At 38.5% G+C, this 288358-nt stretch overlaps 4 protein-coding genes and 1 long non-coding RNA gene across 5 annotated transcripts; 2 read left to right on the top strand and 3 right to left on the bottom strand.

Annotated features, from left to right (window-relative positions):
* Positions 1 to 47421: 47421 nt before the first annotated feature.
* On the bottom strand, positions 47422 to 219775 carry Ttd14 (TRPL translocation defect 14). Its single transcript, XM_067773903.1, has 11 exons — positions 218912 to 219775; positions 187865 to 187932; positions 153293 to 153330; positions 152678 to 152715; positions 111957 to 112082; positions 65790 to 65918; positions 65581 to 65717; positions 60120 to 60333; positions 59716 to 60046; positions 56802 to 56983; positions 47422 to 52825 (listed from the first exon to the last, which is right to left on the bottom strand). The coding sequence occupies exons 1-11, from the start codon at positions 219159 to 219161 to the stop codon at positions 52734 to 52736; spliced, it is 1605 nt and encodes a 534-aa protein (XP_067630004.1). The 5' UTR covers positions 219162 to 219775; the 3' UTR covers positions 47422 to 52733.
* Positions 108644 to 110796, bottom strand: LOC137243490 (uncharacterized). Its single transcript, XM_067771278.1, has 3 exons — positions 110667 to 110796; positions 109116 to 110495; positions 108644 to 108651 (listed from the first exon to the last, which is right to left on the bottom strand). Exons 2-3 carry the CDS (start codon positions 110488 to 110490, stop codon positions 108644 to 108646), a joined length of 1383 nt encoding a protein of 460 aa, XP_067627379.1. The 5' UTR covers positions 110491 to 110495; positions 110667 to 110796.
* Positions 152684 to 155582, top strand: LOC137244634 (uncharacterized). Its single transcript, XR_010951134.1, has 2 exons — positions 152684 to 154345; positions 154415 to 155582. It is a non-coding gene; the product is annotated as an uncharacterized lncRNA (long non-coding RNA).
* Positions 219776 to 247322: 27547 nt separating the features above from the next.
* On the top strand, positions 247323 to 268892 carry LOC137244631 (armadillo repeat-containing protein 6 homolog). The gene is made up of 7 exons (XM_067773901.1): positions 247323 to 247545; positions 247618 to 247741; positions 266679 to 266846; positions 267025 to 267642; positions 267701 to 267841; positions 267897 to 268046; positions 268109 to 268892. Exons 2-7 carry the CDS (start codon positions 247625 to 247627, stop codon positions 268328 to 268330), a joined length of 1416 nt encoding a protein of 471 aa, XP_067630002.1. The 5' UTR covers positions 247323 to 247545; positions 247618 to 247624; the 3' UTR covers positions 268331 to 268892.
* A 1720-nt stretch (positions 268893 to 270612) lies between these two features.
* Positions 270613 to 280772, bottom strand: nopo (no poles). Its single transcript, XM_067773902.1, has 9 exons — positions 280496 to 280772; positions 280215 to 280430; positions 280078 to 280147; positions 279827 to 280017; positions 271798 to 271890; positions 271571 to 271628; positions 271387 to 271503; positions 271058 to 271303; positions 270613 to 270990 (listed from the first exon to the last, which is right to left on the bottom strand). Exons 1-9 carry the CDS (start codon positions 280609 to 280611, stop codon positions 270802 to 270804), a joined length of 1296 nt encoding a protein of 431 aa, XP_067630003.1. The 5' UTR covers positions 280612 to 280772; the 3' UTR covers positions 270613 to 270801.
* Positions 280773 to 288358: the final 7586 nt, after the last annotated feature.

Raw genomic sequence — 288358 nt, 5'->3', positions numbered from 1 at the left:
TAAGGGTCATATCGAGACCCTTCCGGGATCATTTCCGGATGGTTTTCGGGATCGGTCCGGGATCCCGCCAGGGTAATTTCGGGACTTTTTCGGGACTATTTCGGGATCATTTTGGGACCCTGCCAGGATCATTTCTGTATAGTTTTGGGGATCCGTCCGTGATCCCGTCGGGGTTATTTTGGGACATTTTCGGGACTATTCCGGAATCATTTCGGGAGTATTTCGCGATCATTCGGGGACCCTTCCGGCATCATTTCTGGATGGTTTTCGGGGTCGGTCCGGTATCTCGTCGGGGTAATTTGGGGACTTTTTCGGGATCATTTGGGGGCTCTTCCGGCATCATTTCTGGATGGTTTTCGGGATCCGTCCGGGATCTCGTCGGGGTCATTTGGGGACTTTTTCGGGACTAATACGGGATCATTTGGGAACCCTTTCGGCATCATTTCTGGATGGTTTTCGGGATCCGTCCGGGATCTCGTCGGGGTCATTTGGGGACTTTTTCTGGATCATTTGGGGGCTCTTCCGGCATCATTTCTGTATGGTTTTCGGGATCCGTCCGGGATCTCCTCGGGGTCATTTGGGGACTTTTTCGGGATCATTTGGGGGCTCTTCCGGCATCATTTCTGGATTGTTTTCGGGATCCGTCCGGGATCCCGTCGGGGTCATTTCGGGATTTTTTCGCGACTAATACGGGATCATTTGGGAACCCCTTTCGGCATAATTTCTGGATGGTTTTCGGGATCCGTCCGGGATCCCGTCGTGGTAATTTCGGGAAATTTTCGCGACTAATACGGGATCATTTGGGAACAATTTCGGCATAATTTCTCGATGGTTTTCGGGATCCGTCCGGGATCCCATCAGGGTAATTTCGGGACTATTAGGGGTTCATTTGGGAACCTTTCCGGCATCATTTCTGGATAATTTTCGGGATCCGTCCGGGATGCCGACGAGGTCATTTCGGGATTATTTGGGGTACCTACCGGCATCATTTCTGGATGGTTTTTGGGATCCGTCCGGGATCCCGTCGGGATCATTTCGGGACTTTTTCTCGACTAATACGGGATCATTTGCGGACCCTTTCGGCATCATTTCTGGATAGTTGTCGGGATCCGTTCGGGATCCCGTCACGGTCATTTCGGGACTATTAGGGGATCATTTGAGGACCTTTCCGGCATCATTTCTGGATAGTTTTCGGAATCCTTTCGGGATCCCGTCAGGGTCATTCCGGGACTTTTTTCGGGATCACTTAAGGATGGCTTTCAGGATTTGTCCGGGAACCCCTCAGGGTTATTTCTGGACTTTTCCTAGACTATTTCGGGATCATTTTGGGACCTTCCTAAGATCATTTCTGGACGGATTTCTGGATTTGTCCGGGATGCCGTCAGCGTAATTTTGGGACTATTAGGTGATCATTTGAGGACCTTTCCGGCATCACTTCTGGATGGTTTTCGGTATCCGTTCAGGATCCCGTCGGAATAATTGCAGGACTTTTTCGGGATCATTTGGGGTCCCTTCCGGCATCATTTCTGGATGGTTTTTGGGATTCGTCCGGCATGCCGTCGGGGTCATTTCGGGACTTTCTCGATTAATACGTGATAATTTACGGGGCCTTTCGGTATCATTTCTGGATAGTTGTCGGGATCCGTTCAGGATCCCGTCAGGGTCTTTTCGGAAACTTTCCGGCATCATTTCTGGATAGTTTTCGGAATCCTTTCGGGGTCCCATCAGGGTCATTTCGGGACTTTTTCGGCAACATTTAAGATTGGTTTTCAGGATTCGTCCGGGATCCCGTCAGGGTAATTTCTGGACTTTCCGAGACTATTTCGGGATCATTTTGGGACCCTCCCAAGATCATTTCTGGATGGATTTCGGGATCTGTCCGGGATGTCGTCAGGGTCATTTTGGGACTATTAGGTGATCATTCGAGGACCTTTCCGGCATCACTTCTGCATGGTTTTCGGTATCCGTTCAGGACACCATCGGGACTTTTTCGGGATCATTTGGGGTCCCTTCCGGCATCATTTCTGGATGGTTTTTGGGATTCGTCCGGCATCCCGACGGGGTCATTTCGGGACTTTCTCGACTAATAAGGCATCATTTGCGTGCCCTTACGGCATCATTTCTAGATAGTTGTCGGGATCCGTTCGGGATCCCGTCAGCGTCTTTTCGGAACTATTAGGAGATCATTTGAGGACCTTTCCGGCATCATTTCTGGATAGTTTTCGTGATCCTTTCGGGGTCCCGTTAGGGTAATTTCGGGACTTTTTCGGGATTATTTAAGGATGGCGTTCAGGATTCGTCCGGGAACCCGTCAGGGTAATTTCGGTATCATTTTGGGACCTTCCCAAGATCATTTCTGGACGGATTTCGGGATCAGTCCGGGATGCCGTTAGGGTCATTTTGGGACTATTAGGTGATCATTTGAGGACCTTACCGGCATCACTTCTGGATGGTTTCCGGTATCCGTTCAGGATCCCGTCGGAATCATTGCGGGACATTTTCGGAATCATTTGGGGTCCCTCCCAAGATCATTTCTGGATGGATTTCGGGATCCGTCCGGGATCCGGACGGGGTCATTTCGGGACTATTTCGGGATCATTTGGGGTACCTACCGTCATCATTTCTGGATGGTTTTCGGTATCCGTCCGGGATCTCCTCGGGGTCATTTGGGGACCTTTTCGGGATCATTTGAGGGCTCTCCCGGCATCATTTCTGGATGGTTTTCGGGATCCGTCCGGAATCCCGTCGGGGTCATTTCGTGACTTTTTCGCGACTAATACGGGATCATTTGCGGGCCCTTTCGGCATCATTTCTGGATAGTTGTCGGGATCCGTTCGGGATCCCGTCACGGTCATTTCGGGACTATTAGGGGATCATTTGAGGACCTTTCCGGCATCATTTCTGGATAGTTTTCGGAATCCTTTCGGGATCCCGCCAGGGTCATTTCGGGACTTTTTCGGGATCATTTAAGGATGGCTTTCAGGATTCGTCCGGGAACCCGTCAGGGTAATTTCTGAACTTTTCCGAGACTATTTCGGGATCATTTAGGGACCTTCCCAAGATCATTCTGGATGGATTTCGGGATTTGTCCGGGATGCAGTCAGGGTAATTTTGGGACTATTAGGTGATCATTTGAAGACCTTTCCGGCATTACTTCTGGATGGTTTTCGGTATCCGTTCAGGATCCCGTCAGACTAATTGCGGGACTTTTTCGGGATAATTTGGGGTCCCTTCCGGCATCATTTCTGGATGGTTTTCGGGATCCGTCCGGAATCCCGTCGGGGTCATTTCGGGACTTTTTCGCGACTAATACGGGATCATTTGCGGGCCCTTTCGGCATCATTTCTAGATAGTTGTCGGGATCGGTTCGGCATCCCGTCAGGGTCTTTTCGGAACTATTACGAGATCAATTGAGGGCCTTTCCGGCATCATTTCTGGATAATTTTCGGGATCGTTTCGGGGTCCCGTCAGGGTCATTTCGGGACTTTTTCGGGATCATTTAAGGATGGCTTTCAGGATTCGTCCGGGAACCCGTCAGGGTAATTTCTTGACTTTTCTGAGACTATTTCGGGATCATTTAGGGACCTTCCCAAGATCATTTCTGGATGGATTTCGGGATTTGTCCGGGATGCAGTCAGGGTAATTTTGGGACTATTAGGTGATCATTTGAAGACCTTTCCGGCATCACTTGTGGATGGTTTTCGGTATCCGTTCAGGATCCCGTCGGAAACATTCCGGGACTTTTTCGGGATCATTTGGGGTCCTTCCCGAGATCATTTCTGGATGGATTTCGGGATCTGTCCGGGATCCAGTCAGGGTCATTTAGGGATGCGTTCGAGATCCCGTCAGGGTAATTTCGGGACTATATCGGGATCATTTCTGGATGGTTTACGGGATCCGTCGAGGACCTCTTAAGGGTCATTTCGGGACTATTAGGTGATCATTTGAGGACCTTTCCGGCATCACTTCTGGATGTTTTTCGGTATCCGTTCCGGATCCCGTCGGAATCAATGCGGGACTTTTTCGGAATCATTTGGGATCACTTCCGGCATCATTTCTGGATGGTTTTCGGGATTTGTCCGGATCCCGTCGGGGTTATCTCGCAACCTTTTCGGGGCTAAAACGGGATCATTTGGGGATCCTCTAGGGGTCGTTTCGTGACTTTTTCTGTTTTATATCGGGATCATTTGGGGACCCTTCCGGCATAATTTCTTGATGGTTTGCCGGATCCATCAGGGTCATTTCGGGACCATTTTGGGATCATTTGGGGACCCTTCCTAGATCATTTCTGGATCCGTTCGGGATACCGTAGGAGCCATTTCGGGATTTTTTGTTACTTTTCCGGGATAGTTTTTGGACCATTTCGGGATCTGTGCGGGATCCCATCTGGGTCATTTCCGGACTATTTCGGGATCATTTTGGGATCCTTCCGGAATCATTTCTGTATGGTTTTCGCGATTCGTCGTGGATCCCCTCGGAGCCATTTCGGAACTTTTTCTGGAGTATGTCGGGATAATTTAGGGACCCTTCCTGGATGGTTTTCGAGATCCGCCCGGGAGCCCGTCAGGGTCATTTCGGAACCTTTTCGGGATCATTTTGGAACACCTTCAGGGATCATTTCTGTGTGGTTCTCTGGATACGTCTAGGATCGTGTCGTTGTCATTTCGGGTTTTTTTGGGACTATTCCGGGAACTTTTGGAGACCCTTTCGGGGCATTTCTGGATGGTTTTCGGGATCCGTCCACGATAGCGTGGGGTTCATTTCGTAGCTTTTTCTGGATAATTTCGGGATCATTTGGAATTCTGTCAGGTTATCAGCTCATTAAGCTCTTTTTTTTTACTCAATTACAAAAATAAAATGCATTAGACAGAAAACAAAATTTTAAACAGATAACTTGATAAGCAGGCTAACGCGAATAGCCCATATATTTAAATTTCTCCTTGCGGACGGGGCCGCGGGTAAAGGCTAGTATATATTATAAATGGCAAAGTTTGGATGTGAATATGTTTGGATGTTTGTCCAGACGTTTGTCTTTGTGTCTCAATCACGCAAGAACGGCTGGACCGATTTGGATAAAATTTTGCACACATATAGCCAATAGTCTAGAAGGATCTACTAACTATATATTTTTGAAAAGGGGCGTGGTCCCCGTCCCCTAGTAACAGTTATAATTTAATTATTATATTTTTTCGTCTTTGCGACTGAATCACGCCAGAATGGCTACACGGATTTTGATGAAATTTGGGACACAGACAGTAGTATACTAGCGAAATTTTTTTCGAACATGGAAAGAGGGGTGGGGGTCCCACGACCCCTTCGAGAAATTATTTTTCAATAATTTTTACACATTATAACTTTACGTATACTGGCCTTCACCAATATCACAGACTCAAGGGGTCAAATAAGTCGAGGGCTTACAAAGTAAGCAGTGACACCCTCCGCCCGCCCCCTTCCTTTATCTCCCCCTCTGGTGTAAAATCTATAAATTGTTATAACTCAATATAAATTTTCTCCTAAATCAATAGTTTTTGGTATCTGGTACATACAGAACGAGATCTAGACAATTTTGGAGGAACGATCAGTGGTCCTCTCCTCTACTCCCGCCAACCGCCCTCCATCAATTGTTTTTATTAGCACGCTTTTATTAGCTTTACCTGTATGTTTCTATGTAACTTTTTATTCGCTCCAATGCGCCTGCTGCCTTATTAACATGGTTTTATAATTAGCTTCACCTTATTTGTAATCCCGTAAGGGTCATATCGAGACCCTCCGGGATCATTTCTGGATGGTTTTCGGGATCGGTCCGGGATTACGCCGGGGTAATTTTGGACTTTTTCGGGACTATTTCGGGATCATTTTGGGACCCTTCCGGGATCATTTCTGTATAGTTTTCGGGATCCGTCCGGGATCCCGTCGGGGTTATTTTGGGACATTTTCGGGACTATTCCGGAATCATTTCGGGACTATTTCGCGATCATTTGGGGACCCTTCCGGCATCATTTCTGGATGGTTTTCGGGATCCGTCCGGGATCCCGTCGGGGTACTTTCGGGATCATTTGCGTACCTTCAAGAGATAAATTCTTGATGGTTTCCGGGATCATTACGGGACTTTTTCGGGGTCAGTTTGGGTCCTTTCCGTAATCATTCCTGGATGGTTTTAGGGATCCGTCCGGGATCCCGTCGGGACCATTTCGGGGCTATTTCGGGATCATTAGGGGTATCTTCCGGCATCATTTCTGCATGGTTTTCGAGATCCGTCCGCGATCCCGTCAGGGTCATTTCGGGACTATTTCGGGATAATTTGGGGTACCTGCCTGCATCATTTCTGGATGGTTTTCGGTATCCGTCCGGGATCCCGTCGGTGTCATTTCGGGACCATTTGGGGTCCATTCCGGCATCATTTCTGGATGGTTTTCGGGATCCGTCCGGGATCCTGTCGGGGCCATTTTGGGACTTTTGCGGGATCATTTGGGGTCTCTTCCGGCATCATTTCTGGATGGTTTTCGGGATCCGTCCGGGACCCTGTCGGGGTCATTTTGGGACTTTTGCGGGATCATTTGGGGTCTCTTCCGGCATAATTTCTGGATGGTTTACGGGATCCGTCCGGGATCCTGTCGGGGTAATTTTGGGACTTTTGCGGGATCATTTGGGGTCTCTTCCGCCATCATTTCTGGATGGTTTACGGGATCCGTCCGGGACCCTGTCGGGGTCATTTTGGGACTTTAGCGGGATCATTTGGGGTCTCCTCCGGCATCATTTCTGGATTGTTTACGGGATCCGTCCGGGATCCTGTCGGGGTCATTTTGGGATTTTTGCGGGATCATTTGGGGTCTCTTCCAGCATCATTTCTGGATGGTTTACGGGATCCGTCCGGGATCCCGTCGATGTCATTTCGGGACTATTACGGCATCATTTGGAGTACCTTCCGGCATCATTTGTAGATGGTTTTCGGGATCCCTTCGGGGTCATTTCGGAACTTTTTCTCGACTAATACAGGATCATTTGGGGAACCTTTCGGCATCATTTCTGGATGGTTTACGGGATCCGTCCGGGATCCCGTCGGCGTCATTTTGGGACTTTTGCGGGATCATTTGGGGTCTCTTCCGGCATCATTTCTGGATGGTTTACGGGATCCGTCCGGGATCCTGTCGGGGTCATTTTGGGATTTTTGCGGGATCATTTGGGGTCTCTTCCAGCATCATTTCTGGATGGTTTACGGGATCCGTCCGGGATCCTGTCGGGGTCATTTTGAGACTTTTGCGGGATCATTTGGGGTCTCTTCCGGCATCATTTCTGGATGGTTTACGGGATCCGTCCGGGACCCTGTCGGGGTCATTTTGGGACTTTAGCGGGATCATTTGGGGTCTCCTCCGGCATCATTTCTGGATGGTTTACGGGATCCGTCCGGGATCCTGTCGGGGTCATTTTGGGACTTTTGCGGGATCATTTGGGGTCTCTTCCGGCATCATTTCTGGATGGTTTTCGGGATCCGTCCGGGACCCTGTCGGGGTCATTTTGGGACTTATGCGGGATCATTTGGGGTATCTTCCGGCATCATTTCTGGATGGTTTACGGGATCCGTCCAGGATCCTGTCGGGGTAATTTTGGGACTTTTGCGGGATCATTTGGGGTCTCTTCCGGCATCATTTCTGGATGGTTTACGGGATCCGTCCGGGACCCTGTCGGGGTCATTTTGGGACTTTAGCGGGATCATTTGGGGTCTCCTCCGGCATCATTTCTGGATGGTTTTCGGGATCCGTCCGGGATCCCGTCGATGTCATTTCGGGACTATTTCGGCATCATTTGGGGTACCTTCCGGTATCAATTCTAGATGGTTTTCGTGATCCGTCCGGGATCCCGTCGGAGTCATTTCCGGCATCATTTCTAGATGGTTTTCGGGATCCGTCCGGGATCCCGTCGATGTCATTTCGGGACTATTTCGGCATCATTTGGGGTACCTTCCGGTATCAATTCTAGATGGTTTTCGGGATCCGTCCGGGATCCGTTCGGGATCCCGACGGGGTCATATCGGGACCATTTGGGGTACCTACCGGCATCATTTCTGGTTGGTTTTCGGGATCCGTCCGGGATCCCGTCGGGATCATTTCGGGACTATTTCGGAATCATTTGGGTACCTACCTTCATCATTTCTGGATGATTTTCGGGATCCGTACGGGATCCCGTCGGAGTCATTTCAGGACTTTTTCGGGATCCGCCCGTGATCCCGGCGGGGTCATTTCGGGACTATTTCGGAATCATTTGGGATACCTAGATGGATAGTTTTCGGGATTCGTCCGGGATCCCGTCTGGATCATTTCAGGACTTTTTCGGGATCATTTGGGGTATCTTCCGGCCACTTTTCTAGATGGTTTTCGGTATCCGTCCGGGATACCGTCAGGGTAATTTCGGGACTATTTGGGGATAACTTGGGAATCATTCTGGATAGTTTCCGGGATCCTTCGGGGATCCCGTCAGGGTCATTTCGGAACCCGCGACTAATGCGGAATCATTTGGGGACCCTTTCGCCATCATTTCCGGATGGTTTTTGTGATCCGTCCGGGATACCGTCAGGGTAATTTCGGGACTATTTGGGGATAACTTGGGAACCTTTCCGGCATCATTTCTGGATAGTTTCCGGGATCCGTCGGGAATCCCGTCAGGATCATTTCGGAACTATAAGGGGATCATTTCATTTTTCATCTTTCTTTAAGGGGATCATTTCACCTTCCAGCATCATTTCTGTATACTTTTGGGGAACCGTCCGGGATCCCGACGGGGTCATTTCTGGCCTATTTCGGGATCATTTTGGGGTACCAACCGGCATCATTTCTGAATGATCCGGGATCCGTCCGGGATCCCATCGGGGGAATTTCGGGAATTTTTCGGGATCATTTGAGGTCCCTTCCGACATCATTTCTGGATCGTTTTCGGGATCCGTCCGAGATCCCGTCGGGTTTATTTTTTACTTTTTCGGGAAAATGTCAGGGAATTTCGAGACTGTTCTTGGATCATTTGGGGATCCTTCAGGGATAATTTCTGAATGGTTTTAGGGATCCCGTCGGGGTAATTTCGGGACTTTTTCACGACTATTTCGGGGTCAGTTGCCCTTAAAGATCATTTCTGGGTGGTTTTCGGGATCCGTCCGGGATCCCGTCGGGGTTATTTCGCGCCTTTTCGGGACTATTTCGGGATCATTTTGGGACCCTTCCGGGATAATTTCTCTATGATTTTCGGGATCTGTTCGGGATCCCTTCGTAGTTTTTTCGCGACTTTATCTGGGATAAATTGCGGACCCTTTAGAGATCAATTCTGGATGGTTTTCGGTATCGGTCTGGGATCCCCTCAAGGTCATTTCGGGACTTTTTCGGGACTATTTCGGAATCATTTTGGGACCCCTCCGGCATAATTTCTGGGTGATTTTCGGGATCTGTCCGGGATCCCGACGGAATTTTTTCGGGACTTTTTCCGGACTATTTCTGGATTATTTGCGGACGTTTCAGAGCTCAGTTCTGGATGATTTTCGGGATCTGTCCGGGATCCCGTCGGAGTTATTTCGGGGTAATTTTGGAACCCTTCCAGGATAATTTCCTCATGATTTTCGGGATGGGTCTGAGTTTTTCGTGACTTTCGGGACTATTTCGGGATCATTTGCGGAACCTTCAGAGATCAATTCTGGATGGTTTGTGGACTTTTCCGGGATCATTTGGGGATCCCTCCAGAGTCATTTCTGGATGGTTTTCGGGATCCCGTCAGGGTCATTTCGGGCCTTTTTCGTGACTACTATTTCGGAATCATTTTGGGACTCCTCCGGGATAATTTCTGGGCGATTTTCGGGATTTGTCCGGGATCCCGTCAGAGTTTTTTCGGGACTTTTTCGGACTATATCGGGATCATTTGCGGACCGTTCAGGAATCAAATCTGGATGGTTTTCGGGATCCGTCCGGGATCCCGTCAGAGTCATTTCGGGACTTTTCGTGACTACTTCGGGATTATTTTGGGACCCTTCCGGCATCATTTCTGGATAGTTTTCGAGATTTGTCCAGGATCCCGTCGGCATCATTTCGTGACTATTTGGTGTCATTTAGGGACACTTCCGGGATCATTTTAGGTCTCTTCGAAACCGGTAATTCAGCACACATGGCCGTGGATTTACGGCAAATTATTCGTAATTAAAATTCGGTATGTTTTATCTTTAATATACACAGCTTTTTCGTTCTATTTTTAAATGAATCCTGTAACGAACTATTACAACTATAATTAAAATTTTTGTAATATTTTAACCAACTAAATACCCGAAAAAGCAACACTGCTTTCATTTAAAAACTTCTTTTTGGTTTTAGCTAATTGCAGTTTCACTCCTTTGTTCTATGAGCAGTAATTCTTTCACCCCTGTCATATCAATTAATTTAACTTAGAAACAAAATGTATTTTTTTAATTCGAAAAAAGTGTATTGTACTATTTATGTAAGCGTGCCCATCAGCTCAGTTAGTTCTTTTTTTACTGTATTAAAAAATAAAATACATTGACAGAAAAAAATTTTAAACAGACAACTTGATAAGCAGGCTAACGTGAATAGCACATATATTTTATTTTTTCCTTGCGGACGGGGCCGCGGGTAAAGGCTAATATTATAAATGGCAAAGTTTGGATATTTGGATGTTTGTCCAGACGTTTGGCTTTGTGACTCAATCACGCAAGAACGGCTGGACCGATTGGGATGAAATTTTGCAAACATATAGCCAATAGTCTAGAAGGATCTACTAGCTATATATTTTTCAAAAGGGGTGTGGTCCCCGCCCCCTAGGAACAGTTATAATTTAATTATTATATTTTTTCGTCTTTGCGACTGAATCACGCCAGAATGGTTACACGGATTTTGATGAAATTTGGGACACAGACAATAGTCTACTAGCGAAATTTTTTTCGAACATGGAAAGAGTGGTGGGGGTCCCACGACCCCTTCGAGCAATTACTTTTTAATAATTTTTACACATTATAACTTTAAGTATACTGGCCTTCACCAATATCACAGACTCAAGGGGTCAAATAAGTCGAGGGCTTACAAAGTAAGCAGTGACACCATCCGGCCCCCCTTTATCTCCCCCTCTGGAGTAAAATCTATAAATTGTTATAACTCAATATAAATTTTCTCCTAAATCAATAGATTTTGGTATCTGGCACATACAGATCGAGATCTAGACAATTTTGGAGGAACGATCAGTGGTCCTCTCCTTCTACTCCCGCCATCCGCCCTCCATCAATTGTTTTTATTAGCACGCTTTTATTAGCTTTACCTGTATGTTTCTATGTAACTTTTTATTCGCTCCAATGCGTCTGCTGCCTTATTAACATGGTTTTATAATTAGCTTCACCTTATTTGTAATCCCGTTAGGGTCATATCGACGGGGTAATTTCGGGACTTTTTCGGGACTATTTCGGGATCATTTTGGGACCCTTCCGGGATCATTTCTGTATAGTTTTCGGGATCCGTCCGGGATCCCGTCGGGGTTATTTAGGGACATTTTCGGGACTATTCCGGAATCATTTCGGGACTATTTCGCAATCATTTGGGGACCCTTCCGGCATCATTTCTGGATGGTTTTCGGGATCCGTCCGGGATCCCGTCGGGGTACTTTCGGGATCATTTACGTACCTTCGAGAGATAAATTCTTGATGGTTTCCGGGATCATTACGGGACTTTTTCGGGGTTATTTTGGGTCCCTTTAGGCATCATTTCTGGATGGTTTTCGGGATCAGTTCGGGATCTCGTCGGGGTCATTTGGGGACTTTTTCGGGACCATTTCTGGATGGTTTTCGGGATCCGTCTGGAATCTCGTCGGGATCATTTGGGGACCTTTTCGGGATCATTTGGGGCTCTTCCGGCATCATTTCTGGATGGTTTTCGGGATCCGTCCGGGATGCCGTCGGGGACATTTCGGGACTTTTTCGCGACTAATACGGGATCATTTGGGAACCCTTTCGGCATCATTTCTGGATGGTTTTCGGGATCCGTCCGGGATCCCGTCAGGGTAATTTCGGGACTATTAGGGAATCATTTGTGGACCTTTCCGGCATCATTTCTGGATAATTTTCGGTATCCGTCCGGGATGCCGACGAGGTCATTTCGGGATTATTTCGGGATCATTTGGGATACCTACCGGCATCATTTCTGGATGGTTTTTGGGATTCGTCTGGGATCCCGTCGGGGTTATTTCGGGACTTTTTCTCTACTAATACGGGATCATTTGCGGACCCTTTCGGCATCATTTCTGGATAGTTGTCGGGATCCGTTCGGGATCCCGTCACGGTCATTTCGGGACTATTAGGGGATAATTTGAGGACCTTTCCGGCATCATTTCTGGATAGTTTTCGGAATCCTTTCGGGATCCCGTCAGAGCCATTTCGGGGCTTTTCGGTATAATTTAAGGATGGCTTTCAGGATTCGTCCGGGAACCCGTCAGGGTAATTTCGGGACTTTTCCGAGACTATTTCGGGATCATTTTGGGACCTTCCCAAGATCATTTCTGGACGGATTTCGGGATTTGTCCGGGATGCCGTCAGGGTCATTTTGGGACTATTAGGTGAGCATTTGAGGACCTTTCCGGCATCACTTCTGGATGGTTTTCGGTATCCGTTCAGGATCCCGTCGGAATAATTGTGGGACTTTTTCGGGATCATTGGGGTCCCTTCCGACATCATTTCTGGATGGTTTTTGGGATTCGTCCGGCATCCCGTCGGGGTCATTTCGGGACTTTTTCTCGACTAATACGGGATCATTTGCGGACCCTTTCGGTATTATTTCTGGATAGTTGTCGGGATCCGTTCGGGATCCCGTCAGGGTCTTTTCGGAACTATTGGGAGATCATTTGAGGACCTTTCCGGCATCATTTCTGGTTAGTTTTCGGGATCCTTTCCGGGTCCCATCAGGGTCATTTCGGGACTTTTTCGGCATCATTTAAGATTGGTTTTCAGGATTCGTCCGGGATCCCGTCAGGGTAATTTCTGGACTTTTCCGAGACTATTTCGGGATAATTTTGGGACCCTCCCAAGATCATTTCTGGATGGATTTCGGGATCTGTCCGGGATGCCGTCAGGGTCATTTTGGGACTATTAGGTGATCATTTGAGGACCTTTCCGGCATCACTTCTGGATGTTTTCGGTATCCAATCAGGATCCCGTCGGAATCATTGCGGGACTTTTTCGGGATCATTTGGGGTCCCTCCCAAGATCATTTCTTGATGGATTTAGAGATCTGTCCCGGATCCCGTCAGGGTCATTTAGGGGTGCGTTCGAGATCCCGTCAGGGTCATTTCGGGACTTCTTCGGGTCTATATCGGGATCATTTCTGGATGGTTTATGGGATCCGTCCATGACCCCTTAAGGGTCATTTCGGGACTATTAGGTGATCATTTGAGGACCTTTCCGGCATCACTTCTGGATGATTTTCGGTATCCGTTCGGGATCCCGTCGGAATTAATGCGGGACTTTTTCGGAATCATTTGGGATTCCTTCCGGCATCATTTCTGGATGGTTTTCGGGATTTGTCCGGGATCCCGTCGGGGTTATTTCGGGACCGTTTCGGGGATAATGCGAGGTCATTTGGGGATCCTCTAGGGGTCGTTTTGTGACTTTTTCTGTATTATTTCGGGATCATTTTGGGACCCTTTCGGCATAATTTCTTGATGGTTTGCCGGATCCATCAGGGTAATTTCGGGACTATTTTGGGATCATTTGGGGACCCTTCCGAGATCATTCCTGGATCCGTCCGGGATGCCGTAGGAGCCACTTCGGGATTTTATGTTACTTTTCCGGGATAGTTTTGCACCCTTCCGGGATCATTTCTGGATCTGTGCGGGATCCCATCTGGGTCATTTCCGGACTATTTCGGGATCATTTTGGGATCCTTCCGGAATCATTTCTGTATGGTTTTCGCGATCTGTCGTGGATCCCCTCGGAGCCATTTCGGAACTTTTTCTGGAGTATGTCGGGATAATTTAGGGACCCTTCCTGGATATTTTCTGGATGGTTTTTGAGATCCGCCTGGGAGCCCGTCAGGGTCATTTCGGAACGTTTTCGGGATCATTTTGGAACACCTTCAGGGATCATTTCTGTGTGGGTCTCTGGATACGTCTAGAATCGTGTCGCTGTCATTTCGGGTTTTTTTGGGACTATTCGGGGAACTTTTGGAGACCCTTTTGGGGCATTTCTGGATGGTTTTCGGGATCCGTCCGCGATAGCGTGGGGGTCATTTCTAAGCTTTTTCTGTATAATTTCGGGATCATTTGGGATCCTATCAGGTTATCAGCTCATTTAGTTCTTTTTTTTACTCAATTACAAAAATAAAATGCATTAGACAGAAAACAAAATTTTAAACAGATAATAAGCGGGCTAACGCGAATAGCCCATATATTTAAATTTCTCCTTGCGGACGGGTCCTCGGGTAAAGGCTAGTTTGTAAATATTTATTATTATTTCACCACTTTTTAAGTTTTCATTGAGCTAAAGATATTTGAATTAAGAAAGGTTATATCGAAGTTAAAAAAAATCATTAGAGAAAACGTATTATCGTGAAGAAAAGCATATTTTTGTATGTAGTAATAAGTAATTGCAATAAACTTAAATAAATGTAATCAAAATAAAAAAAACTTAGTCGATAACGTTTAGTTAATAGCTGAAGCTTGAGTCGAACTCTTCATCTAGTTCTGAGATGTCGGAGCCTTGATCAAAATTTGCTTCTGCGTTTGACAATAGTTTAAGTACTTTTTTGTAGAATGCCTCATTTGCCTAAGTTCTTTTCTGAAATATGGTATATTAGGGGATCGGCGACAAAAAACAAATATTGAATAAATCTTCCATTGTATATTACCGAGAGAGCTTTCCTGTTGGAAGTAATGCTTTATTTATAATATCTGCCCCATAAATCAAAATTTTGTGAATGCTCGATGGCATGTGTACAAATCTACAAAAAATTTTTGTGCTCACAATGGCATACTTTTGAAATGCTTCGGACTCAACGGCGAATCCACATGACATTGTTTGAAGTATGAAAGCAAATCGCTTAATTAGATTTTCGTAAACTCCCGTTATTTCCGCAGCATTTGAAGGGCATTGGAAAAACGTCTGGCTGTGTTGCCACCATGGGTCGTTCCAAAGCCTTGTTTTGGAAGATCTACTAATAACCCCATGTCTTCTTTAAATCTTTTTTTTCTCTCTTCAACAATCTTTTTTTTCCGTTCCTTCGAGAGTTTTGTTCACCAACGCTTGCAGGTGGACTTCCGCTGACAGATAGTTATAAGAATGGATTCTTTTGGAGGATAGCATGCAATTTTTTCTTTTCTAAGGAATTCATATGCTAGGTAAATGTCAGCATAACTTTATTTAGCCCCAGATCGTATTTCTAAATACGTTTTAACTGTAAACTTTCGATTTATGTATAGAGCTACTCCCTTTTCTGGAGTATATTTAACTATAACTGAGGCTGGACGAGTAAGGGTATGTTATATTTCAGTTGCGTCTGCATTTTTGGTGATGGCTTCTACCATTAATGCTGCATCCCGCTGACCTTATAACTTCAAGCTAGAAGCAGTTGCAGCAGTTTTGAATAGTTACTTATCAAATGTGATAACTTTTTCCTTTTGGACTGATGACTAGTCTCCGAAAAAGATATCAGTGTTCATCCCTTCATCTTTAAAATATGTCTGCAACTTTTCCACTCACAAATTTTGAAACGCCTTTTTTATTGAAGTCAACTTTGAACTGTCATTTTTTTTTGCGTTATTTTGCTTATACCGAATCTCGAAAAGTTCGTCCCTTGAAATTGCCATATTTCCTGAAAACAAAGTATTACATGCATATTAATAGTATAAAAATTAATAGTATAAACAAATTATAATTATTAATAGTATAAAAAAATAAGATTTTAGATGTGTTCCAAAGGTCAATAATCCAGATCGGAAGGAAAATTTAGCATGCAAACACAACAGCATCTCTTTGATCCAGATATTCGTTGTTGTTTCATTTGCATACCACATTTTTATCTGAATGTGGATCATTCATTCTTCATTTAATTATTTCTTCTTCGTTTCATATTCATATTTTAAAATATCTAAATCTAACTGCCTCTTCTTCAATTCATTTTTCTTTTGCATGGCAGTTAACACGCGGACACTGATGCTACGCAGCTCATTTTTAAATTCTACTGCTTTCTTCTCATACGACTCAGTACCTTTTTCAATGGCTTTATATACCCGTCGTATATTACTAGCATTTTCTTTTTGTATATTTATAAGTTCACCGAGCAAACTATTTAAATCCTTTTTATTTTCAGTGTCCTCTTCTAAAAATGATGTGAGCTGCTGCGAAATGTCTTCTTTACGTTTCTTCGGTGTGTTGGGAGCAGGTGGAGTCTCGGCTCTCCTCCTTGATGATGTCGTGGGAGTATCATCACTTTGTTCATCGTCCGCCTGCCTTGGGCCTAGTGACTTGCTTGGTACCCCGTCAACAGCCTTCGCCATTTCACATATTCGGACAATAGCCTCTTCGGTCTGTGTTAAAGAGTGCTTGGAGAAAGGCCCTTCACCAGTTGCTCGCGTTTCTTTTTTATTATCTCCCAATTTCTTTTTTGTGTCGCTTTTCCACTCGGCCCACACCTATAGAAGATGTACCGTTATACAAAATTTAAGATTTCATTTAAAGTTCTTATTTAATTTTTTCCATCCACTAACATCCTTTGTTGGTGGACTTGCAGCGTTTATCGACTCTGCTAATTCCTGCCATAAGGAGTTTACGAGGGACCTATCTCGCTTGGAAAATCCCTTAGCTAAATCCGGATTCTCTTCCATAAACTCTATTAAAATTGCGATTTGGCTCTGATTTTTATGTTTGCCCCTAAATAAGTATGAGAAAAACAATTAAAGATTAAAAATGTATTTTATTTACATAATTAAATTACTAACGCACATTTTACCACTCTCAAATATTTAAAAGAAAGTAGGCACGCAACGCGACCAAGGATGAAAAACGACTATTTGCGCATTAAATTAGCGATTTCGTTAACTCAAAGCGGTTCGGTTTAGTTCAGATAAATAAACCGATAAATCAGTTTGTGTAACACCTAAAATCGATATCAATTCAGATTCGAACATGAAACCGATAAAATCAGAATCTGTGACACCAAACCCGAATTTTTGTCTGTTTTAATTCCGATTCCGATAACGATAAAAATCCATAACATACATGAATATTTTAGCAATTGAAGTATAACTCACAGCAGGCCAGCAATTTAAACTTTCACATTCAATGCAAAAATTCGACTTACAACTTTTGCTCAATTGATATGCTTCCAAATAAAGCTCCTTTAGTCGATGCAACTTAGTTGAAATTTCCTAGTTTTTTATTTTTTCGCATAATTACGCATTTCTAAATAGAATTTCGAAATAATTTTTGAAATTCAATGATATGCTTTTTTTAATTAATGTTTTCTAAAACATGAAAATAATACACTGTGCGGCGGGTCAACAGACACGCACACAAGCATAAACACAGCGCGTCCCCTATTACCATCACCGCCAAAAAGGTCGCTCATGCTAAACCATCTAAAGCGGTAAACTCAGGCGGCATAGCCATGTCGATGCTTAAAAACTTGGCAAAGAGGGACTTAAATAGCTAGAGTAGAAAATATCCAGGGTTAGGAAACCAGCCAGCAGGATAATCTTATCGTTCAATATCTCCTATCGCCAGTCAAGGCACTTGGAGCAATTCTGCTTCCCTATTTCACTGCAAAATTGTGTCTTGCCAATCATCAGCATGCCTTTTGAAAACTACATAGCACAACCACTGCGCTAAACCCCATCAACACGCAGATAAATTGCGGATTGAATCAAAAACCCCACCACAGAACAGTACTCGTCGCGATAGATCTGGAAAGGACATCCTTTCCTCTCAAGTCTCAAAAGGTGGACCGCAAATTATCTGTCTGGTCTGCAAGCATCGGTGCAATTCAGGAACGTAACATCTAAACACAGAAGAATTAAACAAGGGGTACCACGGGGTGTTATCTACATTATGGCAAGTTTGTTTAACGACCAAAGTGAAAAACACTATCAAAAACCAGGACCTATGTTCTAAAACAACTCTGTCCTCTAGAAGCTTTCTAAGACCTATTCCACTTGCTGCTTCTAGATCCGACAGCTGTATCACTCCTAATCAGAGATGATTTACAAACTATTCAATCGTTAACGTTGAAAGCAAAATGAAACAACTAAATAAATCTCTCGTGTTTGTTGCTGTTGTAGCAGCTGAGCAGCGTTCGTATGTATTTGTGCTGCATGGCATACAAGACGTTGCTAGTGGTGACAATGGTGTGTGAGAGTTTTCGCGGTAATTATTTGTTTTTTTGTGCACGAATATCTTACGTGGTAGCTAGCTACTATTGCGTCTCGGGTGTTCAAAATGAACGATTGGACTTCGTATATGCTAAAAAACGAAATGATATTATTTCTTTTATTACCTCAACGTTAAAAATGTGAATCGTTTCAACAAAAACGATAGATTTTTTGGAAAACCTTAAAATCAACATTACTGGTACGAATATTAGCAACACTAAGGGGTATTGCCTAAGCCGATGCTAAACCGTGATTTGTATGCACATCAATAATTCAATCATTATGTCTACACACATGTCCATACGAGCAGCGGAGAAGCCACGCACAAACACATGCATATATCTTATCTAAGGTGCTCACAAGATAGGGCAATAACCCAGCAAAAACTGCCTAAAGCGGCAATTACCCACCGACGCGTGTCGTACGTACGGACGTTTGTCGTACGAAACACGTTTGAGCGAACCCTCAAGCCCGTAGGAATCAATGTGTGCGTCTGTGTACATGTACATAATATATTTGTGTGTGTATTGTTTACAGCAAAGCACTGTTGCCATTGACCAGTTTGCATGCATGCTTATGGAAACATCAACTTTTTCCAATTTAATTTTTGATGTTGTAAAAGGCTGGAATTAATATTAAATAAATATAAATAGATTACATATTCATAATCTGCACTTTTACATAATTATTTCGAATTATTTTCACAATTTTTCAAACTTTAACTAGGTGTTTTTGCATAAAACTGCAAACGATCAAAAATTAGCGCACAAAAGTTTACTAGGCAACTCTATCTAGTGAGAGAGTAGAAGGTTGCAAATAAGAGGAGTTGCAGTAAATTCGTTACAATGGATTAAACAGTAATCTGATTTACTTCGTAACATCAATCAATTGTCCCTTGTTATAATTTTATGTTCTCTATAAATGCAACAGCAAAGTATCTTTTGGTACCCCTGCCATCGGAAGATACCTAGGCATGGTGGAGGTTCACTTGAAGTTACTTTTCCAGGTCCTGATTCTAGTTATCTGAAATTTCTCTTGTGCCTTTGGCCTCTCAGAAAAGAGCTAATTGTGGAGCCCTATTTATAGAACACTTTTCGGCTTATATTAAAAACTTTTAATCTATTCTTACTGATATGAGTTTCTTTTTCATTCTAGGTAATTTGATTTTGACAATGTGCGCATAGCAATATCCCAAATATTCCAGCTGTGGCTGTAAGAACATACATTTGCTCAAATTAGACGAAAACCGCACGGTTGAGCACATCCAGTACCTACGTTTATACAAAGGGGAATACCACACTACTTTCATGGGGATGTAGCCGCCGATCACGTTGTTGTAAGAGCTTATTTTAAATATGTTATTCATAAACACTGATTCCAATGTTGTTGTTGTTTCTAATATTTTGTTTTGGTTTTTACTTTAGAGTCAACCGGTTATGTAAGCGATGTCAGCTATGCCTGTAACTTAAACGCCTTCTGATTTAGTAATTACCGCGGACGCGGTCTTGGGAGCAGTTCACTACGTAGAGATTACACTATTCAACGAGTTTCAATATCGGAAGGTTTTCCAGCACCATAACAACACCAACAATTTGTGCAAGCTCCCGAATAAATTGTACAACAAACGTTAACACCACATCAGCAGCCAGCAACAACAATCGCAACAAGTTGAAACTTCTAATCAATTAATGACTAGTGAACCACCAACATATGCGCATCCATCAACAGCAACATATGTCGCCTACTTTGCAACACAAAATCCAGTGCTTCATCCAGCGTCAGCTGCATAACAAGCCACTGGTATACCGTTATATGTTTCACATATGCAACATATTGTAACGAATGTTAGCAGCACTGAGCGATGCTATCGTCTCTAAGCCGATGCTAAGCAGTGACGTGAATTCACATCCATAGATCAATCATTATGTATCTACATAAACGAAACAATAATTGCGTCTACACATATGTACCATGTACGTATACGAGCAGCGGAGAGTCAATGCACAAGCACATGGATATATCTGAGATACTCCTATAAGTATGCAATGAGAAAAACTATAAAATTGTGCAATTGTAGTTACAGCTGAGAAGTTTGAGAGCTGCTGGACTAGTACATTCTGGAAGCGCCTAGAAGATGCGAAGGTTGAAATCAACGAGTATAAAAGGCGGCAATTGTGTTTGATTGAGTTTTCGATTGAGACGCTATCTAGCGAGCAATAGCAGTATTATTTTGAAAGTCAGTTTCATTTAAGCTATCAGTTTGGTTATTAAGCCAGCTAGTTGAAAAGTATAAGTGTTATTGTGAAGTACTTTAATAAAGACCATTTTTCCATTATTCAATATTGGAGTTATTTATTCAACAGTTTAGTGATACGAACTTAGCAAACGGGCAAATAAGAGGATTTGCAGTAAATTCGTTACAATTGGTGTCAGAGAAGGAATTGTTGAATAAATTCCAGAGGACAACAAGGACATGGCAAAGTTCAGGGAATTGAAGATCCAGCAACTAAAGGAGTTGGAGATCCGTGGATTGAATACAAGCGGCGTTAAACTCGAACTTCAGGACGGCTACGAGAGGCAATGGAAGCAGAAGGAATTGATGTGGAAGGGTATGTCTTTCATCTTGATGGCGAGGAGACAACAAAAATTTAAGAGAAAAACGAAACATCGCAGACGGTTACCAGCACAGACTTGAACATGATATTGGCTGCAATATCTGCACAAACATCGACAGTAGCATCAATGTCGTCGTAATTGGCATCCCAACTGGAAGCGAAAGAGGCACGTATAACAGAAATGTCATTGAAAATATCCACCAACATGTCATCTCAACTAGAAAAACAGAAAACGTATATGTCATCTCAACTAGAAGAACAGAAAACGTATATGTTATCACAGATGGAATCCCAAGAGACACGAATAACATCGAAGATTGAAGCACAAGAAACGCGTATATCCGAAATGTCGTCGCAAATGTCATCTCAGCTGGAATCGCAGGAGAACCGTTTAACAGCAAAGATTGAAGCGCAAGAGGCACGGATATACGAAATGTCGGCGCAAATTTCAGCACAGATATCATCGCAGGTCTCTGCTCAACTGGAAGAGCAAGAAGGACGTATTTCCTCGAAGTTGGAGGCGCAAGATACAAAAATTTTACAGTTTGAAGAAAAAATCGAGGCCGAGGTGGATGCTTTGAGAGGACGTATCGAGCAGTTGCAACTAAATCGCCCAGCAGTTTCAACGAGTAATCCAAAGTAAAAACACCATCCTTTGACGGTTCTGTTCCTTTCCAGGTGTTTAAGCTAAAATTTGAGAAGACCGCAACAGTGAACAACTGGAATGCTGAAGATAAAGTTACTGCATTGTTCGTAGCTTTAAAAGGACCAGCTGCGGAAATCTTACAGACCATCCCAGAGTACGAGCGGAACAACTACGAAACATTGATGAGCGCTTTAGAGAGACGTTGCGGAAGCGAGCATAGGAAACAGATATTCCAAATTGAGTTGCAAAACCGCTACAGACCGAACTTTCAAGCCCGTAGGAATCAATGTATGCGTCTGTGTACATGTACATAACATATTTGTGTGTGTATTGTTTACAAATAAGCACTGTTGCCATTGACCATTTTGCATGTATGCTTATGGAAACATCAACTTTTTCCAATTTAATTTTTGATATTGTAAAAGGCCGGAATACATATTAAATAAGTATAAATAGATTAAATATTTATAATCAGCACTTTTACATAATTTTTTCGAATTATTTCCACAATTTTTCAAACTTTAATTAGGCGTTTTTGCATAAAATTGGAAACGGTCAAAAATTAGCGCACAAAAGTTTACTAGGTAACTCTGTCTAGTGAGAGAGCCATCAGCTGACACGTTCTTACGAAAAAAATCAAAATTGTTTTGATTTCTACGTTCCGGGCTACGTACGTACGGGCGTTGCACGTCGGTGAGTTTTCGTTTACATTGCACACTCATAAGATAGGTCGTGTCAGCTGACACGTTTTTTCTACGTACGTTCGTGGGTAACTGCCGCAAAAAGTGTTTCGTACGACAAACGTCCTTACGTACGGCACACGTCGGTGGGTAACTGCCGCATAACGCATGCACGTATATAAATGCAAAATCTTCAGCTCCTCTACAACAAAAACAAGTTTGTTCTGGCTATGGCGGAACTATACCAGGTGGTAACACGGTGACCACTGATTTGTCTTTTTTAATGTGATTTGCTACATCAACTTCCGGCGCATTACGATTTTGACATCTGTCCATCGATTTACAAAAACAAAGTACGTGGAACTTTTATGTATGTTTGTAGCTATGTCACCATGCTACCACCTTGTATGGTTCCTACATGAATCTGGCTGAATGTCAGAGAGGGAAGGGGATATATTATTTTTGCATTATTGTCTATTGTATGCATTCCCACTCATTTGTTTTGCTTTCTTGACAGATTGCACGCGTCAAAAAATATTAATAGTATGTAAATTTAATTAATTTAATGCTGAAACTTCAATTGAATTAAAAAAGAATAGATGCCACCGCTTCTAATAGTAGAAAATCCCTTTCTGGAGTTATACTAAATAACTCTACCAAGGGATCGTCTAGTAAAGTGCAGATGCAATTGGCAGTGCTGGGTCTGTAGCAGCAACTGGAGCCCACAAACACCACGAATTCCCAGAATCTTCTGATCAAGAAAACCAACAATAACCGAATAAAAAGCGTAAGTTGCTGTTGAACGGAGGTATGTATTAGTATATCTCCACAATATACGAACGAAAATTTTAATGAACGCTTAATATCATGAAAAAAGAACGATAGGGCTTCGTCTCAACAATATGATAGAAATGACCAACATGCACAGCAATACCGTCAACAACAACAGCAACAATTGCAACATCAACAAAATCAACGTTGGAATCGTTTATCCAATTATCAGCAACAACAACAAAATAACGATGCCGGACCATTTTCAAGTGTTGCTCCCAATCAAATTAATCAACAACGGCAACGTAAATTCAAAAAAGAGGTAATACTACGTAAATCGCGTGAAACTTTTCAAGATATTGGGGTTATTTATTCAACAGTTTAGTGATTCGAACTTAGCAGAAGGTTGCAAATAAGCATAATTACAGTAAATTCGTTACATTACGAAGCATCCTTGCTCCTAATAGGTAAGGCTTCAGCTATTAGCCTGGCAAGCGCAGGTCACAAGCACACGGCGGGCTCCATCGTTTCCTCCAACCCGCAATTCCTACATCTACTATCACTAACCAAGCTTAATATAAAGGCATGTGACGCCAGAAGGCAGTGTCCAGTCAAAATACCCGCGAAACTTCGAGGGATGGGCCCTCTTTAGCTAGCTTATCCGCTTTTTCATCTATGACCAAATGCCCTGGGGGCCCAATATAGATGTATGCTTCTCCCTATCCCGATTCTTTCCAGGGATTGCTTTCACTCTAACACATTCTATGATGCTTTGCTATGCGAGATTATTGCCTTTATTGATTCGCGGCTGCAGTTTAAGCTATTTTCTTCCAGAGTTTCTACTGCTTTGGTTACGGCTACTACTTACGCCTGAAAAACGCAACACTCAAAATAAGCGTGGGATTTAAACCGCACTAAACCTCCTACCGTCTAAGTACTAGAGCTTGCGATATCCGATTAATATCGGATAATTCTACGTCGATTAATCAAATAATTGCTCGTTATCGACTATTCGAATAATCATTAAGCAGCGTATTGAAATATACATACATAGCTAAATTTGAGAGTATAAAAATTCATTTAATTTATATTCCTCGTGTATGGTGTAAGCCTCGTAAGTTTAACACCTCGTAAAACACTTGTCAAAATATGTATGAAAAATCTTTTACACGAAATGGGAAACTTACGAATCAGAATAGGCATGATGAAACGAATATTTTCCCCTATTATGACAAGTTCGGCATGCATATTTTAGAGGGTTTCCTATCATATATAATAAATTCTGGTACGATCGGAGCAGATTTTACTTTACGTTTAGTAATATAATACTCTATATAGGCCGCTACCAGTATTTTAAACGTTTTATTTAGGTTGACTTGGACAGCACTTTTTTTGTAATTGAAATTTAAGTAACTTCCCGATAAGCTACAAGCATGAAACTTGAAATATAGTTCAGAACCCCCCGATGAAAATGCAATAATAAGAAAAAAATTGCCGATAGGTGGCGCAAGGATCAAGATATCACAAAAATCGTATTTGTGGTCCGATTTGGCTCATATTTGGAACACATGATACATACAAGAATAGAAAGCGACCTCTGAAAAAAAAAATTGCTGCTAGGCGGCGCAAGGATCGAGATATTCACAAAAATCGTATTTGTGGTCTGATTTGGCTCATATTTGGAACACATAATACCTACAAGAATGGAAAGCGACGTATGAAGAAAATCGCCGCTAGGTGGCACAAGGATCGAGATATTCACAAAAATCGTATTTGTGGTACGATTTGGCTCATATTTGGAACACATAATACATACAAGAATAAAAAGCGGCTTATGAAAAAAATCGCCGCTAGGTGGCGCAAAGATCGAGATATTTAAAAAAATCGTATTTGTTGTCCGATTTGGCCCATATTTGGACCTAATACATACATGAATAGAAAGCGACCTATGATGTCCGATTTGGCTCATATTTGGAACAAATATTACATACAGTCCAGTAGAAGTGACATCAAAATATTTTGGAGTTGGAGGAGGGACAAGCAGACGTGGCGCAGAGTCGATTAAAGTCTTTGGAAGGATTATGTATTGAGGACTTAGATTGTAACAAATTGTCAGGAAAGCGTCCTTGTAATAATGAGTCACTAAATGAACTAAATATATTGAGAAATAATAGGCAATTAAATAAAGACTCATCAATCTAGGGCGTTGATCAGACAATTAAATAAAAGCGTTGGACGCGTAAAATTTCTATTGAAAGTCATATATAAGACCAACTGAACCTTATCAGGTTATGCTACGCCTCACATTTTTAGAAATTTCACGCGCCCAACGCATTTATCTAATTTCCTGATCAACGCCCTAGATTGATGAGTCTTTATTTAATTGCATATTATTTCTCATTCTATTTAGTTCATTTAATAAATAAAATAAATGAATGACGCGATAACCTCCGAAGAGATTTTAGGCCGAGCTTCTCTTCCAATTTACGTCGTGCTGCTTTTTTTTAATTTTTCCTACAAATTGGCGGGACGGGACCAACTTGTTTTATGCCGACTCCGAACAGCATCTGCGAGGCAGATGAGTTTTCACTGAGAGCTTTTCATGGCAGAAATACACTCGGATACACTTGCCAAACACTGCCGAGGGGCGACCCCGCTTAGAAAAATTTTCTTCTAATTGAAAAACCTTGTTTCTAAAATTTTGATGTTGCTTTGACCGGGATGTGAACCCAGGTCATTCGGTGCAGTAGGCGGAGCACGCTACCATCACACCACGGTAGTTCATTTAGTGACTCATTATTACAAGGACTCTTTCCTGAAAATTTGTTAATGCCCTAGATTGATGAGGAGTGTGATGACTTGTACCTAAGACCTGCCTAATTATTTTCTAGCTTTTAGTATTATTATTACTTAATGTAAGTATTGCTTTCAATAAAACCGTTTAACTTAAAAATTTTTTTTTGATTATTTTATTTTAGATAAAATGATTAAGTATTCAAGGTTCGAGACGAGAGCCGAAATGACGTTTAAAAAAATTTTAAAATTCTCACTGCTCTCGCATTTTTATTTTTTTATTTTAGTGTTGTTTTCATAACAAAAATATAACAAACTGTAATATATTTGGTAATTCTATACGACAGCATGACACTTTTAATACACGTCCAAAAATATCAAGAAGGGTATCAAAAGACGCGTTTTGGACCCAGCATCGCGAATCCGAAAGCGGAGGTAAAAATGTTGGGTATGTCAAGAGATATTTGCAAAAGAAATTTTGAAAATTTTCATGTGGTTGTTGTAGTTTTGATCATTTTGTGGTACCCACAAAAAAAATTGTGAACATAAGTGTTTTTCGCGGATATAGTTTTGGTCTCCAAACCGGTGTTCAACCCACCCAATGTAATTTTTTATAAGCAATGCAGAAAGGTGTTCTGCGCACAAATACTATGGATCCCACTCTCGGTTTCGGAGCACTCCGGGGTAATTTTTCGGTTTTTTTGTTAATATCTTTTGAACGATCTAAAATTTTTATTTTCCGCCTTCGGATTATTGTTGCCGAGGTCAATACTAGCCTTTTGATTGTATTGTGGTTTCCCGCAAAAGGAAGAATCAGGCCACGATCCTCTTCTGAGGAATTTTATTCAACAAATTGTTTAGAAATGTATCAGCGTCTGCGCGACGAGAAGAAAAACCCAACTTACCACCAAGGTGTACGGAAGAGATACATATCTACGAATAATAACAATTTGGTGTATATATCTGAGGAGATTAAGGTCTAGCTTTCCATCCAATTCGAATGCTACTTATCGTGTATTCGTTTTTCTACGAACTGGCTCACCTAAATACATGTTTTGTGCCGACCCAAAAAGTTATCTGCTAATTCGGACGAACTTTTGGTGCCAAGGTAATGCCGAGGGACGATCAATACCATTTATACAAATTTTCTTAAATATTTTTATGTATAGGCCAACACTCTAGCTCTACACCACGGCGGCAGACTTTGACCGTTCAGCCGGTAAATGCAGCCTCCACGAACTATCATACTCCAACTGGACGATGATGTTTAGCTAAGCTGCGAAGAGCGACAGCGTTTTATGGGAAGATCTCCACTGGGTTCGGAGAAGCAGGTGGGGGAAGACTTTGATTAGCTGGGTTAGCTGGAGTGACTTGTTAAGTTGCGTCCACAACAGTAACAAAACGTGTTACAAACAGTTATATAACCAATTTTATGTAACTTGTTGCATTATGCATTACGACGGAATCGTAATGAGAAGAGGAAGCGCAAATGAATTTTCGAAATCAGCTGTTTGTACGGAATGTGTGAACATTGGAACAAAATAAATTTAAGAAAAATTGTAAAAAAACACTGAAAAACGTTTATATTTTATTATCCACGCAATTTTGTACAAAAAAAAGCAATAGAATATATTGCCGCAGTATTATATTTTTTTGAGTGAAGTGCTTTCATAATCGTATGTGTGTTTTTGTCGTTCTTTTGGCCAATTCCCAGCCATGGCCACCAAGTTTTGTTAAAACGGATTCCTGCACGAATATAGTTGACATTTTCTGAATTTTATGGATAATAATTTCATTGCACTGGACTAAAATACTTTATAAAGGTTTATTTATTCTTTCCGCAAGGATTGTTTACGTTTTCGCTTCACCTTCCTCTAATCCGGCAGCTTGCTTTGGCATATAACTGAACCCAATCAACAGACACAAATTATAGCTATCTATTATACTGGAGCCAATAGCCGCGGCATTATTTGTGGAGTTGGAAAGCAACGTATAATAAAATGGCCAGGCGAGAATGGAAAGGCAAATATTGCGAAGTTTGTGCAATCCATTTGAGATGAGTGACGAATTGTAAGAAATTGAACATAAAACTGGTATAGTTTAATGACTTATTTTCTTATTTAGGTTCAAAAAAAGCTTTCGACGTGTTATGGATGCGCATTTTTGATGGAAGCAGTAAGGAAGGCGGTCGGCATGATGTGGTGGTGCACAGTGGCTAGTCATTGTCGGCTGGGGCGGGTCTTTGCCAACCTTACTGTTCCTGCGCCATAAACAGAAAAAAGTTCCTATCATGCCTATCAAAACGAACAGCTGTCAAATTCAAAAAAAACCTGGCAGAAGCGCAGAGACCGACTCAAAACGCTTATAAATTCAAACTGAAACGACATCCGGCCGAACCGGATGCCACGGACAGGCCGTTAACATTCAAAAAATTCAAAAATCTAAATTCAAAATTCAAAAACTGACGCAAGAAAAATTACCGAACCGGACATGACCGGTTACCAAACGATTAAATCAAAGAGAAAAAAAATGCTGAAATTAAAATAAAAGAACCAAAAGGGAAATAAACATAAAGGGCCGAATATATAGAGGGGCGCCGCGGGTGTTGTTGCGACGCCCGGTGCTATGCCCACCCTCAAAATCCATGGCCACCGACGCACCTAAATTTCGGTGGCCCCTTACCTGCTTTACCTAAGTGCCTTCTAAATAAGTGGCGACGCCAGCATTCCCATTTCAAATTACAAAATTTTTTTTAATTCATCATAAAAAAAAAACTGAAATATCATTAAGTATATCTATGTGTTTTCGCGAGCTTCCTGCTCATAAGGCAATACAATCTGCTTCTGTTTTTTTTTTTTTTTTATTTACTTTCGTGGAGTCTAAGTTATAATTTTGGTTGGCTTACATAACTATTTTATAAATTCATAAACGTATATAGGTTGGCACCTATCGGCATAATAAGTTTGTTATAGTAATGTGTTTGGTATCTTTGTTTCTAAATACCCTCTTTAAATGCTATTCTGCTTTGCGTACATAAATTCTGTTATCTGTCTAATAGCAAGTTTTGGTTAAGTTAACTTACTATTGACGTGTTTATGTACATAGAGCAGTCTATTTAACTTATTGGGTAGGTAGGCATTAGTAAGATTTTTGAATCTGCACATCCGTACATTTCTTTACATATGAATTGATTTCCTTATCTCTGCCAACAAGGTACCCAACAAAAAAATATCTAGTTCATGAACTACGGTACATGCATGTCAGTAGGTAGGTATGTTAGAAGTGAAGGAATCAAAATATATGCAGAAAAAGAAATGGATATTAACTGGTAGGAGTGATTAACCATACAAAAAAAAAAATATATATATATATGTTTCTTTATTCGTCCAAATGGCATTGAATGGCCTAGGCATGTATATGTATTCTATCTTAAATGAGTCTTACTGAATGCTATGTTACTTCAATTGTAGGCAGCAAAAGTTAATAAATACGTGTATAATATTTAGGTATCAACATAGTCCAGCGAATTAAAACGCAGCGGCTGCGCTGGCTAGGCCATGTTATGCGAATGAAAGATGATGCTCCGGCCAAGAAAGTGTTTCTATCGGAACCCGCCTATGGAAGCAGAGGTAGAGGGCGGCCCCCACTCCGTTGGAAGGACTAGGTGGAAAACGATTTAAACTCCCTTGGTGTGACCAATTGGCGCCGGTTGGCGGAGCGAAGGAGCGACTGGCGCACCTTGTTGGACGGCCATAACCGTTTAGACGGTTAAGCGCCAATTAAGTAAGTAAGTAAGTATTTAGGTATGTATTCGTGTTAATTGTAAAATACTTTATGATTGTCCAGAATCAAAAAAAAGTTGTCGGGAAAATATTTCAACATTGGCATAATTGGTGCTTGCAAAGGGTTGCACGTACGTACATACAAATAAACCATAATGGCACACGTTTAAAAGCTAATCGCATTACTATACAATTTGGTTGGATTTATACATTGAAAGTATATTACGCTTTAGCGAAGTTTGTCGCCTTGACATGACAGTCTATTTTCTGGCAGATAATTCCAATGGTCTCCTTTAAATTGGCTTATACTAGTACAAAGGCATAGTGGTATGTAGTTATGCTAGGTACATATGCGAGAAAAAAAGTAGCAAATTGGCTTGCAAGTTGCAGCAATTAATCTTCTATTTCCATTTCCCTCAATTGTAAGACCGGATTTACTGATTTAAACGACAATGACTGTCAACCAATTTCGAAACCGTTTTGGAGCGCGATGTAGTCTAATTTAAGACGAGTTCCAGGTTATATATATATAATTCTGTTCCATACAACAATGAGAATTTTGCTTTGAAAATGATAAAAATTGCGTATCATTGTTGCTGCAATTTTATTGCTCGCAGGTGTATGTACGACATCCTACATTATACAAGCCTTTACATATTAAAATCTAATCCACTGTTCAAAACAATTTAACTAACTTTTTAACTCGGTAAAATATGTCGAATACAAAATCAAAACATTTACAAGTGAATTATCAAAATTTTGTACATAGTTTTGGCTGCTTTAGCTATATGACCATTTCATATAGGGTGGTGCGTATGCTTTGGTCATTCCTCATCGACCTGGTGCCGGTGGCAAACCTTCTTTGTTTTGTAAAAAAAAAAGCTTGTAGAGCTATCTATAAGTTCACTCAAGCGAAGGCAAAATATAAAGGAACGGACTCACCGCTTTAACCGCTGATATTCGCTGTCGCATTTGGCCTGGCCGCAGGCCTAGGTTCGCTGCCCTGTGTTTGTCATTGTAGCTGATATATTGTAGCCCGTATGGTCGCAGCTGATAAAGATGCGGCTATGTTGTTGTAGCCGTTATAGTCGTAGCTGATAGGATTACGCTAGTATTGTTATAGCCGGTATGGACGTAGCTGATGAAGATGCGGCTAGTATTGCTGTAGGTGGTACCGCCTGTTGTAGGTGTTAATATTAGTGGCCGCAGGCCTATGTTCGCGGCCCCGCTGTGTGCGTTGCAGCTGCGGTGGTGGTACGTCTGGTGGTTGTTGCGCTCGTGGTTGGCGCTAATGGATGGGTTGGGGGAGATACTACTGATGGTGATGCCCGTGATAATAGTAGGCGCCGTTGGTGGTGGTGGGCGCTTTGGGTCAAGGTAACCGAGTGAACCGGCTGGCGATAAAGCTCCGCGCTACCCTGTATGAGCCGGATGACTTGGCTCCTTGACGTCAATTGTATTACGCGGCGGCGTACTGCTGGCCCTGGAGGCGGAGGTGGTGTCGGACGCTTTTCCGCAGGTGGTAGTGTTCTTAGTAAACGTAGAGGAAGAGGTTTATCTCGCTAAGTGTGACTGCGAATGCCGACCTACTTCCACTGGACCTTGTGTCCACACAACATAACCTGTGCAGTGTTTATTACCACCCAAAATAGCCGCGTAGAAACAAGATTTGTCGGAAAGAACGGTTTCGGTGCTTCGCGCTATTGACTCTTTCCTCGTTTCTCGACAATTTCCTGTGTAGGTGCACAGCCGGCGAGGATGTTTTTCGATCACCAAAATTTTACGCCCTTTCACTTACTTATCTTGCCGGAAACTCTTTTTTTTTCATCTTTTTCTAGTGATGGCCGGTCTGTCTTTTTCCTTCTTTTTCGATACTTTTTATCGCAACTTTCGCCACATCACTAGGTGTGTTCGCGTGAACATGCTCCCAAGTGGATCGTAGCCGTAGACCGTAGCAGCAGACCGTAACAGACGTAATAAGGATGCTTTCAAGTATGTGTTAGATACTTTTGCGGGGCAAATACGTCCAAGGCTTCGACATCGACACGTTGGTTTTGACCTGGAAACATATAAAAAACAATTATCATCAAGCCTTTTACGTTTCTTAACAAGTTTTACTTACATTTTTGTTAAAATTCTCACCCCTATTCTGCATTTGGATTACGTTCCCGTTCTACGCTCCGCTTTAATCGAAGTTTGGTATTCTGCATTACGACGGAATCGTAAAGAGAAGAGGAAGAGCAAATGATTTTTCGAAATCAGCTGTTGGTACGGAATGTGTGAACATTGGAACAAAATAAATTAAAGAAAATTTGTAAAAAACACTGAAAAACGTTTATATTTTATTATCCACGCCATTTTGTACAAAAAAAGCAATAGAATATATTGCTGCAGTATTATATTTTTTTGAGTGAAGTGCTTTCATAAATATAAGTGTGTTTTTGTCGTTCTTTTGGCCAATTCCCTGCCGTGGCCACCAAGTTTTGTTAAAACGGATTCCTGCACGAATATAGTTGACATTTTCTGAATTTTAATGATGCTAATTTCATTGCACTGGCCTAAAATACTTTATAAAGGTTTATTTATTCTTTCCGCAAGGATTGTTTACGTTTTCGCTTCACCTTCCTCTACGCCGGCAGCTTGCTTTGGCATATAATTGGACCCAACGAACAGACACAAATTATAGCTGTCTATTATAATGGAATCAATACCCACGGCTTTATTTATGGAGTTGGAAAGTAACGCATACGAAAATTGCCAGGCGAGAATGGAAAGGCAAATATTGCGAGATTTGTGTAAAATGCATTTGAGATGAGTGACGAATTGTAAGAAATTGAACTTAAAAGTGGTAAAGTTTAATGACTTATTTTCTTATTTAGGTTCAAAAAAAACTTTCGACTTAACAAGGATGCTTTGAAGTATGTGTTAGATACTTTTGCGGGGCAAATACGTCCAAGGACTTCGACATCGACATGTTGTTTTTGACCTGGAAACATAAAAAACAATCATCATCAAGCCTTCTACGTTTCTTAACAAGTTTTACTTACATTTTTGTTAAAATTCTGTTATAAATTAATAAAAAAATAAAAATAAAATATTTTTCCGCCAACTAATTTGCAACTTAGAAAAACGAAATTACGATCGAAATGCAGAATACACAAAATCGAACGATTCGAAGTTGGATCGAAAGAGATTGGAACACAGAATACCAAAATTGCCAAATCGAAAAAATTCCAATCCAAGTCGAAATGCAGAATATGATTAATTTATAACAGAATTTTAACAAAAATGTAAGTAAAACTTGTTAAGAAACCTAAAAGGCTTGATGATAATTGTTTTTTATATGTTTCCAGGTCAAAACCAACGTGTCGATGTCGAAGTCCTCGGACGTATTTGCCCCGCAAAAGTATCTAACACATACTTGAAAGCATCCTTATTAAGTCGAAAGTTTTTTTTGAACCTAAATAAGAAAATAAGTCATTAAACTTTACCTTAACCTTTCCATTCTCTCCTGGCCATTTTCTTATACGTTGCTTTCCAAGTCCACAAATAATGCCGCGGCTATTGGCTATTGGCTCAAACCTTGAATACTTTATCAATAGGCCAATAAAACAAAAACAATTATAAAAAGATTAACGTTACTTTTTATTCTCCAACAAAATATAGAACACATTTTACAGAAATTTTGAGAAATTTTATACAAACCAACCGGGTATGGATGAGACTGAGGGCCTGTTTATGCATTTTAAGTTCAAACGGCTGAATTCTTGTGTGCCGGATCTCTTCATAGTGTTCACGGAGATGTCCCCTTATATCCCTGAGAGGCGTTTCCAAGTTCCGAAGAACTTAAGAGAAATTGTTCAGCATTTCGTCCCTCTTATTTACAGGGAATATTTCGGCCTCATTGAATAGGGGATGATCCTATGTTATAAGGAGACATCCAGTGACTGTTCTGAACGCCGTATTTATGCAGACCTGCAACCTCCTCCAGTTTGTTTTTTAGCTAAACGAAGACACCGGAGACGTGTACCACATAAGCGGCTGCCCATGTACTTTATGAGAAGTTAGCAGTGATTTTTGCGGCTCTGCAGTTTCATGGCTGGCGAAGTCACTATCGAACGTCTCAATTATTTTTGGGTATCTGACAGTCGGTAGCATACCGCCATCGACGTGGATGACCAATGGTACTGATATTTACTTTGTACTTACAAGGAGATTCAAGACCTGGACAGGTAACTAAATCCTTCCCAGAACTTTAGGCGAAAGATATTTGGTCATTGTGATTCCTCGGATTGCTGCTGATGACATTGATATCAACGGCCTGAACACCCACGCCGTAAGTTCTGCTTACTCCAAATTGGAAAAAGAAGCGGTAAATATGGGTTTGATGGTCAATGGGGACAAAACGAAGGATCTTCTGTCATCGAGCAAAGAGTTAGCGCATATGAGCCTTGGCAACCATGCTACTCTTGGCAGCCATAGTTTCGAAACAGCAAAAGACTTCGTTTATTTGGAAACCAGCATTAACACTAAAACCAACATCAGCTCTGAAATCCAGCGAAGAATCACTCCTGCCAATAAATACTGTTTGATCAGAAATATTTGCTGACCTGCGAACATTGTGGTGGTGAAACCATTTAAAATTAAAACACCCGTGATGTATGCTGTCGGACTTCGAACTGTTTTATTGGTCAAGCAATTAAATTCATGAAGCTATGACAAATATAGCACAAAGCATAATATGAAATATAACAATAGAGAGAATGATCCTAGCTGTACATGATACATACATACATGGGTGTATAAGAGTAATGTCGGCAACCCGCACACGACCATTCTTACCAGCCATCACTGATTCAATACGACCCAACACCCAACATTGAGGGGGCGTGTTATCATCATGCACGATAACTATTTGCCCTACGGTTAGGTTTCTTGATGGCTTGTTCCAGCTATTACGCACCTGAAGCTCTTTGATATATTCTTGAGACCAGTGACGCCACAGATGTTGTTTGATTGAGCTTACTTTTTGCCAGTGTTCCGAATGATCCAACTCTATAACTGGCAATTTCTGACAATGCGCGCATAGCACCACCGATGGGGAAATAGCCTGGTGTGAGTGCATCCAAGTCATTCGGGTCCGAAGAAAGCGGAGACAAAGGGCGGGAGTTTAAAATCGCTTCTACTTCTGCTGTAACAGTGGTTATCTCTTCGTATGTGAGCCGTGTGTTCATTAAAGTTCGGTTGAGTAACCCTTTGACGCTTTTTACATCTGACTCCACAATCCGCCGAAATGGGGGACCCTGGGAGGAATAAAATGAAAGATGATGAATTCATTTAGACAAAATTTGTTGATCGAATGAATTGTTTCGTCCTTGAATAAAAAGTTCTTGAGTGCCTCCAATTTGTTGCTGGCACCTGTGAAGTTGGTTGCGTTATCGCAAAATATGTCGGAGGGAAGACCGCGCCTGGCTACCAAGCGCTTCAATGCCGCTATGAATGCATCAGTCGACAAATCAGATACCACTTCAACATGCACGGCCTTCGGGGTAAAACATATAAAAATGGCGATGTAGGTCTTGTAGGGAACCTTTCCTCGGATACGCAGGTACGTGTTTACCGGACCGCAAAAGTCCACACCACATCTCGAAAATGGTCTCGATGGCGTTAGTCGTTCTACGGGTAGGTTACCCATTATTTGCCTTTCCAGGGTTGGTCGATATCGAACACATGAGCGAACGACGCGGCGTGCTACTTCTCGTGAGTTAACAATCCAGAATCGTAGGCGTATTAGGCCAACTAGTGCCTTTGGGCCGGCATGATAGTTTTGATGATGAACAAATTCAACATATCGCCGGACAAAGTCGTATTTACCTGGAAGTAATATCGGATGTTTCTGGATGTATTCAACGTTTACCAACTCCAAGCGGCCTCCAACCTTAAGCAATGCAAAGCCATCAGTCTCCTGCAAGAAAGAATTTAAAAACTTAAGTAGGCTACTGACCTCTCTTCCCTTGCGAAGTTCTTGTATCTCAGCGGAGAAATATTTGGTCTGCAGGTTCCAAATAATACAATGCATTGCGCGTAGTAATTCTTGTAGCGACGGATAAGGTGTGTCAAAGGTACACAGTTTTCTGCTGGGATAGTAAAATCGAAGCATCCAGGCTACAATGCGCAAACAACGGTTATGCGAACTGATGTTGTAGATAACTTCGAGTAGATGGTTTGAAATGTTACTGACAACGAAGGCCGATTTGCGCCTTTCCGAGTCAACGATGTTTTGATCAATGTCCCCCAGCTTGTGCGTTGGCCACTCGTCTTGGTTTTGTATTAAATATGCAGGGCGGTAGAACCATATCGACTTCTTAAGATTATCCACAGTACAACCTCTTGATATTAGATCGGCGGGGTTAAAGTGGGATGGAACATATTTCCAATGGCAGCTGGATGTATGCTCCTGTATTTCAGATATTCGATTACCTACGAACGTGGACAGTGTGGCGGAGTGTTGCTGAATCCAGTATAGCACGATCTGTGAGTCACACCACAAAAACGTTAAATACTTGCTTTCAACAAAGTTCGTCTTAATCCTGGCGAAAAGTTGCGCCAACAAATGGGCGCCACACAATTCCAATTTCGGAAGCGATAGCTTTCGCGTTGGTGCAACACGTGATTTCGACGTAACAAGCTTCACCTCAACTTCGCCATTAGGGCGAACCGTACGGGCGTAGATGCAACAGCCATAGGCTCTGATTGATGCATCGCAGAAACCGTGCAACTGAAGACTGAGAGTGTGGTTGTCGACAAAATCGTGGTATTGTAAGCGACTCCAACGACGAAAGCGATAAGATAAACGATGTCCATGCAGTGTGGACATTGTGTGGGACTGATTCATCCCACTGCAGCCTAAGTAGCCACAGTTCTTGTAAAATAATTGTTGCCACTATTATGATAGGTGACACTAAACCCAATGGATCGAATAGTGATGAAGCCACTGACAGTATTGAGCGTTTAGAGACAACGTTGAATGACTGCTTTGGCACCGGTGAGAACATAAACATGTCTTCTTGTTGATTCCATCTTAAACCCAAAGTACTAGTTATAGTGTTGTCCAGATTCAGCTCCTTGATAGTGCAATCATTGACAGATTCACTGTAGTTTGAATGCCATTTTGCAAGTTGAAATCTGCCCCGACGAAGTACTTCGATAACTTCTGTTTTGATTGCGCGAAGAGTATCAATAGTATTTGCTCCACATATAAAATCATCTGCATAAAACGACGATTTTATGGCTGCAGCACCAATTTTAAACTTGTCCGCATAGGTGTCGGCCAAATACGTCATGCTGCGTATGGCAAGATATGGAGCGGTGGCGGTACCGTAGTTGACTGTATTGAGTTTATATGTGCAAAGCGATTCATTCGAACTATTTCGCCAGAGTATATATTGAAACTTGCGATCCTCCTCATCCACGAGAACCTGTCTGAACATTTTTACGATATCGGCAGTAATTACATAGCGATACAACCTAAAACGCAGGAGAAGTGTGTATAGGTTGGGCTGTATGGTTGGTCCGACCATCAACAAGTCGTTTAGTGACCTTTCTGACGTAGTCTGACAGGAGGCATCAAAGACGACCCGTAGCTTAGTTGATGTACTGTTCGGCTTAAGTACACAGTGGTGGGGAATATAGTAATGCGGGACACTTAGATTCGGAGTACTCACCAAGCTCATGTGACCCAAACGTTCGAACTCTAACATAAAATCTGTATATTGTTGCTTAACATCTGGTGTACGACTTAAGCGACGTTCAAGAGCTTCAAAGCGTCTGCGCGCAGTTTCATATGAACGACCTAGCGAGCTGGGATCATCCTTGAATGGAAGGCGAACCACGATTCTGCCATCACTTTCTCGACGAATGTTGTTTTTGAAGAACTCCTCACATCTGCGATGTTCAGGAGTGTAGGTATCATCAGGTCTGCTAACATTTTCGATACGCCTCAGTCGCTCGACGTTTTGGTTTATCGAATTGTCCAGGGATAGTCCATAGCTATGGGGGTTGTGGGTTTAGTATCACAACGGCCGGAAACCACCCATCCCAAGAGGGTCTTTTGCAAAACAGGCAAGTTTGGACCAAGTTTCACCTGTCCAACCGATAGAATGTCGAAAAATGCTTCAGTGCCAAGGAACAAGTCAATGCGTCGCGACTTGTTAAACCCTTCATCAGCCAATTGCGCATCTTTGGGCAGATCCCATGATGAAATGTCGATTTCTGACTCGGGATGGTAGGCAATATGGGATGTAACACAAAAATCAAGAGGTAATTCTAGTTCTGTGAAGCGTGATTTGATTGTTGTGGCCGTACGATGCTTAACTTGTGTTTGCGAATCTCCAATGCTGCGAATTTCCAAGTTACTTCTCTTACGGGGCAAACGAAGTGTTTGTGCGAACTCATCAGATACAAAATTTACCTGCGAGCAGGAGTTTAGTAATGCGCGTCCAATTTTATAACGACCGATTGCATCTTTAACCAGAACCAAATAAGAGTCTGTATGTGTGTGTACTACTACATCTGAACTCTGCTGTACAGTCGTTATGGGTTGAGATGTCACTTGTGCAGGCAATGAAGTAGTGTTACTAACATCGCGATGCGTGTGATATGGAAGAGAGCACGTTCGGCATCTTTTCATTGATGGACAATTCGCAGCCTGATGACCTTTACCAAGACAGTTAATACAAAGGCTCAATCTTTTTGCTGTATCATAGCGTTGATTTAATGTAGTTGCAATAAATTGTACACATTTGAAGATTCTGTGTTCCGTATTTGAGCAGACAAGGCAGGCTTGGCATGTGCAGTTGAAGGTCAACCCTTGTCGTTGTGGTTTTTGGTTTGTCTACACCGGCCTTACCTATAGATTCTAAATATTGGCAACGTCGTTCCACTACCCCAACGGGTATCATCCCATGTCGGGAGATCTCGGAAGTCTAAAAACTCATTCCATTTCTTCTTCGTGTCCTGATAGACCTTGTCCATACCAATAGATATGAGCATTGCCTGACCAATTTGTGACTCAGAACCAAGTGACAGTAATGAATTATATAGGGCGGAATCGTTGTCTATGAGACTTCGCAATTGTTGCGCATTCGATTTGGAAACGTTTGGCAGGTTGAAAAGTGAATTTATATTGTCCAAAAAGACAAGAGTAGGGTTGTCATAGCGATCCTTGAGACTTTCAAGCGCCTTCGGATAATTTTCAGGCGAGATTTGAAATGCCTTTACAGTTTCTAAGGCCGCTCCCTTTAAGCAATTAATCAGTTGATTAAACTTTTCGATAGCCGATAAACTAGGCTGATTGTCAACGACTGTCTTAAACGACGTTATGAAGTTTTTGTATTCTGAATACTTGCCATCGAATGTTGGTAATGACAGCCATGGTAGCTTCATTGAAGTTGAATGAGAGACACAGGGCGAAGTGACAGCGATGGTTGAGTTGTGACCCTCAGCCCCCAATTGATCCTAGATACAAACCTTAATAGCGATATACGTGTCTTCAATCTCGCTTCTAGTGTCGCGCTGCGCTTCGTCTGGATCTAAGTTTTCAATTTCTGTTTGGACTATCATTACCTGCTTAAAATACGCTTCCAAAATCGCTAAGCGACAATTCAATTCAGCTGGCGAGATTGAAAGTTTAGTATCAACTGTACTACGAATACGCGATATATTCCGACGAAGTTTAGTGCATTGCTGCTTGAGAGCTTGGAGATTCCCCATTTTTGTGGTATCAAAGAACAAATGTTTAATGCCTTATTTTATTAAATAAATCCAAAAATAAAATCCAAAAAATGTATACGTTGTTGTGTAGAAGCGCTAACAACGTATATGTCAGTATGTATGTAAGGCACTACAATATTTTTATATCCCTATACAGGTATTAAACGCAGGAATGTTGATTTAGGCGATGGCCAAGATTATTAAAAATAAGATGCAGATGACGAGAATGTTCGAAGCGAGGAAGTACTTATGTAGGTACAAATGTTTGTACGAAGATATATCTTAATATATAAAAAATACGTGTCACACAATTGAGGCCAATGGAGTCCTAAACTACTGAACCGATTTTGAATTTGTTTTGCACCCCGTGTGTAGTTTGATCTAACTTGAAATATAGGATAGGTGACTGGGTGACTAGGGTCTCGAGATATAGGCCAAAACGTGGACCCGGGTACCCCTAGAGTGTGTTTATAGAATATGGATATCAAATGAAAGCTGTTGATGAGTGCTTTAGTGGAGGGTAATTTTCATACCCCTGGGTGAGTAGGGTCTCGAGCTATAGGCCAAAACGTGGACCTAGGTACCCCTCGGATGTGTTTATTGAATATTGATATCAAAAGAAAGCTGTTGATGAGTGCTATAGTAGAGGGTAATTTTCATACCCCTGGGTGACTAGGGTTTCGAGATATAGGCAAAAACGTGGACCCGGGTACGCCTAGAATGTGTTTATAGAAAATGGATTTCAAATGAAAGCTGTTGATGAGTGCTTTAGTACAGAGTAATATATTATCCCGAGACGGACTGGCACTGGGATTAGGACTAGGACTGGGACTGAGACTCGGAAAGGGACTGGGACTGGAATAAAATACATACCACCCTCTGGGACAGGCAATAAGGGGTGCAGAAGAATAAGAAGAAGAGAAGAGAGATAAGGAGAAGGAGATTGAGAAAGAGATATAATGAGACGAAGATGGAGATAGATGAAGCGAAAAAGACTGAGGAAGGAGTGAATAAAAGGATTAGGAAAAAGTGAAGAGGGAGGGAGGGCAGATTCAGACGGAAAAAGTCTATTAAAATGTATGCAGATAGGCCAAATTTAGGGCAGGACGTATGCCGGGTCTTCTAGTAGAATATATAAAGCTGCTTAGCATATGGTGGCGTGATTGCAACCACCGTTATCGGCAATGATTTAGAAAAGTGGTGCGATACTAACTTACCGCTAACAGCAACAACGCCCCTGTGGCTTAATATGTATCAATGACAACGCTCCTATAGCGATGACTTGATGACTTGCGGCAATAGCAAACAAAATATCGGCGTCGATGGAGTACCTACCAGGAATGTTATGTACTACCGTTCCGTTGTAAATACAGCCGATGTCCATAATTTGGATGCAATGAAGGGACCGAAACTTCACGGGATTTAATTCCAAAGCCAATCACAGGCCCCACGTTGGGCGCCAAAATGTTTGATCAGAAATATTTGCTGACATGCGAATATTGTGAGGGTGAAACCATTTAAAATTAAAACACCCGTGATTTATGCTGTCGCACTTCGAACTGTTTTATTAGTCAAGCAATTAAATTCATGAAGCTATGACAAATATAGCACAAAGCATAATATGAAATATAACAATAGAGAATGGTCCTAGCTGTACAGAATACATACATACATGTGTGTATAAGAGTAATTCAGTTACTTAATGCTTACAATTTAAAGAACTCCAAAGTTATGATATTTTAAATATGAGTAAATACAGTTGAGTATATATACATATATGTATGTAATATATGCAACCCAGCAGCAAGTTCAATATAACCAATGACCCAATATTACATCTTCTGTGACACGATGAAGGTTTGTATTTATGTATGTATATGCCTGACCCAACAAATACTAAAGTCCTCTCTCGGCAAACGAAAATAAGGCTCTACAACTCACTTATCGTACCCGTCCTGCTATACTCGTATGGTGCAGAAGCATGGACCATGACAACATCAGATGAAGCGGCTCTGGGAGTGTTCGAGAGAAAAGTTCTTCGAAAGATTTATGGACCTCTACGCCGAAGAAAATTTAATGATGAGCTGTACAATCTTTACCCAGACATAAACATAGTACAGCCAGCTATAACGCAGCGACTACAAAGTTTTTTAAGTAAAATATTGTGTGAGACAGTGTCAAATGCTTTTGCAAATAATATAAATTGTATCTTCTTGATAGTCATTTTTAAATGCTGACACACAGTACTCCGAATAGTCTGCCAAACTAGTAACTGTTGAGCGTCCACGAACAAACCCATGTTGATGTGGACTCAAAACTCTTTTGATAAAGAAGTATAACCTCTCCTTGACTACCTTTTCCAACAATTTAGAGCATGTAGTGCGTTTCGAATTAGGCCTGAAGTTTTGTATATCATTTGTATTTACGGATTTGAATGTTGGTGTGATGGCGGCAATTTTCGACCGATCTACAAAAACACCCCTACAAAAGGAAAGATTGAAAATATATGTTGAATGCACAGATAGAGAAAAGACCATCCAAACCTGTTTTGGAAGATGACAAAGTCCATTAATGGTGTCTAATTCAGTGGTCTAATAAAAATTATGACTATCAGCACTTGTTGTAAAATTCGATTTGAAAAATTCCGCAAAGAGATTGTCCGAGTCCGCCAAGCTTGCAGAGGTTTTCGCTTTATAGTTTTAACATGAGGGAATTTTAGGGTCTGATTTTATATCAGATTCACAACGATTGACATAGTTGTTATATAGTAATTTGTTAATTAAATCGATGCATGAAGTTAATGTATTTCTCTTTATAAAAATAAATAAATGTAAGGCGCTATAACCTCAGAAGAGATTTTGGGCCGAGCTTCTCTTCCAGTTTGCGTCGTGTTCCTTTTAGTTTTTCCTACAAATTGGCGGGACGGGACCTACTTGTTTAATGCCGACTCCGAACGGCATTTGCAAGGCAGATGAGTTTTCACTGATGAGGTGAGTTTTCATGGCAGAAATAAACTCTGAGTGCTTGTCAAACACTGCTGAGGGGCGATGCCGCCTAGAAAAATTTTCTTCTAATTAAAAAAACTTGTCTCTAAAATTTTGATGTTGCTTTGCCGGGGGCGTGAAGGCAGGCTCTTCGGTGTGGTGGGCGGAGCACGCTACCATCACACTACGGCGGTCCTTATAAGAGCTTATATTAGTTGCTTTAAATAAGCTATGGATTTTATTCCTTTTGTTCTTCAAGGAACAGAAAGATGGGTGCGAAGTGTTGCAAGAGCGCTCTCTACAATTACTTCGAAACACTCCAAGTCATTTTTAGAAACGAAAAGCGAGTCCCAATCTATTTCCAATATCGTTGAGTTTAATAAATCAAAATCATCATTAGAGAGAAATTACATAATCGAAAAATTTTAGCAAAAATTGTAAAGATTCATGTCTGATTTTGTGATTGGAAAATAACATTCATCCAACTGGTTGATCATATTTTCATAAATACAAATAGGATCAAGAATATTTCCTTGATTATTGAAAAAACAATTTATCTGCGAGAAGTTAGTACTAAATAAACTATCCTAGAAATTGATTTCGTGATAAGAATTTACATTAGTTGGTGTTAAGCTAACGTTATTTAAAAATTTTGAGCAAACGATTTTATTTAAATTAAAATCACCTAAAATGCAAAAATGATTATCCTCATTATTTTCAAACATATTAATAATATTATTCTGAATATAACGATTCTAGGCTGCTAGGTGGTATATAGAATACACAAGTGAACAATTTGAAAAACGCTCCAATGATGCACCAACAATACCGATCCAGTAAGGCATCTTGGTTAAGTAGCTGCGTGATATACGACCTCTCAGGCAGCCAGTTTTGAGTGCGTCTCGGTCTTTGCCGTAAACTTAATAGAGAGTCATAAAACCATCGTTTACGTAAGTTTCAACAATAACATAAACGTCGAAATCACATCGTGATATAGCCAGAAAAATTTCTTTAGTTTTCGTTCGCATACCGGATACTTTCAGACTAACGTTATCCGAATTCAAAAAATTTTGTTACGACTCGATTAAATTATAGTTACTATTAAGAGCCAGACTTTTCCTTGGGTTAAACACGAACCTGCTGGCCATAAAGCGGTATCTAGCAATTTTATGAAGAGCACTGAAGTAACCCCAAGTTAAAAAATTTACCTTTTATAAACTTTCCAAAGCCCACTTGAAGAACGGCAAGTTAACTTATCACTCAGAGTTAACCTGACATGAGGAGTTGAACTGATACATTTTTGACACATTTTTTTAAATTAACTTTGAGCTAAAATACTAGCTTGTCGTGATTCAAGTACGCCTAAAGTTACATATTTCTTTATCAATTTGCGCCACGAGAAATAATTACTAGAAATGTCGGAATGTTCAACAATATATTCGACTATATTATCTTCGCTCAGATTTTTTTTAAATAATGAAATATGGACCCTCTTTATATTGACAGTGATATCCAATTCAGTAGACATGTTTTGACCAACCACTGCATTTTTAAATGTGGGCACCTTTTTATTGCGCGCAGTATTTCAATTGGCATTATTGGCAGCATCTTTGAGCGGGGACATGAAGCGTACGTGCACCATCTTTGGTAGAAGCAGAAGTATTTTCTGTTGTTAATAATTCCGAGAAGATAAAACCCTCAATAATTTGAACTGCTTTTTCGTTATAACTTATTCATTTATGTTTCGGTATTGTGTATCTTCAGTACACTTTTTTGTTCTTATTTAACGTACGAGGATGGCACACTGCCGACAAAGGATGACGGAAAACTACTCTCAGATAATCAAGCCAGTGGTGCACTTGAGTGCTTCGTAGAGCTACGGAAAACTATTCGTCGTTCACCTAAATATGTATGAGATTTAGTAAAGAAAGCACTCAATCAGTTTTATGGCTTTATGGATACAATATATCACTTACTTGGCGGACAAGGAAGAAGTTGACAGCAGAGTTGGCTGTGTTTATTTTAATAGTAAGCGCCAGATAGGCAACGTATCAGTCGTCACATCCCTTATACTTTCTTTCTTTCGTCTTTAATTAAATGCCTGTTGGGATGCCTAGGTTTCTGTGTATTCAACAAAAACTGTTTGTTCAGAATTTCATTTCTCGCGCTAATGGGGAGTAGTCGCGCCTCACTATGCTCTGGGCACATAAAGAGATAGCCCGTATCGATTCTGAGAGCGTTTTTTTGTTGAGTTTTGACAGCCCTGTATTTTCTTCCAGTGTGTAGCCTTTAGTCTCGGCGACCATATCGGAGACGTGTAGCGTGCAAACGACCGGTAATAAGCGTATCTTTATCTTCACCCCATGCTCGCCAAAATGAGATTCTAATCGAACGTCACACCCAGTATTTTTGGTAGTCGGTAGCGTAATGCCATCGACGTTGTAAATAAGGCCGCATATGATCGGTGACAATGTCAAGATTCGCGAGGCTAAAAAACGGAGAAATCAGGGAAATAAATGTTTATTTTATTACATAACTCATTGATCGGTGGGCCGGGACCTGTAGCAATTATCGTGCATTCATCAGCGTAAGAAACAATGGTAACGCGTTATGATGGCGAAGGTAGCTTCGATATATAGAAATTAAACAAAAGCGGGGGTAGAACACCACCATGTGGCACCTCATGTTTAGTTCTTTCGGGTTAAGATGTTACGTTCCTTAATTGCAACGATGCCTGCCTACGAGACAAATAATTTGCGGTCCACCTTTTGTGACTAGGAGGAAGAGGATACCGTTACAAGTCTTGCAGTAAGATGCCATGGTTGACTGTATCAACAGCTTTTGATAAGTCCATCTTTTCTGGTAGTAGTTCTTAGGCTACGTACCATGTATATGTTGGAAGTTTTGTTCATACTAAAACTGTAAGCCGCTTTTCCTTAAAGTAGGCGTGGTCCTTATGCGCTTTTGATCGGATCTATATATAATACTACGGACCATATTTCCAAGTGATATCAACGGCTTTTGATTGTTTGCAAAGCTTTTAAGGATGATCCAGAGGGAGTCCTTGAGGTCATAAGAACCTTCAACCCAGAGCTTCCTTGCTCTAGTTGGAGTCCTGAAGCTGGAGCATAGCAGCAGGGCGACGCGTCAGGCGATACTGTTGCTCAACAAGGAGTCACTTTTCTTGGAACGCGCGGATGGCGCTATTAAATTCGGGTTCGACACCGTGAGAATTAAGGTTTACGCGAACGACCTGAAGGCGGCCTATGATCCGGCGCTGGAATGGAAGGAAACATGCAGTTTCAATAAGCTAAGACCAAAAAGACATGGGTCTTTGCGGCTTTCGGTCCACATTGCAACTGAAAAGATGGTCATTTGGGGACAAATCGTAGAGAGCACATCAACGATCCCTTGTTGTTTGCTGGGTATCATACGCATGTTTCCGCTATATAATAATATGTTAAAAGGTTTTATGCTTAGCTGAGCAAAGCTCACAGAGTACTTTATTACTTACTTACTTAATTGGCGCTTATGGCCGCTCAACAAGGCCGCTTTTTCGTTGGGGTAACTGGCGCCAATTGGTCACAACAAGGGAATGTAAATCGTTTTCCAACTGGTCATTCCAGCGGAGGAGGGCCACCCTCTTCCTCTGCTTCCACAGATTATCATTCAATCTTCTTCCATATATATTTCGAAGAACTTTTCTATCGAACATTGCCTAGCCCGCCTCATCTGATGTTGTCATGGTCCATGCTCCTACACCATATAACAGGACGGAATAATTGACTTGTAGAACATGATTTTCCTTTGCCGAGAGAGGACTTTACTTTTCATTTGCCTACATAATCCAAATTGGCATTTATTGGCAAGTCTTCTTATCTGATTCTTCGCTGGATTTCGAAGCTGACGTTGTTGATTTTGTTAATACTGGTTCGCATATAAACGAAGTCTTACTATTTCGAAATCATGGCTGCCAACAGTGGCATGGTTACCAAGGCGCAAATGCGCTTACTCTTTGCTTGATGACGGCAGGTACATCGTTTTGTCCTAATTCACCATCAAACCGATCTTTTCCGCTTCTTTTTCCAGTTTAGAGTAAGCAGAACTTACGGCACGAGTGCTCATGCCGATGATATCAATGTCGTCAGCATGCGCCATTAACTGCACGCTTTTATAAAATATTGTTCAAGAGCGGTTAGGCTCCGCAGCTTACATCTTCTCCAGCATCAAATTAAAGAAATCGCACGATAGGAGGTTACCCTGTCTGAAACCTCGTTTAGTTTCAAACGGCTCGAAGAGGTGATTTATATTCTGACTGAGCTGATGGTGTTGCTCAATGTCATTTTGCGCAGCCATATAAGTTTTGCGGGGAAACCAAATTCAGACATAGCGGCACATAAGAAGTTAGTTCCGTTCTGTCAAATGCGGCTTCAAACTAGACGAAGAGGTGATGTGTGTAGATTTTATTGCTCGCGGATTGTTTCCAAGATTAGGCGCATAGTGGAAATCTGGTCGGGTAAATTTACCAGTTCAGAAGCCGCATTGATAAGTTCCAATCATCCGATTCACGGTGGGCTTCATTCTTTTGAACAATATGCTTGGCAGGGCCTTATACGCGATATTAAGAAAGCGATATCAAGAAGTCTGATTCCGCGATAGTTGCGCAGTTTGCACGATTCTTGTGAACTAGGTAAAGAATACTTAGCTTCCAATCCTCAGGCATGCATTCATTCGCCCATACAAATATCCCAAAGAAGCTTATGCATGACCTGTACCAACTTCTCGCCGCCGTATTTGATCAGCTTTGCAGGCAATAAATCAGCGTCCGCGGTCTTGTTTTTTAATCTGGTTTATTGCTATTCTGACTTCGTCATAATCGGTTGTGGAACATTAATTCCATCATCATCAAGTACTATATTAACTTTGTTTAATTTAGCCATGTGAAGAAGCATCGCACAACCTCTCGGATATCTTAGCTAATAGTACACAACTCAAAATATGATTTTTGTTTGGTGTTCTAGTGAGGTTCATTTATTTAAATTGATTTTAATGAATTTTACACGCAAATATTTATTACCTAATTAATTATTTATATTTTCTAATTTATTGTTTGTGACTTATTTTATTATAAAGATGAATGCTAGTTATTTTTTTTCAATACATTTAATTTACTTTGATTTACAATTAATATCATATTCTTTGTATAAATTTAAAAATACAATAATACATGTTAATTAAATAAAGTTTCTGTTCACATTTTTCAAAAACATCATATTTGGTTGTTGTTGTAGCAGTGACAAATTAAATGGGGTTACACTGAAATGACAGTCCTTGGTCGGGAAAAATCCCGAGTCGCTCCGCTACATAGAAGCGACTGTCTTGGGAAGCGAAACGACTGTCTTGAGAAGCGTAGAAACGACTGTCTTGGGAAGCGAGAATCATATTTGGTCTCTGCACAATATGAATTATTAATGAAATTAAAACAATATTTTAAAACTTTATGTATGTATGTATGTATACAAGTTTTTGCCGAAATTAATTTGATAAGAAAGTTACATAAATAAATGTTTTATATATAAACAATTTTTTTTAAATAGGTGGACTACATAATCTAAACATATATAAGCGCATTATACGCATTCAATAAAAGTTTTGTTTGTTTTTTTTTTTTTAATTTATATGCATAACAGTTTAAAAACATATTTTTTTTATAAACAAAGATTTTTTCTTAATTGACAACAATCCTTCTGAGAACTTTTTTCCCCACTTCATGTATTTCCTATTTTATTACAATATTTTTATGATGCATTATTTAAATATTTAACATAGGTATTTTTGAATTTAATCTTTCGAGGTAAATATTTATAACTGCTTTAATTTTTTTAATATTCAATTTTTGCATCAGAAACTTTAACTTTAAACCTAAAAGATTTTTATCAAGAATCTGATATGAATTTGTATACGTAGTAAATAAAATATATATTTTTTTTAAATCAAACCATGATACAAATACAGCGAGGTAGTTCCACTTGTTCTTGTTGGCCGCCATTATCCCCATTTGACACACACTGTGTTTTGTCATTCCTTTTTGAAACAGAGCTACCATATCTTCAAAAAATAAGTGTCACAAAATAATATTTTATTTGCAATTCTACTTGTCTTTTTCTTGACATTGATACGAAACGGAAAGCATATAAAATAAGTGTTGATTGTGTGAAGCATATGAAAAGTTAGACCTAGGACCTCTCTAAACTCGAATCAATTCTTTTTTTTTATTTTTTGACGTTGAACAAGCTGTTCCGGGCAGGCATTGAACCCAACAACTGCCCAAGAACATACATCAGGTGCTTTAGGACTTGTCACCAAAGTAAACAGGGGTCTCTTTTGCATTATTTGTGAAGGCTTAGCCCTGTTATGTAGCTGAAGGGCTTCGACGTAGGGCTTTTGACTATGAATATGAGCCAGTGAAGGTAAATTTAAAAAAAATTACAATAAATATATTTTCTGCCCATTTTGATAAATCAATATTAAATTGTACCTACTATAACTGTGAGATGATCAAAACTTCAAAGGTTACAAAATTCGAACGATTCTTGAACAAAAATTCACTTCATTCTTCGAAAAAAGATCAATTAAATCGATTAAAAATCGAATCAAAATCCAGCTCTACTTCGACGCCACTGCTACGAAGTGATTGATAAGCTAAAGTGAGGCAAAAGACGGTTGTCCATTTGAAGATGAACGGAGTGACGAGCAGTTCCTGACTGTGACGCCAACAGATTGCAGGAATTCCTATGGAACAAAATAAACTTGTACCACTACTAGATTCATCAGATATAATGGAATTAAGGCTAGACAATATTAACACCTTGATATAGTTGAAAGAATTTTTTCAAAACTTCCAATGTCAGGACATGAATCCCCTGTGCGGTGAAATCTGAGAATGCATCGAACCTGTTGCATAATCAAAACCTTAATATAGTTACAGACATGCGATTGCAAGGTACTCCGCATATATATCTTCTTCATAAGCAAATAGGCGGAGTATATGTTGAGTTACAATGCTTTTTAAGAATTTCACTAATTCAATTTCTGACAACAAGCACAGTTTATGTCAAATTCGTCAAAGTGGAGTTACCTTGTTTTCTTGTATCGTGTATCGCATCTTTTTTAATAAATTTAAATAAATGTATAGTAGCACATATGAGAAGTTCCATACCAAACCGAAATTAGTATACCCTTAATTTTTTTGAGATATGGATACGATTTAACTTCACTACTTCTTTATGTAATACAAAAATTAGAAAATTAAGCCATTCGGGAACTTTCCAAAAAATACGTTTCAAAGCAAAATAAAATAATTCTATACAATTTTTAAATTTGGTTTGTTAATTTTGGTATGTTCCTATGAATAAGGCTAAGTTCAGGGGTACTGGTATGCTCCTTAAGGATAATTTAAGGAGTTGGTGTATCAGTACCTCGCCTCATCCAGTAGGTGCGATCAACTCACAAATTGGCATCAGTGTTTTCTAACGGGAGTACAACGAAACTTGCAGTTTCTGCAGGGATGGGTATAGAGGCGTTGGTTCCACAATGCAATAATAGTTTAACATATTACAGTATTAAGATGGAAGTTGAGCTAGAGCGACGCGCTTCTCCCTGGGGAAGTTGGGATAATTATCTTTGAGAAAAGGATTCACCGGGCATTTGTTGGCATTGTAATTTTTCGAATTTTTGTGAATGTCTCTGCGGGCTATTTGTGCTTTTTTTCTTCATACGGCTGACCGCTTTACTGACGGATTTCTTCATAGTTCATAGTGCTTACCGAGATGACTCCTTAAGTTTCTGGGAAGCAGGGCCTCTTCAATCAGATTTCTGTTGGGATGCCACGGGTTCTCGGTATTCAACACACACTGTATCTTCAGCATTTAATTTCTCTCCTTAATGAGCAGTATTCTCGCCTCGCTGTGTAGATGATGTTCTGGTGACATTAGAAGACATTCCGTGGCAGTTCTGAGCGCGGGGTTTTGACAGGTCTATAGTTTCTTCCAGTGCGCTTCTTTTGTTTCGTCCCTCCCAAAAATTGTTAGAGCAAATCTAACACCGGATCAGAAAAATAATTTTGCTGCGTGTGCCGAAGAAGAATCTTTTTAGAACGGTCACAATGAAGTCAGCGTTCCACGTGCAAAGGACGGTCGCATCGTATGGGATATTATGAGTTAGGTCGCAACATTCGTCGACCACGTAATTTTTTCGAAATGTGTTTGGCACCTTGCTGTTGCCGCCCCAGAGCGTCCCGTAGTCTGCACCTTTGCGCTACCCACTGTGATTTAGCAGCACCGCTGCTGCTCGCGCCCTAAGGCGCCTACAGCTCACACGGTCGCTCTAAACCATCACTGCAATCTCCGTAGCATGGACAGAATCAATGCCAAGCACCAGCCCCTGCCTCCGTTTTCCCCTCATCTTTCCTCCGGCACCAACACGCGTGTACGTCAGGGATGCATACTCCTAGTCTCTATCAACCTATGCAATGTTTCCCCAGTACAGAATATGTATATACATACATACGTTTATGACATATGCCCAATGCAGTTCCTTTCTTGGTCGAAGCTGTTTTCCTAGATGTTCTGGGCACACCGCCAATACGCCCACCTAATACGCCTGCCAATACGCCCACCTAACAACACCGGACACCCCGGCAATCCCCCATGGACATTCTGTCCCAGGGCCACAACAACACGTTAACCTACCCTAAGATCACCTAGGCGCACTCACTCGCCTCTTACCACAAAGCGAAGACCTCTTTCCCGTTGCGCTTCAGAATACGATTTAAGGATTTTCTCATGTTCATGAGTCTTAATGCAAAGCGAACACTGTTACAATAGCGTAAGATGTTACGATCGTAAATATAAACAGAACTTCAGACTTAGCAGTTGATTATTGGTTATTTCGATTTGCCCATTTACTTCTAGTTATAAATATTATCACAAAAAACTTGCTAGCATATTTTATTTCGTACCCATTTGCTAAAACACAGTTTCTAACTGTGAAAAACATTGGCAAAGTACCAACGAGCACGAAAAATAACTTCACTTGCAAATCCTGAAAGTAATCATACACAAAGAACAGTAAAATTGTTCTTCGTATGCTTTAAATGTAGCAAAATTTAAAAACTGCCGACTTTTGTATGTCAGATGACGCAAGTGTCGCTTGATTTTCCGTTATCATAAAAAATACATTCAAGATGGATATGTCAGCGCACGATGCTGCATCAAAAATCGTATGTGACGGGCCTATTAAGAGTGCTTAGATAGTATATTACTTGGGCACAATAGACCAATAGGTCGCTTAACCTCACAACATATCTATATATCTATCCAGTATATCACTTCACCACAATTGATCATCATACGTTTAAAAAAATGTGGTCCAATTTACAGAGTTCTACATGAAACACCGGCGGGCGAGAACTTTCCAAAAATCCCAAAAAATTACTCAATGGACTACTCACAAGCGAAGCTGAAGTACAAATATGATCCTAGCAATTTTTTCTAGGATCGCTGAAATAATCGCCCCACACCTGTTATTCTATAAATAGCAAATTCTATTCACACCAAAGTGCTCAAAATCTAATAACTTCAAGCCAACGCGGAATAATTCCAAAAGATTTCGAACCAAAACGCAATGATAACAAAGAAATGTTTGTCTTAACTTCAGATCTTGTTGTCCGATATATGTGATTTGTTTTAGCTGTCTGTGTGTGCCTTCATATCTGCTCAAATTCATAAGTATCATTTTTGTGGAATAATTCCAAAAAAGATTTCGAACCAAAACGCAATGATAACAAAGAAATGTTTGTCTTAACTTCAGATCTTGTTGTCCGATATATGTGATTTGTTTTGGCTGTCTGTGTGTGCCTTCATATCTGCTCAAATTCATAAGTATCATTTTTGTGGCTTCCTGGCATAACCGAAAAAGTCAGTTTTTACTGTTTTACAATTTCTAAATTCAATTGAGTCAGTGCGCGATTGGATATCTGTAAATGTTAATATTTCCAGAAAATATCAATTTACACTTCAATATTTTTTAACCAAACAACTGCCCGATCGATGCTGATTTTCTCGAAAACATCTGTAAGTGACTTTTTCGGTTATGCCGTAAAGCCACAGATTTAATAATGTGCATCCATTTAAGACTGGAAACTTTTTCTTATTCATCTAGGAACTTATTATGAGTCACTCAACGCGTTTTGGTTCGGAACTCCTCATATATACATAAGTAACTCATAGATTTTGTTTGTTAAATTATTAACCCTTGGCATGACCATTAATTACCGTTTGTATGTTAGAAACTCCATTCGAAGGTTTAGTTTTGCTGGCATTAGAGGCTGATACATCTTCTATAAAAACAAATGAAACAAAACAAACAAATTGGTATATATGTATGTTGTGAATATGTACATTTATATGAATGTATTTGTGTTCTATTTAGGTTAGTGGCCATGCAGGATATGAACGATCATTAGCTGAGCTAAAGCAGATTTCTGTATGAAGAATAGAGATCTTGTTAAACTGAGGTTAAATGTATTATCGAGCTAAGTAATAGCACTCAATTAAAAAGTACAGATTAGGCTATATTATTACATTAGTACAACAACAAACTCACAATGCATGTTCGTTGTTAATGCGTATGGGAATAAGCCAAGCTAAAATCCATTCAAGGCCCAGATATGACAACAAAAGCACGTAACTTTTTTAAAGTGCTTTGCACTTAGGTATATTTGGCAAAAGTTACAATAAAATTACATTGTTATTATGGATTTATACAAATCTTAAAGAATAAAATAAACGACTGTCTCCCAGGTCTCTCCAGCTTCTTCGTTTCGCAAAACCTGACATTGCCTTCGACCAAAATCCTCGGTGACCTTATTTACAACGTGAACAAGATAAATGTCAACCATATTGGACATCCTCATCGATGGCTTTCCGCTACCGACTGCCTTACATCCAAAAATATTGGCAGCACTGAGGATAAAGAAACGCTCATTACCAATTGCAAAGACCCCAGCGGATTAGGGGGTCAGAATACACCCGCGGTAGGTATGCCTGTCGTAAGAGGTGACTAAAATACCAGATTCAAGGGGCTGTGTAGCGCAACCCTTCAGGTTGCCTTCAAGCTCCTCATGGAACTTGGGGGTGGGGAGGGAGGGATAGCCTGAAGGTTTAATGTGGCCATATAAATCGTTCCCGAGATGGTCGGGCTAGCACCTTAATGGTGCTGTGTTACCGGAGCATACCGGATCTGTATCCGGCAAAGGACCATCACATCGATAACACTCCCCAAAACCTTCGAGGAGCAACCTTACAACAACAACAACAACAACCACTTGCAAAACAATTGCCCGCCGCTTGCATGCTAAGCGTCCCAATATGGTCACCTAGTCTAAAGGATACACACTGGAAGAAACTACAGACCTGTCAAAACACCGCTCTCAGAATCGCTACGGCTTGTCTTTTTATGTCCCCGGAACGCCGTTTACACAGTGAGGCGAGCGTACTCCCCACAAGGCAGAGGAATGAAAAGCTGAACATACATTTTTTGTTGAATACCCATAAACCCGGGCATCCCAACATACACCTAATTCAGGAGGCCCCGCCTCCCAGGGACTTAAGAAGTCATCTCTTAAGAAGGACCTCTATGTCAGGAGTTGCCCGGCGAACTCCATCATAAAAGTCAAACACCCTTAACTGGCAGTAGAGGAAATCAACCTTCCCAGAGACACGCGCGTCACTCTAGCTTAATTAACTTCGATCTAGATACTGTAACAGGTTGAACGACATATGAACATAATGTATGCCCTGCTTGCAACGTGACCCCATATAACACCAACCTTCTTTTCAATTGCAATGTGGGCCTCTTTCTCTCTGTTCAAGTTTCCTCGGACTCACGTTAGAGGATATTGATGTCAATTTGTGAGTGATCTGACCTATTGAATGAGTCGAAGCACTGCTACAACAACAACAACAACAACAAAACAATACAATATTCAAATTAGAAACAATAAATTTGTCAGCGTTGATGGGTTGCCTGCGGAGCTGCTCAAATACGGTGGCGAGGACTTGGTAAGGCAAATGAATCAGCCTGTGTGCAAAATATTGTCGGCCGACTTTATGTCTGATTATTAGAATCTCAGTGTTCTTTGTCCAGTCCATAAGAAATGCCATCCTGCAAACCGTGCCAATTAAAAAATAATTAGTATTCTTAGTATCGAATATTAGGTTCTATCTAGCGTACTGTCCGAAATACTGAAGCTCAAAGTCAACGAACTGATTGGAGCTTAGTCTACTACAGCATCGATACCCACCATCATTTTCTCGACTTCAAAGCAGCGTTTGACAGCGTGAAAAGGAGCTGCTTGTTTGTTGCTATGTATCAATTTAAGTTCCTTACAAAGCTACAAAGGCTTTTACAGATTTTGACTTTGAGCAGCACTCCCAGCTCTGTAAGGATTGGGAAGGACCTCTCCGTCCCATTCGAAACAAAATGGGGCTTCAGACAAGGCTTCTTCTTTTCATGTGATTTCTTTAAAGTAACGATAGATAAGATAATTCTAGCAGCAGATCTAAACAACGTACAATTTTGATATTGATATCATTGATCTGAACAAAGGCGCCGTAATTTCTGAATTGGATGGTAAAAATGTGGGTCTTGCGGTAATGTGGTTGTTGACAGGTAAAATTCGAGAAAATTTATTGTTCATATAAAGAGTATAAAAATGTATGTTTTTAGTTTAAACAAAAAGGGTATGAAATGTGATTAAGCAAAATAAATACATACATACAGCAGCTAAGAGCGTATACAACATTACCCGCAGATATACACAGTAACAAAGAGGGCAGATGGTATTACTCTCACCTATGCATAAACGACAAGAGCGAATATGAGATGCAGAAGTTGAGAGAAGTAATTAAGCAACTAATCGAGAAGGTTGTTCGCGAAAACTCTAGACCCTATGAGAAATGGGCGAACAAGGCAACCGGGAGTATAAAAGCGGCGTAGTCCAAGTGATGGGCAATCAGTATGATTTTAACACGCAATAAGTGAAATACACGAATACATTAAATTGTGAAGATCTAACTATAATAGTGCTGTTAACAAAGAGCATTTAATATACAGAACTTTTGAGTCGATGGTTCAGTGATTCTTACGAAAAAAAAAAACATAGCATTATCAAGAATTTCTTAAGATTCGCAACAATACATTCATACAAAGATTTCTAAGTACATATGTAAATAAAAAGATATTCAAAATTGTATTCTTCTAAGCATACATTTCTTTTTGCTTATGTTTAATTGTTGTAAATGAACGGTTTTAACGATGAGCAAATGTCATAAAATGCAAAAATTTTGTGCGCAATTTTTGCTTGTAGTGATCTCAGCGTGTTAGTAGATTTTATTATAAATTAAGTAAGATTTAAGCATTTTTCTGTTTTTTAAATAAATGACTACATCACGCATCAAAGCGATGTGTCGTCTGATGTGTTGGAAAAAATATTAATAAGTGATTAGTTTCAAGCTTCTTCATTACCTTATTCAAATTGTTTAGTAGAAATTTTACAAAATGCAATCGGGGATTCATTATTTAACGTATTAATTTTGCTCGTGCAGTTTTTTTTAATTTTTTTCCTGCTTTCAATTCAATACATCTGCAACGCGATCTACGTACGCCGTAAGTTTGAGGGGTCCCACATCAAAGCGCCTGAGCAGTTGGTTGATGACCAGCGTCCACAGCAGAGGCGAAAATACCCCGCCCTGCGACGTGCCACTTTCCACCGATTTTGTGGCCTGAAACATCCCCCACTGCGAAGTAATCGAATATTTCGTATATGCGACAAAACGAAACATCCCTAATATATACTGCGTAATCACTGTATACTTCTGCAGTACTCTTCTATCTATGAACAATAAATAGAAACCAATACGATGTTTTCTTTTTAACACGATAGTGAGTATGGAATTGACCTTGCAATAAAAAAAAATTCCATAGAAAGTAAATTACATCAACTTGTTTAACCGCATGGTCAATTCCCTACTAACAGTCTGATAGCAGAATAATATTCCGTTGGTTCCTCGTTATAGTTGTATGCTATTTGCTATAAGTTATATTAAGGTAGAGCTACATACATACATGCACTTACTTATTTTACTTATACTATATATTTTTAAAAATATTTAAATGTAAACTAGGCGGGTAAGCAAGCAAGCAGTCATATATGTATATACACATACTATATGCATATATCTACGAAGTACATTAATCACTTTCAATAATTTCTTCACATTTTGTTATTGCATTAGTTTTGCTTTCATCCTTACCAGGCAAAGCGTGCCAAAATTTCTTTGACGTACTCCAATCTTCACGCAATGATAAGTTAAACATCGAATATGCTGGATCACCAGTTACTTCCTTGACAATATTCAAAAATTTTGGCATATAATTCTTAAGTGCATCACCGGTGTGTGACGTATATGTTTCCAAGAGGATCAAACCTTTGCAACTATAAAGTAATTGTTAGACCATTATTTTATTTTCGTGAATTCCCATTAAAATAAAAAAAAAACTATGCGACAATATCATTAGGGGAATTCTATCAATATCCGTAGAAAGTGTAAAATATTTCCCACGTTTTTTAGGCTAAATTTAACATACACAGAGAACGCACCATTTACACAAGCGCCTTCCTTTCGATTTGAATATTTTATTATCGGCGAAGTTGAAATATAAAATTCATATTTTCTGCAATGAAACATTTTTAGAAGCTGCCGCGCACAAAAATTCTTGATTTTTTTTTTGTTTACTTTCAGTTTTCAACCACTTTGTCAAAATTACAAATTTACTCTTCAAGTATACATGGGGTCATGGTTCAACTATATGGTTGGCTCATCTCTACAGTTCAGATTGTCAAAATCAGCGTGTTGGTGTTTGGCGAATGGATTGGAGAGAAAACATAAAACTTTGCAATTCTTGCGTGGTGCAGGAAAATTAAGTCGCTAAAATAGATGCATTTCCTAAAAAAATTACTTAAAGTGATGTGAAACTGGCTTTTTATAAAAAAAAATTACCACTACGACAGTAAATAATTATCAATGTGCCGGTTACATTTTGCGTTTTCCATCTCCTTTTGACAATCCCTATACCAGTGAAATGAAAAAAATAAAATCAGCTGATGAGATGAGCCAACCATATAATTGAGCCATGCATGGGGTTGAATCATGGTGGAATAGCCAGGTGAAGTAAGCCATCTTGCTCTAAATTCTTGTTTGTTCTGTCATTCGGCTATCTGAAAATGTTTCATCAATGTTGTCCCCGAAAAAGTGTTGCTTTTTGCATTTTTCAGGAGTAAATTATGACACTTTACTTTAGTTCTTTTTTCACATAAACTATTAGGTGAGATCTTTACTGAATTTAATTACAGAGATTCATCATTTGGGTATCTTTGGTGTTGGCTTCCATATGTAAGGCCGTGCTAAACTAATACGTCCATATTTTTGATGTTTCTATTATATATGTTGACCTTGTTCAAAAAAAATTGAAACAGGTCTTTCTTAAAGCAAACTATTTGCATTCCCGTTATATTCAACCAAGGATCTTCCCCTGTACAGTGCTACAGAAGACTTTCGAAGAATGTTTTTCTCATTCCTACAAGAACACCAATATTGTCGTATTATACCTTATTTATGATAATACTTCGCTAAAACAATGGAATTCTAAATATAGTTACAAAAAATTGTAACTCACTATTGTTGTTTTGTCCTAAAAATCAGACCACTAAGATGAGAGGAATGTTACACTTAAGAATTGTAATTTAGAATATATGAATCCTGCTCGCTTCCGCTGCCGCTGGGCCAGTCTATCCCCTGATATATTTTGGTAAATAATAACTTGGTAACATAAGCAAAACATCATGATATCAACTGTCAAGAGTGGGAGATCTTCGGATTTAGTTTGTTGTTAGAAGGGATATGTTTTACTTCCTAGTCTCAACGCGACAAATCAACTGAGCAGATGAACATTCCCATGAATTTTCAGGGATGGAACTCATTTAAGAGTATAACGATTCCAAGTGTGACTGTAAAACTTTTCATCGAACCCGAAACCCAGTTAAGTTCCGCAAAAGGCAGAAAAGTTCAACTAAATAATTGACGTACATACGTACTATATATGTATGAATAACACATGTTTATTTTATGTCCGGTTTTTCCAAGAAAGTCTCAACTGCAGTTGAAGTTGAGGTCAGTTTACTTTGGCCGCATCCATTGAATTTTACTGCTCATCACAGTTTAACTGGCCAAATTGAGTTTTTTATTTTTATTCGATGCTAAAAGTAATGTAAACTCGCATTGGTCCTTTGTATTCACTTTTGCATTGACGTTAGGTGGCACTGATATGCTGAAAAATTCAGTTTCTGTAATGGCTTTCGTAGCAAGGTATTTGTTTTTGTACCCTATTTTTTCAAAGCAGGTAAAAAGTTTAGCCTCTTCTGACCGTCGAAACTATATATACCTACCATTTCAGATAGCGTACATCTTCTGTATTTTTTTATTTACTTCACCTGGTAATTCCACCTTGGGGTTGAATATAGAAAATGTAGAAACCGTAGAAAATTGTTCACAAATGTATTTTGTTGTTGTGCGTATAAAACTTTTAGCATTAAAATGGAAAACTTTCTACCTTTTCCATTGATTCTAGACACAGAGAATACCCCTATTTTTTCGGGATATTGAACCAAACCAATTTTTTTAGAGATTGATGCTTAAGCAAAAAAGTATTTTTTCGAACTTGGCCTCCTAAATACTTTCGAAGTTCTCAATTACACCCATCCTAATATACTTTTTAAGTAGTGTGTTCTTTCTTATTTGGAGTGTATACATTTTTTTCTTTTCAAGCTTGTATGACAGGTATTGTAAGGCGTAAAAAGTCAGATCCCCGTAAATCTTAAAAGCGATAAATTACAGAGCTACACAAAAAAAGCACTGCGAGGGTATATCTGACATAAAAAGCTGCTCAGTGAAAACTCATATGCCTTTGCAGAAGCCGCTCGGAGTCTGCGTAAAGTATGGGACCGCCAATTTGTAGGAAAATTAAAAGAAGGCGTAAATTGGAAATTGAGCTTCGGAGGTATAGCGCGCTTGTATTTATGTTTTATTTTAATTTATGCATCAATCTCTTGAAAGAAGTTGGCTTGATTCAATAACTAACTGAGTGTTGTAGAGGCTAATTGAAACTTACCGTGGATGACTTGGTTCTTTGTAAATATCCAATTGGAAATATTGATTATTGATGAGAAAACAACGACGCTTTTTATAAATTGTAAAATGTGCATCGTCACGTTGCGCCAACAAATTGATGTAGTCGCGATGTGTTAGTTGAGTCTTTACCTCAATACGCGATTGTCCATGTACATTGGGACGGCGTATTGTATGAATGTAGCTCCAATGATTCTTTTGGCCGCGCTTGCGCAAACGCGCTTGTACTTTTGGTCCTGAGGATTGCAAATAATGATGTACAACATCGAAGTCTTGAAACGGTGGAAACTCTGAAGCGGGCGGAAGTGAAGCAACTGCAAAAAAATAAATTCAATGAATATTGTTAACTAAAGGAAGATAGTTTTAAATAAACTACAACAAACATACCAAGAAATTTGAGTTTTCTTGATGTGGCAAGTAAGCGATCGCCAATATCGATACCAACTTTTTGGCACACTGCCTCTATTAAACGATTCATTTTTGTTTCAAAATTTGTTGAGTTATCAATGACATCAAAGTATGGATGACCAACCCAGGCGGCAGCAGATTTATAATCTAATTCGCGTGCCATATCAACACCTTCAGAGCGGCAAGCATGATCCTAAAAATTTAAGAAGATTTCTTTTCTCAGACAAATTATGCAAGAGGAAATAATTTTCATAGATCTAAAATAGAAATTTACGGCATTAGCTAGCTTTTTGTTTATTACAATAGCCTTTTAAAAATTTTTTAACTTTTGAAATTATCGGGAAAACTTTACCTTTAATGGCTTCTTTAAAATCTTTCGAATAAAAATTGGTTAATAAGAGGATTTTTAGTAAAAATATATGTTTTTCAGTGTAATTAATTAAAATTTTTAATTTATGAGTTCAAAATCATGATAGTGGTCTTATAATTAGAATAAACTTTATAGGAAAATATTTAATTGATTTAACTTTTCAAAAATATACGTCACAGCATCGTAACCAAAAACAATTTAATTAACAAATTGCATAATATGACACAATTCATTTTCATCATTTTGCACCGTTTTTCGAAGATAGCCGCCGAAACAAAGGCATAGGCTTTTGAAGTTCGAAATTTTACCCTTCGGATTTTTTTTTAATTAACGCATTCAAAAAGTTAGAAAGTGAAAATTAGAGGCGGGATTCAGCTTTTTTTTTTAATTTCAATGGTATAATTTGTTTCTTTGCATATTTGTATTTCAGATTTGGGTGGTGGAAATCAGATCTTCAAAAAAAAAAAACAAATACATGTATATATGTACATATAAGCCGCATATTTATGAAAAAAATTCATACCATTCGTCATTTTTGGGGATTGTTGGCGATGTCGATGCTACCAGCTTTAACGAGCTACGACTACATATGAGTATGCCTTTTACTCAACACTATTCCACCAGTCCGAAACTATCGAAAAAGCAACATGTAGAATTTCCCTCCGGTTCGGGCCAAAGAAACAGTCCTAAGAAAGAACTAGCTATCAGCTGTAAAATTGTACACTAGTTCGTAACTATCGAAAAAGTAGCAATAAGGAATTTTTATATAGTTAGGAACTAGTGAAAAGGTAATGCAGCGGGTACAATTTCCACCGCCTAGGACATCGCCATGTTAAATTCGTCAGTTGGAAGCATTTAAAAGAGATAGATGGCGAACTATTTTTGAACTAGAGATTCTCCTTACGGGGTAGTTTCTGTGATTTTGTGTTTAAATTCAGTGTATTATTTTTCTTGGTTATGAGAAATTTTTTTACTGAAAGTGGGGGGAACCGTTAAGCAAGCATGTCTATCATTTACTTGTTAAACATTTTATTAAATTCAGGTGGCATTTCAGCACCTCAGTAATCGCTGTCGTTGTATATGTGTGTAGATTTTAACACAAATTTAAAACAAACCACGCGTATCCCTCTAATTAAGCATTTCGAAAGTTTTCAAACTCAACTCTCAATGCAACATTCGCGGAAATCTCCACATTCACTTTAAATATGATTATTGAAAACCAAATTCTGACGATATATATAGAATTAGCCCAATTCTAAAGGAAAATTCCGTGCGAGTTTTTTCCCTTCTCCCATTACTCGTATTCTAAATAAAAATTCCTTGAGAGTTTTTTCACTTCTCCCTTTCCTCCTATTCTGAACAATGTTCGAAAAAGAGGAAACCGGTTATGGGAGAAAAGTAGGTATTATGAATGTGAGGGCGAGGGAGATTTCTTTGCCATTTCATAGGAGTTTTTTCACTAGTTAAATTGAAGGGAATGCATCAAAATAGTTAAAGGATATTGGTTCTTTTAAGAAAGAACACTTATTTGTACAAATTTGCGCTAAAATATGTATTTACATTCTACCACAATATTCTCACTGTTAATACAACAACAACAGCAACAATATTCTTTATTTTAAGTCGAAAAGTATATCATAAGCAACGGAAGAGCTCTTTGTATATTTGATGCATCCATCCAGAAATTGCGCAAGGATTTTTAAAGAATGCTTATTTAGATTTTGGCATATGGCGAAAGGCGAACTCAACTCGAAGTGGCCGCCAGAAAATTGCTTTGCAGAATGAAAGCAGGTAACTCCGGCGGATTTGTGTTAACCCACCGTCTTCTTCTTATGCTCCTCTGTTGATGTTGCTGTCGCACCAATTCATTACTCATTTCAGTGTATACCACATGAAATGCAATAATGTGCATTGTTTATTCCTTATTTCTTAATTTCAAACAAATTCGCAACAATAATTAAGCTTTTCAATTTTTTAAACAAAATAAGAAATGCGCAACGAAATTTCAATTGACAAAACAGCTGACTTCGAAAATTCGAAATTCCTATTCCCCAATTTTTCTTCTCCCTAGGAGAAAAGAATTGGAGGAATTTTTCCGCGGGAATAAAAAAATCCGCGAGAACAAAATTCCGCGAGAATATTTAGAATTGGTCTGAATATGTTCCTACAAAAGCTGAGGCTAGATGTCAATGTAATTTTTCGCTACTTTCAGAACTAAATTTATTGGCCCTTGTATGTTGATGATATAACGATTTACGTAATATTTTAAGTAAACATTTTGTAACTTAAAACAAAATATTCAAATTTTTCCGACCTCAAACAATTACAATTTTTTAAATATATATTTTTAAATACAAACAAGTAAGGAAGGCTAAGTTCGGGTGTAACCGAACGTTACATACTCAGCTGAGAGCTTTGGAGACAAAATAAGAGAAAATCACCATCTAGGAAAATGAACCCTAACCCTGGAATGTGTTTGTACGATATGGGTATCAAATGAAAGGTGTTAATGAGTATTTTAAAAGGCAGTGGGCCTTAGTTCTATAGTTTTCGAGATATTGCCATAAAGGTGGACCAGGGGTGTCTCTAATGTGTCTGTACGATATGGGTATCAAATTAAATGTATTAACGAGGGTTTTAAATGGGAGCGAACCTTAGTTGTATATGTGAAGGCGTTTTCGAGATATCGGACCAGGGTGACCCAGATCATCATCCGCTAATTTATTTATGTATGTAATACCACGCACAGTATTCAAATTACCTTCTTTTAAAAGTGGGAGGTGCCACGCCCATTGTCCAAAATTTTACTAATTTTATATTCTGCGTCATAAGGTCAACCCACTTACCAAGTTTCATCGCTTTATCCGTCCTTGGTAATGAATTATCGCAGTTTTTCGGTTTTTCGAAATTTTCTATATCGAAGAAGTGGGCGTGGTTACAGTCCGATTTCGTTCATTTCAAATAGCGATCTGAGACGAGTGTCCAGGAACTTACGTACCAAATTTCATTAACCTACCTCAAAATTTACCAAGTTATCGTGTTTACGAACGGACGGACGGACGGACATGGCTAAATGACTTTCTTTTTTCGCCCAGATCATTTTGATATATAGAAGTCTATATCTATCTCAATTAGTTTATGCCGTTACAGGGTACCGTTATGCGATCCCAATTAATATACTCTGTGAGCCCTGCTCATAATCTAAGAGCCCGTGACTGCCAGACCTTCGTCATTTTATAAAAGTTAAAATTTTGTCGGTGCATACTTCCAACTGAAGCAGGATCGTTGGTCTATTTAAAACTTGAGTCATGGTGGCTTTAACAGATATCGTGCAAGAATTTTGCAGGAAAATATACCTTTCTTTCGTCATTTTATAAAAACTGATTTTCATATATGGTCTTTGTCGCGATATAAGAAGCCACTAGCTTCATTGCCAGACACTTTCCATAGTGGCTTTGTCCAGCCAGACACGTTATGTAATGCAAAACTGTACTTTTTCATAAAATGAAAGCTGACAGTTTTTTACGGCAAACCAAATTTCAAGTTTTTTTTTAAAGATTTTGTATTCGAATTTCAGTATAAAATTGCTTTGATGTTCTTTGAAGTTTAGAAGGATTAAAAGTGTCTGGCTAATCAAAGCCACTATGAAAAGTGTCTGGCAATGAGGCTAGTGGCTTCTTATATCGTGACGAAGACCATATATGAAAATTAGTCTTTATAAAATGACGAAAGAAAGGTCTATTTTTCTGTAAAATTTTTGCACGATATTTGTTAAAGCCACCATGACTCAAGTTTTATAATAGACCAACGATCCTGTTTCAGTTGGAAGTATGCACTGACAAAATTTAAACTTTTATAAAATGACGAAGGTCTGGCAGTCACGGGCCCTTAGACTATGTTGACTTATCTGCAGGATTGATTTTGTTTAGTATCATAAAAAAATACTACATTAACGTCGTTCTAAAATATGAAGTAATATAAAGTAAGTAAAACACCCTGCAAAAATCGCGAGTACTCCATGCATGCATGTATGGAGACTCGCTATGGACCTAGCGAGTGCTCCAAAATTAACCACAATTCATACAAAAAATATGGTCCAATTAACATTGCGATGTCCTAGGACTGGGCCATATACTCCAGCTCCGCATTACATCAGAGTAATCCATGGACACACAGTACAATAAACATCGTGTAGTGATTACAATCGTTAAAAACGAACAATGATCGGCTTACAATATGTTCGTGTAGAAACTTGAGTTGGTCCATTGCTGCATTACAGTGGAGTATAATGGTAAGTACTCCAGTGGACCACATGATCCAACGATTTTTGCAGGGCAGCTTCTGCGGTCTATTTTTCCTTTTTTTGTGGGTGTTATTTCTATTACTGAGTAGAAATGGAAACGTTTTAGTCAACGGAACTGAATGGCTGGATCTACAGAGTATCCCATTGTCCACGACTAAGAAATATGGTAACAGACTTTTGACGTTAACGAGATGATTGATGATTTTGTTTTTGTACTACTGAATTCCCCTGTCTGGTCCCTGTTGAGATCCTTAACTTTACAGTTAAATACTCTAATTCACTTATTCACTGAGCTCACACGTTGGGACTAACTATTCCTTTGATTACAGCCCCAGAGGTTTGCAATACTCTTTTGTTAGTCCGGAATAATGAATAAAAAATTTTAGTCATACTTCCTTTTTACATTCCGGACTAATTATTCCATTTTTTATTCCTTCCGGGGTGATTGCATTCCTCAAAAACTCTGCCTCAAATTAATGAAATAAGTATTGTATACAAAAATAAGAAATTCTTACGCATTACATTGAAATTTTTTTAAATTTAAGGAACAACGTTTTAGGAACTGTTTTACTCATTTTATGTGTTTCTTTTTCTCAGTGCAGAGACACTGTTCCACAAACATTGGTTTGGCCTATACAAAAGTAAGTGCATACAGTGTAATGGTGAATACCAAATTGTTTCAATTATATTGGAAAAGCCTTGCCTATTTATGATGAAGCAATATCTTACTATACTAAAAAGTATAATATAAATTGTATGTTACATACCTCGAGCGTGTAAAACTCTTCAGCACCATTTGCCGCCGATACCAAATGCAAAATTTGGTTATAGCGATTATCACGCAATTCAATGGGATTCCAATTATTTGCTGCCATCATTTTTTCCCATTTCTCTTTCGAAATATCTATGTATGTAGGAGAGACAAAAAAGGGATATGTTTAGTTTATAGAATTAATTTTGAAATTCATTTACTTACATGCACTGGCATCCATGACGCCGCGATCACAGATAATTAAACAGTCACGTTGACTCGAATGCCCCAACTCGAAGTAAGTATTCTCGATTTGTATCATTGTTCGTATTAAATTTTCTTGAAATTTATAGGCTGCAATACAAAAGAAGTTTATGCCACGAATTTAAGCATCTTCATATTTACATTTTAAGATACAATTTAACAAAAAGGCAACTTGGTATATAGAAGGCTAAGCTTTTCGGCAAATAAATATGTATTTTATTTGTAGTAATGAAGAAATATTTTGCAAGCACAAAAATACAAAAAAACACATAAATTATGCAGAAAAAAGCCAGTGTTTAAATTATTGAGCAATCTGTTGGATGATTTCGTATTTTAATTACATACTAGTATCGCCTGTGGTCGAAATTCGACCAACGTGTATTTTTTTTCAACTCAGTCTATGCATCAAGTGTTGGAAATATAGCAAACTGGTCTAACTTACTTAACTTTTTCTTTAAAATTTTGAATTTGATCTAAGACTTTGTACTTTTTGATTGTATTTTCTTAAATTTTCTACAAACTTTTCACATGTAATTATAAAGTTTTGGTATGGAGCTCCTTAAACAAAAATATAAAAATTATGCAAAATCATATGAAATTGACATAGAATTATGGTGAAATTGAATTGAAAAATAGGTTTTTCCACACCACCCGGAAGGTCCCCGTTGGCGCGCTACCGAAGTTAGTTTTGGGAGCTCGGTTCCCCAGTAGGCCTATATCACCCATATACACATATCGCCCATTTACGTCAATAGTGTCATAATTCAAAAAACACGAACTTTTAGTTAAAAATTAAGAAATTTGCTAAAAGAATTTAGCCTATTTCACGCCACCCGTTTAAGTTGGTAAAAATACATATCTAATATGTAAGTGTGACACAAAACAAAAATTTCGAGTAAAATAGAGGATACCTTCATAAAAAATAAAATAAAAATATAAAAAAATATGTAATGAGAAAGAAGGCAGAGTTTACTAAAAAAATGTTTAATTAAAGAAAAAAAAAATAAAGTACTTAAATTGCGAAAAATTAAGTGAAGCGAACAAACAGTTCCATATAAAATCGCAATAAGTGCAGTTATACTTTTTCCGGGTTTTAATGTGATCATTGTGGAAATATGAAGATTCTAATATTCGGATATTTAATGTTGGGATCCCATTGAGATCTATGTACGTAATTAATTTGTATTAAATTTGTAAACACTCCATTTCATGAATATATATGACCATATCTACCATAAAATATCGTCTGTGAACAATATAATACTAAGATATAACAGAGCAGAATAAATTAGGAAGAAAGGAAAAACAAACAAAAACATTGAAATTATTCACGCAATCATATTTACTAAAATAAAATTGATTTCATAACTTTAAGCTGCATAAACCAATTAGGGTTTTGGAATCTAAGCATCCGATTAATGGATATATAATCCAACAAAGTTAGCCTAATAATAAATATAGTGGGTAATATACTGCCTATGCAATACGGCCGCTATGATGCCGGTTGACGCTCTGACCTAAAACAAAAAAGTTTTTGGGACGTTTTTTTTGTTTCGTAATTAGCATAAAAGGCAATATAAAAAAATGTAATGTTATATTTTTGTAACTTTTTTTTTGTTCAGTATAAGACGTACTTTATCTAAAATGAGGATTAAATCTGCAAATGCAACAACATTTTCGAGCAAATTTGCCTTTAATTGTTATAAATAAATTAGTTAGTTTCAACAAAAGTTAACTCATTATTTGTGATTTCATGTTTTTTTGAAAAGAACTAAAATAAAAAACAAAGAATCTGTTAAATAAAGACTTATGTATTTACGTGTAGGTAAAATTTGCCACAAAAAATGGGCCGGTCAAAAATTAATTCTATTTAAGATTTTTGGTACGCTATAAATTATTTTGGAACACTTTTTTAGGATTTTGGTAGTGGCTATTATAGGTAAGCGGCAACAATGGGAAACCATATTTGTATGCAGGTGAAACATTTGTGCCTTCGAATTTAGCGGGGATACATACAATTTGAAATTCACATTAAACACTTAGATAATTGTTCCCAAAGACGGCGCGCTTGTGCATAAAGGTTTAGGTCTTTGAAATTCGCATTAGCAAACTTATATAATTGTTCCCAAAGATGGTGCGCTTGTGCACGATAATGAATTACGATATTTGTATGAATTGTTCGAATTTACAAAAAACTTTTTCTATTAATTATAAACAAATAGAGTAATATTTGTTAACAAAAATAGGCCTATACACTGCGGCTGATCAATACGAATCGATTCATATAACTTTTATATGATTTTACGTATGCTAAGTATGCGAAACAGCCTGTCAATTGATTGTATGGAAATTTTGTTAGCGTATTATACGCATATTGTCACTTGCGAAGCGAATGAAAATTTTGTCGAATTTCGCGGTCTAGAATTGCGAGATGCAAATCGCTAGCGAATTCGCAAAAAAAAGTCGAATGAGTGACGAAGATGAATTTGTCGAATTGCCACAAGCGAAAAAATCATATTCGCTTCGCCAAATCTGTCAAAATTTGTCGAATGCTTATTTTGTTCGCGCTTGAAAATAGAAAAGGACGCATTGGCATTTATTTGAATGTTTTCAATTGAAAAAAGTAAATAAACTGAATAAATAAATAAAAGTGAGTAATTCATTAAATTAAATTGAGTTATTTATTGGTTTGAATAAATGAAGTTTTCAGAATGAGAAGAACAACGCCGCAGCAATTCCAAAAGCTGGTCGAGCTGATGGAAAATAATCCAGACGTCGCCAGAGGCATGGGGAATTTTGGAGAGACCAGGAGGAGCATGGCAGAATTGTGGGACCATTTAGCCACGGATCTTAACTCCATAGGTCCTCCAATACGTAACGGGCGCGAGTGGAACAAGGTAAGAAGGATATACCTGCACGAATAATACAAAAGTATACATCGCAGAATCGTGGCATCGTAGCATCGTACGGTTACTGACTGGAGTTACTTTTGATACTTAATGCTGTTTTACACGAGTCGAATTACTGATGGTTTTTTTGACTCCCAACCCAATTCAACCATCATATACAAGTAGGCACTTTGTTTGAGAAAATTTACCAGGAAATCGACTCGAGTAAAGCAGCTTTACCTGCTAATGTATCTACTCGGGTATGTTACTGGCATTGTGAATGGTGCAGAGATGGGCCCTAGGTTTGGTTAGATCCTAGCTCCGAGCCACCGCCTACTATTTTTCTGATAATACCCGATAAGATACTTGACCAGTTAGTTTCAAAAGTAACCGTACGATATCACGATGCAAGTTTCCAAAGTAACTGACAATGTGATAATTGTCAGAAGCTTTACTTAGTTATATACCCGAACCATCGTATCCGTGCAGGCCTCTAGTAGTAACTGAATTGTATTCTGCGTGTCAGTTCATACTTACCAATATATTTGTCCTAGGTTTGGTTAGATTATAAGTTGAAGCTTAAAAAAAAGGTGCCTACAAACCGCAGCGAGACCGTAGTCACTGGAGGAGGACCGTACGCCCAGCGAAGTTTATCTGCGCTAGAGAGATCCGTGGATGAGCTACTGAACCTCCAAGAAGCCGCCAACCCGACAGGACAGTCCTTTGGAACCAATAATCCGGGTGATAACGGGCGTGGAACCAATATTCCGGGTAATAACGGAAAAAAGATCAACGTTATAAAACATTTTTAACTTTATTTATTACTATTTAATAAACTTGTTTTTTACATTTCTGTTTGTGCACAAATAAATAATAAAAACAGATGACAGAAACGTCAAATTCGGATGAACTAATTAAATTTGTTTGAATGGCAATGACACATTGCAGTCGAATAAGTTCATTCGCCACTCACAATGCAAATTTGATGTGAATTCGCCAATACGTTCGACTCGCCAAATATATTCGCTTCGCAAGTGACAATATGCGTATTAATATATAGATAGTGGGTAATATACTGCCTATGCAAGACGGCCGCTATGATGCCGGTTGCCGCTCTGACCTAAAATCAAAAAAGTTTTGGGACGTTTTTTTGTTTCGTAATTAGCATAAAAGGCAATATAAAAAAATTTAATGTTATATTTTTGTAACTTTTTTTTTTGTTCAGTATAAGACGTACTTTATCTAAAATGAGGATTAAATCTGCAAATGCAACAACATTTTCGAGCAAATTTGCCATTAATTGTTATAAATAAATTAGTTAGTTTCAACAAAAGTTAACTCATTATTTGTGATTTCATGTTTTTTTGAAAAGAACTAAAATAAAAAACAAAGAATATGTTAAATAAAGACTTATGTATTTACGTGTAGGTAAAATTTGCCACAAAAAATGGGCCGGTCAAAAATTAATTCTATTTAAGATTTTTGGTACGCTATAAATTATTTTGGAACAATTTTTTAGGATTTTGGTAGTGGCTATTATAGGTAAGCGGCAACAATGGGAAACCATATTTGTATGCAGGTGAAACAGTTGTGCCTTCGAATTTAGCGGGGATACATAAAATTTGAAATTCACATTAAACACTTAGATAATTGTTCCCAAAGACGGCGCGCTTGTGCATAAAGGTTTAGGTCTTTGAAATTCGCATTAGCAAACTTAGATAATTGTTCCCAAAGATGGCGCGCTTGTGCACGATAATGAATTACGATATTTGTATGAATTGTTCGAATTTACAAAAAACTTTTTCTATTAATTATAAACAAATAGAGTAATATTTGTTAACAAAAATAGGCCTATGCACTGCGGCTGATCAATACGAATCGATTCATATAACTTTTATATGATTTTACGTATGCTAAGTATGCGAAACAGCCTGTCAATTGATTGTATGGAAATTTTGTTAGCGTATTAATATATAGATTATTAAGTATAATAAAAAAAAATAATTAAAAAAAATTATTAAAAATGTGAGGCGTAGCATAACCTGATTAAGGTTCAGTTGGTCTTACTTATGACTATCAATAGAAAATTGACGCGTCCAATGCTTTTATTTAATTGTCTGATCAACGCCCTAGATTGATGAGGAGTGTGATGACTAGTACCTAGGACCTACCTAATTATTTTCTAGCTTTTAGTATTATTATTACTTCATGTAAGTATTGTTTTCAATAAAACCGTTTAACTAAAAAAAAAATTTTTTATTATTTTATTTTCAAGTTTTTAGTCTTTATTTTATTGCCTATTATTTCTCATTCTATTTAGTTCATTTAGTGGCTCCCTATTACAAGGACCCTTTCCTGACAATTTCTTACAATCTAAGTCCTCACGATGTTCAAGGATAAATGGGACTGGATAAGGACCCAATTGGCCGGTTTTTCAGTCGCCTTCGTAAGAGAGAACCTTGGACCTCCACCTGATTGCAAAGAGGTGGGTTGGTATCAGCGGCAAGTCAAGTTGGTGGCCAGAGGTCAGCCGACTTGTACAAAAAAGCGGTGGCTAGGTTGGGTGAGTTCTATCCTGGTGCGATGCTCAGGGCTGTCGACTTCGAGGACATCCCATCTAGGCCGAGAGCTAGAGTCTGGATTTCATCCAAGCCGGATGATCCAGAGGGAGTCCTTGAGGTCATAACGACCTTCAACTCAGAGCTGCCTTGCTCTAGTTGGAGAGTCCTGAAGCTGGAGCATAGCACCAGGACGACGCGTCAGGTTCAACTAGGAGTCACTGCCTTTCTTGGAGCGCACGGATGGCGCTATTAAATTCGGTTTCGACACCGTGAGGATTAAAGTTTACACGAACGACCTGAAGGCGGCCTATGATCCGGCGCTGGAAATATAGCCAGAGAAAGTGGAGAGCGAGGAGGAGGAGGGCGCAGAACCAAACACGGTTAGTCCGTGGATGACACCTTGGGCGGGGACGCGTCTTCGATCTCCTCGCTAACGCTGGACAGGCATAGTGGTTACACTGGAGAGGAGCCAATGTCTGATGAAGACGCCGACTTGACAGTGGTGGAGGTGATCGGCTCTCAGCCTAGTGCGGGTCTTACAAATCAACCTCCACCATTGTAAAGCAGCTTCTGCTGCGCTGCTGCTCCAGTTTTCCAGTGGAGCAGCTGATATAGCCCTTATCCAAGAGCCTTGGGTAGTAGGGCATAAGATTTGCGGGCTGAAAGCGGCAGGATTGACGTTGGCGAGTGGTGCCACACATGGGAAACCGAGAGCTTGCATCTTGGTACGATCTGAACTAAATTTTCTTTTTCTCCCCCAGTTTAGCGACGAGGATGCTACAACTATGACGTTGACGGTCGGTGGTACGAATATTACACTGACGTCCTTTTACTTTCCTCATGAGGAGTCAGCTCCGACGGAGCTAGTCTGTAAGATAGCTCGGTATGTAAAGGGGCCACTACTACTAGCGGGAGATGCCAATGCGCACCACGAGAGGGGTGAGTCAAACTTTTGATTTTGTTCGTTCGGGTTTGGGGTTTTGGGTTCGGTGCCCACGTTTGTCACTAAGAGCAGATAGGAGGTTCTGGACGTCACCCTGATCTCGGGCAGCGGAGAATCTATGATAAAAAATTGGACGGTGCTTGATGACCACTCTTTTTCGGATCATAGATTTGTCCGCTTCGATCTCGGCGGGGTGGCGCTCGAAACTGTCTGGCATAGGAACCTTAAAAACGCCAACTGGCTTATCTACAGTGAGGAGCTTCAAAAGGGGTTCTAAGAATTTAGAGTTCATATACCCCAGAACTCGGAGCTGGTTTACTCGTTCACGAAGGCATGCGGGGAGGCTCTTGATAAGGCCTGTCCTAGGAAGAAATCTAGGGGTAAGACCAAATACATAAATAAATAAATAATCTAGGCTCAGAAAGGTGCGCTCTGGTGCTCAAAAATGTGTCCCGGGATGCCTGCAAGGATCTGATGGGACATGGACGGATTCGGTAGAGAGCACCCTTTGCCTGCTCCTGAGTACGCACTTTCCGGGCGCTAGTGATGAAGTAATGAACTGGAGGAAGACTCACACTGATGAGCCGTATTAGGGGAAGTTCATTACTATATTCCACGGGGTTGGAACGATTCAAAGGTCACCTTTATACCAAAAGTGGAAGGACTGGCCACGCGACCCCTAACGACTTCAGACCGATATGTCTGACATCCTTTCAGCTGAAGACACTCGAGAGGTTAATGGATTCCGCATTAAGGGAGTCCTTGGGGGGAAAGTTATCGACATCCCAGCATGCGTATATGAAATGGAAGTGCACGGAGACGGCCTTGCATGCAGTTGTCTCCCAGATCGAGAAATCCTTAGCGTTCAAGGAATTCACACTCATAGCTTTCTTCGACATTGAGGGAGCTTTCAACAACGTTACGCCCTCTGCGATAACTGATGCACTAATCGGCTTGGAGGCCGATTCGGGGCTAGTGAAACTTGTTCAGCAGTTACTGTTGCGAAGAAAGGTTCATGCCGACCAGGCTGGTTCAACGGTGGTCAAATACATACGGAGAGGCAGCCCGCAGAAGGGGGGGGGGGGGGTACTTTCTCCACTTCTATGGGTTGCCACACTTGATGAGCTCTTGATTCTTCTTGAGAAGAACGGAAGCAGCAAGGTAATCGCATATGCAGATGACCTTGCGCTGTTAGTTAGCGGGAAGTTTCCGCAGACACAATGCGATATAATGCAAACAAAGCCGAGACTGGTGGAGAACTGGATCAGGAGTAAAGGTCTATCGGTCAATTCAGCCAAAACTGAACTGGTTCTGTTCACCAGGAAATATAAGATACCTGCGTTGCAGCTACCGGTGCTAGCGGGTATGACCCTGACGCTCAGGAACTCTGCCAAATACCTAGGAGTTATTTTGGATAGGAAACTATCCTGGAGGGAAACACTCAGGAGCGTGTGAAAAAACCAACGGTGGCACTGTACAGCTGTAGGGGAACTGTTTCGCGAAGATGGGGATTATCACCGGATATTACCCTGTGGCTCTACACCGCTGTGGTTAGACCAATTCTTTTATACGGGGCAGTGGTCTGGTGGACGAGCTTAGATACTAAATCAAACCTACGGGTATTCCAGAAGGTATAAAGAAGTGCTCTAATCTGAGTGGTGGTGCCCTCCGCACCACCCCTGCGGAGGCGCTGGACACTATTTTTAATGTGTTGCCAATAGATTTAATGGCCAAGCAATGTGCGGCCTTTTCTGCTCTGCGGCTGCGAGAGTTATCCGGATTGAGGGACAATGTGGATGACCATGCAGCTATCCTTAAGTATCTGGATTCGCCTTCGTCGGACTAATGCGCTCCGACTCTAATTTTCAATATGAAGTACGAGGTTATTATCCCGGATAGGTATTATTGGTTGAAGAAGCCGCCGGACCTGAGCGATAGGCTGCAGATATATACTGACGGCTCCAAACTGGATTATAAGGTGGGTAGCGGTGTCTTTGCACCTCAACTAGGGAGGAATCTATCATTTAGCCTACCCGATCATTGCAGCGTCTTTCAGGCGGAGGTGGCTGCTATAAATGAGGCCGCTGATCACCTGGGGAAGACTGCTCACGACTATAACGAAATTTATATTTACTCTGGCAGCCAAGCTGCACTAAAAGCACTTGGATCGGTCACATGTAACTCCAGGACAGTAGAGAAGTGCCGCAAATCTCTTAACGAGATCGCTGAGCAGACTTCCCTCAGTCTGTTATGGGTGCCTGGACACTCGAATATACCGGGCAATGAGATGGCTGACGAACTTGCTAGAGGGGGCACATCCGTTCCGCTTTTGTCGTCCTGGAAGGGATTGAGCATGCCGCTCGCTACCTGTAAGCTCATTTTGAAAGGGATTTTCCTTAGGGAAGCGGGTGTGAGATGGAGCAATCTTGAATCCTGCTACCACTCCAAGCTGATGTGGCCTGAATAGGACTCGAGAGGCACAAAAAGTCTCCTTCTCCTTGCAAGAAGGGGGGGGGGGGGGGCATATCTCTGGTGGTTGGACTTATAACCGGCCACATAGTAATCGGGAGGCACGCACAACGGCTGGGTGCTCCCTATAATGATTACTGCAGCAGCTGCAAAGACGAAGAGAAGATAGAAACAGTCAAAAATTTTCTGTGCGATTGTCCCGTGCGTTGGCACAAGAGGAAGAAATCTCTGGGATCTCCCTTCTTTGACGATCTGGCTAAGTTGGAACCTAAGAAACTCCTGACGTTTGCTGTATCGAGCTGTTGTTTTGTGTAGGGGAGAGATCCATGTGGTATCACAATGGGACTTTTGTGCCTAAGGGCACTGGTGCTCGCACCGGTGGCCACTCTAACCTAACCTAACCTAAGTCCTCAATACATAATCCTTCCAAAGACTTTACTCGACTCTGCGCCACGTATGGTTGTCCCTCCTCCAATTCCAAAATATTTTGATGTCACTTCTACCGGACTGTATGTAATATTTGTTCCAAATATGAGCCAAATCCGACATCATAGGTCGCTTTCTATTCATGTATGTATTATGTGTTCCAAATATGGACCAAATCGGACCACAAATACGATTTTTTTGAATATCTCGATCCTTGCGCCACCTAGCGGCGATTTTTTTCTTATTATTGCATTATCATCGGGTTCTGAACTATATTCCAAGTTTCAAGCTTGTAGCTTATCGGGAAGTTACTTAAATTTCAATTACAAAATTCGTGCCAGCCAACCAGCCAGTTTGTCAAGTCAAGCTAAATAAAACCGTTTAATAAAAAGAGGTCTTCTTTACTGATGAAAAACTTTATAAACATTACACAGAAAATATGTTTCCTCAATTTTCGCTGCTTCAATTAAGAAAGCATAACTTCAAACCTTCGAAACGGAATGGAATCGAAATGCCGATAAGATATGTTTCTGTTGAAAATAATGTTTGAGAATAATCGGGTGCCAAAACCAACTTTTTAGAAATAAAATTTTTTTTTTCAATCTTAATTTGAAAATCATTTCAAATAACCGTTAAAGTCGATCTCAAATTGAGAAATTTCATAACCTCAAATCTTTTTATTCCGAGAACCAACCAAACCTTTCTGAATATCGACTGCTGAATGGAATATTGCCCTATCTCGGATACCGTTTCAAAAACGCGATATCTCAGAAAACGTATGAATAACGCCCTATCTCGAACTTCGGTTGAAGAACGCTAGTCGACTTTCAGTTTTTCGAATTTTTGTAATATTATAATTTTTTTTTAGTTGATAGCTGTTAAGATCTACAGAAGATGAGCGATGTGTAGTGTTTGCCATTAAAAGAAGTTTGATTTTTGTAGGAACAAACTATTTGTAACGGCGCCGACTCCGCAGAAATGTGTTGTATGACTTTTGACTTTGAGTGTTCAATGCTTTCGATCCCGTTTCGGAGATGTTTGTCTTACTTTCCTCGCTAACTCGTCTGTACAGTCCTGCGAATGGCTCACTAACGCAAAAAAAAAATTGGGTTTTTGGGTTTAGGTTAGATTAGTTTAAAGTGGATGCATCACAGCAACCAGAACAGTACACTTCGTCCGGCTGACTCATTTGTGATACCACTGAATGAGCTAGAGCTTTCTTTCTTTAAATATGTAAGAAATTTAATCAAACTGGCCGTAGCGCAGGTTGTGAACTAGGGGGAGGGGGCGGGATGGCCTATAATATTAAAGTGTTCCTGAGACAATCGGGCAGTTCCTTAATGGTGCTTGTTACCGGAACGTACCGGATCTATATTCGGCAAAGGACTATCAAAATCGATAACACTTCCCAAAACTCTAAGGGAGTGTCTTTATCGCTACAACAACAACAACATGGTATCCACGAATTGATTATGCCATTTCAGTTCTCTGTCCAAAATAAGCTTTTTTATCTCCTTTAAAATTAGATTGTATTTCGTAGTACCTGATGAATAGACCCATTTCAGTCTTCTCATTTTATGAGCTTGCATATAGCTTGGCGATGTTTACCGGTTGCAACTAGAGCAAACCAGGACTTGGCACCTGTTATTAATATACAATATCCTACTCTTGCAGAAAACGAAGCATACTGCCAATGGAGACCAGGGTGACTCGTCCCTGGCCGAACTTCGTTCTGGATACTGCAACAGGTTAAACTCTTATTTGTACAGACACACCCGACATACGTAATGTATGTTCTGCACGCGATGTGTCCCCATATGACACCAACCATATTTTCAATTGTAATGTGGAACCTACGCCTCTAACACCAATCTACCTATGGTCCACCCCTGTTGAAACTGTCAAGTTTCTTGGACTCCCGTTAGAGGACTTTGATGACAATTTGTGAGTGGTCGTGCCCATTGAATGGGACGACGAATTGTTAACACAACAACAACAGGACTTGGCAACCAGCCATCCAATACTAAGGTGTTCACTGCTAGGTTCCACAGTAAAAGGATAACCCACCTTCTTAGGGGGGCCCCTGGAAGCGTATCGAAAGTATTTCTGGTTTATGGTTGTTTACTTATTTGAAATTACCTTTAATCCATTTTATTTCATTGAATACCGCTGCTGATCTGATAAAATTATTGGTATTTGTGTTCATATCGTAGCTCAGTAATCAGTTCTAAGTTTGACATTTATGATACAATTGTAACATTTGTTTACATTGTAAAACGGGCACTTGAACACACAACAATCTGTCGGCTGATCGAGTTCTCTGTGCGTAAAGTCTGTAATCATACCGTCGCGTCGATAATTACAGTGAAGATAATAAGAGCACACTTATGTAAACGCACTTTGTTTTGTTTGTGTTGAATTTTTAGAAATACAATGGCCAAATACAGTGCTGGTCATAGAAACAGTCACAGGAAGTTCCACGAGGTATATTTAACTCGTTGACTATTTTGATAATGATGCTATTGATAATGATAATGGCAGTAACGTCATTACGATGTTGATGACACGTAACGATAATGACAAATATAATAATGATGGAAAACATGGGAAATAGGAACGAACAACTATACCATAAAGCGACACCAACAAAAAAAGTAAGAAACAAAAGTGGGAGAAGCAAGATCAGGAGTAGGTGAAGGAGATGATAATGCAAATGGTTTCCATCGTTTTTGTTTTTTAATGGATTATTCGTCATTCTTCTGCAGTAGTCTCATTCAGTTTATGTCGTTTCATTTGTCTAGATACAAGTTCAGCAATTAAAATTGGGGTAATAATAGTTTCGAGTTATCTAGGACCTTAGTCTTTTAGCTTTCACACACCTAGCATTTCATTATTGTTGTTTCAAGAAGAAACTAGGGATAAGATGAGTTGCCAAACATACGTAAGTTGCTCACCCCATGTGTTTTTTGTGCTAAGCTGACATTCCCCTTTAGCTGACTCAATTTTCTTATAATATTGTGACGAATATTAGCATCACTAATCTGTTAGTAAATAATCACGCAACAACCAAAACATGAAGCAGCCACTCTTATGTACATGTACACATTAAAGCTAGCAACACTTATGTAGAAGGCGACGAAGAGATATCACACACACACAGATTTAGTCGTCAACCGAAGTAGTTACTCACACATACACACGAATATGGCTATAAGCTACAAATATACACGTAGTTATATAGCTGGTAACCAAGCATGAAGTACAACTGTTCGTGAAATTACTAGACCTTAGGAGAAATGGGTGAACGAGGAAACCGAGAGTATAAAAGCAGAGCATGCTGAGTAATAACTAATCAGTTTGATTTTAACACGCTATCAGTTGCGAAGTGAAGTATAATTGTACTACTCCCAAAGTAGGCTAATACCATTTTCAATATTGGAGTGATTTATTCAACAGCTTAGCGATTCGAACGTTAGCAGAAGGTTTCAAATAAGCGGAATTTCTCTAAATTCGTTACAATATTGAAATGAAAAAATTCTGTTTATGGTAAAATAAAATTAGATATATATATTCATGACTTATCTTACTATTCTATTATCTGAAAAAAATTGCAGATACCACCCAACTGATTACCCTTAATATAACCTGCAGAAAAAATGGAAGACAGTCACGTAAAGCGACAGCTTCGTACTACAAATTTATTGACTAACTCGGAACTGATGCTAACGACAGCATAGCGCTAAAGTATGAGATTTATAGCTACAACTTCCGAACTAGTGCTAGTCGGATGCAGAGGGGGCCAGTCGGTACCCACGTTTGTACCAACAGCGCTTAAGTCTGAGCTATTTGAATTTAAATTAATTACTCAAAGGCAGCAACTATTTCAGAACCACCTACGACAAAAGCAGTTAAGGCCGTGTTCATAAAGGTCTGCGAAGAGCGACAATTGCCATTTTATAGAACATCAGAATGTTAAAATAGTCAGTTGAAAGCACTGAGAGAGGGCAGAATTAGAACTAGTACCATCATTTAATGGGATAGGTCTGCGGTAGTTCGGCGGTAGTGCGATTCGCTGCTGGGATGTTTTCAAATTAATTAATCAAAGGCAGCGCCTATTTCCGAACCACCTACGATTGAACCATTTAAAGAAGCGATAAAAAGGTCTGCAAAGTAGAGCTATTGCCATTTCGTTCGACATCGCAATGTTAAGAGTCAGTTGAAATATTGCCAGGAGACACAATTAGAACTAGTACTGCTGTTGTTGTTATAGCGGTAAAGACGCTACCCGAAGGTTTTGAGGAGAATTATCCATATTGATGGTCTTTTGTCGGCTATAGATCCGTAACGTTATGGTACCATTAAGGTATTAGCCTATATCGAGCCCGATTTAATATGACCACATTGGAGCTTGGGGTCGCCAGAGCCTTGCCTGCTAACTAAGTGTATTTAAAAATTCATATTTGTAACAGAATTCCCTTCGGGTTGGTGAGGTTCACAATTGGGTTGCGGAAGCTGTGAAGCTATAAAGCTTTTTATTGTGCTTATCAATCACTTGAATCCAAAACTAGCTTCCCCTCTTAATGTGACAGTTTTGAAAATACTATTTCTGGATATGAAAATTTGTTTCACTGCTGGAAGGTAGGGCCTCAATATGGTAAAAGTGGCCCCATCATCACCCTACGTGGGCTTCAATTTTGTCATAAGGACTTCGTCTGTCGGGGAATCAGCATTAAAAGCGAAAGCAACGAAGAATCAATCTTGCTAACAATACTTCAGTCGGAGTAAACAATGGCCAAGTGAAGTCCCACCTCGACAAACACAAAAACTCTTCTATCTGTCATTATACTTGCCCTGTTATATGGCTTGGAATCATGGACCGTATCGAGAGAAAATGGATATGCTCTTGGGGTATTCGCAAGAAAAGTTCTACGTCGGATTCATGGACCTGTCCGTTGTGCCAACGGCGAATATCGTTGGAGGTATAATGAAAAGCAAAGGCTTCGTTGGCTATATCAGCTATGCGAATAAATGATGACGATCCGGCGTAGAAAATATTTCTATGGGCTACCGACTTGGAAACAAACCGACTTGCAAAAACAACATACCTCAAAAAAATTAGAGGGGGTATGCAGACTATCGATGCTTTGCATTACGGGAGCCCTGAAAACAACCCCGACGGCTGCACTGTATGCCATTCTGCACATTCCACCTGTAGACTTGGTAGCAAAGAACACAGCATTAACAAATGCAACCAGGCTCGGTGCCTCGGGGCAGTTTGAGTGCTGACCATATGGCCATAGTAGTATAGCGTCATCAATCACAAGACGAACAGACTACCTGATTCCCTATCTGCGCTTCGAGGGAGATCTTAAGGCCACAATAGAGGTAGACGGTTGGCGCAAGGGTGCGAAAATGGCGGACGAGGCGATACATGTGTACACAGATGGTTCCAAAGTAGTGTAAAGAGTAGGGTCGGCGGTATACTGTGCTGATCCGGAAATAAGTAGATCCTACAGGCTGCCTGATTTCTGTAGCGTTTTCCCTGCGGAAATATTAGCCGTAACCAAAGCAGTAGAAATCCTGGAAGAGAATAGGTTAAGCTGCAACCGTGTTAAGTTTTATATTGACAGTCAAGCAGCAATTAAGGGAATAATCTCGCATAGCACAGCATCTAACTGCGTGTTAAGAGTGTAAGCAGTCTCTGGAGAGAATCGGTACAGAGGGAAGCATACATCTATATTGGGTCCCAGGGCATATGGGAATAGATGGGAATGAAAAAGCGGATGAACTAGCTAAAAAGGGCGCATCCCTTGAAGCTTGCTCCGTAGACGTCCCAATTAGACTGGGCGAGATTAAGCGAAGGCGAGAGGTGCACATGATCGGCCAAGCGGGAAAGGCGTGGGTTCAAGCGCCGCGCTGTAAAGTGTCGAAGATTATGTGCAGGTCTTACAACCTTAGACTAACAAAGTTGCTTCTATCATTAAAAAGAGAGGACTGTAGACTCATGACGGGTATTATGACTGGACACTGCCTCCTGGCGTCACATGCCTTTAAATTAGGCTTGGTCAGTGATAGCAGATGGAGGAAGTATGGGTTGGAGGAGGAAACGATCGAGCACGTTCTATGCTCGTGCCCTGCACTTGCCAGGCTAAGACTCCAGCTATTGGGAGTGACACAGCTGTCAGATCTAGAAGCAGCAAGTGGCTCAAGTCCTAGGAAGCTTCTAGTATTTGCCAAGAGGACGGAGTTATTTTATAACATAGGTCCTGGTTTTTGATAGGGTTTTTCAGTTTGGTTGTTAAAACAAACTTTTGGTAACACTACGGACTCAATCAGTCTCTGTGAGGTCCTCATGTACCGGTGAGTTCAACCTAACCTAACCTACCGACTTGGAAGCAGAGAAAGTGGGAGATCTTCACTGAGTGAGGTAGGGACATAAGTGTTTCCTCAACTTTTGATTCGGTTTTATAGATGTCTCTAAATATATGTACGCCATTGTATTAATGTGTGTAATAATCCATCGCATGAGACTGTTTTCTAAATTTATTGCTTTTGTTGTTTTTGCTTATTTATTTACGCGATAAGTTAACATTAAAATAACAAGTAAACAAAGACAAAGCATTTTCCTCTCAGAGTCAAAAAACATACAGAGAATTGTATTAAGAGACCTTATATTACATTTCACAAATTATTTGTTTATACTGTATGTTTATTAGACTGGGGCGATTTGTATGGACGAAAGTTAGCCAATATCGCGCTATCGATTTTTCGATAGGATTTGGGCTCACGAAAAAACATTCCACTACGCATACTCAAAAAAATAATTTTCGAGCGTGCAAAATTTAATTTTTTTGACTTTTTTCGACTTTGATTTTTAAGGTTTTTTTCATAAACTACTAAAAAACATTTCATATGTTTTTTGAAAACTGTTATCGCCAACGTTTTTAGCGAACATTTTTGGGTCGGACAGGGTATACATGAAAATTTTTTAGTAGGTCATGAAAAAAATCTTAAAAATCAAAGTCGAAAAAAGTCAAAAAAATTAAATCGATGGCGCGATCATTGTAAAGGTCTACAAGTAGGATATGTAGCAGCACGCACATACACAGCCACGCTCACCTGATAAAATGCTTGTTCTTGTTCGTTTTTTTTTTGTGGATGCTATTTGGCACTGTTGTACTTCTTAGGTCCAAGAAAAGTGTAGTAGCTGCTAACGAAAATTGCGTAAAATTTTTATTGTAAAATTACAAATAAACATCCTTATTTACAATTGTTTTTGTTTTTATCGGCCTATTGATAAATCATTCAAGGTTCGAATCGAGCTCAAGGCCAGAACAATAATTTTTTTCTAATGATAATTATTGTTATTTTTTAATTTTTCTAAATTTGAAAAATTGTATTTTGTTTTTGGAATAGTAAGTAGAAAATTTTTCAGACAACCTGCCATAGCTGCGCAGATAGATCCATTTCGAAGGGTGCTAAGCCTTCATCATCAGTACGCTTTAGGCATGCTGCGCTAACCATTTAGCTATACAGCGGTGGTTTGTTTGACTGGCAAATTTGCTACTTCTATTCCTTTTTACCAACTATATTTATTCAGTGTTGCGCCATCTGGTGCAAATCACTGATAATGCTGGATTTTTGTTTATTGTCAATTACTTTGTTTGACATTCCCATGAGCTGGATTTTTGTTTATTGTCAATTACTTTGTTTGACATTCCCATGAGCACTTGGGAATGTCAAACAAAGTAATTGACAATAAACAAAAATCCAGCATTATCAGTGATTTGCACCAGATGGCGCAACACTGAATAAATATAGTTGGTAAAAAGGAATAGAAGTAGCAAATTTGTCAGTCAAACAAACCACCGCTGTATAGCTAAATGGTTAGCGCAGCATGCCTAAAGCGTACTGATGATGAAGGCTTAGCACCCTTCGAAATGGATCTATCTGCGCAGCTATGGCAGGTTGTCTGAAAAATTTTCTACTTACTATTCCAAAAACAAAATACAATTTTTCAAATTTAGAAAAATTAAAAAATAACAATAATTATCATTAGAAAAAAATTATTGTTCTGGCCTTGAGCTCGATTCGAACCTTGAATCATCCTTATTTACTTTCAAACGAGCACTTAATTACATCAAACAAATTGTGATAATTTATTACCGGGGACGATTGCTAAAACACGACCAAAACCGTCGGGGGAGGTATTAATAGACGCGTTTTTGCTTCGCTTCCAATAATTTGATGACTTTTTAGCCTTTGGACTATTGATAACAGGACAAAACGCGTCTTTTCATTTCTCTTTCCACATTTTTGGGCGGGTTATTGCAGTCGACCTCGGTTTCAAACTGTTTTTCGGGGAGAACTTTTGAACGGGTAGAAAAACTTAGCACCCGTGTTTGTATTCTTAATACTGGAATAACTACGCGTCCTCAGATACCTCAATTCAAGACTTTTGTATAACTTTCTGTAGGACCCATATAAGTGCACTACATTTTCATACTAAATTTGTTCAAAAAAATGACCCGTAACAGCAACCCATATCTGATATGCCGCTCCTTTTTTGTTGCGTCGCTTTCCACGACAGCAACCCCGGTAATTTTGACACTTCCTTCAGTGTCAAACGCATGTTCCACGCAGGTTCCACTGAGTTACACAATAATTTGACACTGACCGAAGTGTCAAACGGCTGTGTGTTAGAAAGAGAAAGGAATTGTTTCCTTCTCACACATATCATACTTGTAAACCTGTACTGTGGGCGCGATATCGGTTAATAAATCGACCCAGTCTAATGTATATACATATGTATGTACAAATATATATTAGCTATTTTTTATCATCAATTTCGTTTAGTTGCATTTTATTGAATTTAGCCGCAGAACATTCTAACCCTCAGTCAGCTGGTGTTTGACGTTTGCCGCTTTTGTACAATGTAATACAGGAGAAAAAGTCGATGCATTGTTTTTCGCAAAGCTATAATTTAATTAGTATAATATAGCAATAAGACAAATGCAAGAAAAAATTGTAAAAACAACCCATTTCGTGCCACCTGGTCATCACTGATGCAATCAATTACGCAACTAGTTGCACAATATACTTTTTTCTTCACACATTAGCGTGGCACTGAAAGGTGGCCAGAATTTTGGTGCCATTGTTGGGGATAAACAACTTCCAAGCTCTCAAATTTAAAGCATCTCTTGATTGGTTAGAAGCAACAAGAAGGAAGTAGAGTAAAATTCAGTAGCAATGGCCGGGAGATGAACAGACTTATTCCCTCTCCACAGAGATATAAACAACCCGAGGTAAAAACGGCCCGCATTATTCTCGTAGCACAACATGAATATAGATAAAGCCCTGGTACACCTGGAATATGCCCAAGCTGTTTTCCTGGACATTTCCGGGCCTTTCAACAATGTCTCGGAACGAGCAATCATGCACAGTCTCAACTCGATTGAAGTACACTCGGCCTTAACAAATTGGGCTGGTGATCATGCAATTGCTTAGGCGGTTCGACAGAGGACCAGTCAAACTAACGGCATATACAGATAGCGTTTCAGTCACCAAAATCGGCAGATGTCTACCAAAAATGGATCAGGCGCTTTGAGATTAACATGCCTCTGGAGTCGGGCTAACTACCAATTCGGAAAATCCTAGGAAATATAAGGTCCCTAATTGGATTAGGCCTAGAAAAGAAGAAAAATACAGCACTACACATATAGGAATTACACTAGATAGTAAGTTATCGTGGAAACTCCATGTGCAAGAGAAAGCGAAGGAAGCTTCCGGGGCACTTTATGCATGCAAGAGGATGTTAGGATACAGGTGGTCGCCCAATCTATCTTATTGGGTATTTACGGCAATTGTCAACCCCATACTTTACTATGCGGACCTTGTTTGGTGGGCAGCCACACAAAAAAGTACGTGTACCAAGAAACTAGAGGGGGTATGCGGATTATCAATGAAGAGCATAACGGGAGCCCTAAAAACTACCCCGACAGCAACATTGCATGTCATTCTGCACATCCCGACTGCTGAACTAATAGCTAAAAATGTAGCGTTAGCAACCTCAACAAGGCTTACGGCTTGGGGGCCGCTTGATTACAGGCCGTATGGCCATAGCAGTGTAGCACCATCTAGGATAGAGGGTTGGCGGAAGGGTGCGGAAATAGTAGAACATACGCCCACACCAAAGCGAAACTTTTTTATATGAAAATCACATAAAAATGTTTCGTTTTGTTGTGGACCTCTACAAATGTGAGTGTTGATGGGAAGAGAAAAAGGAAGTGGTGACTGTAAAACGTAAAAAAGCGGTGGTGGGCATAATCAAGAGAGATCCTAGTCTCTCAGGACGAAAAAGCAGAGTTCATCCAAAAATGTCTAGTTTGGCAGACAAGATGAAGTACTTGCTGTCACCCAAGAAAGAATCGACGCAGTCGCGCCTTGGCAGCCACGTCACTGTTGACAGATATAAATTCGAGACTGTGAAGGATTTCGCCTATTTGGGAACCAGCATTAACATCAAAAACAATCCCAGGTTAGAAATCAAACGGAGAATAACTCTTTCCAACAAGTGCTACTTTGGACTGAGTAGGCAGTTGAAAAGAAAATCCTCTCTCGACAAACAAAAATTACGCTCTACAAGTTGCTCATCATACCTGTGCTGATGTATGGCTCATAATAATGGACGGTGTCTAGAGAAGATGAGATGGCTTTTGGAGTGTTAGAAAGAAAAGTTATTCGGAAGAGTAATGGTCTTATCCGTGATGCCAACGGCGAGTATCAAAGAGGTATAATGATGAGCTGTATTAGCTTTACGCACATATGACGAGAGTAAAGCGAATAAAAACTGAAGGTTTCGTTAGCTAGGTCATGTTATGCGAATTGACGAAGATGCTCCGGCCAATAAAGTATTTCAGCCGCCCTTGGTGCTCCCAATTGCCGTCAGATATCGCGAAATAGGGAAAGGTGGCGTGACTTGTTAAGAAACGGCCAACATCGCTTAGGCGGTTAAGCCCCAATTAATGATGATCATCCTACCTCGTACCACTATGGAAAGACAGATCTTAACTGGTAAGAGAAAAATAATATAACATTTGTGCCTAGAGAAGCTGACCCGTCCAATTGCCCGGAACTGCGGCAGAATGTCATCATGGAAGTGGTTTGCTGCAAGTAGGGTGGTCCAAAACGATACCATGAATAGTCTGATGGGTAGCACTCCAGACAAGGTAAAAAAATTTATACTTTAAAACCAGTTTTTGTTAAAAAAAAAATAAATTAATCATAAATTGAACTAAATATGACATGAGATGCATCAAGAAGTAAAGGCGTTTACAGAATCGTGCGGCTGCAAAATTTCTAAGATCATGTCTAATTTCTACGACATTAGACTCTGACTTCTGGCGTCACATGCTTATAAGTTAGGCCTCGTCAGTAAGAGCAAATGTTGGAAGTGCGAGAATCAGGAAGATATGGTTGCGCATGTTTTGTGTTCAAGGCTCCAGCTACTATACTAGGGTGGTGAAGTTGCCAGACATTGAGGCAACAATTAAGCTAGGTCCTAGAAAGCTTCTGGTTTTTTTCCAAGAGGACGGAGTTATTCTATAACATAAGTGCCTGGGACCTATTTGGGGGTTTTCCGTTTGGCATCAAACAAATTCTGGTAACACTATGGACACAGTCAGTCTATGTGAGACCAGTTCAACCTAACCTATCTTGGGTGAATAATGTTTCGCTTAGCCAAAACAGGAAGGATCAATGTAGAAGTGCCAAACTAATGTAATTTTTAAATATTCGCATAAGTAAATTTGAAAAATATTGCATCCTTATCAACGCTAGCAAATGCATACATCATATATATTATTTCTAATTGCTGTTTTTATGAACGGGTCCCTTTTTCGCTCTTATTTGGAATCCAAATCTATAAATAAAGTTTTGGTTGTAAAGATGGAGATTCGGGCTATTAGCGAGCTTTGGGCAATTTTGGTCGTAGATCTTTGTTTAGCCATATTTTATTAAAATAATTTGTTAAAAATAAACCATTGTGAGCACACAAAGAAATCTAATTGTACTATGGCACTATTGTGAATATTTGCACTGCAATACTGCCAGTTGTTATCATACGCTAGATGGCAGCGCAAGCTGTAAGTTTTAATTGATTGACAGAACAGCTGATTTTTGTTGATATTTGATAAGAGACTTTTATATTGGTTACGCAAGATGCGCAGGGGTCCGGCTCGTATGTATATAATACAGATATTAGAAACGTGTTACAAACAATTATAACCTGCTTTTAAGTATAACCGCAAATGCGGGCTACAAATGTGATGAATGTGCTTCTAGAATTTATTAAGCACGTAAACAAGGAAAAGTGTTAATGCTCTGAAAATATCACAGGGGCGCAGCAGGGTAGTTCGAGGCCTGGGGTCAAAAAAGTCTCAAAAGCGGGGAGATTGCTTCAGAAATGATAATGGATTTGCATACTTCGCTTAATTTATGGGGGAAAAACTTCTCCTCATTGCTAGATCCCTGACGATGGATATATTTATATTATGACGAATAGACAATTGGAATATTTCAGGCAGTAAAAGAGTGTAAATTGTATGTAAGGGACCAAAGTGGCAAGGTTAAACTGAGTTTAACTTTAACTGATAACCTCCACTGCAAGAAGGCACCTAAGCGATCACAATGAAATTCTGCACGTTTAGGTGTATCTCTTAAAAGGATTCCAGTTACGCAGGTCCGACGATGGGGGGGGGAGGGGGGAGGGGGTAGAGGGGGTCATTTACCCCGGGCCCGGGAATCTCAAAATGCTATCCAAGCTTTTTGCTTACAGAAAATAAATAAATTATAAGTTGAGGCAGTTAAGCCTTTTGCAAATCGTAGCCAAGGATTGAAACAGGCACTAAACGAGTTCCTTGGGCTAAATTTGACAGCGGAAACATATGGTGATGTTAATGGCGTTATTCAAGACATCAGCAAGTTTGAATGTATTTTGTTTTCTCCATAAGATTTTGACAGTTATTAATGAAAGAAACATTATTCTGCAAGCCAGGGATACTACGATCGATATCGAGGTTATAAACTTAGAAAGTTTGATCTCTGATTTAAATCTGATCAGAAATCAATGGGAAAACATTTTCTGCGAATGCAAAACAGACGCCACTGGATTGGGAATCTCACCAAAGTTTCCTGACGCTCGAAAAAGGAATAGTAAAATAAATCTTTATGAATGTGAAGAGAACGAGTCAATCAACGACGATCACGGGACTGATTCCAAAAACAACACCTTTTTGGTGATAGTTGATTCGGTTATTGCAGGTATTACCGAACGATTTGCTGTCATGAAAAATTTGAAGAACACTTTTTCTTTTTTGTGGCAATTTGGATGCATGGATGAGGTTTCAATATGAGAAAATGTCGTTGTCAGCAAATACAATTCAGACGTTTCCGAGAATTTAGGAGATGAAATGATCCACTTAAAGCACATTTACTCAGCAAATTTTAACGGAAATCTGTCACCATTTGTTTGTTGAATGCTATCTGTGCTCTAAATCTAGCTACAATTTTGCCTATCATTTGTGTTGCTCTACGTATTTTTTGCACGATACCTGTTACGATAGCTAGTGCTGAACGCTCCTTCAGTGTTCTTGGAAGGATAAAGAACTTCCATTGATCGTGTTCAACTCAAGAACGCCTTACAGGACTTGGCATGCTCTGTATTGAAGCACCAACAGCGAGACAGCATATAAATATGTAAAACACGGTAATTTTCATTTTGAGAATTTGTTCATTTTAGTTTAGGGGCCTGTATTTTTTTTCCCCCGGGCCCGGATTTTCTCTCGGCGGCCCTGCTCATTCATATGTTTCTTAGAATTTAATGAAAGTACTCGAAAAAATCGCTTCCACACACGCTCAGTTAACAAAGTGCTCATGACTTTTGTATTTATTTCATTCTCATGACTTCTTTGCACATAAAAACTGAAATTATGACGAAGCGGCGCATGTGTTTTGTGAATATATCTTGTTATAGTAAAAAGTGATTGTACAGTTCTGTGCAATACAATGGCAACACTAAGCACTGACGAATTTGAATGAATGTGAAAATGAAATGTCTTTAATAAAGGGCTCTACGCAGCTCCTAAGTAACGGATTAGAGAAATTATTGATTTATTTAATTTGCATGCAAATAGGAGCAGCCATGAAATTTTGACGTTTAACAACGCATTGTGATTCATGCACAATACAAATAGAATATTGAGTTTCAATTGATTTTAATAAATGTTTATCTTTGTTAATTTGTTTGCTTTTCGAAACGTCAATTTTTCGTTAAGGCTGACGACAGAGTGGAAGCGAGAAGCGTTGCTATAATATAAAGATAGAAAGCTTCTTATGGAAAATTGTAAAAGATGTCAAGGTGCCAGACGCGTTTCAAGCTTGTATAATATATGAAGTGGAAAATAGCTTCCCGCCTAACAAAGCTTATAGCGAGCTAAGCCTAAGAAGCAATGCAAAACCAATTATTCCTCAGCAAAACCAGTTGCCGGGTAAATTTATTCCTAAAAATCTTTAGAAAATAGTAGTAGAAAATTTCAAAAGAGGTGCGTTAGGTTGAACTGGCCGGTCCATGAGGACCTCACATAGACTGAATAAGTCCGTAGAGTTACCAGAAATTTATGTTAACGACCAAACTGTAAAACCCAATCAACAACCAGGACCTATGTTGTAAAATAACTCCGTCCTTATCGGAAATACTAGAAGCTTTCTAGGACTTAAGCAACTTTCTGCTTCTAGATCTGACAGCTGTATCACTCCTAATAGCTGGAGTCTTAGCCTGGCAAGCGCACGGCACGGGCACAAAACATGCTCCATCGTTTCCTCCTCCAACCCGCACTTCCTACATCTGCTATCGCCGACAAAGCCTAATTTAAAGACATGAGACGCCAGAAGGCAGTGCACAGTCAGAATATCCGCCATCTCTACAGTCCTCTCTTTTTAATGATAGAAACAAATTTGTTAGTCTAATCTTCGACACTTTACAGCCCGCGCTTGAACCCAGCCTTTCCCGCTTGGTCGAACATGTGCACTTCTCTCCTTTCCTTAATCTCGCCCAATCTAATTAGGACGTCTACGGAGCAAGCTTCAAGGCATGCGCCATTTTTAGCTAGTTCATCTGCTTTTTCATTTCGATATGCCCTGGGAACCAATATAGATGTATGCTTCACCCTTTCCCGATTTTTTCGAGAGACTGCTTACACCCTAACACACTTTTAGATGCTGTGCTATGTGACATTATTACCATAATTGCTGCTTGGCTGTCAATATAAAAGTTAACACTGTTGCAGTTTAACTATTCTCTTCCAGTGTTTCTACTGCTTTGGTTACGCCCAATACTTCCGCTTGGAAAACGCTACAGTGATCTGGCAGCTTGCAGGATCTGTTTATTTCCGGATCAGCACAGTATACCGCAGACCCTACTCCTTCCACTACTTTGGAACCATCTGTGTACCTCGTCCGCCATTTTCGCAGCCTTGCGCCAACCGTCTACCTCTATTGTGGCCTTAAGATCTCCCTCGAAGCGCAGATAGGGAATCAGGTAGTCTATTCGTCCTGTAATTGATGACACTATACTACTATGGCCGTATGGTCCGCGCTCAAGCTGCCCCAGGCACTGAGCCTGGTTGCAGATTTTAACGCTATGTTCTTTGCTACCAGGTCTACAGGTGGAATGTGCAGAATGGCATACAGTGCAGTCGTCGGGGTTGTTTTCAGGCCTCCCGTAATGCTAAGCATTGATAGTCTGCATACCCTCTCTAATTTTATTAGGTAAGTTGTTTTTTGTGTAGCTTTCCACCAAACAAGAACTCCATAATATAGAATAGGCTTTACAATCGCTGTAAAAACCCAATGAGAAAAAAATAGCGATAAACCCCACGTACATCCCAGCATTCTTTTACATGCATAAAGTGCCGTTGAGGCCTTATTCACCATATCCTCCACGTTGAGCTTCCATGACAGTATACTGTCTAGGATGATTCCTAGATATTTTGTGCAATGTTTCTCCTGTAGGGTCACCCCTCCTAACTTAGGCCTGATCCAGTTTGGGACCTTGTACCTCTTTGTAAACAAGACCATATCCGTCTTCTCCGCGTTGGCTGTCAACCCGAATTAGATGCCCTGGTATGAATATCCCGAAGCACCCGATCCATCAAATAGCTAATCGTGTACTGCATAAGAAAATCTGACAAACGAAAAGTTGCCTAAGCGAGAGTGTCATTTTGTATGGATTTTTTGCTTTTCCTTAGAACTGCATTCGGCTCTTAAATATGTCATAACAAAGGCCCAAAAGGAAAAAGTTTCGTTGAAGTTTTAAAATTTTTAACGAACATTTTGACAATGTTAACAATCATAAAAGTCTTTAATTTTCGATTGTTCCAAGGCGAATCTAAGAAGATGACGGCAAAGCGAATTCTACCCAAGCGCTGTGCGGAAAAGTGTCAAGTCAAAAGAAAATTAGCATTGATTTTGATTAACTGACATATTTTTGTACGTTCTATGAAAAAAAAAAAATCAAGAAGAAGCTGTCAGCTGATAGGCTAACACCCCCTGGTACTGAATTCGCCTTGGATTGTTCATTCTTCGTTTCTCAGTTATTTCTTTTAAAAACTTTCGAAAATATTATGATTCCATAAAAAAATGCATTTTCATTTTTATACCTTTCATGAAAATGAAAGGGTATATTAACTTTGGCACGTATCTCAAAATTGTAAGTCCTTAAAGGAAAATAGACCCACCAATAAATATACCGAAATGATCAGGATGAAGAGCTGAGTTGATTTAGTTATGCCCGTCTGTCTGGTTGTATGCAAACTAGTCCCTCAATTTTTGAGATATATTGATAAAATTTGGTGAGCAGGTTTATTTAGGTGCCCGATTAGACATTTAACGGAACCGGCCGGATCGGACCACTACAGCATATCGTTAGCTTGATGTGAAAATGTGCCAAGTCAACTTTTACGAATTTTACTGGAGACGAAAAAAATGAATAACTTCTTTTTTCAAAACTGTGAATGAGGATACGTTAATTGCAATGCTTTTAAGTGTAGAAGCTTTGAAAAAGATAAATAAAAATCATGTACGTCAACCCAGCAGCTATTTTATGACTTAGCACAATTTCCGCACTCATAACAAATTTTTTTTTCCTGACTTAGCACTTTTTACTCAATATGTTTTCCCTTCACTCCTCATCTTTAATGATTGAAATAAAACACTAAAACTATATATTTCACAAAAAATACTATTTATTTGTCAAACTATTTCTAAAGGTTCTGATCTGGACTCTTTTGCCGGATGGTGCGCAGACAATAATTTATATTTAAATTCAAACAAATGCTGTGTTGTGTCTTATTCCAAAAAGACAACTGTCACATACTTTATCTACAAACTAAATACTAAATCTCTTGATCGTTGTCAAGAGAGTAAAGACTTGAGTGTAATTTTTAACTCCAAACTCTCTTTCTCTAGTACCATTTACTTCGTTGTTCCAAAATTTGTTGCAATGGTTGGGTTCAGTAGACGTAACACCAGTGACTTTAAGGACCATATGACGTTGAAGGCACTTTATATATCATTGGTCAGAAGTCGTCTTGAATATTGCTCAATAATATGGAATTCTTTCTATGAATTTAGCTCCTATAAAATTGAGAGTTCAAAAAATGTTTACAAAACTTGCTTTACGGATTCTTCACTGGCCAGATGGTCTCCTATCATATACAAGCAGGTCCAAATTGCTTGGTCTTCAGGCTTTGCATGAACAACTTGAATCTCACTAATTATTGCCTATAATGTAATAAACGTTAGCACGAATTGCTCTGATTTATCTAATTTGTTCATTTCATATATTCCAATGCGTAGTCTTCGGCATAATAGATTTTTTATTGAAATAACTCAAAATGAATTATGCTATGAATGAACCTATAACTCGGACTATACATCTAGCAAATCGATTCAGTAGTGTTTTTTTAATAACAGCTTATATAAAATTAAGCTTGAATTGTTTTCTATTTTTAACTAGTCTGTAAGAAAGCATGTAGTTTTCGACATGTAGGAATTGAAGTAGATTATGGTCAGCGCAAAGCATTTATCAAACACCAAAGGCATGTCTCAACTGGGTGAATCCAATTTAAAGGGGTTGTGTTTAAGGGGTTGTGTGGGGCAACCCTTTCAAGGGGTTCCCAGCGCAATATATAGCTTCTCCAACCCAATTGTCAACCTCACCTACCCGTGGCGAATTCTGTTTCATTAACAGCCGAGGCTCTGGCGACCCCAAATTCCTCATGGAACTAGGGGGTGGGAGGAACGAGATGGCCTAGAAGGTTTAATGTGGTCATATAAATCGTTCCCGAGATTGTCGGCCTAGTACCTTAATAGTGCTTTGTTACCGGAACGTACCGGATCTATATGCGGCAAAGGACCATCAACATCGGCCCAAAGCCTTCGGAAAGTGTCTTTATCGTTAATACAACAACAACAACAACAAAGCATGTACTTTTAGACTGAATGAATTAAATAAGTAACTCAAATGCGCGCACAAAGCAATGACTAGTAATTCAGATTGATATTATTGACTTAGCACATTTTTTTTGAACAGTTGACGACTTAGCACATTTACACATCATTGAAAACAGCACGTAAAAATTAAAAGTTAAAATATTTTTTTCTTGCGATCGACGTATTTTGAATTCAGTTTTAAGACTGCATTAAAATACAATTTTTCAAAAAAAGTGACTTAGCACATTTTCACATTAAGCTAACGATATATCCTCCATACAACCCATTTTCCAGAAAAAGAGGATTTTTGTCATAGTTATCTTCCTCAATTTATCAGATTGAAGTTTCAAACTTCACAATATGCTTTCGTATATTGCACATATTGCTGTCTGAAAAATGGATGAGATCGGTCGTATACATAGCATATATCCCCCACAACCGATTGTTCAGATAAAAGACTTTTCGTAATTACTGCACCATTTTAAGAGCTAGACTCTAGCTGCTAGAGGCTTCAAATTTCAACGAATGCTTACGTATATAGCATATATTGTTGTCTGAAAAAATCATACAGATCGGTAGTATACATATATTATATACCCCATATAAACTGTAATTTTTGCCCCATTTTTACGGCTAGAAGCCTCAAATTTCATCAAATACGAAGTTTACGTCATAAAAATAAAAAAAATAAATGTAAGGCGCGATAACCTCCGAAGAGATCTAAGGCCGAGCTTCTCTTCCAATTTGCGTCGTGCTCCTCTTGATTTTCCCTACAAATTGGCCGGATGGGACCTACATGATTTTATGTCGACTCCGAACGGCATCTGCGAGGCAGATGAGTTTTCACTGAGAGCTTTTCATGGCAGAAATACATCCGGGGCGCTTGCCAAACACTGCCGAGGGGCGACCCAGCTTAGAAAAATTTTCTTCTAATTGAAAAACCTTATTTCTAAAAATTTTGATGTTGTTTTGCCCGGGGTTTGAACCCAGGGCATCCGGTGTGGTAGGCGGAGCACGCTACCATCACACCACGGTGGCCGCCGTTTACGTCATATATTGTTGAAATACACGATTCGTAGTCATAGTTTTTACACGCAGACCACAAAAAACGTGAAACTTTGCATCCTCACACAAAGTACCTACCTATTTTTATACTCAGCTGAGCAGAGCTCACAGAGTATATTTACTTTGTTCGCATAACGGTAATCCGTAACGGCATAAACTAAGAGATAGATATAGACTTCTATATATCAAAATGATCTGGGTGAAAAAAGAAATTCATTTAGCCATGTCCGTCCGTCCGTCCGTCCGTAAACACGATAGCTTGAGTAAATTTTGAGGTATCTTAATGAAATTTGGTATGTAAGTTCCTGGGCACTCATCTCAGATCGCTATATAAAGTGAACGAAATCGGACGATAACCACGCCCACTTTTTCGATATCGAAAATTTCGAAAAACCGAAAAAGTTCGATAATTCATTACCCAAGACGGATAAAGCGATGAAACTTGGTAGATGGGTTGACCTTATGACGCAGAATAGAAAATTAGAAAAATTTTGGACAACGGGCATGGCACCGCCCACTTTTAAAAGAAGGTAATTTAAAAGTTTTGCAAGCTGTAATTGGCAGTCGTTGAAGATACCGAAATGAAATTTCGCAGGAACGTTACTCCTATTACTATATGTGCGCTAAATAAAAATTAGCAAAATCGGATGACGAACACGCCCACTTAAAAAAAAATTGTTTAAGTCAAATTTTAACAAAAAATTGAATATCTTTAAAGTATATAAGTAAATTATGCCAACATTCAACTCCAGTAATGATATGGTGCAACAAAATACAAAAAGAAAATTTCAAAATGGGCGTGGCACCGCCCTTTTCATTTAATTCGTCTAGAATACTTTTAATGCCATAAGTCGAACAAAAATTTACCAATCCTTGTGAAATTTGGTAAGGGCATAGCTTCTATGACGATAACTGTTTTCTGTGAAAATGGGCGAAATCGGTTGAAGCCACGCCTAGTTTTTATACACAGTCGACCGTCCGTCCTTCCGCTCGGCCGTTAACACGATAACTTGAGCACAAATCGATATATCTTTACTAAACATAGTTTACGTACTTATCTGAGCTCACTTTATCTTGGTATTAAAAATGGGCGAAATCCGACTACGACCACGCCCACTTTTTCGATATCGAAAATTTCGAAAAATGAAAAAAATGCCATAATTCTATACCAAATACGAAAAAAGGGATGAAACATGGTGATTGGATTGGTTTTTGACGCAAAATATAACTTAAAAAAAAAACTTTGTAAAATGGTTGTGACACCTACCATATCAAGTAGAAGAAAATGAAAAAGTTCTGCAGGGCGAAATCGGAAGCCCTTGGAATCATGGCAGGAATACTGCTCGTGGTATGACATATATAAATAATTTAGTGGTGCCCGACAGATGATGTTCTGGTCCACATTTTGGTCGATATCTCGAAAACGCCTTCACATACACAACTAAGGGCCACTCCCTTTTAAAACTCTCAATACCTTTCATTTGATACCCATATCGTACAAACACATTCTACAGTCACCTCTGGTCCACCTTTATGGCGATATCTCGAAAGGCCTCCACCTATAGAACTATGGCCCACTCCCTTCTAAAATACTCTTTAATACCTTCCATTTGATACCCATGTCATACAAACACTTTCCAGGATTACCCTAGGTTAATTTTCCTACATGGTTATTTTCCCTTATTTTGTCTCCAAAGCTCTCAGCTGAGTATGTAATGTTCGGTTACACCCGCACTTAGCCTTCCTTACTTGTTTTATTTTATATTTATCTTAAAAATCGCTTTGGTATGTACATCTGTTTACTATATATTTCTTATCTTATACAGCCGAATATTTGGAGATTACGAATGGGATAAGATTATTGTTCAGCCCCATTCATGAAAGGTATGAAGTCTTCAGCACAGCCGAAGACAGTCCCGTTCTTACTTGTTTATATTACAATTTTTATTTGTAAAGCTTTCAGGAATACTGTCTAGACAGCGTACAAGCGTGAGAACATTTGAGAACGGTCATTTATTTATTTATAAATTCATATTTATTTATGTTTTTTGGATGATGTACATAGATGTGGAAAGTTTTATCTGCAATTTGTTGCTTTTGTTTATTGTGTTTTTGTTCTCAAGTAGGTTTTTGATTTCACCAGTCTAGCTGACGATGATGATGTGTTTTTTATACAAAGTTGATGACAATGGTATAGTACAAAACGGCTAAACGTTTTTAAAAAGTTTAATAAGTTTTAGACGTATTTTGCAATAACTTAATATACTGGCTGATTTGATTTTATTATTTTATAATAAAATATAATAATAAAGAAATAAATTATTGTTAAAGACGTTCAAAACTCATACAATTTTATGAATATGTGAGAGATGAACAAACGATCAAACTCATTTTTCGAAAGTATATTGCCTATAAATGTTATCCTAAGAGAAATACTTGAAAAATCATATCGATAACGAATTCCAAACCCATAAAATGAGTTTCAACCGAGTAATAAACACTTCAAAAGGTTTGAATTTTCAATAACTTATAACGCAACGTTATCTATACATATATATGTACATATGAATATCTTATAATAAGAATATAACAAAAGCTAATTTGAAAGCATCGTAGTATGGGTTTGATTTAAAAATTGTTCGAGTATAAATTCGTCATTGCGGGAACGCGGGAAAAACATGTCAAAACTATTTTCACAGATTCTATTAGGAAACCTATCTGAAAACTATTTTGTTAGATGGATCAGTCGTCATACGGAAATTAAACTCATTAGCATAGTAAAGGAAAATAAAATCAGCTATAAAATGCCGTCAATCCGGGAACGCTGATTTAGAAGACATCTAAATTGAAATGTTAGGTTGTTCTTAGTATAAAATATGGGTTATCATGACAGGTCAACTGAAAAGCGTAATTTTGGAGGAGTGGAACAAAATCGGACCAGAAATTACAAAAAAGCTAGTGGAATCAGTGCCCCAAAGGCTGAAAGCTGTAATTAAGGCCAAAGGACTCCACACAAAGTACTAAATCTTTTTAACTTTACTAATTTTTTATATATTTTTATGAAAACAGTAGACTGCATGAAATAAGCTGTGATGTAAAATTTTGAATTATTTTAAGTTTTTAACTCTTATGTTGTTAAACTATAAACAAAAAAATAAATGAAGTATTGTTTTTGAAACTACAATTTCGTAGCAAAATAATGGCGTTTAAATTTTCACAATAAATGTTTCAGTTTTCCCAATAAAGTATTCGAAAATTTAATAGTGTATCTGCATGAAATAGGCTGTGAGCCACTGTATACCTATTAAGAAATAACTGTTTTAATGTCATACCGAGCATACAATCTTTCAGGCATGCTTAACCAACGAACCGATATCATTTCGTTACGATAATTAACGTTAATAAACGAAACAAAGTCATTTCGTTTCGTTTATTAACGTTAAAAACGTCAAATTAGCGAAATGATTTCGTTTCGTTTTCTGCCATATCAAAACGAAATCAAATCGTTTATGTTGATTATTAATTTAAAACTATGCTGGCAAAGCTGATTGATGGCGGAGTCATTAAAGGTGAAAGCATTCGCCAAGCTGATTGCAACTTTTCTCATGAATTTTGACAGTACGAACATTTCTCAGAGTATTTTTGACATTACCACCAACGAATTACACAAACAAATTACATGGAGTTTGTGTGTGTATGTGCCCTCGTTGTTACCACCTTACGGCTTCACCATGGCTATAGCATTGCCAGCACAATTCAAACATAAAGTATCACGTTTTTGTTAACGTTTTTAACGTAAACGAAAGCTTTTCGTTTCGGTTAAAAACGAGATACAATTTATCTTGATAATTTCTTTATCGATAATATTTCGAAGTGTTTCAACGGAAACGGTGGAAATTTTTTGATAAACGATTAGCTTAACGTTAAGGTGCATCCCTGCAATCTTTCATAAACATGGCAAGATCGTCACTTCGGGAGCGCGTCATTCGGGGAACGTTCCAGGAAAGAATTTCAGCAACTTATAAACTTTTTAACACGAATATTAACTGCTGCTAGAAGTCCTGGTTACAATTACACGTTAAAGGATTACAAATTATTTATAATTAGTATATTTAAATTTTTTTAAGTGTAATCGTCATTTTGGGAACGCAAACTAAATCGACTAAAACTTAATACATTATTAAAACGTTGGAATGTTTTCCGCAGCTTTTGTAAATTCCTAAAAACTGTAACCTTTTCGAAAGAATCTAAATGCGTTTCTAATATTAATTGCATTATTTTTTGCAAGTTTTCCGAAATGATTTTTCGCACTACTTTTCGAGATAAATCGAGAAGTATGCCATTTTGTACTCTGCCTGTTACAGACATTTCAAATGGTTACGTAATATAACTAATAGCAGTGAAAAATTATTTCAATAATGAAGTTAATTTTTTAATTTTTACTGGAACTAAATTTTCCCCGTGGACAACAAATATTGGACTGATGCCTTAATAGCACAACCATTATTATTTTAGAACTTCATTGAATCTTTTTGGCATGGATACAATTAGGTTTCCAATAAAGTGTTTTGGAATATCCAACCATGCTCTCATTGAAACAACTTCAATAGGGTTAAGATCCGGAGATTGTGCGGCCCACTTTCGCGCATCAATTTTTTCCGATGTGATCCAATTCGCTGCCAACTTTGATGTGTGCTTTGTTGTAGTTGTTGCAGCAGTGCTTCACCCTATCCAATAGGTGCGACCACTCACAAATTGTCATCAATATCCTCCAAAGGCAATCCTAATAAATTCGCCATTTGAACAGGATTGCACCAGAGAGATAAGGGCGTTAGAGGCGTTGGTTCAACATTGCAAATGAATAGATGGTTATTGTCATGTGGGGACACGTTACAAGCAGGACACTCACAACATTGGGTATGCCGGGATTGATTCTGGAAAGGTAGGAGTTTAAACTATGGCAGTATCCAGATCGAAGTTAAGCTGAAGTGACGCGCGTCTCCCAGAGAGGTTGCTTTTGATGCTCCTTTTGCCGGATTTAATCATAGTGCGTCATATTAATCGTTCCCGAGATGGTCGGGTTAGTACCTCAATGGTACTTGTTACCGAAACGTACCGTATCTATATCCGACAAAGGAACATCAACATCGATAACACTCCTCAAAACCTCCGGGAAGTGTCTTTAACGGCAATACAACCACAACTTCTTAAGTTCGTGGGAGGCGGGGCCTCTTCAGTTAGATGTATGTTGGGATTCCCAGGTTTCTGTGTATTCAGCAGAACCTGTTTGTTCAGTATTTTATATTCTCTTTTATGCGGAGTATTCTCTCCTCACTGTGTAGATGTTCTGGCGAAATTATTATTATATCCCGTGGCAGTTCTGAGCACGGTGTTTTGACCGGCTTGCAGTTTCCTTCAGGTTCGGCGACCATATTGGGGACGCGTAACATACAACCGGGCAATTGCTTTATAAGTGGCTAGGAGCGTTTCTTTAGCTTTGGCCCAATAACTGCCAGCAAATGGCTTGAGGATTTTGTTACGGCTCTGGATTTTAGGTACAATCGCGGCAGCATACTCGCCAAAATATAGATCCTGGTCCATGGTAATGCCATCTACGTGGAAGTGCTTTGGGTCGTTATCGTGTTGAAACGACCACGAAAGTGGCACATTGCTCACCACATAGGGAAGCATCACTTTCTCTAGTACGATCCATAATCACATAAATTAAATGGAGAGGTTCGGAACCGAACACAGAAAAACATCTAAACTATCATTCCGTCTGAGTTTTGCAAGTTGAATTTTGATTCAGCCCTAGTTCTGCGCTAGTTCGAAACTAGTTGAATCGCTGCAGAACTTTTATAGCGCTTTTGAAGTGCTCCATTTCCGACTGCGACTGTTCTAATAGCGTTGCCCTTTATAAGACAACGTTTTATTATTATTGTAAACAATAAATAATTACGCAGCAAACCCATAAAATTTAAATATGTAATTTTTAATGAAAACAACTTCGAAATGTGTTTATTCCCCAACCAATTTCATATGTCATGTGCTAGGGCGATTAAGAATTGATTTTGGTTCTGTTTAGTATAAAGCGATTTCATACAGAAAAATTTTAATCAATTTAATCTTCTTTAATTCATATTTTTGCGGGTAAATATATCTATATACATAGGTATATTTGAGGAAAAGATTTTCTGCACGTTATTTTTATACCCAGCTGTACTTGTACACAGGGTATTATAACTTTGATTGAATAACGGTTGGTTATACAGGTATAAAGGAATCGAGAAAGATTCCTTAAATCAAAATCGGTTTAATTAAACCATGTCATTCCTCTGTCCGTTTGTCCGTCCGTTAACACGATAACTTGAGCAAATATTGAGATATCTTCACCAAATTCGGTATACGGGCTTATCTTTTTTGTTACTCCTTCCAAAATACTTTTAATGCCATAAGTCGAACAAAAATATCCCAATCCGAACGAAGGTTAGGTTGATTAGGTTGAACTGGCCGGTCCATGAGGACCTCACATAGACTGAAGGAGTCCGAAGTTTTTTTTAACGACCAAACTGAAAAACCCTCTCAAAAACCAGGACCTATGTTATAAAATATCTCCGTCCTCTTGGCAAATACTAGAAGCTTCCTAGGACTTAAGTCACTTGCTGCTTCTAGATCTGACAGCTGTATCACTCCTAATAGCTCAAGTCTCAGCCTGGCAAGTGCAGGGCACGAGCACAGAACGTGTTCGATCGTTTCCTCCTCCAGCCCGCACTTCCTGCTATCACTGACCAAGACTAATTTAAAGGCATGTGACGCCAGAAGGTAGTGTCCAGTCAGAATACCTGACATAAGTCTACAGTGCTCTCTTTTTAATGATAGAAGCAACTTTTTTAGTCTAAGGTTGTAAGACCTACACATAATCTTCGACACTTTACAGCCCCGCGCTTGAACCCACGTATTTCCTGCTTGGTCGATCATGTGCACCTCTCGCCTTCGCTTAATCTCGCCTAGTCTAATTGGGACCTCTACGGAGCAAGCTTCAAGGGATGCGCCGTTTTTAGCTAGTACATCCGCTTTTTCATTCCCATATATTCCCATATGCCCTGGGACCCAATATAGATGTATGCTTCTCCCTGTCCCGATTCTCTCCAGGGACTGCTTACACTCTGACACGCATTTAGATGCTGTGCTATGCGAGATTATTGCCTTAATTGCTGCTTGAATGTCAATATAAAAGTTAACACGGTTGCAGCTTAAGCCATTCTCTTCCGGGGTTTCTACTGCTTTGGTTACGGCTAATATTTCCGCTTGGAAAACGCTACAGTAATCCGGCAGCCTGTAGGATCTGTTTATTTCCGGATCAGCACAGTATACCGCAGACCCTACTCCTTCCACTACTTTGGAACCATCTGTGCACACATGTATCGCCTCGTCCACCATTTGAGCACCCTTGCGCCAACCGTCCACCTCTATAGCGGCCTTAAAATCGCCCTCGAAGCGCAGATAGGGAATCAGGTAGTCTGTTCGTCTTGTGATTGATGACGGAATACTACTATGGTCGTATGGTCGGCGTTCAAACTGCCGCGAGGCACCGATCCTGGTTGCAGTTGTTAACGGTATGTTCTTTGCAACCAGGTCTACAGGTGGAATGTGCAGAATGGCATACAGTGCAGCCGTCGGGGTTGTTTTCAGGGCTCCCGTAATGCTAAGCATTGATAGTCTGCATACCCCCTCTAATTTTTTGAGGTAGGTTGTTTTTTGTGTGGCTTTCCACCAACAAGAACTCCATATTATAGAATAGGGCTTACAATCGCTGTAAACACCAATGAGAAAGAGAGGGCGATAAGCCCCACGTACACTCCAGCATTCTTTTACATGCATGCCGTTGAAGCCTTCTTCACCCTCTACTCCACGTTGAGCTTCCATGACAGCTTACTGTCTAGGATGATTCCTAGATATTTTGTGCAAGGTTTCTCCTGTAGGGTCACCCCTCCTAACTTAGGCCTGGTCCAATTTGGGACCTTGTACCTCTTTGTAAACAAGACCATATCCGTCTTCTCCTCATTGAATTTCAACCCGGCATTTGATGCAGATCCATTCGTTACGGCTGGTTGTACTTTAATGTAATTAAGACCATCCATAATCGCCCATTTAGAAACATTATTGAATGCCCCGGCAATGTCTAAGAAGACTCCATAGCAATTCGAACGAAATTTGGCATAAACATTTTTTCACAGCAACTGTTACACTGCACTTTTACCCGCTCAACTTCATTAGTGTTAGCTTCTGTATCCTTTTGGCTTCTTTTGAACGAAAATGAGTATAACGCTTTTAACCACACAAAGCAAACAACTACAGCGTTTCAAGTGCACAGCTGGGTATGTAATTTTAGGTTTCACCAGAACTTAGACTTTCTTACATGTTTTTGAATCTATACTGAAAATACTAAATTAACTGACCTTCATACTTACATGTGTACATACCCTGGGAAATCAATAACTAGTTATACAAATTTCTCGAATTGAGGACTAGTTCGATATTTAATAGATTTATTGTAGTTCAAAAATCGGCGTTTAACATATTGCAACGATTTTTGGGTTTTTCTGATTATTATGCACCTTTTGTTAACGTTCGAATCGCTGAACTGTTGAATAAATAACCCCAAAATTCAGTATGGCAAAATGGTCTTTATTTACATCTCTCTTCACAATTACAATTATCACGTTCTTCACTGATAGCTTGTTTAAATCAAAATGATTCTTTATTCCTCAGCTTGCGCCGCTTTTATACTCTCGAATACCTCGTTCACCCAAGGCAATTATATCGCGATTGATTCAATATAGTGCCTAAGTCATTCAGGGGGCAACTTCGTAGAATTCAAAACATTGCATCGAAACTGGAAATGGGGTTTGTAATATGGTATGTAGAAATAGGGATCAGCTAAAATTGTTATTTGGAATTTTCAGCTGGATCAGAGCTAACTTAAAATGCAGATATTTATGAACTAGTTCCGAAGTATCGAAAAGTGGATAAAATCGTATTAGAAGCAACACGTTGAATTTCAATCTGGTTCGAAACCAACGAAATAGTGCCAACAAAAGAACTAGATCTAAAATGTCAATTTTTACACTAGTTCGGAACAAACGAAATAGATCTATACAAACGATTTTTTAGACTGTTATGAACTATCGGAAAAGTGCCAATAAAATAATAGTTCTGAAGTGAAAATTTGTATTTAGTTCAACAAAAAAGGAATGTAGCGGGACAATGTCCCCTGCCATATTAAGTTCGCTAGTTGAAAGCATGTAAAAGAGATAGAGCTCGAACTAGTAGTGGTTCTGCATGCACTTGAAGTACACCAGTTTTGAACTAGAGAATTTGTCGACTTCTCGCATATGATCCCGATTACTCTTATATTTAAAGATTTAGAAATGTTGCTCTTGGCCTTGTCAAAGATAAATTTGAGTTGAGTGCCACTCTTTATTTCGTCAAAAACAATTAATAAAGACTTCAGAGTCGCCAGCTTCAACTGTAGTTCACAAATTGAACTAAGTTAGTACTTCAATATAAACAGCTATCCAAATTATTTACATTATACATAGTACCTGGGCGACCGAGCTTTGCTCGGCAATCTTCGAGTACGCCGCATAACATACTTTGTTCTACGTGTCATCATCGCCGAATTATTAATTTCAAACATTTTTTTAGTTATACAGTATGAAAGTCTCACAATTTTATTACATTCCAAAAACTTGTAAATTTCACGAATGACAAATATCAGTTAGTTTAATGAAATGTCAACTTACTTCCCTAAGCGCCATCTGTTGGTAAGAAGTTAAATGGTTAGATGTCGTTTTCAAATTGAACATATGCCTCTAGTGTTCAACTGTAGCAAATTACCATTGTGAGATATCTTTTTGCTATGGTGAGAAATCTTTCTAATAGTAATGTGAGAAATTGCAATTATTCATTTCATATTTGCCAAAAATATGCAATTAAAGATATTTTGCTAGAATTTGCCACGGTGCCTTGATATTGCATTTCAATTTTATTAGCGTGTGTCAAATTAAGAAAATTAAGTCGAATCATGTGTGAGATTTTTTTACGGAGATTCTTAACTTTAATTTTCTCCTTTAAAGCTTTAATAGAATATGAGTAAGTATAGTACTATTTCGTTTACCTACCCCAACCCTAAATTGCCTACTCAAAAATGTCCCTATTGTAATGCGGAGTGAAATACCTTTCGATTGATACCCATATCGGCATATCTCATGCAATTTTTTTGAATTTCGAATAGGTGGCAACCTTGTGAAACATTCTGAGTGGCAACACCTAGGTAGAAAGTCTTAGAAGATGATACGTTATCTCTGTGCTAAATTTCATTTAAATCGGTTGAGCCGTTCCCGAGATCGTTCGGCTATACAAACATACAAATATACGAATATACAAGAATTGCTCGTTTAAAGTTATAAGATATTGCTTTTTTAGGTTTTGTTTTGAAATCATTTTAAGACCGTTGTTGTTGTTGTGTTAACAGTGCCTCGCCCCATTCAATAGGTTTGACCACACACTAATTGTCATCAAAGTCCTCTAAAAGAAGTCCAAGGAAAATAGCAGTTCCAACAAGGTTGAGCCATACAATTGAAAAGATGGTTAGTGTCATGTGGGAACAATTCGCATTCGGGACATACATTACGTATGGCGCGGTTGATTCTGGACAAGTAAGAGTTTAACCTGTTACAGTATCTAGAACGAAGTTGGGCCAGAGGAACTCGTGTCTCCCTTGATAGTCTGCTTTCTACTTCTGCGAGGGTTGGATAACGGGGGCTCACCAGGTGCGATCTAGCAAAGGTAATTACCGATTTTGCGTAGATTAGGCTTAGGGCTGGATCTGGATCAAATTTCTGTGTAAATAGGTGCCAGATCTCATCATAGAGCTTAAGGATATATTTCCTTGGACCTAGTTTACATATAACAACATTATATTCACTTCCGTACTTAGCTCCCAATCGTTAATAATATAACTAGATTTTCCATACACATTTTTCCCCTCGATAAACGGTTATTGTGAAAAAATTTTTAGATATGCGGATTTTTTTTTTCATACAAAAAGTTCCAAGATCTAGAGTGTAATCTCTAATTGTAAGCACAAAATAAAAGATAAACGTAAAAATTTTACAGAAAATAATCTAGTTTCAAAGGATGGAGCATATGTAAACGCACAGGTTAACTTTTGACGATTTATTGTAGATTAAGGCATGTGTAAACGTGGTCTTACCCCTCTTGAAGGTGATCATTTTGTTATATAGAAGTCTATCTCGATTAGTTTATGCCGTTACGGGTACCGTTATGCGAACAAAATTAATATACTCTGTGAGCTCTGCTCAGCTGAGTATAAAAAACGGATACAATTTGCAAACAATTTTCACACCTAATATTTTACTCGCAGGTGTATGTAAGTATGTAGAGTAACTTCGGGTATTATGGAATACCTATTTCTTTTTATGTCATAACTCATAAAATACATACCGGGGGCTTTTAAAATTTCGTACACAGTATCGCTAAAATATGGGCTACAACGATATTTTACAATTAGTTTACTAAAGCATATGAAAAAAAATCTTGAGGGAAAATTTGAAGTCGTAAAGTGTCACTTTGAAAAACTTGCGGGTAATTTGGTATATAGGTTCGTTTAAAATGGTATACTATACCATATTACCAGCCTAATGTTACAATTAAAAAATAAATTACATAAATAATAATACAATTAAAAGGAAAAATATAATGGAAACAATTTTATTAAGAACATGAAATGCAATTACAAATAAAGCCTCCTTGGCATCATATTAATTTCAAAAACGCCTTTAAGGCTAACAAAAAAGCAAATTCATTAAAAAAAATATAACAATTTACTTGGCATCTAGGTCAAAAACAAATAATGTAAAGAAAGACAAAGTAGGTAACTATTTACTTTATATACAGGAGTGGCCAAGAAATATGGCACTTCTTTTCGGAATGCATATGTCGTGAGCCCAGATTACTTCGCACTGCAAACATGAAGTCCATGAAAAAGTGCATACTGAAATAAAAAAAATAAACAGCAATAATAATGAAAAGAGAGTGTCATATGCTGATGCCATAAGAAATAATAATAAAAAGAGTGAAGTACCACAGCTTAAAAAAGACGTCGCAATAATAGTGAAACCGAAAGGAAAACAAACAAGTGAAAAAACAAAGCAAGATCTGAACAACAAGGTGGATCCGAAAAACCTAAAGATTTCAAATATCGAAACAAGAAATAATGGGGTGATGGTAATCCATAGTGAAAATAATGATGAGCGTGAAAAAATAAAATTAGCAATTGAAAACAACATTGGTAGAGAATACGAAGTAAAAGTGCCTGATCAGATTCGTCCAAGTTTTGTAGTCACGGGCATAATTTTTAAATACGAAAATGATGTGCTAATAGACACCATAAAAAAACAAAATGAATGTGTAAGCAAGAGTTCACTAAAAATTTAAAAAAAAATCGAGAGAAAACGAGGTAACACAATGGTGCAAGATATAATTTTTGAAATTGATAAAGAGGACTTTTCCAAGATTTTGGCAGCTGAGAGAATTAACATCGGGTGGGAAAGATGCAAAGTGTATGACGCGATTAGCGTACTAATGTGCTACAAATGTAAAGGTTTCAATCATAGAGCATCAGATTGTAAAAGCGATGAAGCCTGCAATAGGTGCCATGGAAAACATAGCTCAAAAACGTGTGAAGAAACCCCCATAAATAAATGCCTAAATTGTATAAACGCCAAAGAAAAGTTGAAGTTAGAAATAGACTTTAATCACGACACATTTGATAAAGAGTGCCCATGCTATATCAATAAACTACAAATAAAAAAACAAAAGCTCGGTTATTAGCAATTAAGAAATAATGAAGGTACCAATATAAAAGTACAAAATAAAGTGAAAGCAGAGTTGAAGTGTATATACCTTAATACTAACAGTATTATGGCAAACAAAGCCGAAGTCCAAAGAATGGTTGAAGAAGAAAATCCCAGTATTGTGTTATGTGCTGAGACCCACACCACAGAGAATATAAGTGACACAGAAATAAATATTATTGGATATAATCACGTTAGATGTGATTCGCATAGCCGACACACAGGTGGTGTCCTTGTATACATTCATAAATCGATCGAATTTAAAGTAGTATTTAATAAAATAATTTAGCCTTGAAAATAGCAAATAGTACCATACAAAAAGTTAAAGAAATTAAATACCTAGGAATTATAATTGATGAGAAACTTAATTTCAATGAGCATCTTAAGTATACAGAGGCAAAGATATCAAAAAAATTGGATTTATGTTCCGGACATGCAAGCACGTCAGCAAATATTATAAAATTATGGTTTATAGGTCCATTATAGAACCTCATTTCATATACTGTCCTACGATATTATTCATGTTAGCCGACTCGAACATCGCAAAACTACAGGTGAAACAAAATAAAGCAATGCGGTTTATTCTTAGAAAACGATATGATACCCCAATACATGAAATGTTAGAAAGTTTAAATTGGCTGAGTGTAAAGCAACTCATTGTATACTACACTCTAAAATTCATACACAACATGAAACTAGGCAACCTGCCGAAATATTTAAATGACCGAGTAACATACAACAACGAGGTTCATGACTACCACACAAGAAACAGGAATAACTTCCGTCTGCCAGCTGTTCGATCAGAATTCGACAAGAACAATATATACTACGAGGGATTGAGAGAGTACAATGATCTACCATTTGAAATAAAACAATGTCCAAATATCAATAAATTTAAGAAATTATTATATAACTATTGCAAAGCACTACCATTTAGATAATGATCTCATACATACATGTACCTAATTTAGGTCTACAAGACTGTAAATAAATAAATAAATAAATAAATAAATAAATGTTTGAACTTCAGTATCGTCTTCCCATCATTTATTGCAGAAGTTTCACAAACTGCCTTTTGAGGGAGGAACATCATAGAACTCTTCCTTTCCATCCGATTCTTCTAGAACTACATTTTGATCGGAGTCGGTACTAGATTCCCGCCGTTTCTTTTTATGAGGAAACACTTTCTTAGGCTCAACTGGTTTAGTTTTTTTGGAGGAGTTTCGTTTGGTTATTTTTGACAAGCTACTTTGTAGCTCGGCTTTATACGGAGACGTGGTTAAAACTGTTGGCTTAGACTTCCTTCCTCTATTGCTTACGATTCGTCGTAATTTTGGCGGAGGAGAAATCTCCCAAGGTGTATGTATTTTGCAGCTGCTTGCAATGAAATATCGCCGGTAAACAAATTAATTGTTGGGGGAAGTTTGTGGAAATAAAATACTTACCTATATTCACAGTTTTCGTAGAATCAGTTGATGAAAAAATACGTGGTGATAATCCGGTGCTAGTAGTGGCCACGTTGTCATTTAATGTGGGCAACAAACTCTGAGTTTCAGGCATAGAATTTTCCTTATCGATGTCCAGGACTGAGACAGATTCTGCCTGCACATTTTCCTTTTCGTCTGCTATAAAATCAGCTTCAGAAAAAATATGTTTATCCAACGGAAAGATTCCAGTGCTTCTAAATCCACTGATAGCTATTTGACCACTTTGAACTCGCAAATATGCTTTTGTAAACAGTACGACCAAATCATATAGTGTCACTTTGCGTCCTTGATCTCGAGTAAAACGCCTTACTTCGTCACTATAATATACTTTAAGTGGGCCCATGAAATTTTTGTCCAATGGCTGCAATTTCTGTGTATAGTGAGGCGGCAAGGATAATATAACAACTCCGTTATCACGGGCTAGATCAAGTAATTCGATATTTCGCGTGTGGGAATAATGCCCATCTAAAATAAGTAGAATAGGTTCTTCTTTTCTTGGCTTTGTAAACTCCAAAAAATGTTTGAACCAATTTGTGAAGATCGGTATTTGCACCCAACCAGAGAGATGGCATGACGATTTCGCTCCGGGTGGTGCATATTTCATAAGGAGTGGATGATTGTTCTTTCTTGGGAAAATAAAATAAGGCGGAACAAAAGAGCCACCTGCGCTCATGCACGTAATGACAGTTATAAGAGATCCGCGTTCTGCGGAAGTCATAGCGCCTATTTGCCTTTTTCCTTTTTGTGCAATAACTTTTGGCTGCCGAGATTGCACAACTGACAGACCCGTTTCATCCACATTCCAAATGCGTGTTGCTGAAAAGTTATGTTTAACATACTCATTTTCTAACAAGTTGTAAAACGAAGCCACATTTTTGCGAGTGAATCCTTTTGCTCGATCAAAAGAAGTGCCGGTTGTAGTTCGCAAGCTTAGTGTTTCACTATGCCGTTTACAAAATCCATACAGCCAGTCCTTTCCTGCGCATTTTTTCAAGATAATAAATTTATTTGGAATGTTGTTTTTCATTGCAATTTGGTATGCCAGCGATCGCAGGTCGAATCTTGTTAGCCCCCAAAATCGAGACTCCATCTCTAAAGAGTATCTTACAAGTTCGCGTTCGATTTCTTGGGTGAAAACTGGTTTTCTGCCAAGCTTTGCTGAAAGAAGCTCCTCAACCGGCTTTTGGCTTCTGGCCATGCGTTGCAGAGTAGTGTGTGGGACTTCAAACCTTTTTGATGCCAACAAAATCCCCATTTCGGCATTTCTCACCGCTGCAATGGCCATCCGCATATTTTCTGCAGTCCATAGCCTTCGTACACCCTTTTTTGGCATTCTTGCTGTAAAATTCCACCACTAAATTAACATACTGATCTACGGAACATAGGGAGGGAAATATGGTACACTATACAATATTATCCCGTCACGAGTGTACCATATTATACTCCTCTTTCATTTACACAAATTTTAGACTTTTTTATAATAAAAACTTTATCTAGTTTAAAACTCACCTTTTCAAAATAAAATATTGGTTGTATATTACCGATTTAAAAGATATCTGTACTTATCCGTATATTGTTGCGGAATAAAAAACCGTTTCTACTACAATGTCTTAAAAAGTCGTACATGTGCAACCACGTGTTTTCAAGAACTGAAAGAGAACTGGGCAGCTGTCAGCGCTGTAATTTTTTTTTTCATTTTCTTTTTCGTAATTTACCAGCTGTTTTCGTAGCCGGCGTTGCCACAGTGCAAATAGCTCATAAGATAGAGAGGTGTACCATATTAGTCGCCTATACCATAATACCCGAAGTTACTATATGTATGTATGATTAGGTGCATTTATGTTTTACGCAGAGAATTTAACTACAGAAAATTTTGCTTAAATACATACATATTTTATCAAAGATTTGTGTTAGTATTAAATTCCAACAACAATGTGTTGTTTTTAAAGAAGTGCATAATTAAGACGTAAATTTAAAATAAACATACAAAAATTAAAAAAGAAGCAGAACATTTAAAGGAATAATAATAAATTAATAATAAACAAACACAAGCAAATAAAACAGTTTCCAAACTAATGGCGTTCTTTCTCGAAATAAATTGTCTCCTTCGTATAAACAAAATTTGTAACATGCAACCAAGAAAATAACTCGAAAACTTCACAGTAAAAAGGCACATTATTTCGAGAAAAGAAAACGTGATATATACTTAAAAAAAATTCCGCGCATGGAAAAAGAAGCTTTGATTTGAAGATTTGTACGCCAAAAACCGTCGAATTTCGCCCTTGTTGATGCAATAAAGCAAGTGTGGTGTACTCGTTTTTTATTTTACAAAAATTACTATCACACAGAATGCATTGGTTTTTAATAAATTTATGTACTTTCGGTTATGACAACCATTTTTATTTTCGTCCTGTTTGACTGCGTAGGAGCTACTGCTACGGTCAAGCAGGACGAAAATAAGCATAAGCCCCACTTTTAAAATCTCTTTCGTCATGAAATTAACCACAGAATACAAACGTAACAATACATATTTGTGGACATTGAAACTTCTAAATGAAATGTGGTTCTAATTAGATGTACACAACTGTATATGACTAAAAATAACATCTAAATGTTCACATCAACAAACTGATATAGTTCATAAAGTGGACAATATTTCACCTGCCATTAAAAGATATTTATATTTGAATATTTGATTGTTTAACAAACTTTTGGTTTAAAACTATATTAAAAAAAAAACAAGCACACACACACATGTGGAAAACACACATAAACAGATATGCATGTGACTAAACTCACCTTCACTGCTATAAGAGGCAGCATCGGCCAAGCAGCGTGGACAGGATGCGGTCAAGTCAATCAGACTATGTTCCGGCGCAGCAAATGGTAGATTTTTGTATTTGAATGTGCTTGGCGTTTGTGGAGCTAAGTTTTAAATAATGTACATAGATACATACATACATTATCTTCTACATACATAAATTGCTAGATATATAAAAATATAAATGATAAAAATGTATCTAAGGGCACACTAAAAAAACTACTTAACAAATTTTAAAAAAGGAAAGAAAATAACAATCTTGTTCTTTTTAAAAGCACTATAGAAAAGTGTAACGATCGATATTTATAATTGTTTAGAGGCGCACGTGTTCTAACAAATGGTACACATCCGAGTGTAAATAATAGCAGCAAAAATGATTTGCAAATTTTATCATTTACTAGTCAGCAGACGTTGTCCTGCCCGGAAATTTACTTTTCCTCATTTGGGTATGTTTCATCCACAACCCCTTTTCCTATAAGGGAATTTACGGCTAAGTGCACTTGAATTATAAAACCCCGTCACCGAGATATTTTAAAAGAAGAATTGAAATAAAAATACAAATAGAAAAGATGCTAGTACTGAATTATTAAAATTTATTAAAAAAAAATGTAAGGCGCGATAACCTCCGAAGAGATCTAAGGCCGAGCTATTAAATAATTAATAAATTTTTGCCCGGTGTTTCGGATTTTATGGTCAATGTTACTATATAAAATGTAACTATACAAATGTAGTTTAAACAAGTAAAGACGGGACCTTTCATGAATGGGGCTGAACAATAAACTTATCCCGTTCTTAATCTCCAAATAATCGGATGTATAAGATAAGAAATATATAGTGAACAGATGTACATACCTAAACGACTTTAAAGATAAATATAAAATAAAAACAAGTAAGGAAGGCTAAGTTCGGGTGTAACCGAACATTACATACTCAGCTGAGAGCTTTGGAGACAAAATAAGGGAAAATCACCATTTAGCAAAATGAACCTAAGGTAACCCTGGAATGTGTTTGTATGACATGTGTATCAAATGAAAGGTGTTAATGATTATTTAAAACGTAGTGGGCCTTAGTTATATAGTTGGACGCCTTTTCGAGATATCGCAATAAGGATGGACCAGGGGTGACTCTAGAATGTGTTTGTACGATATGGGTATCAAATTAAAAGTATTAATGAGGGTTTTAAAAGGTAGTAGCCTTTAGTTGTATATGTGAAGGCGTTTTCGAGATATCAACCAAAATGTTGGACCAGGGTGACCCAGAACATCTTCTGTCCGGTACCGCTAATTTATTTATATATGTCATACCACGAACAGTATTCCTGCCAAGATTCCAAGGGCTTTTCAATTCGCTCTGCAGAACTTTTTCATTTTCTTCTACTTAATATGGTAGGTGTCACACCCATTTTACAAAGTTTTTTTTTTTAAGTTATATTTTGCGTCAAAAAACCAATCCAATCACCATGTTTCATCCTTTTTTCGTATTTGGTATAGAATTATGGAATTTTTTTCATTTTTCGAAATTTTCGATATCGAAAAAGTGGGCGTGGTCATAGTCGGATTTCGCCCATTTTTAATACCAAGATAAAGTGAGCTCAGATAAGTACGTGAACTATGTTTAGTAAAGATACATCGATTTGTGCTCAAGTTATCGTGTTAACGGCCGAGCGGAAGGACGGACGGTCGACTGTGTATAAAAACTGGGCGTGGCTTCAACCGATTTCGCTCATTTTCACAGAAAACAGTTATCGTCATAGAATCTATGTCCCTACCAAATTTCACAAGAATTGGTAAATTTTTGTTCGACTTATGGCATTAAAAGTATTCTGGACGAATTAAATGAAAAAGGGCGGAGTTACGCCCATTTTGAAATTTTCTTTTATCTTTGTATTTTGTTGCACCATATCATTACTGTAGTCGAATGTTGACATAATTTACTTTTATACTGTAAAGATATTAAATTTTTTGTTAAAATTTGACTTAAAAAAATTTTTTTTTAAAAGTGGGCGTGTTCGTCATCCGATTTCGCTAATTTTTATTTAGCACGCATATAGTAATAGGAGTAACGTGCCTACCAAATTTGATCATGATATCTTCAACGACTGCCAAATTACAGCTTGCAAAACTTTTAAATTACCTTCTTTTAAAAGTGGGCGGTGCCACGCCCATTGTCCAAAATTTTTCTAATTTTTTATTTTGCGCCATAAGGTCAACGCACCTACCAAGTTTCATCGCTTTATCCGTCTTTGGTAATGAATTATCGCACTTTTTCGGTTTTTCGAAATTTTCGATATCGAAAAAGTGGGCGTGGTTGTAGTCCGATTTCGTTCATTTTAAATAGCGATCTGAGATGAGCGCCCAGGAATCTACATACCTAATTTCATCAAGATACCTCAAAATTTACTCAAGTTCTCGTGTTTACAGACGGACGGGCGGACGGACGGACGGACATGGCTAAATGAATTTCTTTTTTCACCCCGATCATTTTGATATATAGAAGTCTATATCTATCTCGATTAGTTTATGCCGTTACGGATTACCGTTATGCAAACAAAGTTAAAATAGGTAGGTACTAGAGTTGTGCTTTTTCGTTCATTTGAGAGATTCGAATCCTTCGTTCTTTTTCTGATGAACGAACAAGTTGTTCTTTTTGTTCATCTGTTCTTTTTTTTTCAAGCAAATTTGTTCACTGCTGCTCGCACCCGCGAAAAAAGCCAACAAGTATAGATGGGGGTGTGTATGCAGCAATGCTTTGTTTAGGTATATTTAAATGTGTTATGAATAAATAAGTTTATAATATATATATGTATAATTAACTTCAAAAAAAGTTACAAATTTCGGAAGATCCAGGAAATTGAAAGAGTACAGACACAAATTGTAAATATGAACTTTTCAAGTTCAATAAATGTAATAATTAGTTTCTTACAAAACATGTTTTTCAAAAATAGTCCATATATATATTGTTGTAGCAGTGCCACACAGAAAGATGGCCAGACATATCTTTAGTGTAAGTGGCATCATCGACATTCGTGCTCACTGTGAATTTCTTCGTATGTATGTATGAATTTACAATGTTCGCGAACGAGAAGATAGAAAGAATAACATTAGATAAAACGAACATTAGATAAAAGAACAAATGAACTAAAAGAACAAATAGAACCGAAATCGAAGATCTAGTTCACTTGTTCAGTTGAGAGACCCGGTCAATTGAACAAGTTCAGAACGAAACGACCCAACTCTAGTAGGAACTTTGTGTGAGGATGCAAAGTTTCAGGTTTTTTGTGGTCTGCATGTAAAAACTATGACTACGAATCACGTATTTCAACAACATATGACGTAAACGTAATTATTTGATGAAATTTGTTGAAATTTGAAGCTTCTAGCCGTAAAAAAGGGGCAAAAATGACAGTGTATATGGGGTATATAATATATATACCACCGATCTCTATGATTTTTCAGACAACAATATATGCTATATACGTAAACAATTGGTGAAATTTTAAGATTCTAGCTGTTAAAATGGGGCCGAAATTGCGCAAAGTTTCTTATCTGAACAATCGGTTGTATTAGATATGTATATACTATGTATACCACCGATCTCTATGATTTTTTCAGACAACAATATATACTATATACGTAAGCATTTGGTGAAATTTGAAGCTTCTAGCTGTTAAAATGGGGCTGAAATTGGAACAAAAAAAATATATATATACTATATATATCATCATATATATATTATATATATCACCGATCTCTATGATTTTTTCACACAACAATATATACTATATACGTTAGCGGTTGGTGAAATTTTAAGCTTCTACCTGTCAAAATGGGGCAGAAATTGCGCAAAGTTTCTTATCTGAACAATCGGTTGTATGAGTTATATACTGTAACGAATTTACTTGCAAATCTTCTTATTTGCCCTTTTGCTAGGTTCGTATCGCTAAACTTTTGAATAAATAACTCCAATATTGAATAATGGAAAAATGGCCTTTATTGAAGTACTTCACAATAACACTCAAACTGTGCAACGAAGAGCTTAATAACCAAACTGATAGCTTAAATGAAACTCTACTATTCAAAATAATACTGCTATTGCTCGCTAGATATCGTCTTAGTCGTAACTGCTTGACAACTCAAATCAAACTGAATTCCAGCGCCTCTACAATTGTCGCCTTTTATACTCTTTGATTTCAACCTTCGCATCTTCTAGGCGCTTCCAGAATCTACTAGTCCAGTAGCTCTCAAACTTTTCAGCTGTAACTACAATTGCACAATTTTATAGTTTTTCTCATTGCATACTTATAGGAGTATCTCAGATATATGCATGTATTTGTGCATTGACTCTCCGCTGCTCGTATACGTACATGGTACATAAATATAGACGCAGTTATTGTTTCGTTCATGTAGATACATAATGATTGATCTATGGATGTGAATTCACGTCACTGCTTAGCATCGGCTTAGAGACATCAGCACCCCTTAGTGTTGCTAATATTCGTAACAATATGTAATACCACAAACAGTATTCCTGTCATGATTCCAAGGGCTTTGGATTTCAGAACTTTTTCATTTTCTTCTACTTAATATGGTAGATGTCACACCCATTTTACAAAGTTTTTTCTAAAATTATATTTTTCAATTATTATTACCCACGTTTCATCCCTTTTTTCGTATTTGGTATAGAGTTATGGCATTTTTTTCATTTTTCGAAATTTTCGATATCCCCCTTCAATGCCACGAACAGTGCAGCAACTTTATCTTCCGCATTCCAGTTGTTCACTGCTGCGGTCTCCTCCAATTGTAGCTTAAGGACCTGGAAAGGAACAGAACCGTCAAAGGATGGTGTTTTTACCTTTGGATTACTAGTTGAAACTGCTGGGCGATTTAGTTGCAACTGCTCGATACGTCCTCTCAAAGTATCGACCTCGGCCTCGATTTTTTCTTCAAACTGTAAAATTTTTGTGTCTTGCGCCTCCAACTTCGAGGAAATACGTCCTTCTTGCTCTTCCAGTTGAGCAGAGATCTGCGATGATATCTGACCTGAAATTTGAGCCGACATTTCGGATATCCGTGCCTCTTGTGCTTCAATCTTCGCTGTTATACGGTTCTCCTGCGATTCCAGCTGAGATGACATTTGCGACGACATTTCGGATATACGCGTTTCTTGTGCTTCCATCTTCGATGTAATCTGTGTCGACATTTCTGGCATACGCGTTTCTTGTGCTTCAATCTTCGATGTTATTCGTGTCTCTTGGGATTCCAACTGTGATGACATATACGTTTTCTGTTCTTCCATCTTGGATATTAAACGTGTCTCCTGCGATTCCAGCTGAGATGCCACTGTCGATGTTTGAGCAGTTATTGCAGCCAATATCATGTTCAAGTCTGTGCTCGTAGCTGTCTGCGATGTTTCGTTTTTCTCTTCAATTTTTGTTGTTGTTTCGTCCCCATCAGGATAAAAGACAAACTCGTCCACATCAATTCCTTGCGACTCCATTACCTCTCGTAGCCGTGCTTGAAGTTCGATCTTATTGCCGGTTGTATTTAATTCACGGTTCTCCAACTCCTTTTTCAGTTGCTGGATCTTCAATTCACTGAACTTTGCCATGTCCAAGTTGTATTCCCAATCTTCGGAATTTATTCAACAATTCCTCTTCTGACACCAATTGTAACGAATTTACTGTAACTCCGCTTATTTTCAACTTGCTTCTTACGTTCGTATCCCTAAACTGTTGAATAAATAACTCCAATATTGAATAATGGAAAAATGGCCTTTATTGAAGCACTTCACAATAACACTCAAACTGTGCAACGAATAGCTTAATAACCAAACTGATAGCTTAAATGAAACTCTACTATTCAAAATAATACTGCTATTGCTCGCTAGATATTGTCTTAGTCGTAACTGCTTGACAACTCAAATCAAACTGAATTCCAGCGCCTCTGCAATTGTCGCCTTTTATACTCTTTGATTTCAACCTTCGCATCTTCTAGGCGCTTCCAGAATCTACTAGTCCAGTAGCTCTCAAACTTCTCAGCTGTAACTACAATTGCACAATTTTATAGTTTTTCTCATTGCATACTTATAGGAGTATCTCAGATATATGCATGTATTTGTGCATTGACTCTCCGCTGCTCGTATACGTACATGGTACATATATGTAGACGCAGTTATTGTTTCGTTTGTGTAGATACATGATGATTGAATTATTGATGTGCATTCACGTCACTGCTTAGCATCGGATTAGAGCTGGCAGCACTCCTTAGTTTTGCTAATATTCGTAACAATACTATATATACCACCGATCTCTATGATTTTTTCAGACAACAATATATGCTATACGTAAGCATTTGGTAAAATTTGAAGCTTCTAGCTTTTAAAATGGGGCTGAAATTGCGAAAATATATATATATACTATATATACTATATATATACTCTATATATATACTATATATATATACTATATATACTATATATATATACTATATATACAACAAAATGATCTATATACGAAAGTATATGGTGAAGTTTGAAGCTTCAATCTTATAAATTGAGGAAGATATGACCAAAATCCTCTTTTTCTGAAAAATCGGTTGTATGGAGGATATATGCTATAGTGGTCCGATCCGGCCGGTTCCCACAAATGTCTAATCGGACACCCAAATACACCCGCTCACCAAATTTTATCAAGATATCTACAAAATTGAGGGACTAGCTTGCATATGCATACAAACAGACAGACGGACATGGCTAAATCAACTCAGCTCTTCATCCTGATTATTTCGGTATACTTAATGGTGGGTCTATCTATTTTCCTTTAAGGACTTACAATTTTGGGATTCGTGACGAAATTAATATACCATTTCATTTTCATGAAAGGTATAAAAAAAAAAACTAAAAAAAAAAAACGGTGCCATTTTAGTATCTAAAATCCACTTATGTTTGTTTGTTTAATGGCGTGTTCAATTTATACTTATTATTAAGAATACATGAGCTTAACACCGGCTTATAATAATGGAATATTCAATTATAATGTTTTTTTAAAAGAAACTGAAAAGAAAGAAAGAAATATTTACTGGCATATTGCGATGGTACCATTTCGAAAACCAAAAGTTAATCATCATCAGGCAATTTCGTAATGTTATCAAAAGTTTTATAGAGATTCGAACCGCGAATCACACGGGGAAACTGCAGTTGCCTTAACCACTATCTATGCTGCTTGTATTTGTTTCCTTGCTTAATTCAGTTTATCTCTTTTCTACACTAACAACACAATTGTCTCTATATTAATTTGTGTGTATGTAGATTTGTTTTTGTAAAGTTTCTTTTTCGTTGCGAATACGAAGCTTTCCACTTAGGTATTTGATGTGGATAGCACCGTAGTAAAGAGGTTCGTGTCTCCGCTATTACGCACAACCAGGGACGGAAAATAATAATTATTTTTTTTTTCGGAGTCGAAAAAGTCCTGGTCAAAAAATTGTCCTACGTGAAAATGTTTGAGTTCCCAGGTATCCCTATAGCAATATCATGTCGAATCAGACATCCTTTTTATTTTTCGAACTTTTTCCATAAAAGTCCACATATAAAAGTAAAATTTGTATTTTTATTTTTTGAGTCCGATAGAACTAGTTAAACTCGGACTTTTAAAAATAAAAGCTTCGAAATAAAAGTTAAATCAAGACTTTTATTTTTTAAGGCCGAAATAAAAGTCCCGCTTGATAACAAAGTAACGGCTTATCCAAATTAAAAAAATTTGGTACCATTCGATTCTCCTGGATTCCTAAAATTTAAACCCTTATTGACTTAAATATCGTAGTATAAATTGTGAACTTGCAGTGGAGTTTTGCAATAAATTTCGTTCCAATTAGTTGTATTATTAGAGTGAAAATTGGTAAACCGCATTCTGCTACGATAGGAAAGCTTTCCAAAAAAAGAAATGGTCTGTAGCCACGTCTCTTTCTGTATATAGAAATTTCCGCACAGAACATGCAATATTTGAGTATCTAAAGAAGCCACGTTATTTAAATTTGGCACGTAAATTACTGACATTGAATGTAGTTGATCCACATAATTTTTTTGGACAATGGGCGTGGCACTAACTACTTTCCAAATAAGATTTTTTTGACTTTCAAGTGCGACAACTCGTACAAACTTTGAGCAATATTTTTGCAAATTGGTAAGCGAACTTCATATTTGTATTTGTCCATACCGACGAAAAAAGTTTTAAAATCGAATTAAAGTCACACCCACTTGTATATAAAAATATCAAAACTGGCTACTTGAATTCATTGCTAAGTACGTGAATATGTCGGAGTTATTTCGGGACTATTGCGGGATCATTTGGGGATCCTTCCGGTATCACCCTGCAAAAATCGTTGGATCATGTGGACATGCATGCATGGAGTACTCGCGATTTTTGCAGGGCATTCCTGGATGACTTTCGGGATCCCGTCAGGGTCATTTCGGGATCATTTGGGGATCCTTCCGGCATCATTTCTGGATAGTTTTCCGGATCCGTCCGGGATTCCGTGAGAATTATTTCGGGACTTTTTCGGGAGTATTCCGGGATCATTTATGGATGGTTTTCGGCATCGCGTCGGGTTTATTTCGGTATCATTTGGGAACTTCCGGTATAATTTCTGGATGGTTTTCGGGATCCCGTTAGGGTAATTTCGGTACTTTTCCGGGACTATTTCGGGATGATTTTGGGGACCTTCCAGCATAATTCCTGGATAGTTTTCGGGATTTCTCCGGGATCATTTCGGGACTATGGGCTTCAAAACTGAATACTCAAAACCACCTTACACAAAATTCTAAATAAGAAGTATTTACATTTTTATGAAGACTTTTAAAAACTTCTTGAATTTTTCACATTTTTCGAAAACGTTTTCGCTAAAATTTAAATAAGAATAAATAAACGCATACAAAGTAGCAAATCATTTTTGCTGCTATTTTGTTGTTCACAGCCGTAGGTACATACAGTTGTAATTGTTGTTAATCAATACAAAATGAATTAAACTATATCATTTACGCACATACGTATTACATTTGAATGTATATTAGACTGGGTCGAAAAAAAGTTGCCAATATCCGCCCTAAATTTTAAGATTATGTTGAGAGGGTTTCGAAAAACAAAATACAGCCGAAAAGGTACGTCCGACTTTTAAAATTGATATGTCATTATTTTGGCCTTGAGAAGCTTCACTTTTCTAATGTCCTTTAAGCTATGAATTCGTTTTCATAGTCGATTAGGTCAGCTAACAACAGCAGGAACGTTACTCCTATTACTATATGTGTGCTAAATAAAAATTAGCAAAATCGGATAACGAACCCGCCCACTTTTTAAAAAAAAATAATTTTAAAAGTCGAATTTTAACAAAAAATTTAATATCTTTACAGTATATAAGTAAAAGATGTCAACATTCAACTCCAGTAATGGTGCAACAAAATACACAAATAAAAGAAAATTTCAAAATGGTCGTGGCTCCGCCATTTTTCATTTAATTTGTCTAGAATACTTTTAATGCCATAAATCGAACAAAAATTTACCAATCCTTGTGAAATTTGGTAAGGGCATAGCTTCTATGACAGTAACTGTTTTCTGTGAAAATGGGCGAAATCGGTTGAAGCCACGCTCAGTGTTTATACACAGTCGACCGTCTGCCCTTCCGCTCGGCTGTTAACACGATAACTTGGCCAAAAATCGATATATCTTTACTAAACTTAGTTCACGTACTTATCTGAACTCACTTGATCTTGGGATTAAAAATGGGCGAAATCCGACTATGATCACGCCCACTTTTTCGATATCGAAAATTTCGAAAAATGAAAAAAATGCCATAACTCTATACCAAATACGAAAAAAGGGATGAAACATGGGTAATAATAATTGAAAAATATAATTTTAGAAAAAACTTTGTAAAATGGGTGTGACATCTACCATATTAAGTAGAAGAAAATGAAAAAGTTCTGAAATCCAAAGCCCTTGGAATCATGACAGGAATACTGTTTGTGGTATTACATATTGTTACGAATATTAGCAACACTAAGGGGTGCTGCTGTCTCTAAGCCGATGCTAAGCAGTGACGTGAATTCACATCCATAGATCAATCATTATGTATCTACATAAACGAAACAATAATTGCGTCTACAAATATGTACCATGTACGTATACGAGCAGCGGAGAGTTAATGCACAAACACATGCATATATCTGAGATACTCCTATAAGTATGCAATGAGAAAAACTATAAAATTGTGCAATTGTAGTTACAGCTGAGAAGTTTGAGAGCTGCTGGACTAGTAGATTCTGGAAGCGCCTAGAAGATGCGAAGGTTGAAATCAAAGAGTATAAAAGGCGGCAATTGTAGAGGCGCTGGAATTCAGTTTGAGTTGTCAAGCAGTTTCGACTAAGACGCTATCTAGCGAGCAAGAGCAGTATAATTTGTATAGTAGAGTTTCATTTGAGCTATCAATCAGTTTGGTTATTAAGCAAGCTATTCGTTGCACAGTTTGAGTGTTATTGTTAAGTACTTTAATAAAGGCCATTTTGCATTATTACAAATTGGAGTTATTTATTCAACAGTTTAGTGATTCGAACTTAGCAGAGGATTGCAAATAAGAGGATTTGCAAGTAAATTCGTTACAATTGGTGTCAGAAGAGGAATTGTTGAATAAATTTCGAAGACTTCGAATACAACGTAGACATGCCAAAGTTAAGTGAATTGAAGATACAGCAACTGAAGAAGAAGTTTGAGAGCCGTAGATTGAATACAACCGGCATTAAACTAGAACTTCAGGAACGACTACGACAGGCAATGGAATTAGAAGTAATTGACGTGGAAGAGTATGACTTTTATCTTGATGGCGAGGAAACAACAAAAATGGAAGAGACAGTTACGCAGACAGTTACGAGCACAGACTTGAACATGATTTTGGCTGCAATATCTGCTCAAACATCGACAGTGGCTTCTCAACTGGAATCGCAAGAGACACGTTTAACATCCAAGCTGGAATCACAGGAGACACGTATAACATCTAAGATAGAAACACAGTTAGAAGAACAGAAGACATATATGGCTGAGCAGTTGAAGGCACAAGAATCTCGCATATCTTTGCAACTGTCAAAACAGGAAGCAAGGGTATCATCAAAACTGGAAGCGCAGGATGCAAAAATCGCTCAATTTCGGGCAGAAGTCGATGATTTGAAAGGTGGTATGGAGCGGTTACAACTAAATCGCCCAGCTGTTTCAGCAAGCAATCCGAAGGTAAAGACACCATCCTTGTGACGGTTCTGTTCCTTTCCAGGTCTTCAAGCTACAGTTTGAGAAGACCGCAGCAGTGAACAACTGGAATGCGGAAGATAAAGTTGCTGCACTGTTCGTGGCATTGAAGGGGCCAGCAGCCGAAATCCTATAGACGATTCCCGAAGGAGAGCGGTACAACTACGAAACATTGATGAGCGCTTTAGAGAGACGTTATGGAAGCGAGCATAGAAAACAGATATACCAGATTGTTGATGAAGTTATATTGGGAGTGGATTTCTTGGTTGATTGTGTTGCTTAATTGAATAATAAGAATATATATTATAAAATATTATTTTTATAAATGATTTGACATATATTTACCTTATTTTGGCTATTTTATTTTGTGAATCAAATGTGACTCCTGAACGTAGCAAAAACAATTTTGTTTACCACGTTCAATGAGTCACATGTGAACATATAGGACCATAAGAAATAATTTAAGTTTTCGAATCACAATAACGTTAAATTGATATATAAATGTCAAAAGCGTGTATTAGTGTGCTTCTTTGTTTAATTGAAGTTAGAAGTATATACAAAAATTGAAGAAAATGAGAAAAAGGTATCAGAAAAAAAATTTCGAAATTTTCTTTCATTTTCCTAAAGTTTAGGTCTTTTGATATATGCTCACATAGAATTCACAAATATATAACACCACGTTCATCCATGAAAGCGTCTTTAAGTTGTATATAGAAATGAGTCACATGTGACGCATTAACTTATTTCAATACGCTATTGTGAGTCACATATGACTCATTGGACAGGAAAGTTGTCAAACTTCGGACGTCAAATAACCAAGTTACAATGAAAAAACCTTTTCGGCTGTATTTCGATGGATCAAAAAAAAAAACATTTTTTTCCCGAAACCCTCTCAACATAATCTTTAAATTTAGGGGCGGACATTAGCAACTTTTCTTTTTTGTATGGGGACCAACCCAGTCTAATGTATATTTGTCATTAAAAAATGAACATGTGATATTTAACGTTATTTAAAACAAAAATCTCCCCATTATTAACAAAAAATTTAGAGAGGACTATCAACACGTCGGTGCCCACCTACTGCCCACTGCAGGTTCTCGGTTCAAGTGCCGCAAAAAGCCACATAAAAATGATGTACATTGGAAAACTTTAGAAAAGTATTTATCTAAACGGGGTCGCCCCTCGGAAGTAATTCGGAAAATACTGCTAGTGTATTTCCGCCATAAAAAGCTTCCCAGCGAAAACTCATCTGCCTTGTAGTTGCTGTTCGGATTCGGGATAAAACATGTAGGTCCCGTCCCGCAAATTTGTAGCAAACATTAAAAACAGAGAAATGTTTAACTTGTTCAGGAAAACCAAAATGTTTTAACTTCGAGAACATTCGAATTTGTAGAAAACTTGACTTATCATTTCATTCACCCTACGTGTGAAATTGGTTTTAGACTTTATGCATTCAATTAAGTTAGCAATAGAAGCCTAGACATATTCTTTATCACCTACCTTACCTGCCACATACACAAAATTAACGCTTATTTCAAACATTTAAGATTTTTTCTTTAGTATGTATGTTTACTAATGTGTTCAATTACTCAAATTAAAAAGAATTCATGAGCTTAACACCTGTTAATTATACTTATTATTCTATTATTATTTGTTTTTTAGGGAAGAACAGAATGAAACATTTACTACCACACTGCAATGGTACCGTTTCGGAATCCCCACGTAATCATCGTCAGGTATTAAGTTAGGTTGGATTGGCCGGCCTGTGAGAACCTCAAATAAACTGAATGAGTCCGTAGTGTTACCAGAAGTTTGTTTAACGACCAAACTGAATCCCCACTTCCAAAAAATCAGCACTTAAGTTAACAAATAACTACGTCTCTTGGCAAATACTAGAAGCTTTCTAGGACATATGCCCTTATATGTAATACTCCTATATTGCTACAAAGGCTAGGTACATTCCCAAACATCAGAGTGCCGATATATTGCTGTTTAAACGTTTTTGCTTTTGTATTCAATAATCGAATGTACCTATATTTTAATTTTTTCTTGTCACACTTAGGCTGCTACCATGATGAAATAATAAAGGTGAGTTATTGCTAAATTTTTCGTGCAAATTTCTTCAAAAAATGAAGTTGCCTGCAAAATTATGTCTATAATCTTTTGGGGAATACAAAGTTACGTTTATGTTTATGTCTAAAAAATCCTGGTAGCGGCCATAGGACTTAAGCCACTTGCTGCTTCTAGATCTGACAGCTGTATCACACCTAATAGCTGGCAAGCGCAGGCACGAGTACATAACGTGATCGATCGTTTCCTCCTCCAGCCCAGGGAGCGCAGGGCACGAGCACAGAACGTGCTTGATCGTTTCCTCCTCCAGCCCGCACTTCCTACATCTGCTATCACTGACCAAGCCTAATTTAAAGGCATGTGACGCCAGAAGGCAGTTTCCAGTCAGAATATCCGTCATGAGTCTACAGTCCTCTCTTTTTAATGATAGAAGCAACTTTGTTAGTCTAAGGTTGTAAGACCTACACATAATCTTTGACACTTTACAGCCCTACGCAAGCTTCAAGGAATGCGCCCTTTTAGCTAGTTCATCCGCTTTTGCGGCCACCGTGGTGTGATGGTAGCGTACGGGGTCGCCCCTCGGTAGTGTTTGGCTAGCACTCCGAGTGTATTTCTGCCATGAAAAGCTCTCAGTGAAAACTCATCTGCCGTTCGGAGTCGGCATAAAACAAGTAGGTCCCGTCCGGCCAATTTGTAGGAAAAATTAAAAAGGAACACGACGCAAATTGGAAGAGTAGCTCGGCCTAAAATCTCTTCGGAGGTTATCGCGCCTTGCATAAATCTTTTTTATTTTATCCGTTTTTTCATTCCCATCTATTCCCATATGCTCTGGGACCCAATATAGATGTAAGCTTCTCCCTCTCCCGATTCTCTCCAGGGACTGCTTACACTCTAACACGCATTTAGATGCTGTGCTATGCGAGATTATTGCCTTAATTGCTGCTTGACTATCAATATAAAAGTTAACACGATTGCAGCTTAAGCTATTCTCTCCCAGGGTTTCTACTGCTTTGGTTACGGCTACTACTTTCCGCTTGGAAAACGCTACAGTAGTCCAGCAGCCTGTAGGATCTGCTTATTTCCAGATCAGCACAGTATGGCGCAGACCCTACTCCTTCCACTACTTTGGAACCATCTGTGTACACATGTATCGCCTCGTCCGCCATTTTTATTATATATTTGTGTAAGTTCTTTTTTAATCCAGAAGCCTAATTAAAAAAGAAAATTAGAATCTAATTCCATTTAAGTATGATAAATGATATCGACTTTTAATTACCCTGATTGTAATGTATCCATTAGACCGCCCACAGAATGTATGGAATTTGCAAAAGTTTCAAATTTCGTCGCTCCAACAGGAATTTCTGACAGATTTGGTATAAAAAACAACATCCCTGCAAAAATTGGACACCTGTAGTGAAAAAATTCCATGTGGAATTGACCTAAAGGCTGAAAATGCATCAAAAATGGAGTAAAGCTTTTATGGCTAATATCTCCTAAACAATAGGGCCCGCTCTTCAATTTTATGAGTTATCGGAATAGGTTTGGGAAGCATTTCCCAATCATGTCCACAAAGAAAATCCGAGGTACAACCTCGGGCCATAGTGGCATACAGAAAAAAAAATTAAAAACAGTTTTTGTTTTCAGTTTAAAATCATCCAACCTTTGCAAAAATGCATATAAATTTAAAAAAATTCAAATGAAATGAACCAAAGCTAATTATATTGCAATTATTTTTAGTAGCCGCTAAAAGACAAAGTCCTCCAAAGGACATTTGCAGGTGAAATATTTACATGGAGGATTTATTCCTGATTGCATTCTACATATGTATGTAAGTCTCTATATGGATATCGGTTCCTTAACCAATTGTTTAGGAGATATTGAATACATACAAATGTAATGTAATTAGACGAGTAGATGTGAAACTACTTTCATGCTTTCTTTAATAAATGTTTGAAGGTAATGGAAACTACCCATCTATGATACACTATATTGTGAAAGAAAAGGGACAAAATTAAAAATGTTCAATATTTGTACAAATCAAAATTAAGTTGATAAAAATAGACCTAGACAAGTAGCTGGCCATAAACAAACACTGACTAAAATTTGTTTTAATGACAATTTTACTGGCCGCAGCACTCCCCTGCCCCAACGAGATTAAGTATTGAAAAATGCCCTTCTATGTTGTATTTATACATGCAGTTTATCTACGTTTTTGCATATACATGTGCAACAATAACCTCGACCTTAGCACAATGAAAACTCACTGGATTATAGTCTTAAAATTTTCGTGGCTTTTCTGCAATTGCCACATGACATGCGACATTTCGTTTAATCAAGTATTGACACGCGCTCTTAAGAAAGCATCAACCATTTAGTGCCTTTAACTTTAATTCAAAATAATGAAATCGAAAGACATTAAATAATAAACAAAACGCAGGACGACCAGCGAAAACATATAATACACACAAAATGTTAAGTGTATTTAAGGAATGTAAGGGGCATTCCACAGTTGGTACGGGACTAATTGTATGTATTTTTTCAATTTTCCACCTTAACTAAAGAAAAAATATAACTTTTTCAGACAAACTATTTAGTGTAGGTATTAATATTGTGTGGTGCATGTCTAAATAAAATAAATAGAAACCTGCCTTTGAAATATCTGTATATGCGTGTAAAGAAACCAAATTAAGTAAACATTTTCAACAAAAAAAGCACCGGATTTCGTGGTTATAGTAAGTCAGGTGAAATTTCAGGAAAACTAATAATATTTGAAAGAAATCCAAAACTTCATTTGGTAGTACTTGTATCAAGGTTTCTTCATAAACAAAATTTAGTAATTTTATACGAAAAAAATTCAGTTTATAAATTTTGATTTTCTCATATTCTATATAGAAAGCTTTATGCAGTGATTACCTAAAGCTAAGGTTGAACTGGCCGGTCAACAAGGACTTCCCATAGACTGAATGTGTCCATAGTGTTAGCAGAATTTTTTGACGACCTACCGGAAACCCCCCCCCCCCCCTCTTAGGCATCAGGACTTATGGTATAGAATAACTCCGTCCTCTTCGTAATACTAAGATTTTTCTAGGACCTAGCTTAATTGCTTCTTCGAGATCTGGCAACTATGCAGCCCTTTGTAACTGGAGCCTTGACCTAGCGAGTGAAGGACACTAACACAGAACGTGCTCAAATTTTTCTTCCTGTAACTCGCACTTCCTACATCTGCTGTTACCGACCAGGCCTACCTTATAAGTATTTGACACCAGAAGACAGTGTCCAATTTGTATGACCATAGTGAGCCTTAAGTCTTGTCTCTTAAGATATATGAGCAACATTCTGAGTCTAACCTCGTAGGATTTGCACATGATCTTAGAAATTTTGCAGCCCCGCCCTTTTATCCACGTTTTCTGCTCGATGGATCATATGCAAATCCTGTCTCCATTTGATTTCTCCCAAACGGGTGGGGACGTTTACCCTTTATCCAGTCTACTCTAGTCTTTTATGGCCGGGAATCTAGAATAGGTGTATGGTTCAGCTTTAGCGAAGTCTCTCCAATGCTTCCTGGTGTGCAACATTTCTTGATGAAATAGGTTGGGATCATTGCCTTGATCGTCGCATGACTATCAATATATATATTGAAGCGACGGCAGCTTAATCACGCTTCCTTCAGAATTTCTGTTGCTTTCTTCACGGCCGACATTTCGGCCTGAAAGGCACAGCAGTGATCTGGCAGCTTGTAGGATCAACTTATTTCTGGATCGAACAACAGACCCGACCACTACCATTACTTTGGAACCATCGGTATACACGTGTTTGGTATGTTCTGCCATTTCCGCACCCTTGTACCATGTTGTCCGTTCGCCTTACATTTAATGGCGCTATACTTTTGTGGCCAAACGGCCTAGACTCAAGCTACTCCGAGGCCATTAGCCTTGTTACAGTGACTAGTGCTATATTTTTGGCCATTAGGTCTGTAGGTGGGAAGTGCAGAATTGCGGGGTTTCAGGGCTCCCGGTATGCTTATCATTGATAATCTGCATACCCCCTCAAGTTTTTGGGTATACGGACTTCTTTATATGGCTGTCCACCAAACTAGGACCCCATTATTATTATTGTAACGAATATTAGCAGCACTAAGGGATACTATCATCTCTAAGCCGATGCTAAGCAGTGACTTGTATGCACATACATAATTCAATCATTATGTCTACACATACGTACATACACGCAGCGGAGAAGCAACGTACAACCACGTGCATAAATCTGAGATACTCCCGAAAGTATGCAATGGTTGTGCAAGTGTCGCTCACACATACAAACACATCCAGATATCTTATCTGAGATGCTCCCAAAAGTATACAATTATAATTGTGTTCACACATACACGCGCATATGAGAAGCTATAAACATAGTAATTTTATAGCTGATGGCCAACTAGTAGATTCTGGAAATGGAAGCGCCTAGAAGATGCGAACGAGAAATCACAGGGTATAAAAGGCCGCAACAGTAGAGGCACGACAATCAGTTTCATTTAAGCAAGCTATTGGTTGTGAAGTATCAGTGTATTGTGAAGTACTTTAATAAAGGCCATTTTGCATTATTGAATATTGGAGTTATTTATTCAACAGTTTAGCGATACGAACGTTAGCAGAAGATTTGGAATAAGAGGAATTGCAGTAAATTCGTTACAATTGGTGTCAGAAGAGGAATTGTTGAATAAATTTCAGAGTTGCAGAGCACAACAAGTACATGGCGAAGTTAAGTGAATTAAGGATCCAGCAACTGAAAAAGGAGTTGGAGAACCGTGGATTGAATACAACCGGCAATAAGATCAAACTTCAAGCACGGCTACGAGAAGTATTAGAGTTGGAAGGATGTGGAAGAGCCAGCGACTAAAGTGGAAGAAAATATAGAGACTCCGAATCCATTGGCAAATGTTGACACTAACGCGATACTAGCAGTGTTGAACCAAATGTCACCTCAACTGGAAGAACAGAAAACGTATATGTCATCACAGATGGAATCCCAGGAGAACCGTATAACGTCCAAGATTGCAGCACAAGAAACACGTATTTCAGAAATGTTTACACAGATAACATCCAAGATGGAAACTCAACTGGCAGAACAGAAGACAAGTATAGCATCCCAACTGGAATCGGGAGAGACACGTATAACATCCAAGATAGAAGAACAAGAGGAGCGCTTATCATTGCAGGTGGCACAAATGTCTTCGCAGTTAGAAGCACAGGAAGCAAGGGTAACATCAAAGCTGGAAGCGCAGGATGCAAAAATCGCTCAATTTCAGGCAGAAGTCGATGATTTAAAAGGTCGTATGGAGCAGTTGCAACTAAATCGCCCTGCAGTTTCAGCGAGTAATTCAAAGGTAAAGACACCATCCTTTGACGGTTCTGTTCCTTTCCAGGTCTTTAAGCTACAGTTCGAGAAGACCGCAGCAGTGAACAACTGGAATGCTGAAGATAAAGGTGCTGCACTGTATATGGCGTTGAAAGGGCCTGCAGCTGAGATTTTACAAACTATTCCAGAGAGCGAACGGAACTGTTATGAAGCATTGATGGGCGCTCTAGAGAGACGATACGGAACTGAGCATAGGAGACAGATATACCAAATAGAGTTACTGAACCGCTTCCAGAGGCCTGGTGAAACATTGCAAGAGTTTGCGTCGGATGTTGAAAGGTTGGCACATTTAGCGAATGCGGACGCACCCGTGGAATGCACTGAAAGGGTAAAGATTCAGAGCTTTATAAATGGCATACGGGACGCGAAACAAAGCGAGCTACATACGCAAACCCAAAGCCAACATTCGCAGAAACGGTATCACATGCTCTGATTCAGGAAACAGCGTCGCTTCTGTGTAAGCCAGTTTTCAAAGCACGCCGTGTGGAAGTAGAAAGGCCAGAGTGGGTAGACGCAATTTTAGAAGCTTTAAAAGGAACGTAACAGAAGAATAATGGTGCAATCAAACGTTTCAAGTGCGGTAACACAGGTCACATTGCTCGTCATTGCAGCACCGGTCCTGGTAGTTCCAACTTGGGTGGCCGTAAACGCAAAGCTGGAGGAGATAAGCAAGAGCGAGTCAGATGTAAAGATCGAAAACTTGCCCCAGCTATTGAATGTCCTGTGATATCTGTGTCGCAAATTGGAAGGAAATCAAGCAGTGAAGTCTTAATTGGGAAGGTCATGGTTCTACACAAATTCTTTGTAGCGGAGATTATTGATGAAGTCATATTGGGAGTGGACTTCTTAGTTGACCATGACATCAGGATCGACATGCAGAGAAGGACTATGCTTCATAAGAACCAGGATATACCACTTAACTTCAGTATGGAGAAAGGGTTCAGTAGTAATCGAGTACTGGTGGAGAAGACTCGACAAAGACCACGAAATTCAAAGGCAAAGGTTGATGTATCGAATGGGCCAAATAAAGCGAAATCAAAAGTACCTGCGAGAGAAACACTGGCATTGACAAAAACAAATGGACGCACAAAAACGAAGGAACGAATTTTCCAGAAAGAATGCAAGGGTGGTTTCAAGCCAGCGCGCACTACTGTTGTGAAACGTCAAGACGATACTGATGATACAAAGTCAATCCGTCAAGATCAAGCTCTGCGAAGTAGTTCTTCATTGGCCAAACAAGAGAGTGCGAGGGAACGATCCAGGAAAATGAGTAGTAACGCAGGTACGATGAGAACAATAATTCGGAAGGTTTCTTGGAGGGCGATTTGGTACTGCTATACATCCCTCACCGGCAGAAAGGTGTTCCATCCAAATTTCGGTGCAGTTGGGAAGGCCCTACAAAGTTGTGAAGGCCCGTACAAAATTGTGAAGAAGATCAGTGACACCGTCTACCGCATACAAGCCATTGGGAAACCACGAAGTGGTGGAGATGCTAGCAGCGTTTAGATCGAGATATTTGTCTGATCGGGACGATCAGACTTAGGTGTAGGGCAGTGTAACGAATATTAGCAGCACTAAGGGATACTATCATCTCTAAGCCGATGCTAAGCAGTGACTTGTATGCACATCAATAATTTAATTATTATGTCTACACATATGAACATACACTCAGCGGAGAAGCAACGCACAACCACATGCATAAATCTGAGATACTCCCGAAAGTATGCAATGGTTGTGCAAGTGTCGCTCACACATACAAACACATGCAGATATCTTATCTGAGATGCTCCCAAAAGTATGCAATTATAATTGTGCTCACACATACACGCGCATATGAGAAGCTATAAACATAGTAATTTTATAGCTGATGGCCAACTAGTAGATTCTGGAAATGGAAGCACCTAAAAGATGCGTACGAGAAATCACAGGGTATAAAAGGCCGCAACAGTAGAGGCACGACAATCAGTTTCATTTAACAAGCTTTTGGTTGTGAAGTATCAGTGTATTGTGAAGTACTCTAATAAAGGCCATTTTGCATTATTGAATATTGGAGTTATTTATTCAACAGTTTAGCGATACGAACGTTTGCAGAAGATTTGGAATAAAAGGAATTGCAGTAAATTCGTTACATTATTATTATTAGGTCTGGAAGCACTGCGACCTTTATGTAGATCTACTGTGCACAGTGTTGGGCCTGTAAACTGTTTACATTGTTTACAGCAATTGTTTACATGTAAACAATGTAATTGTTTACGTAAACACTTCATTTTTTGCTTTTTTTTGTGAGTCAGAAACAATCTACTACTAATTGAGCATTTTCACTATTTTTCAAACAGTTTTCCAAGCTTGTAAAAAAATAATAAAAAATACGCTTTAATATTTAGTATTTTAATTTTTTTTATTCATTTTCACTGTCTGATTCTTCATTGTTTTGGTCAATTTTAATTTTATAATAAATAAAAAAGTAACTATTTGGACCTTTCAAATCGATCTGTTGGACTTGACAGTTTACAATATAAGTTGAAATGACATATCCTGGTAAATGTTTACAATTGTTTACATTTTTTACAATTGTTTACAATGAAAGTGTAAACAATCCAAAAAATGTTGTAAACGCGCAACCCTGACTGTGCATGACCTTTCGGCCTAATTTTGTATGTGGAGGCTTTTAATGTATCTACCTCTTCAGGCTTTTTACTCCATATCTTATGGGGATTAAGAGTCACACCAACAAGATGGGAGAGAAAAACACCTAAGCCATATTCCTGGTGTTCCAGGGCTATCTCTATATTCATATGACATGCAGTATCGACTGACTTGCTTTTGGTACACCAAAGCATGTTGTGTTGCGGAGAATCATAGTTCATTCATATTCGATTTTATATGTACATACATGCATACATATATGTAGATGGTGAGTGTAGATGACTGGTTCTTCACGCTTTCGATATGAAGACAACTCAAGCCGTTCTTCAAGATTGCGGGACGTGGTTCAGTTTTATGCAATTCAGTTTGTGCTTATTTGGTTTTGTAAACTTTTTTTCTATTTTTTTTTATACCATTTTTTTGCAAACTTTTTTTAACTTGATACATAATAATTTTACATTTTCCTTGGAGCGTTGTAGTGTGGAATATTTAAAATATATTGGCAATAAAAATTAATAAGGACAGCAGTTCGAAAATTAGCGAAAATTTACAATTTTCCATGGAATGCTCGACAAATACATTGAGTGACAGTTGCTCAAAAAAAAAAAAAAACAAAAAACAAAAACAAAGGCACGAGTTGTCAAATTAGCATGAACATTGATTACACAAATAAACAGAAAAGTAAATACACTTAAATCTAATTAAACAAGAACATGAAATTGAAAATTGTTTATTGTATAACGGACAATGAAAGAGATCAGCGTAAAAAGATAGAAAACAGCGGGTATCAATGGTAGGCCTACAAGTGAAGCAAGTTGTTTTTTTAGGAGACGCCCTTGAATAAATTATCTAACCACACAAGATTATCATTTTAATTTGCCCAACGACGTGAAGATGATATATTTTTAGAGTTACCTTGAAAATGTTAGTTTGCAACGGTATACATACACATATGTACATACATATATATGGGAAATTGAATGCTCAACAAAAAAGTTCATGACTAATTTTTCGATAAATTCCCTCATTTAAAAGTTATCCTAAACTAAAGTTGAATTTTTTACGCAGGTGCTTAAGCTTGGAATAACTTTTTAAATTATTGAAAATATATTAATTGAAATTATTGATATTTTCTATTGTGCAAGTCATTATATTAATTCGATACGACATTTTCGAACAAATGACCGTCGGCGATATCGCCGTTAGTCCGAATATTTATCAGCAATCGGGAAGAACCAGGGACGGAAAATAATTATTTTATTTTTTTCGGAGTCGAAAAAGTCCTGGTCAAAAAATTGTCCTAGGTGAAAATGTTTCGAGTTCCCAGGTATCCCTATAGCAATATCATGTCGAACTTTTTCCATAAAAGTCCACATATAAAAGTAAAATTTGTATTTTTATTTTTTAAGTCCGATAGAACTAGTTAAACTCGTACTTTTAAAAATAAAAGTCCCGAAATAAAAATTAAATCAAGACTTTTATTTTTTAAGGTCGAAATAAAAGTCCCGCTTGATAACAAAGCAACGGCTTATCCGAATTAAAAAAATTTGGTACCATTCGATTCTCCTGGATTCCTAAAATTTAAACCCTTATGGACTTTTGAAAATTTCTGTTAATAATACTAGAAAGTTATCATAAACAAACTAGATCGAAAATCTCGTAGTATAAATGGTTAACTTGCAGTGGAGTTTTGCAATAAATTTTGTTCCAATACAACTATTAGAGTGAAAATTGGTAAACCGCATTCTGCTATGATAGGAAAGCTTTCCAAAAAAAGAAATGGTCGTACTCGGTCAGTAGCCACGCCTCTTTCTGTATATACAAATTTCCGCACAGAACATGCAATATTTGAGTATCTAAAGAAGCCACGTTATTTAAATTTTGCACGTAAATTACTAACATTGAATGTAGTTGATCCACATAATTTTTTTGGACAATGGGCGTGGCACTAACTACTTTCCAAATAAGATTTTTTGGACTTTCAAGTGCGATAACTCGTACATACTTTGAGCAATATTTTTGCAAATTGGTAAGCGAACTTCATATTTGTATTTGTACATGCCGACGGAAAAAGTTTTAAAATCGAATTAAAGTCACACCCACTTGTATATAAAAATATCAAAACTGGCTACTTGAATTCATTGCTAAGTACGTGAATATGTCGGAGTTATTTCGGGACTATTGCGGGATCATTTGGGGATCCTTCCGGTATCATTCCTGGATGACTTTCGGGATCACGTCAGGGTCATTTCGGAATTTTTTCGGGATCATTTGGGGATCCTTCCGGCATCATTTCTGGATAGTTTTCGGGATCCGTCCGGGATTCCGTGAGGATTATTTCGGGACTTTTTCGGGAGTATTCCGTGATCATTTATGGATGGTTTTCGGCATCACGTCGGGTTTATTTCGGTATCATTTAGGAACTTCCGGTATAATTTCTGGATGGTTTTCGGGATCCCGTTAGGGTAATTTCGGTACTTTTCCGGGACTATTTCGGGATGATTTTGGGGCCCTTCCGGCATAATTCCCGGATAGTTTTAGGGATTTGTCCGGGATCATTTCGGGACTATTTTGATATTATTTTGGGACCCTTCCGGAATCATTTAAGGACTCTTCGAAACCGGTAGTTCAGCACACATAATTTTTTAAATTATGAGCTTTTATGGCCATGGATTTGCTGCAAATGCCTAATGTTTGTTATTCGTAATTTTGTGCTCTTCTAGTCCTGAGGATGGCTTCAGATTGTAACCGAAATATCGACCAATTATATAAATTAAAATACCACAAAATATATGGTGTTTTATTTATCTTTGCGGCCTTGAGCTCAATAATTAACCAAGAAGTTAAAATTTTGTTTTTAAGTTAAATTAATTGATATGACAGGGGTGAAGGAATTACTATTCATAGAACAAAGGAGTAAAACTACGATTAGCTGAAACAAGAGAGAATTTTTTAGATGAAAATGGTGTTGCTTTTTCGTGTGTTTAGCTGGTTAAAATATTACAAAAAGTGTTTATAGCGAACGAAAAAACTGTGTTAGATATTAAAAATAAAATATACCGAACTTTAATTACGAATAATTTGCAGCAAATCCATGGCCATAAAAGCTCATAATTTAAAAAATCATACGTGCCGAACTACCGGTTTCGAAGAGTCCTTAAATGATTCCGGAAGGGTCCCAAAATAATATCAAAATACTCCCGAAATGATCCCGGACAAATCCCGAAAACTATCCAGGAATTATGCCGAAAGGGCCCCAAAATCATCCCGAAATAGTCCCGGAAAAGTACCGAAATTACCCTAACGGGATCCCGAAAATCATCCAGAAATTATACCGGAAGTTCCCAAATGATACCGAAATAAACCCGACGCGATGCCAAAAACCATCCATAAATGATCCCGGAATACTCCCGAAAAAGTCCCGAAATAATCCTCACGGAATCCCGGACGGATCCCGAAAACTATCCAGAAATGATGCCGGAAGGATCCCCAAATGATCCCGAAAAAATCCCGAAATGACCCTGACGGGATCCCGAAAGTCATCCAGGAATGATACCGGAAGGATCCCCAAATGATCCCGCAATAGTACCGAAAAAACTCCGTCATATTTACGTACTTAGCAATGAATTCAAGTAGCCAGTTTTGATATTTTTATATACAAGTGGGTGTGACTTTAATTCGATTTTAAAACTTTTTCTGTCGGTATGTACAAATACAAATATGAAGTTCGCTTACCAATTTGCAAAAATATTGCTCAAAGTATGTACGAGTTATCGCACTTGAAAGTCCAAAAAATCTTATTTGGAAAGTAGTTAGTGCCACGCCCATTGTCCAAAAAAATTATGTGGATCAACTACATGCAATGTCAGTAATTTACGTGCAAAATTTAAATAACGTGGCTTCTTTAGATACTCAAATATTGCATGTTCGGTGCGGAAATTTCTATATACAGAAAGAGACGTGGCTACTGACCGAGTACGACCATTTCTTTTTTTGGAAAGCTTTCCTATCATAGCAGAATGCGGTTTACCAATTTTCACTCTAGTAGTTGTATTGGAACGAAATTTATTGCAAAACTCCACTGCAAGTTCACCATTTATACTACGAGATTTTCGATCTAGTTTGTTTATGATAACTTTCTAGTATTATTAACAGAAATTTTCAAAAGTCCATAAGGGTTTAAATTTTAGGAATCCAGGAGAATCGAATGGTACCAAATTTTTTTAATTCGGATAAGCCGTTGCTTTGTTATCAAGCGGGACTTTTATTTCGGCCTTAAAAAATAAAAGTCTTGATTTAACTTTTATTTCGGGACTTTTATTTTTAAAAGTCCGAGTTTAACTAGTTCTATCGGACTCAAAATATAAAAATTCGAAAATAATTTTTATCTTGATCCAAATATATTTAAAGTCCCAAGATAATAGTTTTGCAAGGACTTATATTATAAAAGGAATAACAGTTTCAGCCCCTGGGAAGAACTGTTCTCCCAAAGCGAAAGAAATTAAGATCCGAAGGCGACACAGCATTCAGTAATTATTTCGATGGGAATGCAAGTTACTAATGCGTTAAGACAAAAAGTATCGAGGAGGATAGTTTGTTTGTTTTCATGTATGTGTTCCAAATATGAGCCAAATCGGAGCACAAGTACGATTGTTTGAAATATTTCGATCCATGCGCCACCTATCGGAGTTTTTTCTTATTATTGCATTGCCATCGGGTTCTGAACTATATTCCAAGATTCAAGCTTGTAGCTTATCGGTAAGTTACTTGAATTTCAATTACAAAATTCTGTTTGCTACACTGAGTCAAACTAAATAAAACCGTTTAAAAATAACGAGAACGTGAGCACGAACAAAATGTGACGCCTGGCAACGTAAATTTTCGAGAGATATTTAGCTGGCGGTTTGGCACGGTTTCAATAATAAATAAACAAACTTAAAAAGCAAACAATTTTTTTTTCTGGGAAGAAAGAACGAAATTAGAAGAATAAAACCATGAGAAACATACATAGGTATGTAGGTACAAATGTTCATATGTACATTTGTATATGGAGACAATTGACAAATGTCCAACTGACACCTACGCACTGTGGGTATTAAATACCAAAATTTGGAATGGAATTAAAAACACGTTTACAAAATATACACGTTTAAAAGTTTGCGCCTAAATATTAAACCAATCATCGGTCAAAGGAATTTTTTAAACTTTTTTTCACCTTAATTGGAAATCTCTCAATTTGCTACATACCACGTTCTTTAATTTAATTCGCTTTAAAATATAAACATAACTGAGCATTAATTCTGAATTCTCAAAACTGTATTAAAATAAGTCCCGAAAACGAAAACTTGTATAGACTTATGGTTTAAATAAAACCGAAAGTTTAAACTTACTGCTGAAAATCTAAAAATTTCAAATTTTGGTTTTGAAAAGTGCTGCAAGTCATATAATCGTTTTCACAATATTTGGTTATATGCACATATGAAGGCTTGTGATATGTTTTGTTACACAGAGGAACGTCGGCTTAAAACTAGGCCACCGGCCATTTTTTATACCCGCTGTACTTGTAAACAGGGTATTATAACTTTGATTGGATAACGGTTGGTTGTACAGGTATAAAGGAATCGAGACAGATATAGACTTCCATATATCAAAATCATCAGTAGCGAAAAAAAATTTTTATTGAGCCATGTCCGTCCGTCTGTCGGTCTGCCCGTTAACACGATAACTTGAGTAAATATTGAGATATCTTCTCCAAATTTGGTACACGAGCTTATATGGACCCAGAATAGATTGGTATTGAAAATGAGCGAAATCGGATGATAACCACGGCTCTGACGTGTGGACTGATATTGAGACTCTTGATAAAAATTTGAAAGAAAAAAAATAAATTTAAATGGGCGTGGCATCGCCCACTTGTGACAAAATCAATGTTAAAAAAAAAATAAATGTAAGGCGCGATAACCTCCGAAGAGATTTTAGGCCGAGCTTCTCTTCCAATTTGCGTCGTGCTCCCTTTTTAATTTTTCCTACAAATTGGCGGGACGGGACCTACTTGTTTTACGCCGACTCCGAACGGCATCTGCGAGGCAGATGAGTTTTCACTGAGAGCTTTTCATGGCAGAAATACACTCGGAGTGCTTGCCAAACACTGCCGATTTTTTCTTCTAATTGAAAAACCCTATTTCTAAAATTTTGATGTTGCTTTGCCCGGGGTGAGAACCCAGGGCATTCGGTGTGGTAGGCGAAGCACGCTACCATCACACCACGGTCGCCGCCTACTCTCGCCAATCCGGACCAATATATAACCAACATATGAACCATGTTAGAATATTTGCAGAGAAGATCTCTAATGCCTCCTTCTAAATTAATCTGTATAAAATACGTTTTCAGTAGAGATATCTTCAAACCTTCTTCCAGGCATAGTGATGGAATTTGGGTTTCATCTTCCATGTTCAAGGAGGAACTGCTCCAAAAACTTAAACAAAGATCGACCACACCCACTTTAACACAATATACATACGTGATATATCTATAACTTATAAAGCTACAGTGCTAAAATTTTAGAGTAAGAATCTCGTAAGTACGGTTTAAAAGACATATTCAACCAAATGAAAAATTGGGCGTGGTAACGCCTACTTAGGCCGCACATACATTTTAAAAGGTATAGAACTGCTTTTTTACGAAGCAAACTAAAAAATGTCCTTAATTCACTGCACGTTTCTGTATTTACATACTCTTATAGTATGACCAGTATGTAAAAATGAATTTGCGGCATAGTGGAACGTTGAGACACCTAAACAATTTTGCATAAGTAAACAGACTACTGCAAGTCAGAAAAATTTGGCAAATATTTTGGCAAACGCGTAAAAGAACAACTTCCCTTTGAAAAGGCGAAAAAATTTCAGAAAAAAAAAAAATTGTTTCAAATGGAAAAAAATAAAATAAAATAAAATAAAATAAATGAATTGAGCTGCTATACACTTTAATATTAAATAAATACTTTTCCAAAACACTAAAATTATTAATATATATATATAAGAACAAGTAAGGAAGGCTAAGTTCGGGTGTAACCGAACATTACATACTCAGCTGAGAGCTTAGCTGCGTTGGTTTCGTAGGGTTTCGTAGATGGTGTATAAGTGGTTTTTAATTCCATATCACATACGTTTGGGAAATATCGACCTAATTGCAGATCAAGGGTGACGTTTTTTGGAACGTATTTCCTTCATCCTTTGTCAAATAAGGGAAAATTACCATGTAGGAAAATGAACCTAGGGTAGCCCTGGAATATGTTTGCATGACATGGGTATCAAATGAAAGGTATTAAAGAGTATTTTAAAAGGGAGTGTGCCTTAGTTCTATAGGTGGACGCCTTTTCGAGATATCGCCATAACCAGGGGTGACTCTAGAATGTGGTATCAAATTAAAGGTATTAATGAGGGTTTTAAAAGGGAGTGGCCCTTAGTTGTATATGTGAAGTCGTTTTCGAGATATCGGCCAAAATGTGGACCAGAGTGACCCAGAACATCATCTGTCGGGTACCGCTAATTTATTTATATATGTAATACCACGAACAATATTCCTGCCATGATTCCAAGGGCTTTTGATTTCGCCCTGCAGAACTTTTTCATTTTCTTCTACTTAATATGGTAGGTGTCACACCCATTTTACAAAGTTTTTTTTTTCGTCAAAAACCAATCCAATCACCAGGTTTCATCCCTTTTTTCGTATTTGGTATAGAATTATGGCATTTTTTTCATTTTTCGAAATATTCGATATCGAAAAAGTGAGCGTGATCAGTCGGATTTCGCCCATTTTTATTACCAAGAAAAAGTGAGTTCAGATAACTACTTGAACTAAGTTTAGTAAAGATATATCGATTTTTGCTCAGGTTATCGTGTTAACGGCCGAGCGGAAGGACAGACTGTCGACTGTGCGTAAAAACTGCGCGTGGCTTCAACCGATTTCGCCCATTTTCACAAAAAACAGTTATCGTCATAGAATCTATGTCCCTACCAAATTTCACAAGGATTGGTAAATTTTTGTCCGACTTATGGCATTAAAAGTATTCTAGACAAATTAAATGAAAAAGGGCGGAGCCACTTATTTTTGTATTTTGTTGCACCATATCATTACTGGAGTTGAATGTTGACATAATTTACTTATATACTATAAAGATATTAAATTTTTTGTTAAAATTTGACTTTAAAAACATTTTTTTTTAAGTGGGCGGTTCGTCATCCGATTTTGCTAATTTTTATTTAGCACACATATAGTAATAGGAGTATCGTTTCTGGCAAATTTCATCATGATATCTTCAGCGACAGCCAAGTGACAGCTTGCAAAACTTTTAAATTACCTTCTTTTAAAAGTGGGCGGTGCCACGCCCATTGTCCAAAATTTTACTAATTTTCTATTCTGCGCCATAAGGTCAACCCACCTACCAACTACCAAGTTTCATTGCTTTATCCGTCTTTGGCAATGAATTATCGCACTTTTTCGGTTTTTCGATATCGAAAAAGTCGGCGTGGTTATAGTCCGATTTTCGTTCATTTTAAATAGTGTTCTGAGATGACTGCCCAGGAACTTACATACTAAATGGCATTAAGATACCTCAAAATTTACTCAAGTTATCGTGTTTACCGACAGACGGACGGACGGACATGGCTAAATGAATTTCTTTTTTCGCCCAAATCATTTTGATATATAGAAGTCTATATCTATCTCGATTAGTTTATGCCGTTACGGGGTACCGTTATGCGAACAAAATTAATATACTCTGTGAGCTCTGCTCAGCTGAGTATAATGAATTTATGTGCGTTAGTACGTTGAAAGCTGAAAAACGGCTATACCGATTTTAATATTATTTTATTTTATTAATGTTATTTTCGATTTGATTCAGGGTTCGGTTTGGCCGATTTCATAAATTGTTTCTTTCTTTTATTCAATCGGAATGAAATTTAGCATTTATAGCAAAAAAAAAAATTTTAAAACCCCCAATTTATTTATATTTTAGCTAATAGAACTAATTTGTCTGTTATTATTCCTGTTGCTTCGGCTGTTTTTATACCTGCTGTTATACCCCTTTCGTAAATGCAACATTTCTCCATTTCGTATATCCTAAGATGTGATATAAATTTGTACCAAAAAAACGACCAAAACGCTTTCGGGAGCACCAAAGTAATTGTTTTCCAGTTGTAATCTTAATATATATAAATTTCGTGTCACATTGTTTTTCCGCGATGGACTTCTAAGCTACTTAACCGATTTCAATCAAATTTGCACACCGTGTGCAGTTTGATCCAACTTGAAGATAGGATAGCGTTCCTGTGAAGTTTCTTTCCGGGAAGTGAATCAGGGACTGATCTATTCGAACAAATTCTATTCACGGTTCGCTTTGCCTGAAATTTTGTATATAGGTAGCCCTTTGCCTAGATTAGTATTTAATATACTTTTTTTCGGGAAATGGAGCAGGGAGTCCCGACTGGGACTGGGACTTGGACTTGGACTGGGGCTGGGATTCGGAGTGGCACTGAGACTGTGACTGGGATTGGGACTGGTACTGGAACTGGAAATGTGACTTGAACTTGGGTGGTACTGGGACTGGGAAAAAGGGATGGAGAAGAACTAGAGAGAAGAGAAAATAGGGAAGGAGAAAAAGATAGAGTTAGACGAAGGTAGAGAAAAGACGGAGAGGGAGAAAGAGACGCAGAAAAGGCGAGAGGCAGAAGGAAGAGTGAATAAAAAGATAGGGATCTCCCCCTTAAGAGAGAATAAGAGAATAAGAGGTAAAAACTGCTTAGAAGTTATGCAGATAGACCAATGCTAGGGCAGAGCAACGTCTGCTAGTCCATGAATAAAGATTACGCTGTCTGACTGTAAACAATTGCGGGACAGTGCATGACGGCCTCGTCGTGTTGAGCGCGAATATTCCAATTAGATTAGGTGAGATTAAACAAGGCGAGAGATGAACAGGATCGACCAAGCAGAAAAGGCGTGGAACCAAGGATTGCAAAGTGTCGAAGATCACGTCCAAGTCTTCCAGCCTTAGACTAACAAAGTTACTCTTCATTGAAAAAAGAATACTGTGAGTTCATGATAGGTATTCTGACTGGACACTGCCTTCTGGCATGCTTTTAAATTAGGCCTTGTCAGTGATAGCAGATGTGGATAGGCGGGTTCGACAGGAAACGACCGAGCACGTTTTGTGCTTCCATGCTTTGCGCTCGCAAGGCTAATACTCCAGCTATTGGAAGTGGCATAGCTATCAGATCTAGAAGCAACAAATTAGTATAGGTCCAAGAAAGCTTCTAGTATTTGCCAAGAGGGCGGAGTTATTTTATAACATAGGTCCCAGTTTCTGATAGGTAACACTATGGACTCGTGAGGTCCTAACGAACCAGCCAGTTCATCCTAACTTATCTTATGTTGAACCCACTAGCTCAGCCTGTTGAAATATCGATCAACTTTTTCTTATATATTTTACAAAGAAATATCATCACTTCGCAGATGCGGCGTTTTGTGATTTCTGAATATTTCCATAAATTAAACGAATTTTGAGGGGGAAAGGTCATTAACAGCCACGCGGATATAATTGATGCAGTTAATGCTGATTCTGATAAGGATATACATAAATTTCAATAGCAAGCGATTTTTTTTTTTGTCAACCAAGTTAAGCTTGTTATACTGTTTTCACACAGAAACTTAATGATCTCATTTCACCTGCTAATGAAATCGTAATTTTTTTGCTTTCACACAGTAGTAACTGCTCGATTAGTATGAAGGATGAGACAGACAATCATGGCGGAACGATACAAGGTGGGAGCATGGTGACATACCTACAAACAAAAAAAATTCCATGTACTTGTAAATTCGATGGACAAATGTCAAAATCGTACTGCGCCGGTAGTTGATGTATCAAATCAAATAAAAAAGGTTATAATCAGCTGTTCGATGCGGCCACCTTGTATCGTTCCGCCATGCAGACAATGACATTTGCTTTGACAAATGACATTTTTAAGCACTGAACACACCAAAAACTAAGAAGCGGAAACGGAAACGGAACGCTGCCAACAGAGTTGCATTGTGCTTTTGACTTCATTAGGCATTCGATTAGCTACTAATGAAATAATAATAGATTCGAATTTTGTAGGGAAGATTGAGCTCATTAAGCGTCTTAATGTAGAAAATTGCCTTTATTATTCAATAAGCCGTCTGTGTGAAAATAGTATTAGTCTCCTCGTATAAGTTAATATGGATTTTACTGGATTCACTTTTTCAAATAGTTAAGCAGTCTTCCTACGATTGCATATGTTTATTAGGGTGTTTCATTTTAAGATGGTATTTGTTTTCTATGTTCCCCCTGAAAACCTAAATACAGCGCAAATGAGAGGAAAAACTGTGAGTGTGGCATGACCTCGAAAGTCCAAAACCACAAAATCTATTTCAAATAAAATCGCGAAATATCACGTTTCAGTTCGATGACTGCCGTATGATTGTGGAGAAAAATATTTTAAAGAAGCATGCAAAGAATTATTTTTATCTTTTATTATCTGTTATTTTAGTTTAGACAAAATAAAGTTTCTGCCCTTTGCCAAGTCCTCACGACGGATCGGCTAGTTTTACCGGGGGTTGCTCTGTTGGTTGCCAAAAATAGGGTAAGGTTTAATTTGGCAACAGCGGCATTTGTGATTATTTGCCGAGCTGCTTTGTCGCGCTAAAATTACAACCTTCATAGACCTTATATAACAGGAATAAAAGCCAGTCAAGCGTCGATATACACACAATAAATATAGTTAAAAACAAGTAAGGAAGGCTAAGTTCGGGTTTAACCGAACATTACATACTCAGTTGAGAGTTACGGAGACAAAGTAAGGGAAAATCACCATGTAGGAAAATTTACCTAGGGTAACCCTGGAATGTGTTTGTATGACATGTGTATCAAATGGATGGTATTAAAGAGTATTTTAAGAGGGCAATGGTTCTATAGGTGGACGCCATTTAGGTATATCGCCATAAAGGTGGACCAGGGCTGACTCTAGAATTTGTTTGTACGATATGGGTATCAAATGAAAGGTGTTAATGAGTATTTTAAAAGGGAGCGGGCCTTAGTTCTATGGGTGGACGCCTTTTCGAGATATCGCCATAAAGGTGGACCAGGGGTGACTCTAGAATGCGTTTGTACAATATGGGTATCAAATGAAAGGTGTTAATGAGTATTTTAAAAGGGAGTGGGCCTCAGTTCTATAGGTGTTCGCCTTTTCGAGATATCGCCATAAAGGTAGACCAGAGGTGACTCTAGAATTTGTTTGTACGATATGGGTATCAAATGAAAGGTGTTAATGAGTATTTTAAAAGGGAGCGGGCCTTAGTTCTATGGGTGGACACCTTTTCGAGATATCGCCATAAAGGTGGACCAGGGGTGACTCTAGAATGCGTTTGTACAATATTAAAGGTGTTAATGAGTATTTTAAAAGGGCGTGGGCCTTAGTTCTATATGTAGACGCCTTTTCGAAATATCGCCATAAAGGTGGACCAGGGGTGACCCTATAATATGTTTTTACCATATAGGTATCAAATTAAAGGTATTAATGAGGGTTTTAAAAGGGAGTGGTGGTAGTTGTATAAGAAAGAAAAAGATAGAGTTAGACGAAGGTAGAGAAAAGACGGAGAGGGAGAAAGAGACGCAGAAAAGGCGAGAGGCAGAAGGAAGAGTGAATAAAAAGATAGGGATCTCCCCCTTAAGAGAGAATAAGAGAATAAGAGGTAAAAACTGCTTAGAAGTTATGCATATAGACCAATGCTAGGGCAGAGCAACGTCTGCTAGTCCATGAATAAAGATTACGCTGTCTGACTGTAAACAATTGCGGGACAGTGCATGACGGCCTCGTCGTGTTGAGCACGAATATTCCAATTAGATTAGGTGAGATTAAACAAGGCGAGAGATGAACAGGATCGACCAAGCAGAAAAGGCGTGGAACCAAGGATTGCAAAGTGTCGAAGATCACGTCCAAGTCTTCCAGCCTTAGACTAACAAAGTTACTCTTCATTGAAAAAAGAATACTGTGAGTTCATGATAGGTATTCTGACTGGACACTGCCTTCTGGCATGCTTTTAAATTAGGCCTTGTCAGTGATAGCAGATGTGGATAGGCGGGTTCGACAGGAAACGACGAGCACGTTTTGTGCTTCCATGCTTTGCGCTCGCAAGGCTAATACTCCAGCTCTTGGAAGTGGCATAGCTATCAGATCTAGAAGCCACAAATTAGTATAGGTCAAAGAAAGCTTCTAGTATTTGCCAAGAGGGCGGAGTTATTTTATAACATAGGTCCCAGTTTCTGATAGGTAACACTATGGACTCGTGAGGTCCTAACGAACCAGCCAGTTCATCATAACTTATCTTATGTTGAACCCACTAGCTCAGCCTGTTGAAATATCGATCAACTTTTTCTTATATATTTTACAAAGAAATATCATCACTTCGCAGATGCGGCGTTTTGTGATTTCTGAACATTTCCATAAATTAAACGAATTTTGAGGGGGAAAGGTCATTAACAGCCACGCGGATATAATTGATGCAGTTAATGCTGATTCTGATAAGGATATACATAAATTTCAATAGCAAGCGATTTTTTTTTTGTCAACCAAGTTAAGCTTGTTATACTGTTTTCACACAGAAACTTAATGATCTCATTTCACCTGCTAATGAAATCGTAATTTTTTGCTTTCACACAGAAGTAACTGCTCGATTAGTATGAAGGATGAGACAGACAATCATGGCGGAACGATACAAGGTGGGAGCATGGTGACATACCTACAAACAAAAAAAATTCCATGTACTTGTAAATTCGATGGACAAATGTCAAAATCGTACTGCGCCGGTAGTTGATGTATCAAATCAAATAAAAAAGGTTATAATCAGCTGTTCGATGCGGCCACCTTGTATCGTTCCGCCATGCAGACAATGACATTTGCTTTGACAAATGACATTTTTAAGCACTGAAGACACCAAAAACTAAGAAGCGGAAACGGAAACGGAACGCTGCCAACAGAGTTGCATTGTGCTTTTGACTTCATTAGGCATTCGATTAGCTACTAATGAAATAATAATAGATTCGAATTTTGTAGGGAAGATTGAGCTCAATAAGCGTATTAATGTAGAAAATTGCCTTTATTATTCAATAAGCCGTCTGTGTGAAAATAGTATTAGTCTCCTCGTATAAGTTAATATGGATTTTACTGAATTCACTTTTTCAAATAGTTAAGCAGTCTTCCTACGATTGCATATGTTTATTAGGGTGTTTCATTTTAAGATGGTATTTGTTTTCTATGTTCCCCCTGAAAACCTAAATACAGCGCAAATAAGAGGAAAAACTGTGAGTGTGGCATTACCTCGAAAGTCCAAAACCACAAAATCTATTTCAAATAAAATCGCGAAATATCACGTTTCAGTTCGATGACTGCCGTATGATTGTGGAGAAAAATATTTTAAAGAAGCATGCAAAGAATTATTTTTATCTTTTATTATCTGTTATTTTAGTTTAGACAAAATAAAGTTTCTGCCCTTTGCCAAGTCCTCACGACGGATCGGCTAGTTTTACCGGGGGTTGCTCTGTTGGTTGCCAAAAATAGGGTAAGGTTTAATTTGGCAACAGCGGCATTTGTGATTATTTGCCGAGCTGCTTTGTCGCGCTAAAATAACAACCTTCATAGACCTTATATAACAGGAATAAAAGCCAGTCAAGCGTCGATATACACACAATAAATATAGTTAAAAACAAGTAAGGAAGGCTAAGTTCGGGTTTAACCGAACATTACATACTCAGTTGAGAGTTATGGAGGCAAAGTAAGGGAAAATCACCATGTAGGAAAATTAACCTAGGGTAACCCTGGAATGTGTTTGTATGACATGTGTATCAAATGGATGGTATTAAAGAGTATTTTAAGAGGGCAATGGTTCTATAGGTGGACGCCATTTAGGTATATCGCCATAAAGGTGGACCAGGGCTGACTCTAGAATTTGTTTGTACGATATGGGTATCAAATGAAAGGTGTTAATGAGTATTTTAAAAGGGAGCGGGCCTTAGTTCTATGGGTGGACGCCTTTTCGAGATATCGCCATAAAGGTGGACCAGGGGTGACTCTAGAATGCGTTTGTACAATATGGGTATCAAATGAAAGGTGTTAATGAGTATTTTAAAAGGGAGTGGGCCTCAGTTCTATGGGTGGACACCTTTTCGAGATATCGCCATAAAGGTGGACCAGGGGTACCTCTAGAATGCGTTTGTACAATATTAAAGGTGTTAATGAGTATTTTAAAAGGGCGTGGGCCTTAGTTCTATATGTAGACGCCTTTTCGAAATATCGCCATAAAGGTGGACCAGGGGTGACCCTATAATGTGTTTTTACCATATGGGTATCAAATTAAAGGTATTAATGAGGGTTTTAAAAGGGAGTGGTGGTAGTTGTATATGTGAAGGCTTTTTCGAGATATCGACCAAAATGTGGACCAGGGTGACCCAGACCATCGGGTACCGCTAATTTATTTATATATGTAATACCACGAACAGTATTCCTGCCAAGATTCCAAGGGCTTTTGATCTCGCCCTGCAGAACTTTGTCATTTTATTTTACTTAATATGGAAGGTGCCACACCCATTTTACAAAGTTTTTTTCTTAAGTTATATTTTGCGTCAATAAACCAATCCAATTACCATGTTTTATCCCTTTTTTCGTATTTGGTATAGAATTGTGACATTTTTTTTTCATTTTTCGTAATTTTCGATATCGAAAAAGTGGGCGTGGTCATAGTCGGATTTCGGCCATTTTTTATACCAATACAAAGTGAGTTCAGATAATTACTGGAACTGAGTTTAGTAAAGATATATCGATTTTTGCTCAAGTTATCATGTTAGCGGCCGAGCGGAAGGACAGACGGTCGACTGTGTATGGCTGGGCGTGGCTTCAACCGATTTCGCCCTTTTTCACAGAAAACCGTTATCGTCCTAGAATCTTAGCCCCTACCAAATTTCACAAGGATTGGTAAATTTTTGTTCGACTTATGGCATTAAAAGTATCCTAGACAAATTAAATGAAAAAGGGCGGAGCCACGCCCATTTTGAAAATTTCTTTTATTTTTGTATTTTGTTGCTCCATATCATTACTGGAGTTGAATGTTGACACAATTTACTTATATACTGTAAAGATATTAACTTTTTTTTTTAATTTGACTTTACAAGGTCGTTCTCCGATTTTGCTAATTTTTATTAAGCATACATATAGAAATAGCAGTAACGTTCCTGCCAAATTTCATCATGATATCTTCAACGACTGCCAAATTACAGCTTGCAAAACTTCTAAATTACCTTCTTTTAAAAGTGGGCGGTGCCACGCCCATTGTCCAAAATTTTAAAAATTTTCTATTCTGCGTCATACGTTCAACTCACCTACCAAGTTTCATCGCTTTATCCGTCTTTGGTAATGAATTATGGCACTTTTTCGATTTTTCGAAATTTTCGATATCGAAAAAGTGGGCGTGGTTATAGTCCGATATCGTTCATTTTAAATAGGGATCTGAGATGAATGCCCAGAAACCTACATACCAAATTTCATCAAGATACCTCAAAAGTTACTCAAGTTATCGTGTTAACGGACGGACGGACGGACATGGCTCAATTAAATTTTATTTCGATACTGATGATTTTGATATATGGAAGTCTATATCTATCTCGATTCCTTTATACCTGTACAACCAACCGTTATCCAATCAAAGTTAATATACTCTGTGAGCTCTGCTCAACTGAGTATAAAAAACTGAAAAACACGCAAATATGGGGCCGTTTTATATCTACAATCCACTTAGATATTTTATGTTGATAGCACCGTAACACAGAGGTTCGTGTCTCCGCTATTAAACACAACTCGTTTCGTAGCGAGTTATTTAACCACTGCCGCGAGTCTTTAATAATTTCCGTTAGATGGGTCTAACTCTCCTTTGCGCGCCTAGCCAGAGAGTTACAAAGAAGCATACATACAAGTGAAGCTAATATAAGCGTGTTAAAAAAACGAGGCGCACTTTATTATGCTGAGTCTGAAGCCATTATCAAAATTGACCTAACTAGCCGCAGTTCGTTAATAACCTTATAATGCTCAATCGCAAATCATTTTTTACGGGGGTTTCGGGTTATAAACAAATATAAAAGTAAATATTTTTGTTTCTAAAGAAGACTGTCACTCCATGCGTTCAAAATACAAACCTCCCAAATAAGCCAAATAGGTGTCATGTAATAAGAGTTTATTAGAGTCATAAATGTAGCCGGAAAGAGTTTATGAGTATTTTAGGAGTCCTATCGGACTTTTAACCGGGAGATTTATGGTAATAACAAGATCGTACAAACTGGCAGAGATACTGGAAAAAACTGCGCAAACTGCGGTCGCGTAAACGTTTGTATTGACCTACACGAAGTCATTGAGCGATAATCTCGCAAAGCACAATAACTAGAAGTTGCACCCTAACTAAGCACTTGGAAGAATTGGAAGAGGGAGAAGCTTAAAATCATTATAGGGCCCGGTCATATGGGCATAAACGGTAAGAATGAACTGGAAGAGGAGACAATAGCTGCACATGACGACCTAAGTAGGAAAGATGTGAAACCGAGCGTAGGGCGGCAAAGTATCAAAGATCATGTCAAATCAAATGTTTATGTCTAGAAGCCCCTGGTGGGGTGGGCCCTAGGTAACTTTTAGTATATTCAAAAAAGAGAACGTTGTTATTTCACGACATAGGTCATGGTTTTTGGATGGTTTTTCAGTTTGATCGTCGAATAAGCTTCCGGTAACTCTATGGACACACTCAGTTTATGTGAAATCCTTACGGACCGACCAGTTCAACTTAACCTAACTTCACGCAATCTAGGAGTCTTACTTTTCATTTGCATAAAAACGATGCTTAGTAGCAGGGATGCACCTTAACGTTAAGCTAATCGTTTATCAAAAAATTTCCACCGTTTCCGTTGAAACACTTCGAAATATTATCGATAAAGAAATTATCAAGATAAATTGTATCTCGTTTTTAACCGAAACGAAAAGCTTTCGTTAACGTTAAAAACGTTAACAAAAACTTGATTCTTTATGTTTGAATTGTGCTGGCAATGGTATAGCCATGGTGAAGCCGTAAGGTGGTAACAGCGAGCGGACATACACACACAAACTCCATGTAATTTGTTTGCCTAATTCGTTGATGGTAATGTCAAAAATACTCTGAGAAATGTTCGTACTGTCAAAATTCATGAGAAAAGTTGCAATCAGCTTGGCTAATGCTTTCACCTTTGATGACTCCGCCATCAATCAGCTTTGCCAGCATAGTTTGAAATTAATAATCAACATAAACGATTTGATTTCGTTTTGATATGGCAGAAAACGAACGAAATCATTTCGTTAATTTGACGTTCTTAACGTTAATAAACGAAACAAATTGACTTCGTTTCGTTTATTAACGTTAATTATCGAAACGAAATGATATCGGTTCGTTGGCTAAGCATGCCTGCTTAGTAGTAACAGTCTGTGACACTTCTTAAACTTGAGTACATATTTATCTAACACGAAATTGGTTTTATTCGGAGAGCCGCATTTTGCAGCTGGAATATATGTACATATGTTCGCAACCAGTACAAATATATAAATTGATATTTATTCTCTCACTTTGTCCGCTTACGAGGAGTTCAAGTCCGTGCAAGACAGATTTTTGATTGATTTTTCAGAGGTTCGAGCTTTTCATTCGATTTTAAAGCGAATAACTGCCCGCGTCCGGCCAAGAGATTGTCCGTCTAACGGAACGCAATTTGTTCTAAAAACTGTACCCAAAACTTGGACTATGAAAAACTCTCCGCCCTAATAGAGGTGTTTGTTAGGAGGGGTTTCTTTCTATATCTTAATTAATATCATTGAACAATTTTCATTGTCCAGCTTTGTGCGATTATTTTTAATGTCATTTATCTTAAGCCAAACAAATTTCTTGTAACTTATGTATATGAGGAATCGAATTTATGAATGATCTTCTGAGCCTGTGTAATGCACATTTATAGATTTTCTATTCATATTTTCTAGTTGGATAAAGAAAAAAATATTCTCTTAAACGAAAACACCCTAATGCACATACATACATATAACGCAAAATAAATGTATTTGTTTTTTGACATTTTTGCTGCTTGCTAATATTTCTCTTTTACATTTCTATAGCTTTTATATAGTGATATATACATTTGATCAATTAGTAGATGAATATAATTACCTTCTTTATCTGTGAGATCCGAGAATTTAACGCCACCACTAGATTTTTACAAAAGAAGAAGAGATTAAGATTAAATCAGTTTAAATTGCAAAAAAGTGTTGTGCACGAAAAGAAACAAAATAGCATTTCTACTTATGTACAAGATTTCGAAAACTTATTAAGTAAAAAGTTTTTAAAATTGACTATTTTTGTAATTTTTTAATAAGATAAAATTAAAATTAAAAAAAATATTATGATAGTTTTGCTAATGTACATTATCTGGCACAGCTCGGATACAAAATTATAGCACAAAAATGTATATTTGCCGGCAACAGTTTACTTTAATAATTATCAATAAAGTACAATGTCTTTAGTGCCGTTATACATATATGTAAGTATGTATATAGGTACAAGATATACAAATATATGTGGATAGATGTATGTATTTGCGTGTATGTATTATATTTAAATTAATAGTTGTATTCAATGTTATTACAGCCAAGGTTATAAATAAATTGAAATCTTAAGATTTACTTTAATGCCAACAAATCTTTGAATTAATTTTACCAATTTTTGTTTTTTAATAAATTTTTTTTTATGCATTCAGTTCTAATTTGTCTTTTTTTAGGCATTTACCTGAGGAGCACGGTAGCCGTTTCAGGCACACGGAATACCTGAAAAAATGATTAAAATCTCATTTTGTTTGTCATGGTCGTGAAACAGCTACATATATTGTAGAATTGTAAATATTTAAATTTTATATCTATTATCATTGAGTTGTATTGCTAACATTTTGATATAATCTCTTACAAAGTATATTTGCGGCCTATAAAATTGAGTTAAAATAGTTTTTTTTCTGATCTTCGGAATTGCTCTACTTTACATCAAAAGAAGATAAGAAATTGTGGTGGTAAGCCCATCGGCATGTGACCGACTTAATAATAATTATAATTAATTTGTTTTTTGTTGATGAATTTGCTGAAAAAATTATGCAAAGAATGATAATAATTTTGTTCATGAAAGTTTAAAAAATGTTTAAAGGATTAACTGCATCCTTATAATTTAAAAAATAACTACTACCAGAAGTAAAATTGGTTGTAAAGTACCACCATACCTGTTAAATATTGATAAAAAATTGTACTGATTACACCGGTACATAAAAAAAGCGGTATGTGCATGAGACTAGACCCATGTTCCTATACATTTTTCGGGGCGCTGATTCTAGACTCTAGTCCCATGTACATACCACATTTTTTTTGTCGAGTGTTATTAATTACACGACTCTATAAAAAAAAAATTGTGTTCTTTCTCCTAAAGTTTATTTCATGATTTTCTGTTTTATTATAAACAAAAACGAAAAGAAAATACCCTTTTTCGGTATAAAGTTTGCTTTCGTAATAGTTATAGTAACAATACTCTTGGCGCTAGAGTGATAACTAAACAAGGATCAGGTTTTTTGTATAAATCTAGAATAACCTAAAATGTCGTCGCTAAAGTGTAAATATGAAGCTGAGGCTTTTTGTTGTATATGTAGGCAATTTATTAAAGTTTGAGATATAACATATTAATTAAATACATCTCTCATCCTCTGTGAAGCCTACGAAGTATATTTTGGCTGTCCTGTTTGGAATCAATACAAGACATGGGCTCCACATGTTGCTTGTAGTTATTGTAAAAGATCTTTGGAAGGCAAGCAAATTTTATTTAAATAGTAAATTAAATAAAGTAGACATATTGATTTCTCTTTCTATGTTTTAGGTTGGTATCGAGGTGAGAAAAGATCTATGAAATTTGAAACACCAAGAATCTGGCGAACACCAAAAGACCACGTTAAATACTGCTACTTTTGCATTGTCAATCCGAGTAAAAGACGTAGAGGCAAAAATGCAAAACCTATCGAATATCCTGATCTTGAATCTTCTGCTCCAGTCGCACACGATCTGACACGACCAGTACCAGAGCCACCGAAAAAATTATCGCAGTATAGTGGATCATCTCTTAGTTCTTATAAAAGCAATGCCGATAAAGAGTTTTTACCTACACCAGAACAACCAAAACATCATTTCATCACTACTGAAGATTTTAATGTTTTGATTAGAGATTTAAATTTACCAAAAAGTAAAGCAGAACTTTTAGGCTCTTCTTCGAACAACGTTATCAAGGCCAATATAATGAAAACATGATGGGAGACTATATTTGGGGTTTATTGAGGGATAGTACCTATGAACACAAAAGAAAAAGTGTGAGTGTACACTTTTATATCATTTTCCACTTTTTTGTAAGTTATTTCGATATTAAGGCTGGGTGCGAGTTAGCCTAAATTTTAGGTACCTAAAATAATATTCCAACGAAAATTTTCAGCACTGCTACAATTTAGGTACAAAGCTGGCAAAACTGTGCGAGTACATTTAACAATCTAAATTGTTAGATGTTAATACAATTGCTTGGAAATTAATACAAAAATTTGCACTTTGAAACTTTTGTTGTATTTACAATCTGCAGATATGCATACTTTAAATAAACATGGACTAAGAAGGGTTCATAGTAGGTGTTCCCAAGATAGAAATACATGAAACTGCATCTGTATCAACTTGTACGGCCTTTTTCGCCGACCGTATTGGATCACATCTCGAAATCTGCCTCTATCTAGGGTAAAATGAAGCGGCTAACATTAATCATGTCGCTATTTACACATTTTTGAAGAGTAAGTGACCATTTCTGAAAAATTTGTGCAGACTTTGATCCACATTCCATCATCGTGTGTCGATTTGGTTTCACTGCAAAAACTCAACTAATTGGCACCGTATTTACCAATCGATCGCCACACCTACCACATCACTACCCAACGCGGCCTTGGCTATATGTTAACTACTATATTTGTATGCAGATGCACATTTCACAGAAAATTTTAAAGTGAAAAACAAAATTGAAGAAAAATCAAAAATTTTGTTTATTTTTAAAACTTGACTTCAATTTAGGTTGAAAAGTATGCTCAAAAAAAATTCTAAATTTTTTCTTTTGCACTGCCTTGTCGACAGTTTCCAGTAATATAGGTTTTTTGCAAGGCGAATCCATACCAGGTGGTGGCAAAGCGAATTCAACAAATTCGCCGTGCAGAAGAATGTCAACTCAAAAGAAAATTTTAATTGATTTCGATTAACTGACATATTAAAGTACACGGCGCTGTATGGAAAATAATCAAGAAGAAGCAATCGTGTTATTATAGTAGTCTTCAGGCAAGATAATCTTCACTACTATGTCCCAACGTTTCGCTAAGGTCCTTAGCTTCCTCAGAGGTAGAACTTAGTTTTTTTTTATAATTTTATCACAGCATCAACAATATGTTTTGAATTGACATGAAAATATTAATAAGAACAGAAAACAGGATTTGTTAATAAGTTGAATTAAACTAAACATGAAAAACCAAATTCTTGAAAAATAAGTTTCACTTCCATCTGTACATTAGACTGGGTCGATAAAAATATATTGTAAAAATCCTCCCCTAAATTTTAGGCTTATGTTGAGAGTGTTTCAAACAATTTTTTTGGATCCTTCGAAATACAGTCAATATTATTTTTTATTGTAACATGGTTATCTGACATCCGATTTCTTTGGTCTTGGAAATCTGCACATTTTCTTTTAATGTCCTTTCGAGTTGTGAAGTCGTTTTCACATGATTAGGTTAGCTAATTGAGGATTTCCCCCCTAAAGAATCCTTTTTCTTTAACCAGGGGAAAGTACTTCCAAATTCATGACATTGTTGCTTTTGAGCAATTTACCTTAGTTAATAAACAAAGAAGTTATAGCGAGCGCCTTTAACGTTTTTTACAGCTACTAATCAACCTGACTCTTATTACAAGCTATTCGTTATGTGTTATTTGTAGCATCGATAAGGCCAGAAAATTACTTAATGAAAGCGATCTTCAATATAAAATTGCGGGGATAAATCTTGACGCCGTTGGTGTGGGGGAAGCGTGCTCCGGCTACCTCCCTGAAGGTCCAGGGTTCAAGTCTTGGGCAAAGCAATATGACGAATTTTGAAAAAGTTGTTTCAATTAAGAAAAAAGTGTTTCTAAGCAGGCTCGTCCCTCGGCACTGATTGGGCGAACACTCCGAGTGTATTTCTGTCATAAAAATTTGAAGAGAAGCTCGTCCTAAATCTCTAGGGAGCTGAATCGCGCCTTGCATCTTTTTTTTCAATCTTGACGTGAATTAAGTCTTTTGTATTGTACGCTGCTTTCTAGGTTTGCCAAAAAATTACCCGTGCGACGCCAAGATCGCTTATTAGTTCAAGGATCAAAGGATCAAAAAAAAAATGTTTTTAATTTTTTCCGAAACCCCCTAAACAGTAGCTCAAATTTAGGGGCGGACAATTTATTTTTGGATACCAACACAGACTAATGTACATGCGTTAAACCAATACAATCAGATTCAAAAAATAAACATCTTTATTTTTAATTTAAACTTATATCGAAGGTACCATCTGCGTTTGTGGTCAACTTTCGATTGTGTATCTTATTTCCTCTCTGTTTTCTTTGCCTATAATTCGTACATTTTCGTTTCTGTTATGTGATGATAAAATGCATTCTTACCCCTGATGAAGCTAAGTAGCTTAGCGAAACGTTGGGTCATAATAATGAAGATTCCCGTGCAGTAACCCACCTCATTGGTAAAAAAAACCCTAGCCTAAATTCTATAAAAATAAAATTAATTGTTTTCAACTGCATGAATAATATAATTACTTTAATTATTTTTAATTACTAAATTTGCTTTGATTAATGTCAACTAATTTGTGTTATTTTATTTATATAGTTAATTAAGGTAAATTATTATTTTTGATTAGTTTTAAGTATTTCTGTAGTTTTCCAATATGGTTAAATACAGTATGCAACATTTTCAGGTCAAACTAAACTTTTTCAGATCAAATGAAACTTTTTCATTTCAAATTAAACTACTTATATTCAAAAAAAATTAAATGAATAAATTAAAACTAAGTTGAATATCGGCTTCTAGTTTGAAAATTGGCTGTCAGAACATTAAAAAAACGCCCTATCTCAGAAATTTTTGTCATAATTGCCTCCCACGTCAAGATGTATTGAATTTATGCTCAGGTGGTATTACCATTAGTAAATTCCTGAGAAAGTAATTTTCTAAATAAAAGTCTTAAGTAAGGCGAAATCCAAAATAGGTGGTTTTATCGAAAGTTTTATGAGATAGGATGCTTTCAAATCGGCATCAACTTGAGAATCATAACGTTCTGACCAAACAAGTAAGGAAGGCTAAGTTCGGGTGTAACCGAACATTATATACTCAGCTGAGAGCTAGGGAGACAAAATAAGGGAAAATAACCATGTAGGAAAATGAACCTAGGGTAACCCTGCAATGTGTTTGTATAACAAGGGTACCAAATGGAAGGTATTACAGAGTATTTTAAAAGGGAGTTCTATAGGTGGACGCCACTTCGGGATATCGCCATAAAGGTGGACCAGGGGTGAGTCCAGAATGTGTTTGTACGATATGGGTATCAAATGAAAGGTGTTAATGAGTATTTTAAAACAGAGTAGCCCTAACTTGTATTGTAAATGTGGACCAGGCTGACCCAGAACATCATCTGTCGGGTACCACTAATTTATTTATATATGTAAGACCACGAACAGTATTCTTGCCATGATTCCAAGGGCTTTTGATTTCGCCCTGCAGAACTTTTTCATTTTCTTCTACTTAATATGGTAGGTGTCACACCCATTTTACAAAGTTTTTTCTAAAGTTATATTTTGCGTCAAAAAAGCAATCCAATCACCATTTTTCATCCCTTTTTTCGTATTTGGTATAGAATTATGGAATTTTTTCATTTTCGAAATTTTCGATATCGAAAAAGTGAGCGTGGTCATAGTCGGATTTCGCCCATTTTTATTACCAAGCTAAAGTGAGTTCAGATAAGTACTTGAACTAAGTTTAGTAAAGATATATCGGATTTTGCTCAAGTTATCGTGTTAACGGCCGAGCGGAAACACAGACGGTCGACTGTGTATAAAACTGGGCGTGGCTTCAACCGACTTCGCCCATTTTCACAGAAAACAGTTATCGCCATAGAAGGTATGCCCTTACCAAATTTCACAAGGATTGGTTAATTTTTGTTCGACTTATGGCATTAAAAGCATCCTAGAAAAATTAAATGAAAAAGGGCGGAGCCACGCCGATTTTGAAATTTTCTTTTATTTTTGTATTTTGTTGCACCATATCATTACTGGAGATGAATGTTGGCATAATTTACTTATATACTGTAAAGATATTCAACTTTTTGTTAAAATTTGACTTTTAAAACATTTTTTTTAAAAAGTGGGCGTGTTCGTCATCCGATTTTGCAAAATTTTATTTAGCACAAATATAGTAATAGGCGTAACGTTCCTGCCGAATTTCATCATGATATCCTCAACGACTGCCAAATTACAGCTTGCAAAACTTTTAAATCACCTTCTTTTAAAAGTGGGCGGTGCCACGCCCATTGTCCAAAATTTTACTAATTTTCTATTCTCGTCAATAGGTCAACCCACCTACCAAGTTTCATCGCTTTATCCATCTTTGGTAATGAATTATCACACTTTTTCTGTTTTTCGAAATTTTCCATATCAAAAAAGTGGGCGTGGTTATAGTCCGATTTCGTTCATTTTAAATAGCGATCTGAGATGAGTGCCCAGGAACCTACATACTAAATTTCATTAAGATACCTCAAAATTTACTCAATTTATCGTGTTTACGGACAGACGGACGGACATGGCTAAATGAATTTCTTTTTTCACCCAGATCATTTTGATATATAGAAGTCTATACCTACCTCGATTAGTTTATGCCGTTACGGTGTACCGTTATGCGAACAAAGTTAATATACTCTGTGAGGTCTGCTCAGCTGAGTATAGAAAAGAAATTTTTTATAAAGCAGAAAATGCTATTACTTACGTTGAAAAAAGATAGTTCCCAACTTGTATTTATGTGTAGTTCACTCAATGGACTCAAATGTAAGATTACAATGCTATAGTATTTTCACGAAAATAAAATAAAATATGAGTAACTTATTTTTAATTAATATCGCTTCTTTACTGCTATCAACCAGGTGTTTATTTGTCACAATAAACAGCTGTTGGATTTGGTGGTACCACCTAGGGGAAGATTTTTTTTCAGCACACCTAAACTCGATATAAATTGAAGAAATGTGTTGGATATGCATTTGGAAGCTGTGCATTTCACAAAATCTCTCAATCGTCGGAAAATAATTTGAAAACATCGTTGGAGGACAACTCGGGAACTATACATTTTACAAAATTTCTCAAAGGTTGGATAGTAATTGGAGAATGGAGTTGGATAACAACTTGATAGCTATCTGGTTTAAGAACAATTACAGGATGATGTTGGATATCAGCTCCAGAACTAGATGTATATTTATCTAGGGCTGGAGAAATATTTTGTCCATGTTTGTTGGGTAAACAAATTCCAGCTGTTGGCGTATTTAAAATTTATATAGATAACAAAAAAACAGTGTTGCCGTACAAAAGAGCCTACCCCAAAGGTGGCCTTGGTGACTGAACTATACTGCTCAGTAGTTTAACTGGAGTTCAAATTTGACTAGAGCTTAAGCAAACTTAGTTTAAGCTAAGCTTAACCAACTACTGAAAAACCGGGCCTTAGTGTAATAATTGTTCAACTTTATTCATTATTTGATCAGTTTTAATCGGTTGATTAAGTTCTATTACTTTCAATCATTTTTGATTGGAGGCCGTGAGAATAAAATTAGTTAATCATTGAAATTAAAAAAGGCTAAGAAATTAATGATTATTAATGTTAATGGAAGTTTAACAAGTCTGAGTACCAGGAAGTTATTTAAACGAAACGCCAAAAAAATTATGCATTCAATTTCCTAATTCAATTCAATTCAATTCGTCCATTGTTATCAAATTTCGCGAAAAAATTAAGGATATATGGGCAAATCCCAAAAGCTTTTACTTTTTTGAATACTCGGGTTTTATACACGGGCAAAAAACTTAAGGCCAGAAAAAAGTACAAGGGCATTAAGTTTGACCTTTTGACTATCCGATCTGATGATTTTATTAATCAAGATAGTTTATAGTAAGTTTTTGCAGAACTTCGAAACGTAAAAAACATCGATTTTTACACTTTTTCAAGCGACACCCTTGATGTTTTTTTTTTTTTGAATTTTTTCGATAAAATTTTGAGGCATCGCTGAAACGCTATGGAATTTAAACTGAATGTTGTTTTTGAGACGGAGATTCTAAAAATATGAGCAAAATTAATGTGCCCCTCCAATACTCAAAACTATCATCAATCAAAGAAGCGATACTTTTTTTTTGTCATTTTCAATATTGACAGTTTTTTGCTTATAGCTTTTTGAGGCAACTGAGTATTGAAATTTGGATTATGCACAATAATCAGGGACTAAAAGTACCTGGGACTTCAAGTTCGATGTGCCCCTTTCAGTTTTGAAGGTAGAGGCAGAAAAGTGGAAGCACTTGGTTGCGTAAATTTTTTTCAGGAGCATGTTTTTTTGTAGCCACAGCTACAATTTTACTTTTATCACTTCATACCCGTTTGTTAATTTTTTCTCTACACCACAGTAGTATACCATCAATTGCCTCATCTTGGAATATTCATGCAAGGAAAGTTATTGATGTTTGTACATGGGGAAAATATACGAAATTTTCGACAAACATTGACAATCGTCAAAAAGTGTAGACAATTTTTTTTTTTAACCAGGTTTTATTTAAAAGTAAATGAAAAGAAACAAATTTGGTACAAAAATTAAAAAAACAAAAAAAATCTACACTTTTTGGCGATTGCCAATTTTTGGCGAAAATTTCGTATATTTTCCCCATGTACAAACATCAATAACTTTCCTTGCGTGAATATTCCAAGATGAGGCAATTGATGGTATACTACTTTGGTGTAGAGAAAAAATTAACAAACGGGTATGAAATATTTGACGGTTACCCGGTTTCATATTTTTGCCGATATCTCTAAAACCGGGTTTCGGGTATCAACAAAATTTTACCTAAATATAACCCACATAGCTATGTATATCCTGATAAAATTTCAACGCAATCGGTTTAGAAGTGTTTAAATAAGTAAAAAAATTTAAGGTCTTCCGGGTTTATATTTTTATCAATATCTCCAAAACCCGATCACGGGTATTAAAACTTTTTTACCCAAACATACTTCGTTCACATATCTATATGTTTTTAAAGTTTCAAATGAATCGGTAGAAAGGTGTTTAAATAAATGTGCTGCAAACTTTGTAGGAAAAAAATTTTGGCGGTTATTCGGTTTTATATTTTTACCGATATCTACAAAACCGGGTCTCGTGTATCAAAAGAAATTTACATAGCTAACAGCTGCGTATATCTCCATATTTTGTTAAAATTTCGATATAATCGGTACAGAAGTGTTGAAACAAATGTATATTTAACATTGCGACCTCAATTTATATATATTTTGCTCGATCTTTTGACTATATCTTCTTGGGGCATTATGTAAGACGAGTAACGGTGATGCACTATAGCTCCAATTTACCCCTCAATGTTCCTAACAAAAAGAATTTGCGTGATACCATGTTTCAAAAAAAATTTTTTTCCAAAAAAACCAAAGTTTGGCGGATTTCCCCATATATGCGCCTCTTATTCTATCAAAAAATTTAGAAGTATTTTTGTGCTCACTTAGAAAAAAATTCCAATTTAAAAGCAACAATAAATTAAGCGACACTGATGTTGCTCGCTTAATTTGTTTATGTTTTCCAAGTGAAATTTTTTCAGTGCAAGCAAATCTTACAATTCATAATTTAATTTTTAAAATTTCTCAAAATTGTTCCAAAGTTATTAAATATCATTATAAATTAAAAATTGCTTCAAATAAATGTTTTCATACATTTAAAAGCAATGATGGCAGTCCCCGCTTAATTCATATACAAAATTTAATTTATTAATTGGTAGGTGAAAGTTTTTTAGTGTGTTTTGTTTTTATAAATCGAAATTCCTTGATTTCGTAAAAACAAAGTGCACATAAGAAGCTAACTATTACCGGCTAACTAAATAACGAGAGGATGTAAATCACGTTGTCTTGGAAATTTTATTCAAAAAAATCATCAACAAGTAAAGGTGTCTAAGTTTGGGTGTAACCGAACTTTATATACTCAGCGTGAGCTTCAATTGCACATTTCATTTCAGATAAACTACTTTTCTACATAACACGTGGCACCACCCGTTTAAAAAAAATGTCTCCACATTTCCTCTTACAATAAAACTTGATAAGTGAAATATCATTGATTCAAAACTAATTTTTGCTAAGTTATAGCTTATTATTCTAGCCTACGACCCTTTTAAACTTGTTTTATATCTAAGTTGCCGTGGTCTTAAACCGACCCCGTCCATTTTTACTAGAAATATTTCCTGCTATAGGAAAAATATGTGTACCCAATTTTATTACGATCCGTTAATTTTTCTTCGAGTTATGGCTACCGAAACATAGAAAATTGCTTAGTCATAAAAGGGGCGGTGCCACGCCCATTTTTTTAAATTTGAAGTTTTTCCTATTTATAGTTATAAATCCACTTGGGAAATGAAATACCATTGATATAAAGCTCTTTTTTGCAAAGATATAGCTTATTTTATTCGTCCACGGTCCTTTTAAAAATCTTGTATATATATAAAAGTCGGCGTGGTCTTTATCCGATTTCGTTAATTTTTCTTCAAAGCATTCCTTATAGTAAAGGCAACCTCTCTGCCGAATTTTGTTACGACAGGTTTAACGATTTTTGATTTATGATTAATAATATTTGTAAAATTGATTTTATCACAAGTGGGCGGTGCCACGCCCATTTTAAAAAATTTTTTCAAATTTTTATCAAAAGACTCAATATCAGTCCACACGTCAAATTTCAACATTCTAGGTGTATTATTTACTAAATAATCAGGTTTTTTGTTTGTCATGGTCGTGAAACAGCTACATATATTGTAGAATTGTAAATATTTAAATTTTATATCTATTATCATTGAGTTGTATTGCTAACATTTTGATATAATCTCTTACAAAGTATATTTGCGGCCTATAAAATTGAGTTAAAATAGTTTTTTTTCTGATCTTCGGAATTGCTCTACTTTACATCAAAAGAAGATAAGAAATTGTGGTGGTAAGCCCATCGGCATGTGACCGACTTAATAATAATTATAATTAATTTGTTTTTTGTTGATGAATTTGCTGAAAAAATTATGCAAAGAATGATAATAATTTTGTTCATGAAAGTTTAAAAAATGTTTAAAGGATTAACTGCATCCTTATAATTTAAAAAATAACTACTACCAGAAGTAAAATTGGTTGTAAAGTACCACCATACCTGTTAAATATTGATAAAAAATTGTACTGATTACACCGGTACATAAAAAAAGCGGTATGTGCATGAGACTAGACCCATGTTCCTATACATTTTTCGGGGCGCTGATTCTAGACTCTAGTCCCATGTACATACCACATTTTTTTTGTCGAGTGTTATTAATTACACGACTCTATAAAAAAAAAATTGTGTTCTTTCTCCTAAAGTTTATTTCATGATTTTCTGTTTTATTATAAACAAAAACGAAAAGAAAATACCCTTTTTCGGTATAAAGTTTGCTTTCGTAATAGTTATAGTAACAATACTCTTGGCGCTAGAGTGATAACTAAACAAGGATCAGGTTTTTTGTATAAATCTAGAATAACCTAAAATGTCGTCGCTAAAGTGTAAATATGAAGCTGAGGCTTTTTGTTGTATATGTAGGCAATTTATTAAAGTTTGAGATATAACATATTAATTAAATACATCTCTCATCCTCTGTGAAGCCTACGAAGTATATTTTGGCTGTCCTGTTTGGAATCAATACAAGACATGGGCTCCACATGTTGCTTGTAGTTATTGTAAAAGATCTTTGGAAGGCAAGCAAATTTTATTTAAATAGTAAATTAAATAAAGTAGACATATTGATTTCTCTTTCTATGTTTTAGGTTGGTATCGAGGTGAGAAAAGATCTATGAAATTTGAAACACCAAGAATCTGGCGAACACCAAAAGACCACGTTAAATACTGCTACTTTTGCATTGTCAATCCGAGTAAAAGACGTAGAGGCAAAAATGCAAAACCTATCGAATATCCTGATCTTGAATCTTCTGCTCCAGTCGCACACGATCTGACACGACCAGTACCAGAGCCACCGAAAAAATTATCGCAGTATAGTGGATCATCTCTTAGTTCTTATAAAAGCAATGCCGATAAAGAGTTTTTACCTACACCAGAACAACCAAAACATCATTTCATCACTACTGAAGATTTTAATGTTTTGATTAGAGATTTAAATTTACCAAAAAGTAAAGCAGAACTTTTAGGCTCTTCTTCGAACAACGTTATCAAGGCCAATATAATGAAAACATGATGGGAGACTATATTTGGGGTTTATTGAGGGATAGTACCTATGAACACAAAAGAAAAAGTGTGAGTGTACACTTTTATATCATTTTCCACTTTTTTGTAAGTTATTTCGATATTAAGGCTGGGTGCGAGTTAGCCTAAATTTTAGGTACCTAAAATAATATTCCAACGAAAATTTTCAGCACTGCTACAATTTAGGTACAAAGCTGGCAAAACTGTGCGAGTACATTTAACAATCTAAATTGTTAGATGTTAATACAATTGCTTGGAAATTAATACAAAAATTTGCACTTTGAAACTTTTGTTGTATTTACAATCTGCAGATATGCATACTTTAAATAAACATGGACTAAGAAGGGTTCATAGTAGGTGTTCCCAAGATAGAAATACATGAAACTGCATCTGTATCAACTTGTACGGCCTTTTTCGCCGACCGTATTGGATCACATCTCGAAATCTGCCTCTATCTAGGGTAAAATGAAGCGGCTAACATTAATCATGTCGCTATTTACACATTTTTGAAGAGTAAGTGACCATTTCTGAAAAATTTGTGCAGACTTTGATCCACATTCCATCATCGTGTGTCGATTTGGTTTCACTGCAAAAACTCAACTAATTGGCACCGTATTTACCAATCGATCGCCACACCTACCACATCACTACCCAACGCGGCCTTGGCTATATGTTAACTACTATATTTGTATGCAGATGCACATTTCACAGAAAATTTTAAAGTGAAAAACAAAATTGAAGAAAAATCAAAAATTTTGTTTATTTTTAAAACTTGACTTCAATTTAGGTTGAAAAGTATGCTCAAAAAAAATTCTAAATTTTTTCTTTTGCACTGCCTTGTCGACAGTTTCCAGTAATATAGGTTTTTTGCAAGGCGAATCCATACCAGGTGGTGGCAAAGCGAATTCAACAAATTCGCCGTGCAGAAGAATGTCAACTCAAAAGAAAATTTTAATTGATTTCGATTAACTGACATATTAAAGTACACGGCGCTGTATGGAAAATAATCAAGAAGAAGCAATCGTGTTATTATAGTAGTCTTCAGGCAAGATAATCTTCACTACTATGTCCCAACGTTTCGCTAAGGTCCTTAGCTTCCTCAGAGGTAGAACTTAGTTTTTTTTTATAATTTTATCACAGCATCAACAATATGTTTTGAATTGACATGAAAATATTAATAAGAACAGAAAACAGGATTTGTTAATAAGTTGAATTAAACTAAACATGAAAAACCAAATTCTTGAAAAATAAGTTTCACTTCCATCTGTACATTAGACTGGGTCGATAAAAATATATTGTAAAAATCCTCCCCTAAATTTTAGGCTTATGTTGAGAGTGTTTCAAACAATTTTTTTGGATCCTTCGAAATACAGTCAATATTATTTTTTATTGTAACATGGTTATCTGACATCCGATTTCTTTGGTCTTGGAAATCTGCACATTTTCTTTTAATGTCCTTTCGAGTTGTGAAGTCGTTTTCACATGATTAGGTTAGCTAATTGAGGATTTCCCCCCTAAAGAATCCTTTTTCTTTAACCAGGGGAAAGTACTTCCAAATTCATGACATTGTTGCTTTTGAGCAATTTACCTTAGTTAATAAACAAAGAAGTTATAGCGAGCGCCTTTAACGTTTTTTACAGCTACTAATCAACCTGACTCTTATTACAAGCTATTCGTTATGTGTTATTTGTAGCATCGATAAGGCCAGAAAATTACTTAATGAAAGCGATCTTCAATATAAAATTGCGGGGATAAATCTTGACGCCGTTGGTGTGGGGGAAGCGTGCTCCGGCTACCTCCCTGAAGGTCCAGGGTTCAAGTCTTGGGCAAAGCAATATGACGAATTTTGAAAAAGTTGTTTCAATTAAGAAAAAAGTGTTTCTAAGCAGGCTCGTCCCTCGGCACTGATTGGGCGAACACTCCGAGTGTATTTCTGTCATAAAAATTTGAAGAGAAGCTCGTCCTAAATCTCTAGGGAGCTGAATCGCGCCTTGCATCTTTTTTTTCAATCTTGACGTGAATTAAGTCTTTTGTATTGTACGCTGCTTTCTAGGTTTGCCAAAAAATTACCCGTGCGACGCCAAGATCGCTTATTAGTTCAAGGATCAAAGGATCAAAAAAAAAATGTTTTTAATTTTTTCCGAAACCCCCTAAACAGTAGCTCAAATTTAGGGGCGGACAATTTATTTTTGGATACCAACACAGACTAATGTACATGCGTTAAACCAATACAATCAGATTCAAAAAATAAACATCTTTATTTTTAATTTAAACTTATATCGAAGGTACCATCTGCGTTTGTGGTCAACTTTCGATTGTGTATCTTATTTCCTCTCTGTTTTCTTTGCCTATAATTCGTACATTTTCGTTTCTGTTATGTGATGATAAAATGCATTCTTACCCCTGATGAAGCTAAGTAGCTTAGCGAAACGTTGGGTCATAATAATGAAGATTCCCGTGCAGTAACCCACCTCATTGGTAAAAAAAACCCTAGCCTAAATTCTATAAAAATAAAATTAATTGTTTTCAACTGCATGAATAATATAATTACTTTAATTATTTTTAATTACTAAATTTGCTTTGATTAATGTCAACTAATTTGTGTTATTTTATTTATATAGTTAATTAAGGTAAATTATTATTTTTGATTAGTTTTAAGTATTTCTGTAGTTTTCCAATATGGTTAAATACAGTATGCAACATTTTCAGGTCAAACTAAACTTTTTCAGATCAAATGAAACTTTTTCATTTCAAATTAAACTACTTATATTCAAAAAAAATTAAATGAATAAATTAAAACTAAGTTGAATATCGGCTTCTAGTTTGAAAATTGGCTGTCAGAACATTAAAAAAACGCCCTATCTCAGAAATTTTTGTCATAATTGCCTCCCACGTCAAGATGTATTGAATTTATGCTCAGGTGGTATTACCATTAGTAAATTCCTGAGAAAGTAATTTTCTAAATAAAAGTCTTAAGTAAGGCGAAATCCAAAATAGGTGGTTTTATCGAAAGTTTTATGAGATAGGATGCTTTCAAATCGGCATCAACTTGAGAATCATAACGTTCTGACCAAACAAGTAAGGAAGGCTAAGTTCGGGTGTAACCGAACATTATATACTCAGCTGAGAGCTAGGGAGACAAAATAAGGGAAAATAACCATGTAGGAAAATGAACCTAGGGTAACCCTGCAATGTGTTTGTATAACAAGGGTACCAAATGGAAGGTATTACAGAGTATTTTAAAAGGGAGTTCTATAGGTGGACGCCACTTCGGGATATCGCCATAAAGGTGGACCAGGGGTGAGTCCAGAATGTGTTTGTACGATATGGGTATCAAATGAAAGGTGTTAATGAGTATTTTAAAACAGAGTAGCCCTAACTTGTATTGTAAATGTGGACCAGGCTGACCCAGAACATCATCTGTCGGGTACCACTAATTTATTTATATATGTAAGACCACGAACAGTATTCTTGCCATGATTCCAAGGGCTTTTGATTTCGCCCTGCAGAACTTTTTCATTTTCTTCTACTTAATATGGTAGGTGTCACACCCATTTTACAAAGTTTTTTCTAAAGTTATATTTTGCGTCAAAAAAGCAATCCAATCACCATTTTTCATCCCTTTTTTCGTATTTGGTATAGAATTATGGAATTTTTTCATTTTCGAAATTTTCGATATCGAAAAAGTGAGCGTGGTCATAGTCGGATTTCGCCCATTTTTATTACCAAGCTAAAGTGAGTTCAGATAAGTACTTGAACTAAGTTTAGTAAAGATATATCGGATTTTGCTCAAGTTATCGTGTTAACGGCCGAGCGGAAACACAGACGGTCGACTGTGTATAAAACTGGGCGTGGCTTCAACCGACTTCGCCCATTTTCACAGAAAACAGTTATCGCCATAGAAGGTATGCCCTTACCAAATTTCACAAGGATTGGTTAATTTTTGTTCGACTTATGGCATTAAAAGCATCCTAGAAAAATTAAATGAAAAAGGGCGGAGCCACGCCGATTTTGAAATTTTCTTTTATTTTTGTATTTTGTTGCACCATATCATTACTGGAGATGAATGTTGGCATAATTTACTTATATACTGTAAAGATATTCAACTTTTTGTTAAAATTTGACTTTTAAAACATTTTTTTTAAAAAGTGGGCGTGTTCGTCATCCGATTTTGCAAAATTTTATTTAGCACAAATATAGTAATAGGCGTAACGTTCCTGCCGAATTTCATCATGATATCCTCAACGACTGCCAAATTACAGCTTGCAAAACTTTTAAATCACCTTCTTTTAAAAGTGGGCGGTGCCACGCCCATTGTCCAAAATTTTACTAATTTTCTATTCTCGTCAATAGGTCAACCCACCTACCAAGTTTCATCGCTTTATCCATCTTTGGTAATGAATTATCACACTTTTTCTGTTTTTCGAAATTTTCCATATCAAAAAAGTGGGCGTGGTTATAGTCCGATTTCGTTCATTTTAAATAGCGATCTGAGATGAGTGCCCAGGAACCTACATACTAAATTTCATTAAGATACCTCAAAATTTACTCAATTTATCGTGTTTACGGACAGACGGACGGACATGGCTAAATGAATTTCTTTTTTCACCCAGATCATTTTGATATATAGAAGTCTATACCTACCTCGATTAGTTTATGCCGTTACGGTGTACCGTTATGCGAACAAAGTTAATATACTCTGTGAGGTCTGCTCAGCTGAGTATAGAAAAGAAATTTTTTATAAAGCAGAAAATGCTATTACTTACGTTGAAAAAAGATAGTTCCCAACTTGTATTTATGTGTAGTTCACTCAATGGACTCAAATGTAAGATTACAATGCTATAGTATTTTCACGAAAATAAAATAAAATATGAGTAACTTATTTTTAATTAATATCGCTTCTTTACTGCTATCAACCAGGTGTTTATTTGTCACAATAAACAGCTGTTGGATTTGGTGGTACCACCTAGGGGAAGATTTTTTTTCAGCACACCTAAACTCGATATAAATTGAAGAAATGTGTTGGATATGCATTTGGAAGCTGTGCATTTCACAAAATCTCTCAATCGTCGGAAAATAATTTGAAAACATCGTTGGAGGACAACTCGGGAACTATACATTTTACAAAATTTCTCAAAGGTTGGATAGTAATTGGAGAATGGAGTTGGATAACAACTTGATAGCTATCTGGTTTAAGAACAATTACAGGATGATGTTGGATATCAGCTCCAGAACTAGATGTATATTTATCTAGGGCTGGAGAAATATTTTGTCCATGTTTGTTGGGTAAACAAATTCCAGCTGTTGGCGTATTTAAAATTTATATAGATAACAAAAAAACAGTGTTGCCGTACAAAAGAGCCTACCCCAAAGGTGGCCTTGGTGACTGAACTATACTGCTCAGTAGTTTAACTGGAGTTCAAATTTGACTAGAGCTTAAGCAAACTTAGTTTAAGCTAAGCTTAACCAACTACTGAAAAACCGGGCCTTAGTGTAATAATTGTTCAACTTTATTCATTATTTGATCAGTTTTAATCGGTTGATTAAGTTCTATTACTTTCAATCATTTTTGATTGGAGGCCGTGAGAATAAAATTAGTTAATCATTGAAATTAAAAAAGGCTAAGAAATTAATGATTATTAATGTTAATGGAAGTTTAACAAGTCTGAGTACCAGGAAGTTATTTAAACGAAACGCCAAAAAAATTATGCATTCAATTTCCTAATTCAATTCAATTCAATTCGTCCATTGTTATCAAATTTCGCGAAAAAATTAAGGATATATGGGCAAATCCCAAAAGCTTTTACTTTTTTGAATACTCGGGTTTTATACACGGGCAAAAAACTTAAGGCCAGAAAAAAGTACAAGGGCATTAAGTTTGACCTTTTGACTATCCGATCTGATGATTTTATTAATCAAGATAGTTTATAGTAAGTTTTTGCAGAACTTCGAAACGTAAAAAACATCGATTTTTACACTTTTTCAAGCGACACCCTTGATGTTTTTTTTTTTTTGAATTTTTTCGATAAAATTTTGAGGCATCGCTGAAACGCTATGGAATTTAAACTGAATGTTGTTTTTGAGACGGAGATTCTAAAAATATGAGCAAAATTAATGTGCCCCTCCAATACTCAAAACTATCATCAATCAAAGAAGCGATACTTTTTTTTTGTCATTTTCAATATTGACAGTTTTTTGCTTATAGCTTTTTGAGGCAACTGAGTATTGAAATTTGGATTATGCACAATAATCAGGGACTAAAAGTACCTGGGACTTCAAGTTCGATGTGCCCCTTTCAGTTTTGAAGGTAGAGGCAGAAAAGTGGAAGCACTTGGTTGCGTAAATTTTTTTCAGGAGCATGTTTTTTTGTAGCCACAGCTACAATTTTACTTTTATCACTTCATACCCGTTTGTTAATTTTTTCTCTACACCACAGTAGTATACCATCAATTGCCTCATCTTGGAATATTCATGCAAGGAAAGTTATTGATGTTTGTACATGGGGAAAATATACGAAATTTTCGACAAACATTGACAATCGTCAAAAAGTGTAGACAATTTTTTTTTTTAACCAGGTTTTATTTAAAAGTAAATGAAAAGAAACAAATTTGGTACAAAAATTAAAAAAACAAAAAAAATCTACACTTTTTGGCGATTGCCAATTTTTGGCGAAAATTTCGTATATTTTCCCCATGTACAAACATCAATAACTTTCCTTGCGTGAATATTCCAAGATGAGGCAATTGATGGTATACTACTTTGGTGTAGAGAAAAAATTAACAAACGGGTATGAAATATTTGACGGTTACCCGGTTTCATATTTTTGCCGATATCTCTAAAACCGGGTTTCGGGTATCAACAAAATTTTACCTAAATATAACCCACATAGCTATGTATATCCTGATAAAATTTCAACGCAATCGGTTTAGAAGTGTTTAAATAAGTAAAAAAATTTAAGGTCTTCCGGGTTTATATTTTTATCAATATCTCCAAAACCCGATCACGGGTATTAAAACTTTTTTACCCAAACATACTTCGTTCACATATCTATATGTTTTTAAAGTTTCAAATGAATCGGTAGAAAGGTGTTTAAATAAATGTGCTGCAAACTTTGTAGGAAAAAAATTTTGGCGGTTATTCGGTTTTATATTTTTACCGATATCTACAAAACCGGGTCTCGTGTATCAAAAGAAATTTACATAGCTAACAGCTGCGTATATCTCCATATTTTGTTAAAATTTCGATATAATCGGTACAGAAGTGTTGAAACAAATGTATATTTAACATTGCGACCTCAATTTATATATATTTTGCTCGATCTTTTGACTATATCTTCTTGGGGCATTATGTAAGACGAGTAACGGTGATGCACTATAGCTCCAATTTACCCCTCAATGTTCCTAACAAAAAGAATTTGCGTGATACCATGTTTCAAAAAAAATTTTTTTCCAAAAAAACCAAAGTTTGGCGGATTTCCCCATATATGCGCCTCTTATTCTATCAAAAAATTTAGAAGTATTTTTGTGCTCACTTAGAAAAAAATTCCAATTTAAAAGCAACAATAAATTAAGCGACACTGATGTTGCTCGCTTAATTTGTTTATGTTTTCCAAGTGAAATTTTTTCAGTGCAAGCAAATCTTACAATTCATAATTTAATTTTTAAAATTTCTCAAAATTGTTCCAAAGTTATTAAATATCATTATAAATTAAAAATTGCTTCAAATAAATGTTTTCATACATTTAAAAGCAATGATGGCAGTCCCCGCTTAATTCATATACAAAATTTAATTTATTAATTGGTAGGTGAAAGTTTTTTAGTGTGTTTTGTTTTTATAAATCGAAATTCCTTGATTTCGTAAAAACAAAGTGCACATAAGAAGCTAACTATTACCGGCTAACTAAATAACGAGAGGATGTAAATCACGTTGTCTTGGAAATTTTATTCAAAAAAATCATCAACAAGTAAAGGTGTCTAAGTTTGGGTGTAACCGAACTTTATATACTCAGCGTGAGCTTCAATTGCACATTTCATTTCAGATAAACTACTTTTCTACATAACACGTGGCACCACCCGTTTAAAAAAAATGTCTCCACATTTCCTCTTACAATAAAACTTGATAAGTGAAATATCATTGATTCAAAACTAATTTTTGCTAAGTTATAGCTTATTATTCTAGCCTACGACCCTTTTAAACTTGTTTTATATCTAAGTTGCCGTGGTCTTAAACCGACCCCGTCCATTTTTACTAGAAATATTTCCTGCTATAGGAAAAATATGTGTACCCAATTTTATTACGATCCGTTAATTTTTCTTCGAGTTATGGCTACCGAAACATAGAAAATTGCTTAGTCATAAAAGGGGCGGTGCCACGCCCATTTTTTTAAATTTGAAGTTTTTCCTATTTATAGTTATAAATCCACTTGGGAAATGAAATACCATTGATATAAAGCTCTTTTTTGCAAAGATATAGCTTATTTTATTCGTCCACGGTCCTTTTAAAAATCTTGTATATATATAAAAGTCGGCGTGGTCTTTATCCGATTTCGTTAATTTTTCTTCAAAGCATTCCTTATAGTAAAGGCAACCTCTCTGCCGAATTTTGTTACGACAGGTTTAACGATTTTTGATTTATGATTAATAATATTTGTAAAATTGATTTTATCACAAGTGGGCGGTGCCACGCCCATTTTAAAAAATTTTTTCAAATTTTTATCAAAAGACTCAATATCAGTCCACACGTCAAATTTCAACATTCTAGGTGTATTATTTACTAAATAATCAGGTTTTTTGTGTTTTCCAAAATGTTATATGTATAAAAAGTGGGCGTGGTTATCATCCGATTTCCCTCATTTTCGTTGCCAATCTATTCTGGGTCCAGATAAGCTTGTGTACCAAATTTGGTGAAGATATCTCAATATTTACTCAAGTTATAGTTTTTTATTTTTTATCGTGTTAACGGACAGACGGGCGGACGGACGGACATGGCTCAAATTTTTTTTCGCCACTGATGATTTTGATATATGGAAGTCTATATCTATCTCGATTCCTTTATACCTGTACAACCAACCGTTATCCAATCAAAGTTAATATACTATGTGTGCAAATCACGCTGAGTATAAAAAGCTAGAAAGAATACGAAAAAGCAAAATTTAGGACGGATTGGTGTCGAACGTTATATACCGCCGCTATGAAATGACCTATTTAAACCAATTATACAGTTTTGTTTTCATTTCCAATTTTTTTCATAAAAACCTTAAGGCCCACTTGCAGAACGACAAGTTATTTTTAACGCTCTGAGGTAATTAATTTAAAAAATGTTTCGAAAATGTGAGTTTGACCCCTCATGTCAGGTTAACTCTGAGTTAAAAAGTTAACTTGCCGTTCTGCAAGTGGGCCTAAGTATTCTGTGTGAAATTAGATTCTATATAAAAAGTTAAAATATGTCACTTCTCAGTGGGTTATATGTACATATGTATGAATATAAGTTTTCCTGTGGAGCTAAGGCGTACCCTATATTTTACTATTCTGCCAATTCTATTCGTAGTAAACCTGAAACCGTAAAATATAACCAAGGAACAATTAAAATCATAATACTTTAGAAATTATTTCTACATGGTTATGTCCTCTGCAGATGTTTACTCAGCTTCGAGTGAATTTCTGTCTTGAAAAACGTTTGCAGTAGGCATAAAACATGTACATTATATATAGAACAGAAAAATAGCGTTGGCAATTTCTTTCAAATCTTGTCAAATTAATTCTTCTTTTTTAATTTTGTTATTTTAAGAAAAAACGTCAAAGAGTTTTTAATTGAAACTATGCAAACCAATTTCAAAAACGTTTTCGAAAAAATTCGAGAAAATGTCTAACTTTTGATTGAAGTTCTGAATCTGTTTTAGAGTATGTAGCATGGCGGAACGATACAAGGTGGCAATGGGACAGCTGTTTATAAACTTTTTTTATTTGATTTGATTAATCAACTTCCGGCGCCGTACGATTTTGACATTTGTCCATCGAAGTTACAAAAACAAAGTACGTGGAATTATTATTTATGTTTGTAGGTATGTCACCATGCTGTCACCTTATATCGTTTCGCCATCGTATGTAGTTTTGTAGCGAAATCAGTTTCAGTCTAACAAAGTACAAGTCTCCCAAAATTCGCATTGATTTTTTAACAATTTTTTTTTGAAGGATGTTTTAGATTATTTTCCATACAAACTGTAAAAATTTTTTATATACTTTATAACTTGTGCTTTGTTAAACTAAAATGTATTGAGCTACAAAACTGTATACTATTGAAAAATTAGAGACCCCCAATAAAGTTTAAAATTTTATAGTTTCCGTTACAAAGTTCCTAGAAGTTTTTTCTTAATATATCTAAAATAAAAAAAGAGGAATTTAGTTGACGAGATTTGAAGGGAATCGTCATTGAAGTTGCCAAATGCAAGCAAGGTTTTTGTTAAAACAAAATTGCCTCTGTTATTTTTCTGTTCACTGCTGTAGGTCCGCCAATTTGACGCACGCTCAAGTAGTGAATTAAATTTTTTTGTTTTAAAATTTTTTCACTTATTTTGCGTTTTTATTGTGAGCTGTGGTCGTATCGTTTTATACGGTCTGTTCGCGTGACCGTTTACTCTTTTTTAAATCACAATAAGTCTGAAACGATGAATCGTATTAATAAGAGATGTGAACTAAGGCAACGATTATTCAAATCGATGTATATTGGAACGATCGTTCTGAGAACGAAAAATTACACTGATGATAGCGCAATGCCGAAACCGGTTTGTCTCCAAACCAAATTTGACAAGGTATAACGGAAAATCGTTCACATATGCATCAAGTATCTCGAATAGTATATGTCGGAGCACGGTCAGCTTCTTCACCGATAGAGTTTTCATAGTTTCAATGTATCGCGAATCGAAGAACAACAGCATGACAAAAAAGTATACCCTAGTAAGAAAAAATAATTGTGTTTAAAATCTGCTAAAATTGAGCAAGATGATTGTAGAAGTGGTAAATGATAACGTATTATTACAGTCCGGAAGACTAAGGCGTAAGGTTTTTCCAAAAAAGGTGATTCGAGGATAAAGAACGTGAAGGAAGACCTTAATGCATAGAAATTCAGCGAAAAATTTGAGAGCAACAGGCACCATGATAAAATACTCCAAGCAATACCTTCATTTGTAATCCTCTAAAAAGCAAGAAGTATCAAAGCAAAGAGAAAAGTGGTTGACATTAGAAACACAGGTAACGCCAAAAATCAGCAAACCTTTGATGGTAAAAAATGTTCAGTAAATTACTTACTTAATTGGCGCTTAACCGTCTAAAAGGTTATGGCCGTCCAACAAGGTGCGCCAGTCGCTCCTTCGCTCCGCCAACCGGCGCCAATTGGTCACACCAAGGGAGTTTAAATCGTTTTCCACCTGGTCCTTCCAATGGAGTGGGGGCCGCCGTCTACGTCTGCTTCCATAGGCGGGTTCCGATAGACACACTTTCTTGGCCGGAGCATCATCATCTTTCATTCGCATAACATGGCCTAGCCAGCGCAGCCGCTGCGTTTTAATTCGCTGGACTATGTTGATGTCTGCGTATAGCTCGTACAGCTCATCATTAAATCTTCTTCGGTACTCGCCATCGCCAACGCGTAGAGGTCCATAAATCTTTCGAAGAACTTTTCTCTCGAACACTCCCAAAGCCGCTTCATCTGCTGTTGTCATGGTCCATGCTTCTGCCCCATATAGCCGGACGGGTACGATAAGTGACTTGTAGAGTATGATTTTCGTTCGCCGAGGAGGAGTTTACTTTTCAATTGCCTACCTAGTCCAAAGTAGCATTTATTGGCAAGATTGATTCTTCGCTGGATTTCAGTGCTGATGTTGTTGCTAGTGTTGATGCTGGTTCCCAAATAAACGAAGTCTTTTACTATTTCGAAATTATGGCTGCCAACAGTAGCGTGGTTGCCAAGGCGCGTATGCGCTGACTCTTTACTCGATGACAGCAGGTACTTCGTTTTGTCCTCATATTCACCAGCAAACCCATCTTTACCGCTTCTTTTTCCAGTTTGGAGTAAGCAGAACTAACAGCGCGGGTGTTTAGGCCGATGATATCAATGTCATCAGCATATGCCAGTAATTGCACGCTTTTATAGTATATTGTTCCAGTGCGGTTAAGTTCTGCAGCTAGTATAATTTTCTCCAGCATCAAATTAAAGAAATCGCACGATAGGGGGTCACCCTGTCTGAAACCTCGTTTGGTTTCGAACGGCTCGGAGAGGTCCTTCCCAATTCTGACTGAGCTGATGGTGTTGCTCAACGTCATTTTGCACAGCCGTATAAGTTTTGCGGGGAAACCAAATTCAGACATAGCAGCATATAGGCATCTCCTTTTCGTGCTGTCGAAGGCGGCTTTAAAGTCGACGAAGAGGTGATGTGTGTCGATTCTCTTTTCACGGGTTTTTTCCAAGATTTGGCGCATTGTGAAAATCTGGCCGATGGTAGATTTACCAGGTCTGAAGCCGCACTGATAAGGTCCAATCAGCCGGTTCACGGTGAGCTTCAATCTTTCGCACAATACTCTTGAAAGGACCTTATATGCGATATTAAGTGAATTAGAACGGATAATTAAATCTCCTTAAAAATGGATGAAACAAGTAAGGAAGGCAAAGTTCGGGTGTAACCGTACATTATCTACATACTCAGCTGCCAAATTACAGCTTGCAAAACTTTTAAATTACCTTCTTTTAAAAGTGGGCGGTGCCACGCCCATTGTCCAAAATTATACTAATTTTCTATTCTGCGTCATAAGGTCAACCCACCTACCAAGTTTCATCGCTTTATCCGTCTTTAAAAATAAATAAATAAATGTAAGGCGCGATAACCTCCGAAGAGATCTAAGGCCGAGCTTCTCTTCCAATTTGCGTCGTGCTCCTCTTGGTTTTCCCTACAAATTGGCCGGACGGGACCTACATGTTTTATGCCGACTCCGAATGGCATCTGCAAGGCAGATGAGTTTTCACTGAGAGCTTTTCATGGCAGAAATACACTCGGAGCGCTTGCCAGACACTGCCGAGGGGCGACCCCGCATAGAAAAATTTTCTTCTAATTGAAAAACCTTATTTCTAAAATTTTTGATGCTGCTTTGCCCCTGAGATGAGTGCCCATGCACTTACATACCAAACGTCATTAAGATACCTCAAAATTTACTCAAGTTATTGTGTTTACGGACAGACGGACGGACGGACGGACAGGGCTAAATGAATTTCTTTTTTCCCCAGATATATAGAAGTCTATATCTATATCGATTAGTTTATGCCGTCACGGGGTACCGTTATGCTACCAAAATTAATATACTCTGTGAGCTCTGCTCAGCTGAGTATAAAAATATCATTTATTTCCAGATTTGCGTAATACCGACAGATGTTGCTGTATACTTCCTTTAACCAGTTTGAATAACATAGTTTGGTAAAAACAAGAGGGATTAAAATTAAATCCGTGCAAAACCCCTTTCTACACATTTTTTTCTGTGTACAACAAATTACAACAACCACATGATAAATTTCTTTTGGAAATATCTCTTCACAGATGTTTTTAAACGCCTATTAAGTGTGTCATGTTGTTATACAAAAACAACTTTGTTTGTTGAGCAATCTTCCTGATGCAGTTCTATGTCACAGTAGTTTTATATTATGTTCAAATTGACTCCATTTAGCTAGTTAAATGGGAAAAAATTTGGGCAATTCACAAGAGTGTCGGATTTTGTTTAAAATTTTAAGCATTGAGTTGTTTCCATGGTTTCCACAAAATTTTTATTAAAGCACTAGCTTTACTAGGCGCACGTTGTAACGCCCGAGATCGAATGGATGTTGCGTTATTCTTTCTGTTTTGTTTGTTGATAATTTAATTTATTGTTCTGTAAATTGAATTGAATTTTGTACGCATATTTGGTGAAATTTTCTGTTAAAACATTTTATTCTTGTATCTTATTGTATCTTATATTATTGTATTGCTTTTACCGCTGATGATTGTTGCTTTGATTACATTCCGAAGAAGCATGACTGGTGAGCCAATTTTCAAAGTTGATATATGCGCAGGCATTCCTTTTGGTTCTAAGGAGTATAGAAATTCATTTGGATAATTCACAATTTTATCTTCATCTGTAACTGTGTCGATCGATTTATATTTCGTCACTTCACCAGGAAATTGATTTTGAACGCTATCTTGATTTTGTTAACATGATCATTTTTGGGAGCTAAGATAGTTCTTTCGCCAAAAAACAAAAACATTTAAATTTAAAATTTTTAATTCTGAAATATGAAAAACTTTCGTCTTGATCGAAGGAACTTCGATCCAAAATTTGGTGATGATCGAAGTATAGCAAATACGTTTTCATAGGGAACACACACACAGAATTTGATTTTTATAGAAGATGTAGGTAGACTGAAGCTAAAAATTTTTTTAACAGCGGCAGATTACTAAACGTCCAAAAGGCATAACAGCTAAACTCAACAATGCAGTCAAACTTTAGGTGTTAAATTAACTTAGGTTTGTACGGTAGCCATAGTTTTTCCCCATTCCACATTTTACTGGAGGTTTTAGGACTTAAGTTCACACAGCTCCTTACCAATTTTAATTATCCTACCATTACGACATCCAGATATATGCAGTATAATATATTCCATTTGTATGGGAGGTGCCACGCCCCCTTTTTCCCAATTCCATATTTTCTTGGTGGTGTTAAGGATTGACCTCAAATAACTCCTTACTGAATTTCAATGTTCTGGCATGTATACCTTCAAAGTTATGCAGTACCAAAGATTCCATTTGAATGGGAGGTTCCACGCCCCCCTTTTTTCCAATTCCGCATTTTCTTGGTGGTGTTAGGGATTGACCTCATATAACTCCTTACTGAATTTCAATGTTCTGGCATGTATACCTTCAAAGTTATGCATTACTAAAGATTCCATTTGTATGGGAGGTGCCACGCCCCCTTTCTCCAAATTCCGCATTTTCTTGGTGGTGTTAGGGATTGACCTCATATAACTCCTCATTGAATTTCAATGTTCTGGCATGTATACCTTCAAAGGTATGCAGTACCAAAGATTCCATTTGTATGGGAGGTGCCACGCCCCTTTTATATATCGAAATTATTTTTAGCGTAAAACCTTCCCGTTGATTGAAGGAACCCATAACCAAAATTTGGTGATGATTGATGTGTGGGAAATACGTTTCCATAGCGAACACACACACGCACAGAATTTGATTTTTATATATATATGGCTAAACCGATTTGGGATTTGAAAATCAACTAACCATCATCTCTCCTTCCTGTATCTTTCCTAAAAATTTCATGGCAATCTGTCGAGCCGTTCTGGAGTTATGGAGTGACAATCAAAATGTACACTTCTTTTAATATATATATGTAGATAGCACATAGAAATGTAAATACATACTGGATTTTTGTTGAAAACGCGAAAAAATAAAATTTTTGATGCAGCAGGATGAGACATCTGATAAAAATACATTTTTATGATGTTAAATGCCAAAATTCTAACGTTAAAATTTCTTTACTAAAGTTTTTTTTTATTTTTTATTTTTTTTTGCTCATAAACAGTGCTGCTCAAAGTTTTTATATTGAAGTGCAAATCACAATACATGTAAAAAATTGTATATACACTGAATTTTTTTTTTGTTTGTTTTTAAAAAATAAAAATTTAATCTTTAAATGTTCAAAAAGCTCAAAAGTTTTAATATATCGATTGTTTAAAGCATTTCTTTAATCGCTATATCATCCAAATACTCAAAAGCAATTAAAAAATTCCGAGGTCAAAACCTTAAATGACCGAAGTAATTTTAATTTTCTTAATGAATCAATTTTGAATAAAAATTTTTTTCCAGTACTCTAATATTTTTGAATAATTTTTACTTGTCAATTTGTTGGTGGTAAATTCGTTTTTTATACCGAAGTGCTCGTTCATCATATGAAAGTGGCTTTGCTTTGCACATTCATAAGAAAATCAAAAACTTCCATATGAATTGGAGTGCTTTGAAAAATTTGTTTATATTTAAAGTGTAAATTTGTATCTGTACCTATGATTCAGAGCAAAAAAAACCAAAGTGCCTTAAGTGTATAGAGGTTGATCAGCTTTGCTCATATACAAAAACAAATCCTTTTTTATATAATTTTTTGCGATTAAAAAAATAAATAATTGGTGCAGCTCCAAGGCAGATGAACCCAGATCTTTAGGTGAGTTTACTGAGATTGGGTTTACTGAGCAGTCTTACTAATGCAGCTCTGTGTTGAACAGGGCCCGTATCGTGTTATACGATCCGTAATCGAATTCAATTTTTTAAATCGCAATACCACTGAAATGGTGATTAGGACTGAGGTAATACGTTAAGTAAAGCCTGCAAGTACTAATTCGATTAATAATATATTATCAAAAGCTTGACAGATTCATATTTATCATTTGAGTGAAACTGCTATGGAATCGTAGTGTGACGAATATTAGCAACACTAAGAGATACTATCATCTCTAAGCCAATACTAAGCAGTCACTTGTATCTACAAAAATGAATCAATCCCCTGTCAACCAACGCTAACCACTTTTTGCCATTTTCACCTCGAATTCCAACACCATCTCACATTTTTTACAAAAAAATAGTAACACCATCACATAATCATGGGATATTTTCCAAAATTCATATGCGCCTAAAAATCTGACGAGAAAAAAATTTCAAAACAGGGAAATAAATCAGCTGTCATTAATTAATTTACATATTTTTCTAGCAATTGTACAGAAATAAATCTTTTTCTGCATTTTCCCGAAAAAACTGTGGAAATCGGTTGCAAATGAAGGTAAGCCCTGCTTCAACAATTATTAACAGCGTTCTAATAATAAATTTTCTATTTTTACAGGTTTTTCATTGGAAATGCATTCAGGTCATATGCTGCATATAATGGATGTTCCAAATTCATGGTGCTGAGTCCAACGATTGTAGCTTGTGGATATGACACAACGTGGTGGATCCATGTAAGTACTTATGCAGATAAGTGGAACACAAAGAGAAATGTTATGTACATTATGTGGGAGAGTGGCACTCTTGATGCTATCAAAATGTTGCCATTTGAGTAAGTGCAGAAAGATTTTTAAGCTTCCACCACAATAATGTCATGCAAAAGTGCAACCATGTTTCTATTGGCACATGTTATGGCTATTGTATGATTAACTTGATTATCTATTTGTAACAGGTTATTGGTCGAATCGGTGCACGAGGGGATTGGGGGCAATCATCATGTGAACTCGTCTATGGTCCGGCAGACAGGCCTCATTTTATTGTTATTTATTTAGGCTTAATTAAATTGTGGTAGATTTTCTTCATTTTATTGTATTCTATTTCGTTTAATTTTATTCCATTACGTTTCATTTAACTTCTATACTTTTAATTTCATTGAATCTCGTTTCATTTCCTTTTACTTTATATTACATCATTTCATCTAACTTTTTTGCATTTCATTTCGTTTCACTTTACTTCATATTCTTCAACCTAATTTCATTTCATTTACTACATTGCATTTTACTTGATTTTGTTCAATTTTATTTCATTGCATTCCATTTAATTGAACTTTATTTCATTTTAATTCGTTTCATTCCATTTCACTTAATTCCATTTCATGTTATTTTATTTCAATTAATTTCTAGCATTTCACACCATTTCATTTCGGTTCAATTCATAATATTATATTTTATTTAGTTTAATTTCATATAGTTTCATATCATTTCGTTTTATTTCTTTTCATTTACATAAGATTTATATTTTTTTCACTTCATTTTATATCATTCCGTTTCATTGCATATAGTTTCATACTTCTTTGTTTCTTTTCCATAATATTTCATTTTATTCTATTTCATTTCATTTTATTCCGTTTAATTTCATATAGTTTCATAAAATTCTCTTCATTTCCACATGATATATATTGATTTCATTTTATTTTATATCATTCCGTTTCATTTCATATAGTTTCATATTTCTTTGTTTCTTTTCCATACCATTTCATTCTATCCTATTTCATTTCATTTATTACATAGTATTTTAATTCACTTTGTTCTTTTTTATTTCATTGCATTGTTTCAGTGGAACTTTCTTTCATTTTATTTCGTTTCATTTCATTTAATTCCATGTCCTTTCATTTTATCTTATTTAATTTCAATTAATTTCTTTCATTTCATTTCATAATATATTTTATTTAGTTTCATGTCATATAGTTTCATTTTCGTTTCTTTTCCATGTCATTTTTTTAATATTATTTCATTCCATTTAGCTGAATTTTGTTTCATTTCATTAAATCCTATTTTATTGTATTCCATTTTATTAAATTAAATTTGATTCCATTTCATTTCACTTAAATTCATGTCTTTTCTTTAATTTAACTTAAATTCGTTCCGTTTCATTTCATTCCGTTTAATTTTAGCTTGTTTCACTTTATTTCATTTTACTTGATTTAATTTCTTTTATTTTAATTTCCATATCATTTATATTTTCTTAATTTCATTTCATATCTTTCCATTTCATTTTATATAGTTTCATTTCATTGTTCCACTTCCATATCATTTCATTCCGTTTAATTTCAATTACTTGCAAAGTTTTTCGTTCCAGTTAATTTTTTTATGTTTCATTTCACTTCTTTCCGTTTCAATTTATTTTGTCTCATCTCACTTCACTCCATTTCATTTCTTTGAATTTATTTTTCGTTTAAATCGTTCCACTCTGTTTTTGTTATGCCAAATCACTTTATTTAATTTTATTCCATCCATTTTGTTTAGTTTCATTCCAACTTCTTTTTACTTTATTTATTTCATTTTATTTTTATTTATTTCCTTACAATTGCTTTTGTTTTTATCGGCCTATTGATAAATCATTCAAGGTTCGAATCGAGCTCAAGGCCAGAACAATAATTTTTTTCTAATGATAATTATTGTTATTTTTTAATTTTTCTAAATTTGAAAAATTGTATTTTGTTTTTGGAATAGTAAGTAGAAAATATTTCAGACAACCTGCCATAGCTGCGCAGATAGATCCATTTCGAAGGGTGCTAAGCCTTCATCATCAGTACGCTTTAGGCATGCTGCGCTAACCATTTAGCTATACAGCGGTGGTTTGTTTGACTGGCAAATTTGCTACTTCTATTCCTTTTTACCAACTATATTTATTCAGTGTTGCGCCATCTGGTGCAAATCACTGATAATGATGGATTTTTGTTTATTGTCAATTACTTTGTTTGACATTCCCAAGTGCTCATGGTTTATTAACAATTGCTTTTGTTTTTATCGGCCTATTGATAAATCATTCAAGGTTCGAATCGAGCTCAAGGCCAGAAAAATAATTTTTTTCTAATGATAATTATTGTTATTTTTTAATTTTTCTAAATTTGAAAAATTGTATTTTGTTTTTGGAATAGTAAGTAAGGCTTAGCTACTTACTATTCCAAAAACAAAATACAATTTTTCAAATTTAGAAAAATTAAAAAATAACAATAATTATCATTAGAAAAAAATTATTGTTCTGGCCTTGAGCTCGATTCGAACCTTGAATGATTTATTTCCTTACTTAAATTTTCTTTTATTTATTTTGTTTTGTTTCATTTTACTTTATTTTATTTTATGTTATTTTTTTATCATTTTAAATTTTGGTTCATTTTATTCTATAGTTATTTTATTTAAATTTATTTTTGTTAAACATGTAAATTATATAAAATTACAATTTGTAAATTAAAAAAAAATTATAAAAAGTATGGAACATTTTCTTGGGAATTTTTTCTACATAAAAGGTGAATACAAAATTTGGAGCATTTTTATGGAAATTTTTGGATGGAATTTTTGGGTATTAGGAAAACGGTTTTTGGATGTTTTAAAGGACGGTCTGGCAACACTACACATTGACGGTCAAAGCTGTCATTTGCACCTAAAAGTATGCAGTAGTTGACGACTGACAGCTCACCGATACACGAAATATCCCATTTAGCCATGGATAATATCGGCGCCTCGCCGAACAAAATTATCCAACTTATCCAATTTTTTGGGTAGCGTCTGTATATGATTACCCAAATTTTTATCCAATCATGGTTAGCAGGGTCATTATGTCTACACATATGTACGTACACGCAGCGGAGAGAAACGCACAAACACATGCATATATCTTATCTGAGATGCTCACAAAAGTAGACAATCATTTGTGCAAGTATCACTCACATATACACGCGCATATGAGAAGCTATAACGTGCATCTGTAGTTATAGCTGGTAACTAAGTTAAATTCTAGAAACGCCTAGAAGTATGCGAACGAGGAAATCGAAGAGTATAAAAGAGCAATTGGTTTCTTATAACTGGCAGTGCTGCGCGTCCGTTGATACCACTTTCGACCATATCCGACCAATTTTTGACATGAACAATAAATGGCCTAAACAGTCTTAAATGGGTAGAAAATATAGTACCGCGGCGTGCGAAAAACGACTAAAATCGGCTGCGGCGGCGGCGTTTATCGGCGGCGTATATCTCTAGTTAGCAGAAAGTTGCAAATAAGCGGGATTGCACTGAATTCGTTACAGTAGCATACGATCACGGATCGAAAACTATTTTTACTCAAACGATAAAAATTAGGCAATCCAACGATTTAAAAAAGCAAAATATATATTGTGGATCTACTCAAACGATAAAAATTAGGCTATCCAACAATTTAAAAAAAAACAATAATCACCCTTATCGCGAGTTTTATTTTCACCCGAAAATATTCACAGTTTTTGTTCACCCTATCGCAGAGGGTGGCGAAAAAAATTGTTCGTGTTCGAAAAAGATTTCACCTTATCGGCAACTCTTTGTTCGGGCGAAATGAACACCCAAATTTGTTCACTTATATTTTACAGGCGAACGAGAGGAAAAAAAAATTTAAGTAATTTTTTGTTTTGAAATTTGATACTTTTATAATTATATGTTCTTTTATTATTAGAAATAAATCAATAAATAATGCAAAATCGGAAGCTGAGTGGAAGAAGTGAAATTCCTGTATTGCTGTAAATTCTATTTTTTATGACAACGTATCAGTTGGCCAAGTTATCCATTGTGGACAAAGCAACGGTTCCAAAATGTTGAGCACCTCACTAAAACAAGATTGGCTAAGACCCACTTCATGGTCCTTTCCGACGCCTTTTCCCTATGCGAAAAAACGAAGGCATGTACACAATTTTACAATTAGTTAGTGGAACTCCAAATTCTTGCTTCAATGGTGGCAAGGAGTGGTAAGAATAACTAGCAAATATTAGAATGCCGACTTGTTTAGCCTGTAATATTGGCGAAAACTAATTGAAAAAAACTGACTTGTTATTCAAAAATAGTAATTTTTAGCTTACAGTGAATCATTTAGCTCCAAAGGGTTAGAACTTTCCCTTAATTGCCTCCGAACCGCTTTCACATTTATGTATATTCTCCTCACGCTCAATCAATACCAACCTAAGTGCAATACTAAACATTATTTTATACATTTTTTATTTCTATTTTTGTTGTATTTTAAGGAAATATATGCTTGGTTACAAAATTTACACAATTGTAAGTAAATTATTTGTTCACTGCCAATTCGCAATAGAGCATCAGCTGTTTCGAAGTGAACTTTTGTTCGCCCGAAATTGCCGATAGGCGGAAAAAGTTCACCGAACAAAAGAAGTGAAGGCGAACACTTTTCCGCGTGAACTTTGCGATAAGGATGAATATATTATGGATCTAGTGAGTACGCATTGTCCTTAGTTCAAATATTTCATTTATCCGATACACCACGGAACTATTATGATTTTGAAAACTGCTTTCGATCACGGATCGTATGTTACGATTCGGCCCCTGGTTTTTCATCGGAGATCGTAAAACACGATATGTTTTTTAAACGTGTTAAATTTCCAACAACAGCTTGCTTGTGATCTAACGCGTTTACAAACAAGATTTGCCCATTTAACAAGTTTTGGGTGTCAATTTGGACATAGCATAAACTAGTAGCAACACCAAATAATTTTGTTTAATAGCATATCTCCACTTGGAGCTTTATTCGAGATTAAGGCATCTTAAAGGATTTAACGATAAATCTTGCAATTTTGTCATATAAAATTAAATCTCGACACGCAGAAGATTTAAGTTAAATCTGCATTAAATCATCAAGAATTTGTTCAATCATTACAATATTTCAAGTATGACAACCTTCATATGTTATGTAATTTTTTTACAGGAAAATATTTTAAGGTGGGATCAGTTTTTAAATTCATGTATGACAGCTGCTTTTTGAAAATTTTCAAGTTTAGACTTTTTCTCCCAAACGTGAGTAAAATAAAAAATGTATTAAATTAGAATATTCAGATATGTTTTTGGTTTCTGAAATATACATACCTAGGTATTTAATTTCATAGTGTAAATTTTTTTGTGGCTGAAAAACTTCACAAAAATTGAAACTGTGCATGTGGTCCCACCCACTTTATACTTTTTTCAATATGAAGAAATAAAATGTCAAATAAAACTACAGTGGAGAGAGTGCAGGTTTAATAAATCTTTACAGTTAAAGCTCAAGGTGGAGATATGCTATAAGCTATCTAATGATTGCGACTATGATATGGTATGCGCCAATTCACGTCCCTAATAATCTCAAAAAAACGCATTATGTAGTTTAGGTTTTTTTGTAAGACTAGTAAAAAATACAGCATTCAACATACCTTCCATCCCAAATTTTCGAAGAAAGTGCACAGACGTGATTGCCCAGTTGTTTTGCCACCACATGGACCTGCAAAATAAAACAGAAAAATGGAGATATTAATAAATCAAACTATTTTGAATTAGTTCCAAAATTTTCCTTGCGCAATTACAATTTTTGAAATTGTAAACAATGGTAATCATAATTTAAATATAAACAATACTTGAAATAACAATCACAAGCACAGAAAGTGACAAGAAAATGCGCAAAATTTAGTTTCCAGCTGTTTGAAAACAAAATTTTGAGTCTATCTGTGAATCTTCAAAAAGATTTTTTTAAATCAATTTGTTCATATTTGAATAATCTCACAAACAAGTGATTAGTGTAAACGTCATAAAACACATACACACATACGAAGCCCATTTTTAGTATAAAATGGCACAAAGAACAGGTCGCTTAATTGACTAAAAAATCGAAAATTTTTGTTTTAGTTTATTCTTATCTTCATCTTTTTATGCTTTCCCTGCAATCACAATTGGCTTCAATGTATTTCTCAAGCCTATAGATCAACTTCTTAAAACTGATTTCCACTCCAAAAAACTTTCTATGTTCGGGCGCAATGTAACGGTATTTCAAGGCCCGAATCGTGTTATACGATCACATATCGAAAAGCAATTTCACTCAAACGATAAATCAGAAACTGTTAAAAGACTCGTTAAAATGATAATAAGTTCTGGATCTTATCAGTATGGGTAGCCACAATTTCACATATTTTCCTGATCCGATTGCCCATTTCAGAGCTATAGCGATTTCAAAAATTTGATTTCGATCACGGATCGGATAGCACGGAGTCAGCATAAAAGGCCCCGCCCCGCCAATTTTTAGATAAAATTAAAAAGGGAGCACGACGAAAATTGGAAGAGTATCTCGGCCTAAATCTCCTCGGAGGTAAGTCACGTCAATTTTATTTTTTTTTTCATTTTTTTCTATGCGCCCTTCGTATGGAAGAAAATTTAGAACACGCTTGGGAAATTGTCAAAAGTCATAGGAATTTCGAGAGACCTATAAATTTTACTTCATCAAACTAAAATTTCTTGGGCTACAAAACTCCATGCAGAAAAAAACTTAGAAAATTCTAAATAAAAAGTTAGAAATTTTCAAATAACTTTCTCGAATTTTCTAAACCGTTTTTGAGATAGGTTTGTATAGTTTCAGTAACAAAATTCATGGAAAAAAAATAATAAAAATTTAGTTGACGAAATTCGATAAAAATTGGCAGTGCTATGTGTCTTCGTGTTCGCAGCTGTAGTTAATTTAAACCTGGATATATTAGTAAAAATTTCACTTGTTTGTACTTTTTTGGAGCCGGTTACTTTTTATTGAACTGGTTAATTTTCTGGAATTGGTTACTTTTTTGTAACATGTTTGAAAATCGTCACTTTTTGGAACTAGTAACTTTTTGAAACCTCTTACGTTTTTTAGTTACTTGAACTTTTAGCGGAATGAATTTACCACCATATTTATCTTAACTTAATCTGTTGAAACCTGCAATGATTTCTATTTTTAGATTTTTATCCAAAAAAAAAACTAAAAATAATTATTACCTTTGAGTTAAGCTTTTTCGAATGAAATAATAATTAAATTTGATTTTTATAATTTGGATCACAAATAATAATCTTCCTTGATTTTAAAAATTTTGATCACTAATAAAAATTAATTTTGATTTCAATTTAAAAAAAAAATTATGATTATAAGGTAATGATTGTTCTTAATCAAAACCATAAAAAATCTAAGAAAAAAGAAAAAATCAGAGGTCATAATTACTCTTGAGTAAAAAAAATTAAAAGAAATATTAATTTTTATTAGTGATCAAAATTTTAAAAATCAAGGAAAATTATTATTTCTGATCTGAATTATTAAAATTAAATTCAATTATTATTTTCAATCGAAAAATAAAACTCAGTAAATAATAACTATCCTTTATCATAATGATTACCGTTCCTGGTTCTAATTTTTTAATACATATAAAAATCCCCTTTTGGTTTAGAACGCTATGATTCTCAAGTTGAGGACGTGTTAAAAGCAGTGATTGAGATTAGAAAATCTTGTTAGGCGCAACTTGAGCTCTTATGTATGTGACTCATGGTATAAAAATTTAAACGTAAATTCATTTGAAAATTTGCGACAGAAACAGAATTTTTTAAGCCTAATTGTTTGTAAACAGTAACGTTGCCATATGGGTTAAATAAAAAATTAGCGATTTTAAAAATTGTTTTTACTGTGAAAACTTGAAAGAAAACCAAACAAACAAAGCCGTTGTGCTCCCTTATCTCACCACAAACCTGCGGTTTGCTAACCATGAGCATGGGCTTGTAATATTACACAGCACCGCCGCCACTCTAAATGGCACTAATACACAAATATATTGTTGGTTCATCCAAGAAGCCCACTATAGAACAGTACTCATGGCGCTAAACCTGTCAAAGCTTTTGATACGGTTAATCACATTGCGTTACTGCAATACTTCGAAAGGTCTAACCTTTCCCTTGTCTCAAAAGGAGAACTGCAAACTATTTGAATTGTTCGCAAGCATCGATCCAGTTTAGAAATGCAACATCATAACCAAGAAGAATTATAAAAGGGGTGCGGCAAGGTGGTGTCCTATGCCCATATTTCGAAGCTTCCTCCCCACCAGAAGGAGTCACCATTGTTTCCTAAGCCAATGACTGATAATGGCAACAGATTCTGGCGTTTCCACCGGTGAACAAGTCCACGCCGACCTTACTTACGACATGGACTAGGCAAATGATGGAAATATTGGCCATTTTTGTGTTCGATAATGACCGAAATTTTAATGGAAATGTAGCCGGAATTTTACCTACAGTTTAGCCCCTTAGAAAGTAACAGGCTAGCCGCTGGTGTGCTACGTATCTTCGATTCGGGCACCGAGCTTAAGAGAAATAAACTAAAGGAAGTTGCAGGCCTGTTTAAACACCCCTTTTTCTTTTGGCGTCGGAACATAATCTTCCCATACTCCCCATAGAGGGGAGACAATAAAAGCTCTGTTTAGTTGGCACCTACATGTGCGAATAATTAATTAATGTTTTTTTCGCTTTATTATGCTAAATTGTGTGTTCATCGTTTTCCCATCGTTTGTTCATGTTTGTCCAGGAAAAATTTTCGTTTGTCCATCTTTTGTTAAAAAGTTATATCAAAAGCCAAAAAATTTGTTGTGAAGTTGGCACTAGTATATGCCAGTAATTAAAAAAACCCAATTGTCATTCGTTTGTCCATCGTATGTCCATGTTTGTCCAGCAAAAATTTTCGTTTGTTCACCTTTTGTTAAAAAGTTATAACAAAAATATTTTTTTTTTTCTAAAAAACCTACAATTTTATTTACGTTAGCTGACTTGAGTATTACAAAACTACAGGTGAAGCAAAATAAAGCTATGCGGTTCATCCTCAAAAAACGATATGGCACTCCAATACATGAAATGCTTAATAGCCTAAATTGGCTGAGTGTAAAACAACTCACTGTTTATTACACTTTAAAATTTATACATAATATCAAACTAGGTAAGCTGCCCACATATTTGAACGACCGCATGTTATATAATAATGAGGTCCATGCTTATCAAACGAGAAATAGAAACAATTTTCATTTGCCAGCTGTAAGATCGGAATTCGACAAAAAAAATATATATTACGATGGAATAAGATATAAAAGAGCTACCAAATGATATAAAACAATGTCGAAATAGCAATCAATTTAAGAAATTATTGTTCAACTACTGCAAAACAATGCCTTTTAGATAATTTAATGATGTAAACACAAAAATCAATTGCAATAACATAAAGAGATCTCATAGATGCAATTTTAGAAATTTAAGAAATTAAGTCTACAAGACTGTAAATAAATAAATAAATAAATAAATTTTTAACACGCTTATATTACCTTCACTGCCTAAATGTTTATTGAAATCGGAATAAAAAATAATCGAAAGACTTTGAATAATAAATATTTGATATTGTCAAGGAAAACTTTTCAAGTTCAAAGATGTAAGGGGAGAATTTTCTCAGAAACTTTAGCTGACTTTCCGGCCACGCAAAAAAAAAACGCTCACAGCATGTCAACACATAACTTGCTGACCTTGTGACAATAACAAAAACAAAAAACGCTATCATTGCTTTAGAAATTCTCCTACAATAATTACATATCAATATGGACGGGCCCGCTGAAGCATAAGAAATTTGTTTAATGTGTATGTTTCTAGTAGATATGTATGTATATGTGAAGTACATTTGTGGAGGTCCACACCAAAACGCAACATTTAACATTTGACCTTTTAATGAAGCTTCCTTCCACTTGCAGACATCTATCGCAGTTTCGAATGGCAAATTTAAAAAATGCAACCAAGGCTTCATTACGTTGGCTTGAAACCATCATTATTATTTATTTCTCACTTGATTCCACTTAAAGTTTAGATTACAAATTTTTTTTTACTAAGGCAATAATCAACCAAATACCAAGGTCGCTAATCTGGGGGGTCATAATATTTTTGCAACAATTTTATTTTTCTTATTTGGATTGAGATTTATATAAAAACGAAACATTTACATTTTTTAGCTTATAATGGCTAAAGGGACATAGTCATGACAAAATTAAAGTAACGCTTATTTTTTTATTGCTAATCAAGACAAACCTACTTCATATAAAACAAGTAAGGAAGGCTAAGTTCGGGTGTAACCGAACATTAGAACTGAGAACTTTGGAGACAAAATAAGGGAAAATCACCATGTAGGAAAATTAACCTAGGGTAACCATGGAATGTGTTTGTATGACAAGGTTATCAAATGGAAGGCATTAAAGGGTATTTTAAAAGGGAGTGGTCCATAGTTCTATAGGTGGACGCCTTTTCGAGATATCGCCATAAAGGTGGACCAGGGGTGACTCTAGAATTTGTTTGAAAGATATGGGTATCAAATTAAAGGTATTAATGGGGGTTTTAAAAGGGAGTGGCCCTTAGTTGTGTATGTGAAGGCGTTTTCGAAATATCGACCAAAATGTGGAACAGGCTGACCCAGAACATCATCTGTCGGGTACCGCTAACTTATTTATATATGTAATACCACGAATAGTGTTCCTTCCATGATTCCAAGGGCTTTTGAGTTCGCCGTGCAGAACTTTTTCATTTGGTAATATGGTAGGTGTCACACTAGGGTTCGGCTTATTTGTATGGAGGAAAAAAAAAGTTGCGTAAATGATACGTCTTAGAGGCCAAAAATGTTCGTTTTACTGTGATATACAAATATGTGAAGTTTTAAGTAAATCCATAAAGGTTTAGAGGTGGCGACAAGAGCTTAAAGTTATATAAATGTGGGAATGGCAACCAGGAGTGGACGACAGTACTAACTAAATGCAACCTTGTAGGCTTGACCTAAACGAACTAGACGAAACAAAGTAAAGTAGATACATACATTTCTCAACGGACGATATTTTAAAGTTAGTTGAAAACCGAATGCCATACCGAACGCGCACTAAACTTAACTCGTGCATAAACTTTGTGTGTGAATCACCATATTTTATTAATAAACTATAATTAAAACATAAGCTAAGCAAACATACATGTAAATACATGTAACTGAACAATTGAATTCTTAAATAAAACATGAACTAAATTACAATAAAGTGGTATAATTTGATCGGCATCCTACAAATGGTGTCATAAGTGAGATAGAAGCGACGCGAAAGTTCGTGATTGTGTGAAGCGCTAGCGCCTGTACATTCAGTTGTTGCAAAATTTGAGCATTGTGCGTAATAAAACGAGATTCGTTTAATTTTCACATGCGCTAGTGCAAAAATTTAGAAACAAAAATTTTCGATGGCAAATATATTGTAAAATTGCATCATCCACTCGTCAAAGGGATGGTTGCTTGCATATTCATGTGCTGAAGTTGTTGTTGGCAGTGTACTTACGTGGCGGTGGCCGAATATCGTAAAGTATTTGAATTTGTTGTTGTAAACGAACTTTGTGTGGCGTTGGCCGAATAGCACAAAGCAAAGTTGTTGTTGGCAAAGTAATTACGTGGCGGTGGCCGAAGAGCGTAAATTTTGAAAGAGATCGTGTGGCAAAGGCTGTAAACACGAGCGAAACGAATCAGTTGCTAAGTTATTGTATCGAAACAATTGGGTTGGAGTTGTTGTGCAACAAGTTGGAGTGGCGTTGGCCGAAACGAAACGAAGCGAGTAGCAGCAGAATTGTTCAAAGAAGTATTGTGGGCAGCAGCAGCAGATAACAAACGCAGATGAGTAGAGTAGAGTAGTAATGTATGTAGAAAAGCATAACCAACCGGAGAAAAGAAGTAGACACTAGTGTTTAAATTAAAACCGAAATTAATAGTACAAACATTTCCATCTCAGTTCAATCAATGTGTTATCATAAGAAAACAGAAAGAAAGAGAATTAATAGTATTCATTTTGCAAATATCAGAAACTCCAACTAAAGTCATAAGTATGCCTATCTTGCTTTGATTAATGTATTCTTTGGAGGAAAACACAAAGAATAGTCTTTATTTTATTCATGCAAAAATTTTATAAATATTGAATATTTCTGTTTCAATGTAAATGTAAAATTCGTATAGAAATAGTGGTGAATTTTCGAATGGTGGAAATCGGTAGCAAAATAGTTTTGTATTGAATAAAGCTAAAACGAATGTACAAATTAATGTTTTCATGGAAAATTAAAATCAAAAGTTGTCGAAGTATGCAAGAATAAAACATATGCAGAATACTTTCATAATTACCAATTTTATAGCACGCATTTTAAGTACTCTAGTTGTTTGTAGATAAGAAAAAATATTTCAGGGAAGGCTCAAGAAATATTTTGAGATTTTGTGTTCCTAACCGTGAATGAAACTAATCGCATACTTGTTTTTGAAGTTCTTTTCGGTTGTCGTAATTTATTGAGTACGGTGCGTTGTAAGAAAGTTTCACAAAATATTTCTTGATTAATACACATACAAAGTTTGCAGTGCCGGTGATTCTGGTTTTCTCTATTAAAAGCTATTACAATGGAACGTTCTGATATTTTGATATTGACAGTTAATGCTTTGAAAACGAAGCTAAGTGAGTTAGGGCTTGACACTACTGGACGTAAGACGACGTTACAGGACAGACTCCTGGAACATTTCGGTCTTACTGTCGATGGTGATGATGATGGCAACGGTGATGAGGGCTCAGAATATGGCGATCCTGGTACATCACCACGAAGTGAAATAAATTACCAGACACATAGTCGTACGCCATTCACATTGCGAGATATTCAAGACTCATTAACTTCTTTTAGTGGAGTGGGCTCTCCGTCGGTCGAAGAGTGGAACGAAGAATTTGTTGAAAATGCGGAGGCAGTTAATTGGAACGCCCTGCAAAAATTTATATATGCGAAGCAGCTGCTTAAAGGGGCAGCAAAGTTATTTATACGCAGTCAGCGAGGCATTAGTAGTTGGGATACTCTAGCACAGGCTTTAAAGTTAGAATTTGGTACAGTGGTATCATCAATCGAGGTGCACCGATTGTTGCGCAACCGGAAAAAACGTAACAATGAAGATCACAGAGAATATCTTTATAGTCTTATGGAACTGGGTAAACCCACTTAAGCTTGACGATTTGAGCTTGATTGAATATTTCATAGAGGGTATTCCAGATTCTAGGCAAAACAAAGCGAATCTCTATCAGGCTAAGACGCTTTCTGACCTCAAGGATCAGATAAAGGTGTATGAAAAAGTGCGAAGTGGCCGCCAGCAATCGGCTAACTCAAGCTTTAGTCAAACTGTTTCTAAATTTGAGGGTGTTCAGAAACAAGTCCAGAAAGATAAAAAATGTTTTAAATGTGGAGATTCTGCGCATTTAGCAAAGGAATGTAAGCAAGTGCAATTTAAATGTTTTAAGTGTGGTCAGTCAGGGCATCGTGCAGCTGAGTGTAAAAGTCCATCAACCCATATTAAAACTGAAAAAGGTAACGTTAATACGTTGGGAGAGGGCTTGTTTTCGAAAACAAGTGGCATGGGAAGGTGTATATTTAAAGATTTGACATGCAATGGTGTAACCTTTTCGGCATTAATCGATACTGGTTGCGATCTTTGTTTAATTCGATACGATGTTTTGCTGATGCTAGGCGAAGAAATAGAACTAAGTCACGACAAGCGTCGGCTAACTGGTGTTTTGTAATAGTGTCCTAAACACATTGGGTAGTTTCGATATTCAGGCTCAAGTGGACGGGTTGAAGGTCAATATTACTTTCCATGCTGTTCGTGAAAAGGATATGCATTATTCTGCCATAATCGGCAATAGTATCCTGAAGAATGTTGACTTAAATTTCTCTGAAGATTTAGTAGTATTTAAATTGAAAGTGGAGAAAGTTGAAGGAAATAAGAAGGGTAAAAATGCAAACGAATCAAAGGAACAAATCACAGTACTAAATCGGGAGGAGACAGTAGGGTATAAAAAGAAAGGAGTTGAGTTAGACCTTTTAAAAGAGTTTGAGGGATTGTGCTTGGCACAAGAAGAAGAAGTGATCATAGCTCCAGAGGTAGATGTGTCGCATTTGCAGACACCTGAGAGAAATACAGTCGAATATTTGATTACCGGTTATAAACCAATGAAGATAAAAGAGTCCCCAATAACCATGAAAATTTTACTTACGGATGATATTCCAGTATACGAACGGCCGAGACGTATGTCGCACGTGGACAAAAAGGTAGTGGATGAGCAGGTAGCCAAGTGGTTAGACGAGGGTGTAATTCAGCGTAGTACGTCCGAATATGCATCTCCCATAGTGCTCGTTGCTAAGAAGGATGGTAGCAAGAGGCTCTGTTGCGACTACAGGCGCCTCAATGCTAAAATAGTTCGAGACAACTTTCCTATGCCGTTGCTGGACGATGTAATAGAAAGATTACAAGGAGCTTAAGTTTATACCACGCTGGACCTGGCTAATGGCTTTTTCCACGTACCAGTTGACAAGGATTCGAGGAAGTACACGGCTTTCGTTACGCACGACGATCAGTTTGAGTTCCCATATGTTCCATTTGGAATATCGAACTCTCCAGCTGTTTTTTCGCGATTTGTTTTTGCTGTATTGAGGGATATGATACAAGACGGTACCGTGATAGCTTACATGGATGACCTTATTATTCCCTCCAAGGATATAAGTGATGGTATCCAGAAGCTTGAACGTGTGCTTAGTAGGGCGTCAGACTATAACCTAAAAATCAAATGGAGTAAGTGTAAAATACTTGTGCGGCAAGTGGACTTTTTAGGTTATATCATTAAAGATAGTACAATAAAACCATCGGAGGCAAAAACAAGGGCTGTGACGGATTTCCCCCTCCCTCGGGATAAAAAAACATTGCAAAGATTTCTGGGTTTAACGTCCTACTTCCGCAAATTTATCGAAGGGTACGCCGTGGTAGCTAAACCACTTACCGACCTGCTCAGGAAGGACGCAAAATTCCAGTTAGGAGACGAGCACGTTACCGCTTTCCTCCAACTAAAGTCGGCTTTGATAAAAGCACCCGTGTTGAAAATGTACAACCCAAAAGCAATCACGGAGGTTCATGCAGACGCTTGTACGTCAGGGTATGGGGCTGTGCTAATGCAGAAAGACGTAGATGATCAACAATTCCATCCGGTACAGTATATGAGCCGTAAGTGCAAACCGGCTGAAGAAAAGTACCATTCTTACGAGCACGAAGTATTAGCTATTGTAGAAGCACTTAAGAAGTGGCGGGTTTATCTCATGGGGATAAAATTTAAGATTATTACGGATTGTAACGCGTTTACCATGACAATGAAGAAACAAGATATTCCACTAAGAGTGTCTCGTTGGGCTATGTTTCTGCAGGATTATAATTATGAGATAGAGCACAGAAGTGGGTCAAAGATGAGGCATGTAGACGCGCTGAGCAGAGTCTCTTGCATGATGCTAGAAGATTCTCTAATACACAGACTGAGGGAAGCGCAGCGAAGTGATCAGTGGGTTAAGGCAGTATGCGCAGTATTAGAAAATAGTAGTTATGAGGATTTTTATCTTAAACATGGAGTCCTACACAAAGATCCCATTAAGGAACTCGTAGTCGTTCCATCGTCTATGGAGGACGAGATAATAAAAATTGCTCACAAAAAGGCTCATTTTTCGATTGCCAAAACCAAGGATGCTGTAGAAAAGACATTTTATATTCCACAATTAACTGCAAAAGTGACCAAGGTAGTTCGAGGTTGTGTAGAGTGTATAATTAGTGAGAGTAAAACTGGGAAAAAGGAGGGTTTTCTTGCGCCAATAGACAAGGAAGACAGGCCACTGGGCACCTATCATATAGATCATGTGGGCCCAATGGACCAGACCGCTAAGTCGTACAGTTATTTATTTGTAGTAGTTGATGCGTTTTCAAAATTTGTCTGGCTGTATCCCACCAGAACCACTGCAGCAGATCCAGTCATAGACAAATTGAAATCGCAGGCTTCAGTATTTGGAAATCCCAAACGCATTATTTCAGACAGAGGTGCTGCGTTTATTTCAAATAGTTTTGGGGAATATTGCGAGAAGGAAAGAATAGAGCATCTTACTATAGCCACCGGTGTTCCGCGCGGGAACGGGCAGGTGGAACGAATCCACAAGATCATCATCCCAATGTTGTCAAAACTATGTGCCGAAAGTCCTGGTCAGTGGTATAAACATATTCAAAAAGTTCAGCAAGCAATAAATAGTACACCACCAAGAAGCACAAAGTTCTCTCCGTTTCAATTATTGACCGGCGTTGAGATGCGAGTAGTTAGCGATACTAGATTAGCTGAGTTGTTGGATGAAGAAGGCATAAGAGAGTTGGATGAAGAGCGGGAAAACATGCGAAAGAATGCACAAGAAAATATCAGGAAAATACAGGAGGAAAACTGTAAATCCTTTAATAGGAACCGGAAAAGGGAGAAGAAATACCGACCAAACGAGTTAGTAGCCATCAAGCGAACACAATTTGGGGCGGGTCTTAAATTGAAGCCGAAATTTTTAGGGCCATATAAAATCAGCAAGGTTTTGCCTCACGGGAGGTATGAGTTGGTAAAGGTAGGAGACCACGAAGGACCCGGCCACACAGTCTCGGTGGCGGAGTATATAAAAAGTTGGGAGCCTTCGACTCAACCCGAGCCATCATTCGAGCCGAATGAATCGTCAGGAGGGCCGAATGTGGGAATGGCAACCAGGAGTGGACGACAGTACTAACTAAATGCAACCTTGTAGGCTTGACCTAAACGAACTAGACGAAACAAAGTAAAGTAGATACATACATTTCTCAACGGACGATATTTTAAAGTTAGTTGAAAACCGAATGCCATACCGAACGCGCACTAAACTTAACTCGTGCATAAACTTTGTGTGTGAATCACCATATTTTATTAATAAACTATAATTAAAACATAAGCTAAGCAAACATACATGTAAATACATGTAACTGAACAATTGAATTCTTAAATAAAACATGAACTAAATTACAATAAAGTGGTATAATTTGATCGGCATCCTACATACATATATTGTAACGAGTTTTGGGAAATTCCGCTTATTTGCAACCTTCTACTAACGTTCGAATCACTAAACTGTTGAATAAATAACTCCAATATTCGATAGTGCAAAAACACTTCTACTTCTCAACAGATAGCGTGCTTAAATCAAAGTGATTCGATGATTGCTCAGCTTGCGCTCTTTTATACTCTTCGATTTCCTCGTTCGCATACTTCTAGGCGTTTTTAGAATTTAACTTAGTTAACAGATATAAAATTACCAGCTATAACTACAGATGCGCGTTATAGCTTCTCATATGGGCGTGTATATGTGAGTGGTACTTGCACAAAAGATTTCCTACTTTTGTGAGCATCTCAGATAAGATATATGCATATGTTTGTGCGTTTCTCTCCGCTGCGTGTACGTACATATGTGTAGACATAATGATTGATTCGTTTATGTAGATACAAGTGACTGCTTACTTTATTGCTGTTGTGGCTTTATTGACCTAGTATCAGATTAGTGATGTGAGTATCACTAATATTCGTCACAATATATATGCATTCTTAGCAAAGACAAATATTTTTCGTGCTCAAAAAAATATGTATCTTATGAATAGTTCTTTTTGTTTAAAATATTTAAATATAAAACTAAATTTAAAATATAGATCACTTCGATATTAGTTTCATAAATCCAACAAGTTATTTTTATTTTGATATATAGTGTGGGTCATCCACTCCTTCTATGTTATAAAAAAAATTTAATATTTGATTATTGGTACAAAACAGTATTAAAGTAAATTAAATATTCGTGTATACAAATTAAATAAATGTTAATATAAATGATTAGTTTGTTAGCGCTTTTTTGAATTTAAAGGACATTTTTTTTTTTTTTTTTGATATTCTGTTACAACTTGTAATAAATTTTGAAGTTCATGCCCGTTTTTCGTAAGTTTTTGGTTATAGTCTTGCATGAGTTTGACGCCGCGCTCTGCTGAGCCATTAACCACTTTTAGTTTGCCGATTATTTCCAAAGCGCCCTTAAATTCATCGCTATCATTCCATTCAGAAGGATCATGGATCAAGAATTATGTTGATATGTTGAAACGGTCGAAAAACTTAATAGTACCCGTAATGAAGTCACACAAGTTCATTGTAACGAACGATGGCAGATATTTCTCTTTCAGGCTTATGCGCTTAGTGAATTGTCATTTTTATTGCCATCAAGGCCAAGCTCTAATACTCTCTTTGCCATTTTTCGCTTCTCAGCATAGGAAACATTATCGTCGAACAAGGAAAGAGCTATGTTTTCATCCGCCATATACCATAAATGGTTGCAGGCTTTTTTGAGCACAGCAGTAGAAATTTTCTCATCTATTTCCTTATCAAAGTATATTTCACGAATGAATTGAAAGTCGATATTCGGAGGCATTGTTTGTGATTCGCCATTTAGCGAATGAAGAGGGTTAAGAAATGCTTGCACGCGCCCAACGCTTTTATTTAATTGTCTGATCAACGCCCTAGATTGATGAGGAGTGTGATGACTAGTACCTAGGACCTACCTAATTATTTTCTAGCTTTTAGTATTATTATTACTTCATGTAAGTATTGTTTTCGTTAAAACCGTTTACCTTCAATTTTTTTTTTTAAATTATTGTATTTCTTATTTGGTATAGAATTATGGAATTTTTTTTCATGTTTCGATATAGAAAAATTGGGCGTAGTCATAGTCGGATTTCGCCCATTTTTAATACCAAGATAAAGTGAGTTGAGATAAGTACGTAAACTAAATTTAGTAGAGATATATCGATTTTTGCTATCGTTTTAACGGCCGAGCGGAAGGACAGACGGTCGACTGTATATAAAAACTGGGCGTGGCTTCAAACGGTTTCGCCCATTTTCACAGAAAACAGTTAGCGTCATAGAAGCTATGTCCTTACCAAATTTCACAAGAATTGGTAAATTTTTGTTCGACTTATGGCATTAAAAGTATTCTAGACAAATTAAATGAAAAAGGGCGGAGCCACGCCCATTTTCTTTTATTTTTGTATTTTGTTGCACCATAACATTACCAGTTGAATGTTGACATAATTTACTTATATACTGTAAAGATATTAAATTTTTTGTTAAAATTTGACTTTAAATTTTTTTTTAAATAGTGGACGTGTTCGTCATCCGATTTTGCTAATTTTTATTTATAGTAATAGGGGTAACGTTCCTGCCAAATTTCATCATGATATCTTCAACGACTGCCTAATTACAGCTTGCAAAACTTTTAAATTACCTTCTTTTAAAAGTGGGCGGTGCCACGCCCATTGTCCAAATTTTACTAATTTTCTATTCTGCGTCATAAGGTCAACCTACCTACCAGGTTTCATCTCTTTATTCGGCTTTGGTAATGAATTATCGCACTTTTTCGGTTTTTCGAAATTTTCGATATCGAAAAAGTGGGCGTCGTTATAGTCCGATTTCGTTCATTTTAAATAGCGATCTGAGATGAGTGCCCAGGAACTTACATACCAAATTTCATTAAGATACCTCAAAATTTACTCAAGTTATCGTGTTTACGGACGGACGGACATGGCTAAATGAATTTCTTTTTTCGCCCAGATCATTTTGAGATATAGAAGTCTATATCAATCTGGATTAGTTTATGTCTTTACGGATAACCGTTATGCGAACAAAATTAATATACTCTGTGAGCTCTGCTCAGCTGAGAATAAAAAAATCAACTTTCGTTTGGTGTCAATGGTAAAATAAACTTTATCAATTTTCTCAAAACTACTTATGATGTAAATGTTTCATATTGGTGTAGACCATCACATTTTAACTCGAGTGCTTGTTGTTGTTGTTTGTAGAAAGCTACATACATTAGTATGTTCTTGGAAAACCCACATACATATTTATGTTCAAAGAGAAATGTCAACCTTTGAAGCTTAAGGTTTAATTGTAAAACAGGAAGAAAATGAAAAGCAAAACACACGATTTAGTAAAAAATTTGCAAACATTGTACCTTCCCGCCCATACTGCCTTAGCTAGGATTAGCTAAGGTACCGTATCGACATTTTCGTAATTAAATAGGTGATTGTAATCGGATTTTTTCCTTTCAATCTGAATGTGATCTTAAAAACTTCTGATTTACTATGATTTAAACGAAATCTGAAAATAGGTTTGTTTTTGTTACCATTCCCAATTTATTTTAAAAATCAATGATATTCTGTTTGGAGGGACAGGCTTAGTTAGAGCTCATAAATGGAAGGGAAATAAAATGAAGGAATAAACGCTAAAAGAGTTATGAGCTTGGATGGTTCGGAATGCTGAACAAACAGTTTCTGGTGAATACCCAGAAACCTGGGCACCCCAATATTTGATCGGAAAGGCCCCGCCTCCCAGAGACTTAGGAAGTATTATACGTAAGAATTATGAAGAAATCCGCGCCATAAGAATTCCGCTGTATGAAGAAAGGAGCATGAAAGGGCCCACAAAAAGGCGTCGGACTACTATGGTGACCGGTGAACCCCGGTTTTATATACAAATACCCGGAAAGCAACCTCCCCAGTGAGGCGCGTGTCTAGATCAACTTAGATATGGATACTGTAATAGATTAAACTCTTACTTGTACAGAATCAACCTCGAAATACAAAATGTATGTAATGTTTCCCCGCATGACACCATCTTTTCAATTGCAATGTGGCACCAACGCCCCTAAAACCCTTGTCTCTGTGGTCCAACCCTGTTGAAACAGCAGGTTTTCTCGGTCTTCGGTCTTTAAGAAAATTCATATATTTTGCATTTGTGAAATATAACAAAGAACAGCGAAGTATCTGCAATCATATCATATAAAATAATACGTAAAGAAAACTAACCATGCAAATCGTCCTCCAATTGAATGAATTGTGTAACGTCAATGTGTTTAGATTTTCCGGTAACTAAATATCAATTGCCAGGTTGTTAATGATTTTTGACATAACCACTTACATACATACTTAAGATGGACCCATCAGAATGAAAACAAATACAGCAATTGACACTTGTAGGTGAATATGAACAATCATTCGTTTGTATGAAAGTAAAACACATTCCTACAGTTGTGATCGCATAAATTGCATTCTTGTTATACCCGGCTGCACTCTGCATGATGGCGCCGATTAAAAGAAAGCTTTCAAAACATTTAAAAGAAAGCTTTGAAACCCCGTTGCAAATATCATGTTTAAATTTGACAGGGGGAGTTTTTCTTGCTATTGGTTGCATACCGGGTGAAAGTTGTTGAAATCGGTTGAAGACCACTCACTTTTAAATTTTAGTTCTTTAGTCTAATAATCTTAGCGAAAAACCAGGGACGGAAAATAATAATTTTTTTTTCGGAGTCGAAAAAGTCCTGGTCAAAAAATTGTCCTAGGTGAAAATGTTTGAGTTCCCAGGTATCCCTATAGCAATATCATGTCGCATCATGCATCCTTTTTATTTTTCGAACTTTTTCCATAAAAGTCCACATACAAAAGTAAAATCTGTATTTTTATTTTTTGAGTCCGATAGAACTAGTTAAACTTGGAATTTAAAAATAAAAGTCTGGAAATAAAAGTGAAATCCGGACTTTTATTTTTTAAGGCCAAAATAAAAGTCCGCTTCATAACAAAGAAACGACTTATCCGAAATAAAAAAAAATGTTTTTCCGAAAATAATTTTTATCTTGATCCAAATATATTTAAAGTCCAAAATTAAGAATTTTGCAAGGAATTATATTATAAAAGGAATAACAGTTTCAGCCCCTGCGAAAAACTCGATATGGGGGTTCCCTTTGTAGCTCTACGAAAGGACCCCATTTTGGAGTTATAGCATACATCAGTAACAAGCATCAAAATATTGGCATAAAAAACAGGAAAATACTACGAAAAATCATGAAACACAATTGCTTAATTTTTTCGTGAGCGAAATTTTGAAGCACGATTGCGTTTTCCTTTCTTAAATTTCGTTGCACGAAAATTAACATTGGTTTGAGCATAAAATAAATTCCGTGTAATCGGTGCACTGTTTGCCAGACAAAGCGAATCTCCGTTATTACTGATATTGTACTGATATTTGAGCTCAGTAGGGAGACCATCTCGGGAACGATTTATATGGCCACATTAAACCTTCAGGCCATTCCCCCTCCCCACCCCAAGTTCCATGAGGAGTTTGGGGTCGCCAGAGCCTCGTCTGTTAGTGAAACAGGATTCGCCACGGATAGGTGAGGTTGACAATTGGGTTTAGAGAAGCTATATATTGCGCTGGCAACCTTAAAGGGTTGCGCTACACAGCCACTTGAATCTGGTATTTTAGTCGCCTCTTACGACAGTCATACCTACCGCGGGTATATTCTGACCCCCTAACCTGCTGGGGGAATCGGTTATGTTAACGGTCCTTTGTCGGATATGGATCCATTACGTTCCGGTAACAAGCCCGACCATATCGGAAACGATTTAATATGACCAGATTGAACCTTCTAATCGTTTTCTCCATGCTAACTGAAACTTTGCATCTCAGTTAAGAGTAAAGATTAGATTAGGTTGAACTGGCCGGTCAATAAAGACCTCATATGTGTCCCCGAATTTGTTTGACGACTAAACGAAAGAACCCAAATCATGTGCCAGAACTTATGTTGTAGAACGACTCCGTCCTTTTGGCAAATACTAGAAGTTTTTTAAGGCCTATCTTAATTTCTGCTTCGGATATAGCAACTCTGCTGCCCCTAATAGCTGGAGCCTTGTCCTGGCGAGCACAGAACACGAACAGAGAACGTGCTCACCGTTTCTTCCTGCAGCTCGCACTCCCTAAATCTGTTGTTGCTGACGAGACCTAACTTCTAAGCATGTGACGCCAGAAGGCAGTGTCCACTTAGTTTGCTTATCGTAAGCCTTAAGTCTTCTCTCTTCAGAGATATGAGCCACTTTGTGATCTTAGAAATTTTGCAGCCCCGCGCTTCTGTCCACGCCTTTTCTGTTTGACGGAACATATGCAACGCCTATCTCCTTTTAATTTCCCCAAACGGATTGATACGCCTACCGTCGGTTCAGCGAGTGCTGCACACTCCTTGCCATCTTGCTTTAATACATATATTGACGCAACTGCAGCACTGTTATAAATGCTTAGGGTTTAACAATAAAGCGGCTACTTGTACACTTAAACAGAGGTGTAGTAAATGCAGCGGGAACATAAAGTCGAAGACTGTACAGAGAGTGTACCCCTAAATAAATGTGGTAATTGCATAGATACCAATAATGGGTTAGGTTTAAATATTAATACAGAGCACAACGTCATGAGTCATGAATATCCAGTTTATTTCAGGAACCTTAAGCTGGAAAGACAGCGCGTGGGCTTTTAGCCACCAAAACTAGCTGATCGGGGGATGAAAGATTTTAACTTACAGTGCATTTACCTAAATATCTGTAGTTTTCTAGCCAACAAAGCTGAACTCGAAAGAATTATAGAAGAGTTATGTAGATCCGGACATCGTTCTATGTTCAGAAGCATGTATAACACCGGATGTTAGTGATGCGGAAATAAACAGTTCTTATTTTACAATGGTTCGTTGCGATTCTCGTAGCAGACACACAGGAGGTGTAGTATTACTATTAATAAAAAGATGATAAAAAATTTTAAGGACTACCGTTATATAAATGGACCCAAAAATAGAAAGCAATTTTTCTATTAATACAGACATAGTCTTGTTGAATTTTGACTAAAAAACCTTAACAATAGCTCTTGTAAAAGAATTTTGGGATTTAAAACTATAAAGGTGGAGCGCAATCTTTCAATTTAAGGCAAACCATGCACTTGGGATTAACTAATTGATTATTTAAAATTTAAACACGCACTCTACCTTTATAATTTTAAATCCCAAAATCCTTTTACAAGAGCTTTTGTTAAAGTTTTTTAGTCAAAATTCAACAAGAAAGAAAAAATTGAAGAAAGGAAAAATTGCCTTCTATTTTTTGGTCCATTTATATGAAGGTAGTCCTTAAAATTTTTTTATCATCTTTTTATTTTCAATTTTTTAGTACTGCCTACAAAAAGGCAATTGCAACTTTGATTAGTAATTTAAGTAATTCCTAAGTGATAATTCTTATCTTTATTTATTTGTTCAAAATAGCAAGATTTAAGAGAATTAGTGGAATTTTCTTCGCTGACAACACTAGCGCGCCACCTAGCGGAATTTTTTTTCCTGTAAATTGTATTGTCACCGGGTCTCGAACTATGTGCTAAGTTACAAGTCTTTAGGTAACCGGAAAGTTAGTTAAAAATGGATTGAACGATTCCCAAATTAAAATTAATTTTGCTAATATCTCGATCCATGCGCCACCTAGCGGAATTTTTTTGATAAAATATTGCATTGTCACCGGGTTCCGACCCACGGCCCAAGTTTCAAGTTTCTAGCTCACCAGCAAGTTACTCAAAAATCGATCGCAATATTCCCCTCGTTTTTCAGAGATTTGTAGTTATCTCAATTAGCACGGCACCTAGCCGAACTTTGTTTTCTATAAATTGTATTGTCACCGGGTCTCGAACTATGTGCTAAGTTTCAAGTGTTTAGGTAACCGGGAAGTTAGTTAAAAATGGATTGAAAGATTCCCAAATTAAAATTAATTTTCCTAATATCTCGATCCATGCGCCACCTAGCGGATTTTTTTTTTAACAAAACATTGCATTGTCAGTGGGTTCTGACTTACGGCTCATGTTTTATATCTACAGCTCACCGGGAAGTTACTCAAAAATCGATTGCAAGATTCCCTGGGTTTCTTCAAGGATTTTCAGGGATTGCACTCACAAGCCAGATCGTCTGGTGAATTTTCGGAATATAATACGGTTGCGAAGTATTATAAGAAACTAATCAAAATTGAAAAGATTAAGTATATGGAGAAAAATATCGCCTTAAACACCTTAAGCAAGCAGTAAACTTAACTGAGGTGCGAGACAATATCCTGATTGAAGCGGCTTTGGGATTATTCGAGAGAAAAGTTCTTCGAAAGATTTATGGACCTCTACGCGTTGGCGATGGCGAGTACCGAAGAAGATTTAATGATGAGCTGTACGAGCTATACGCAGACATCCACCTAGTCCAGCGAAGGAAAACGCAGCGGCTGCGCTGGCTATGCCATGTTATGCGAATGAAAGATGATGCTCCGGCCAAGAACGTTTTCTTATCGGAACCCGCCTATGGAAGCAGAGGTATAGGGCGGCCCCCACTCCGTTGGAAGGACCAGGTGGAAAACGATGTAAAATCCCTTGGTGTGACCAATTGGCGCCGGTTGGCGGAGCGAAGGAGCGACTGGCGCGCCTTGTTGGACGGCCATAACCGTTTAGACGGTTAAGCGCCAATTAAGTAAGTAAGTAAGATTGTAAATGGTATAAGATATGAAACACCAGAAGATATAGCTAAAGCATTGAATTCCTTCTTTGTTGATAGTATTGTTGATATAAATCGAGAAATCGAAACTTTTGATATTGGCGACAGTGTGCAATACACGGTTAGCACATGTCTGAAATTCCAAGAAGTTACGGTTGATGATGTCATATTGGTAGCTAAAAGGTTAAAAAATAAAATCGGAGGGACAAATTTGCTATCAGAAGGAGTCATTTCTATGCGGATATCATAAATAAATCATTATTAGAGGGAATAGTGCCCGACGAATGGAAAATATCAACAATAGTACCAATAAAGAAGGTAAAAAATTCATTAAAGGCGGAAGATCTTAGACCGACCAACACGTTGCCGAATATCGAACAAATTCTAGAAACAGTAGTAAAAAATCAGCTCGTGAGTTACTTGGAAATAAATAAAATACCAATTAAAGAACAATCCGGTTTCAGAGAAGGGCACTTTTGTGAAACGGCCTTAAATTACGTAATATCGATTTGGAAAGAAGAACTAAATCAAAAGAAAAGTATACTTGCGGTTTTTATCGACTTAAAGAGAGCATTTAAAACTAACTATAGACAGAAATATAATGATAAAAAAATTAGAAAAAACTGGAAGTACGGGCAACGAGCTGCAGTGGTTTCAGAGCTTTTTAGGTAACCGAAGACAAAAAATAGCCATTGAGTTGGTTGTCTCGGATGAGGTATTGACAGGAATTGGATTGCCACAAGAATCGGTTTCGGCACCGGTCCTATTTAACATATATATAAATGATATATCTTCGGCGATAAAACATAGTAAAATAAGGTTGTTTGCGGATGACGCATTGCTCGAAGTAAGTGAAATGGATATCATGTTAGCTGGGAGCAAAATGCAGGAAGACTTGAACTCCCTATACAGGTGGCTGTGTAACAATAAGCTTAACCTTAATTTTAATAAAACCTATTTTATGGTCATATCCAGAGCAATGAACAAGGAATCTTGTAATATCGAGCTAAAAATAATCAACTGAGATATTAACGAAGTTAAAACTTTCAAGTACTTAGGGGTTCAGATTGACAACAAATTAAAATTTAATGATCATATTGATTATATAGTTGCCAAAATAGCCAAAAAATTGGTTTTCATATATTGCCCCACAATATTCTTTATTGCCAATGAAACTCAGGTAGATAAGCTACAAGTTATGCAAAATAAAGCTATGAGATTTATCTTAAACATGAGGTATCATACTCCCATTAATAACATGATAGAAACACTAAAGCGGTTGAGTACAAAACAGCTTATATTCTACCACAGCATGAAATTTGTACTTAATATCAAGCATGGTAAATTACCAACATACCTCAGCGAAAAGCTTATATATGTAAATGATGTACATTCATGTAATCAGAGAAAACAATAATTTTAGATTACCTCTTTTCAAAACAGAAGTGGACAAACAAAATATATTTTATAAGGGCCTGAAATATTTCAATGAACTTCCTAATCATATTAAAAGTAGTAATAACTTCAATACTTTTAAAAAAAGATTATTGGAGCATTGTAAAACCCTTCCAATAAGATAAAGTTTTTCTCCTTTTTTTACATGATATATCCGATACTGGAGCTCGAAAAGGGAATGGTAATATCGGAAGCAGCAAAATAAAAATCATCCGGCCCTAAGGAAAAGAAATCGGTCGCCACCTGTAACTCCAGACAGTTCCAACTAATTTCGCTGGAATTCGGTATTTTCAGCCGATATTTACTATGGCTGATCGGAATCACTCGCATTCCGACAATATTAATATAACAATAAAATTATATGATGCGTAACGAAAATAATGAAAATAAGGCCAAACAAAAGTTGGAGCAGGGCGGATTGGAAACACGTCCTTTTCAACCTCCCATTATATGTTGAGCTGCCCTGATCGGAATCTTCATGCATTCCGACAGCGTCCTTACTAAACAAAGTTGAAGGGTGTTTGGATACACGTTATTTTCAATTTCCAACATCCAATGACATATTTAGCTGTGTTGAACGGAGACTAATACATTTCGACAGCTTAAAATACAAATATAATTGAAAAATATAAGTTCCAAATTTTGTTGCATTAACGCGTCCTTTCCAACCTCCCTTAAATGAGTGGCTCCGAAACTCGTCCGTTTGTCACGCTAGTAAATATGCTGATCGGAATCACATGGTATTTCAACAGCATATTCAATAGAAATTATAATAATTATAATAATGAATTGTACTTAGTAGTTTAAGGTTTAGGCCTAAACAGCCGTAATAATAAATAAATTAAATAAATAAATAAGCACACTTTCTCCAGAATTAATGCAGCTTTCTTCGCGTCTATTTTTCGCCTGAAAGACACGGCAGTAATCTGGCAACCTGTAGGATCTACATACTTACTTCTGGATCGACACAGTAAACGATCGACACAGTAAATGGCATTTCTTAACTCTGGCGCCAACTCTCCGGCTCAATTGTGGCCCCAAGATCTCTATCGAAGCTCAGGAACGGAACCATATATTCCGTTTGCCCGATATTAGATGGTGCTATGGCCATACGGTCTGCACTCAAGCTGTCTCGAAGCCTTAAGCCATGATGCCGTGGCTAACGCAATATTTTTGGCCATTAGGTCTACAGGCGGGATGTATAGAATGGCATGCAATACTGCTGTCGGGGTAGCTTTTAGGGCTCCCGTTATGCTAACCATTGATAATCTGCATACCCCAAGTTTTTTGGTATACATACTTTTTTGTGTAGCAAACCACCAAACAAAGAACCCATAGTAGAGTATGGGTTTGACAATTGTCGTATATACCTAATGAGAGAGTTTGGGTGATAGGCCTCACGTGTATCCTAGCATCCTCTTGTGTGCATACGTGCCGCGGAGACTTTCTTCGCTCTCTCTTCCACATGGAGTTTTAACGACAACTTACTATCCTATATTTTTTTTTTAGGGTTACCCCTCCAAGCTTAGGCTTAGTCCAATTAGGGACCTTATATTTCCTATAAATAATACTAGATCGGTTTTATACGCGTTGGCGGTTAACCCAACTCCAGATGCCCAGGGATGTACATCCCGGAAAGCTTGATCCATCAGAAAGCTGATTGTTGTTGGGCATCAGCCGTTTATGATTACTGAAACGTCATCTGCATATGCCGTAAATTTGACTGGTCCGCCGTCGAATCGCCTAACCAATTGGTTCGAAACCAACGTCCACTGCTTTGATGATAAAACCCCACCCTGCGTTCCTCTGATTACAGATTTTGTTGCTTTGTTAAGGCCGGATGAACTTCAATCGAGTCGAGACTCTCCATGTTGTTTTTGCTTTTGTATTAACTATAAATAATACTACACTTCCGAAAACTTTGGGGAGTGTTATCGATATTGATGGTCCCTTGCCGGATATAGATCCGGTACATTCCGGTAACAAAGCACCATTAAGGTACTAGCCGACCATCTCGGGAACGATTTATATGACCACATTAAACCTTCTAGACCATACCGCCCTCCCACCCCTAGTTCCATGAGGAACTTAGGGGCGCCAGAGCCTCGGCTGTTAATGAAACAGGATTCGTCACGGATAGGTGAGGTTGACAATTGGAGAAGCTATATATTGCACTGGCAACCCTTTGAGAGGGTTGTGCTACACAACCTCTTGAATCAAAATGGTATTTTAGACCATACCGCCCTCCCACCCCTAGTTCCATGAGGAACTTAGGGGCGCCAAAGCCTCGGCTGTTAATGAAACAGGATTCGTCACGGATAGGTGAGGTTGACAATTGGAGAAGCTATATATTGCGCTGGCAACCCTTTGAGAGGGTTGTGCTACACAACCTCTTGAATCAAAATGGTATTTTAATCGCCTCTTACGACAGGCATACCTACCGCGGGTATATTCTAAGCCGCCTAACCCGCTGGGGGTTGAAACTCTCCATGATAGCCCGTTTCGATACATTGTTGAAAGATCCGGCAATGTCCAGAAAAGCACCTAGGGCATATTCCTGGTGTTCCTGGGCTTTCTCTATATTCATGACCACCATAGGAAATGCAGAATCGACTGACTTGCCTTTGGTGTAAGCATGTTGTGCTGAAGAGAATAATTCCTCATTCACATTTGATTTTATATACACATTAGACTGGGTCGATTTATTAACCGATATCTCGCCATCGATTTTTTGCGTTCACGAAAAAAAAGTTCCACTACGCATGCCCAAAAAAATAATTTTCAAGCCTGCGAAATTTTATTTTTTTGACTTTTTTCGACTTTGATTTTTAAGGTTTTTTTCATTTCACTGTCAGCATTTCATTTCTCTCCCTAAGGGGGGTACTCTCGCCTCATTGTGTAGGTGGTGTTCTGAGGACATAAGAAGACAACACGTAGCGGTTCTGAGGGCGGTATTTTGGCAGGCCTCTATTTTCTTCCAGTGAGTAGCCTTTAGGCTTGGCGGCCATATCGGAGACGCGTAGCATGCAATCGGCCGGCCAATTGCTTTGTAAGTGGTAATGAGCGTTTCTTTGTCTTTACCCCTAGTGTTGCCGGCAAGAGATTTGCGGATGTTATCGTGGCTCTGGATTTTAGGTGCAACTGCGGTATGTATTATGTAGATCCTGGTCACTAAAAATTTGTGGGTGTAAGACAGTCGGTAGCGTAATGCCGTCAACGGGGGTGTCCAATATGGTCTACATTTGCTGTGTCCATGTTTTAAAAAAGACCGCCGATAATTTGGTCGGTGACAATGTTAGCTTTCGCGAGGCGAAAAAACTGGAGAATCAGGGAGAAAGCTGTTTATTTTATTACAAAGCTCATTGATGTGTGGGCTAGGCCTGTGGCCATTATTGTGCAGTCATCGGCGTAGGATACAATTGTGACTCCTTCTGGTGGTGATGGTTTAAAAAAGACCGCCGATAATTTGGTCGGTGACAATGTTAGCTTTCGCGAGGCGAAAAAACTGGAGGATCAGGGAGAAAGCTGTTTATTTTATTACAAAGCTCATTGATGTGTGGGCTAGGCCTGTGGCCATTATTGTGCAGTCATCGGCGTAGGATACAATTGTGGCTCCTTCTGGTGGTGATGGTAGCTTCGATATGTACATTGGTTTTTAGTGCTTCTGGATTTAGATGTTATGTTCCTGAATATCCCAGATGCTTGGGATTTTTTCGTATGGTCGTCAAACAAATTCTGGTAACCCTATGGACACATTTAGTCTCTTTGAGATCTTAATTGACCGACCAACCCAACAATTTAAAACACCCTAATGTATTTATTCACATTATCTGAATGATCGGTAAGAAAATGCTTTTAAAATAGCTTTGACGCAAGAGTCTTATACTGTATGTGTATGAGCGGACACCAAAACATTTGTATGAATGTATGAACATACCATATGTATACCAACTTAACCACGTTTTTGGAACACAATTTCCAAGAAATGGTTCTATACTTAATAATTTTTTAAACTGGTTTTCAGCGAAAGATAAATAACATGCTTAAGTACTATGAACATATGTATATGTACATTAGGGTGGCCCTTATTTTCCAAAGTGTTCCGGTTCTCGATCTCACCTCCTAGAAACATGCGAATAGCCTAAAAACTAGAATATACAAAGTTTTAGGTCAATCGAGAACGGGATCGAGGTGGCGCAAAAAGCTTGGAATCCTGAAAAATGCCGAATTTTTACAATTTGTTAAATTTGGTCAACCCTACTTCATTTGTTATGGGCGAAACGTAATTTATTTTAAAACAACAAAAATTGGTCAAATAATAAAAAAGTTATAAAATAAATTATGCCTTAAACACGGTGTCATTACTTCAAGAATGTGTATAAAATGAGTATACATAAAATAATTCAAATCGGTTTTTGTAATCAGTTACAAATTGTAATAAATATTGTTTTTCTTGGTCGTCATTTGTAAGCATTTCATTATATTCTGCCATAAGTTTTACTCCCCATTCTGCTTTGTCGTTAACTACTTTTATTTTTATAGCAGTATCTTTAGTTTTTTTATCTGTATCCCCCAGTATAGTGGATCTACCTCCAGAAATCCCAAACCGACCAAAAAAATCAATTGTATTTCCTGTTACAAAATCGTGTAGTTCTTTTTCTATGAATTTATTGATTTCACTTGGCCTCAAGTGTAACCTCTTTGTTTCCTTGTCGCAAATGTCTATGCTTTTGATTTTTTCCACAATCTTTTTGTTCATGGTACAAGAGACGTTATCATCGAACAATGCCAATGCAATACATTCTTCAGACAGGTACCATAGGTGGTTACAAAACTTATTTATTCCAATTTTAGATATTTTTTTATTAATATTTCTGTATTTATAAATTTCTTTAATAAAAGAAAAGTTTTCAAGAGGTGCTCTATCAGGATTGGTACAGTTAAACCAAAGCTTAACATAGAATTGTATAATAAACGCGCATATACTTGCTATCGAATTCTCTTCATACTCCGTTAGCTTAAACTGTTCACGAAATAAATATATTTTTAAGCAATACAATGCCTTAGACATCCACCGAGCATGATGAGTGGGCCCTGGTACACGAAACTTTATGCCATCACTTGCTCCTAGACATATAGATGTTAATTCCCATAATTCCCTATAGTCATCTCTTACTATTTTCATTTTCAACTCTTCGCTATCGCTTAAAAGTAATTTCAATTCGCTATTTTGTAGCAAATCTTTAAAACTACTTATCCGATGTTTTTCCAATTTTCTTGAAATTGCCGAAATAAATGTACGTCCTTACTAGTATTTACTGGAAAATAACTCTGAAGAAAACTTTATAAATATGATGACGACAAGGTAGATACAAAAGTTTTCGCTCAAGTTTTTCTAATAACGTTGTAGCTGCTTTTATAACGCCTGTGTTAACCGATGTCGTATCAAAACCTTGGCAAATGGCCTTAACAAATTTTGTATAAATAGTGTGATAGAAATAAATAACAATATAGAATATTTCGATATAGCACTCAGCGGTAGTCATGCCAATTTTGAATTTAAGTTTCCTAAAATAACGACTGATGAAGTTATAAAAATCCTGCAAGAGTTTAAATACAAAATAGGTGGCAGGAACATTCTGTCCGATGGCGTAATGAAGGACTCTATAGTGTATACAGGGTTTTTCTATGCCCAAATAATTAATAGCAGTTTGGAAGATGGTATTGTACCAGAAAAGTGGAAAATGTCAACGGTGATTCCAGTTGAAAAAATTAAAAACACAATACAGCCAGAAGAGCTTAGACCCATAAACACCTTACCAAGTGACGCTAAAATCCTTGAAGTTTATGTTAAGAATCAATTGGTAAAATATCTATACTCAAACAAAATACTTGTCAATCAACAGTCGGGTTTTAGGAAAAAACATTGGTGTGAAACAGCTCTTAACTTTGTGATATCGGAGTGGAAAGATGATCTAAATGATAAGAAGGTGGTGGTTGCTGTCTTTCTTGACCTTAGAAGAGCCTTCGAAACGGTAGATAGGGAAATACTTACTTATCAAGAAACTTCAACAAATTGGTATTAAAGACATAGAGCTTGCTTGGTTCCGCTGTTATCTAAAACATAGGAAACAGCGAACAGTTATAAAAACAGCGATATCTGATGTATTGGAAGTGCCCATAGGCTTACCACAAGGCTCGGTCCTGGCACCAATATTGTTCCTAATATATAAATGATATAGTTAATGCGATACAAGACTGTGATATCAAACTATTTGCGGATGGTGCATTACTTATGATCAGTGACAATGATATTACTACTGCGGTATTAAAAATGCAAAATGATCTCAACAATTTATACACATGGCTATGTGCGAATAGGCTAAAGCTTAATATAAACAAAACCAAATATATGGTCATAACAAGAAAAAATATTAATGATGAGGACTTAAGTGGGCTAAAAATAAATAATGAAACCATACAAAAAGTTAATAGCATAAAATATTTAGGGATTATAATTGATAACAAACTTAAATTTGAAGAACATATAAACTACACAGTTGCGAAAGTAGCGAAAAAGATTGGTGTTGTGCAGAGATCTACCAAGTATATACAAGAAAAATATAAAATAATTATTTATAAATCTATTATTGAACCACATTTTGTGTATTGCCCATCGATATTATTCATTATAGCGGACAAAGAAATTGATAAGCTACAAAAGCTTCAAAATAGATGTATGAGGTTTATTCTTAAAAAACGTAGAGATGCTAGAACGGCTGATATGTTAAGAAAGTTTAACTGGTTGAGTGTCAAGCAAAAAATTTATTTTCATACCATGAAGTTGATATTTAATATAAAACACGGAAATGTACCTGAATATTTAAGTAGTAACGTAGTTCTAGTGGAGCAAACACACAATATAAATACTAGAAATAGACATAATTTTAAATTGCCATTTTTTCGAACAGAAATAGATAAGCAAAAAATTTTTTACAAAGGGCTAAAGGGTTACAAGGAGCTCCCATTGGAAATTAAAAACTGCAATGAAATCTTAGTTTTTAAGGCAAAATTATATGAATTTTGTAAAACTATACCTATAAGATAGAATAGTACTATTTGTATCTTGAATTAGGCTTTAAGCCGTAATAAATAAATAACTAACTAACTAACAATATCATCCTTCAGATCCCATTCAAATAACAGTTCATACAACGTATCAGCTATTTCCGAGCCTGTGGCAGCATATATTAACTTTGGAGCACCTATTAACTGTTCGCTATTCCTGTAAGTAACAACAACTGGAAGTCGTTCCACCTTTTCACTACCTATTATTTCTGGAAGTAGTTTTCCATCCCAATGCAAAGTGCCACAATTTATCCATTTTAAAAAAGCTACTATTCAAAATTTATTCATTCAAGAGCAGTATAGTTTTAATAAGATAACGTCAAAGAAATTTTTTGTAGTTGTTTGCAATTTGAAAATATATATTTTCATTTCTTTATACTTTTTTTTTAAATTTATTTCGACACGCTTGTTGCAAGAACGAGTTGCAGTGCAGGCTTAAATTTGTTGTGACATCACGCATTTCGAAATAAAATTTATAAGAAAAATATATGTGTATACTTTTCTAAATAAATAACCTTCAAGTTTGGCTTCAAGGGATATATGTATTTGTGTATAAAAAAGTTTATTTGAGCGTTTTTTTACCCGGATACCACGATTCACTGATCAACACATTTGCACAGACTTATTTTATTTTTCATATTTGTTTGTCGAAAGCAATATATATTTTGCCCTGTAACTCTGTTATTGATCGACCGATTTTGAAGATTGTGGCCATTTTAGCAAAGTAATAAAATACAGGTCTTATTACGGTAAGCAGTACATTTGTGTAGGGTTTGGAAATATGGAAGCCTGAAACGCGAAATTGTAAAAATTCGTAATTTTTAGGATTTCAAGGCCTTTGCGCCACCTCTAAATCTTTTTTGATTGGCTAAAACTTTGTATATATTCGTTTTTGAGCTATTCGCATATTTTTAGGGGGTTAGATCAAGATTCCAAACACTTTTTTCCCCTCCATACAACGAAGGGCCACCCTAATGTACATATATGTGAAAATTTATCATACAAATGATTACCACGTGGGGTGGAAACATAACGAAGCTATATGCGCGAAATTTTTCGAAAAACTGAGACAATTTCGTTTCAATTCTTTTTTTTTTTTGCCTTCACAAGCAGATAACAAGGATTTCATCAAATCGGTTACCTACAAACTCATACTTATTAGATTGGAAATGGCTTGGACAAAGTTCAAACATTTTAATGAAATATTAAGTAAAATTTGGGTACCAATGCTTTTTTTGTAATTGCAAACACACTCCTCCAAAGTTTAGAATTCTGTTGCGGATGTGGGCAAATTTGGATATGTGAGAGTTTAACCTGTTACCATACTAAGTCCAAGGTTTGGCCGGTGTCACATATCTTTAAGTAAAACGCATGCCTTTTTGTCCTATGAGTTTAACTTTTGCGGCTGACAATTGTGTTTAAAAGGCCGAGAAGCTATAAAATTATGTATTGTAAGAAATTTATTTCCTGGCCAGGGGAAGAAGCACACAAAAAAATGCCAATCGAAAATTGAGACCTTTCTTATAAATCTTTTATTGAACTAATTTTTTTGAGTGCGTGGAAAAGCTGAATCAACTAGGAGCACACAATGAACTACTGCTGGCCTGGGTTCCTGGCCACAGGAGGAAACGAGCAGGCGGACGGCCTGGCCAGAGAAGCAGCAAAGATACGCCCTATTGGTCCTGAGCCATTCCTGCCAGTAGGCCCACAGGAAATTAGGGGGCATCTATTAGCAGAAGAAAAGAAAAAGAGGGAAGAACACTGGCGTAATATGCCAGGCCTGAGACAATCTAAGCTACTGTTAGGGGGTTACTGCACAACTCGATACAGGGCATTTATAGGCCTCTCGAAAAATAACCTAAGAATTCTAACAGCTATTCTTACAGGACACTGTAGACTGAACAGCCACATGCAAAAGCTGGGTATAATATCGAACAATGCCGATTTTGTGATCGATCAGCGGAGACGGCGGACCATATCCTCCTGGAGTGTGATGCAATCTCAAGACGTAGAGCTAAGTTTATGGGCTCACCATGGCCAGGGCATTCTCACATCAAATCCCTCAAGCCAGGTGAACTGCTAGGGTTCATCAGTGATGTCGGCTTGGATGAGGTGTTGTGAAGCAGATGAGGGCACAATAGACCAATGGTCGCAGTGCGATCCTCAATTAATTATCTATCTAATTATCTAATTTTTTTCTATACGACAGCATGACACTCTTAATACACGTCCAAAAATATCAAAAGTCGCGTTTTGGATCCAGGATCGCGAATCCGAAAACAAGAGGTAAAAAATGTTGGGTCTGTCAAGAGATATTCGGAACACTCCAGGCCATTGTTCGGTTTTTCGTTAAAATCTTTTGATAAAAATGTTTTGTTTGTTTAATGGTGTTGGTGTGTTCAATTTATACTTATTATTTAAGAATTCATGAGCTTAACACCGGCTTATAATTATTCCGTTTTCGGATTCATGATCCTGGATCCATGCTGTCTTATAGAATTACCCTTATTTGTATTTGTATGATAAATAATGAAAGTCCAGTAACACACACTTACCGCCAGTTAATACAACTTTGTAAACACGTTTTTTTGTGCCATTTGTTTTAGTCATCTTTGATCCTGCCCGAGGATTCAACTTTGGTGATGTGTTTTCTGCCTGTTGTTGGGGTGGCTGATTTTGTTTTTGTTCTTGTGCCTGCTCTTTTACTTTCTTTTCCTTTTCAGTATCCTGGTGACTTTCTCTAGGTTGCTGTTCTTGTTGCTGGTCGCCATTGACAGCTTCAGTCGCAGCGTTTTTGTTCTCCATTTTAATACGCAAGTTCCAACACTAATAGACACACTCTAACGCAATTGCCAAATACTATAAATTTCGTTAACCTATTCTTAACAGCTGATAATTTAGTACATCTGTTTTACCAAGCAATATATCAACGCGCAGTATTAGATTAGTTGATTGATTTTGTTAAACTATGAGCAATGTGTTGTGGTTTTCCTCTTGCTTTTACGACAAATGCGAATCCCTTTGAATTATGCAGCTGCTGTTGGCTGGTGAAACCGTTGACATTGGCTGTTGTTGTTACCTATTGTTAATTGAACTCACATTGAAATTTGGGCACTGGGGAATTTTCCGCTTCCGCCAAAAAGTGTAAAATCAAACTATATCTTAGCAGTTTTCGCATGCGGGCAAGTTTGCCCCAAATCAACAAAGTATCAATGACCAGTTGTGGGCCAAATCTGAAAGTTTACGTCTTTCTGTTTATGTTGGAACATTTTCGATAATCTTTTCACGGTATTTGCGTAATAGAAGCCTCGAAAAGTATCACATTTGTAGACTTATTAAAACGCCGAAAACTTTTTCACGGTCAAACAAGAAAACATAATTCCATTGGAGCCAAATTACAAAAACGACTGAGAGAATAGCCGCAGTGCTCCCCTTTTTATTGTAGTTCGTTTTATATGAATGATGCCAGACTGGGTTGCGCATTTGCAAGAAACCTTTGGCAATATTGCAAATATGCATTAAAATATTGCTGCGGATGTAAGCTAAATAAACTTTTAAAACACGCTCAGTGTCAGCTCCGACACATAAGCAGTTTTTCATGTAGATGAGTTTAACACATGCTTATGCATTAAGAGTAGATTGCATGTTTTTTTATGGAGAATGCTAGAATGAGCGACACTAGCGCCATCTGATATTGAAAAGTAGCCAACTCCCCAATTTTGTTCCAAGCAAATCATAAGAACAAGAATGCCGTCTTTCAGTGAGTTTTACAGCTCCGGCTCACGCTCAATTCTCACGGGAATGCTCTGGATCATTGAGAGAGTTGAGAAGCAGATGTCGTGAAATTTTCGAACACGTGAAATGTGATAGGCAGATGTCGCTGCTGTTTTTCATTTAACTCATACGGCGAAAAACTAAGCAGCGACATCTATTTTTGAAAAGTAGGTATATTAGTGGCCGCGTTGCCAACCTAAAAAGAAGTAATTAACAAATGATCTGGCTCACAAATTGAACCAGACTTCTATCTGGATTTATATGGCTCAAATCGTTGTTGTTGCATTTACATGCAAAATTATTTATCTGGCTCATGATTTTGCCACCGGATGATAGCTGAATTTGACATTTGCTTTGGCTAATGGTGTTGGCACGCTTTGCAAGTCAAATTATTTTTCCCACTGGTTGGTAAATTTTCTAACATTTTTCACAATTAAAAACTGCAATCAGAGAATTACAAAACAAAATACATTGATAGTGTATGTTTGTTTGCATTTATGTCAATGATGCCACTCCAAACAAAAATGAATAGATCTGAAAAAGGGGATTTTTGACATACATTTCGGCGATTATAGTTTCAATCATTTAATAAAATGATAGTCGTAAAATATTTATTTCCTTAAAGTTATTTTACAATAATACGACTAGTTAGAGTTAAATATAAACAAATCTAAGTAAAATTTACATTTCGATTAAATTAATTAGTCAAATATTGTAACGCATATAACTCGCAGTGAAAACCATATATTCTTTTGAAATTTCAGTAAATCGGACCTATGATATAATAGTTAACATTATTTAATGGATAGGGCTTATCCTACATGTCTGGGGTTCCAGGTTCTGTGATCAAACTGGACTGATTGCATCGGGAGTTCATATTTACAAAACAAATTTTTAGTGATAACTTTTGAATGGGAAATAATATTTACCCTCCGCCTTCGAACTAATAATACTTACACTAAAACAAGTATTTTTATCCTTTTTCCCATAATTTTTGAACGCTATTCTACAGTTGTAGGTCAAACTAAGGTTAACCAAAATTTTTGGCACGTTTTTCGTTTTGGCTGGCAATTTTTTGTTCTGGCACCCGCTTCAGCTGGCGCGAGGGATTTATCTGTGATTGTTGCCAGCAACAACTAGAAGATAAATCCCTCGTGAGAGCGAAAATATGAGAGCGTAAGCAAAAGATTCGTATCAATCTAATCTATGATTGCAACACGAAAAAAGCGACAATAGTGCCGACGGGTTTTCCGCGAATTCTGAATCTTAACGCAAATACGCGTCTTTTGATATTGCTATCGACATGTGCGACCCGAATTTTAAGTGCAGGACTTAAGTTGAAATTTTACTAAATTTGGAAATTAAAAGGCTTATATTTCATAAACTAAGAGTTTCCTAGAGTTCCGGATGATAATTTTGTGATTTTTAGGACCCCCGCCACCCCTCGAAAAAAAGAAAAGTTGGAAAAACGTGGCACCTCATTCTAAATATTCCCCGTTCCCATAGTGTACCTATACAAGTGTGTTCACTAAGCGATAAACGTCAAAACTACAAACAGCCTCGCTCACCTGATGGCAATCTCAGGTCTAGAGTCGCATTTTTGGTCTCAACGACAACATTTTTGACTACCAATCGTCTCGACTTTTTCAATTTTTCAATCATTCGGCGCATTCGGTAATGGTATCCATTTTGAATTCGCTGTCATTCCGAATCCAGCGAGTGCCTGTCAGAATGCTTGACAGATAAGTCAACACACTTGTACTTGTACACTATGCCCGTTCCTTCATATTTACAAACGCAACATCTTGATTGATTGCGGCCATGGCGCAAGGATACAAGGTGGCAGCATGGGACAGATGATTATAAACTTTTTTATTTGATTTGATACATCAACTTCCGGCGCAGTACGATTTTGACATTTGTCCATCAAATTTACAAAAACACAGCACATTGAATTTTTATTTATGTTTGTAGGTATGTCACCATGCTGCCACCTTGTATCGTTCCGCTATGATTGCGGCGATGTTATTGGAATGCATAAGCTTGTGTTAAACGCACCGCCTTGTGTCTATAAGCTTTAGGCGGCGGCACAATCACATTTTTCATATAGATGCGTTTAACACAAGCTTATGCATTCCAATAACATCGCCACAATCAACCAAGATGTTGCGTTTGTAAATATGATGGAACTTCAGACTTGGCAATTGAAGTTTATTACGCCTTGCCCATTCACATACAAAATTTCGCGAAGCACTGTTGCAAACATTCTCTCTATACAACAAAAATACTTGCTAACATATTTTGTGTCGTATTCGATTGTTATATTGCAATTTTTAATTGCGAAAAATGTTAGAAAATTTACCAACAAGTGGAAAAAATAATTTCATTTGCAAAGTGAGCCAACACCTTTAGCCAAAGCAAATGTCAAATCCTTCTTCTTATGATTTGCTTGGAACAAAATTTTGGAGATGGCTACTTTTCAATATCAGATGGCGCCAGCGTCGCTCATTCTACCGTTCTCATTAAAAAAATACGTACAATCTATTCGTAATGCATAAGCTTGTGTTAAACTCATCTATATGAAAAACTGCTTATGTGTCGGAGCTGTAACAGTTTCACTTTTTTGCTTTTGTATAAAATTTCTACAAATTGAATGTGAAGATTTTTTAAAGTCTGGCATGCTTTGCCGATGAACCTAAAGTCCTGCCAGATAAAAAAACGGTATGTCAAAATGGCCTATGCCCATCACAAATCACACACAGACGATTGCGCATTCACGAGTTCAAAATTGCTTCGTTCTGCGCAAATACGGCACACTTGACTGCCTGAGCGAATGAAAGAAAGAGAGAAAAAACAAGAGCTCAAGGAAAATTACGTAAAAAATTGCCCATAAAAAACAGCTGCTCTTTTGTTTACATGCGCAATGCGCAAGCTTGTGTGTGTGATTTGTGGGCTATGCCGACAACGGTAACTTAGCCTAACAATAATTTTCACAATCCTGCTTTCACTAACTTTGCCAGTTCTAAAACTTGATAAAAAAAGACTAATGTTATCGTTGTCGAGTTTTAAAGTTGTCTTGGTATTTGTTGATGTAGTTAATAGCCGTGTTTTTTTACATGCTTATGCGTTTACGTTTGCGCGTAAAAAAAACGCTTATCCTCGCTTAGATAATGCTTGGGAGAACCATCTAGCGGCAGTGGTTAAACAACTAGCCACAGCACAGGGTGTACCGTAAAGCCGAGGCACAACCCTCTGTTGTATGTCTGTGTATAACTTATAGCTGAATCAGTTGCGATGAATTGCGGACACGCACCATTTTAAGAGGTGATACATAGAATTAGTGTAGAGGTGAAACATAGACACATATTTCAGTTACATCTGAGTATAATGCGTATTGAAATTCAGTAGCACTAGTTTTATGCGCAGCAATTTCAGAGGTGTATTTAAATTTTGACGCTTAGCACTCCATATAAAGTTCAAGCGTTAACGTCTATAGATGTAAAAAAACACAGCTAATATTGCAAAAATATTTACTTGTAATAATATATTTCATATTCAGATTCAATAACATGAATAAAAAAAATTGCATTATTATAATAAAATGTCTGACAATTACAAATGATAACTAGATGTTTATAATATACAACCAGTATATGCAAATGTTAAGTAGATTTTAATCAAAAATATTTATCACTCCTCCTCATTTGCATACAATGCTTGATTTTTCTCTTAGATACTCCAATTTTTTGGCTGGTAACGGCTTGGTCATCATACCGGCGAGCATTGCTTCATATAAAGAATATTTATTTATTTATTTATTTATTTATTTAGAGTTTGTACAAGGAAGACTTAGTCTTTTAGGCAGTACATCAATCCGATTAAGTAATTATACCTAAATGTTACAAAAATAAATTTACTTATTCATCTAAAAATATAACATAACATATTGTCACGAATGTTAGCAACACTAAGGGGTACTGCCATCTCTATGCCGATGCTAAGCAGTGATATGTATGCACATCAATAATTCAATCATTATGTCTACACACATGTCCATAGGAGCAGCGGAGAAGCCACGCACAAACACATGCATATATCTTATCTAAGGTGCTCACAAGAGAGGGCAATAACTTGTGCAAGTATTACTCACATGAGAAGTTATAAACGTAGTTGTCATTGCGAATGATGACTAAGTGTGATATCTTATCTGTCAACTGCCTGACAGGATGTTCAATATGGCTACTTTTTAGCGTTTTGACAGGGTGTTCAATATGGCGGCGCCTATCTTCAGCGGGTGATAGAAAGAGATACAGAATGAGACAGCGATAGTCAAATACAAATCAGGTAATCCAATCACTTTGGATTTTGACGTCTATACAGAAGATATCACACTTTGTTATCATTCACAATGGTAGTTGTGGCTGGTGAGTTTGTAGCTGATAACTAACTAGTAAGTTCTGGAATGGAAAAGCCTAGAAGTATGCAACGAGAAATGAAAAAGTATTAAAGGCGCGACAGTAGAGGAGTAAAAAGTCAGTTTCGTTTAAGCTATCAATAAGTTTGAGTTAAGCAAGTTATTATAAGTGTTATTTTGAAGTACTTTAATAAAGGCCATTTTGCAAAATTGAAGAGTGGAGTTATTTATTCAACAGTTTAGTCATTCGAACTTAGCAGAAGGTTGCAAATAAGCAGAATTACAGTAAATTCGTTACAATTGGTGTCAGAAGAGGAATTGTTGAATAAATTCCAGAGGACAACAAGGACATGGCAAAGTTCAGTGAATTGAAGATCCAGCAACTGAAGAAGGAGTTGGACAGCCGTGGATTGAATACAACAGGCAATAACCTCGAACTTCAGGCACGACTACGAGAGGCAATGGAATTAGAGGGAATTAACGTGGAAGAGTATGTCTTTCATCTTGATGGCGAGGAGACAACAAAAATTGAAGAGAAAAACGAAAGATCGCAGACAGTTACCAGCACAGACTTGAAAATGATATTGGCTGCAATATCTGCACAAACATCGACAGTAACATCAATGTCGTCGCAAATGTCATCTCAACTGGAAGAACAGAAGACATATATGGCATCACAATTGGAAATACAGTAGGCACGCATTTCAGAAATGCCGACACAGATTACATCCAAGATGGAATCTCAGCTGGAATCGCAGGAGAACCGTATAACAGCGAAGATTGAAGCACAAGAGGCACGTATAATAGAAATGTCATCACAAATATCCACAAATATGTAATCACAGCTGGAAGAACAAAGACATATATATGGAGGGTAAAAATCCAGAGTTTTATAAATGGCATACGGGACGTCGAAACAAAGCGAGCTAAATACGCAATCCCAAAGCCAACATTCGCAGAAACGGTATCACATGCTCTGATTCAGGAAACAGCGTCGCTTCTGTGTAAGCCAGTTTTCAAAGCACGCCGTGTGGAAGTAGAAAGGCCAGAGTGGGTAGACGCAATATTGGAGGCGCTGAAAGGATCGCAAAAGCGGAGTGAAAGAGTTATCAAATGCTTCAAATGCAGGAAGCCCGGTCACATTGCACGTCATTGGCGATCTTGATCCTAGTGGTTTCAACAGCATGGATGCTCTTAATAACAAAGCTGGAGGGGATGATCAAGAGCGAGTAAGATGTAGAGATCGAGAGCTAGCTCCAGCTATTGAATGTCCTGTGATATATGTGTCGCAAATTGGTAGAAAATCGAGCAGTCTTACCGTCAGAGGGAATGTGGATGGCAAAGAACGTGTTCTGACTGTAGATACGGGCGCATCTCATTCCTTTATCCGATCTGACTTGGTCAACAGGAGAGTAAAACCGTTACCTGGAGCAAGGTTGCGTACGGTCACTGGCGAGCATAACCAAGTCCAGGCAGAAATGATATGTGAAGTCTTGATTGGAAAGGTCACAGTTCTACACAAATTCGTTGTGGCGGAGATCGTTGATGAAGTCATATTGGGAGTCGACTTCTTGGTTGACCATGACATCAAGATCGATACGCAGAGAAGGGTGATGCGTTATAAGAACCAGGATATACGAATTAACTTCAGTTTGCAGGAAGAGTTCAGAAGTAATCGAGTACTGGTGGAGAATACTCGACAAAGACCACGAAAGTCAAAGGCAAAGGTTGATAGATCGAATGGGCCAAATAAAGCAAAATCAAAAGTACCTGCGAGAGAAACACAGGCATTGACAAAACCTAATGGACGCACAAAACCGAAGCAACGAATTTCCCAGAAAAAAATCGAGGGTAGTTTCAAGCCGGAGCGCACTACTCTTGTGAAACTTGGGAACGATACTGATTATGCGAAGCCAATCTGTCAAGCGCAAGCTCTACGAAGTAGTTCATTGGCCAAACAACAGAGTGTGAGGGAACGGCCCAGGGTAATGAGTAGTAAGATCAAACACTGGCATGATTAGAACTTTAGTTCGGAAGGTCTCTTGGAGGAGAATTTGTACTGATATACAACCCTCACCGGCGGAAAGGTGTTCCATCCAAATATCGGTGCAGTTGGGAAGGACCGTACAGAGTTGTGAAGAGGATCAGTGATGTCATCTACCGCATACAAACAATTGGGAAACCACGGAGTAGAAGAGTGGTACATTTGGAGATGCTAGCAGCGTTTAGATCGAGAGATTTGTCTGATCGGGACGATCAGACTTAGGTAGAGGGCAGTGTTACGAATGTTAGCAACACTAAGGGGTACTGCCATCTCTATGCCGATGCTAAGCAGTGACGTGAATGCACATCAATAATTTAATTATTTTGTCTACACCTATGTACGTACACGCAGCGGAGAAGAGATGCACAAACACATGCAGATATATTATCTGAGATGCTCCTAAAGGTATGCAATTATAATTGTGGAAGTGTCGCTCACACATACAAGCGCATGGGGTATGAGAGAAGATATAAAAATTATACATCTGTAGTTGTAGCTGAGAAATTTATAACTAACTAGTAATTTCTGGAATTAGAAAAGCCTAGAAATATGCAACGAGGAAATCAGACAGTATAAAAAGGCGACAACAGTAAGAGGCGAGAATCAGTTTCGTTTAAGCTATCAGTCAGTTTGGTTATTAAGTAAGCTAGTTACAAAGCAGGCATGCTTAACCAACGAACCGATATCATTTCGTTACGATAATTAACGTTAATAAACGAAACGAATTGGCTTTGTTTCGTTTATTAACGTTAAGAACGTCAAATTAACGAAGTGATTTTGCTTCGTTTTCTGCCATATCAAAACGAAATCAAATCGTTTATGTTGATTATTAATTTCAAACTATGCTGGCAAAGCTGATTGATGGCGGAGTCATTAAAGGTGAAGGCATTAGCCAAGCTGATTGCAACTTTTCTCATGAATTTTGACAGTACGAACATTTCTCAGAGTATTTTGACATTACCACCAACGAATTACACAAACAAATTACATGGAGTTCGTGTGTATGTCCGCTCGCTGTTAGCACCTTACTGGCTTCACCAAGGCTATAGCATTGCCAGCACAATTCAAACTTTAAGTATCACGTTTTTGTTAACGTTTTTACCGTTAACGAAAGCTTTTCGTTTCGGTTAAAAACGAGATACAATTTATCTTGATAATTTCTTTATCGATAATATTTCGAAGTGTTTCAACGGAAACGGTGGAAATTATTTGATAAACGATTAGCTTAACGTTAAGGTGCATCCCTGTTACAAAGTATAAGTGTTATTGTGAAATACTTTAATAAAGGCCATTTTTCCATTATTCAATATTGGAGTTATTTATTCAACAGTTTAGCATTGCGAACGTTAGCAGAAGATTGCAAATATGGGGAGTTGCAGTAAATTCGTTACAATATATAAATACAGAAAAGTTAAATACATACAAATTTTCAATAGTATATATTATCATACATTCACTTAAAACTTTAAAGATTTAGAGCAACTTAAGAAATAAGAAAATAAAATGCTGCTAGTTTGAAACATCCTGCTTTTTTAATAGTTTTTGATTTGGAGGGAAGTGAGTTCCATAGACAGATTGTACTGACAAAGAACCGTCTTGAGGATGTTGTGTATTTAAACTTAGGGACCAACAGATTTAGGGTCGGAGTGGACTGACACAAATTTAGTTTTTCAAATAAGTAACTGGGATTTTTGTAATGAAGTAGCTTATGCAAAAAGCATAGATTTCTAAGTTTTAAGAAGTTATTAACATTACTTCCGAAAATTTGTACGGCATATGAAGAGATATGAACAAATTTCTTTTTAGAAAAAACGAAACGGGCAGCATTGTTTAAGGCAAGCTGCAATTTATTATGTGAAGACGAATAAAGATTACCGTATATAACTTCCCCATAAGAGACTTCCATATAAGAGATTTGACCAGCTTAATTTTTGTTTCACGTGGTAGTAAATAGGCAGTTCTGTACAAATTTCGAAGGGTATTATATATTTTACCGACCATAAGGTTAACATGGTCAACACAAGTTAATTTAGAGTTAATTATGAAGCCTAAATTGGTGACCACATCTTGGAATAAGTATAACTTCAGAAAGGCTGTTCAAGACGCGTGTTGCGCTTGATATTGCTAGCGCCTTAGATTTCGTTGTATTCATATATAACTTATTTCTGTGAGCCCAATGTCCTATGCGTGATAAGTCTTCATTCAGCCTGACGAACAAGTCTTCGGTAAGCCCAATAGGGCGTGACAAGTATATTTGTGTGTCGTCCGCGTAGAGATGTATTTTGGCAACAAGAACTATGTCGTTAATAAAAAGTGTAAACAATATTGGACCCAAAATGGATCCTTGTGGGACATTAGATGTATTCGCATTTTATCGACAGTAGTAGAATTAGATCGACATAAATTTTAACAAAATGAAAACGTCTATCAATATGTTTTGACATATTGCTCAAACGCGCCTCCTTAATCAGACTTTGATAAAATCAGTCAAGAGTTTACGTGTCCATATTGCTTCTTTTGCTACTTCTGATAAGGCAATAAACGCAGCTTCAGTTGTTGACAGTGAAACACATGTTTGCTATCTGTATGGCCAACTTACTGTTCCTTCTTACTTACTTACTTAATTGGCGCTTAACTGTTTAAACAGTTAAGGCTGTCCAAAAAGGCGCGCCAGTCGCTTCTTCTCTCTGCCAACCGGCGCCAATTGGTCACACCAAGGGAACTTAAATCATTTCCACCTGGTCCTTCCAGCGGATTGGGGGCCGCCCTCTACCTCTGCTTCCATAGGCGGGCTCCGATAGAAATATTTTCTTGGCCGGAGCGTCATCTTTCATTCGCATAACATGGCCTAGCCAGTTTTGATTCGCTGGACTACTTTGATGTCTGCGTAGAGCTCGTACAGCTCATCGTTAAATGTTCTTCGGTACTCGCCATCGTCAACGCGTAGACGTCCATAAATCTTTCGAAGAACTTTTCTCTCGAACGCTCCCAGATCCGCTTCATCTAATGTTGTAACCGTCCATGCTTCTGTGCCATATAGAAGGAGAGGTACGATAAGTGACTTGGTAGAGTATGATTTTCATTTGTCGAGAGAGGACTTTACCTTTCAATTGCCTACCTATTCCAAAGTATCATTTATTGGTGAGAGTGATCCTTCGCTGGATTTCAGAGCTGATGTTGTTGTTAGTGTTGATGCTGGTTCCCAAATAAACGATGTATTTTACTATTTCGAAATTATGGCTGCCAACAGTAGCGTGGTTCCCAAGGCGCGTATGCGCTGAGTCTTTGCTCGAAGACAGCAGGTATTTCATATTGTCCTCATTCACCATCAAACCCATCTTTATCGCTTCTTTTTCCTGTTTGGAGTAAGCAGAACTAACGGCGCGGGTGTTTAAGCCGATTATATCAATGTCATCAGCATATGCCAGTAATTGCACGCTTTTATAGAATACTAGCTTTACCCGGCGTACGTTGTGACGCCCGAGATCGAATGAATGTTGCGTTATTTTTTCTGTTTTGTCTGTTGATAATTTAGTTTATTGTTTTGTAAATTGAATTGAATTTTTTATGCATATTTGGTGAAACTTTCATTTAAAACATTTTATTATTGCTGTTACGGTCTGCTGCTGCGGTCTACGGCCATGATCCCCTTGGGAGCGTGTTCACGCGAACACACCTAGCGATGTGGTGAAAGTGGCGATAAAAAGAAAAATATCGAAAAGAAGGGAACAGACAGACCGGCCATCACGAGGAAAAATTTTGCTTCTACCATGAGTTTCCGCCCGATACAGACGAGAAAAAAAAAAAAGGCTAAGCAAGAAAAACCAAGCAATCAATTTTTTCCACGAGCCGAGTGAAACTTTCAGTGCGAAAATTAAGCATAAACATTAAACTATTTAAGCATTTAGAATTATCTAGACGTTACAAATACATTAGAATCCATATACTATTCCTAAATATATGAGTGGCGAAACTCAGATGCGTTGATTGTGCGAAAGGCGCGTTTAATTAAGGAGTGTAACGCGAAGAAAAAGGTGTTGCGGCAATAATTACTAGCGAATTACAAAGCAGCAAAAATACCGTGGTGATAGTATCGGTGCAGAAATTCAGCGCGACGCCAAAGCAACAGGAGGTACTACGTTATCTACTACCTGTATTCAAGTGAATGTCCAAAAACTAGGAAGGGTCCGTAGCGCAAAGTACCGACACAGTCCATTCCGACAAACCTCTTTTCGTTTCGTCTATTTTGGGTGGTAATAAACATTACAACGGGCGTGTTGTGTTGGCACAAACCCAACGTATAGAATATCCAGTTGAAGTAGGTCGGCGTCTCACAGCCACACCTAGTGAGGAAAGTACTAGTGATTCCGATTCGGATTCAGAAGGCACTAGACTAATTGGGATGAGAACCCCTGGGGCCCGAAGATAAACCCCCTTCCCTACGTTTACGAAGTACACCACCACTTTTGGAAAAGCATCCAACACCACCTCCGCCTCCAGGGCCAGCAGTACGCTGCAGCATAATACAACGAAAGCCGGAATTAGCACCAAGTCATCCGGGTCATAAAAGTCAACACGAAGTTTCATTGCCACCCGGTTCACTCGATCACCTCGGGCCAGAGCGCAACAACCACCAACAGTACCAACACCAACTACAACAACAACGTTTGAAACTGGGTGAGTCCGTTCCAACTCGGTGAAATTATATTATGTATTTATATGAAGTGATAAAATTCGTCACTTACAGATTATCGTTTCAAATTTTTGTAATTCATTCCAAGCACGCTTAATGAACCTAAAGACCCCTTTCTGTAACTCGATTCGAACATACGGTATATGAATTCGGACACTTTGGTGCTCTTAACTCTGTTGACCCGTCGGATAAATGCAATGTAAAACCCGTTCTGTAATCTTGCGAATAAGAAACATTGTTCTGTAAAGCTTGTGAAAGGTCAATACAGTCAAGAAATAGAAAACCAAAATTATAAAAGTTTGAGTTCTGCAAATTATTTTTATTCAAGTCAAGTTACAGAATAGTGTCACTAGTATATATAGTACTTTACATTTTTGAATGTGTCACTCGGAACCATATTTTTTTTTTATACACATACATGCGAAAGCCATGCGAATGGGTAATGCATTACACATTAGCGACATATGCCTTTCCGCGAGAAATTAGAATCTAGTCGCAACAAGAAATAGAGGATTTATGTCTTTGTGATCATGAACAAATAAACTCTTTCTATAATTTTTTTTTGAAATATTTTTTTTTACTGCTCCACTATACTGTTGCGACTGAAACGTCACCTGAAAGTTCATAAATTGCTTTCTCTATATGATCACACGGCACAAGTTAGTATGTGTCAACGAAGACTAAAGCTATAAAAGCTTATTAAATTGTTACGAGAGTTTTGCCCGACCATATCTATTGGTGTGGCAATCAAATTTCCATAGACTCGAGATAAGACAAATGAAAATGAATTTAATACAATTGAACTTGCAAAAAGATAAAGTATGTTTTACATTCAGAACATAAAACATTGGTATGCAATTTAAGTGCAATCTTAGAAGCTCCAGATAGTATTCTAAGATTAGGTTAGACCACTAAAATTTGTAAGTTGTACCTAACCATTTAGTTAGGAAGCTTCGCATTCCAAGGGGTTGGGTTCCTTTTATTTTCCTTCCTTGTCTATATATATATATATATATATATATAAATAGTGCGTACATATAAATTTGATGCACACGGGCGAGCGTTGTCGCATTTGGGACTCTGCAGTCTAACTCTACTGGAGCGTAGTTTCAGTTGACTTATTTAATTAAAGACAATTTTCTTGCATTCTCTTACGTATTAGCGAAATTAAATGGAATTTATTGTAACCCACTTAAATACGTAAACATAAGGATAGAAAATAAAATGAGCTCAGTGACCTTATTAAAACGACATACTTATGTTCGAAATAGTATATTATATTAGGTAATGCCTTGGATTTAAAAATGTTTAAATAAATGAATTGTAATTAAAATGGGAATGTTGGCATCTTCATTCTTTTAGAAGGTACTTAGGGCATACAGGTAAGGGGCCACCGAATTTTTAGGTGCGTCGGTGGCCATGGATTTTGAGGGTGGGATATAAGCACCGGGCGTCGCAACACCACCCGCGGCGCCCCCTATATATATTCGGCCCTTTTTGTTTTCTTTTCAGTTTTTTTTTGCAATTTTATTTTTCAGCAGTTTTTTTTTGAGTTTGATTTTCAACGTTAGTAACCGGTCGTTTCCGGTTCGGTTAATTCTTTTTTTTGCGCTTAGTTTATTTTGAGTTTCTTTTTTTTGAATTTGAATTTTTGAATTTTTAAATCTTTGAATGTCAACGGTCTGTCCGTGACATCCGGTTCGGCCGGATGTTGTTTTATTTTGTATTGATAAGCGTTTTGAGTCGGTCTCTGCGCTTCTGTCAGGGTTTTTGATTTTGACAGCTTTCAGCTTTGATAGGCATGATATGACTTTTTTCTGTTTATGGCGCAGGAACAGTAAGGTTGGCAAGGACCCGCCCCAGCCGACAATGACTAGCCACTGTGCACCAACACATCATGCCGACCGCCTTCCTTACTGCTTCCCTAGTAAATGCGATACCATAACAGATGGCGCCCAACGTGGCGCCTGAGGCGCTGGCCGCGGGGGTCAGTCGGGTCAGCCTGTGAGGTGGACCATCCCACCAGTCCGAGTGAGCAGCCACAGGAGCTGCCACCTACGTTGCGGTGGGATGGTTGGACGGATCAGGTTGTCCGGGCTGGTCATCGGGGGCAGTGGCCGAAGGAGCCACGGACTGAACGTCTTGTCCTCCGGACTTTTGTATTTCACCCAGTGAGGCAGTGCTAAACGCACTTGATTTTTTTTTGTAAGTGGGTTTTTGTGTTTCCGGAATGTTGTCCGCAGTCGGCTATGGAAAATTATATGTCCGCTAAATTGGTTTTTTTTTTTGTAAAGTAGTTTTTTTTAGTTTATTTGCCGAATTTTGTGTTGTTAGTGTGAGTGCGTGTATGTATGTGGAAAAGAACCCCAGCTCATCCCACGCCCCAGGTGGTAGTTTAGGATACTACCTGGACTGTGACGGGTTGAGCTGGGATTCAGAGTGGCACTCCCTCCTGTCCCACCAGACTGGGGGAGCGGTTCCGAAACCGCTCCACCCATTGCGGCGGAGGTAGGAGGGGTTTCCAGCAAGGATGGACGGGAGGCCTCAACACCCCCAACCAGTCCCAGGGGCAAGCCCCTGGAGACTGCCCCTGCGTTGCGGCTGGGCGTGTTGAGACCAACCCGTGTGTGTCTGGAGTGACCCTAGTGGCCCCAACCAGTCTCGGAGGGGGGCCTTAAGACCCCCTCGCATTGCGGTTGGGAGCACTAGGGGCAAGTATGAAGGGATTTATGTTTTTTTATTAGCCTGTATCCCGAGTGCCTTCGGAAGGGGGGATGTCAGTATTCCCATTGATTTCCGACTTATATCCAAAGTATTTAATCGCTTCTTTTTCCAGCTTTGGGAGGTTTATTTTTTTTTGCATAAAAGTTATATACCCAAACCTTTTTTAATTCTTAACTGCCTTACGTGGCAAAAGTTTTTTTTGACCTATCAGTGACCATTTTTTTTAATATGTCGCGAGACCAGTCGTTCGAACCGGGCCGGAATAGCCCGTTTGGGAGTGCAGGGAATTACCGGGGAAACCAGAAACGGGGTAATAAAAATAGAGGGGCTTTCTCTCAGGCCAGGCGTCCCTTGGTGGTGCACACCCCAGTAGGCGGACAATATGGAGACCCCGCGTTAATAAACATGGGCTCGGACCTGAATGGCCCTCGCGAAAAACTGGACATACCTGTAAGCACCAGTCATGTGAACGCGCACGATATCTCGGGGCTAATGCCCAATGCGGCGATCTACGCACCCGAAGGAGCTGGTGCTTTACCACCAAACCAGGAGACGGGAAATTTCGGAGACGCTACAAGCGATCGGACCTTAGGAATGCAGGACGAAGCCACTCGTGGAGGCTCGTGTGTGGACGTGCTACACCAACTGTTTCAGGCTTCGCAGGAGGAAATGCGGAGAGAGATGGGCTCAATTAGAGCCAACATGGCCCAGCTCAACGCCGCTCTCGAATCCACGCAGCAAGCAAACCAGCAACACAGGAACGCAAGTAGGATGGACCGGAACCCATTGCCATCGGTAGTACCTCCAATGTACCCGACTCCAAGCAGCATAGCAGTAAAACCGCAGGAGTGGAAAATCGCATTCGACGGCACTGGGAGCGTAGCCGATTTCCTCTTCAAATTGAACACCTTGTGTGAGCGCACACAATGCCCTGACGAACAAATAATGGCCAGTTTCCACTTATTCCTTTCGGGACGAGCCGAAGAATGGTACTGGCTGTTCACAAAACAAAACCCAAATGCGACATATGCCTTTTTGTGCTACTCGTTAAAAAGAGAGTTTGAGACTTTGAAAACGGACCACGAGATCATGATGGAGATCTCCATGCGGAAGCAAAAGGAAAGTGAGTGTTATGACGTGTTTCATGCGGACATAATCTCCTTGAACGCGCGCTTAAGGGAGCCGATGTCAGAGCTTCTACTGATTGACATAATAAAAAGGAACGTCAACAGTAGCCTTAAGCTAATGCTTTTTAATGCGGACGTAAGGACCCTCCATGATCTACGCGATGTAGCACGCAGAGGTGAACAAGTGCTGAAAGAGAGCAAGCTGCTGGGAGCCAATTACCCAGGACGGCATGTAAGCGAGGCACGCGTGACAACCCCGGACATGAAGATGGAAGGTGAGGACGGCGAGATAGATCCGCAGATAGAGGCGCTGGAATATAGACGCAGCAGAAGACCGGACTACTCGGGAATCCAATGCTGGAATTGCCAGGGAATGGGGCACTCCTATATATATTGTGAGGAACCCATAAAAAGTCTTTTTTGTTTTAAATGTGGGTATAAGGGTGTATTCACCCCTAAATGCCCTAGGGACCATCGCAGGCAGGGAAACCAGTACCCGAGCGAGAAGGCGGGGGAACCTCGTTCGGCTTCATAGCTCCCACATCAGCCAGTGCTCGAGGCGTCGTCCCGTGCGCTGAACCAGAGGGCGAATCTCTGCGTGGAGGTGGTGAGCTTCCGAGGTGCAGTAGTACCCTGGCAGAAGAGCCCTCAAAAGTAATAATAACTTACCCTGACAGTACAGACAGTTCTGAAGCCGAGAGTCAAACGTCTTCATCCGCGATGAGCGAGCCGATTAGAATTCTGCGACGCCAGCATAGGGATGTCGCTTGCCAGACGCAACTTTCACCAGACCTAGAAGAAAGGGAACATAGGTACGAACACATAAGGCATACCATTTTTGAACACTACCCGGTATCGGAATGTAGGAAGAGATACCACAGGAGAGTACAGGAGCGTAGACTGCTGCAAGCCACCACGTTAACGCTTACAGAGGACGAAAGGCCTTTAGTAAAGGCTAGAATTAAAAATAGTTTTCTTGTAGGGTTGTTAGACTCGGGAGCCAACGTCTCCATCTTAGGAAAAAATGGATTAGAATTCCTAAAAATTAATGGCTTCGAATATCAGCCCTTACATGCGTTCGTATATACCGCGGGCGGCAACAAGCAAAAAATTTTGGGCTCAGTATCTCTACCGGTCACTTTTAAAAATATCACAAAGGTTATTCGTTTTTACCTTGTTCCCTCATTGCTCCAAGAAGCATACTTCGGGGTAGATTTTTGGAGAGCATTTGCGTTAGCTCCCGAAATATTCCCAACCGTAGAGTGTTTAGAGACTAGGCTTGAAAAGGAAGAGGAACCGAACCTCCATGAATTGTCACCAGACCAGAAATCAGAATTGCGAAAAGTCATCGAGACGTTTCCTTCGTACGAGAAGTTAGGCCTAGGGCAAACTAAATTAGTGGAGCATCACATCGACACCGGTGATGCTGTGCCTATAAAAAGCAAGCATTTTCCTCTTTCGCCGCCGAGGCAAGCCGAAGCTTTTAGAGAACTAGACAGGTTACTACAGTTAGGAGTTATCGAAGAATCCAACTCCCCGTGGTGTAGTCCTGTAGTACTGGTCCGGAAACCAGGTAAAGTTAGGCTGTGCATAGATTCGAGGAAGGTCAACGCGGTGACTAAGAAGGACTCGTACCCCCTGCCCCATATCAACGGCTTATTGAGCAGACTAAAGGATACGCATTTTATTAGTGGCATTGATCTGAAGGACGCGTTCTTCCAGATCAAATTGACAGAGTCCTCCAAGGAAAAAACAGCATTCGCAGTTCCGGGGAGGGCTCTGTACCACTTCAAGGTGATGCCATTTGGTCTGTGCAATGGACCGCAGACTATGAGTAGGCTGATGGACAAGGCAATCCCTTCGCGTCTGCGGGAGAATGTCTTCGTCTACCTAGATGATCTAATGGTGTGTAGTACCAATTTTGAAGACCACCTGGACTTGCTAGCGGAAGTGGCCAAATGCTTGAGAGACGCAGGTCTGACAATAAACGTCGAAAAAAGTAAATTTTGTCAGAAGGAAATACGCTACTTAGGATACTTGATAGGCAGCGGGTGTCTGAAAGTGGATCCGGGAAAAGTAGAAGCAATACAAAACTTCCCGATCCCTAAATCCCCTCGGCACGTGCGTAGGTTTGTGGGCATGGCGAATTGGTACAGGGCGTTTATTACCAATTTTGCTGACTTGGCAGGTCCCTTGACCGACTGTCTTCGTAAGTCCGCAGGCCCGTTCAAGCTTACCTCTGAAGCTATAGAGGCCTTCGAAAAGCTAAAAGTAGCTTTGAGTTCCGCCCCTGTTTTGGCCCAACCAGACTTTTCAAGGGAATTCGTAATACAATGCGACGCTTCCAAAGTAGGTGTTGGCGGAGTGTTGTTCCAGGTCGATGACGAGGGCGCTCAGCATCCAATCGCGTTCGTGTCGAAAAAGCTGAATAATGCTCAACGCAATTATACAGTAACCGAGCTGGAATGTCTTGCAGCCATAATTAGCGTGAAGCGTTTCCGACCATATGTCGAAGGATTACCTTTTCGGATTATTACGGACCACTCCAGTCTCAAGTGGTTGATGACACAAAAAGACCTGAGCGGGAGGTTGGCGAGATGGTCACTCTTACTGCAAAGATACGACTTTAAAATGGAACATCGTAAGGGCACCCTGAATGTAGTACCAGACGCGCTGTCGCGCTTTGATGTGGACGAGTTAACTTTCACTACCACACCCGGAGAAATAGACTTAGTATCTCCCGAATTTTGCAGCAACGAATATTTAGACTTAATTCGGACCGTTACCGAAAACGAGGAATCACTTCCGGATTTACGAGTTGTGGACGGTGTAATTTTCAAAAGAGTTAAGTTTCGTAAGGGGATGGAAGGGGAAGAAGACTCGCTGTGGCGTTTATGGTTGCCAAAAGGGTTGACTGAGGAAGCAGTGAGATTAGCACATGACGCTAATCGGAGTTACCATGGCGGATGGCAGAAAACCTTAGAACGTGTTAGGCAGAAGTACTTCTGGCCGCAGCAGGCCAAGGACGTCAGGGACTACGTCCAGCGTTGTGACACCTGCAAAACGGTAAAACCCACCAATCAGCAGTCGAGACCACCTATAGGGAGCACCTTTGAATCCGAAAGGCCATTTCAGCGGTTGTATTGCGACTTTCTAGGGCCGTATCCGAGATCTAAGCGGCGAAATCAATTTCTTTTCATAGTACTAGACCATTTTTCAAAATACGTTTGGCTAAAGCCCATGCAGAGAGCCACCACTGTAAACGTTATAAATTACTTCGCTTCAGAAATTTTTCCGGCTGTAGGGGTCCCTGAGTTTATTCACAGTGACAATGGTAAACAGTTTATCTCGAAGGAAATGAACCAATTTTTAGTAAATTACGGGGTGACGCACGTGAGGACGGGGCTATATTCTCCCCAAGCGAACGCATCCGAACGCGTCAATAGAGAAATTGTTTCTAAGATTAGGATTTTCCTGAAGGATAAACCTGACCACACTAATTGGGATAAGCATATACCCGAGATTCTATCAGTTTTGATAAGTGATTTTCATACGGCGATTCAGTGTTCTCCATACTTTGCATTATATGGCCAAAACATGGTCCAGCATGCCTCAACGTACAACATTTTAGGGAAACTCGGCAGCCTTCGAGAAGACCAGGTTACGGTAGTAAGCCGAGCTGACAAGTTGACTAATATTCGTGAGCAGATCCGTAGAAATTTAGATCAGGCCAAGGATAGGGGAGTAACCACCTATAACAAGCGCTCTAGACAAGTCAAATATAAGGAAGGTCAGGAAGTTTTTCGGAAAAACTTTGCTTAAGTAATTTCAAACAGGGCATTAACGCCAAATTCCTACCCAAATACCTGAAGTGTCGCGTGCTTCGAAAAATAGGCAATGCACTGTATGATCTCGAAGACCTAAACGGGAAAATGATAGGTCGCTTTCACGCTTCGGACATTCGCCCGCAATGAACCAGAAAACGTTTCCTTGCCAATTTACAATTTGATTTTTTTTTCTATACCCACCAATTGGACCTTTTTTCTGGGCGTTTTGGCGGTCGGGGCATCTCGCCCAGTATTCTCCCCGAGCACTGACCTCATAGGATGTTCACGCGCGTACTCACCGAGGACCGTGAACACCCTGGCAGTCCACGCTTAGGTCGGACTAGCCTTTCGGAGTTTGGACGAGTTCTCCATATCAAAATGTCTATACTTTTTTTGTCTTGCCTTTTGTGGGGGCGATAACCACTAAAACCTTTCGGAGTTTTGACGAGTTCTCCATAACAAATGTCTAATTGCCGCAAAGCCCTTTTAAATTAGGAAACAGAATTAATTCCCAAATTTGACTTAACTTTTTTTTTGATGGACCTATGTTGCCCGGCTAGCTTCGTAGTAGGACTTTGAGACTCTTATCTCAGGGGTGAGTCGTGCCCCACGTTGATTGGCATTGGAGGCCCCTGGCAGTGGCTTCCCACAGCGGATCCGGTTTCCTGTTCGCTCCATCGTCGGGCCTTCTAAGCGAAGCAGGTTTGTTACGGTCTGCTGCTGCGGTCTACGGCCATGATCCCCTTGGGAGCGTGTTCACGCGAACACACCTAGCGATGTGGTGAAAGTGGCGATAAAAAGAAAAATATCGAAAAGAAGGGAACAGACAGACCGGCCATCACGAGGAAAAATTTTGCTTCTACCATGAGTTTCCGCCCGATACAGACGAGAAAAAAAAAAAAGGCTAAGCAAGAAAAACCAAGCAATCAATTTTTTCCACGAGCCGAGTGAAACTTTCAGTGCGAAAATTAAGCATAAACATTAAACTATTTAAGCATTAAGAATTATCTAGACGTTACAAATACATTAGAATCCATATACTATTCCTAAATATATGAGTGGCGAAACTCAGATGCATTGATTGTGCGAAAGGCGCATTTAATTAAGGAGTGTAACGCGAAGAAAAAGGTGTTGCGGCAATAATCACTAGCGAATTACAAAGCAGCAAAAATACCGTGGTGATAGTATCGGTGCAGAAATTCAGCGCGACGCCAAAGCAACAGGAGGTACTACGTTATCTACTACCTGTATTCAAGTGAATGTCCAAAAACTAGGAAGAGTCCGTAGCGCAAAGTACCGACACAGTCCATTCCGACAAACCTCTTTTCGTCTCGTCTATTTTGGGTGGTAATAAACATTACAACGGGCGTGTTGTGTTGGCACAAACCCAACGTATAGAATATCCAGTTGAAGTAGGTCGGCGTCTCACAGCCACACCTAGTGAGGAAAGTACTAGTGATTCCGATTCGGATTCAGAAGGCACTAGACTAATTGGGATGAGAACCCCTGGGGCCCGAAGATAAACCCCCTTCCCTACGTTTACGAAGTACACCACCACTTTTGGAAAAGCATCCAACACCACCTCCGCCTCCAGGGCCAGCAGTACGCTGCAGCATAATACAACGAAAGCCGGAATTAGCACCAAGTCATCCGGGTCATAAAAGTCAACACGAAGTTTCATTGCCACCCGGTTCACTCGATCACCTCGGGCCAGAGCGCAACAACCACCAACAGTACCAACACCAACTACAACAACAACGTTTGAAACTGGGTGAGTCCGTTCCAACTCGGTGAAATTATATTATGTATTTATATGAAGTGATAAAATTCGTCACTTACAGATAATCGTTTCAAATTTTTGTAATTCATTCCAAGCACGCTTAATGAACCTAAAGACCCCCTTCTGTAACTCGATTCGAACATACGGTATATGAATTCGGACACTTTGGTGCTCTTAACTCTGTTGACCCGTCGGATAAGTGCAATGTAAAACCCGTTCTGTAATCTTGCGAATAAGAAACATTGTTCTGTAAAGCTTGTGAAAGGTCGATACAGTCAAGAAATAGAAAACCAAAATTATAAAATTTTGAGTTCTGCAAATTATTTTTATTCAAGTCAAGTTACAGAATAGTGTCACTAGTATATATAGTACTTTACATTTTTGAATGTGTCACTCGGAACCATATTTTTTTTTATACACATACATGCGAAAGCCATGCGAATGGGTAATGCATTACACATTAGCGACATATGCCTTTCCGCGAGAAATTAGAATCTAGTCGCAACAAGAAATAGAGGATTTATGTCTTTGTGATCATGAACAAATAAACTCTTTCTATAATTTTTTTTTGAAATATTTTTTTTTACTGCTCCACTATACTGTTGCGACTGAAACGTCACCTGAAAGTTCATAAATTGCTTTCTCTATATGATCACACGGCACAAGTTAGTATGTGTCAACGAAGACTAAAGCTATAAAAGCTTATTAAATTGTTACGAGAGTTTTGCCCGACCATATCTATTGGTGTGGCAATCAAATTTCCATAGACTCGAGATAAGACAAATGAAAATGAATTTAATACAATTGAACTTGCAAAAAGATAAAGTATGTTTTACATTCAGAACATAAAACATTGGTATGCAATTTAAGTGCAATCATAGAAGCTCCAGATAGTATTCTAAGATTAGGTTAGACCACTAAAATTTGTAAGTTGTACCTAACCATTTAGTTAGGAAGCTTCGCATTCCAAGGGGTTGGGTTCCTTTTATTTTCCTTCCTTGTCTATATATATATATATATATAAATAGTGCGTACATATAAATTTGATGCACACGGGCGAGCGTTGTCGCATTTGGGACTCTGCAGTCTAACTCTACTGGAGCGTAGTTTCAGTTGACTTATTTAATTAAAGACAATTTTCTTGCATTCTCTTACGTATTAGCGAAATTAAATGGAATTTATTGTAACCCACTTAAATACGTCAACATAAGGATAGAAAATAAAATGAGCTCAGTGACCTTATTAAAACGACATACTTATGTTCGAAATAGTATATTATATTAGGTAATGCCTTGGATTTAAAGATGTATAAATAAATGAATTGTAATTAAAATGGGAATGTTGGCATCTTCATTCTTTTAGAAGGTACTTAGGGCATACAGGTAAGGGGCCACCGAATTTTTAGGTGCGTCGGTGGCCATGGATTTTGAGGGTGGGATATAAGCACCGGGCGTCGCAACACCACCCGCGGCGCCCCCTATATATATTCGGCCCTTTTTGTTTTCTTTTCAGTTTTTTTTTGCAATTTTATTTTTCAGCAGTTTTTTTTTGAGTTTGATTTTCAACGTTAGTAACCGGTCGTTTCCGGTTCGGTTAATTCTTTTTTTTGCGCTTAGTTTATTTTGAGTTTCTTTTTTTTGAATTTGAATTTTTAAATCTTTGAATGTCAACGGTCTGTCCGTGACATCCGGTTCGGCCGGATGTTGTTTTATTTTGTATTGATAAGCGTTTTGAGTCGGTCTCTGCGCTTCTGTCAGGGTTTTTGATTTTGACAGCTTTCAGCTTTGATAGGCATGATATGACTTTTTTCTGTTTATGGCGCAGGAACAGTAAGGTTGGCAAGGACCCGCCCCAGCCGACAATGACTAGCCACTGTGCACCAACACATCATGCCGACCGCCTTCCTTACTGCTTCCCTAGTAAATGCGATACCATAACATTGCATCTTATTGTAATGCAAGTGGGTACAAAATATTTTTTGTCTTTTCGCTCGGTGCAAAGATAAACAAATTTTTTGGTGTTCCAACTCTAGAGCAAGCAACATATAGCAGGCCATGGGAAAAGCATGGACTCTCTAAATTTAATCCTGCAACACTAAGCGATTGTCCTTGTGCTGTGTTGATTGTAATTGCAAAAGCAAGGCGTACAGGAATTTATAAGCGGTTAAAATTGAATGGAAAATCTGTAGGAATCATTGGGATCCGTGGTATGAGCACATCTTCACATTTGCTTTTACCGCTGATGATTGTTGCTTCGATTACATTATGCAATAATTTCTTAACGCAAAGTCTGGTTCCATTGCACAATTTTGTGGGTCTAAATTCCGAAGAAGCATGATTGGTGAGCCAATTTTCAAAGTTAATATATGCGCAGGCATTCCAGGTGGTTCTAAAGAGTTTAGAAATTCAGTTGAATAATTCACAATTTGATCTTCATCTGTAACTATGTGTCGTCAGTTCAACAGGAATTTGGTTTTGAATGCGATAATTGAATTTGTTAACATGATCATTTTTGGGAGCTAAGATTGCTCTTTCGCATAGCTAAAAAAAAAAGATATTATTTAAAATTCTTATTTCTGAAATATGAAAAACCTTCGTCTTGATCGAAGGAACCTATAGCCAAAATTTGGCGATGATTGAATTTTGGGAAATGCGTTTCCATAGGGAACACACACACAGAATTTGATTTTTGTAGAAGATGTAGATAGACTGAAGCTAACAAATTTTTTTAACGGCGGCAGATTACTAAACGTTCAAAAGGACTAACAGCCAAACTCAACAATGCAGTCAAACTTTAGGTGTTACAATAACCTAAGTTTGTACGGCAGTGAAATAGTTCTAAAAAATCCCATTTGTAGGGAAGGTGCTACGCCCCTTATTCCAAATTCCGCATTTTACTGGAGGTGTTAGGACTTAACGTCAAATAGCTCCTTACCAATTTTCATTATCCTACCATTACTACATCCAGAGATATGCAGTATGATATATTCCATTTGTATGGGAGGTGCCACGCCCCCTTTTTCCCAATTCCACATTTTCTTGGTGGTGTTAGGGACTAACCTCATATAACTCCTTACTGAATTTCAATGTTCTGGCATGTATACCTTCATAGTTATGCAGTACCAAAGATTCCATTTGTATGGGAGGTGCCACGCCCCTTTTATATATCGAAATTATTTTTAGCCAAAAACCTTCGTGTTGATCGAAGGAACCTATAGCCAAAATTTGGTGTTAATCGAAGTGTGGGAAATACGTTTCCATAGCGAACACACACACAGAATTTGATTTTTATATATATAGATTGTTCCAGAGCTGTTAAGTTCTGCAGCTAGTATAATTTTATCCATCATCAAATTAAAGAAATCGCACGATAGGGGGTCACCCTGTCTAAAACCTCATTTAGTTTCGAACGGCTAGGAGAGGTCCTTCCCAATTCTGACTAAGATGATGGTGTTGCTCAACGTCCTTTTGCACAGCCATTTAAGTTTTGCGGGGAAACCAAATTCAGACATAGCGGCATATAGGCAGCTCCTTTTCGATTTGGCGCATTGTGAAAATGTGGTCGATGGTAGATTTACTAGGTACTGATAAGGCCCAATCAGCCGATCCACGGTGGGCTTCAATCTTTCGCACAATGCACGTGACAGGACCTTATATGTGATATTAGGAAGGTTGATTCAGCAATAGTTGGCGCAGTTTGCAGCATCCCCTTTCTTGTGGACTGGGCAAAGAACACTTAGAATCCAATCGTCAGGCATGCACTCGTCCGACCATATTTTGCGAAGATGCTGATGCATGCACCTTACCAACTCCTCGCCGCCGTATTTGAATAGCTCCGCATGCAATCCATCAGCGCCCGCGCCCTTGTTGTTTTTCAACCTGGTTTTTGCTATTCTGACTTTGTCATTATTGGGTGGGGAGACACTTATTCCACAATCATCGATTGCGGGACCGGGTTCGTCATCCCTGTGCGGTAAATGGCTGTCTTCATTTAGGAGAGCAACGAAGTGTTCCCTCCATAATCTAGGTACCCTCATTACATCAGTTACAAGGTCGCTGTTTTCGTTCTAACAAGAGTTTGCCCCGGTCTTAAAGCCTTCCGTCTGTCGCCGATTTTTTTTGGTAAAATTTTCGGGGGTTATTCCTGGTGGCTAGCAACTCAAGCTCCTCGCACTCACGCTTGAAAATGCGTATAGCTTCCCTTTTCAACTCGCGATAGCGTTCACACACTCCTCTTGTTGCGCTTTAACGTAGCCCTGTAGGCAGCGTCTTTTCTTTCGTTTGCAACGCGGCATTCTTCATCTTACCAATTGTTTTTCCGTGGCCGCCGGCAACCAATTTTTCCTCGGCGGCAGTACGAAGTGCTTTGGAGATATGCTCCCACTGCTCCTGCATTCCCTCGGGTTGAGTTGTGCTCTCAGAGAGCAGGTGTGAGAGTTCCTCCATTCAGCTTAAATATATATCCTGAATTTGATTTCCTGTCAATACGACATTCTGCCGAATTCGCATCAGCATAATCAACTAATATATTATCGTTTACTTTATTTTTATTTAATTGTTCGTTTCTTTCAAATACTTTAAAATCCGTATAAGTTCAGCCAAATCTTCATTTGTTGGCTTACTTGTTTTTCTATCCAGAATTGAAACACTTGCTGAAATATCTTGTCGAGTGTTCACGGAAATGTATAACAGAGAACCAATTAAACTTTGATAATATTCATTATTAATTAAAATCTCAGATTTTGACTTTCCACACGAAATTTCAAGAGGATATTTAGAAGTTTTGGAATCTTTTGAACCAAATTTTCTATAAATTGCTTCTGACGTATAAAGAATGATTAATAGCGCCCAAATTATTTACCTCGAGTTTTAAATTTAAGAATTTTTCAACATACGTAATATATGTTCTTTCTTAGAAGCAGCCACCACCAAATCGTCAACGTATACCAATAAATATATAACTTATTACAATATATAACTAGATGTTTATGGGATTCAAGGGGATGTGTAGCGCAATATATAGCTTCTCCAACCCAATTGTCAACCTCACCCTCGAGCGGCGAATACTGTTTCACTAAAAGCCTTCCGCGATTTACAACCAGATTGACTGAATTTTTGTATGTGTGCGTGTCGGGTATTTGACGCTTGCCCCGCGACTATCAAATAAAAAGCCATCAATCAACATTTGCATTGAGAAACCGTAGCGTTCGGACATGAATATTCCGTCATCGGATGATGAATTTTTTTACTTGCAACTACAGCAGTTTTATTAAATAATAAAAAAATTAATAACAATTTTATTAAATAATAATAAAAGCTTTACATTCCATAAAGCTGCTAAACATTGATAATTTTCAATAAATTTTAATATGAATTGGTGTTCTTCAGCGCACTTGTTCATTTTGAATGTCGACACAAACTAAATACAACACTGCGTTTTGTCAATCACACCCCGCGACTATCAAATAAGCTAGCGTCAAATGAAAAAATCAAAAATTTTTGATTTTCATCAACGTGTAGCCGACAACAAATACGTGTGTCACGAAGCCACCCGACTGCACTAACACACACAAAATTCAGTCAATCTGGTTGTAAATCGCGGAAGGCTTTAACAGACGAGGCTCTGGTGACCCCAAGCTCCTCATGGTTTAATGTGGCCATATAAATTGTTCCCGAGATGGTCGGGTTAGCACCTTAATGGTGCTGTGTTACCGGATCGTACCGGATCTGTATCCGGCAAAGGACCATCACATCGATAACACTCCCCAAACCCTTCGGGGAGTAACCGTATCGCTACAACAACAACAACAACAGCAGATGTTTATAATATACAAGAAGTATATGCAAATGTAAATGTTTTTAAATTTGTTTAGAATATATTTAAACTAAATGTAAAATAGATGCATGAATCAGAGAACATATAGCAATAGAGAACCGCCAAAAGAACGAATAGTGGGAAACAATAAACCACAAAATCACGCGTAGGTAATCCACCATTGGGGAAATATGACATGAAATTCGTCAATTCCAATGCTAGAAAAATTTTATTTTGATATAATAGCTAAGCGACAGACTTTAGATACACCCCTGAAATTGCTGCGCATAAAACTAGTGCTACTAAATTTAAATACGCATTATACTTAGATGTAACTGAAATATGTGTCTATGTTTCACTCTCTGCACCAATTCTATTTATTCTATGCGCGGCCACTATTTATCACAACTGATTCAGCTATATGTTATACACAGATATACAACAGAGGGTTGTGTCTCCGCTTTTCGGTACACCCTGTGCTGCAGCTAGTTGTTTAACGACTGCCGCTAGATGGGTATACGCGTGTAAAAAAAACACGGCTAATAACAACAATTTAACTATTTTTTAACGTTTTCGATAACTTTTTTGTGAAGTTTTACTGAAAACACCGTAGATAATGTGGTGGATTACCTACCGCCAGTTTGACAATTTCTATTGCAAACCGTCGTTGGTGATTCTTTAAGCTTGTGTTAAACGAATCTACATCACAAATTTCATTGTGCCGCGGTCTTTTCCCGTTTTGTTTATTATACAGATGGTAACGCTTTACAAAAAACAGCTGGCGGGTTCAATAAAAAAATTTAATTGCAATAGCAACAAAATTGATAGTGCATTTAGAAAATTTAGAAATTTTACGTCAATTGAAAAAAATAGCTTTAATGTATGAGTAAGAATCTATTAAACTCGAGCATCCATTAGGCAGAAATTGATATAAACTCGGTGTAACGTAGACTGGTTTTTGTAACAAAGAAATCTTTGTATCAACAAATTTGGTGAGTGGGTTGTGCTTATGACTTCATTTCATGTTAACAGAAAAAAGAAAATAAAATTCAATAATTATATAGTTGCAAAATGGCTAAGGTGATTTCGCAAGAAACCTTTGACGAAGTGGTGAAGGAAAATATTGTCGATTTCACTATGACCCCAAACGAAGCTAAGGAGGAGACAATCAAGCAATTCGAAGCCCAGGTATGTGAGACTTGACATAGTTTAAAGTATGAAATAAGTAGAAATACAATGAGCTTGTTCACCTTTTGCGCGTGGTCCAACAACTAGCAGCAAAAGCGATAAGACTTGTGCAAAGGCTGTTGTTGTTGTTGTTGTAGCAGTGCTTCGCCCCACCTAACAGCCGCGACCGATCACAAATTGTCGCTTCCCAAGGCAGTCGGTTCTATGTAGCGGAGCGACTCGGGATTTTTCCCGACCAAGGACTGTCATTTCAGTGTGACCCCATTTAATTTGTTTCGTCCCTCCCACAAATTGTCATCCTCCCAGCAGCTCCTTGCAGCAGGACTGCTACATATTCTCTTACTCCGGGAAGGTATCGAACCCAATCCGGGTCCGTCTCCTGACCCCGGTCCTGAGAAATGGTTTTGCTGCATTTGCCAGAAAAGAATCTTTTTAGGACGGTCATACTCTGTTCAGTGTGTCTCGTGCAAGGGATGGTTGCATCGGACAGGTTGTTCTGGGCTTGATCCCAAAACCCGACGTCCACGTAACTTTTATAAATCTTTTGTGGCTCCTTGCTGCTCACGCCCAATGGCGTCCCGTAGTCTACGCCTAAGCGTATCCCCACTACCTTCCAGCAGCTTCGCTGCTCAGCAAGCCACAACAAGTACCCGCTGCTGCTCGCGCCCCACGGCGCCAACAACTCAAACAGCTGATACCACTCATAACTTCTACCTTCGTAGTAGAGCTGGTAGCAATGCTGAGCATCAGCCCCTGCCCCCGTCTTCTTCTCCCCCTCTTTTCTGGCAGCAATCGTGCAGGTCAGGGAAACAGACTCTTAGTCCCTGCCTCCGTTTGCACCGTCTGCCAGCACAGAATATATAGGTTTGCGACATCCGCTCAATGCAACTCCTGCCTTGGGTGGTGCCACTTTCCTAGATGTTCTGGTCTCCGCGACGGCAACCCCTCGACGGGTTTCATCGCGCCATGTTGCCAGGTCGCAAACCCAAATCATCCGGGTACCCCAATGCTTGCCCAAGGGCGCCCAGTCCCAAGGCCACAACAGCAATTGCGTCCTGGCCTTCCACAACCTAGGCGTAGTCACCCGTCACTTACCCCTAGAGTGGCGGCGTCACCCCTCATGCACTTCAGAATTCTGCAGTTCAACTGTAATGGACTAACTGTGAAGATTACGGAGATAGTCGATTTCATGAAGCGGCACAACATCCGCATTGCTGCGATTCAAGAGACTAAACTCACAGCAAGATCTGCATTGCAGACCTGCTCTGGTTATAATGTCCACAGGAAAGACCGCGAGAGCGGAAATGGAGGCGGCCTCGCGTTTATTATACACCACTCTGTGCAATGATAACATCAACAATGCCAATGGCCTACAATTCTTACATAATGCCGTCAGTCCATCTTGTGTTAGTGTGCGCGAAAATACAAACAACAATAACCACGGGTCTGCTACAGCTGCGCTTTCGTCTTTGCCGTTGTCTTTTACACCTTCTGTTTACCCTATACCTACAATGTTATCACCTGTTTTTCGGCATTCTTACAGTCAAATGGTGTGAGTGTGCAAAATACATGTTCTTTAACAGATGTTACTAAGGCTCATGCAATGTCTGCTAATAATGCTATCGTGAGCAACGTACCTTCTGCCGATGGGACTGTTATTGCTTCGACTGGTGCTCAAACGTTTGCCTCTGCTGTTGCTAACAGTGTGAATGCATTGGCTTCTTCAGCTGACGATGTTTATAATCGTAACAATGCTACTTATACTTCTACGAATCCTGTTAAATCAGATGCTGCTGATACTGCTAATGCTAAAGCATCAAAATCTACAAAGAAGCGCACACTTAAGGAAATACCTGCTGCAATTGCTGTTAACCCTGATGAGTTAAATATTACTGCTAGTGGTGGGAATCCTAATATGCAATCAAGTACATCGTCGGGATTGGACATCCAACCTAGCTCGCCTAATGACAATAATAATAATAACAAGAATGCCAACAACAACAACAATGTCGGTAACACCAACAATAATGTTAATAACAATCATAGGCGTTCACGGAGGCGCGTGATTGGCTCTTGTGTGTCTACTGAACTTGGGGTAGCTGCTCGTTTCAGATGGTTTCATCTTTCTTCTTTTTTACCCTCGGTCAAACCTGAGGATATTATTGAGTATGTGATTAAACATACTAATCTAAATAAGCGTCAACTGCAGTGTTTCAAGCTTGCTAAGGAAGCGGAGTCGATTAACCGTACATATGTTAATTTTAAACTTGGTGTAGATGAATTGCACTTTGATAAAGTTCTGAAGGCTGAGTTGTGGCCAGTCAATGTAACGATCAGCCACTTCCGTTTTTTTCAAAAGGACGCAAAACTACAACAGCGGACTTAGTTCATAGTGTCAATCACATGCCATGCAAATATATCAATATCTTTTTTCAAAATGTTTCTGGCCTTAGAAGCAAGACCGAAAATGTGCGCCTATTTAGTTCTTTATTGGAGTATGATGTATTTGTCATCATTGAGACTTGGCTGAATAGTAATTTCTTAGATGCTGAATTTTTTGATCCTAAGCTTTATCATGTTTTCCGTAAGGATAGAGATGCAACAAAGACTGGCCTAAATAGAGGAGGTGGTGTGCTGATTGCCGCCCGGGTCGGTCTCCAGGCCTCGCTTATTTCTTTAACTGTTAGTGACACGCTTCTTGATCAACTTTGTGTGCGGATTCATGGCTCTCTGGGTCAACTGCTCATTTGTGCTTCATACATTCCGCCGTCCAGCCCAGAAAGTATTTATAAGGCTCATGTAAATAATATCTTAAATCTTAAGCGAAGTTCAGGAGAAACGCAGCTATGTGTTCTGGGGGATTTTAATTTAAGTAATGTTAGCTGGATCTCTCTTGAAAACAATCTCTATTTAACTCCAACTAATATTAACAGCTCTTATGAATCGTATCTTATTGATAATTGTGGAGGGGTTGGTTTATCTCAAATTAACAGTTTCCATAATTCTTTATATCGCACTCTTGATTTAATTTTTGTAACTAATAATATTAGTTTTGTTATCTCGGAACCTGCGTCTTCAATTTCGTCACCAAACTTGCATCACCTGCCCTTAAAGCTTGAAATTCAGTTCTTTGAGTATTTCTGTATTCCTACATCAAATATGAAAAAATCGTTCAATTTTCGAAGATGTGATTTTAATCGTTTAAATTCTGCTTTACGTGGAGTTGATTGGGATGCTATGCTTGGCGAAAGTGAAGTTGGAAAGTCTTTCAATGTATTTAAAAATGAAATTCATAAGATTTGCGAAAAAATCGTGCCGATATATAAAAATAAAATTTACAAATCTCCCTGGCACAATAGTGCGCTCAAACATCTAAAAAATTTGAGAAACAAGTTCTTTAAAAAATATAAGTTTACTAATCAGCGTCGATTTTATGATTTGTTTATTGTTTATAAGAAAAAATTTAACAATCTTAATAAGTCTTTATATGCTAAGTACGTCAGAAATTTTGAGGTAAACATCAAGAGCAATCCGAAGAACTTTTGGAATTACATTAACTCCATGAAGAGCGTATCTAGCATACCGAAATCAGTAAGCTACAATAATATTACTGCCAACTCTGTTAATGATGCTGCTAATCTCTTTGCTGACTTCTTCTCGGCGAATTTTATCACAGATAATGATTTAACTGTGGAAGATACAGATAACATACACAAGTTAATTAAGTCTCCCTCTGCTAATAATTTTGGGTCACTTACTCTCACTGAGGCAGACATAATTGAGGGGATTGTAAAACTTAAAAATTCCTCCAGAACTGATGTTGATAATCTTTCAGTTATTCTATTGAAAAATTGTCCTTCTCTAGTACGACCCTTAATGATTATATTCAATAAATCATTGGAATCGGGTATTTTTATTGATGACTGGAAACAAGCATCCGTCACTCCCATTTTTAAGTCTGGCAACAAAAGTAACTATTCTAATTACAGGCCTATTTCCAAATTGTCTACAACTTCGAAGCTATTTGAATGTGTTGTCAATGACAAGCTTTACTTTAGCATTAAACACCTGATTTGCGCCAATCAACATGGTTTTGTCCCGGCCAGATCCACATTAACGAACCTCGCTGTCTTTTCTGAGGATTGCTACGCGGCATTTAGGCGGGGTTTTCAGGTTGATACAATATACCTTGACTTCTCCAAAGCATTCGATAAAATTTCTCATAAAATTTTAATTGCGAAATTAGCTTGTTATGGGTTCCACTCTACGTTCCTACAGTGGATTAAATCTTACCTGCACAACAGAAGTAATGTTGTAAATATTGACGGTGTTTATTCGAAACCATTTTGGGCCACCTCTGGAGTGCCCCAGGGCAGTATTCTGGGCCCTTTACTATTTATCTTGTTCATTAATGACATTAGCTCTTGCTTCTCATCTACCAAATTTCTGCTTTATGCTGATGATCTCAAGATCTATTCTGAGATCAGTTGTTATAATGATGTCGTTGTTCTTCAGTCTGAGATTAATAAGCTTTATATCTGGTGTGTTAAGAACCGTCTTTTCCTTAATATAAGTAAGTGCCACACGGTGACGTATGGTAAAATGCTGAGGCCACTTCATACCTCCTATCATATTGCAGAAACCTTTCTTCGAACGAATCTTGAAGTTAAAGACTTGGGGGTATACTTCGACTCAAAGTTTAATTTTAACACTCACGTCAGCTTCACAATTTCTAAGCCGCTTTCAATGCTTGCTTTTGTCAGACGCCATTCCGCAAACTTCTCTGACCCATACACACTCAAAGTTTTATATGCGTCCTTTGTGCGGTCCAAACTTGAGTATGCGGCTTTCATTTGGCGGCCCTACCACACAGTTCACATCAACCGCCTGGAACGGGTTCAAAAAATCTTTATGCGCTTCGCGCTTATTTCATTACGTTTCTCTGAACCGATCCCGTCTTATGAGTCTCGATGCCAACTAATATCCTTATTATCCCTTAACAATCGCAGAATTCTTTTGGCCTCGTTGTTCATTTTCGATCTTTTCACGGGCAAAATTGACTGCGCGCTGCTTCTTGAAAGACTATGCTTAAATACTCCCTGTAGAAACCTCCGCCACATTGAAATCTTTTTCATAGGGCTGAGTAGAACTGTTTATAACTCAAAAGCGCCTATTAACAGAGCCCTATCAGAAATTAATTGCTTCTCTAGTGTTTTGGATATTGATTTCTCCGACTCAAAATACGCTTTTCAACTTAAACTAAAAAATTACTTAATCTGTAATAATATAAATTCTTCTTGTTAATGTTCTCCATTGCTTAATATAAGCTGGTCTCTGTAATTTAGTCATAAGTGTCTGTACTAAACATTTGTTACTAGACTAAATAAATAAATAAATAAATAAATATCATATATTTGATCCTGGCATCGACCGCAGGGACAATGTCTTAGAACGTCAAGGCCTATCTGTCCGGTCAGGCGATGCAAATCTAGAAATCATCAACATCTACATCCCTCCTGTCACCTGTTGCCCCAGTGGATACCGCCCTAATATCGAGGCCTTATTCACTGCCAACAATCGCATTATCTTAGGCGATTTCAATGCCCATCACGACCTATGGCATTCAAACTTGCGGGCGGACAGTAGGGGTGAGATGTTGGCGGATCAAATAGACGAAACGACGTTCTGCACAATAAACGGAGACGCCCCCACACGTATGGTAGGAAGCTGTCATAGCTCGCCAGATATCTCAATCGTGAGCGCAGAACTCGTAAACTGCGTCAACTGGCAGCCGATGGTAACATTGGCATCCGACCACCTGCCTATACTTATTTCGTTCGAGCGTACCGCCGACTTCATCGTCACCGAAAAACGCACTTTCATAAACTTCAAAAAAGGAAAGTGGGAAGAATATAAATCTGCAACAGACAGCAGCTTTGCTGCCCTCCCTATCCCGACTGATGCCCGCCAAGGGAAGCGTGCCTTCCGTAAGGTCATTGAATCCGCCTCGGCACATTTCATTCCCGCCGGGAGAATTCCCGAAATCCGGCCCCACTTCCCGGCGGAGGCCGCGAGCTTAGCGAGGGAACGCGACCTTATAAGACAGCTTGATCCAGGCGACCCCCAAATAAGGGATATAAACCAACGCATCAGATTGCTTGTGGACGAACACAAGCGGGCGAAATGGGAAGAGCACCTAAGAGGTTGTAACCTCTCTACCGGTGTAGGTAAACTTTGGTCCACCGTAAAGTCCCTATCGAATCCGACTAAGCACAAAGACAAAAATTCCATCGCCTTTGCGAGCGCTTTCTGCCGACAATATATAATGCATCCTACGGTCGACAAAGATAGACGGAGAGCCAATAGACACGCATAAACACAAACTCAGCGCGTCACCAATTACCATCACCGCTAGAGAGGTTGAGGACGCCATTGGTCGCGCTAAACCATCCAAAGCAGTGGGCCCAGACGGCATAGCCATGCCGATGCTTAAAAACCTAGGGAAAGAGGGTTTCAAATATTTGGCGCATGTCTTCAACCTGTCTCTTTCCACCTTTGTCATACCCGAGAAATGGAAAATGGCCAAGGTGGTCCCGCTACTAAAGCCTGGGAAACCAGCTAACGTAGGTGAGTCATATCGTCCGATATCTCTCCTATCGCCAGTGGCAAAGACGCTTGAAGCCATTTTGCTCCCTTATTTCCAAGCACATTTGCAGCTAGCCCCTCATCAGCATGGCTTCAGAAAACTCCATAGCACTACCTCCGCGCTAAATGTCATTAGCACCCAGATAAATTGCGGTTTGAATCAATATCCCCACCATAGAACAGTACTCGTAGCGTTAGACCTATCAAAAGCTTTTGATACGGTCAACCATGGCTCGTTACTGCAAGACCTGGAAGGGTCTACCCTTCCCCCGTGTCTTAAAAGGTGGACCGCAAATTATCTGGGTGGTCGGCAGGAGTCGGTGCAATTCAGAAACGAAACATCAAAACAAAGGAGAATTAAACAAGGGGTGCCACAGGGTGGTGTCCTATCCCCGATTTTGTTTAATTTCTACATATCTAAGCTACCTTCACCACCGGAAGGAGTCACAATCGTTTCCTACGCCGATGACTGCACAATAATGGCCACAGGCCCAGGCCCAGAGATCGATGAGCTATGCAATAAAATAAACGGCTATCTCCCTGATCTCTCCAGTTTTTTCGCCTCGCGAAACCTGGCATTGTCACCGACTAAATCTTCCGCGACTTTATTTACAACATGGACGCCCCAAATGTCGACCATATTGAACATCCACGTCGATGGCACTACGCTACCGACTGTCCTACACCCCCAAATCCTGGGTGTGACGTTTGATCAGGATCTACATTTTGGTGCGCACGCAACCGCAATTGTTCCAAGAATTCAGAGCCGTAATAAAATCCTCAAATCCCTTGCTGGCAGTACCTGGGGAAAAGATAAAGAAACGCTCTTGACCACATACAAAGCAATTAGCCAGCCGATTACGTGCTACGCGTCACCCATATGGTCGCCAAGCCTAAAAACCACCCACTGGAAGAAACTACAGGCCTGCCAAAATACTGCTCTCAGAATTGCCACGGGCTGTCTTCTCATGTCCCCAGAACACAATCTGCATAATGAGGCGAGAATACTCCCCATCAGGGAGAGAAATGAGATGCTGACCAAACAGTTTCTGTTGAATACCCAGAAACCTGGGCATCCCAACAGACATCTGATTGACGAACCAGCACCGCCTAGGGGCCTAAGGAGTCATCTCCGTAAGCATTTTGAGGAAATACGGCACCTGAGAACCCAGCCGTATGAAGCGAAAAAACACAAGCAGGTCCTTGGTGAACTCCATAGACAGGCGTCGGACCTTTATGTCGGGAATTGCCCGGTGAATCCAGTACTTATATATTATCCAGAACTCGCAGAAGAGGAACGCATACTCCCCAGGGAAACGCGTGTCACTCTTGCTCAACTTCGTTCTGGATACTGTAACAGGTTAAACTCTTACCTATCCAGAATCAACCCTGACATACAAAATGTATGCCCTGCTTGCAATGTGTCCCCACATGACACCAACCATCTCTTTAATTGTAATGTGGAACCAACGCCTCTAACACCCCTTTCCTTATGGTCCACCCCTGTTGAAACGGCAAGTTTCCTTGGACTCCCGCTAGAGGATATTGATGACAATTTGTGATCGGTCGCGGCTATTAGGTGGGGCGAGCATTGCTACAACAACAACATCACAAATTGTCATCAATATCCTCTAACGGGAGTCCAAGGAAACTTGCTGTTTCAACAGGGGTGGACCATAAAGAAAGGGGTGTTAGAGGCGTTGGTTCCACATTACAATTAAAGAGATGGTGTCATGTGGGGACACATTGCAAGCGGGGCATATATTTTATATGTCGGGGTGATTCTGGATAGGTAAGAGTTTAACATGTTAAAGTATCCAGAACGAAGTTGAGCAAGAGTGACACGCGTTCCCCTTCCGCGAGTTTTGGATACTTTTCTTTGAGTACTGGATTCACCGGGCAATTCCCGGCATAAAGGTCCGACGCCTGTTTGTGGAGTTCAACAAAGAACTTGCTTGTGTTTTTTAGCTTCATACGGCTGGGTTCTCAGGAGCCGTATTTCCTCAAAATGCTTACGGAGATGAGTCCTTAAGCCCCTTGTTGTTGTTGTTGTTGTTGAAGCGATAAGGTTGCTCCCCGAAGGCTTTGGGGAGTGTTATCGATGTGATGGTCCTTTGCCGGATACAGATCCGGTACGCTCCGGTAACACAGCATCATTAAAGTGCTAGCCCGACCATCTTGGGAACGATTTATGTGGCCACGTTAAACCTTCAGGCCATCCCTCCCTCCCCATCCCCAAGTTCCTTGAGGAGCTTGGGGTCGCCAGAGCCTCGTCTGCTAGTGAAACAGGATTCGCCGCGGATAGGTGAGGTGGACAATTAGGTTTGGAGAAGCTATATATTGCGCTGGCAACCCGAAGGGTTGCGCTACACAGCCCCTTGAATCTGGTATTTTAGTCGCCTCTTACGACAGGCATACCTACCGCGGGTATATTCTGACCCCCTAACCCGCTGGGGGTGCTGGTTCATCAATCAGATGTCTGTTGGGATGCTCAGGTTTCTGGGTATTCAACAGGAACTGGTTGGTCAGCATCTCATTTCTCTCCCTGATGGGGAGTATTCTCGCCTCATTATGCAGATGGTGTTCTGGGGACATAAGAAGACAGCCTGTGGCAATTCTTCCAGTGGGTAATTTTTAGGCTTGGCGACCATATGGGTGACGCGTAGCATGTAATTGGCTGGCTAATTGCTTTGTATGTAGTCATGAGCGTTTCTTTATCTTTTCCCCAGGTACTGCCAGCGAGGGATTTGAGGATTTTGTTACCCCAGCGGATTAGGGGATCAGAATACCCCCGCGGGTAAGGGGGTCAGAATATACCCGCGGTAGGTATGCCTGTCGTAAGAGGCGACTAAAATACCAGATTCAAGGGGTGTGTAGCGCAACCCTTCAGGTTGCCAGCGCAATATATAGCTTCTCCAAATCCAATTGTCAACCTCACCTATCCGCGGCGAATCCTGTTTCACTAACAGACGAGGCTCTGGCGACCCCAAGCTCCTCATGGATCTTGGGGGTGGGGAGGGAGGGGATGGCCTGAAGGTTTAATGTGGCCACATAAATCGTTCCCGAGATGGTCGGGCTAGCACCTTATTGGTGCTGTGGTACCGGAGCGTACCGGATCTGCATCCGGCAAAGGACCATCACATCGATAACACTCCCCAAAGCCTTCGGGGAGCAACCTTATCGCTACAACAACAACAACAACAACAACAGGGGATCAGAATATACCCGCGGTAGGTATGCCTGTCGTAAGAGGCGACTAAAATACCAGATTCAAAGCGGCTGTGTAGCGCAACCCTTCAGGTTGCCAGCGCAACATATAGCTTCTCCAAACCCAATTGTCAACCTCACATATCCGCGGCGAATCCTGTTTCACTAGCAGACGAGGCTCTGGCGACCCCAAGCTCCTCATGGAACTTGGGGGTGAAGAGGGGGAATGGCCTGAAAGTTTAATGTGGCCACATAAATCGTTCCCGGGATGGTCGGGCTAGCACCTTAATGGTGCTGTGGTACCGTAGCGTACCGGATCTGTATCCGGCAAAGGACCATCACATCGATAACACTCCCCAAGGCCTTCGGGGAGCAACCTTATCGCTACAACAACAACAACAATAGGATTTTGTTACGGCTCTGAATTCTCGGAACAATTGCGGCTGCGTGCTCGCCAAAATGTAGATCCTGATCAAACGTCACACCCAAGATTTTGGGGTGTAGGACAGTCGGTAGCGTAGTGCCATCGACGTGGATGTTCAAAATGGTCGACATATGGGACGTCCATGTTGTAAATAAGGTCGCGGAAGATTTAATCGGTGATAATGCCAGGTTTCGCGAGGCGAAAAAACTGGAGGGATCAGGGAGGTAGCCGTTTATTTTATTGCATAGCTCATCGATCTGTGGGCCTGGGCCTGTGGCCATTATTGTGCAGTCATCGGCGTAGGAAACGATTGTGACTCCTTCCGGTGGTGAAGGTAGCTTAGATATGTAGAAATTAAACAAAAGTGGGGATAGGACACCACCCTGTGGAACCCGCTTCCCAAGGCAGTCGGTTCTATGTACCGGAGCGACTCGGGATTTTTCCCGACCAAGGACTGTCATTCCAGTGTGACCCCATCTAATTTGTTCTGTCCCTCCCACAAATTGTCATCCTCCCAGCAGCTCCTTGCAGCAGGACTGCACCATATTCTCTTACTCCGGGAAGGCATCGAATCCAATCCGGGTCCGTCTCCTGACCCCGGTCTTGAGAAATGGTTTTGCTGCATCTGCCAGAAAAGAATCTTTTTAGACCGGTCATACTCTGTTCAGTGTGTCTCGTGCAAGGGATGGTTGCATCGGACAGGTTGTTCTGGGCTTGATCCCAAAACCCGACGTCCACGTAACTTTTATAAATCTTTTGTGGCTCCTTGCTGCTCACGCCCAAGGGCGTCCCATAGTCTACGCCTAAGCGCCCCCACTACCTTCCAGCAGCCTCGCTGCTCAGCAAGCCACAACAAGTACCCGCTGCTGCTCGCGCCCCACGGCGCCAACAACTCAAACAGCTGATACCACTCATAACTACTACCTTCTTAGTAGAGCTGGTAGCAATGCTGAGCATCAGCCCCTGCCCCCGTCTTCTTCCCCCCTCTCTTTTCTGGCAGCAATCGTGCAGGTCAGGGAAACATACTCTTAGTCCCTACCTCCGTTTGCACCGTCTACCAGCACAGAATATATAGGTTTGCGACATCCGCTCAATGCAGCTCCTGCCTTGGGTGGTTCCACTTTCCTAGATGTTCTGGTCTCCGCGACGGCAACCGCTCGACGGGTTTCATCGCGCCATGTTGCCAGGTCGCAAACCCAAATCATCCGGGTACCCCAATGCTTGCCCAAGGGCGCCCAGTCCCAAGGCCACAACAGCAATTGCGTCCTGGCCTTCCACAACCTAGGCGTATTCACCCGTCACTTACCTCTAGAACGACGGCGTCACCCCTCATGCACTTCAGAATTCTGCAGTTAAACTGTAATGGACTAGAAGATTACGGAGATAGTCGATTTCATGAAGCGGCACAACATCCGCATTGCTGCGATTCAAGAGACTAAACTCACAGCAAGACCTGCATTGCAGACCTGCTCTGGGTATAATGTCCACAGGAAAGACCGCGAGAGCGGAAATGGAGGCAGCCTCGCGTTTATTATACACCACTCTGTGCAATATTATATATTTGATCCTGGCATCGACCGCAGGGACAATGTCTTAGAACGTCAAGGCCTATCTGTCCGGTCAGGCTATGCAAATCTAGAAATCATCAACATCTACATCCCTCCTGTCACCTGTTGCCCCAGTGGATACCGCCCTAATATCGAGGCCTTACCCACTGGCAACAATCGCATTATCTTAGGCGATTTCAATGCCCATCACGACCTATGGCATTCAAACTATGGGCGGACAGTAGGGGTGAGATGTTGGCGGATCAAATAGAAGAAACGACGTTCTGCACAATAAACGGAGACGCCCCACACGTATGGTAGGAAGCTGCCATAGCTCGCCAGATATCTCAATCGTGAGCGCAGAACTCGTAAACTGCGTCAACTGGCCGCCGATGGTAACATTGGCATCCGACCACCTGCCCATACTTATTTCGTTCGAGCGTACCGCCGACTTCATCGTCACCGAAAAACGCACTTTCATAAACTTCAAAAAAGGAAAGTGGGAAGAATATAAATCTGCAACAGACAGCAGCTTTGCTGCCTTCCCTATCCCGACTGTTGCCCGCCAAGGGGAGCGTGCCTTCCGTAAGGTCATTGAATCCGCCTCGGCACATTTCATTCCCGCCGGGAGAATTCCCGAAATCCGGCCCCACTTCACGGCGGAGGCCGCGAGCTTAGCGAGGGAACGCGACCTTATAAGACAGCTTGATCCAGGCGACCCCCAAATAAGGGATATAAACCAACGTATCAGATTGCTTGTGGACGAACACAAGCGGGCGAAATGGGAAGAGCACCTAAGAGGTTGTAACCTCTCTACCGGTGTAGGTAAACTTTGGTCCACCGTAAAGTCCCTATCGAATCCGACTAAGCACAAAGACAAAGTTTCCATCGCCTTTGGCGATAAGGTGCTGTCGGATGCGAAAAAATGCGCGAGCGCTTTCTGCCGACAATATATAATGCATCCTACGGTCGACAAAGATAGACGGAGAGCCAATAGACACGCACATAAACACAAGTTCAGCGCGTCACCAATCACCATCACCGCTAGAGAGGTTGAGGACGCCATTGGTCGCGCTAAACCATCCAAAGCAGTGGGCCCAGACGGCATAGCCATGCCGATGCTTAAAAACCTAGGGAAAGAGGGTTTCAAATATTTAGCGCATGTCTTCAACCTGTCTCTTTCCACCTTTGTCATACCCGAGAAATGGAAAATGGCCAAGGTGGTCCCGCTACTAAAGCCTGGGAATCCAGCTAACGTAGGTGAGTCATATCGTCCGATATCTCTCCTATCGCCAGTGGCAAAGACGCTTGAAGCCATTTTGCTCCCTTATTTCCAAGCACATTTGCAGCTAGCCCCTCATCAGCATGGCTTCAGAAAACTCCATAGCACTACCTCCGCGCTAAATGTCATTAGCGCCCAGATAAATTGCGGTTTGAATCAATACCTCCACCATAGAACAGTACTCGTAGCGCTAGACCTATCAAAAGCCTTTGATACGGTCAACCATGGCTCGTTACTGCAAGACCTGGAAGGGTCTACCCTTCCCCCATGTCTTAAAAGGTGGACCGCAAATTATCTGGGTGGTCGGCAGGCATCGGTGCAATTCAGAAACGAAACATCAAAACCAAGGAGAATTAAACAAGGGGTGCCACAGGGTGGTGTCCTATCCCCACTTTTGTTTAATTTCTACATATCTAAGCTACCTTCACCACCGGAAGGAGTCACAATCGTTTCCTACGCCGATGACTGCACAATAATGGCCACAGGCCCAGGCCCAGAGATCGATGAGCTATGCAATAAAATAAACGGCTATCTCCCTGATCTCTCCAGTTTTTTGGCCTCGCGAAACCTGGCATTGTCACCGACTAAATCTTCCGCGACCTTATTTACAACATGGACGCCCCAAATGTCGACCATATTGAACATCCACGTCGAAGGCACTACGCTACCGACTGTCCTACACCCCAAAATCTTGGGGGTGACGTTCGATCAGGATCTACATTTTGGTGCGCACGCAACCGCAATTGTTCCGAGAATTCAGAGCCGTAATAAAATCCTCAAATCCCTTGCTGGCAGTACCTGGGGAAAAGATAAAGAAACGCTCATGACCACATACAAAGCAATTAGCCAGCCGATTACGTGCTACGCGTCACCCATATGGTCGCCAAGCCTAAAAACTACCCACTGGAAGAAACTACAGGCCTGCCAAAATACTGCTCTCAGAATCGGCACGGGCTGTCTTCTTATGTCCCGAGAACACCATCTGCATAATGAGGCGAGAATACTCCCCATCAGGGAGAGAAATGAGATGCTGACCAAACAGTTTCTGTTGAATACCCAGAAACCTGGACATCCCAACAGACATCTGATTGACGAACCAGCACCGCCTAGCGGCCTAAGGAGTCATCTCCGTAAGCATTTGAGGAAATACGGCACCTGAGAACCCAGCCGTATGAAGCGAAAAAACACAAGCAGGTCCTTGGTGAACTCCATAGACAGGCGTCGGACCTTTATGTCGGGAATTGCCCGGTCAATCCAGTACTTGAAGAAAAATATCCAGAGCTCGCGGAAGAGGAACGCATACTCCCCAGGGAAACGCGTGTCACTCTTGCTCAACTTCGTTCTGGATACTGTAACAGGTTAAACTCTTACCTATCCACAATCAACCCCGACATACAAAATGTATGCCCCGCTTGCAATGTGTCCCCACATGACACCAACCATCTCTTTAATTGTAATGTGGAACCAACGCCTCTAACACCCCTTTCCTTATGGTCCACCCCTGTTGAAACGGCAAGTTTCCTCGGACTCCCGTTAGAGGATATTGATGACAATTTGTGATCGGTCGCGGCTATTAGGTGGGGCGAGCATTGCTACAACAACAACAACAACCACCTGTCTATACTTATTTCGCGGGGCAATTCCCGGCATAAAGGTCCCACGCCTGTTTATGGAGTTCATCAAGGACCTGCTTGTGTTTTTTCACTTCATACGGCTGGGTTCTCAGGTGCCGTATTTCCCCAAAATGCTTACGGAGATGACTCCTTAAGCCCCTAGGCGGTGCTGGTTCATCAATCAGATATCTGTTGGGATGCCCAGGTTTCTGGGTATTCAACAGGAACTGTTTGGTCAGCATCTCATTTCTCTCCCTGATGGGGAGTATTTTCGCCTCATTATGCAGATGGTGTTCTGGGGACATAAGAAGACAGTCCGTGGCGATTCTGGGAGCAGTATTTTGGTAGGCCTGTAGTTTCTTCCAGTGGGCGATTTTTAGGCTTGGCGACCATATGGGTGACGCGTAGCACGTAATCGGCTGGCTAATTGCTTTGTATGTAGTCATGAGCGTTTTTTTTATCTTTTCCCCAAGTAGTGCCAGCGAGGGATTTGAGGATCTTGTTACGGCTCTGAATTCTCGGAACAATTGCGGCTGCGTGCTCACCAAAATGTAGATCCTGATCAAACGTCACACCCAAGATCTTGGGGTGTCGGACAGTCGGTAGCGTAGTGCCATCGACGTGGATGTTCAAAATGGTCGACATTTGGGGCGTCCATGTTGTAAATAAGGTCGCGGAAGATTTAGTCGGTGATAATGCCAGGTTTCGCGAGGCGAAAAAACTGGAGAGATCAGGGAGGTAGCCGTTTATTTTATTGCATAGCGCATCGATCTTTGGGCCTGGGCCTGTGGCCATTATTGTGCAGTCATCGGCGTAGGAAACAATTGTGACTCCTTCCGGTGGGGAAGGTAGCTTAGATATGTAGAAATTAAACAAAAGTGGGGATAGGACACCACCCTGTGGCACCCTTTATTTAATTCTCTTTGGTTTTGATGTTTCGTTTCTAAATTGCACCGATGCCTGCCGACCACCCAGATAATTTGCGGTCCACCTTTTAAGACATGGGGGAAGGGTAGACCCTTCCAGGTCCTGCAGTAACGAGCCATGGTTGACCGTATCGAAAGCTTTTGATAGGTCTAGCGCTACGAGTACTGTTCTATGGTGGGGGTATTGATTTAAACCACAATTTATCTGGGTGATAATGGCATTTAGCGCGGTGGTAGTGCTATGGAGTTTTCTGAAGCCATGTTGATGAGGGGCTAGCTGCAAATTTGCTTGGAAATAAGGGAGCAAAATGGCTTCAAGCGTCTTTGCCACTGGCGATAGGAGAGATATCGGACGATACGACTCACCTATGTTAGCTGGTGGGACCACCTTGGCCATTTTCCATTTCTCAGGTATGACAAAGGTGGAAAGAGACAGATTGAAGACATGCGCTAAATATTTGAAACCCTCTTTCCCTAGGCTTTTAAGCATCGGCATGGCTATGCCGTCTGGGCCCACTGCTTTGGATGATTTAGCACGACCAATGGGGTCCTCAACCTCTTTAGCGGTGATGGTGATTGGTGACGCGCTGAATTTGTGTTTATGTGCGTGTCTATTGGCCCTCCGTTTATCTTTGTCGACCGTAGGATGCATTATATATTGTCGGCAGAAAGCGCTCGCGGAGTTTTTCGCGTCCGACAGCACTTTGTCGCCAAAGGCGATGGAAACTTTGTCTTTGTGCTTAGTCGGATTCGAAAGGGACTTTACGGTGGACCAAAGTTTACCCACACCGGTAGAGAGGTTACAACCTCTTAGGTGCTCCTCCCATTTCGCCAGCTTGTGTTCATCCACAAGCAATCTGATGCGTTGGTTTATATCCCTTATTTGGGGGTCGCCTGGATCAAGCTGTCTTATAAGGTCACGTTCTCTCGCTAAGTTTGCGGCCTCCGCCGGGAAGTGGGCCGGATTTCCGGAATTCTCCCGGCGGGAATGAAATGTGCCGAGGCGGATTTAATGACCTTACGGAAGGCACGCTCCGCTTGGCGGGCATCAGTCGGGATAGGGAGGGCAGCAAAGCGGCTGTCTGTAAAGGATTTATATTCTTCCCACTTTCCTTTTTTGAAGTTTATGAAAGTGCGTTTTTCAGTGACGATGAAGTCAGCGGTACGCTCAAGCGAAATAAGTATGGGCAGGTGGTCGGTGAGCTGTGACAGCTTCCTACCATACGTGTGGGGGCGTCTCCGTTTATTGTGCAGAACGTCGTTTCTTCTATTTGATCCGCCAACATCTCAGCCCTACTGTCCGCCCGCAATTTTGAATGCCAGAGATCATGATGGGCATTGAAATCACCTAAGATAATGCGATTGTTGCCAGTGAGTAAGGCCCTGATATTAGGGCGGTATCCACTGGGGCAACAGGTGGCAGGAGGGATGTAGATGTTGATGATTTCTAGGTTTGCATCGCCTGACCGGACGTTCTAAGACATTGTCCCTGCGGTCGATGCCAGGATCAAATATATAATATTGCACAGAGTGGTGTATGATAAACGCGAGACAGCCTCCTTTTCCGCTCTCGCGGTCCTTCCTGTGGACGTTATACCCAGAGCAGGTCTGCAATGCAGATCTTGCTGTGAGTTTAGTCTCTTGAATCACAGCAATGCGGATGTGTGCCGCTTCATGAAATCGACTATCTCCATAATCTTCCCAGTTAGTCCATTACAGTTTAACTGCAGGATTCTGAAGTGCATAAGGGGAATTCGCCACTCTGGGGGTAAGTGACGGGTGACTACGCCTGGGTTGTGGAAGGCCAGGACGCAATTGCTGTTGTGGCCCTGGGACTGGGCGTCCTTGGGCAAGCATTGGGGTACCCGGATGATTTGGGTTTGCGACCTGGCAACATGGCCCGATGAAACCCGTCGGGGGGTTGCCGTCGCGGAGACCAGAACATCTAGGAAAGTGGCACCACCCAAGGCAGGAGCTGCATTGGGCGGATGTCGCAAACCTATATATTCTGTGCTGGCAGACGGTGCAAACGGAGGTAGGGACTAAAAGTCTGTTTCCCTGACCTGCACGATTGCTGCCGGAAAAGAGGAGGGGAGAAGACGGGGGCAGGGGCTGATGCTCAGCATTGGTACCAACTCTACTACGAAGGTAGTAGTTATGAGTGGTATCAGCTGTTTGAGTTGTTGGCGCCGTGGGGCGCGAGCAGCAGCGGGTACTTGTTGTGGCTTGCTGAGCAGCGGGGCTGCTGGAAGGTAGTGGGGGGGGGGGGGGGGCGCTAAGGCGTAGACTACGGATGCCCTTGGGCGTGAACAGCAAGGAGCCACAAAAGATTTATACAAGTTACGTGGACGTTGGGTTTTGGGATCAAGCCCAGAACAACCTGTCCGATGCAACCATCCCTTGCACGAGACACACTGAACAGAGTATGACCGTCCTAAAAAGATTCTTTTCCGGCAGATGCAGCAAAACCATTTCTCAGGACCGGGGTCAGGAGACGCACCCGGATTGGATTCGATGCCTTCCCGGAGTAAGAGAATATGGAGCAGTCCTGCTGCAAGGAGCTGCTGGGAGGATGACAATTTGTGGGAGGGACGAAAAAAATTAGATGGGGTCACACTGAAATGACAGTCCTTGGTCGGGAAAAATTCCCGAGTCGCTCCGGTACATAGAACCGACTGCCTTGGGAAGCGTGCAAAGGCTCGTAACTTTATATGGTCGACTCTCGCTCACCGGGTCCTTGCAGCCCTCTTCCTCCGCTTCCTGCAATAAAAAAGGGTTTTATAAAGTAAATAAAATGAAAACTTATAAACCTATCCGTAAAAACGAAATAGAAAAACAACGTCCAGTAAATATGGAAAACTCACTAAAACCTTATATATAAGTTATACGAAATGCCCCATTGTCCGTGTTTTTTTGTATTTCCTTTTTATGGATAAGTTTTAGCTTTCTTTTGTTCATTCTTAGAATAAATTTGTTGCCGCCTGTTTAATTATTTATAATTATGATGAAAGGTTTTTTTTGGTTAATTGAGATCAACATAGAAAAGAGAAAAGCAGATTTATATATACTGATAGAAATTAAAAAAAAAATCGTATGCCCTTAAGTTTGCCCCCACTATGTATTCCACTTTACATCCCCGGTAGAGAGTGCCGATTCATGTACGCTATGAAAGCTGTTTCAGATAAAATTATGAGTCATAACTAAACGCTTGTAGATTTCAGTTATCAGATCTATGATTGTGGTACCCAACCAATTTTCAGTGTACTTAATTAAAATCAGATTTAATTTTACAGGGTATAAATTTGGCAAACATCATCAAGGACTTAACAATTAATCCCGAAACTGGCAAGCCCGTGCTGAACGAAATACTTTATGAAATAAAAACTTATATTGGTCAAAATTTTAACGACACTAAAAAATTGCTGGAAAATCTAGCAGTCCTAGATATTGAATGTCAAAAGGTATTATATAAACTCTAACTGTTTTACGGGTTTGTATTGCTCAAAATTTTAAAACTACGTGTACGCATTTCGTTGCGTATGGTTGAAAGCACTAGTTCTTTTTTATATCAAAAGCTGAAGCAGTGCGACCATAAATATAATTAATTGTCTCAATAATCAAAGATAAATATTTTTTTAGTCCATTTCGCATCGAGTTCTCGCTGGCAAAAATGGAGCCCATGAGGCGCTCGTTACGTTGCTGGAGCAAGAACTTGCTCATCAGCAATCTACTGAGGGCTCAAAACCGAACTTGCCTGTCTTGGACGCATGCCTTAAAGCGGCTAATAGTTTTACAAACAAACAACCAGATGTATTTGATGCAGAAGCACTGGCGGTTGTACTTAAATTATTCGCTATTATGGATGAAAACATTATAATTCTCACTCTCCAATGGCTACAAAAGGCAAGCGTAATGCATGAAATCAATCGTCAAAATATTGTAAATGCTGGAATAGTCAAAATGTTAAAGCCCTACATTACGAAACAGAGTAGCTTAAAGCTTATACGGGAAGCTCTTGCTGTTCTACGCTACTTAGTACTAGATGATGATATACGTGTCGAGTTTGGTTGTGCGCATGAACATGCACGTCGTATAGCAAGTGAATATATTGTAGATTTAACAAAGCTATTGAGTGAATTCAATGATCCCAATGTTTTGGCTGATCTGTTACTAACTATTGGTACATTGGCTGTGCGTCAAGAGTTTTGCACAACGATCGAGGATGCAGGTGGACTGAAAATGGTTTTTGAAATTATGGTGAGTAGTTCATTGAGGTTAAAAATCTTGAAATAACCTTTTTGTCTTTTTTTATTAGTTTATCAATCTCAATTCTGTACGTGTAAACCGTGAAGCCTTAAAATTATTGCGTGCAATGGCCGGGAATGACACAGTTAAGGCGCATATTGTGCAACAAGGTGCTGCGCCTGTAATCAAACAAGTGCTCGAGACGCATATGGTACATAAACTGAAATTATAGTATGTTCTGTTTACGAAACTTTCTTTCTCTACAGGCAAATGAAAATGTAGCTTCAGCCGCATTGGCCTGCATCGCTACTTTGACTTTACGCATTAAGGATAACAGCGCTGCCTTCTTTGCTACCGGCATAGCCGAATCAATTGTGGAGACTATACGCAAGCACCCTAATAATAAAATAATTCAGGTGATTGAATAATAAATAATGTTAAAAGGCTTATAAGGAAAATTTATTTCTTATGCATACAGCGCAACGGTGCTTGGGTCATACGCAATATGGTATCTCGGTCACGTGATCAATGTGAAAACTGGCTTTCCTATGGTGTCGAAGATCTCTTGAATACTGCGTTGAGTTCACACCCCTCCATTCAACAGGACGTTAAAGCGGCTCTTCGAGACTTGGGTTGTAAGGTGGAGCTACGCGAAGAATTTACTGGCGTGGCCGAGAAGAAAATCAGTGGTGGCATGTGAAAGGCATTATTTGGATAAAAAGATAACGGAATGAAGGGTTAATTGTAATAATTGTAACATTCTTTTTTATACGAGCTTCAACAATATGTATTAGCCTTGCCAAAGCTACATGTGGCGTTCGACACATTTGCGTCTAGTATTTGCATATTTATTCTTACTTACCATACTACATTACATTATGCAACTACCAATTCGATCAAACATATTTACATATAATACATAAATTAAAACCATACATGTTAAATTCCAATTAGAATTAGCAATTGATGCAATTGGTTTATATTCTCTAATTCATTAAACAATTAGAAATAGTTCTACTAATTCCCATTATATAATTGAAATTTTTATTCTAATGGTAAATCTAATTGCAATTAGTTGCTATTAGCAAAAAAAATTGGGTTATCTTTACAATTAGATATCTAATTGACTTCTGCTAATGCAATTAGATATTCAATTAGCTCGAATTAGAATAAATTATTTATAATTATTTACATCATTATTCGTTCACTTCAATAATTTTTTGAAAATAATTTATTTTTATCAAAATAATTGATTTAATTCGAGCCAATTGAATATCTAATTGCATTAGCAGAAGTCAATTAGATTTCTAATTGTAAAGGTAAACCAATTTTTTTTGCTAATAGCAACTAATTGCTATTAGATTTACCATTAGAATAAAAATTTCAATTATCTAATGGGAATTAGTTGAACTAATTCTAATTATTTAATGAATTAGAGAATTTCGCAAATGAAGGTTAATTAGCAATCATTAGCATTATCTAATCATTACTTAACATCTATGATTAAAACCATTTTTTACACATACTTATTTTGATAAAAAAAATAAAAAAATAATATAAATAAACTAATTATATGCCATAAACGGAAAATGTTTCATTTTCAAATTTCTAAGGGTATTTCGCTGAAGCGACACGTGGAAGCAACATGGCCACAAAGAGTGAAGTTCATCGCTAAGAAGATTTAACGATGAGCTGTACGAGCTCTACGCAAACATCAACGTAGTCCAGCGAATTAAAATGCAGCGGCTGCGCTGGCTAGGCCATGTTATGCGAATGAAAGATGACGCTCCGGCCAAGAAAGTGTTTCTATCGGAACCCGGCTATGGAAGCAGAGATAAAGGGCGGCCCCACTCCGCTGGAAGAACCAGGTGAAAACGATTTAAACTCCCTTGGTGTGACCAATTGGCGCCGGTTGGTAGAGAGGAGCACCTGGAGCGCCTTGTTGGACGGCCATAACCGTTTAAAAGGTTCAGCGCCAATTATGTAAGTCATCGCTAATTAGGTTTTTTGCACAAGCGGATGCCTACAAGGCCGACAGAAAAATCGGGGAAGAAAATGGAGACGATCTCACATTCATTACTTTATACCGCGCAGTATATCTTATTACACCTCGACATAAGTCGCAGGGATTGCACATTAGCGGCAACTTAGCTGCAGAGGAAGAAAGCGGGCTTCGAGGGAGACACGTTTCACTCGGGCTCTACTTGACCCATGCCACCCACCACCTTTTCAACTGAAATGTGAATCAACGCATCTGACAGCTTTTAGCGTGGCCCCTCCTGTTTAAACTGATAGTTTCCTCAGAATGTCTTAAGATAATTTGGGTAACAATTTTTTTTGGTCACCTAATGACACACCCTGCATGTTACCTTACCATGGAATAATGTACATAACTGTCGCATTGGCATTTCAATATTAGAGCATGAACTTGAACTTATAATACAAACAGACATGTATGCACCCACATAATGCACACAGTCATATGTAGCTACGCTGAAAACAATAGCGACAGGTTTTGCCACTTTGTCATTTCCATCCTTCGTTTGGGCATGCATATGAATATACATTCATACAAACATTTATCATACTCCTATGTAACTAGAACTAAACTACATTTCTTATTATATTGAATAAACTAGTCTACAGTGAAACTCCAAGAGGCATTGTTTAATTTCGCGATTTTTCTTCTAATTTAGAGCACAGCTCATTCCCTGTTTTTGAATTTATTCCGCGGTAAGAAAGCTTCTTCGCCCTACAAATTTAAACAGGTTGAGGATTTTTAGTCGGGGCGTAGTACTGCTACTTTAACAACAGGGAAGTCCTTCACTCCCTTTAAAGCGGATTTACATAAACCTTGGGCTTCTTCAAAGCGCAGAAAGGGGCAAAACGTTTCATTGTTACCTTATGGCGCTGTCAAAGCGTCAATGCTAATAAACTCGTTCAAAGCAAATATGTAAATCTTTGGAGTTTTATCTTATTCACATTATAAAATTTATAAATAAAAACTCGAAAATTGTACAAAATATAGTATAATTATCATATGTATATATATATAGCTTGCAACAAAATATATACTTACAATACAAAACTTCAATATATTAACAGTTCAACCACATACACTCTCGATAGGAAATAAGATGCAGCAAAAATGCTAGATGGCCAGCATTGACATCATTTATTTAACTTAAAATTACGTAGACCACCTGATTTCAACCGACTATCAAGCGTACTGCCAATTGGTTTTGTTTTAGAGGGTGAAACAGCACGCGAATTATTACTAAGTTCAAAGTTAATGCCAAAATGTTTGCCTGTTGTTGATGATGTGTTAATAGCAAGGCGTGGCTTTTTCATAATAGAATACTGTAAAAATATAAAACAAAAGACAAATGTTTTAAAGAACTTTCAACAAATTTATATGTAACTTTACCTTTTCTGTAATATCACTTTGAGTTTTACGCAGCAGCCCGGATCCGCTCCCACTACCATTTGAAGTAATTGCTTTCTCAGCCTTTTTCGGCGATATTTTTAATGTCGCCAATTTTGTGGTTGTCACACATGCCTGATTTGACTGAATGTCATGATTGCGCTTAAATAATGGTAGCAGACCAATGCTACTGGACTTAATATTGAGATATGGAGACTGAGAATCTTCAATTTTTTTAATATTCTCTTTCTGTAAAGCAAAGTTAACATGGTAAGTTAGTTTGGTGCTGTTATATATTATATATATTGTAGAGAGTTTATGCTTATACTAACAATGGTTGGAGAAAGTGTTTGCCGCTTTTCGGGCAAAGCAATGGGCAGTATATCTATGCTCTGCCTGCGATGGTTGGTAATAGGATTAAGTGTTGCTTTAGCTTCATAAGTTTTTATCTGTAAAACAAAGAAAATCAGCATTTAGTATAAAGATCACGGTTCGTTTGCGCTTTATTATTAATACTTTTTCTTGCAGTTGATAATTTTCGCTTTCCAACTGTGAAATGCGTTCTTCGCACGATCTAAAAAAAAAAATAATAATAAATTGGTTTCCATACCATGAGATCAGCGCAAAAACCACGATCACACCATGTAGTCATTAAGTAGTCAGAAAGATTAAACATGACTGCTTATTGCTTAGTCTACTTGACGGTTTTTGTTCTGAATGAACTTCTAAGTTTGATATATTACTTTTTAAAGGCCATTTCCTGACGTAAGTTATCTTGCATCACCTTCATGGCTTTGCGCAAGTCAGTCTTTTTAGTTTCACAAGCGCGAAGTTCTCTGAAAAAAAAAAAAAACGATACAATATTTTAAATAAATGACTTTAAGAGCTGAGTTTGTTTAGTATGATTTGGATATACATATAGTAAGACCGCAGTAAATGCATTGTACACCCCTACTCTAGTGACCACTAATTCCTTTGGGGCTTAGATAATTCATGTAGTTTTTGTTGTAGTTGCTGATGTAAAAGGGGACAAGAAAGACCACAGACCCGAAATTCGAGGGTTCGAAACACATCGTTTCCGATGCAGTCGGGATAATGAAAAATGGTGCTAGTATCGGATTGATATCAGCAACCACTAAAATGTAGTGTTTTTGGTGCGATTACAACAAAAGCGATAACAAGGACGGCGATACTACCGCTGCGGGTTAGGGGCTTAGAATATACCCGCGGTAGGTATGCCTGTCGTAAGAGGCGACTAAATTACCAAATTGATTCAAGGGGATGTGTAGCGCAACCCTTTCAAGGGGTTGCCATCGCAATATATAGCTTCTGTTGTTGTTCTTGTTGTTGTAGCGATAAGGTTTCTCCCCGAAGGCTTTGGGGAGTGTTATCGATGTGATGGTCCTTTGCCGGATACAGATCCGGTACGCTCCGGTAACACAGCACCATTAAGGTGCTAGCTCGACCATCTCGGGAACGATTTATATGGCCACATTAAACCTTAAGGCCATCCCTCCCTCCCCACACCAAGTTCCATGAGGAGCTTGGAGTCGCCAAAGCCTCGTCTGTTAGTGAAACAGGATTTGCGGATAGGTGAGGTTGACAATTGGTTTTGGAGAAGCTATATGTTGCGCTGGCAACCTGAAGGGTTGCGCTACACAGCCCCTTGATTCTGGTATTTTAGTCACCTCTTACGACAGGCATACCTAGCGCGGGTATATTCTGACCTCCTAACTCGCTGGGGGTATATATAGCTTCTCAAACCCAATTGTCAACCTCACCTAACCGTGGCGAATCCTGTTTCTTTAACAGCCGAGATTCTGGCGACCCCAAGTTCCTTATGGATCTAGGGGGTGGGTGGGCGGAATGGCCTGGACGGTTTCATGTGGTTGTTGTTGTTGTAGCAATGCTTGCCCCACTTAATAGCTGCGACCGATCACAAATTGTTATCAATATCCTCCAACGGGAGTCCAAGGAAGCTTGCTGTTTCAACAGGGGTGGACCATAATGAAAGGGGTGTTAGAGGCGTTGGTTCCACATTACAATTAAAGAGATGGTTGGTGTCATGTGGGGACACGTTGCAAGCGGGGCATACATTTTGTATGTCGGGGTTGATTCTGGATATGTAAGAGTTTAACCTGTTACAGAATCCAGAACGAAGTTGAGGCAGAGTGACTCGCGTTTCCGTGGGGAGTATGCGTTCCTCTTCCGCAAGTTTTGGGTTCTGTTCCCTGAGTACTGGATTCACCGGGCAATTCCCGGCATAAACGTCCGACGCCTGTATTTCCTCAAAATGCTTACGGAGATGACTCCTTAAGTCCCTAGGCGGTGTTGGCTCATCAATCAGATGTCTGTTGGGATACCCAGGCTTCTGGGTAATCAACAGGAACTGTTTGGTTAGCATCTCATTTTTCTCCCTGCTGGGGAGTATTCTCGACTCATTATGTAGATGGTGTTCTGGGGACATAAGAAGACAACCCGCAGCGGTTCTGAGCGCAGTATTTTTGCAGGCTTGGTCATACCAAATCGTTCCCGAGATGGTCGGGCTTGTCCCTTAATGGTGCTTGTTATCGGAACGTACCGGATGTGCATGCGGCAAAGGACCATCAACATTGATAACACCTCCCAAGGCCTTCGGGGAGTGTCCTTATCGCTACAAAAACAACACCATACTACCGCTGCAATTTTCCTTCCCAAGGCAGTCGGTTCTATGTACCGGAGCGACTCGGGATTTTTCCCGACCAAGGACTGTCATTTCAGTGTGACCCCATTTAATTTGTTTCGTGCCTCCCACAAATTGTCATCCTCCCAGCAGCTCCTTGCAGCAGGACTGCTACATATTTTCTTACTCCGGGAAGGTATCGAACCCAATCCGGGTCCGTCTCCTGACCCCGGTCCTGAGAAATGGTTTTGCTGCATTTGCCAGAAAAGAATTTTTTGGGCCGGTCATACTCTGTTCAGTGTGTCTCGTGCAAGGGATGGTTGCATCGGACTGGTTGTTCTGCGCTTGATCCCAAAACCCGACGTCCACGTAACTTTTATAAATCTTTTGTGGCTCCTTGCTGCTCACGCCCAAGGGCGTCCCGTAGTCTACGCCTAAGCGCCCCTCCACTACCTTCCAGCAGCCTCGCTGCTCAGCAAGCCACAACAAGTACCCGCTGCTGCTCGCGCCCCACGGCGCCAACAACTCAAACAGCTGATACCACTCATAACAACTACCTTCGTAGTAGAGCTGGTAGCAATGCTGAGCATCAGCCCCTGCCCCCGTCTTCTTCTCCCCCCCTCTTTTCTGGCAGCAATCGTGCAGGTCAGGGAAACAGACTCTTAGTCCCTACCTCCGTTTGCACCGTCTGCCAACACAGAATATATAGGTTTGCGACATCCGCTCAATGCAGCTCATGCCTTGGGTGGTGCCACTTTCCTAGATGTTCTGGTCTCCGCGACGGCAACCCCTCGACGGGTTTCATCGCGCCATGTTGCCAGGTCGCAAACCCAAATCATACGGGTACCCCAATGCTTGCCCAAGGGCGCCCAGTCCCAAGGCCACAACAGCAATTGCGTCCTGGCCTTCCACAACCTAGGCGTAGTCACCCGTCACTTACCCCTAGAGTGGCGGCGTCACCCCTCATGCACTTCAGAATTCTGCAGTTAAACTGTAATGGACTAACTGGGAAGATTACGGAGATAGTCTATTTCATGAAACGGCACACATCCGCATTGCTGTGATTCAAGAGACTAAACTCACAGCAAGATCTGCATTGCAGACCTGCTCTGGGTATAACGTCCACAGGAAAGACCGCGAGAGCGGAAATGGAGGCTGTCTCGCGTTTATCATACACCACTCTGTGCAATATTATATATTTGATCCTGGCATCCACCGCAGGGACAATGTCTTAGAACGTCAAGGCCTATCTGTCCGGTCAGGCGATGCAAATCTAGAAATCATCAACATCTACATCCCTCCTGTCACCTGTTGCCCCAGTGGATACCGCCCTAAAATCGAGGCCTTACTCACTGGCAACAATCGCATTATCTTAGGCGATTTCAATGCCCATCACGACCTATGGCATTCAAACTTGCGGGCGGACAATAGGGGTGAGATGTTGGCGGATCAAATAGAAGAAACGACGTTCTGCACAATAAACGGAGACGCCCCCACACGTATGGTAGGAAGCTGTCATAGCTCGCCAGATATCTCAATCGTAAGCGCAAAACTCGTAAACTGCGTCAAATGGCAGCCGATGGTAACATTGGCATCCGACCACCTGCCCATACTTATTTCGTTCGAGCGTACCGCCGACTTCATCGTCACCGAAAAACGCACTTTCATAAACTTCAAAAAAGGAAAGTGGGAAGTATATAAATCTGCAACAGACAGCAGCTTTGCTGCCCTCCCTATCCCGACTGATGCCCGCCAAGGGGAGCGTGCCTTCCGTAAGGTTGTTGTTGTAGCAGTGCTTCGCCCCACCTAACAGACGCGACCGATCACAAACTGTCATCAATATCCTCTAACGGGAGTCCAAGGAAACTTGCTGTTTCAACAGGGGTGGACCATAGGGAAAGGGGTGTTAGAGGCGTTGGTTCCACATTACAATTAAAGAGATGGTTGGTGTCATGTGGGGACACATTGCAAGCGGGGCATACATTTTGTATGTCGGGGTTGATTCTGGATAGGTAAGAGTTTAACCTGTTACAGTATCCAGAACGAAGTTGAGCCAGAGTGACACGCGTTTCCCTGGGGAGTATGCGTTCCTCTTCCGCAAGTTTTGGATACTTTACTTTGAGTACTGGGTTCACCGGGCAATTCCCGGCATAAAGCTCCGACGCCTGTTTGTGGAGTTCACCAAGGACCTGCTTGTGTTTTTTCGTTTCATACGGCTGTGTTCTCAGATGCCGTATTTCCTCAAAATGCTTACGGAGATGACTCCTTAAGCCCCTAGGCGGTGCTGGCTCGTCAATCAGATGTCTGTTGGGATGCCCAGGTTTCTGGGTATTCAACAGGAACTGTTTGGTCAGCATCTCGTTTCTTTCCCTGATGGGGAGTATTCTCGCCTCATTATGTAGATGGTGTTCTGGGGACATAAGAAGACAGCCCGTGGCAATTCTGAGAGCAGTATTTTGGCAGGCCTGTAGCTTCTTCCAGTGGGCAATTTTTAGGCTTGGCGACCATATGGGTGACGCGTAGCACGTAATCGGCTGGCTAATTGCTTTGTATGTAGTCATGAGCGTTTCTTTATCTTTTCCCCAGGTACTGCCAGCAAGGGATTTGAGGATTTTGTTACGGCTCTGAATTCTCGAAACAATTGCGGCTGCGTGCAATCCTGCGATCCTGATCAAACGTCACACCCAAGATTTTGGGGTGTAGAACAGTCGGTAGCGTAGAGCCATCGACGTGGATGTTCAAAATGGTCGACATTTGGGACGTCCATGTTGTAAATAAGGTCGCGGAAGATTTAGTCGGTGATAATGCCAGGTTTCGCGAGGCGAAAAAACTGGAGAGATCAGGGAGGTAGCCGTTTATTTTATTGCATAGCTCATCGATCTGTGGGCCTGGGCCTGTGGCCATTACTGTGCAGTCATCGGCGTAGGAAACGATTGTGACTCCTTCCGGTGGTGAAGGTAGCTTAGATATGTAGAAATTAAACAAAAGTGGGGATGGGACACCACCCTGTGGCACCCCTTGTTTAATTCTCCTTGGCTTTGATGTTTCGTTTCTAAATAGCACCGATGCCTGCCGACCACCCAGATAATTTGCGGCCCACCTTTTAAGACATGGGGGAAGGGTAGACCCTTCCAGGTCTTGCAGTAACGAGCCATGGTTGACCGTATCTAAAGCTTTTGATAGGTCTAGCGCTACGAGTACTGTTCTATGGTGGGGGTTTTGATTTAAACCGCAATTTAAGGTCATTGAATCCGCCTCGGCACATTTCATTCCCGCCGGAAGAATTCCCGAAATCCGGCCCCACTTCCCGGCGGAGGCCGCGAGCTTAGCGAGGGAACGCGACCTTATAAGACAGCTTGATCCAGGCTACCCCCAAATAAGGGATATAAACCAACGCATCAGATTGCTTGTGGACGAACACAAGCGGGCGAAATGGGAAGAGCACCTAAGAGGTTGTAACCTCTCTACCGGTGAAGGTAAACTTTGGTCCACCGTAAAGTCCCTATCGAATCCGACTAAGCACAAAGACAAAGTTTCCATCGCCTTTGGCGATAAGTGCTGTCGGATGCGGAAAAATGCGCGAGCGCTTTCTGCCGACAATATATAATGCATCCTACGGTCGACAAAGATAGACGGAGAGCCAATAGACACGCACATAAACACAAATTCAGCGCGTCACCAATCACCATCACCGCTAGAGAGGTTGAGGACGCCATTGGTCGCGCTAAACCATCCAAAGCAGTGGGCCCAGACGGCATAGCCATGCCGATGCTTAAAAACCTAGGGAAAGAGGGTTTCAAATATTTAGCGCATGTCTTCAACCTATCTCTCTCCACCTTTGCCATACCCGAGAAATGGAAAATGGCCAAGGTGGTCCCGCTACTACAGCCTGGGAAACCAGCTAACGTAGGTGAGTCATATCGTCCGATATCTCTCCTATCGCCAGTGGCGAAGACGCTTGAAGCCATTTTGCTCCCTTATTTCCAAGCACATTTGCAGCTAGCCCCTCATCAGCATGGCTTCAGAAAACTCTATAGCACTACCTCCGCGCTAAATGTCATTAGCACCCAGATAAATTGCGGTTTGAATCAATACCCCCACCATAGAACAGTACTCGTAGCGCTAGACCTATCAAAAGCCTTTGATACGGTCAACCATGGCTCATTACTGCAAGACCTGGAAGGGTCTACCCTTCCCCCATGTCTTAAAAGGTGGACCGCAAATTATCTGGGTGGTCGGCAGGCATCGGTGCAATTCAGAAACGAAACATCAAAACCAAGGAGAATTAAACAAGGGGTGCCACAGGGTGGTGTCCTATCCCCACTTTTGTTTAATTTCTACATATCTAAGCTACCTTCACCACCGGAAGGAGTCACAATCGTTTCCTACGCCGATGACTGCACAATAATGGCCACAGGCCTAGGCCCAGAGATCGATGAGCTATGCAATAAAATAAACGGCTATCTCCCTGATCTCTGCAGTTTTTTCGCCTCGCGAAACCTGGCATTGTCACCGACTAAATCTTCCGCGACCTTATTTACAACATGGACGCCCCAAATGTCGACCATATTGAACATCCACGTCGACGGCACTACGCTACCGACTGTCCTACACCCCAAAATCTTGGGTGTTACGTTTGATCAGTATCTACATTTTGGTGCGCACGCAACCGCAATTGTTCCGAGAATTCAGAGCCGTAATAAAATCCTCAAATCCCTTGCTGGCAGTACCTGGGGAAAAGATAAAGAAACGCTCATGACCACATACAAAGCAATTAGCCAGCCGATTACGTGCTACGCGTCACCCATATGGTCGCCAAGCCTAAAAACTACCCACTGGAAGAAACTACAGGCCTGCCAAAATACTGCTCTCAGAATCGCCACGGGCTGTCTTCTTATGTCCCCAGAACACCATCAGGGAGAGAAATGAGATGCTGACCAAACAGTTTCTGTTGAATACCCAGAAACCTGGGCATCCCAACAGACATCTGATTGACGAACCAGCACCGCCTAGGGGCCTAAGGAGTCATCTCCGTAAGCAATTTGAGGAAATACGGCACCTGAGAACCCAGCCGTATGAAGCGAAAAAACACAAGCAGATCCTTGGTGAACACCATAGACAGGCGTCGGACCTTTATGTCGGGAATTGCCCGGTGAATCCAGTACTTGAAGAAAAATATCCAGAACTCGCGGAAGAGGAACGCATACTCCCCAGGGAAACGCGTGTCACTCTTGCTCAACTTCGTTCTGGATACTGTAACAGGTTAAACTCTTACCTATCCAGAATCAACCCCGATATACAAAATGTATGCCCCGCTTGCAATGTGTCCCCACATGACACCAACCATCTCTTGAATTGTAATGTGGAACCAACGCCTCTAACACCCCTTTCCTTATGGTCCACCCCTGTTGAAACGGCAAGTTTCCTTGGACTCCCGTTAGAGGATATTGATGACAATTTGTGATCGGTCGCGGCTATTAGGTGGGGCGAGCATTGCTACAACAACAACAACAACCGCTGCAATAAGTACATCTTGATACTGACAGCCGTGCTCAAAGAATTTCATCGCATACAAAATAGCTTCATCGCAAATTGGTATATAGACCTTTGAAGAAATATGAGAGCTTTTGCCTTCTAGAATAACATAGTCCAAGAAAGTACGACTAGATAATTAGAAAGAAGCGACTGAACTCACAGATATAATAGGCTTTACATGGTCGCATTAAATCGTTGTCGAGATGATCGCGTTAGTACCTTAATTATTCGAATTTCCGGAACATACCGGATCAATTTCTGGGAAGGGACCATAATAATCGATTATACTCCCCAAAAACCTACAAGGAGTGTCTTTATTGCAACAAAAAGAAGACGATGTAAATAAATAAATACAAGACGCGATAAACTCCGAAGAGATTTTAGGCCTAGATGGATGAAGCATATGTTCTAAATTTTGATTTGGGTCCTTAACCAAAATTTATTTAGCTGATAATGCTGCACATCATTAATTTTATGGGTAAAGCTGCCTTAGTATCTAAGAGGCATGTACAATAGACAATATAATTGCCTTTTCCGCCTCAATCCGATTTTGAGTCCACAGTTCTCAAACTTACCGCTTAAGTGCTGCAACCCAAGTGCTCAAACGAAAGGGATCCCTTTCAGTTTTCAACATTTTGTCGGCTTCAGCATTTGTGGCTGCGAGTATTGAATGCACCGACTCAGCGGTTTTGATTTGTTGTTTTAGACGTTCTACTTCTTTGCGTAGTTCATCGGCCATCTTTGCTTCGGTTTTAACAATCTTTAACTGGAAAGTATTAAAATAGAGAATTGTTATCTACTCACTATTTAAACATTTAAAACTAACTTGCTCTGAATAGGACTGAATAGTGAAATCGTTTTTATGAATTTTCTCGTCCATTGCCTTTATTGTTTTCCTGTTGAGTATAAAGAGTTTTGCTGTTCTATATAAGTAGCTAAAAACAAACTTTCACTCCAACTTACACCGCCATTAATTGTTGGGATTTCAGGTCTTTTATCTGCTGTTCGGCTTTAGACAGCTCCTTTTCTTTCTCCTTCATTTGCAGATTCACGTTGTCCATTTGCTCTTGCAGGGAGCCCACGTCAATGGTACTAACATCCAAATTCGCCAAATTAAAGTAAATTCGAAATACGTTACGATCCGTACACCTAGTGCGACACTGCGGGCACGACTTCGACCTGTTTTTTTTTTGTTTTCTTCGGTGAAATAAAAGCTTCATTCATTCATGCATTGACTTTCTTACCTTTCCATCCATTTTTTGAGACATCTTATGTGGAACATATGGCCACAATTGGTTGCATGCACATCATCTGAGGCGATGAAGAGTTCAGCACAAATAACACAATTCAAATTAAGCATCTTGATATTTTATACAAATTTATTTAACAATTATCTAACAACAAACACATTGGGCTGCATGCGAGAACGCGTTTTTTCAATAAAAATTATTAACTGTTTAATTTCCTCAATTGTTTTGTTTACCGCTGTTGCCGCCAATTTATTTGCCCAAATATAAAAAAATGTACCACACGTTAGTACAACTGTCAAATTCAGCTGTTATCCGAGACGAAAACCAGTAATGTTTGATTTGTAAAGTCTGCTAGTTCTCGATTATTTTTGCTACGAAAAGTACTGCTGAAAATAGATACTAGATGAAGGCAATTCCATTCCCATTGTTTGGTTGTAATTTTTGAAAAACCGAAAAGTATTGGAAAGGGTACTATAACTCAACTCTACCTTTCAATATATCGTGAGGTAATTATTTACGACAGCATGACACTGCTAATACGTGTCCAAAAATATCGAGAGAGGTGTCAAACGACGCGTCTTGACATCAGTATTAATAATCCGAAGGCGGAAAATAAAAATTTTAACTTGTTCAAAAGATATTCACGAAAAACCGAAAAAGACCAGCGGGTACATCCGAAACCGGGGGTGGTATCAATAGTATTTTTGCGCAGAACACCTTTCTGCGTTGGCGGCCTTCGGCCGCGCTTATAAAAAATTACCCTGGATGGGTCCAACACCGGTTTGGAGACCAAAACTAGGCTTAAGTGCAGTATATGGACAATTCCAAAATCAAAAAATGAAGTATTATGAGGATTGATAGACATGGTCAGGGTGAGTATAACTACACAATTTTGTTTGTGGGCAAATGACAATAACAGGAGTTATTAAGGGTCAAAGTTCATATGAAGCATTTTTTTAAATCTAAATTTCTCTTTAAGTAGTGAACCGATTTTCAAAACTTTTTCATTGTATAGGTAGTAAAATTACCTTTCATTTGATATGCTGCTTGTATTCCTATCCCGTAAAATACTTAAAAAATTCGATGTTTAAAAGTGCTATATTTACTAAGTAACTTACGCATATTTATTTATACATATGTATGTATGTGTATGTATATTGAAATAAAGCCAGTATGGCCTTATTGCCATTTTCAAAACATGGTTGTTGTAATTTTATTAGGCTGTACCTAAAAACGCGTAAAAGAGTGCGTACCGTGGCATGTTGCCACGGTTCAGGCAACCACCCGGCTTGGCATGGCATAGCCCAGGGTTATTTAAATAAGCGCGGCCAAAGGCCGCCAACTCGGAAAGGTGTTCTGCACATAAAGGAAACAAATACCAGGTGTTCTGCGCAGAATTACTGTTAATTTGCCCAAAATTAAGTTTTGGTATACCAGGAACAGGACAGTTGGTATTGCATTGATGGGACTAAGGATATTATATATTAATTTAAATGAAAGCTTAAATTATTTCCCATCTACCAAACTATATTTTCATATATTTAATACAGCAATTAAATTAAAAAAAAAATAAGTTTTTAAAAATTTTGATATGTTTTTTAAAAAATTATATTATTTCAGGAAATTCTTTGAAGTTATATACTTAAGATATACATCAAATGAAAGGTATTGGAAATACATATCCAACCACGTCAAAGTTTTGAAAATCGGTTCAATACTTTAGAAGTAATTTAAATTTAAAAAAAAGCTTATTATGAACTTTGACCTTTAATAACTTTTGTTGTTGTTGTTTGCCCAACAAAAAAAAATATACCGTTATATTTCTTTTATTAATACCTATCGATCTCAATTTTTCGTTTTTTTATATCAGCATTGTCCGTATACTGCACTTGTTCCCAAAACTATATCCGCATAAAACACTTCTGCTCACAATTTTTGTGGGTATAACACCATTAAAACAACCACATGGAAATCGTCACCTTCAACTGCAAATATCTCCGGACAGAGATAAAATTTTTCTTTTCCGCCTTTGGAATATTGTTCTCGAGATTAATACGCGTCTTTTGACACCTCTTGATATTTTTTTGACTCGTATTAGCAGTGTCATGCTGTCGTAAAGAATTACCCAAGGTGGTAGTGTAGTTTATAGTACCCACCGAAATTCGGACCAAATTCCTCGAGTGAGGTATTAAAAGACGAGTTTTAACGTCTCTAGATTACGAATCAGAAAACGGAATTTAACTTTGGTAAAAGTCTAGTTTAGGGGGTCGACTGCTAATACGCTACCAAAAATATCGAGAGAGGTGCCAAAAGACGTATATTGACCTCGACAACAATCCGAAGGCGGAAAAGAAAACTTGTATCTCTGTCCGGAGATATTTGCAGTTGAAGTTGGCGATTTTCGTGTGGTTGTTGTATTGTTGTTGTACCCACAAAAAAAATGTGACCATTTACAGCCCAATTCTAAACAAAAATTGCGTGCGAGTTTTTCCCTTCTCCCATTCCTCCTATTCTAAATAAAAATTCCTTGTGAGTTTTTTCACTTATCCCTTTCCTCCTATTCTGAACAATGTTCGAAAAAGCGTGAATGTGAGGGAGAAATCTCCGCCATTTCATAGGAGTTTTTTCACTTGTTACATTAAACGGAATGCATCAAAATAGTTAAAGGAAATTGGTTCTTTTAAAAGCCTTCCGCGATTTACAACCAGCTTGACTGAATTTTTGTATGTGTGCGTGTCGGGTATTTGACGCTTGCCCCGCGACTATCAAATAAACAGCCATCAATCAAGCATTGAGAAACCGTAGCGTTCGGACGTGAATATGCCGTCATCGGATGATGACTTTTTTTACTTGCAACTACAGCAGTTTTATTAAATAATAAAAAAATTAATAAAAATTTTATTAAATAATAATAAAAGCTTTACATTCCATAAAGCTGCTAAAAATTGATAATTTTCAATAAATTTTAATATGAATTGCTGTTCTCCCGCTCACTTGTTCATTTTGAATGTCGACACAAACTAAATACAACACTGCGTTTTGTCAATCACACCCCGCGACTATCAAATAAGCTAGCGTCAAATGAAAAAATCAAAAAAACTTTGATTTTCATCAACGTGTAGCTGACAACAAATACGTGTGTCACGAAGCCACCCGACTGCACTAACACACACACAAAATTCAGTCAATCTGGTTGTAAATCGCGGGAGGCTCTAAGAAAGAACACTTATTTGTACAAATTTGTGCTAAAATATGTATGTACATTATACCACAATATTCTTTATTTTAAGTCGATGAGTATATCATAAGCAACGGAAGAGATCCTGGTATACATCCAGAAATTGCACAAGGATTTCCTGGGGTGGTTAAAACATTTTTTTATTAATTTCGTGCGGGTGGCATCATCAAAAATTTCCATGACTGACGAATTTGCAATAACACCTGGCGCAATGGTGTAGGTGGCTCATTTCATCAGCTGATTTTATTCGTTTCATTGTACTGGCATAGAGACTGTCAAAAGGAGATGGCAAACGTAAAATGCAAACGATGCATTAGCAATTATGCCCTGCGTGGTGGTAAAGTTTTACCTAATTTGGCGCACAACGTTCCCGCAGGACACCAAAGTTGCAAAGTTTTACGCTTTCTCTACGTTCCATCCACCTATTATCAATACAACGGTTTGACAACCGGAACGCGACCGGTATAGTGCTGTAGGGATGAGCCAACGATAACAATGAACCAATCCATAATCGCCGCCACAGTTAGATAACTGCATTTTTCCATCGCTGAATGGAAAAAGAAAAAGGAAAGAAAAATTTTGCTTAGCAGCCGGACGGCGTCGTGCGCCATTGTAGAAAAGATCTTTGGTCAGAAAAGTGTTGAAGTGAAATTGTGCCGTGCAAATTGTGAGCAAGAGACAAACTTACTCAATCTAGCTCAAAATGAATATAAAAAAATCACCTAATTCTAGTAGGGAATGCGTCGGATATATGACTAATAGAGAATATAGCGCGTAAACCCACACGTACATGTGACGCCGATTGGGCGATGTCGCCGAACTGAAAATTACGTCGATCACAATTAGAAATACACTACTCAGTCACAAATATTAATTAATATAATCAAGATTGCTATACTAAAGTGGTAACAAATATATCTATGTAAGGATTACCGGAAAAGGAATACGCGAAATTTGTTCCATTCGGCAGATAATACCCGTAGTGTACATACAATTGGAACTGACGAGCGCCGCCTTCAAATGCAGAGTAAGAATTGCCTCAACTCGTACTTACTTAATAAAATCCTGAAGGCTGAAGAGCGTAAGTTTACATTTTAAAATTGAAAATTACCTCCGAAATGAATGAATGCAATTGGCAATTGTTTAACCTACTTGCAGGACAAGCTAAATTGGCAAACATCGTATTATTAATATTAAGCAATAGTATTTGAGAGACATCACGTGTCTCCTCCGCGCGTGCGAGGAGCACGGGGGTGTTGGAATATTCCCAACGATTGCCATGCAATATCCCTGATTCCACAACTTTAGAAGAAAGAAAAAAAAAGCGAGGTTGGCGTTTTGTCATCTTTGCCCTTCTTGGTGTTTGGTAAGCGAAAAACTATTGGAAATTGTGCACAAATTTAATGATCTAAAAGAAGTATTGAATGAAAAACAAAATTCGTTAAAAAAGAGAGCGGAAGTGAAGAATAATAAAGAATTTGATTTTATGGTTTGTATGTTCTCAATTATGTGTTAACTATTGATGACGTGCACAAAACGGTGTGGCAGAGCATAGCGTCGGCAGACAGAAACTGCTTGCATATATAGAAAATAAAAATCGGTAATAAAAAGCCATCGCAGTAGAAGTGAGCGAAAACTGCTTTATATATATTAAAGCACAGAATTCAAGAGAAGCTCATCAACGAATGCGGTCATTGTTCAAAAGTAAAGGATACACGTGTACCCATGCACATACATATATGTATATGCTGCTAAAATCGGAATGAAATACAGTGTCTTAAAAGTATTGCAAGTTATGGAGGTCTACCATCCCATGAGTTTACATATGTGGTGATGAATTAAGTCGAAAGGTTTTCAATGCATTGTTGGCGTGATTTTGCAAAGTTTCACAATCCTAAACATGGTACGAGTTTTTGGTAATCAATAACCAACTAAAATTGCTGGAGATCAATTTTGCTATCAACAGCATTTATATGAGTGTACGCAATAATTCGTTTCGTAACGACCATTGCCAACGCTTCCACAGCTACCACCCAACCGCGCCAACATCGCGCGCTGTCACTAACCAAGCCAAAGCCGCGCGCTCCCGCTACCACACATCAACCGCGCGAAACAACCGCACGCTAACACCACATTGCGTGCAATGCCGCGCGCAAACCCCAGCGATAGCGCTAGCCAACCAAACGCGCTACCACCAGCTATAGCGACAACGAAACCACGCGCTACTACCAACAACCGCGCGTTAACACCACATTGCGTGCAACGCCGCGCGCAAACCCCAGCGATAGCCCTAGCCAACCAAACGCGCTACCACCAGCTTTAGCGCCAACGAAACCACGCGCTGCCACCACCCTTGCGTGCAACACCACGCGCAACCACCAGCGGTAGCGCCAGCCAACCAAACGCGCAACCACCACCAATAGCGCAACGAAACCGTGCGTTGCCACCATTACTGCGTGCGACACCGCACGCGACCCCGGCAGCGCCTATTCAACTGCACAAGAACCACCGGACGTAACACCACCACCAATTTTAGTAGCAACAACAGCAGGGCCGCCGCATATAGGCTGCTTCAATCACCCAGCTGTGACAATTTACCGGCAATGACCTCATAGTACCAACTACCAGCAACAACATCTAAAGCGGTGAGTTCGTTGCGGATACGGAAAATATTTTCAAAAACAAGAAAATGAGAAATTCTGATGATTTTTTTTTACACTATTAAATCTACAAATTTTTATCTAAGCTTAGAACTTTACTTCTACCCTGGGTTTGTATTGTCTAATCCATTTCGGCCCAGACCGGTATAACACTTAATTTTGACAATTTTTTTTTCTCCAAGGCATCTGTGGATTTTCTTCAATATAATGTATATTTTGGGGAGAAAACTTGGAATACTCTTGAAAAGGGATGGTTAAAGAAAAATATATTTTTGATTAACTAACTAACATTAATTGGACTGGAACCCTGCACACTAAAAGAAATTCCAAGTAAATGCTTGGAAACGGTTTGAAATTCTCTAAAATTTTATGTAATCTTTGGAACTTTTCGAAAGCACGTTCGAAAACGGGTTTCATATTAAGAAAGCTTCTTGAAATTCAAAATTTTTTTTCGGAAATTCTCAATAAAAGATTCCTTTTGTGAATCCTCTAACTTTTCTAAAATATTAGAATTTGTTTATAAAGATTTCGGTATTAAAGAATCTTTCTTTTACTAACTAAAATAAAAGAAGGAACGGATGAAATTTCGAAATCATTACTGTTGAAAATAGGTTGATTCTTCACATCTTCAGCAGACGTATGTGAGAATCGAAAGAGCTCTTGTAACTTGAGCAGAACGTGTTGCTTCCAAACGGCTTCATGTTGCCCAAGTTTTGTGCTTTCCAATACTCTACCGGGTGTTTTTTCTTTGCAGCGCGATTACGAAAGAATATCGCTAGTGTTACAAGTTTTCTCCCTCCATAGCTTATAAAACAGCTCATACGAACCACAGCATCAGTTAAATATATAATCATAATTTATAGTAGCTTTACTTGAGCTTGTAAGTAAGAACCTTTTAACATAATGTTAGCAAAACTCTGATGTGACGAGGTCTTAACAATCAATTGCTAGCTTACGTAAATGGAAAAACAAACACATGATAGACTTGTTTATTTAGCACAAATTTGAATTAAAAAAAAAAAAAAAAAAACCTGCCTCCGTAAATATATTGTGTAGTTAGTCTTAATTTGCTATATTATTTATGTATCTATATTATTTTGAAACCTTATTAAAACCCGAACAACTCTACTTACCAGAATTATACAAGAAAAATTAGAAAAAGAAGTAACATAAGGTAAAATAAAATAAAATAGAATAATGAGACAAAACTAAGTTGAATTGAACTGAAATAAAATAAAATTAAATTAAACGGAACCAAGATAGAATAATATAAGATAAAATACGACAAAATTAAATTAAATGCACCAGAAATAAAATAAATCAGAATAAAATAAACGTTAATAAAACAATAAAGATTATAAATAATAACAATAAAAGAAAAGCAAACACAGTAAACTTAACCTAAATAGTCAAAGAAAGCATAAACTACAATAAAATAAAATAACATCAAATAAAATAAAATAAAACGCAATAAAGGTAGAATAGGTAGGAAGTGGAGGAAACTTTTAAAGAGGGAGTACAGGTACGCGTCAGAATGGTACCCCTACTAATCTAGCGTAAGAAAGAGATAGAAAAACTTAGAGTAGCAATTTTCTTAGGATCAGCCTTTGGGTTGTACTCACCGTTGAAAAGAATATCTAATTCAGTCAGATACTCTCACATCTTAAAATAAACTTACCCTTAGTTTTCTTTTGCTTAGGGTTTCCCGTATAATATTTTTTCATAAGCCTTAGTATAGCTTTAGTTATATAGCCTGTATTGCCATGTATATACGGAATAAATTTGTACTGAAATATTTTGATAATGAGTGTTGAATAAAATTTGTATTCTAAAACGGGAATGTTGGCAGTCCTTTTGATTTAGAAGGCACTAGGTAATACAGGTAAGGGGCCACCGAAAATTTAGGTGCGTCGGAGCCATGGTTTTGAGGGTGGCATCAGCACCGGGCGTCGCAACAAC

The sequence above is a fragment of the Eurosta solidaginis genome, chromosome 3 (assembly GCF_040869045.1).
Source record: "Eurosta solidaginis isolate ZX-2024a chromosome 3, ASM4086904v1, whole genome shotgun sequence".
NCBI classification, from domain to species: domain Eukaryota; kingdom Metazoa; phylum Arthropoda; class Insecta; order Diptera; family Tephritidae; genus Eurosta; species Eurosta solidaginis.
The sequence above is the reverse complement of the archived record's forward strand: the minus strand, read 5'-3'. Positions and strand labels throughout refer to the sequence as shown.

What these genes read in the sequence shown, in the direction of transcription:
- nopo (XM_067773902.1), bottom strand. Translation starts at nt 280,611, where the DNA reads ATGCTTAATTTGAATTGTGTTATTTGTGCTGAACTCTTCATCGCCTCA. An exon ending in ATTATCAACTGCAAGAAAAA is followed by an intron (nt 271,504 to 271,570) that starts GTATTAATAATA and finishes TTTGTTTTACAG; the next exon opens with ATAAAAACTTATGAAGCTAA. An exon ending in AAACACTTTCTCCAACCATT is followed by an intron (nt 271,304 to 271,386) that starts GTTAGTATAAGC and finishes TTTGCTTTACAG; the next exon opens with AAAGAGAATATTAAAAAAAT.
- LOC137243490 (XM_067771278.1), bottom strand. Translation starts at nt 110,490, where the DNA reads ATGCCAAAAAAGGGTGTACGAAGGCTATGGACTGCAGAAAATATGCGG.
- Ttd14 (XM_067773903.1), bottom strand. Translation starts at nt 219,161, where the DNA reads ATGGAGAACAAAAACGCTGCGACTGAAGCTGTCAATGGCGACCAGCAA. An exon ending in AAAGAACCAAGTCATCCACG is followed by an intron (nt 56,984 to 59,715) that starts GTAAGTTTCAAT and finishes ATTACTTTATAG; the next exon opens with TTGCAAAGGTTTGATCCTCT. An exon ending in ATTTTGGCACGCTTTGCCTG is followed by an intron (nt 52,826 to 56,801) that starts GTAAGGATGAAA and finishes TTGTTTTTATAG; the next exon opens with AAGATGTATCAGCCTCTAAT.
- LOC137244631 (XM_067773901.1), top strand. Translation starts at nt 247,625, where the DNA reads ATGGCTAAGGTGATTTCGCAAGAAACCTTTGACGAAGTGGTGAAGGAA. An exon ending in TCAAGCAATTCGAAGCCCAG is followed by an intron (nt 247,742 to 266,678) that starts GTATGTGAGACT and finishes TTAATTTTACAG; the next exon opens with GGTATAAATTTGGCAAACAT. An exon ending in AAGTGCTCGAGACGCATATG is followed by an intron (nt 267,842 to 267,896) that starts GTACATAAACTG and finishes CTTTCTCTACAG; the next exon opens with GCAAATGAAAATGTAGCTTC.